This window comes from Rana temporaria, chromosome 10, assembly GCF_905171775.1.
Source record: "Rana temporaria chromosome 10, aRanTem1.1, whole genome shotgun sequence".
NCBI lineage: Eukaryota > Metazoa > Chordata > Amphibia > Anura > Ranidae > Rana > Rana temporaria.
Genome location: NC_053498.1, coordinates 25,667,222 through 25,923,068, shown reverse-complemented (window position 1 = coordinate 25,923,068; position 255,847 = coordinate 25,667,222). Strand labels below are relative to the sequence as shown.

Sequence of the window (255,847 nt, the reverse complement as noted above, 5' to 3'; positions counted from 1 at the left end):
CAAAACAAAAGTGTCCCGGGAGCAAAACAAAAGTGTCCGGGGAGCAAAACAAAAGTGTCCTGGGAGCAAAACAAAAGTGTCAAGGGAGCAAAACAAAAGTGTCCCGGGAGAAAAACAAAATTGTCCCGGGAGCAAATCAAAATTGTCCCGGGAGCAAAACAAAAGTGTCAAGGGAGCAAAACAGATGTGTCCTTGGAGCAAAACAAAAGTGTCCCGGGAGCAAAACAAAAGTGTCCTGGGAGCAAAACAAAAGTGTCCAGGGAGCAAAACAAAAGTGTCAAGGGAGCAAAACAAAAGTGTCCCGGGAGAAAAACAAAAGTGTCCCGGGAGCAAAACAAAAGTGTCCCGGGAGCAAATCAAAATTGCCCCGGGAGCAAAACAAAAGTGTCCCGGGAGCAAAACAGATGTGTCCTTGGAGCAAAACAAATGTGTCCCGGGAGCAAAACAAAAGTGTCCCGGGAGCAAAACAAAAGTGTCCTGGGAGCAAATCAAAATTGTCCAGGGAGCAAAACAAAAGTGTCCAGGGAGCAAATCAAAATTGTCCAGGGAGCAAATCAAAAGTGTCAAGGGAGCAAATCAAAAGTGTCCGGGGAGCAAAACAAAAGTGTCAAGGGAGCAAAACAAAAGTGTCAAGGGAGCAAAACAAAAGTGTCCGGGGAGCAAAACAAATGTGTCCTGGGAGCAAAACAAAAGTGTCCGGGGAGCAAAACAAAAGTGTCCTGGGAGCAAAACAAAAGTGTCCTGGGAGCAAATCAAAATTGTCCAGGGAGCAAAACAAAAGTGTCAAGGGAGCAAATCAAAAGTGTCCGGGGAGCAAAAGAAAAGTGTCCCGGGAGCAAAACAAAAGTGTCCCGGGAGCAAAACAAAAGTGTCCCGGGAGCAAAACAAAAGTGTCCCGGGAGCAAAACAAAAGTGTCCCGGGAGCAAAACAAAAGTGTCCCGGGAGCAAATCAAAAGTGTCCCGGGAGCAAAACAGATGTGTCCCTGGAGCAAAACAAATGTGTCCCAGGAGCAAAACAAAAGTGTCCCGGGAGCAAAACAAAAGTGTCCCGGGATCAAATCAAAAGTGTCCAGGGAGCAAAACAAAAGTGTCCCGGGAGCAAAACAAAAGTGTCAAGGGAGCAAAACAAAAGTGTCCCGGGAGCAAATCAAAATTGTCCCGGGAGCAAATCAAAATTGTCCCGGGAGCAAAACAAAAGTGTCCCGGGAGCAAAACAGATGTGTCCTTGGAGCAAAACAAAAGTGTCCCGGGAGCAAAACAAAAGTGTCCTGGGAGCAAAACAAAAGTGTCCAGGGAGCAAAACAAAAGTGTCAAGGGAGCAAAACAAAAGTGTCCCGGGAGCAAAACAAAAGTGTCCCGGGAGCAAAACAAAAGTGTCCCGGGAGCAAATCAAAATTGTCCCGGGAGCAAAACAAAAGTGTCCCGGGAGCAAAACAGATGTGTCCTTGGAGCAAAACAAATGTGTCCCGGGAGCAAAACAAAAGTGTCCCGGGAGCAAAACAAAAGTGTCCTGGGAGCAAATCAAAATTGTCCAGGGAGCAAAACAAAAGTGTCCAGGGAGCAAATCAAAATTGTCCAGGGAGCAAAACAAAAGTGTCAAGGGAGCAAATCAAAAGTGTCCGGGGAGCAAAACAAAAGTGTCAAGGGAGCAAAACAAAAGTGTCAAGGGAGCAAAACAAAAGTGTCCCGGGAGCAAAACAAAAGTGTCCAGGGAGCAAAACAAAAGTGTCCTGGGAGCAAATCAAAATTGTCCAGGGAGCAAAACAAAAGTGTCAAGGGAGCAAATCAAAAGTGTCCGGGGAGCAAAACAAATGTGTCCTGGGAGCAAAACAAAAGTGTCCGGGGAGCAAAACAAAAGTGTCCTGGGAGCAAAACAAAAGTGTCCTGGGAGCAAATCAAAATTGTCCAGGGAGCAAATCAAAATTGTCCGGGGAGCAAATCAAAATTGTCCGGGGAGCAAAACAAAAGTGTCAAGGGAGCAAATCAAAAGTGTCCAGGGAGCAAATCAAAATTGTCCAGGGAGCAAAACAAAAGTGTCAAGGGAGCAAATCAAAAGTGTCCGGGGAGCAAAACAAAAGTGTCAAGGGAGCAAAACAAAAGTGTCGAGGGAGCAAAACAAAAGTGTCGAGGGAGGAAAACAAAAGTGTCCCTGGAGCAAAACAAAAATGTCCAGGGAGCAAAACAAAAGTGTCCCGGGAGCAAAACAAAAGTGTCCAGGGAGCAAACCAAAAGTGTCCCGGGAGCAAAACAAAAATGTCCAGGGAGCAAAACAAATGTGTCCAGGGAGCAAAACAAAAGTGTCCAGGGAGCAAAACAAAAGTGTCCAGGGAGCAAAACAAAAGTGTCCGGGGAGCAAAACAAAAGTGTCCTGGGAGCAAAACAAAAGTGTCCTGGGAGCAAATCAAAATTGTCCAGGGAGCAAATCAAAATTGTCCGGGGAGCAAATCAAAATTGTCCGGGGAGCAAAACAAAAGTGTCAAGGGAGCAAATCAAAAGTGTCCAGGGAGCAAATCAAAATTGTCCAGGGAGCAAAACAAAAGTGTCAAGGGAGCAAATCAAAAGTGTCCGGGGAGCAAAACAAAAGTGTCAAGGGAGCAAAACAAAAGTGTCGAGGGAGCAAAACAAAAGTGTCGAGGGAGGAAAACAAAAGTGTCCCTGGAGCAAAACAAAAATGTCCAGGGAGCAAAACAAAAGTGTCCCGGGAGCAAAACAAAAGTGTCCAGGGAGCAAACCAAAAGTGTCCCGGGAGCAAAACAAAAATGTCCAGGGAGCAAAACAAATGTGTCCAGGGAGAAAAACAAAAGTGTCCAGGGAGCAAAACAAAAGTGTCCAGGGAGCAAAACAAAAGTGTCCAGGGAGCAAAACAAAAGTGTCCAGGGAGCAAAACAAAAGTGTCCAGGGAGCAAAACAAAAGTGTCAAGGGAGCAAATCAAAAGTGTCCGGGGAGCAAAACAAAAGTGTCAAAGGAGCAAAACAAAAATGTCAAGGGAGCAAAACAAAAGTGTCCCGGGAGCAAAACAAAAGTGTCCAGGGAGCAAAACAAAAGTGTCCCAGGAGCAAAACAAAAGTGTCCCTGGAGCAAAACAAAAATGTCCAGGGAGCAAAACAAATGTGTCCTGGGAGCAAAACAAAAGTGTCCCGGGATCAAAACAAAAGTGTCAAGGGATCAAATCAAAAGTGTCCAGGGAGCAAACAAAAGTGTCCCGGGAGCAAAACAAATGTGTCCCAGGAGCAAAACAAAAGTGTCCCGGGAGCAAATCAAATGTGTCCCGGGAGCAAAACAAATGTGTCCCGGGAGCAAAACAAATGTGTCCTGGGAGCAAAACAAAAGTGTCCTGGGAGCAAAACAAAATTGTCCGGGGAGCAAAACAAAAGTGTCCGGGGAGCAAAACAAAAGTGTCCGGGGAGCAAAACAAAAGTGTCCGGGGAGCAAAACAAATGTGTCCGGGGAGCAAAACAAAAGTGTCCGGGGAGCAAAACAAAAGTGTCCTGGGACCAAAACAAATGTGTCCTGGGAGCAAAACAAAAGTGTCCTGGGAGCAAAACAAATGTGTCCAGGGAGCAAAACAAAAGTGTCCAGGGAGCAAATCAAAATTGTCCAGGGAGCAAAACAAAAGTGTCAAGGGAGCAAATCAATAGTGTCCGGGGAGCAAAACAAAAGTGTCCTGGGAGCAAAACAAAAGTGTCAAGGGAGCAAAACAAAAGTGTCCCGGGAGCAAAACAAAAGTGTCCAGGGAGCAAAACAAAAGTGTCCAGGGAGCAAAACAAAAGTGTCAAGGGAGCAAAACAAAAGTGTCCCGGGAGCAAAACAAAAGTGTCCAGGGAGCAAAACAAAAGTGTCCTGGGAGCAAATCAAAATTGTCCAGGGAGCAAAACAAAAGTGTCAAGGGAGCAAATCAAAAGTGTCCGGGGAGCAAAACAAAAGTGTCAAGGGAGCAAAACAAAAGTGTCAAGGGAGCAAAACAAAAGTGTCCGGGGAGCAAAACAAATGGGTCCTGGGAGCAAAACAAAAGTGTCCGGGGAGCAAAACAAAAGTGTCCTGGGAGCAAAACAAAAGTGTCCTGGGAGCAAATCAAAATTGTCCAGGGAGCAAAACAAAAGTGTCAAGGGAGCAAAAGAAAAGTGTCCCGGGAGCAAAACAAAAGTGTCCCGGGAGCAAAACAAAAGTGTCCCGGGAGCAAAACAAAAGTGTCCCGGGAGCAAAACAAAAGTGTCCCGGGAGCAAAACAAAAGTGTCACGGGAGCAAAACAAAAGTGTCCCGGGAGCAAAACAAAAGTGTCCCGGGAGCAAATCAAAAGTGTCCCGGGAGCAAAACAGATGTGTCCCTGGAGCAAAACAAAAGTGTCCCGGGAGCAAAACAAAAGTGTCCCGGGAGCAAAACAAAAGTGTCAAGGGAGCAAAACAAAAGTGTCCCGGGAGCAAATCAAAATTGTCCCGGGAGCAAATCAAAATTGTCCCGGGAGCAAAACAAAAGTGTCCCGGGAGCAAAACAGATGTGTCCTTGGAGCAAAACAAAAGTGTCCCGGGAGCAAAACAAAAGTGTCCTGGGAGCAAAACAAAAGTGTCCAGGGAGCAAAACAAAAGTGTCAAGGGAGCAAAACAAAAGTGTCCCGGGAGCAAAACAAAAGTGTCCCGGGAGCAAAACAAAAGTGTCCCGGGAGCAAATCAAAATTGCCCCGGGAGCAAAACAAAAGTGTCCCGGGAGCAAAACAGATGTGTCCTTGGAGCAAAACAAATGTGTCCCGGGAGCAAAACAAAAGTGTCCCGGGAGCAAAACAAAAGTGTCCTGGGAGCAAATCAAAATTGTCCAGGGAGCAAAACAAAAGTGTCGAGGGAGCAAATCAAAATTGTCCAGGGAGCAAAACAAAAGTGTCCGGGGAGCAAATCAAAATTGTCCCGGGAGCAAATCAAAATTGTCCCGGGAGCAAAACAAAAGTGTCCCGGGATCAAAACAGATGTGTCCTTGGAGCAAAACAAAAGTGTCCCGGGAGCAAAACAAAAGTGTCCTGGGAGCAAAACAAAAGTGTCCAGGGAGCAAAACAAAAGTGTCAAGGGAGCAAAACAAAAGTGTCCCGGGAGCAAAACAAAAGTGTCCCGGGAGCAAAACAAAAGTGTCCCGGGAGCAAATCAAAATTGCCCCGGGAGCAAAACAAAAGTGTCCCGGGAGCAAAACAGATGTGTCCTTGGAGCAAAACAAATGTGTCCCGGGAGCAAAACAAAAGTGTCCTGGGAGCAAATCAAAATTGTCCAGGGAGCAAAACAAAAGTGTCCAGGGAGCAAATCAAAATTGTCCAGGGAGCAAAACAAAAGTGTCCGGGGAGCAAAACAAAAGTGTCAAGGGAGCAAAACAAAAGTGTCAAGGGAGCAAAACAAAAGTGTCCCGGGAGCAAAACAAAAGTGTCCAGGGAGCAAAACAAAAGTGTCCTGGGAGCAAAACAAAAGTGTCCTGGGAGCAAATCAAAATTGTCCAGGGAGCAAAACAAAAGTGTCAAAGGAGCAAATCAAAAGTGTCCGGGGAGCAAAACAAAAGTGTCCGGGGAGCAAAACAAAAGTGTCCTGGGAGCAAAACAAAAGTGTCCTGAGAGCAAATCAAAATTGTCCAGGGAGCAAATCAAAATTGTCCAGGGTGCAAATCAAAATTGTCCGGGGAGCAAAACAAAAGTGTCAAGGGAGCAAATCAAAATTGTCCAGGGAGCAAAACAAAAGTGTCAAGGGAGCAAATCAAAAGTGTCCGGGGAGCAAAACAAAATTGTCAAGGGAGCAAAACAAAAGTGTCAAGGGAGCAAAACAAAAGTGTCGAGGGAGGAAAACAAAAGTGTCCCGGGAGCAAATCAAAAGTGTCCAGGAAGCAAAACAAAAGTGTCGAGGGAGGAAAACAAAAGTGTTGAGGGAGGAAAACAAAAGTGTTGAGGGAGGAAAACAAAAGTGTCAAGGGAGCAAAACAAAAGTGTCCCTGGAGCAAAACAAAAATGTCCAGGGAGCAAAACAAAAGTGTCCCTGGAGCAAAACAAAAATGTCCAGGGAGCAAAACAAAAGTGTCCCTGGAGCAAAACAAAAATGTCCAGGGAGCAAAACAAAAGTGTCCCGGGAGCAAAACAAAAGTGTCCAGGGAGCAAACCAAAAGTGTCCCGGGAGCAAAACAAAAGTGTCCAGGGAGCAAAACAAAAGTGTCCTGGGAGCAAAACAAAAGTGTCCAGGGAGCAAACAAAAGTGTCCCGGGAGCAAAACAAATGTGTCCTGGGAGCAAAACAAAAGTGTCCTGGGAGCAAATCAAAATTGTCCAGGGAGCAAATCAAAATTGTCCAGGGAGCAAAACAAAAGTATCCGGGGAGCAAAACAAAAGTGTCCCGGGAGCAAAACAAAAGTGTCCAGGGAGCAAAACAAAAGTGTCCAGGGAGCAAACAAAAGTGTCCCGGGAGCAAAACAAATGTGTCCTGGGAGCAAAACAAAAGTGTCCTGGGAGCAAAACAAAAGTGTCCCGGGAGAAAATCAAATGTGTCCTGGGAGCAAAACAAATGTGTCCTGGGAGCAAAACAAATGTGTCCTGGGAGCAAAACAAAAGTGTCCTGGGAGCAAATCAAAATTGTCCAGGGAGCAAATCAAAATTGTCCAGGGAGCAAAACAAAAGTGTCCGGGGAGCAAAACAAAAGTGTCCGGGGAGCAAAACAAAAGTGTCAAGGGAGCAAAACAAAAGTGTCCGGGGAGCAAAACAAATGTGTCCTGGGAGCAAAACAAAAGTGTCCGGGGAGCAAAACAAATGTGTCCTGGGAGCAAAACAAAAGTGTCCTGGGAGCAAAACAAAAGTGTCCTGGGAGCAAATCAAAATTGTCCAGGGAGCAAAACAAAAGTGTCAAGGGAGCAAATCAAAAGTGTCCGGGGAGCAAAACAAAAGTGTCAAGGGAGCAAAAGAAAAGTGTCCCAGGAGCAAAACAAAAGTGTCTCGGGAGCAAAACAAAAGTGTCCAGGGAGCAAAACAAAAGTGTCCCTGGAGCAAAACAAAAGTGTCCCTGGAGCAAAACAAAAGTGTCCAGGGAGCAAAACAAAAGTGTCGAGGGAGCAAAACAAAAGTGTCGAGGGAGGAAAACAAAAGTGTCCCGGGAGCAAAACAAAAGTGTCCCGGGAGCAAATCAAAAGTGTCGAGGGAGCAAAACAAAAGTGTCCCTGGAGCAAAACAAAAATGTCCAGGGAGCAAAACAAAAGTGTCCCGGGAGCAAAACAAAAGTGTCCAGGGAGCAAAACAAAAGTGGCCCGGGAGCAAAACAAAAATGTCCAGGGAGCAAAACAAATGTGTCCTGGGAGCAAAACAAATGTGTCCAGGGAGCAAAACAAAAGTGTCCAGGGAGCAAATCAAAATTGTCCAGGGAGCAAAACAAAATTGTCAAGGGAGCAAATCAAAAGTGTCCGGGGAGCAAAACAAAAGTGTCAAGGGAGCAAAACAAAAGTGTCAAGGGAGCAAAACAAAAGTGTCCAGGGAGCAAAACAAAAGTGTCCTGGGAGCAAATCAAAATTGTCCAGTGAGCAAAACAAAAGTGTCAAGGGAACAAATCAAAAGTGTCCGGGGAGCAAAACAAAAGTGTCAAGGGAGCAAAACAAAAGTGTCAAGGGAGCAAAACAAAAGTGTCAAGGGAGCAAAACAAAAGTGTCCGGGGAGCAAAACAAATGTGTCCTGGGAGCAAAACAAAAGTGTCCGGGGAGCAAAACAAAAGTGTCCTGGGAGCAAAACAAAAGTATCCTGGGAGCAAATCAAAATTGTCCAGGGAGCAAAACAAAAGTGTCAAGGGAGCAAAACAAAAGTGTCCAGGGAGCAAAAGAAAAGTGTCCCAGGAGCAAAACAAAAGTGTCCCGGGAGCAAAACAAAAGTGTCCCGGGAGCAAAACAAAAGTGTCCCGGGAGCAAAACAAAAGTGTCCCGGGATCAAATCAAAAGTGTCCAGGGAGCAAAACAAAAGTGTCCCGGGAGCAAAACAAAAGTGTCCCGGGAGCAAAACAAAAGTGTCAAGGGAGCAAAACAAAAGTGTCCCGGGAGCAAATCAAAATTGTCCCGGGAGCAAAACAAAAGTGTCCCGGGAGCAAAACAGATGTGTCCTTGGAGCAAAACAAAGGTGTCCCGGGAGCAAAACAAAAGTGTCCTGGGAGCAAAACAAAAGTGTCCTGGGATCAAATCAAAAGTGTCCAGGGAGCAAAACAAAAGTGTCAAGGGAGCAAAACAAAAGTGTCCCGGGAGCAAAACAAAAGTGTCCCGGGAGCAAAACAAAAGTGTCCCGGGAGCAAATCAAAATTGCCCCGGGAGCAAAACAAAAGTGTCCCGGGAGCAAAACAGATGTGTCCTTGGAGCAAAACAAATGTGTCCCGGGAGCAAAACCAAAGTGTCCCGGGAGCAAAACAAAAGTGTCCCGGGAGCAAAACAAAAGTGTCCCGGGAGCAAAACAAAAGTGTCCTGGGAGCAAAACAAAAGTGTCCCGGGAGCAAAACAAAAGTGTCCCGGGAGCAAAACAAAAGTGTCCCGGGATCAAATCAAAAGTGTCCAGGGAGCAAAACAAAAGTGTCCCGGGAGCAAAACAAAAGTGTCCCGGGAGCAAAACAAAAGTGTCAAGGGAGCAAAACAAAAGTGTCCCGGGAGCAAATCAAAATTGTCCCGGGAGCAAAACAAAAGTGTCCCGGGATCAAATCAAAAGTGTCCAGGGAGCAAAACAAAAGTGTCAAGGGAGCAAAACAAAAGTGTCCCGGGAGCAAAACAAAAGTGTCCCGGGAGCAAAACAAAAGTGTCCCGGGAGCAAATCAAAATTGCCCCGGGAGCAAAACAAAAGTGTCCCGGGAGCAAAACAGATGTGTCCTTGGAGCAAAACAAATGTGTCCCGGGAGCAAAACAAAAGTGTCCCGGGAGCAAAACAAAAGTGTCCTGGGAGCAAATCAAAATTGTCCAGGGAGCAAAACAAAAGTGTCAAGGGAGCAAAACAAAAGTGTCCTGGGAGCAAAACAAAAGTGTCCTGGGAGCAAAACAAAAGTGTCCCGGGAGCAAAACAAAAGTGTCCTGGGAGCAAAACAAAAGTGTCCTGGGAGCAAAACAAAAGTGTCCCGGGAGCAAAACAAAAGTGTCCCGGGAGCAAAACAAATGTGTCCAGGGAGCAAAACAAAAGTGTCCAGGGAGCAAATCAAAATTGTCCAGGGAGCAAAACAAAAGTGTCAAGGGAGCAAATCAAAAGTGTCCGGGGAGCAAAACAAAAGTGTCCAGGGAGCAAAACAAAAGTGTCCCGGGAGCAAAACAAAAATGTCCAGGGAACAAAACAAATGTGTCCTGGGAGCAAAACAAAAGTGTCATGGGAGCAAATCAAAATTGTCCAGGGAGCAAAGCAAAAGTGTCAAGGGAGCAAAAGAAAAGTGTCCCAGGAGCAAAACAAAAGTGTCCCGGGAGCAAAACAAAAGTGTCCAGGGAGCAAAACAAAAGTGTCCCTGGAGCAAAACAAAAGTGTCCCTGGAGCAAAACAAAAGTGTCCCTGGAGCAAAACAAAAGTTTCCAGGGAGCAAAAGAAAAGTGTCGAGGGAGCAAAACAAAAGTGTCCCGGGAGCAAAACAAAAGTGTCCCGGGAACAAAACAAAAGTGTCGAGGGAGCAAAACAAAAGTGTTGAGGGAGGAAAACAAAAGTGTCCCGGGAGCAAAACAAAAGTGTCCCGGGAGCAAAACAAAAATGTCCAGGGAGCAAAACAAATGTGTCCTGGGAGCAAAACAATTGTGTCCAGGGAGCAAAACAAAAGTTTCCAGGGAGCAAAACAAAAGTGTCCAGGGAACAAATCAAAATTGTCCAGGGAGCAAAACAAAAGTGTCAAGGGAGCAAATCAAATGTGTCCGGGGAGCAAAACAAAAGTGTCAAGGGAGCAAAACAAAAATGTCCAGGGAGCAAAACAAAAGTGTCCCGGGAGCAAAACAAAAGTGTCCAGGGAGCAAAACAAAAGTGTCCCGGGAGCAAAACAAAAGTGTCCTGGGAGCAAAACAAAAGTGTCCCGGGAGCAAAACAAATGTGTCCTGGGAGCAAAACAAAAGTGTCCAGGGAGCAAAACAAAAGTGTCCCTGGAGCAAATCAAAAGTGTCCAGGGAGCAAAACAAAAGTGTCAAGGGAGCAAAACAAAAGTGTCAAGGGAGCAAAACAAAAGTGTCCCGGGAGCAAAACAAAAGTGTCAAGGGAGCAAAACAAAAGTGTCAAGGGAGCAAAACAAAAGTGTCCCGGGAGCAAAACAAAAGTGTCCAGGGAGCAAAACAAAAGTGTCAAGGGAGCAAAACAAAAGTGTCCCGGGAGCAAAACAAAAGTGTCCGGGGAGCAAAACAAAAGTGTCAAGGGAGCAAAACAAAAGTGTCAAGGGAGCAAAACAAAAGTGTCAAGGGAGCAAAACAAAAGTGTCCGGGGAGCAAAACAAGTGTGTCCTGGGAGCAAAACAAAAGTGTCCGGGGAGCAAAACAAAAGTGTCCTGGGAGCAAAACAAAAGTGTCCTGGGAGCAAATCAAAATTGTCCAGGGAGCAAAACAAAAGTGTCCCGGGAACAAAACAAAAGTGTCGAGGGAGCAAAACAAAAGTGTTGAGGGAGGAAAACAAAAGTGTCCCGGGAGCAAAACAAAAGTGTCCCGGGAGCAAAACAAAAATGTCCAGGGAGCAAAACAAATGTGTCCTGGGAGCAAAACAATTGTGTCCAGGGAGCAAAACAAAAGTTTCCAGGGAGCAAAACAAAAGTGTCCAGGGAACAAATCAAAATTGTCCAGGGAGCAAAACAAAAGTGTCAAGGGAGCAAATCAAATGTGTCCGGGGAGCAAAACAAAAGTGTCAAGGGAGCAAAACAAAAATGTCCAGGGAGCAAAACAAAAGTGTCCCGGGAGCAAAACAAAAGTGTCCAGGGAGCAAAACAAAAGTGTCCCGGGAGCAAAACAAAAGTGTCCTGGGAGCAAAACAAAAGTGTCCCGGGAGCAAATCAAATGTGTCCTGGGAGCAAAACAAAAGTGTCCAGGGAGCAAAACAAAAGTGTCCCTGGAGCAAATCAAAAGTGTCCAGGGAGCAAAACAAAAGTGTCAAGGGAGCAAAACAAAAGTGTCAAGGGAGCAAAACAAAAGTGTCCCGGGAGCAAAACAAAAGTGTCAAGGGAGCAAAACAAAAGTGTCAAGGGAGCAAAACAAAAGTGTCCCGGGAGCAAAACAAAAGTGTCCAGGGAGCAAAACAAAAGTGTCAAGGGAGCAAAACAAAAGTGTCCCGGGAGCAAAACAAAAGTGTCCGGGGAGCAAAACAAAAGTGTCAAGGGAGCAAAACAAAAGTGTCAAGGGAGCAAAACAAAAGTGTCAAGGGAGCAAAACAAAAGTGTCCGGGGAGCAAAACAAATGTGTCCTGGGAGCAAAACAAAAGTGTCCGGGGAGCAAAACAAAAGTGTCCTGGGAGCAAAACAAAAGTGTCCTGGGAGCAAATCAAAATTGTCCAGGGAGCAAAACAAAAGTGTCAAGGGAGCAAATCAAAAGTGTCCCGGGAGCAAAACAAAAGTGTCCCGGGAGCAAAACAAAAGTGTCATGGGAGCAAATCAAAATTGTCCAGGGAGCAAAACAAAAGTGTCAAGGGAGCAAATCAAAAGTGTCCGGGGAGCAAAACAAAAGTGTCAAGGGAGCAAAACAAAAGTGTCCCGGGAGCAAAACAAAAGTGTCCCGGGAGCAAAACAAAAGTGTCATGGGAGCAAATCAAAATTGTCCAGGGAGCAAAACAAAAGTGTCAAGGGAGCAAATCAAAAGTGTCCGGGGAGCAAAGCAAAAGTGTCAAGGGAGCAAAAGAAAAGTGTCCCAGGAGCAAAACAAAAGTGTCCCGGGAGCAAAACAGATGTGTCCTTGGAGCAAAACAAATGTGTCCCGGGAGCAAAACAAAAGTGTCCCGAGAGCAAAACAAAAGTGTCCTGGGAGCAAATCAAAATTGTCCAGGGAGCAAAACAAAAGTGTCAAGGGAGCAAAACAAAAGTGTCCTGGGAGCAAAACAAAAGTGTCCTGGGAGCAAAACAAAAGTGTCCCGGGAGCAAAACAAAAGTGTCCCGGGAGCAAAACAAATGTGTCCAGGGAGCAAAACAAAAGTGTCCAGGGAGCAAATCAAAATTGTCCAGGGAGCAAAACAAAAGTGTCAAGGGAGCAAATCAAAAGTGTCCGGGGAGCAAAACAAAAGTGTCCAGGGAGCAAAACAAAAGTGTCCCGGGAGCAAAACAAAAATGTCCAGGGAACAAAACAAATGTGTCCTGGGAGCAAAACAAAAGTGTCATGGGAGCAAATCAAAATTGTCCAGGGAGCAAAACAAAAGTGTCAAGGGAGCAAATCAAAAGTGTCCGGGGAGCAAAGCAAAAGTGTCAAGGGAGCAAAAGAAAAGTGTCCCAGGAGCAAAACAAAAGTGTCCCGGGAGCAAAACAAAAGTGTCCAGGGAGCAAAACAAAAGTGTCCCTGGAGCAAAACAAAAGTGTCCCTGGAGCAAAACAAAAGTGTCCCTGGAGCAAAACAAAAGTTTCCAGGGAGCAAAACAAAAGTGTCGAGGGAGCAAAACAAAAGTGTCGAGGGAGCAAAACAAAAGTGTCCCGGGAGCAAAACAAAAGTGTTGAGGGAACAAAACAAAAGTGTCGAGGGAGCAAAACAAAAGTGTTGAGGGAGGAAAACAAAAGTGTCCCGGGAGCAAAACAAAAGTGTCCCGGGAGCAAAACAAAAATGTCCAGGGAGCAAAACAAATGTGTCCTGGGAGCAAAACAATTGTGTCCAGGGAGCAAAACAAAAGTTTCCAGGGAGCAAAACAAAAGTGTCCAGGGAACAAATCAAAATTGTCCAGGGAGCAAAACAAAAGTGTCAAGGGAGCAAATCAAATGTGTCCGGGGAGCAAAACAAAAGTGTCAAGGGAGCAAAACAAAAATGTCCAGGGAGCAAAACAAAAGTGTCCCGGGAGCAAAACAAAAGTGTCCAGGGAGCAAAACAAAAGTGTCCCGGGAGCAAAACAAAAGTGTCCTGGGAGCAAAACAAAAGTGTCCCGGGAGCAAATCAAATGTGTCCTGGGAGCAAAACAAAAGTGTCCAGGGAGCAAAACAAAAGTGTCCCTGGAGCAAATCAAAAGTGTCCAGGGAGCAAAACAAAAGTGTCAAGGGAGCAAAACAAAAGTGTCAAGGGAGCAAAACAAAAGTGTCCCGGGAGCAAAACAAAAGTGTCCAGGGAGCAAAACAAAAGTGTCCCTGGAGCAAAACAAAAGTGTCCCTGGAGCAAAACAAAAGTGTCCCGGGAGCAAAACAAAAGTGTCCCGGGAGCAAAACAAAAGTGTCCCAGGAGCAAAACAAAAGTGTCCCAGGAGCAAAACAAAAGTGTCCCGGGAGCAAAACAAAAGTGTCCCGGGAGCAAAACAAAAGTGTCAAGGGAGTAAAACAAAAGTGTCAAGGGAGTAAAACAAAAGTGTTCAGGGAGCAAAACAAAAGTGTCCCGGGAGCAAAACAAAAGTGTCCTGGGAGCAAAACAAAAGTGTCAAGGGAGTAAAACAAAAGTGTTCAGGGAGCAAAACAAAAGTGTCCAGGGAGCAAAACAAAAGTGTCCTGGGAGCAAAACAAAAGTGTCCAGGGAGCAAACAAAAGTGTCCCGGGAGCAAAACAAATGTGTCCTGGGAGCAAAACAAAAGTGTCCTGGGAGCAAAACAAAAGTGTCCCGGGAGCAAATCAAATGTGTCCTGGGAGCAAAACAAATGTGTCCTGGGAGCAAAACAAATGTGTCCTGGGAGCAAAACAAAAGTGTCCTGGGAGCAAATCAAAATTGTCCAGGGAGCAAATCAAAATTGTCCAGGGAGCAAAACAAAAGTGTCCGGGGAGCAAAACAAAAGTGTCAAGGGAGCAAAACAAAAGTGTCCGGGGAGCAAAACAAATGTGTCCTGGGAGCAAAACAAAAGTGTCCGGGGAGCAAAACAAATGTGTCCTGGGAGCAAAACAAAAGTGTCCGGGGAGCAAAACAAATGTGTCCTGGGAGCAAAACAAAAGTGTCCTGGGAGCAAAACAAAAGTGTCCTGGGAGCAAATCAAAATTGTCCAGGGAGCAAAACAAAAGTGTCAAGGGAGCAAATCAAAAGTGTCCGGGGAGCAAAACAAAAGTGTCAAGGGAGCAAAAGAAAAGTGTCCCAGGAGCAAAACAAAAGTGTCTCGGGAGCAAAACAAAAGTGTCCAGGAGCAAAACAAAAGTGTCCCTGGAGCAAAACAAAAGTGTCGAGGGAGCAAAACAAAAGTGTCGAGGGAGCAAAACAAAAGTGTCGAGGGAGGAAAACAAAAGTGTCCCGGGAGCAAAACAAAAGTGTCCCAGGAGCAAATCAAAAGTGTCCAGGGAGCAAAACAAAAGTGTCGAGGGAGCAAAACAAAAGTGTTGAAGGAGGAAAACAAAAGTGTCCCGGGAGCAAAACAAAAGTGTCAAGGGAGCAAAACAAAAGTGTCCCTGGAGCAAAACAAAAATGTCCAGGGAGCAAAACAAAAGTGTCCCGGGAGCAAAACAAAAGTGTCCAGGGAGCAAAACAAAAGTGTCCCGGGAGCAAAACAAAAATGTCCAGGGAGGAAAACAAATGTGTCCTGGGAGCAAAACAAATGTGTCCAGGGAGCAAAACAAAAGTGTCCAGGGAGCAAATCAAAATTGTCCAGGGAGCAAAACAAAAGTGTCAAGGGAGCAAATCAAAAGTGTCCGGGGAGCAAAACAAAAGTGTCAAGGGAGCAAAACAAAAGTGTCAAGGGAGCAAAACAAAAATGTCCAGGGAGCAAAACAAAAGTGTCCCGGAAGCAAAACAAAAGTGTCCAGGGAGCAAAACAAAAAAGTCCCGGGAGCAAAACAAAAAAGTCCCGGGAGCAAAACAAAAATGTCCAGGGAGCAAAACAAATGTGTCCTGGGAGCAAAACAAATATGTCCAGGGAGCAAAACAAAAGTGTCCCGGGAGCAAAATAAAATTGTCCAGGGAGCAAAACAAAAGTGTCAAGGGATCAAATCAAAAGTGTCCAGGGAGCAAACAAAAGTGTCCCGGGAGCAAAACAAATGTGTCCTGGGAGCAAAACAAAAGTGTCCCGGGAGCAAATCAAATGTGTCCTGGGAGCAAAACAAATGTGTCCTGGGAGCAAAACAAATGTGTCCTGGGAGCAAAACAAAAGTGTCCTGGGAGCAAATCAAAATTGTCCAGGGAGCAAATCAAAATTGTCCAGGGAGCAAAACAAAAGTGTCCGGGGAGCAAAACAAAAGTGTCCCGGGAGCAAAACAAAAGTGTCCAGGGAGCAAAACAAAAGTGTCCTGGGAGCAAAACAAAAGTGTCCAGGGAGCAAACAAAAGTGTCCCGGGAGCAAAACAAATGTGTCCTGGGAGCAAAACAAAAGTGTCCTGGGAGCAAATCAAAATTGTCCAGGGAGCAAATCAAAATTGTCCAGGGAGCAAAACAAAAGTGTCCGGGGAGCAAAACAAGAGTGTCCCGGGAGCAAAACAAAAGTGTCCAGGGAGCAAACAAAAGTGTCCCGGGAGCAAAACAAATGTGTCCTGGGAGCAAAACAAAAGTGTCCTGGGAGCAAAACAAAAGTGTCCCGGGAGCAAATCAAATGTGTCCTGGGAGCAAAACAAATGTGTCCTGGGAGCAAAACAAATGTGTCCTGGGAGCAAAACAAAAGTGTCCTGGGAGCAAATCAAAATTGTCCAGGGAGCAAATCAAAATTGTCCAGGGAGCAAAACAAAAGTGTCCGGGGAGCAAAACAAAAGTGTCCGGGGAGCAAAACAAAAGTGTCCGGGGAGCAAAACAAAAGTGTCAAGGGAGCAAAACAAAAGTGTCCGGGGAGCAAAACAAATGTGTCCTGGGAGCAAAACAAAAGTGTCCGGGGAGCAAAACAAATGTGTCCTGGGAGCAAAACAAAAGTGTCCTGGGAGCAAAACAAAAGTGTCCTGGGAGCAAATCAAAATTGTCCAGGGAGCAAAACAAAAGTGTCAAGGGAGCAAATCAAAAGTGTCCGGGGAGCAAAACAAAAGTGTCAAGGGAGCAAAAGAAAAGTGTCCCAGGAGCAAAACAAAAGTGTCTCGGGAGCAAAACAAAAGTGTCCAGGGAGCAAAACAAAAGTGTCCCTGGAGCAAAACAAAAGTGTCCCTGGAGCAAAACAAAAGTGTCCAGGGAGCAAAACAAAAGTGTCGAGGGAGCAAAACAAAAGTGTCGAGGGAGGAAAACAAAAGTGTCCCGGGAGCAAAACAAAAGTGTCCCGGGAGCAAATCAAAAGTGTCGAGGGAGCAAAACAAAAGTGTCCCTGGAGCAAAACAAAAATGTTCAGGGAGCAAAACAAAAGTGTCCCGGGAGCAAAACAAAAGTGTCCAGGGAGCAAAACAAAAGTGTCCCGGGAGCAAAACAAAAATGTCCAGGGAGCAAAACAAATGTGTCCTGGGAGCAAAACAAATGTGTCCAGGGAGCAAAACAAAAGTGTCCAGGGAGCAAATCAAAATTGTCCAGGGAGCAAAACAAAATTGTCAAGGGAGCAAATCAAAAGTGTCCGGGGAGCAAAACAAAAGTGTCAAGGGAGCAAAACAAAAGTGTCAAGGGAGCAAAACAAAAGTGTCCAGGGAGCAAAACAAAAGTGTCCTGGGAGCAAATCAAAATTGTCCAGGGAGCAAAACAAAAGTGTCAAGGGAACAAATCAAAAGTGTCCGGGGAGCAAAACAAAAGTGTCAAGGGAGCAAAACAAAAGTGTCAAGGGAGCAAAACAAAAGTGTCAAGGGAGCAAAACAAAAGTGTCCGGGGAGCAAAACAAATGTGTCCTGGGAGCAAAACAAAAGTGTCCGGGGAGCAAAACAAAAGTGTCCTGGGAGCAAAACAAAAGTATCCTGGGAGCAAATCAAAATTGTCCAGGGAGCAAAACAAAAGTGTCAAGGGAGCAAATCAAAAGTGTCCGGGGAGCAAAAGAAAAGTGTCCCAGGAGCAAAACAAAAGTGTCCCGGGAGCAAAACAAAAGTGTCCCGGGAGCAAAACAAAAGTGTCCCGGGAGCAAAACAAAAGTGTCCCGGGAGCAAAACAAAAGTGTCCCGGGAGCAAAACAGATGTGTCCCTGGAGCAAAACAAATGTGTCCCAGGAGCAAAACAAAAGTGTCCCGGGAGCAAAACAAAAGTGTCCCGGGATCAAATCAAAAGTGTCCAGGGAGCAAAACAAAAGTGTCCCGGGAGCAAAACAAAAGTGTCCCGGGAGCAAAACAAAAGTGTCAAGGGAGCAAAACAAAAGTGTCCCGGGAGCAAATCAAAATTGTCCCGGGAGCAAAACAAAAGTGTCCCGGGAGCAAAACAGATGTGTCCTTGGAGCAAAACAAAGGTGTCCCGGGAGCAAAACAAAAGTGTCCTGGGAGCAAAACAAAAGTGTCCTGGGATCAAATCAAAAGTGTCCAGGGAGCAAAACAAAAGTGTCAAGGGAGCAAAACAAAAGTGTCCCGGGAGCAAAACAAAAGTGTCCCGGGAGCAAAACAAAAGTGTCCCGGGAGCAAATCAAAATTGCCCCGGGAGCAAAACAAAAGTGTCCCGGGAGCAAAACAGATGTGTCCTTGGAGCAAAACAAATGTGTCCCGGGAGCAAAACCAAAGTGTCCCGGGAGCAAAACAAAAGTGTCCCGGGAGCAAAACAAAAGTGTCCCGGGAGCAAAACAAAAGTGTCCTGGGAGCAAAACAGATGTGTCCTTGGAGCAAAACAAATGTGTCCAGGGAGCAAATCAAAAGTGTCCAGGGAGCAAAACAAAAGTGTCAAGGGAGAAAAACAAAAGTGTCCCGGGAGCAAAAGAAAAGTGTCCTGGGAGCAAATCAAAATTGTCCAGGGAGCAAAACAAAAGTGTCAAGGGAGCAAAACAAAAGTGTCCTGGGAGCAAAACACAAGTGTCCTGGGAGCAAAACAAAAGTGTCCCGGGAGCAAAACAAAAGTGTCCAGGGAGCAAAACAAAAGTGTTGAGGGAGGAAAACAAAAGTGTCCAGGGAGCAAAACAAAAGTGTCAATGGAGCAAAACAAAAGTGTCCAGGGAGCAAAACAAAAATGTCCAGGGAGCAAAACAAATGTGTCCTGGGAGCAAAACAAAAGTGTCATGGGAGCAAATCAAAAGTGTCCGGGGAGCAAAACAAAAGTGTCAATGGAGCAAAACAAAAGTGTCCAGGGAGCAAAACAAAAATGTCCAGGGAGCAAAACAAATGTGTCCTGGGAGCAAAACAAAAGTGTCATGGGAGCAAATCAAAATTGTCCAGGGAGCAAAACAAAAGTGTCAAGGGAGCAAATCAAAAGTGTCCGGGGAGCAAAACAAATGTGTCCTGGGAGCAAAACAAAAGTGTCCTGGGAGCAAAACAAAAGTGTCCGGGGAGCAAAACAAATGTGTCCTGGGAGCAAAACAAAAGTGTCCGGGGAGCAAAACAAAAGTGTCCTGGGAGGAAAACAAAAGTGTCCTGGGAGCAAATCAAAATTGTCCAGGGAGCAAATCAAAATTGTCCAGGGAGCAAAACAAAAGTGTCCGGGGAGCAAAACAAAAGTGTCCGGGGAGCAAAACAAAAGTGTCAAGGGAGCAAAACAAAAGTGTCCTGGGACCAAAACAAATGTGTCCTGGGAGCAAAACAAAAGTGTCCAGGGAGCAAATCAAAATTGTCCAGGGAGCAAAACAAAAGTGTCAAGGGAGCAAATCAAAAGTGTCCGGGGAGCAAAACAAAAGTGTCAAGGGAGCAAAACAAAAGTGTCCAGGGAGCAAAACAAAAGTGTCCTGGGAGCAAAACAAAAGTGTCCAGGGAGCAAATCAAAATTGTCCAGGGAGCAAAACAAAAGTGTCAAGGGAGCAAATCAAAAGTGTCCGGGGAGCAAAACAAAAGTGTCGAGGGAGGAAAACAAAAGTGTTGAGGGAGGAAAACAAAAGTGTCCCGGGAGCAAAACAAAAGTAACAAAAGTGTCCAGGGAGCAAAACAAAAGTGTCCCGGGAGCAAAACAAAAATGTCCAGGGAGCAAAACAAATGTGTCCTGGGAGCAAAACAAATGTGTCCAGGGAGCAAAACAAAAGTGTCCAGGGAGCAAAACAAAAGTGTCCAGTGAGCAAATCAAAATTGTCCAGGGAGCAAAACAAAAGTGTCAAGGGAGCAAATCAAAAGTGTCCGGGGAGCAAAACAAAAGTGTCAAGGGAGCAAAACAAAAGTGTCAAAGGAGAAAAACAAAAATGTCCAGGGAGCAAAACAAAAGTGTCCCGGGAGCAAAACAAAAGTGTCCAGGGAGCAAAACAAAAGTGTCCCTGGAGCAAAACAAAAGTGTCCCTGGAGCAAAACAAAAGTGTCCCTGGAGCAAAACAAAAATGTCCAGGGAGCAAAACAAATGTGTCCTGGGAGCAAAACAAATATGTCCAGGGAGCAAAACAAAAGTGTCCCGGGAGCAAAATAAAATTGTCCAGGGAGCAAAACAAAAGTGTCAAGGGATCAAATCAAAAGTGTCCAGGGAGCAAACAAAAGTGTCCCGGGAGCAAAACAAATGTGTCCTGGGAGCAAAACAAAAGTGTCCCGGGAGCAAATCAAATGTGTCCCGGGAGCAAAACAAATGTGTCCTGGGAGCAAAACAAATGTGTCCTGGGAGCAAAACAAAAGTGTCCTGGGAGCAAATCAAAATTGTCCAGGGAGCAAATCAAAATTGTCCAGGGAGCAAAACAAAAGTGTCCGGGGAGCAAAACAAAAGTGTCAAGGGAGCAAAACAAAAGTGTCCTGGGACCAAAACAAATGTGTCCTGGGAGCAAAACAAAAGTGTCCTGGGAGCAAAACAAATGTGTCCAGGGAGCAAAACAAAAGTGTCCAGGGAGCAAATCAAAATTGTCCAGGGAGCAAAACAAAAGTGTCAAGGGAGCAAATCAAAAGTGTCCGGGGAGCAAAACAAAAGTGTCAAGGGAGCAAAACAAAAGTGTCAAGGGAGCAAAACAAAAGTGTCAAGGGAGCAAAACAAAAGTGTCCCGGAAGCAAAACAAAAGTGTCCAGGGAGCAAAACAAAAGTGTCCTGGGAGCAAATCAAAATTGTCCAAGGAGCAAAACAAAAGTGTCAAGGGAGCAAATCAAAAGTGTCCGGGGAGCAAAACAAAAGTGTCCGGGGAGCAAAACAAATGTGTCCTGGGAGCAAAACAAAAGTGTCCGGGGAGCAAAACAAAAGTGTCCTGGGAGCAAAACAAAAGTGTCCTGGGAGCAAATCAAAATTGTCCAGGGAGCAAAACAAAAGTGTCCCGGGATCAAATCAAAAGTGTCCAGGGAGCAAAACAAAAGTGTCCCGGGAGCAAAACAAAAGTGTCCCGGGAGCAAAACAAAAGTGTCAAGGGAGCAAAACAAAAGTGTCCCGGGAGCAAATCAAAATTGTCCCGGGAGCAAAACAAAAGTGTCCCGGGAGCAAAACAGAAGTGTCCTGGGATCAAATCAAAAGTGTCCAGGGAGCAAAACAAAAGTGTCAAGGGAGCAAAACAAAAGTGTCCCGGGAGCAAAACAAAAGTGTCCCGGGAGCAAAACAAAAGTGTCCCGGGAGCAAATCAAAATTGCCCCGGGAGCAAAACAAAAGTGTCCCGGGAGCAAAACAGATGTGTCCTTGGAGCAAAACAAATGTGTCCCGGGAGCAAAACAAAAGTGTCCCGGGAGCAAAACAAAAGTGTCCCGGGAGCAAAACAAAAGTGTCCTGGGAGCAAATCAAAATTGTCCAGGGAGCAAAACAAAAGTGTCAAGGGAGCAAAACAAAAGTGTCCAGGGAGCAAAACAAAAGTGTTGAGGGAGGAAAACAAAAGTGTCCCGGGAGCAAAACAAAAGTGTCAATGGAGCAAAACAAAAGTGTCCAGGGAGCAAAACAAAAATGTCCAGGGAGCAAAACAAATGTGTCCTGGGAGCAAAACAAAAGTGTCATGGGAGCAAATCAAAATTGTCCAGGGAGCAAAACAAAAGTGTCAAGGGAGCAAATCAAAAATGTCCGGGGAGCAAAACAAATGTGTCCTGGGAGCAAAACAAAAGTGTCCTGGGAGCAAAACAAAAGTGTCCTGGGAGCAAATCAAAATTGTCCAGGGAGCAAAACAAAAGTGTCAAGGAAGCAAATCAAACGTGTCCGGGGAGCAAAACAAAAGTGTCCAGGGAGCAAAACAAAAGTGTCCCTGGAGCAAAACAAAAGTGTCCAGGGAGCAAAACAAGAGTGTTGAGGGAGGAAAACAAAAGTGTCCCGGGAGCAAAACAAAAGTGTCAATGGAGCAAAACAAAAGTGTCCAGGGAGCAAAACAAAAATGTCCAGGGAGCAAAACAAATGTGTCCTGGGAGCAAAACAAAAGTGTCATGGGAGCAAATCAAAATTGTCCAGGGAGCAAAACAAAAGTGTCAAGGGAGCAAATCAAAAGTGTCCGGGGAGCAAAACAAATGTGTCCTGGGAGCAAAACAAAAGTGTCCTGGGAGCAAAACAAAAGTGTCCGGGGAGCAAAACAAATGTGTCCTGGGAGCAAAACAAAAGTGTCCGGGGAGCAAAACAAAAGTGTCCTGGGAGCAAAACAAAAGTGTCCTGGGAGCAAATCAAAATTGTCCAGGGAGCAAATCAAAATTGTCCAGGGAGCAAAACAAAAGTGTCCGGGAAGCAAAACAAAAGTGTCCGGGGAGCAAAACAAAAGTGTCAAGGGAGCAAAACAAAAGTGTCCTGGGACCAAAACAAATGTGTCCTGGGAGCAAAACAAAAGTGTCCTGGGAGCAAAACAAATGTGTCCAGGGAGCAAAACAAAAGTGTCCAGGGAGCAAATCAAAATTGTCCAGGGAGCAAAACAAAAGTGTCAAGGGAGCAAATCAAAAGTTTCCCTGGGAGCAAAACAAAAGTGTCGAGGGAGGAAAACAAAAGTGTTGAGGGAGGAAAACAAAAGTGTCCCGGGAGCAAAACAAAAGTGTCAAGGGAGCAAAACAAAAGTGTCCCTGGAGCAAAACAAAAATGTCCAGGGAGCAAAACAAAAGTGTCCCGGGAGCAAAACAAAAGTGTCCAGTGAGCAAATCAAAATTGTCCAGGGAGCAAAACAAAAGTGTCAAGGGAGCAAATCAAAAGTGTCCGGGGAGCAAAACAAAAGTGTCAAGGGAGCAAAACAAAAGTGTCAAAGGAGCAAAACAAAAATGTCCAGGGAGCAAAACAAAAGTGTCCCGGGAGCAAAACAAAAGTGTCCAGGGAGCAAAACAAAAGTGTCCCTGGAGCAAAACAAAAGTGTCCCTGGAGCAAAACAAAAGTGTCCCTGGAGCAAAACAAAAATGTCCAGGGAGCAAAACAAATGTGTCCTGGGAGCAAAACAAATATGTCCAGGGAGCAAAACAAAAGTGTCCCGGGAGCAAAATAAAATTGTCCAGGGAGCAAAACAAAAGTGTCAAGGCATCAAATCAAAAGTGTCCAGGGAGCAAACAAAAGTGTCCCGGGAGCAAAACAAATGTGTCCTGGGAGCAAAACAAAAGTGTCCCGGGAGCAAATCCAATGTGTCCCGGGAGCAAAACAAATGTGTCCTGGGAGCAAAACAAATGTGTCCTGGGAGCAAAACAAAAGTGTCCTGGGAGCAAATCAAAATTGTCCAGGGAGCAAATCAAAATTGTCCAGGGAGCAAAACAAAAGTGTCCGGGGAGCAAAACAAAAGTGTCAAGGGAGCAAAACAAAAGTGTCCTGGGAGCAAAACAAATGTGTCCTGGGAGCAAAACAAAAGTGTCCTGGGAGCAAAACAAATGTGTCCAGGGAGCAAAACAAAAGTGTCCAGGGAGCAAATCAAAATTGTCCAGGGAGCAAAACAAAAGTGTCAAGGGAGCAAATCAAAAGTGTCCGGGGAGCAAAACAAAAGTGTCAAGGGAGCAAAACAAAAGTGTCAAGGGAGCAAAACAAAAGTGTCCCGGGAGCAAAACAAAAGTGTCCAGGGAGCAAAACAAAAGTGTCCTGGGAGCAAATCAAAATTGTCCAGGGAGCAAAACAAAAGTGTCAAGGGAGCAAATCAAAAGTGTCCGGGGAGCAAAACAAAAGTGTCCGGGGAGCAAAACAAATGTTTCCTGGGAGCAAAACAAAAGTGTCCGGGGAGCAAAACAAAAGTGTCCTGGGAGCAAAACAAAAGTGTCCTGGGAGCAAATCAAAATTGTCCAGGGAGCAAAACAAAAGTGTCCCGGGATCAAATCAAAAGTGTCCAGGGAGCAAAACAAAAGTGTCCCGGGAGCAAAACAAAAGTGTCAAGGGAGCAAAACAAAAGTGTCCCGGGAGCAAATCAAAATTGTCCCGGGAGCAAATCAAAATTGTCCCGGGAGCAAAACAAAAGTGTCCCGGGAGCAAAACAGATGTGTCCTTGGAGCAAAACAAATGTGTCCCGGGAGCAAAACAAAAGTGTCCTGGGAGCAAAACAAAAGTGTCCTGGGAGCAAAACAAAAGTGTCCTGGGATCAAATCAAAAGTGTCCAGGGAGCAAAACAAAAGTGTCAAGGGAGCAAAACAAAAGTGTCCCGGGAGCAAAACAAAAGTGTCCCGGGAGCAAAACAAAAGTGTCCCGGGAGCAAATCAAAATTGTCCCGGGAGCAAAACAAAAGTGTCCCGGGAGCAAAACAGATGTGTCCTTGGAGCAAAACAAAAGTGTCCTGGGAGCAAAACAAAAGTGTCCCGGGAGCAAATCAAAAGTGTCCAGTGAGCAAAACAAAAGTGTCAAGGGAGCAAAACAAAAGTGTCGAGGGAGGAAAACAAAAGTGTCCAGGGAGCTAAACAAAAGTGTCCAGGGAGCAAAACAAAAGTGTCCCGAGAGCAAAACAAAAGTGTCCAGGGAGCAAAACAAAAGTGTCCCGGGAGCAAAACAAAAGTGTCCCGGGAGCAAAACAAAACTGTCCTGGGAGCAAAACAAATGTGTCCTGGGAGCAAAACAAAAGTGTCCTGGGAGCAAAACAAAAGTGTCCCGGGAGCAAAACAAAAATGTCTAGGGAGCAAAACAAAAGTGTCCTGGGAGCAAAACAGATGTGTCCTGGGAGCAAAACAAATGTGTCCTGGGAGCAAAACAAAAGTGTCCTGGGAGCAAAACAAAAGTGTCCCGCGAGCAAAACAAAAATGTCCAGGGAGCAAAACAAAAGTGTCCTGGGAGCAAAACAGATGTGTCCTGGGAGCTGACACGTACCTTGGGAGTGAGCCTGACGTGCAGAGGGAGACCTCTCGTACCGTCCTGGTTCCGGGATCACTGGGGTTGAGACAGTGACCGTAGGAGCACAGTGGGGTATGAGTGCCTGCAGAGTCTCTGAGATTGGAGATGAAGTCTAATGAGAAGGGCTGAAGCGCTGTAGGTGCAGGTCAGCTGGATGCAAATCAGCGGATGCAGATCCGCGGATGCAGGTCACCGGATGCAGGTCAGCGGATGCAGGTCAGCGGATGCAGGTCAGCGGATGCCGATTAACTGGTTAGCAGGATGCTGGTCAGCGGGATGCAGGTCAGCGGATGCAGGTTAGCGGACGCAGGTCACCGGATGCAGTTGCGCCTGAGAGCAACATGCACATGCAGGTGCAGGCGACAGCAGGAGAGGAGTCAGACAGGCCAGGTCATACACGGAAGATCAGTACAGACAAAAGCAGCAGGCAAGGAATGGTCAGATTTCAGGCTGGATTCGGCAACAGAGGATCTTGCAGACAGGTAAACAGAGCAGGTCAGGACTGGAGATGGCAGCGGAGTCAGAAAGCCAGGTCAGAATGATGCAGGTTCAGGATCAGGTCTCTGGATAAGATGCAGATCAGACAGCAAGGACACAGTGCTGCTGAGGGGTTTAAATAAGGCAGCCTGTTGCCAATCATTGGAATCAGTCTGCACTGTTAACCCTTAGGTGGCAGATCCCTGACAGGAGCAAAACAAAAGTGTCCTGGGAGCAAAACAAAAGTGTCCTGGGAGCAAAATAAGAGTGTCCCGGGAGCAAAGCAAAAATGTCCAGGGAGCAAAAACAAAAGTGTCCCGGGAGCAAAACAAATGTGTCCTGGGAGCAAAACAAAAGTGTCCCGGGAGCAAAACAAATGTGTCCTGGGAGCAAAACAAAAGTGTCCCGGGAGCAAAACAAAAATGTCCCGGGAGCAAAACAAAAGTGTCCCGGGAGCAAAACAAAAGTGTCCTGGGAGCAAAACAAAAGTGTCAAGGGAGCAAAACAAAAGTGTCCCGGGAGCAAAACAAAAGTGTCCAGGGAGCAAAACAAAAGTGTCCAAATAGCAAAACAAAAGTGTCCAGGGAGCAAAACAAAAGTGTCCCTGGAGCAAAACAAAAGTGTCCAGGGAGCATAACAAAAGTGTCCCGGGAGCAAAACAAAAATGTCCAGGGAGCAAAACAAAAGTGTCCTGGGAGAAAAACAAATGTGTCCTGGGAGCAAAACAAATGTGTCCTGGGAGCAAAATAAAAGCGTCCCGGGAGCAAATCAAAATTGTCCAGGGAGCAAAACAAAAGTGTCAAGGGATCAAATCAAAAGTGTCCAGGGAGCAAAACAAAAGTGTCAAGGGAGCAAAACAAAAGTGTCCCAGGAGCAAAACAAAATTGTCCCGGGAGCAAAACAAAAGTGTCCCGGGAGCAAAACAAAAGTGTCCAGGGAGCAAAACAAAAGTGTCCAGGGAGCAAAACAAAAGTGTCCTGGGAGCAAAACAAAAGTGTCCAGGGAGCAAAACAAAAGTGTCCCGGGAGCAAAACAAGTGTGTCCTGGGAGCAAAACAAAAGTGTCCCGGGAGCAAATCAAAATTGTCCAGGGAGCAAAACAAAAGTGTCAAGGGAGCAAAACAAAAGTGTCCGGGGAGCAAAACAAAAGTGTCAAGGGAGCAAAACAAAAGTGTCCAAATAGCAAAACAAAAGTGTCCAAATAGCAAAACAAAAGTGTCCAGGGAGCAAAACAAAAGTGTCCCTGGAGAAAAACAAATGTGTCCTGGGAGCAAAACAAATGTGTCCTGGGAGCACAATAAAAATGTCCCGGGAGCAAATCAAAATTGTCCAGGGAGCATATCAGAAGTGTCCAGGGAGCAAAACAAAAGTGTCCCGGGAGCAAAACAAAAATGTCCAGGGAGCAAAACAAAAGTGTCCTGGGAGCAAAGCAAATGTGTCCTGGGAGCAAAACAAAAGTGTCCCGGGAGAAAAACAAAAATGTCCAGGGAGCAAAACAAAAGTGTCCTGGGAGCAAAACAAATGTGTCCTGGGAGCAAAACAAAAGTGTCCTGGGAGCAAAACAAAAGTGTCCCGGGAGCAAATCAAAATTGTCCAGGGAGCAAAACAAAAGTGTCAAGGGAGCAAATCAAAAGTGTCCGGGGAGCAAAACAAAAGTGTCAAGGGAGCAAAACAAAAGTGTCAAGGGAGCAAAACAAAAGTGTCCCGGGAGCAAAACAAAAGTGTCCCGGGAGCAAAACAAAAGTGTCCCGGGAGCAAAACAAAAGTGTCCCGGGAGCAAAACAAAAGTGTCCAAATAGCAAAACAAAAGTGTCCAGGGAGCAAAACAAAAGTGTCCCTGGAGCAAAACAAAAGTGTCCAGGGAGCAAAACAAAAGTGTCCCGGGAGCAAAACAAAAATGTCCAGGGAGCAAAACAAAAGTGTCCTGGGAGAAAAACAAATGTGTCCTGGGAGCAAAACAAATGTGTCCTGGGAGCAAAATAAAAGTGTCCCGGGAGCAAATCAAAATTGTCCAGGGAGCAAAACAAAAGTGTCAAGGGAGCAAAACAAAAGTGTCCGGGGAGCAAAACAAAAGTGTCAAGGGAGCAAAACAAAAGTGTCCAAATAGCAAAACAAAAGTGTCCAAATAGCAAAACAAAAGTGTCCAGGGAGCAAAACAAAAGTGTCCCTGGAGAAAAACAAATGTGTCCTGGGAGCAAAACAAATGTGTCCTGGGAGCACAATAAAAATGTCCCGGGAGCAAATCAAAATTGTCCAGGGAGCATATCAGAAGTGTCCAGGGAGCAAAACAAAAGTGTCCCGGGAGCAAAACAAAAATGTCCAGGGAGCAAAACAAAAGTGTCCTGGGAGCAAAACAAATGTGTCCTGGGAGCAAAACAAAAGTGTCCCGGGAGCAAAACAAAAATGTCCAGGGAGCAAAACAAAAGTGTCCTGGGAGCAAAACAAATGTGTCCTGGGCGTAAAACAAATGTGTTCTGGGAGCAAAACAAAAGTGTCCCGGGAGCAAATCAAAATTGTCCAGGGAGCAAAACAAAAGTGTCAAGGGAGCAAATCAAAAGTGTCCGGGGAGCAAAACAAAAGTGTCAAGGGAGCAAAACAAAAGTGTCAAGGGAGCAAAACAAAAGTGTCCCGGGAGCAAAACAAAAGTGTCCCGGGAGCAAAACAAAAGTGTCCCGGGAGCAAAACAAAAGTGTCCCGGGAGCAAAACAAAAGTGTCCAAATAGCAAAACAAAAGTGTCCAGGGAGCAAAACAAAAGTGTCCCTGGAGCAAAACAAAAGTGTCCAGGGAGCAAAACAAAAGTGTCCCGGGAGCAAAACAAAAATGTCCAGGGAGCAAAACAAAAGTGTCCTGGGAGAAAAACAAATGTGTCCTGGGAGCAAAACAAATGTGTCCTGGGAGCAAAATAAAAGTGTCCCGGGAGCAAATCAAAATTGTCCAGGGAGCAAAACAAAAGTGTCCCGGGAGCAAAACAAAAGTGTCCTGGGAGCAAAACAAATGTGTCCTGGGAGTAAAACAAAAGTGTCCTGGGAGCAAAACAAAAGTGTCCCGGGAGCAAAACAAAAATGTCCAGGGAGCAAAACAAAAGTGTCCTGGGAGCAAAACAGATGTGTCCTTGGAGCAAAACAAATGTGTCCTGGGAGCAAAACAAAAGTGTCCCGGGAGCAAAACAAAAATGTCCAGGGAGCAAAACAAAAGTGTCCTGGGAGCAAAACAGATGTGTCCTTGGAGCAAAACAAATGTGTCCTGGGAGCAAAACAAAAGTGTCCCGGGAGCAAATCAAAAGTGTCCAGGGAGCAAAACAAAAGTGTCAAGGGAGCAAAACAAAAGTGTCGAGGGAGGAAAACAAAAGTGTCCCGGGAGCAAAACAAAAGTGTCAAGGGAGCAAAACAAAAGTGTCCCGGGAGCAAAACAAAAATGTCCAGGGAGCAAAACAAAAGTGTCCTGGGAGCAAAACAAAAGTGTCCCGGGAGCAAATCAAAAGTGTCCAGGGAGCAAAACAAAAGTGTCAAGGGAGCAAAACAAAAGTGTTGAGGGAGGAAAACAAAAGTGTCCTGGGAGCAAAACAAATGTGTCCCGGGAGCAAACCAAAAGTGTCCCGGGAGCAAAACAAAAATGTCCAGGGAGCAAAACAAAAGCGTCCTGGGAACAAAACAAATGTGTCCTGGGAGCAAAACAAATGTGTCCTGGGAGCAAAACAAATGTGTCCTGGGAGCAAAACAATAGTGTCCTGGGAGCAAATCAAAATTGTCCAGGGAGCAAAACAAAAGTGTCCCGGGAGCAAATCAAAATTGTCCAGGGAGCAAAACAAAAGTGTCAAGGGAGCAAATCAAAAGTGTCCGGGGAGCAAAACAAAAGTGTCAAGGGAGCAAAACAAAAGTGTCAAGGGAGCAAAACAAAAGTGTTCGGGGAAGTGTCTAGACATGTCGGCACCGGCCTATAATTATCATGTCTAATCACTGCACATTCCTTAATTATCAGCATAACAAACAAACCACCTTCACACACTGAGTTCCCTAGGCAGACGTTTCGTCTCCGCATACAGCTTGACACATTTTCACACCTCTGAGCATCAATAGGCTGTAGACAGTGTTATCACACAATTAAAGGCCTTTCAAAAGCCGGCCTTATTTAACATATTAACAGTCTTCACAGAGAGATGAGTCACTATTGACTGGTTGGGGTCACAATTAACCAACATCTTGCAGTGTCTCAAAATCCTGCAATACGAACTATCAGTGATGTCCCATCTCATGTAATATATGAATTATGATTCACTTGCCACCCCATGCCCAAAGGGCACAGAGTGGACTCAGACCCAAGAGTTATCAGTGACGCTGACACAGGAGTATCCTCCATCCTCACAAAGTCTTTGGGTGCCACGGGTCATTCCGTTACAAATTGCCTCTAATGTATTCAGCATGAAGCCCCAGTCTACTCTGTCAAAAGCCTTTTCGGGCATCTATAGTAGTCCCGGGGCTCCACTTTTCCTGATTTCCTCTATAATCAGGAGGGATCTAATTCCATTATCTCTTCCTTCTCTCCCTGTAATAAAACCTACTTGGTCTATATGGACTACGTCTTTCATAATTTTTTCCAGTCTATTGGCGAGAATTTTAGAAAATATCTTTAGATCTGTGTTAAGAAGCAAAATTGGTCTGTAACTGGAGCATAGGGAGTTGTCTTTACCCTCTTTAGGAATTACAGTTATTAAAACTTCTAAGGCTTCTTTCGATATCTAATTTAGGGGTTAATATGTCAGACAGAGATCTGACCCTCCGGGTGTCAACTCTCCTCTCTCTTCCCCTGCACAGGTAGGCTGCATTGGGGACACAAATGCAAATGCACAAATCACATCTAAGGACTGGAAAGCTGCACTATTGTATAATTTTGTTTTGCTCTAAAGTTTGTCTCATTCAACCCATGGGCAGAACAAGAGAAAACACATTACCTCATCCATGCTTACAGCGTGGATGGAGGAACCCTTACTGCCGGCAACACTGGCCCTGCCAAACAGTAACTATATCTATTAGAATACAATCAGTGTTTGACTTTTGCTTAGCTAGATGGTGCTTGCAATGCCATCCACAGCTCAAATTTTTCTAATTGTCAATGGGGGTTTTTAAAGCTGACCATAGATGAATTCTTTTTATTTAACCAGTGGGTTGAACATAAAAAAAATGACCTGATTCCCTCATCCACACACTCAATGTAGATGGGGAAATCCCCTCCGCTGAGCTATTGTGTTCTGACAGCGAGGAGACTTCCATACTGATCAGTGTTGCCAACACTTCTGTACAACCATGTAGGCAGCTGCTAGTGATAGGGCAGCCTGGTTAGGGGTGAAAGCGCAAGTGGGTGAGTAATCATATGTGTTCATACTGCAGTCAAATTGTTATGTTTTTGTATGTATTTATGTTTAACACTTCTGCCTCTAGCGTGTCTCCAACACCATTTTGGAGGAGCCCGGTGTCCTGATAAGACACACGAGATCTCGTGAGATCTGGGCGGCTATTTTGGATGTGGTTTTCCATATATAGGAAAGCCCTGGCACGTGTGGGGAGTTCCTGGGTGTAAGCAGAGTGAGACAGAGACCCTGTGTGAGAGATAGTTCAGGGGTCCTACGGAGTCCTGTAACGTTAACCCTTTTCACCTGAAAGACGCTCAACTTCTACCGGACAATACGGTGTATCGCTGCCTGTGCGGGAATTGCGCAACAGTATCTGTACTGCATGTTTGTGTTTCAAGGCCTGAAGAGGAACTATCCACTGTACGATTGTATTGACTGTTACTACTACCGGCCACAGTAATAAACATGGTTTTGTTCAGAGAACTTTACGTGTGTCTCCCTCTGTAAATCGCCACACCTGGACCCCGCTTACAACCAGAATAGAATTCTGATAGACTTCTGTACAACCAGTCTGCCCATATATGGATCGAAATTTTGCCAGTCACTGCTCACGCAGCTGAAATTTGTTTCATGTAGCAGCCCTTAGTGTGGTCTTCAGATCAGAGATTTGATTGCTGCTGATGATTGGAGATATGAGTGCTGAGCCAGGAAGAAGACAGGAAGTCAGAACTTCTGCTTCACTCTCAGCATGCTAGCCATGTCCATTTAAGAGAACGTTATTTAAAATTCTCACGTCAAATTAATGACTTAAGGGTCAGCAAGCCCCAGTCAGGATGTACAACCTCTATGTGTAATAGACTCTAAATAGATTTTCTTAAGCATTAACCAGTTGCGGCCCGTCCATAGGGGGCACCCGGGCGCTGCCCCATCCCCAACCAACCCCCCCCCCCCCCCCAAGTCAGTAAAAAAAAATAGTTTTTTTAAACATGTCCCTTTAAAAAAAAATCGAAAAAGGGTCCCTATGTGCACTGTGTCCGAGCGGAGGGCGCCGGGCATAATGCAGTATGAGTAGCGCCACGTCTGTGCAATCACGAGATTGCAGACGTGGCGCTACATTGGCAGCAAAAAAATGTCTTTGTGGCTATGCCCATCGCGCCACAGCTTCCGGCGCGATGTACTTGGACTTGTGGCCGGGCGGGTGCACAGCACCCAGTATATTTCTGTGCCTGTGCCGACGTCAGGAAGTGACGTCGGCAGAGGGACGCACCTCCGAGAGCCAGGCATGACGGTTTTTAAAGCAAGCAGCCTTATACATGATTCCCCTCAGCAGCAGAGCAGTGTCCACAAACCCACCCTTAGGTCAGTGAAAGTAGCGGGCGGACAGAAAACCCCTCCCCCCTCGGTTCTTAACTTTTTTTTTCTTTTTAAAGGTTCAGTGAAAATAGCGGATGGTTCACCCCCCCCCCCCCCCCCCCTTAACTTTTTTTTTTAAATGTACAGATACAAACGGACCCATAATTACCCCCCCACCCCCCCCTCCCTACATATTAACAGCATATTTAGGGCTCTTTCACACGGAGCAGACCGTTTCTGGGTCCGCTCCGTGTGTCTCCGTCGGCTCGGCGGGGATCCCCGCTGAGCTGTCGGCGGATAGGGCGGTCCCAGCACACAGTGCAGGGACCGCCCTGTCTCAGCTCCGCTCTGCCCTATGGGGAACCGGATGCAGACGGACCGTCTGTCCGTCTGCATCAGTTCCGTTCCGCCAGATGGAAGAAAAATAGGGTTTTCTTCCGTCCGAAAACCGGATCCCGACGGACGCGGACGCTAGCGGATGCTGCATCCGCTAACAGACGCGATCCCATAGAGATGTATTACAAGTCCGTATGTTCGCAGTCTCTGGTAATTTCGTGCAGTATGTTCGCAGTCTCTGGTAATTTCGTGCAGTATGTTCGCAGTCTCAGGTAATTTTGTGCAGTATGTTCGCAGTCTCTGGTAATTTCGTGCAGTATGTTCGCAGTCTCTGGTAATTTCGTGCAGTATGTTCGCAGTCTCTGGTAATTTCGTGCAGTATGTTCGCAGTCTATGGTAATTTCGTGCAGTATGTCCGTAGTCTTTGGTAATCTCGTGCAGTCAGTATGTCTGCAGTCTTTGGTAATCTTGTGCAGTCAGTATGTCCACAGTCTCTGGTAATTTTGTGCAGTATGTTCGCAGTCTCTGGTAATTTCGTGCAATATGTTCACAGTCTCTGGTAATTTCGTGCAGTCACTAACAAAATTACTAACAGTGTAATTTTTTAATTTGTTTGCGCCGATCTGTAAGGCTGCGCTATATACCATGATTTCTGATGCTGGGGCTGTATACTCTGTCCTGTGATGCTGAGATGTATACTCCTGACACTATGAGTGGAAGCAAGTGGAATTTAGGGGATGGAGTGGGTGGATTTTATAAGAGGTGTGGCTTATGAGAAGTGGGAGGGACCAAATGTGGAGGGGCGGGGTCTTGCGCCCCCCCATCCTAAAACTTCACCTGCCACCACTGGCATTAACACACCCGGATAGTTTGATCACTATCGCATGCATACTTAAAAAAAAAAACATCAAAACCACTAGTTTTCCTCTTCAAACCTAAAAATAAAAAAAGGAACATACATATTCAAAAACCTATAATTTTTTGTATTTGCTGTGTGAATACAGTATATTATGTTTTTTGTGTCTTCCCAAATATATTACACTGAAAACCCAGTACAGTAATCACAAATGTTATTGGCCCAGATTCAGTAAGCAATTGCGCCTGCGTAACCATAGTTACACAGCGCAATTGCTGACTTGCGCCGGCGTAACGAGTTCTCCTGATTCAGAGAACTCGTTACGCCGACTGCAGCCCAAAATCTGCGTGGCATAAGGCTCTTATGCCACGCAGATTTTAGGCTGCATTCTTGCGTTGACCGCTAGGGGGCGCTCCCATTGTGGTCAGCGTATAGTATGCAAATTGCATACTTACACCGATTCACAATGTTGCGCGGGCCCTGCGTACGCAAGTTACGGAGTTTCCGTACGGCGTCTTTAGCGTAAGGCTGCCCCTTCTAAGCCAATGCTAAAGTATACCCTCCGTTCCCGCGTTGTGAAATTTGAATTTCACACCGTTTGCATAAGTGATACGTGAATGGCGCTGGACGCCATTCACGTTCACTTTGAAGCAAATGACGTCCTTGCGACGTCATTTGCCGCAATGCACGTCGGGAAAGTTTCCCGACGGCGCATGCGCTTTACGATCGGCGCGGGAACGCGCCTAATTTAAATGATTCCCGCCCCCGGCGGGATCATTTACATTGCGCGCGCTTACGCCGGGCAATTTTGCCGGCGCGCCCTCGCAATTTACGGAGCTACTGCTCCGTGAATCGAGGGCAGCGCAAAATATTTGCGGGGGCGCAGGGCTAAATCGTTGCCCTGCGCCTCCGCAAATAGAGCGCAGATCTCTTTGAATCCGGGCCATTGTATAGTATTAAAGAGTAAGTCCATGCAAAATGGAAAATTAACGTTACCACATGTTAAACATCTTTTTCACTTTTTTATAGGCAAGTGTAGTTTGTATTCTTCACTGCAGGTGGTGCGTGCTTGCAGCGGCAATGCAGATGGGAGAGGAAGTTGAGATTGGGATTCTCTATGATTTCCTTGGTCACCTGAGGCAGTGATTTGGTTGGATGCACATACCCCTGGTGACCACCTTGGCCAAGCATAATCTTATTTAAGGAAAATACAAACAATCAAAAAATTAGATGAAAAATACAGATTTTTATGCAATCGTACGGTAATCTGATTGTTGTACACAGCTTTTGAGAACCTATTATGACAGTTCACATTAAGACCCCTTACACACTGAAGTGTTTTACAGTGTTTTAGCGTTAAAAATAGCGCTATTAAAACGCTCATAAAACGCTCTCCATGCATCTCAATGGACCCTTTCACACTGAGTCCTGCAAGCAGCATCTTTAGAGCAGCTTTTGGGCACTGAAAAAAAAAACGCTCCAAAAACGCCCCTCTCCATTGAAATGAATTGAAAGCCTTACGGGGCGTGGCTTGGCGCGCGGAGTGGATGGCTGCAGAATAGAGGCGCTCCGGCATCCAGGGAGACTATAGCCCGATTACAACCTGACCTGCTGCTAAATATGTCCACCCTTGTAAATAAGGGACACCACAACCGCTCCCTGCTTTCGATGGGCACTCCAAAGAGCAAGCTATCCCCGGCTAACTTGATAAAATATTGTTACAGCGGAGGAAGCAAGAGCTCCAAGATGGCGCCGACAAGGAGCCCTGAGCGGGGAGACGACAGAGAGGACGATGAGATCTCTTTGCCAGCGTCAGAGGGATCATCGAGAGGTAATATACCTAATGATCACCCCCTGAATTACGCCATAATGACTGACATTGCAGCAGACATAAAGAACTCCTTTGCAGCCGCGATCACGTCTGAACTGTTGAGGCTCTCAGAACAGATGGCGGTGAATGACAGGTCAGGCAAACGGAGAGACAGGGCCCTAATCAGGCTGGATGATATAGCAACTGATCACTCCAACCATCTTATAAATATTAACAGACAATTAGAGGATTTGGACAATAGGGAGAGAATGAATAACATTAGGGTGAGAGGAGTCCCCGAATCCATTACCCCAGACCAGATTAAACCCTCCCTCACCTCCATCTTCAACGGTCTCATGGATAGGCCTGAAACCTCACCCATAGAGTTTGACAGAGCCCACAGAGCTCCCAGGCCGAAAGTGCCTGATGATAATCCCCCAAGAGACATAATCTGCTGCCTTCCAAATTACACCCTCAAGGAAGATATCCTGCTGAAGGCACGACAGAATGACCAAATCATCTTTAATGAGGCTGCAATCCAACTTTTCCAGGATTTATCTCCTATTACGTTGAAGAATAGGAGAGCCCTGCGTCCATTGCTAGATGTGCTCAGAGGGAAGGGGATCACTTATAGGTGGAAGTTTCCATTCGCTTTACAGGCAACACACAACGGCAGGCAATACATGCTCAAAACCCCGGATGATCTCCTAAAATTCTGTGAATGCCTGCAAATCGCCCCGGTGGAATTGCCTGAGTGGTATGCTGAATTCCGTCTGCCCCCAGAAATCAACAACCATCCACCTAAACAAGGCCCATCTCCCGCCAAGTCTCCCTACAGGCAGAGCAATCCCAGGAGGAATGCAGGCTGGAGCAATTACAACTCCCCAGCAGCTAAGAGTCCTAGGATGTGCGAGCAGAGTTAAAGGCTCACCGCTCCGGGTAACCTAGCTCATCTCTCTCTGTTAACCTAAGGAGACCCTCACTGCTGTGCACTGTTTTTGCTTTTCATTTTTGATCTGCGAATAACGTGCTGGAACTTTATTACATTCTCAGGTTGCAGTACATTCTTTCCCCACTGGATGGCAGCTGAATACTGCAGATATGGAGTTACTGCTTATTCTCAGCACTAGATTTTCATGCTACCCTTATTGAAACTATGGCAGGCCACTCACCTCTCCTGCTCTCATTCTTATTTTTCCTTATTCCTTTTTTTTTCTTTTATTACGCCGTTTGTTTTTCTGTTTTTAGACTGCCTCGAGTTTTTTCCTCCTAATATGATTCCAGCCAGCTGATTTCTCACGTTTCAAGAAGACCTCTGACTTTCATGGATAAGCATGGCTTCATACAGACCCCGGTGACGATTCTTCTCTGGTAGATCTCGGTACAGTAACCAATGACTACTTGTTATTTAGCCTCACAAATAGGCACTAATCCCTCAAAGGATCAGAGGGTTTAAACGTGGTAGCACACACTCACATGTTACTAATCTAACATATTTTTTTTTTTTTGATGATTTGAGTGTCTGCACACCCATGGGACACAGTAACTCTGCTTCACCAGATGACATCGGCTCGCTGATTTCCACCAGTAGGCTTGATAGTACATGCATTGTCATTTGATGTTTCCAGCTAGTCCTAGACCTGAATTGGAAACTGTTGAATGTTTCCCCGAGTCATCCTCGGGTAAAACAGTCAAAACTGCTTAACACCAGATTTATTTAAAGAAACAAAGATGCCCATGTGGGTTAAATACCTACATGTACTTACCCGCCCTCCCATGCCACATGCAGGAGGTCTCTCTTTGTTTGGTCTTCCTTAGGCCCCTGTTATATTGGTTTTAGTTGTTATATATGTTTTACAGAATGCAAATGCTATGTATAGTACTTACGTTACGGGTTGTAACACATGTATGCTTCTTACTCACTTGTCACAAAGGTCTCCCTGGACCCCACGTTTCTTGATCTATAAATTTATAGACTTTACTGAACTACACGTATCCACTCTGGCCCCTCCCATCTACCCCCAAGAGACGCTTTAGGTGTTTACTCTGTGACACCTCTTAACTCTGCGCTTCTACAAGCGACATCCAGAGTTTAGTCTCGCTCTCAGTGAGCTCCCCTTTTTACCTGTTTTTCCCTATAATCTACCCTCCTACATCCCTTCCCCACCCCCCACTCCCCCTTCTCCCATTCCGTACCTCCCACTATCCCTACAGATTCTACACTTCACTTGCTTCATCTCACACCATCAATATGTCATACTCCCACTTAGGCAAATCACCAACAGTCATCTCACATAATGTCAACGGCCTTAACATTCCCGAAAAACGAACTAAACTTTTGAGAGAACTGAGGAAGGTGAACCCTTCAGTAATCTTCCTGCAAGAAACACATTTTAAGGGCCAAAACATCCCTAAACTCACCGACAATCTTTTTACTAAGGCATATCATGCCACAAACCCCTTGGCAAAAACCAAAGGTGTTTCTATCCTTATGAACAAACACTCCCGATTTGAATTATCCGGCCAACTAATTGACCCAGAGGGTCCATACATCTTTCTCAAAGGCACCTGGGGGGGAACACCGGTCACACTAGCGAATGTATATTTCCCAAACTCTGCGCATATCACATTTTGTACCAAAATTGACTCAGAACTGAAATGGTTCCAGAGGGCTGTATCATCCTAGCGGGAGACTTCAACATCCCTCTCTCCCCTTCTCAAGACACTTCCAACGGTCACTCTCACGTCTCCTATAAGATCCTGAAACGAATTAAGAGCCTATTAAAATCACTTCTGCTGGTAGATGCATGGAGACTCCTACACCCCACAGATAAGGACTTCTTTTTTTTCTCCCCTCCCCATAAAAAGTACTCCAGATTGGACCTGATCTTTATCTCCCAAAGAAATCTAAACGCTTTATCAAAAGCAGAAATAGACATCATTGCACTTTCCAATCACGCCCCCGTAGCTGTGACTCTGTCCTTAGGACCCAAACAGAGATCCCCTTTCAATTGGAGCCTCAATGCATCCTTACTAACGGACCCAAATATACATGATAGCATCCGTGACTCCATTGAAACATACTTCATGTTGAATAAAGACTCAGATACAAACCCACTCAACAACTGGGAAGCACACAAGAAAGTAATTAGGGGTGAGCTAATAAAATGGGGTGCGAGAAATAAAAAGGAAAGGGTCGAGGAGATCTCCTCCCTGTCCGATACCATAGCCAAACTTGAGACATTACACAAAAAATCACTCTCCGACAGGGTAATGGACGATCTGATCCGACATAGGACATCTCTTAAACAACTGTTAACCTTCCAGACTAAAAAATCCCTATTCTTTAAGAGAAATATCTTCTATGAACGAGGAGACAAAGGTGGAAAACAACTTGCTAGGGCCCTGAAAGACGCCACTATAGCAAATCAATTTTTTTCAATACGTAACAGTTCAGACATCCTGGAACATTCCTCAGATAAAATAGCAGGAGTCTTCCATGATTTCTATACAGGTTTATACGACCTTCCACCACAACATAAACCCCATCACATACATTCCTCTAGAGAGGAATTGATCCTTAAATTCTTAACGGATAGTAAACTCCCGTCACTTCATGATAATGATGTCTCCACTCTGAATGAGCCCATTACTGCAACAGAACTCCAATCTGTAATCAAAGATCTAAAGTCGGGGAAGAGCCCAGGCCCAGGCGGGTACACGTCCCAATATTACAAGAGTTTCTCTCTCATCTTCACTGAACCGTTGCTTAAAGCTCTAAACCACCTAGCACAAAATGCACACAATTCCAGTTCCTTACTCTCTGCTCATATCGCCGTGGTCCCCAAACCAGACAAAGATCACACAGATTGCGCACATTTTAGGCCCATATCGCTCCTAAATTTGGACATAAAAATTCTAGCAAAAATCCTAGCCAACAGAATCAAACCCCTCCTATCAACAATTATTGGCCCTGAGCAGGTAGGCTTTATGCCAGGAAGGGAAGCTAGAGACAACATTACCAAATCATTAAACCTCATTCACCACGCAGGTTGCTCGAAAATCGAAGGCCTTCTCCTGTCCACAGATGCGGAGAAGGCCTTTGACAGAGTATCATGGGAGTACATGTTCGCAGTATGTTCCCATGTTGGACTGAAGGGAAATATACTAAATTGGATCAAAGTCCTCTACCAGAACCCGACCGCACAGGTTAAAGCTAACACTACCCTCTCTGAACCCATAAATATTCGAAATGGCACTCGCCAAGGATTCCCTCTGTCCCCCCTGCTTTTTATCATGTCGCTGGAGCCACTTATTAGGACCATAAACTTATCACCTGACATCAGAGGCTTCACGGTTAAAGACAGAGAATTTAAAATAGCTGCCTATGCCGATGACCTCCTATTTTTTGTCACCCAACCTCACATCTCTATGCCGAACCTAACTAAAGTATTTAAAACATTTGGCTTCATCTCAAACTTTAAAATTAATCCGACCAAATCTGAGGCACTCAACCTCACCCTCCCCCCCCCCCCCCCGATAAATATGACTCACTTAAAGGGGTGGTTCACCCTAAAAACTACTTTTTCTTATTACACTGGCCCCCCACATTACAATACGATTAAGGCTATTAGGTTTTTTTTGATGCTGTACATACCTTTGTACAGCATATTCACCCGTGGCTTCCGGGTTGCGAGTCCCGCAGGAGTGGGCGTTCCTAACATGTGTGTGATTGACATTTTGACCAAAAACGAGCTCCCCTCCGTCGCGTAAGCCGCGTCACGATTGGCGAAAGGAGCCGAACGGCGATGCGCATGCGCAGTATAGCGCCCACTCGCCGTTCGGCTCCTTTCGCCAACCGTGATGCGGCTTACGCGACGGGGGGAGCTCGTTTTTGGTCAAAACGTCAATCACAGACATGTTAGGAATGCCCACTCCCACGGGACTCTCAACCCGGAAGCCACGGGTGAATATGCTGTACAAAGGTATGTACAGCATCAAAAAAAACTAATAGCCTGAATCGTATTGTAATGTGGGGGGGCCAGTGTAGTAAGAAAAAGTAGTTTTTAGGGTGAACCACCCCTTTAAACAGAATTTCAAATTTAAATGGAAAAAAGAATCCCTTAAATATTTAGGGGTCAAACTCACACCTAATATAGACTCCCTGTACAGAACTAACTTTATGCCCCTGTTAAACTCAATCTCGGGAGACCTGAGGAGGTGGAACGCTAAACCGTTCTCCTGGTTCGGAAGGGCCGCCATATTAAAAATGGTAGTACTTCCGAGGCTGCTTTAATTCTTCAATGCTCTCCCAGTCCACATACCGAACTCCTTCTTCGCCAAACTTCAATCAGCTCAGAGAGGGTTTCTCTGGACAAATAAGAAATCTAGGATTTCAATGAAAATTCTTAAACTCCCTAAAAACAAAGGCGGTATCGGCCTGCCAGACTACAAAAAATACTATTTTGCCTCCCACATCACAAGGGTGATCGACTAGCACTGCCATTGCCTCAATAAGGATTGGGTCCATCTAGAATTGACCTATTCCTCTCAGTCCCTCCTTTACTACCCTTGGACCCTTCATTCTAAATCCTCAAAAAACTCCTCCAACCCTCTCATAGCTAACACACTCAAAGTCTGGCACAGGTTAGCTCAGCCTTATGGCCTGGCAACGATACCAGGCCCTTTGACACCGATTGAAGGAAACCCTGACTTCTTACCTGGAAAAAAACAAAAATCCCTTCCGAGCCCTAGCCCTTCCAAAAAAAATGTAGCCACCCACTGTATATCAGGTAACTCGGTTAAACCATTTGAAACCCTTAAAACTGAGTTTGGAGACTCCCCAAACCCCTGGTTCTACCTGCAACTCAGGAATTTCCTTGTAAATAGCAAACATAAATCATCATATTCCCAAAAGTTGTCACCCCTTGAAGACATTTGCCGTAGAAGGTCTCCGATACTAAAAACAACTTCCTTAACCTACACATGGCTGAACTCACACAACTCTAAAGAAGCTACCAAACATAAAGAGAAGTGGGAGAGAGATCTAGGTCAGCAGTTCACTGAACGCCAATGGGAAAGGGCATGCATATTCGCACACAAATGTTCGCTGAGCACCAAACACCAAGAAACTTCATATAAATTACTAGCACACCATTGAAAGCTAATAAATGGTCCCGACAATCTCTGACACCTGTTGGCGCTGCAAAGCAGAAGTAGGTACCTTCCTGCACATATGGTGGGAATGTCCCTCAATCCACAAATTTTGGAAGGAGATTTCCACTTGGATTAAACACATCACTGAAACTAAGATATGAATAAGCACTAAGTGTGAAACGCGTCGGCTGTTTTTGATTTCTGCTGTGTATTTGCGGTGTTTGCTTATGTTCCTTCAATAAAGACAACTCAAGAGTTCTTTGGTGTGCGGCCGTCCATCCGTCCTTTGCTACTTTCCATGAAACTAAGATAACTCTGAACGCAGCAGCTTGCTTGCTACACATCAACTCCTTTTCAATACAAAAATACAAAAAGTCTTTAACAAGACACTTGCTTACAGCAGCAAAATCATTGATTCCGCTGCATTGGAAAACGGATCTTACCCCAACTGTCAGAGATTGGCTGGAAAAGGTGCGTTACATTTACAAAATGGAAGAACTAATTGCTATGAAAAATGAATGTAGTACTAACTTCATTGAAAGCTGGCAGCCCTGGGTCTCTTTCACTTACTCAAAAGAATTTGAGTCACTTGCTGCTCACTAGATCACCCCACTTCTGACCTGTACTCCCAAACCTCATTTTTACACCCCCTGTGTCATCTGTACCTTAAATGTCTTCAATCTGCCCCGGAATTAATTGGTTGTTCCTCTTTTCTCCTTTTCTCCTTTTAACTTCTAGTGGCAAACTATATATGCCCGTCCCTCAATAAACAGTACCTTACCTCCCTTCCTATCCTTCCCTCTACCCTTCCTATCCTAGAATATCCCCCCTGCTCCCCTCCCCTATCTCTCCTCTACCACTCCTCCCCCCCAATTTCCCCCTTTTTAATTGTACTTTCTACTGTGATTTGATTAACTCACCTAAGATAAACTTCCTGTATATGATTCTTTCAAATGTAGACAAATACATGTTATATGCTTATAATTGTTACAAATTTTTATCTGTACAATTAATTTCTGCTTTAATAAACCTTGGATTGTGAAAATAAAAACGCCTTACCCTTTCATACTGAGGCACTGCAAAAACGCCCTAAAACGTTAGGGTCTTAGCGGTGCTTTACCAGCACATTGGCATTGCAGATGAGGCTTCGCTCGAATAACGCTTGAAAAACACTTAATAATCTGAGGGTACAAACGCAACATTGTTTCTTGTACAATACCAGATTGTATGATTTTTGTTTAATCAGTCGCTGCACTCCATCCAGGGGATTTTCTAGCGTCCTTGGACATCAAGGACGCATACTTGCATGTCCCCATATGCATCAGACATCAGAGATTTCTGCGTTTTGCAGTCGGGGACAATCACTACCAATTTGTGGCTCTCCCTTTTGGCCTGGAATCGGCACCAAGGGTTTTCACCAAGGTGCCCGCCCCGATTATGGCCTTGCTGAGACAGCGAGGTATCGCTATTGTGGACTACCTGGACGAGCTGCTTCAGACTCAGAATTAGAGGAGGATGTAGCGACTGTCAGTCAGACCCTTCAAGAATTTGGTTGGGTACTGAACCTCCAGAAGTCGGTGTTGGTGCCGACTCAGCGCCTGGAATACCTGGACTTGATCCTCGACTCTTCGGAGGCGAATGTTTTTCTCCCTTTAGAAAAATTGCAGGCTCTTCAGGTGGTGGAAAAGCTGTTGGCATCCTACAGGTGGTCGTCGCTGTGCTTTTGCATGCAAGTCCTGGGGCTCATGGTGACCTTTGAGGTGGTACCGTATGCTCAATTCCACACTCGAGTCTTGCAGAAGGAGATCCTGTCCAAGTGGGACAAGTCTCCGTTGTCCCTGGATTGTCAAATCCAGGTGAGCCAACTAGTCAGGACTTCCCTGGTCTGGTGGCTGACATCTCCGGTCCTTCAGTCCCGGAAAGTCATTCCTTCCCTTTCACTGGACGGTGATCACGACAGACGCCAGCCTGACCGGTTGGGGGGGAGTGTTTGGGGGGTCCAGTCGACACAAGGTCACTGGACACAGGAAAAATCCTGCCTGCCGATCAATGTACTTGAACTTTGGGTGATCAGGCAGGGCCTCTCCACATGGTCACAGAGGCTACAGGGGCGCCCAGTCAGGATCCAGTCGGACAACGCCACGGCGGTTGCGTATGTCAACCATCAAGGAGGAACAAGGAGCTCGGCTGCAGCATCGGAGGTTACTCACATCCAGCGGTGGTCAGAAACAAGCGTGCCAGCTCTATCGGCCGTATAGATTCCGGGCGTAGAAAACTGTCAGGCAGACTACCTAAGTAGCCAGATGCTGGACCAAGGAGAATGGTCGCTACAACCGGATGTGTTTCAACTCCTTTGCCTAAAATGGGGCACGCCAGACATGGATCTCCTGGCTTCTCGACTCAATCGGAAGGTATTGGGGTTTGTGGCCAGGTCAAAAGATCCCTGGGCGGACGCAACAGACGCGTTGGTGGCCCCGTGGGGACAGTTTAACTGATCTATGCTTATCCCCCACTGAAACTTCTTCCTCGTCTGCTCTGCAGAGTGGAGACCGAGGGGATTCCGATAATCCTAATTGCCCCAGATTGGCCTTGGCGTCCCTGGTACGTCAACCTGGTGCGCCTGGTGGCAGGTGCCCCTTGGCGACTGCCGATGCGGGAGGACATTCTGTCGTAAGGTCCCATACTTCATCTTGCTTTAGTCGCTGGCTTTAACGACATGGCTATTGAAAGCCAGGTACTAAGGGACTGAGGCCTGTCGGATTCAGTAATTCGCACTATGCTGAGGGCACGGAAGTCATCTTCTCAGCAGATCTACCTTTGCACATGGAAGGCCTACATCTCTATGTGTAAGGAGATTGAGTGGCATCCAAAGGTATGTTCGGTTTCCAGGATCCTGCTGTTTCTACAGCGTGGAGTGGATCAGAAACTTGCCTTAAGCACCATTAAGGGGCATATTTGAGCCTTGGCTGTTTTCTTTCAATGACCCCTGGCGGCTCATTCACTGGTGAGTATGTTTGTGCAAGGGGTCCGACATGTGGCCCCTCCGGTTCGACCACCACTACCTCTGTGGTATTTGAATCTGGTGCTCTCGATACTTCAGAAACCTCCCTTTTGAGAACATCAGAGAGATTCCTCTTTTGACACTCTCTCAGAAAGTTGCCTTTCTGGTGGCCATTACATCTGTCAGGAGGGTTTCTGAGTTGGCGGCCTTGTCTTGCAAGTCCCCCTACTTGATCCTCCATAAGGATAAAGCGGTGCTACACCCGCAGCCTTCGTTTCTTCCAAAGGTGGTTTCAGCTTTTCTCTTTTTTTTCATATCTTATATTTTTATTTTTATCAAAAAGAGAAACATACAAAACAAAGTAAACATTCCATAAAAATCAACGTTCAGGTATTACAGCTATACAGATATAACACACCCACTTACACTTCTAAACCTATTTTTTCCTATTCCATTGATCTAAACAGCATAATCGGATCGTTAATCTATACTTTCAATGTCCCTCTCTCCTTCTTTCTTAACCTAAAAACCTAAAACAAACCCCCCCCCCCCCAAAAAAAAAAAAACAAGACTACCATTATTTTCCCCTCGAGATGTAGGCCTTGCGATCTCTTATATAATCCCCTATACACTTATATAGATATCCATTTTCGGAAGAATTTACCTTTCTCCTCTCATCCCTCTTCCAACATTCTCTTCCCTTCCTCTGAGTTAATTAATATTTTCTATCCTGTCCATGTTTCATTATATTGTTTCCTCCTATCTTGGGCCGAAAGGACCAGATCCTCCATTGCCTCTATCTCCTGAGTCCTCTTAAGCCATCCTGCTATGGAGGGAGGTCTAGAGTCCCTCCATCTCAGGATGACTCCCACTTTTGCCGGGTTGATCAGATGGCACACCACTAGTTTCCTGTATTTCCGGACCGGAATCTGAGAGCAATGAAGCAGGAAAAAGGCGGTTCATCTGGTATCAGGTATTCTGTACATTTTTGTGATATTCTCCTCACTTCCTCCCAATAGTGTCTCATTTTTTCACAGGACCAAAATATGTGTAAGAGTGATCCCAACTCTCTCCCACACCTCCAACACCGATCCGAGTTTTCTTTTGCAAATTTATTAAGCCTTACTGGGGTATAATACCATTGTGTAAGAATTTTATAACTGGCTCCTTGAGTTTTGGTACAGATCGAGGAGTTGAATGTCAACAGGATAATCTGTTTACGTTGGATTAAAAGAAAAATTCCGCCCCAAGGCCTCTTCCCATTTGCTAATTCCTGACATCACATAATCTTCTGAGGGTGCATTCAACAGACCATACATATTGGATACCACTCGCGAGAGTGGTTCCTCCTCACTGCAGTATAGTTCAAACTTCGTCAAATGCTTTTAAAATTCCAGAGCCGGTCCCAGCGATCTCACAAAGTGACTTAGTTGGATTGCCTGCCAGAGTGCGAGCTCAAAAGCGCCACCTACCTTTGTCAGATCGCTTATCAGTTTTTCATTTGGATGAGGACATTGTACTTCCATCCTTGTGTCCTCAGCCGTCGCATGCCAAAGAGGTTGCGTTACATTCCTTAGACGTGGTACGTGCTCTGCGGGTGTATCTGTCTGCTCCGGCTCAGTTTCGGAGGTCAGATTTACTGTTTGTGTTGTGACTGGTCCAAAGAAAGGCCTGGCGGTCTCGTCGGCCACCATTTCTCGTGGCTCAGACAGATTGTGATTTAGGCTTATGCCCTAAAAGGGCGGGCCCCTCCCTTTCCTGTCACGGCGCATTCGACCAGGGTTATTGGTGCCTCCTGGGCTTTTCGACATCAATCGTCTGTCTCAAAGGTGTGTAAGTCGGCGACCTGGTCATCCGTTCACACCTTCACTAAACTTTACAAGGTTGACGTGCATGCATCTGTGGATGCTTGCTTTGGCCGCAAGATTTTGCAGGCGGCTGTTTAAAGTTGCAACTCCTCCGTTGAGAATCTTTGTTTGCTTGCTGTTCCCACCCCTCGTTTTTTAACACTGCTTGCGGACGTCCCACTTGTCAAGACTAAAGGAGCTGTGTCCGTCCATGGACGAAAGAGAAAACCGTAAAATCTTTTTCTCCGAAGTCCATGGACGGACACAGCACCCACCCCTCCTGTTTGAGTTTGTACTGCTTTTTGACGAACTGAGCTGCTGAGCGCAGGGTGAAGGGTTATGACCAGAGGGACCGCCCCCTGGGCAGGGCTGTTCAACTTTGGTATCATTACATGTTTTTGTATATCTAACATGTCTGTCTAGTCCTCTCCTAATAGACGGAACATAACCCACTTGTCAAGACTAAAGGAGCTGTGTCCGTCCATGGACTTTAAAGAAAGGGATTTTACGGTGAGTACAAAAATCCTATTTTTTGGTTTGGGAATCAGAACAGTTGGGGTTGATTTACTAAAACTGGAGAGTGCACAATTTGGTACAGCTCTATATAGAAACCAATCAGCTTGCAGTGTTTTTTTTGGTCAAAGTTTAACTGAATAAGCTGAAGTTAGAAGCTGATTGGCTACCATACACAGCAGTACCAGATTTTGCAGCCTCCAGTTTTAGTAAATCAACTGGTGGAGCTGGCAGTTCCCCTTTTCTCTACAGACTGGTTGCAACAACTGCAGACTATGAAGTATTACATGATTTCCTCTTATTGCATGATTCATATATTGCTCTGCCCAGTACAAAGACGATCACACAGACACAGAAGACCAAGACATACAATATACAACATACGTAATTGGAAATTTACAGATCCAGTAAACTCCAGGATTCCAAAAAAGAAATCCAGGAAGTCTGAGGAACCCGAGAACTATTCAGATCAAGAAGGTAAAGGAAAGGGAAAGTGTGTTATATGAAGACTTGTGGATGGGAGAAAATGATCTTCAAACAAAACCAGTTTGGCCCCTGGGCTGCTGTGTCAGGTAAGACTAGCAATGGACACTCACTGAGAATGGAAGGAGATGTGCTCATTCTTCATTGCATTGCTGCAGTGCTGGTACTGGCTATAATCAGGGCTTTTTTTCAGCAGAAACATGGGGGAATGCAGTTCTGGCACCTCCAGAACTGAATTGCAAGGGGTTCTGGGGTTTTCTGGAGGGTCTAATGATGATGGCTGCTGGGTAATCTATTGCTGCTGGAGAGAATCTATTTTTGTAGAGGAAGGGGGTCTATTGTTTCTGGGGAGGTCTTCTGTTGCTTGTAGGGGATCTATTGTTGCTGGAAGTGGGTCTTATGTTGTTGGGGGGCCAATTGTTACTGGGAGGGATCTTTGTTGCTGCCTGCTGGAGGGTCTATTGATGCTGGCTGCTGGGTAATCTATTGCTGCTGGAGAGGATCTATTTTTGCAGAGGAAGGGGGTCTATTGTTTCTGGGGAGGTCTTCTGTTGCTTGTAGGGGATCTATTGTTGCTGGAAGTGGGTCTTATGGTGCTGGGGGGCCAATTGTTGCTGGGAGGGGTCTTTGTTGCTGACTGCTGGAGGGTCTATTGATGCTGGCTGCTCGGGAATCTATTGTTGCTAAATTGGATCTATTTTTGCAGGGGGGGGGTATATTGTTGCTGGGAGGTCTATTTTTGCTGAGGTTGGTCTTATGTTACAAGGGGTCAATCATTGCTGGGAGGTATCTACTGTTAAGGGAGGCTGCTGAAGGGTTTATTGATGCTGGCTGTTGGGAACCCATTGTTCCTGGGGTGGATCTATTGTCACTGGGGTGTCTATTGTTGTTAGGTCTATTTTACTGCCTTTCTTGTTATCATTAACAAATTCCATACAAAACAGTTAGCACCACAAAATGATACTTGGTTCTGTATTCACTAAAATAGGTTGTACTGGGTGGTGGGTAATGGGTGGACCTAAGGGTTGGTTCTCAGAGGTGGGTAGAAAGCAGAGTCAAGGGGTGACTTGGAAGGGAGGAGTTCCTGCACCTATTCTTTGAGAAAAAAGCACTGGCTGTAAATGTCTTATTAACTTGCCTGGGATGTGTATCCAGCTCAGGATCTGCAACATCATATATTTCTCCATAGAAAAGAGAATAATTAGCACCAGAGGGGTAGCTTGAAACTTGTGGGCCCCAATGCAAAAGTTGACCTGGGGCCTCCCCACTACCAACCGCCTCTTTTACCACGCACCAAGATACTCCAAGTGGCTAAAGAGTTATTTCAGTTATCTTTATTCACATATTGAGAGGGTCATTCAAGAGATTATGGAGAAACTGTCCACATTTTGACATAATAAAAGAAGGTGTCCTGTACAGTGCAAACCAGATTTTTTTGGACTGGAGCTGTGTGCAGGCAGCCAATGTTATGCTTTGGAGATGCAGCAACTGTACAAACACAGTTGCAGGTACTAATTTGACAGGCGTGTACGTATAGGTGTACGGCCCCCGCATACAGTGTACATTCACTTACCCACCCATGTCACCTCTAGGACATGCGGTTGTGTTCATACAGCCACAGCATCCCCAAGGAGTAACCGGCGGCTCCAGCCACACAAACTGCTCACTCACACTATATGGGACACCGGATCTGTGTGAATGAGACCTTAATTTTTGTTATTATTTTTACATCTTTTTAAAATTATTTGTTGTAATTTCTTAGTTGTTTATGTAGCACTACCCCCATTGGAGCTGCTGGTTAGTTTAGGGTCTACACTCCGCCTATCAACCCCAAAATTTGTCTCGAACCCTCCCTTGGCACAACTGGGTAACACCAACAATTATGGAACCCACTGGATAGTTGGGGACCACAATGGTAACATATAATAATGCAATGCAGTTAATGGTGTTACCTTTCACTGGTCACCTGCTCAAGTGGTAAAAGATGGAACTCCACACAAGTTTATGCTTAACCAGATGGTGAGTGTTTACTTTATCAAAAGAAATTAGACAGGGTTAGACATCAACAGTTGACTTCCCGCAGGGCCCTGCTGGAGTCAATGATAAAGAGTTTGAGGTTAAATCAACCTATACAGCCAGCCCTGATCAAGAGCACAGCGGAGGGATTCCCCCAATGCAACGCTACTAGCAGTGGAGCACCTCTCCGCCAGGCCTCACTCAGCCCTGACAAACAGTAATACAGGGAAATTCAATGTACAGTGGGGATCGAAAGTTTGGGCACCCCAGGTAAAAATTTGTATTAATGTGCATAACGAAGCCAAGGAAAGATGGAAATTTTTTCAAAAGGCATCAAATTACAGATTAGACATTCTTATAATATGTAAAAAAGAGTTAGATTTTATTTCCATCATTTACACTTTCAAAATGACAGAAAACAAAAAAATGGTGTCTGCAAAAGTTTGGTTGGAGTTAATATCTTGTACTGCCCCCTTTGGCAAGTATCAGGGCTTGTAAACGCTTTTTGTAGCCAGCCAAGAGTCTTTTAATTCTTGTTTGAGGTATCTTTGCCCATTCTTCCTTACAAAGTCTTCCAGTTCTTTGAGACTTCTGGGCTGTCTGTCACGCACTGCTCTTTTAAGGTCTATCCATAGATTTTCAATTATGTTGAGGTCAGGAGATTGTGAAGGCCATGGCAAAACCTTCAGTTTCCACCTCTTGATGTAATCCCCTGTGGATTTTGAGGTGTGTTTAGGATCGCTATGCATTTGTAGAAGCCATCCTCTCTTTAACTTCAGCTTTTTCACAGATGGCATCAAGTTACCATCCAAAATTTGCTGAAATTTTATTGAATCCATTTTTCCTTCTACTCGTGAAATGTTCCCTGTGCCACTGGCTGCAATACAACCCCAAAGCATGATTGATCCACCCCCAAGCTTCACAGTTGGACAGAGGTTCTTTTCATTAAATTCTGTGCCCTTTCTTCTCCAAACATACCTTTGCTCATTCCGGCCAAAAAGATCTATTTTATCCTCATCGGTCCACAGAACTTGTTTCCAATATGTATCAGGCTTGTCTATATGTTCATTTGCAAAGTTCAAACACTGATTTTTGTGGTGAGGACGTAGAAGAAGAGGTTTTCTTCTGATGACTCTTCATGAAGACCATATTTGTACAAGTATCTCTTTATAGTGGAATAGTGTACCACAACTCCAGTGTCTGCCAGATCTTTCTGGAGGGATCGTGCAGTCAAATGTGGGTTTTGAATTGCTTTTCTCACAATCCTGCGAGCTGTTCTGTCTGATATTTTTCTTGGTCTTCCAGATCTTGCTTTAACTTCCACTGTTCCTGATGACTGCCATTTCTTAATTACATTCCGAACAGAGGATAATGATATCTGAAAACGCTTTGCTATCTTCTTATAGCCTTCTCCAGCTTTGTGAGGGTCAACTATTTTCAGTTTCAGTTTTCTAGACAACTGCTTAGAAGAACCCATGGTGCTGATTGTTGGGGCAAGGTCAGATGAGTCTGGGCATTTAAAACCTTTGAGATTGACATTACCTGGTCTTCCCAGACGATGATTGAGAACAATCCATGACACTGGCAGGTCTCAGCTTTGCAAAGGGGGCAGTGCATGCTATAAATTCTGCAGGGTGCCCAAACTTTTGCAGATGCCATTTTTTTGTTTTCTGTAATTTTGAAAGTGTAAATGATGGAAATAAAATCTAACTTTTTTTGACATATTATAAGAATGTCTAATCTGTAATTTTATGCCTTTTGGAGATTTTTCCATCTTTCCTTGGCTTCGTTATGCACATTAATACAAATTTTTACCTGGGGTGCCCAAACTTTCGATCCCCACTGTAAACCAACTAAACTGTACACATAAGTCTTTATACTCCTAGACTCCCCCTAGTGGGTAGTTCCTGGACACGTGTCCTACTTTAATAGCTCAGTTCGCAATTGTCCTCTCTCGTTAACTGGAGTTTTCTCTAGCCTTTCGTTGGTGCACATTAACAATTTGCAATCCAAAGGGAAAACAGTAAGAAACATCCAAGTCAAATGTAAAGTGTGCTGGCAGCGCAGGCACCAATTCAGTCAATGCACAGTCACTGCCGGATGCAAAGTATCCTGCACGTGGCGTGGGGCCTTCAAGTAACAATGGCTAGTCTACATGATCCACCCTTCCTGCAACACAGTCAGTATTGTTGGGCAGGTGCCAACCAGGCCTGGCCTCTCCGGAACACTCCATCAGTAGAATCCCGATCCTCGGCCTCTCCGCCACTGACAGTTCTCGGTCTTTACACGCCCGTCACTCGCTGTCGATCAAACAGGCAACCAGTTGCTCTTAGATGCAGCCCAGACTCTCTGTCAGAAATCCCCCACTCAAGATGGGCGATCCGCACAGGCGTGTGTAGGGCCAGGCTTCTCAGGCCTTGGCTTCCAGAGGCAGGCCTCAACATAGGCCTCCTACTTGCTTGGAGAGGCGGTCCAGAGAGAGCGAGCCAAAGACGTCCTCCTCCTTAAATTCCTTCCCCCAGCAGGCTGTGCGGGATGCAAAGCACTTTGGGATCACACAATTGCACTCTGGATATTGTAGTCTGTTCATTAACCAGGGCAATGGAGTCTCTATCTCCCTGCACTTCAATTCCCAACATTCATTGCTGCACCAGGGTAAAAACCAAACAGGAGGGGGCTATACAACATTTGGCCACCGGAGGGAGCCAAGTTCCTTTTTTATCTACCAACGGTAGTCTTTTAGCCATATCGAAAGTGGCACCTTGATACATTTACATGCTTTTTTTCACTATGCTTTTGGGAGGGGCTTTGGTGACATATCAGGGGCCTAAATAGACCCCTGAAGTCTCACTTTTGAGATGGAGAAATGGACTGAGGTAACACATTCCCCAGTTTCTTTTTCTGCAGCCTTAGCTGAACACAATGAATACACAGGCTTCCATTTCATTCACAAACTAAAGCATAATAAACTCAGTTTACTATGCTTCAGTTGACAATGTGCACAGTGAGTGATCAATCAGGAAATTACATATAACGTTTACCGACCCTTTCGCCCTGTCTTCCATCTGGAAACATCACCCTGTGTGTCTGCAGCAGCTGACGAGAGAGGAAAGGAGTGAAGCAGGCAGTGCTTTGGGGGGAGGATAATGCACAGGGAGAGTGATCAGTGCAGCTTGGGGCAATTAGAGGAACGATCCCCTGTATGGTTCTCTGTGCAGCAGCTAAAAGCAGTGGGAGGGAGAGGAGGAGAAACAGGAGATCGGATTCTATGATTGCAACCCCCCTCACAAAACCGAATGTGACAGGGAGGCCACACGGGCACCTGGAGCATGGGTGGGGTTGCTATTACGATCCCTGAAGCTCTGCCAGTGATTAGCACCTTTCTACATTGTTTTTTACAATGATCAAAAAGCCACTAATATCACTCTCTTGGAAATCATAGTTCGCTTGCATGAACTCTGCACATAGCGTGCACCACTGAACTCTGCACATAGCGTGCACCACTGAACTCTGCACATAGCGTGCACCCCTGAACTCTGCACATAGCGTGCACCACTGAACTCTGCACATAGCGTGCACCCCTGAACTCTGCACATAGCGTGCACCCCTGGACATGGAGTGCACCCCTGAACTCTGCACATTATACATAGCGTGCACCCCTGAACTCTACATCCTGTACATAGCGTGCACCCCTGAACTCTGCATCCTGTACATAGCGTGCACCCCTAAACTCTGCATCCTGTACATAGCGTGCACCCCTGAACTCTACATCCTGTACATAGCATGCACCCCTGAACTCTACATCCTGTACATAGCGTGCACCCCTGAACTCTGCATCCTGTACATAGCATGCACCCCTAAATTCTGCATCCTGTACATAGCGTGCACCCCTAAACTCTGCATCCTGTACCTAGAATGCACCCCTGAACTCTGCATTCTGTACATAGCGTGCAACCCTGAACTCTGCATCCTGTACATAGCGTGCACCCGTGAACTCTACATCATGTACATAGCGTGCACCTCTGAATTCTGCATCCTGTACATAGCGTGCACCCCTGAACTTTACATCTTGTACATAGGGTGCACCCCTCAACTCTGCACCCTGTACATAGCGTGCACCCCTGAACTCTGCACCCTGCACATAGTGTGCACCCCTGAACTCTGCACATAGTGTGCACCCCTGAACTCTGCACCCTGCACATAGTGTGCACCCCTGAACTCTGCACCCTGCACATAGTGTGCACCCCTGAACTCTGCACCCTGCACATAGTGTGCACCTCTGAACTCTGTACCCTGTACATAGCGTGCACCCCTGAACTTTGCACCCTGTACATAGTGTGCACCCCTGAACTTTGCACCCTGTACATAGTGTGCACCCCTGAACTCTGTATGTAGCGCAAACCCAGATACAAGCGGATACAAGCGGCCCTTTGAGGGCAACTATATTGCTGATGCGGCCCACGATGAAGTGGAGTTTGACACCCCTACCATAGAGGAACCATGTTTCGCCTGAATTCCTCTCCATCTGCAGAACAACTGTGGATAGCGCCATCTGAAGTGGAGAAGGTAGACTCCACCTGCCTACAAGTGGGCTTTCTGCAGGAACAGTGAGAGATTGAAGATGATTATTGTAGTGAGAGATTCTTTTTATTATTTTATTGGGCAGTTTATTTTTTTCATTAATTTTAAACACAGAAGTCTACTTTACATATGGGAAAATGAATATGTTATGCTATGAATAGAATGTTTGTGCAGGGTTACAGCTAACTGTGAAGTCTTGCTGGAATTCCCCTTTCACATCTAATACATTGTGAGCTTCCCAGTACAGAGGGAGTCACACCGACCAGAGGACACACAGAGGGGCCCGGAGATAAAGCATAAAGTATACGAAAAGTTTATTCTTTTATTTCTGTGTCTGAGTTTGTCATGTATTAGAAATGATCACCAAACAACAATTATTCGGCTCCTTTATTATTGTGTCAGGTAATATTTTCAAAAACTGTACTCAAGCAGGTGGCTTAGGCCCCGTACACACGGTCGAACATGTCCGCTGAAACCAGTTTCCGCGGACATGTCCGACCGTGTGTACGGCCTAGCGGACAGGTTTCCAGCGGACAAAAGTTTCTTAGCAAGCTAAGAAACTTGTCCGCTGGAAACATGTCCGTCGGACATGTCCGATGGTTAGTACACCTAATCGGACATGTCCGCTGGTTATGACGTGTAACCAGCGTCCCGAAATCCCGCGCATGCGTCGAATTGATTCGACGCATGCGTGGAAGCATTGCACCTCCGTGTTTGAGAACGTCGGTGTCTTCTACGTCACCGCGTTCTCTGTCCACGGGGATTTTGGTCTGATGGTGTGTACACACATCAGACCAAAAGCTCCCAGGAGACATGTCCGATGAAAACCGTTTTCATCGGACATGTCTCCTTGTGTGTACGGACAAATTACTGAAGTATTCGTTTGAAGTTATAACTTCCTACCAGTAATTTCACAGTAAATACCGTATTTATCGGCGTATACCGCGCACTTTTTTCCCCTTAAGATCAGGAAAAAATCGTGAGTGCGCCATATACGCTGATACCCCGCCGATCCCCGCTGTCTCCGACATTGTTTCCGACATCTCCGACATTGTCCGAGCCGAGTGTACTGCGCACTCGGCTAGGCTCGGCTCCGCCCGCAGACACGTGAGAGGAGCCGAGAGAAGCCGAGTGAAGCCGAGTGCGCAGGAAATCCGGCTCTGCACAGCGCGTTAAAATTCGAACACACGACGCTGCAACCCCTCGACGGACCCCGCCGCAGACGGACACCCACAAGGCTAGACGGACCCCGCACAAGGCCGCAGATGGATGCCGGACAAGGCCGCCGGGCAAGACAGCAGACGGACTATGCGAAAGGCTGGACGGACCCGCGCAAGGCCGCAGACAGATGCCGGACTAGGCCGCCGATGGACGCCGGGCAAGACATCCAAAATTTAATATTTTCCCTATACTTCCCTCCTCAGCTTGGGGTGCCCGCTATACGCCGGCCCGCGCGGATTCTCATTCTCCCTCTTAACTGTGTGAGAAAAACATGGCATTGTGGGTAAACCTTATACCCATAAACACATCCATTTTTTCCTTGGAGTTAAAGTGGTTGTAAAGGTTTATTTTTTATTTATTTTTTAACCACTTGCTTACTGGGCACATATACCCCCTTCCTGCTCAAGTGAACTGTCAGCTTTCAGCACTGTCACGCTTTGAATGACAATTGCGCGGTCGTACGACGTGGCTCCCAAACAAAATTTACGTCCTTTTTTTCCCCACATATAGAGCTTTCTTTTGGTGGTATTTGATCACCTCTGCGTTTTGTTTTTTGTTTTTTTGCGCTGTAAACAAAAATAGAGCAACAATATTGAAAAAAAAACAAACAATATTTTTTACTTTTTGCTATAATAAATATCCCCAAAAAAATATATATTTTTTTTCTCAGTTTAGGCCGCTACGTATTCTTCTACATATTTTTGGTATAAAAAATCGCAATAAGCGTATAGTGATTGGTTTTCGCAAACGTTATAGCGCCTACAAAATAGGGGATAGAATTTTTTTTATTATTTTTTTTTTTACTAGTAATGACGACGATCTGCGATTTTTGTCAGGACTGCGATATTACGGCGGACACATCGGACACTTTTGACACATTTTTGGGACCATTCACATTTATACAGCGAACAGTGCTATAAAACTGCACTGCTTACTGTATAAATGTGACTGGGAAAGGGGTTAACACTAGGGGGCGATCAAGGGGTTAAATATGTACCCTGCTAGGTGATTCTTACTGTGGGGGGAGGGGACTGGCTGGGGGAGGTGACCGATGGTTGTCCCTATGTACAAGAGACACAGCATTGGTCTCCTCTCCCTGACGGGATGTGGATCTCTGTGTTTAACTTTTACCCTTAAAAATCTCCATAGGCGATGTTTAAAAAATTCTACAGGTTGCATGTTTTGAGTTACAGAGGAATGTCCGACAACAAATGTGTTCCGTCGGATTATCCGATCATGTGTATACAAGTCCGTCGGACTAAAATCCAAAGTACAAACACGCATGCTCCGAGCCAATGCTAACCATCAGACAAAATTAGCAGAAGTTGCCCAAAGGGTGCCGCTAAAGAGCAGAAAAAACACATAGTTTTGTGAATGTTGGCTGAAAATGTTCTACCTTCTGTATGCACAAGTTCACGGACAACGCTCTTTGGGCAAAAAAACACATATTTGTCCGATGAAAGTCCGATCGTGTGTATGAGGCTTTACTGTGTTTTTCTGTCTCCTTATAACATCTGTGAGCTCCTAAACCTCTCCTTTTTCCCTTTCACTTCCGTTTTGTAAGAGCAATGCACATCAAAGTGCCCCCTTAAGCCTAGTACACATGGGCCGAATGTCGGGCAGCATCGGCCGGTTCAATAGAAACCAACCGACATTTAGCCTGTGTGTACGACAGCAAGTCCAACAGTCGAAGGGTCATGACCGAAAAAGGTCTGCCAACCAGCTCCAAATTAGTGCTCTCAACCAATGACTGAGAGCGCTGACCAGAGTGTCCTGGCGGAGGGGCCATCTCCCTGTTAGAACACAATAGCACAGCCGGGGAGATCGATGTACTGACATTGAATTGTTAGTACATCAGCTCCGACCTGAGCTGTCATCCCCGTTCATTCCACTGGGATAAAAATACATTATACCCACTGGAATACAACTACATTATACCCGCTGTTATACCCACTGGGATAAACCTACATTATACCCGCTGTTATACCCACTGGGATAAAACCACATTTTACCCACTGTTATAAAACTACATTATACCCACTGGGATAAAACTACATTATACCCACTGTTATACCCACTGGGATTAAACTACATTATACCCACTGTTATAAAGCTACATTATACCCACTGATATAAAGCTACATTATACCCACTGGGATTAAACTACATTATACCGACTGTTATACCCACTGGGATAAAACTATATTATACCCACTGTTATGCCCACTGGGATTAAACTACATTATACCCACTGTTATACTCACTGGGATTAAACTACATTATACCCACTGTTATGCCCACTGGGATTAAACTACATTATACCCACTGGGATTAAACTACATTATACCGATTGTTATACCCACTGAGATAAAACTACATTATACCCACCACTGTTATACCCAGGGGGGGGTGCTGCCGCTTGAAATTGAGAAGCGGGGTGGGCTGCCGCGAACTGAGAAGTGGGGGGAGGCCCTTTACAAAAAAAAGAAGAAATAAATAAAAATATATATAAAAAAAAGGGGGTAGCCATCTGGGCCCTTTAATAAAAAGAAAAAAAGAAATAAAAAATATATATAAAAAATATATATATATATATATATATATTTTTTTTTTTTAAAAGGGGGGTTGCCATCTGGGGCCCTGGGGACCTCTGGGCCCTTTAATAATAATAATATTAATTTATATATATATATATATAAAATAAAAGAAATAAAAAAAATATATAAAAAAAAGATATTTTTTTTATTAAAAAAAAAGGGGGATTGTCATCCGGGCCCCTGGGGACCTCTAAAAAAATAAAATAATAATTTGGCCCTTGAATAAAAAATAAAATAAAAAAAAATATATATATTTTTATAAAAAATAAATAAAAAAAAGGGGGGGTTGCCCCCGGGGACCTCCGGACCCCTAAAAAAAAAAAAAAAAAAGTTTTTTTTTTTTAAAGGGGGTTGCCATCCGGGCCCCTGGGGACCCGGATGGCACAGGTACAGGTGTACTGCCTGTACCCCCCTGATGGCGGCCCTGGTCACACTTAGTGTATGGGTCAATGGGCAGACGTTCTACATTAAAAAATGAAACCGTAGTGTGCATCATGTGTTTATCCAGAATTGTGTAGCTCTAATACATAGCTTGTGTATGTATCATTTTATTCTATTTAAAGTAATGTATAGAAGGGAGGGCCCGAAAGTGACTCAAGCCCAGGGCCCCCCACCACCCTAAATCCTGCCCTGCCGACTGTTATACCCACTGAGATTAAACTACATTATACCCACTGTTATACCCACTGGGATTAAACTACATTATACCCACTGTTATACTCACTGGGATTAAACTACATTATACCCACTGTTATTGTCATGTTACATGATATTATTTTTATTATGTACTGTCTCTTTAATCCCTATCTAGTTTGACTCTTGTGGCATTCCTTAGTTTGCATGCTGCTCAGTCTCCTCCCCCTCTTTTCTGTATCAGTCATTTCAATGCTGTACTTCATGTGACCTGTATGTTTCTTCTACCTGCATGTAAGAATCGTTCTTTTACCTGTTGTAACTTGCATTCTACGGATCATACGACGAATAAACATCGCCAGATCTTCTTTCATGTGAGTTGTGACTGAGTAAGCTATCTGGAAAGGTGATTTGGGATGGATAATCTCTTCAGGGCAATGAGCTCCATGTGCTACTGAAAAATACATTCATAGCCTTTGTAGCCGATTCAGAATAGTAAAAGAACGTATCCAGCAGCCTGCACAGAGATAACTGCGTCACAGGACAGATCATAGGGAAGTGTAACTGTGTGTATTGCATGAGAATTCTGCATACAACCCCAGCACAGCTTGTTACAGCTCCTCACAGTATACAGACACTCTTCACTGCTACAGCCAAGCCTGTGTACTGCAGGCCATCATGAGTGGAAAGGGCTCAGTGTGTGATGAAACACCACAGCATGCTTCACACAGAGAAAGCCAGGATGAGGACCCAGAGTCCACTGCATTGACCAAACGCTCTGTGAAACCCACTTGGAAGGTTAAAGAGAACTATGAATCCATGAGAACTGAACTAGCAACCAGTTTGAAGCAGATTTGGGATAAAATCCTCACCCACATTGATGTGATTTCATGTCCCAGCCATGAGGTACTGCAACTAGAGGGCGCCATAAAGCATCTCTCTGCCTCATACGAACTGTACCAGACTACAAGCAACAAATATAAAACTATTCTGCAAAGCATCAACACTGAGGAGTCCTTAGAGCAACTTAACAATGCCCAGCTTCTTAATGAGGAAAGAGAAAGCTTTATCCAGCGAACTAAAGCAAAGGCAGAAGCAAAATTAATGCTGCCACGGGACACTGTATCTCACAAATCTGTATCCACCAGACGTTCTAAAGGTTCCTCTAGATCCCGAAGTTCAAGGCACTCAACGCTTAGTGAACAGCTAATGAATGCCCGCGCCGAAGCAGAGGCTATCAAGGTACGGGCCGCATATGCAAAAAAGAGAGCAGAAATGGAAACCGAGGCAGCGCATCAAAAGGCAGTAATGGAAACCGAGGCAGCGCATCAAAAGGCAGTAATGGAAACCGAGGCAGCGCATCAAAAGGCAGTAATGGAAGCCGAGGCAGCGCATCAAAAGGCAGCAATAGAAGCTCAAACGGCACGTCAAAGGGCAGCAATTGAAGCTTTAAAGGAACAGAGCAACTACGAGGCAGCTGCAGCAAAACTAAAGGTTTTGGAACAAGCTATCGGTGCAGATGAAGATGCTAGCGAAAGGGTCAGCGTCAAGGCAGATGTAGAAGATCCTTTTGAACGCACTAAGAACTATGTTCTAAACCACAGCAGTGAACACTCAATTACCTCCACGTTTCACGGCAACGCAAGGACTTCACCACATCATCAGGTAAAAGCTGTTCCAGCCACTTCCTACATGCAAACCCACCCCAGTGCAGCTCCCGACTGTCATGCTGATCCCGCATATGTCACAAAACGGCACACTAATCCGCAAGCAAGCCGCCAGCCTCCTGCTAACAGTACTGTTCCAGACCTTCACCCAACAATTCAGCTGAATGCCCTTGCTGCACCATATCTTCCCACGTCTCTTTGCAACGATACCATAAACAATGCTATCCACAACAATCAACCAGCAACCTCCTATGTAAAGTCAGAGGCAACAGAGGTAGTAAAGTACTTACTTCGACATGAGCTCGCCAAGTCAGGCCTAGTAAACTTCGACGACCATCCTGAAAATTATAGAAGCTGGAAAGCCGCTTTCAAAACTACATTAGGCGGTATCGGTTTTACTGCCGATCGTGAGCTGGATCTGCTGATCGGGTTGCTTGGCCCACAGTCAACAGAACGTGTCAAGAGCCTCAGGTCAGTTTACATCGACAATCCAACTGCAGGTCTCACCGCAGCATGGGAGCGTCTAGAACAGACTTACGGTAGTCCTGAAGCCATAGAGAATGCATTGCTCAAACGATTGGAAAATTTCCCAAGGATATCTGGTAAGGACAATATAGAGTTCCAGAGACTCAGCGACCTTCTTCTCGAAGTCCAGCTTGCCAAAACTGACCCTAAGCTACCTGGCCTCAGTTACCTGGACACTGCTCGAGGAGTTAACCCTATCGTTTGCAAGCTTCCGCATGGCCTACAAGAAAAGTGGATCCAAGTTGGGTCATCATACAAACGGGAAAACAAGGTTTCCTTTCCCCCGTTCTCCTACTTCTGCAATTTCGTCAGGAACATTGCTGACACCAAGAACGATCCTAGTTTTGCATTCAGCGAGTTCAATACTCCCTCACCTAAAGGTGACAACCTACATACTAGCTACAGGAACCGCAGAGGTCCCGTGTCCGTTAGGAAGACAGACATTATTCCCACTCCCGCCCCAAACAAGAGTGGCAAGATCGAAAACCCAAACCGATTATGTCCCATCCACAAGAAGCCTCATCCCCTCAAAAAATGTATCGGTTTCAGAAAGAAGCCCCTACAAGAACGAAAGGAACTCCTAAAGACTTTTGGGGTATGTTATAGATGCTGTGCTTCCACCGATCACTTTGCCAAGGAATGTAAAACTCCTATCAAGTGCATAGAGTGCGGTTCCGAGGACCATGTGCAAGCACTCCATCCCCTTGAGTCCAATCCTTCACAACATGCAGACCTTCCTCCTGGGCAGAACCACAGCGGGAAGAGTACAGATCACGTACCTAATTCCACCATGGTATTTTCTTCGTGCACTGAAGTCTGTGGGGAAGACCACTGTGACAAATCTTGCGCTAAAATATGCCTAGTGAATATTCATCACAAGGATCAGCCAGAAAAGACTTTAAGGGTGTATGCTATCTTAGACGATCAAAGCAATCGATCGCTTGCACGATCCGAACTGTTCGATCTATTTTGCACAAAAGGAGAGGTTCACCCTTACACATTAGGCACTTGTAGTGGAACTACAGAGGTTTTTGGAAGAAGGGCTCATGGATTTATTGTGTCCTCCCTAGAAAACAACCTACAATTACCCTTACCTACACTTGTAGAGTGTAACCAGATACCAGCCAACAAAGAAGAAATACCTACACCAGAAGTTGCCTTCTACCACCCTCATCTAAGGTCAATAGCCAGTGAAATCCCACCACTTGACAAAGATGCTAAAATCCTTCTTCTGCTGGGAAGAGATATTCTAAGGATCCACAAGGTACACAGGCAGGTCAGCGGACCTCCAGAGGCCCCATTCGCCCAGTACCTGGACTTAGGCTGGGTCATCATAGGCAACGTCTGTATAGGCAAAATGAAAAAGCCTACTAACATTTCTTCATTCAAGACAAATGTATTGCCAAATGGTCGTAATACTCACTTTGAGCCATGCCCACATCACTACTGGGTAAAGGAGAAGGTAACTAGCTGCAAGTTGCAACATGGCAACACAAACCTTTCCCGCACCTACGATGACAGCTTTGGTTCTACAGTTTTCAACGTAAGCAGTGAAGACGACAAGTTGGTTCCTTCGGCAGAAGACAAAGAATTCCTTAAAGTAATGGACAATGAGTTCTTTCAGGAAGATTCCAATAGCTGGGTAGCACCCCTACCCTTTCGCCTCCCGAGAGAGAAGCTACCAAACAATCTACATCAAGCAGTCAAAAGATTCTCCTCCTTAAAGCGTACCTTAAGCAGGAAGCCAGAGATGGAAAGACATTTTGTGGACTTCATACAGAATATCTTTGACAGGGGTCATGCCGAACCCGCACCCCCATTGAAAGAAGGAGAAGAATGCTGGTACCTCCCTTCCTTCGGTGTGTATCACCCACGAAAGCCAGACCAAATCAGAGTTGTCTTTGACTCCAGTGCCCAACATGAAGGCTTCTCACTTAACGACATGCTCCTCACAGGGCCCAACTTGAACAACAACCTCATTGGAGTCCTAATTCGCTTTCGTCAAGAACCTGTAGCGGTGATGGCCGACATTCAACAAATGTTCCACTGCTTCATCGTCAAGGAAGATAACAGGAATTACCTCAGGTTTCTATGGCACAAGGACAACGACATCAACAAAGAGGTAATTGATTACCGAATGAGGGTACATGTCTTTGGGAACAGCCCTTCCCCAGCTGTAGCAATCTATGGACTAAAAAAGACAGCTCAGCTTGGAGAAGCTGAGTATGGATCCGATGCTCGTCAATTTGTTGAAAGGAACTTTTACGTAGATGACGGGCTCAAATCCTTTCCTACTGCTAAAGAAGCAATTAATCTTCTTACCAGAACAAAGGAGATGCTAGCTGTAGCAAACTTGAGACTTCACAAAATTATATCTAACAGCCAAGAGCTAATGAATGCATTTCACCCTGAGGACTATGCCGCCAGTGTGAAAGACCTTGACCTTGGGTCAGACACACCCCCTATGCAGAGAAGTCTAGGTCTGCTGTGGAACATCAAAGTAGACACATTCACCTTCCAGGTGTCAACCTGTGACAAACCCTTCACCAAGAGAGGAGTCTTGTCCGTAGTGAACAGCATCTACGACCCACTGGGATTTATAGCCCCAGTCACCATCCAAGGTAAGATGTTATTAAGACAGCTTACTACTGATAACCTAGATTGGGACACTCCGTTACCTATTGAGAAACAACAAAGATGGGAGAAATGGAGAGGTTCTCTGAAGACATTAGAACAGCTCCAAATTCCACGTTGCTATGCCCCAGTCTCCATCTCAGCCGCTGTCCAGAGGGAAATCCATATTTTCTCTGATGCATCAGTTGAAGCTATAGCTGCAGTGGCCTATTTGAAGACCTCAGGAGTTAATGGAGACATACACTGCAACTTTGTTCTAGGCAAGACAAAGCTAACACCAAAACCCGCACATACCATACCCAGACTTGAACTTTGTGCAGCTGTGCTAGCAGTGGAAATAGCTGAAGTCATAATGAGTGACTTAGGCAGGAGTACCGGCTATACCCGCTATGGCGGGGAGAATATCACTATCACTATTGACTGTGCTACTGTTGAAGTCCCACGATTACAAACGATAGACTGCAGGACTCAAGCCATCTGTTTTTTGGACGTCATGTTTCATTGTTCATTTACTGCATACCTTCTTGTGTTTGCGGGTATCTCGTATCTATGGTTTACACACCAGTTTTACCTTTAACGTTTCTTTCCCTACAGGTTCAAGTTGGACTTATCTTTATATATGTAATAGACTTTGAAATCTAAAGATTTCAGGCGGGGAGTGTCATGTTACATGATATTATTTTTATTATGTAATGTCTCTTTAATCCCTATCTAGTTTGACTCTTGTGGCATTCCTTAGTTTGCATGCTGCTCAGTCTCCTCCCCCTCTTTTCTGTATCAGTCATTTCAATGCTGTACTTCATGTGACCTGTATGTTTCTTCTACCTGCATGTAAGAATCGTTCTTTTACCTGTTGTAACTTGCATTCTACGGATCATACGACGAATAAACATCGCCAGATCTTCTTTCATGTGAGTTGTGACTGAGTAAGCTATCTGGAAAGGTGATTTGGGATGGATAATCTCTTCAGGGCAATGAGCTCCATGTGCTACTGAAAAATACATTCATAGCCTTTGTAGCCGATTCAGAATAGTTATACTCACTGGGATTAAACTACATTATACCCACTGTTATACCCATTGGGATTAAACTACATTATACCCACTGGGATTAAACTACATTATACCCACTGTTATACCCATTGGGATTAAACTACATTATACCCACTGGGATTAAACTACATTATACCCACTGTTATACCCACACGGATTAAACTACATTATACCCACTGTTATACCCATTGGGATTAAACTACATTATACCCACTGTTATACCCACTGGGATTAAACTACATTATACCGACTGTTATACCCACTGGGATTAAACTACATTATACCCACTGGGATAAAACTACATTATACCCGCTGTTATACCCGCTGGGATAAAAACTAATAGTGTGTACAAGGATTACATCATAGATTTTCACACCACAATTTCTGCATCGCAGATCCGTTTCTGCATGCGTGTTTTTGATGCATTCTGGTGCATTTTCCCCTCTTTTTTTCTTCATCTCAGTTGAAGACATGTGCGTTCCAGTGCCTTTTCCCCCATTCCAGATGAATTCCACACAGAGAAAATGCAACATGTTGTACTTTTACTGACTGCACTTGGCCGGATTCAGGTAGAATTGCCCATTATTTACGGAGGCGCAGGGCAACGTTTTTGCCCTGCGCCCCCGCAAATTTGCTCCGCTGCCCTTGATTCACGGAGCAGAAGCTCCGTGAATTGCGCGGGCGCGCCGGCAAAATGCCCGGCGCTAGAGCACGCAATTTAAATTATCCCGTAGGGGGCGGGAATCATTTAAATTAGGCGCATTCCTGCACCGATCGTAGCGCGCATTCTCCGTCGGGAAACTTTCCCGACGTGCATTGCGGCAAATGACGTCGCAAGGACGTAATTCGCTTCAAAGTGAACGTGAATGGCGTCCAGCGCCATTCACGATTCACTTACGCAAAGTACGTAAAATTCGAATTTCGCGACGCGGGAACGACGGGTATACGTAACATGCTAATAGCAGGGGCAGCCTTGCGCGAAAACCTCCGTACTTAAATTGCGTACGCAGGGCTCGCGCAACGTTGTGAATCGGTGTTAGTATGCAATTTGCATACTATACACTGAGCACAACGTGAACGCCACCTAGCGTCCACCGCAAGAATGCAGCCTAAGATATGCGGGCATAAGAGCCTTATGCCGCGCAGATCTTAGGCTGCAGTCGGCGTAACGAGGTTCCTGAATCAGGAGCACTCGTTAGGCCGGGGCAAGTAAGCAATTGCGCTGTGTAACCTATGGTTACACAGGCGCAATTGCTTCTTGAATCCGGCCCATTGATGTTAGCTAGGGCCATTAGATTCCATGTTTAACACTGCCCATGCATTTTTGATGCAGAATAAAAACGCACTGCACTGCATCTGGTGTGAACCAGCCCTTATCCCAGAAAATGGGTATTTTTATTTTTACAGATTTGCCTCCAATTGATTTCAGTAGGGTTCGGGTTATGCATCCAAAGTTGTTTGAACTTTTCTGAATTCCGCTCAAACTGAACCCAGGGCAGTGCAGCTCATTACTACTGTGCATCAGGATCTCTGTACAACCAGATCCTTTTCTTTTTAATTTTCACATGTTCACATTTTTATTTTTTAATGTGTTATAAATTACAGCTCAGTATTGGTTGACCAATCAGAACAGTACAGAAATATTTCTCTTTTTCCTATGTGAGCTGTAAATGGACTGGTTACACTATAATTTTATATTTCTTTATATTTGAGACATACAATCTCTGATCTTCTTATGTGTCACTTTCTCTTGCAGTTCTCCTCGGTGTGTTGGTGGATGTGTCCAGTGGAATGATGAGTGTTCAGCTGATCCCTCAGAATCCGGTCATCGGAGGATCTGTCACTCTGAGTGTTACTGGGATTACTGGGAAAATTGTGACTTTTATTTGGTATAAAGGACCGAGCTCAGGCAGAGATGATCAAATCCTTACATATAGCCCATTCCCTGGTGCAAATCCAACAATTCCTGGACGTCTGTTCCATAGTAGGATGACACCTTTCCCCAATGGATCTCTACAGATCTCCAACCTAAATAGAACTGATGAGGGAAATTACATAGTGAAGATGCAAGCGGATAATTATGGTGATACACATGTATACCTGAAAATCTATGGTGAGTAATGTATCTGAAAATTGTCAGACAGATTTACCTAAAATGTATTATTTATTTTTCACTGTATGTATATTAATGTAAAAGGAATACATGGTGGGGAACTAAAATGTAACTAAAGGGAAATATGTGTATAGAGTGGTGAGGGGGTTAGCACCTCTGTCAGGATTTCATTGCAGTCTGTGTCCCAGATACAGTTTGGTTAAACCTGCAGTTGTGTGTGGGGGGGGGGGGTAAAAACACATGGTTAAACCACCATTCTAGCACCCGCCCCCAACCACCCCCTCTTAAGTTGCAAAGGCCGCAGACAGGGGTGTTCACATGCTGCAATCATATTACTTTACTACAGGACTTTTTTTCATCAGGAACGCAGGTTCCAGCACATCAAGCACTGAATGTATGTAATGGCAAGGGGTGTGGGGTGTGCTGCAGGGTCTGTTGATGCTGGCTGCTGGGGGATCCATTGTCACTGGAGGGGATCTATTTTTGCTGAGGGTGTGTCTTATGTTGCTGGGAGGGATCTACTGTTAAGGGAGGGGGCTATTGTTGTTGGCTGCTGGAAGTAGGGTTGCCACCTTTTCTTTAAAGGGGTGTTCCAGACAATTTTTATGTTTATTAAAAGTCAGCAGCTACAAAAAGTGTAGCTGCTGGCTTTTAATAAACATACACTTACCTGCTCCAGCGTTCCAGCGACGCGCCGGCCGGGTCCCCGCTCCTCTCCCCCCCTCCCCGGCCGGCGTCTTCATTTTAACTGTGGGCACCCGGCCGTGACAGCTTTCGGCTTCATGGCCGGGCACCCACTGCGCATGCGTGAGCGACACTGCACATGCGCGCGCGGCGCGGCCCAGCCCTGCACCGTCTGATTGGACAGGAGATTGCCTAGGACCTGTGACGTGTCCTAGGCGATCGCCTACAGCAGCCCCTCCCTGTAGGCGATTAAGCTTAATCGCCTGACCGGAAGGAGGAAGTGGGACAGGAAGTCCCACTCCTCCTGAAGCCCCCACTCCCCCCCAAAACAAATTACATGCCAAATGTGGCATGTAAGGGGGTGAGGAGTGGGATAAGCGGAAGTTCCAATTTTGGGTGGAACTCCGCTTTAAGGCCCCATACACACGAGAGGATCCATCCGTTGGAATTGATCCGCGGACCGGCTCCAGCGGATAGATCCCCTGGTGTGTACAATCCAGCAGATCTGTTTCCGCTGATTTTTATCCCCTGGGATGGATTTCAAGCGGATAAAAATTTGAAGACATGCTTTAAAATCTATCCGCTTGAATCCATCCCAACGGATTGATCCGCTGGTCTGTACAGACTCACCGGATCAATCCGTCCGAAGGGATCCCCCGCATGCGTCGTAATGATTTGACGCATGTGTGGAATTCCTTATATGACAGCGTCGCGCACGTCGCCGCGTCATAATCGCGGTGACGGCGCGACACGTCATCGCGAGGGGATTTTGGCGCGGATTTCGATCCGATGGTGAGTACACTCCATCGGATCCAAATCCGTGGAAATCCTCGAGAGGATTTATCCGCGGAAACGGTCCGGTGGACCGTATCCGCAGATAAATCCTCTCGTGTGTACTAGGCCTTAGTCAAACCTGAACACTTCAGCATCACAGCAATTTTTTTTCATAGTATGCATAGATAAACTGTGCAATGTTATTAAATAACATTTCTAATCATATGACGTTAATCACAAGAGTCCCCCTTTACATCAGAGTCCACAGAGTTCCCCTTTTACATCTGAACTCGCAGAGTTCCCTTTCACTGTAAGGGGGGACTCTGCAGACTCTGATATAAGGTAGGACTCTGGGGACTCTAACATAAGGGATGCTCTGGTGTACAGAGAGGACTCTGATGTAAGGGGTAACACTGTGGCCTCTGCTGTAAAGGGGAGCTCTGATGTAATGAGTGCTCTGAGGACCCTGATTTACCTTAGTGTACGCACTTATGCCACATAAACACGATCGGAATTTCCGATAAAAAAAGTCTGATGGACTTTTTTTTATCGGAAATTCCGATCATGTGTGGGCCCCATCAGACTTTGTTCCCTCTGTGTTTAGAAATAGAACATGTTTTATTTTTTTCCGATGGAAAAAAAAAACTATAGGAAATTCTTATCATCTGTGTGCAACTCCAACAGTGAAAAAACACGCATGCTCAGAATCAAGTCAACGCATGCTCGGAAGCATTGAACTTCATTTCTCTCGGCACGTCATAGTGTTTTACGTCACCGCATTTTGGACAGTTGGAATTTGGTCTGACAGTGTGTATGCAAGACAGCTTGAATGGAATTCCCGTGTGTATGGGGCATTAGAGGCAGGAGAGAGAAGGGGGAGACTTAGTCCGGTCTGAATAATGTGTCCGGGTCTCAGAAAGTCTAAAACCCGGACGCATGTTTCCAAACTTGAACTGTCCGGGTGAATCCCGAACAGGTGGCAACCCTAGATGGAAGGTATATTGATGCTGTCTGTGGGGAGATCTGTTGTTGCTGCAGGGGGGTCTATGTTTTGTTGAGGAAGGTATTTTGTTGTATGTGGTCCATTGTTGCTGGATGGATCTATTGTTGATGTGGGGGGTCTATTGATTCTGGCTGCGGGGGATACATTTTTGCTGCTGGGGGTCTATTGTTGCTGGGAGGATCTATTGTGGCTGGGGGGGTCTAGTGTTGCTGGCTGCAGGAGATCTATTTTACTGCTGTTCTTGTTATCATAGTTCCATACAGATTACTTAGGGGCAGATTCACGTAGATGGGCGTATAATTGGGCGGGCGTAACGTATTTGATTTACGTTACGCCGCCGCAAGTTTTACACGCAAGTGCTTTATTCACAAAGCACTTGCCTGTAAAGTTGCGGCGGCGTAGCGTAAATCCCCCGGCGCAAGCCCGCCTAATTCAAATTAGGCAGGTAGGGGGCGTATAGCATTTAAATTAGGCGCGTTCCCACGCCGAACCTAATGCGTATGCGCCATCCCAGGGTGCATTGCTCCAAATGACGTCGCAAGGACGTCATTGGTTTCGACTGGCGTCCAGCCCTATTCACGGACGACTTACGCAAACAACGTGAATTTTCAAATTTCGATGCGGGAACGACGGCCATACTTAACATTGGCTGCGCCTCATAGACCCAGGGGCAACTTTATGCCGGGACAAGCCTAACGTAAACGTCGTAACTTCACTGCGTCGGCCGGGCGTACGTTCGGGAATTCGCGTATCTAGCTAATTTGCATACTCAATGGGGAAAATTACGGTGGCGACACCTAGCGGCAAAAAAAAAAATGCATTTAAGATCCGACGGCGTAAGAGCCTTACGCCTGTCAGATCTAATGCTTATCTATGCGTAACTGATTCTTAAAAATATTAGAAAAAACCTCAAGGAATAGAATTATATAGTCGCTTAGATACGACGGCCCAGATTAGGACTTAGGACGGCGTACATGGCGTTGCACCGTCGCAAGTCCTTTAAGAATCTGGGCCTTAGTACCCAAATGTTACATGCTTCTGTATTCTCTAAAAGGGGTGGTCCTGAAAGGTGGGTAGGTAATGGAACCAATGAATGGTGCTTAGAGGTTGATAGGGGAGGAGACAAGGGGTAACTTGGAAAGGGGGAGTTCCTGCACATATTCTCTGAGAATAAAAATCTACTTTACTGTGCATCCACTGCAAAAATGATCCTCCTGCTGCGTTATGCCCCATACAGACGATCGTTTTTTGTGATGAAAAAAAATGACGTTTTTGAAAACGTCATTTAAAATGATAGTGTGTGGGGAAAATGTCGTTTTATGTCTTCAGAAAAACGACCAAAAAAAAATTCGAACATGCTCGAATTTTTTGTGTCGTTTTTCAAAATGTCATTTTTTGTGTCAATGAAAATGATAGTGTGTGGGGAAAACGACGTTTTTAAACCCGCACATGCCCAGAAGCAAGTTTTGAGACGGGAGGTAAAACTACCATTCATAATGGAGTAAGCACATTCATCACGCTTTAACAGACAAAAAAGCACGAATCATCTTTTACTAACAAGTAACCAGCTAAAAGCAGCCTCAAGGCGAATAGAACTTCCCCTTTAGAGTGCCGTCACTTTGTTCATCATTTTTCAAAATGATGGTGTGTATGCTCCATCGTTTTTGAAAATGAAGTTTCAAAAATGTCGTTTTTTTTCATCACTTCAAACGTCATTTTTTTTTCATCACAAAAAACGACCGTCTGTATGGGGCATAAGGCTGGCAGTACCACTGCTGGATGCGACCCCGTCAAGTAGACAGCAATGCGCTTTAAACATGTGCAATGCGTGCGGTTGTGACACATTTGTGTGCCATTTACGTCGTCATGTGACTTCCTCATCATCTGAAAATCAAACTGAACACAAATTGTTCAGAGGTGCAGCAATTTAGGCTCAACTCTCCTGATCACCATGAAAAAAATGTTTTGTCTTTTAGATGAATTTTGTTTATGCCAGTGACACTTTATGCAACTTAAAGGGGTTGTAAAGGTACAATTTTTTTTCTCTAAATAGCTTCCTTTCCCTTAGTGCAGTCCTCCTTCACTTACCTCATCCTTCCATTTTGCTTTTAAATGTCCTTATTTCTTCTGAGGAGAAAGGGAGGGGGCGAGCACGACACTCGACACCAGGAAGAAAGCCTTGCATTACTGTGTGTAGTTACAGACAGAAGAACCGGAGTTACAAGGTAGGGAGGATTTTGAGGGGATTATAACTGTGCCAAGCAAATTACAAAGAGAAAACAGTGTAAAAGAAGACAATAGTTCATTAATTGCAATTAATCAGACAGAAACATGATAAAGAGTGTACATTAGAGGAAGATTATAACATATTTTTCCCCGACATGTTTCGCCAAGTCTTTGGCTTCTTCAGGGGAGTGTGAAAATGAAATGATACATTCTACAGAAAAAAACAAAAACAACAATGAACAAACATTTCATTAAAGAACAGCTGGAACTTAGAAAATGACCGAACCAAAACGGGATCCATAATGTCAAGACCCCAGGGAAGAGTGCAAAGAACCAACATACCCTCAGAGTACGGTCAAACCAATGAAAATGCCCTTGTGTGGCTGCAGGGGGCTAAACTCCCACATTTTGTTGTTCTGTTTTTATATTGATCTTATGTTGTTACATCTTTATTACTTTTCAGAACGGCTGGACATCTGATATGGGCCGATTTCATCTGGGTTCCCCTGTGTATGGATCTCAGTCAGTTGGGTGTTGTACATCTACCATGCCCCGGTTGCGCTGTCCTTGTTTGTTTTTGCCTTCTGGTTAATGCTAGGGCTCCGATCCCTGGCTGCATGGACACCCAAGGGCATTTTGTCTATGACAAACTGCCCGCTCTTGGTTCCGCCCCTTGCAGTTCAACTATCTCCCATTATGCCTCCCATATCTGCTGCTTTATCTGCAGATTTGCGTGTGTCCCAATCGGCCGCGTCATGCTCTTGATGATGCTTATACAGCTAGGCTGTATGGGACTTGTATGGAAACAAAATGCAAAATAATTCTCCTGATCCGCCGTCGTATCTGTGAGAGCCGACGGTCGGATCTGTGAGATCCCACGGTCGGAGCTATGCGACTGATTCATTAAAATCAGTTCCGCATAGATCTCCCTTAGATCCGACTGGTGTAAGTGACTTACACCAGTCGAATCTTCGACTGTAATCTCCCGCCGGCCGCTAGGTGTCGTCGCTTTTTTTTACACGTCGCATATGCAAATGAGGAGAACCGCCGATTCACGTCCGTACGCCTGCCCGTCGCTCTTTTTCAACGTTGTTTGCGTTTGGCTTTTTCCGGCGGATAGCTACCCCTGCTAATATGTAGGGGTAGCTAATGTTAAGTATGGCCGACGTTCCCGCGCCGAGTTTTAAATTTTTTACGTTGTTTGCGTAAGTACGTCGGGAATACGGATGGCCGTAAGTAACCTAGCCGCCGAAAACAATGACGTCCTAGCGACGTCATTAGGAGCATGCGCACTGGGCTTTTTCGCCATCGGCGCGGGAACGCGCCTGATTTAAATTGTACACTCCCCCTAGCCGCAGAATTTGCATTCCGCCGGGGGGAGTTAGGATCCGACGGTGCAATTTGCGAGGTAAGTGCTTTATGAATCATGCACTAGCCTCGCTAAATTGCACCGGCGGATCGTAAAACAGGTAGATCTGGCGGATCTAAAGATCCGCTGATCTACATGAATCTGGCCCACTGTCTATATAAAATAGGAGACAGTGCAAAATAAATGATCAAGTGATGGTGCTCCGATGATTCAATGCATGAAAAAACCAAAGTAAAAAGAAGCCGTCACCAACTGAAAGGAGGCTTACCGGAGAGATTGAACCCTAAGGAACATACGTTCGAGTGGGTCAATCTAGCATGATATAGACGTATGGATCGATCAACGCTGCAGCTCATACACGACCTCCAAATCTCCAAATGGTGTATCCAAAGGTGAATGGTTTGATGCGTATATTGAGGTGACCCAATGGTGGTCAAACGGCAAGGCCAAAAAAGGAATATCCGGAAGAGGAAAAAGAAAAAAAGCACATAGCGTAATACTGTATTACGAACTATATTTTAATGTAGGTTGGAACATTTACATTATATGGTGAAAAATCTGATCAGATAAAAAGTGGCAGCAGTGGGGTAACTGACGCGTTTTGCAGCCTTGTGCATCGTCTGCATGCTAGATTGACCCTCTCGAACGTATGTTCCTTAGGGTTCAATCTCTCCGGTAAGCCTCCTTTCAGTTGGTGACGGCTTCTTTTCACTTTGGTTTTTTCATGCATTGAATCATCGGAGCACCATCACTTGATCATTTATTTTGGACTGTCATCTATTTTATATAGACTGTGTTTGCACGTTTAATCAACACATGTATCCACAGATTCACAACGTATAATATATACTATTCATGTAGTATATTCAATTATTGTTTACATTCAGCGCTACATTTTTGTTTGTATGGGACTTGTAGGCTCATTCTGGGTATGCGCATGCGCGGTGGCCACTCTCTGTCCGCTGCCACTTGGTGACGTCAAATGCCGAGAGGCTGGGGGGCTATTTAAACAGGCTGAGCCGGCTTTACTTTGCCGGCTTGCCTTGGATGGGGCGCACACAAACGAATCCCTGCTTTTAGGTATTGTTTAAATCCCTTCTATATACATTTTTCCTTTCCTTGTCCTCATTGATAGTGTTGCTCACGAATATTCGCATTGCGAATATTCGACTCAAATATAGCATATTCGAGAAATCGCGCTATATTTCGAAATTCGCGGTGAATATTCGCAATTCCGAATATTCGATTTTTTACAATTTTTTTTTTAACCAGATCACATCCTAGATATCTCCATCGACGTCTAAAAGCATTGCTGGTATCATTAGAGACCCTGGGCCGAGTAGCTGAAGCGTTCATTGAATTTTCCAGAAAGATCGCAATGCGATTATTCGGCAAACGCAATATCGCGCGATTACTTTCCTCGCCCCGATCTTCCGCATCAGAGCGATTTTTACAGTTTCATTTGTAAAACAGATCACATCCTAGTGATCTCCATAGACGTCTGAAAGCATTGCTGGTATGATTAGAGCCATTGGGCCGAGTAGCTGAAGCGATCATTTTATATTGCCGAATATTCGCAATGCGAATATTCGGCAATAGGAATATTGCGCGATTATTTGCTCCGCCCTTTTGCATCAGAGCCAATCAGAGTTCTCCTTCCACACTCGTCACAGGTTAGCAACCAATAGGAACCTGCCTGCATGGACATTATATAAGCTCACTCCCAGCACCATTTCATTGCAGATTCAGAAGCTGGCTATAGAGTGTGGAGGCTGTTTCTGTGTTCCTGGTTTCCTGTGTCTTTGTTCTTGATTGATTTAGATCATCACCAGCATTGCTATTTAGTGATTCCAGTGGATCTTTTCCAGTATATCAACTGCTTTTTTCAAAGCAATAGACCCAAGAGCTTTTTTCAAAGCTACGTTTTGTGCTGTTTTGTGCTGTTTTTTTCATTTGTGTTACTGTTTGATCCTGCAATCCTCGCTGTTCAGTTATATTTGCAAGAGATTTCAGAACACATTTTGCTGAGCTTTATAAAAGAGCTTTTCTAAAAGCTAAGTTTTGTTCATCTTGTGTTACTGTTAGATCTTGCAGGTTCGCTGTTCAGTGATATTTGATAGGCATCTCAGTTCACATTTTGTTTAGTTTTCCCTAAAGAGCTTTTATAAAAGCTAAGTTTTGTGTTCAGTTTAGTTAAATTTTGTGTAGTAAGTGTACACACTGTTAGTGTACATTTATTTCATCTAGCTTAGCTTAGTGTGTGTTTAGTGTCTGTGTTTTGTGTTTAAAAAAAAAAAAAAAAAAAAAAAAGTTAGTGTTTGTTTAGTGCTTTTTTTTTTTTCTTTAATTTTGTAGTCCTTGTCTGGTGTACTACTTTTCTTATAGTTTAGTAGCTGTCTGTGTACGTCTTTGTCTGCGTGCCTGTCTTGTAAAAAATACACAAAAACACATTTTGTTCACATTTCCCCCCCCCAATAAAGTTTAACCCCCCCACACACATATCAGCAATTATGAGCGGCATCCGTGGCCGTGGCAGCAGGGGTAGGGGAGTTACTCCCAGTGCTGGATCGCTGCCAGCACGGGGTACCTCTCGTGCCCCTACTAGTGGTAGAGGATCGGGTGCAAGGGGAGTACGCCTGATCCGGGAGTTCTTCCCATCGGGCAGCCGCCCGATATTGCCATCTCAGGCTCAAGTAGTGGTGGACTACATGGGGCACAGCAGTGCCACTGAGTCGTCGGTCCCGACTCACAGTAGTACCACCATTACACCGGTGCCTGTACTACCCCCCCCCAGCCCCCAAGAGTCCAGCATCTTACTGTTCGACAGCGACAGTGATAGGGATCTCTTGGGGGAGGCCATGCATCAGGCAGACCTCCAGCTCTGTCCTGATGGTCAGGACCTTTTTGAAGGGATGGATGAGGAGGATGGGATACCTGCTGGCAGTATCCCAGAGACATCCCTTCAAACTGGTGCTGCTGTTTTGGTGCAGGAAACAGCAGCACCTAGTCAGACCCAGGCGTGGGTGAGGGGACAGCGGAGCCAGGCTAGAGGCTCCATGTCAGGTGGTTCCCTCAGACCAACACATTTCAGCCCTTGGTCTGACATCTCTGGGGGCGAAGAGGGTGACCCATCATGGTTGCCATCTGACGCGTCGGCTCACTACGTCAGTGACGACGGGGAAGGTAGGCACCCTGGTGAAACGGTGCGCCAGGTCACCACCAGGGAGACCATCGTCAGGGTCTCCACTGGTGATGGCAGCAGGAGGTGTCAGGAGGAGGAGCAGCAGCAGCAGCAGCAGCAGCAGCAGCAGCAGGCAGCTCCACCTGTGCGCACCGAGTCCCAGCAGGTGCAAGTAACCGTCACCCCATCTGACAGGAGGGCGGTGCTGAAGTCACCTGTCTGGAATTACTTTACCCTGGTGGCAGACAACCCTACCGTGGCCATCTGCCGGATTTGTAAAGTGAGGGTGAAGAGAGGGAAGTGTTTGGCTCGGGTGGGTACCACAGCCCTGAACCAGCACCTGAGGATAAACCACTGGGCGTTGTATGACGAGATGAAGCGTGGTGGTGGTAGCAGCGCCACCACCACAAGTGAGCAGGGTACAGCAGCCCCTGCCACATCTTCATCTCTTTCCAGCAGGTCATGCCCCCCCGCTCCCTCTAGTAGAGGTACTGGTACCGGCAGCCAGACCTCTACTTCCACAGCACCCTCCACGTCTGTGTCCCGCACTGCCGTCCGGCGCCAGGCGTCGATTTCAGACGCCTTTGACCGCACCACTCCCTTCCCCCCTGGAGACCGACGTGTGCGTTCCCTCAATGGGCTCCTGGCAAGGGTTATTGCCCAACATCTGCTGCCCTTCAACATAGTTGACAGCAACCCCTTCAGGCAGATGTTGGAGCAGGCCCAACCCCAATGGCGTGTCCCCAGCCGCCATTTCTTTGCCAGGACTGGTGTCCCTGCCCTACACCAGCACATTGTGCAGAATGTAACCCTGTCGCTGGATCACGCTGTCAGCGACAGGGTTCATCTGACAATGGATGGCTGGACCAGCAGGCATGGGCAGGGACGCTACATCAGCTTCACGGCCCATTGGGTTTCCCTCCGAGGCGTCGGTGAGGGATCGGCGGCAACCGATCTTGTGGTGCCGCCCCGGGGTGTCCAGGGGAGAACTGCTGGTCTCCCTCAAGCCACTGTCTCCGCAGCTGCTGAGCCTCCCAGCAAGCGCCCCCGTAGCTACTCAAGTGTGGGGCACGTGCGCTGTCAGGCCGTGCTCCAGCTTGTTAGTTTAGGGGACCGGAGACACACTGGAGAAGAAGTGCTGAAAGCACTTCAGGCTCAGGTCCAGAAGTGGCTGACACCCCGAAGGCTCCAGCCAGGTATGGTTGTCTGCGATAACGGCAGCAACCTACTCGCCGCCCTCCATGCTGGCAGTCTGACCCACGTGCCCTGTCTGGCACATGTCCTCAACCTGGTGGTGCAGAAGTTCCTGCGCACTTATCCAGGGTTGAGTGACATTGTGGCAAAGGCGCGTAGGATTGCCAGCCACTTCAGGCGCTCCCCAACCGCTACCGCGTCCCTGTCCAAATTGCAGCGGAAGTACAATCTGCCCCTTCACAGGCTGATTGTGGACAGTGTGACGCGGTGGAACTCCACCCTCCACATGCTGAAGAGGTTGTGGGAGCAGCAAAGGGCGGTGAGGGAGTACCTGATGGAACTAGGCACTGAGAGGGCTTCACCACAACTCCCTTTCATCGCCTGTGCGGAGTGGGGGCAGATAAACCAGGTCTGCCAAGTGTTGTCCTCCTTCGAGCAGGCGACCAAGATGGTCAGCAGTGAGCAAATTGGCCTCAATAGCGTGCTGCCAATACTGTTCATGCTGGAGAGGACACTAGATCGCCTGCTCGAGGCTGGGGAGAGTGCCTTGGTGGAGCAGGAGGAGTCAGCAATGCTCCACCGAGACCAGGGCCAGGACGAGGAGGAGGAGGAGGAGGATGATGATGAAGAGGAGGAGGAGGTGGTTGCTGGTGTCGTCCCGGAGTCAGGGCCTGGTCAGGAGGGAGAGCCGGTGTTGGGGGCACCGATAGTCCGGGGGTTGGGCATGTCTGAGTTTGACCAGCAGCGCCTCAGGGAAGAAGAGTCGCACCTCATTCACCTGGCCAGCATTGAGGAGTCACAGCGGGCTGTGCTCTTCCCCATGGCTGCCCACATGCTGAGATGCCTCAGGAGGGACCCCCGGGTTAAGACCATCAAGACGAGGGATGATTTCTGGATGGCCACCCTTTTGGATCCCAGGTGCAAGGGGAAACTGGAGCAGTTCATCCCAGCCAGCCGGAGGCAGCACCGGATGGAGGAACTGCAGGCAGCCATTGTCAGACGGTTGGAGCAGGCAACTCCCCGGCCTCCAGTTGTCCCCCCTCATCTCACCCAGCAGGTGGCTGCACCCAGCTGCAGCCGAGCAGGGGACCTAATGGAAGAGATGAGGATGTTCTTCCAAACCGAGCGACCCAGTACCACCACCAGCAGCAGCAGCAGCAGTCACCACCAGCGGCTGGCCCACATGGTGGCAGACTACATGGCGTCCGTCGGTGCTTCTGACAGTATGAGCACCGACGACCCCATGGAGTACTGGGTTGCCAGATTGGACACCTGCCGCGAGCTCGCTCAGTATGCGCTGGAGTTATTGTCTTGCCCCCCCTCCAGCGTACTATCTGAGCGGACATTCAGCGCGGCAGGTGGGGTGGTCACGGACAAGAGGACCCGTCTGTCCACAGACTCCGTGGACAGACTCACATTCATAAAGATGAATGAGTCCTGGATCGGCGGTGACTTTCTGGCACCCGTCGTCGGTTCAGGGCGCTGAAGGGTCCCTTGCCATGCATTCCCTGATGAAGCCCCGGACCTGATGTATTTACAGTGCTGAATATAACTATTTCAACATCAGAGAAAATCAATGTTAATATTTGGTACAGTAGGCTTTCTTTGCAATTACAGCGGTCAAACATTTCTTGTAGTTTTACACCAGCTTTGCACACACTGGAGGAGGGATTTTGGCCCACTCCTCCACACAGATCTTCTCTACATCAGTCATGTTTCTGGGCTATCGCTGAGAAACACGGAGTTTGAGCTCCCTCCAAAGATTCTCTATTGGGTTTAGGTCTGGAGACTGGCTAGGCCACGCCAGAACCTTGATATGCTCCTTACAGAGCCAATCCTTGGTTATCCTGGCTGTGTGCTTTGGGTCATTCTCATGTTGGAAGACCCAGCCTCGACCCATCTTCAAAGCTCTAACTCAGGGAAGGAGGTTGTTGCCCAAAATCTTGCAATACATGGCCCCGGTCATCCTCTCCTTAATACAGTGCAGTCACCCTGTCCCATGTGCAGAAAAACACCACCAAAGCATGATGCTACCACCCCCATGCTTCACATTAGGGATGGCGTTCTTGGCATGGTACTCATCATTATTCTTCCTCCGAACACGGTTAGTGAAATTATGATCAAAAAATTATATTATAGTCTCATCTGACCACATGATTTTCTCCCATGACTCCTTTGGATCAGTCAAGACAATTATGTCAGCAGTTATTTCACACCCTATATACTCTTATTAAGACTGCTGTACATCATGGCAACTCCTGCCCATGTGATATGACTCTGTATCAACTACTACTGTTAATACTACTACTGCTGCTTCTGCTGTTGCTGCTGCCGCCCAGTCAATACACCTATGTCAGCAGTTGTTTAACACTCTATATACTCTTATTCCTACTGCTGTTCATCATGGCACCTCCTGCCCATGTGATATGACTCTGTATCAACTACTACTGTTAATACTACTACTGCTGCTTCTGCTGCTGCTGCCGCCCAGTCAATACACCTATGTCAGCAGTTATTTCACACTCTATATACTCTTATTAAGACTGCTGTACATCATGGCAACTCCTGCCCATGTGATATGACTCTGTATCAACTACTACTGTTAATACTACTACTGCTGCTTCAGCTGCTGCTGCCGCCCAGTCAATACACCTATGTCAGCAGTTGTTTAACACTCTATATACTCTTATTCCTACTGCTGTTCATCATGGCACCTCCTGCCCATGTGATATGACTCTGTATCAACTACTACTGTTAATACTACTACTGCTGCTTCTGCTGCTGCTGCCGCCCAGTCAATACACCTATGTCAGCAGTTATTTCACACTCTATATACTCTTATTAAGACTGCTGTACATCATGGCAACTCCTGCCCATGTGATATGACTCTGTATCAACTACTACTGTTAATACTACTACTGCTGCTTCAGCTGCTGCTGCCGCCCAGTCAATACACCTATGTCAGCAGTTGTTTAACACTCTATATACTCTTATTCCTACTGCTGTTCATCATGGCACCTCCTGCCCATGTGATATGACTCTGTATCAACTACTACTGTTAATACTACTACTGCTGCTTCTGCTGCTGCTGCCGCCCAGTCAATACACCTATGTCAGCAGTTATTTCACACTCTATATACTCTTATTAAGACTGCTGTACATCATGGCAACTCCTGCCCATGTGATATGACTCTGTATCAACTACTACTGTTAATACTACTACTGCTGCTTCAGCTGCTGCTGCCGCCCAGTCAATACACCTATGTCAGCAGTTGTTTAACACTCTATATACTCTTATTCCTACTGCTGTTCATCATGGCACCTCCTGCCCATGTGATATGACTCTGTATCAACTACTACTGTTAATACTACTACTGCTGCTTCTGCTGCTGCTGCCGCCCAGTCAATACACCTATGTCAGCAGTTATTTCACACTCTATATACTCTTATTAAGACTGCTGTACATCATGGCAACTCCTGCCCATGTGATATGACTCTGTATCAACTACTACTGTTAATACTACTACTGCTGCTTCTGCTGCTGCTGCCGCCCAGTCAATACACCTATGTCAGCAGTTATTTCACACTCTATATACTCTTATTAAGACTGCTGTACATCATGGCAACTCCTGCCCATGTGATATGACTCTGTATCAACTACTACTGTTAATACTACTACTGCTGCTTCTGCTGTTGCTGCTGCCGCCCAGTCAATACACCTATGTCAGCAGTTGTTTCACACTCTATATACTCTTATTCCTACTGCTGTTCATCATGGCAACTCCTGCCCAAGTGATATGACTCTGTATCAACTACTACTGCTAATACTACTACTGCTGCTGCTGCTGCTGCTGCTGCTCAGTCAAGACAACTATGTCAAAAGTAATTTCCCACTCTATATACTCCTATTACCACTGCTGTTCATCATGGCACCTCCTGCCCAAGTGATATGACTCTGTATCTACTACTACTACTACTACTGCTGCTGCTGCTCAGTCAAGACACCTATGTAAAAAGTTAATTCCCACTCTATATATACTCCTATTACCACTGCTGTTCACTGATACCACTGATAGTTAATTTATCCCTTAACTACCCCCATTTGTGAGGGTCGGGGTTTTCCTTTAAAGTCCCATGCAAATCAATGGAAAATGTATGTTCCCACATAACTTCTGTACGCCTGGAGATATTTCAATAATACCCGCTATACATATTACTTATATGCCAAATAAAAATATATAACAGTTAAATTAACCCTTACCAACACCCTTATATAAAAGATGGGTATATTTATATTACTATGATTTTCCTCCCCAAAAGGTTAAGATAGGAAGACCGGGCAACGCCGGGTATTCAGCTAGTAATAGTATAAAATGTTTTCGGTTATTATTAAGCTAGATGTGTTGATGTTGATGTTGATGTTGATGTGTTAGATGTGAAGTTAGATGTGTTTAAAAAACTAACAATTTCAATAAGAAATGAAACCTTTGCAAAATATAACATTTTTTATTAAAAAAAAAAAAAAAAAAAATTAGGACATTAACTTCTGAAGCTCTGTCACCTCATCCATGTTTTTCGCCAGTTGTTGCACCAGTTGTTGATTTTGGCGCATCAAAAACAGTATCTGCTGCTCATTTGCCATTACTCTCTTCGTCAGGTTTTTCATGGCAGCTTGTTTCACCTCTAGCTTTTTTAGAACTGTTAGGATATAAGAAAAAAACATTTGGATTTCAAAGACCGTTACGAAAGATTATTTTCAGCCATAAAAATAATAAAGTCTGACTTAAGAGACTCTATGAAAGAGGATCTGGCAGAGGCAATTCTCTTCCTTAGAACTCTACATTGCATTTATTTGCATTTGCTAAGCCTAGAACTACATTTCAAGATTAATATAAACCATTTCTAGGTTTTTCATATTTTTTTTTTGGGTTCATTATAGATAAGCTTTGTTTTGGTTCTAAAACAGCCAAATAATGTGGTCTGTATTTTTGAACTGTTAAAGATCATGTTCCTGATGTTTAAGCCTGCTGCTACTATCCAGTCACTTGATTGTTTTCATTGTGTTTGTCTTTTGCTTAAACTGTGCAATACAGTAGACTGTTGGCTTCCCAGCCAGTAGTCCTGTGGTAGTTTGCGTTTCTTTCCCTCAAGGAATCTATAAAATACATTCGCATATTAATACAGAGGAGTCGGAGTCGGGGAGTCGGGGAGTCGGAGTCTGAAGTACATAAAACTGAGGAGTCGGAGTCGAAAAATTTATCTACCGACTCCACAGCCCTGCTTTAAATGCTGTCCATTTTTAGAGCTACATTTTATTGTTGAAATTTTATTAATATATGTGCACATATTTACCCTCCTGATTGACGGTATAATTAACCGTCTCATCCTGCTCCTCTTCCTCGTCACCCACTACTTCACCAGAAGTTTCGGGGGGGGGGTGCAGCTCCTCCTCTTGCTCCTCCACAGGAACTGGGGGTGGTGATGTGGATGGCCCTGGCTGCTCCTCCTCATCCCTCTCCTCCTCTTCCACATCCTCCTCCTGCTCCTCCTCTGCGGCCTGTCGCCTTGTGCGCTTGGGGCGCACAGTTGGTAGCGGAGCTCCTATAATAACACAATGTTCATATATTATAAAAATGTTTTCTAATGACGTATGCAAATTCTGTGTACTCTACTGTATTGTATATGAATACAAATTAATTTATATAGACAGTTAACCAATGGGACAATGTTATATTAAAGGGTCTTGTGGGCACTACAGGGGACTGAGCGTGAGCTGGGCTGCCACCATGGTAAAATGAGCTGTTTTTGTCTCCTTTGTTTTGTTCAGACGATCTCATGTTAAAAAAAAGTACTTGATGGAGTACACAGGATTACTATAACAACCCCACGCCTAACACAGGAATTTAGTGGGAATCTATATATATAAAACTCAACGTGTGTGTGCATGTATGTATGTATGTTCCACCATCACGTCCAAACGGCTAAAGATATTTACATGAAACTTGGCACACAGGTTACTTATATGTCAGCCACAAATATAGGATTGGTGGTTTAACCCATACCCACCCCCATTTGCCTTGGTCAGGGTTTTTCTTTAAAGTCCCATTCAACTCTATGGGAAATACATGTTATTTCATAACAGCTGTAGATATTTCGATAACACTTGGTTACATGTTATCTATACGTCCACTTAAAGTATAGGATCGTTAATTTATCCCTTAACTAACCCCATTGGTGAGGGTCGGGCTTTTTGTTTAAAGTCCCATGCAAAGCAATGGGAAAAGTATGTTCCCACATAACTTCTGTGTTCCTGTCTGCTGTCCCATGTTTTTTTCCAACAGTACTATGAATACCTTGGCTGGTGGTGATATATGTTACAACAACATGGCGTCTTGGTTAACAACATCTGACCTTACATTAATTACATATGACCTTACATAACTGTCCCCAAGGGACCCGGGCTGGCTCAACGCGATTGCCACTGCGCTGACAAGCCATTCACCTCTGCAGCTAGGGGTTCGGATCCCGCTCTCGGCTACATGTGAATTGAGTTTGGTGGTCTCAGCTCGGCCCCCGGTGGGTGTGCTATGCGAGGTAAGCCTGCGCTTAGTATGCCCACCTCCCTCCCACAAAAACCACCACACTTACACACGCACTCGCAATTGGGTTAACATGCACGCACTCTGACCATGCGGTCTCTAAAAAGAGAGGCGAAGGACTAACGGGGCTGGTTGAGCGGGCAAATCCTCTCACTCCCTTATAGGGAGTCCCTCTGCCCCGTGGGGCTTCGAAGCGGAGCAGGTAGGACGGTCTGTGTGGGAGGACCCCCTCACACCCGCCATTGCCACCCGGGGCATGGAGAAAGGTGGCAGATTACCTCTGGGGGAGGCCTGCCTACTCCCAACTCCTGCAGTCCGGCTCCTCTCTCGAGTACACGCACAAAATACACTTTAGGGAAAAAAAAACATAACTGTGACCAATAACTTACCAGGATGATATTTATTCCGGATACGCCTGACCCGGTTCATCTGGCGCCTCTTCAGGTCGGACCACTTTTTGAGGATCGCCATGCGAGTGTGTTCTTCGCCTAGTTCCTCAATCAGGGAGCTTATAACTCCCTGTTTTTCTTGCTGCCTCCGCAGCTCATCGTATCCTGTTTCCAGGAACTTCTGCAAGATGAAGAACAAAGTATATTGTAATACTTTTGTTGACAGCCTTATGGATATATGACATAAATGTATGCTATTCAACAATTGGAAGCATTCTCGCCTTATTAATCAATGACAGGGGTAACATGACAGATTTTATATACTGCCATTTCGGTCGCCACCTTTTTTACATAAATATAGCAGCCATTATCATTTGCATAATTATGAATATATACTAACTTTTAAACTAGACTAAAATGCAGTTGAAGATAATGAAATAACAGTGGTCAAAATACTTACACAAATCAGCAACTTTTCCTCAGATACAGTGAAATTACTTCCAACCATCTTGCTCTGCGATTGCGTTGCGATCATAAAGTTGGAAACTGGCAAGGGTCCAGGAAATGGTCGCGTGTTGTTCGCGTGTTGATTGCGCTGCTTGGACCGAGATGGGTCCATATGGCTTCGGCTGTATGGACCACAGTAACTCTTTTCCCTGTCAGGAGCCTAACGCCCCGGGGGGTCAGAGACGGGACCTTTTCGGAGGACCACTGACGTATGCAACCGTCGCAGTTTTTTGTGATGTCACTCTTTAGGTGTGTGCAAATTTTTCCTTGCACCGGGTGGAGTTTTTGGGTTGTGTTTTGCACGCCACAGGCTTTTCAACAGAAAATAACCAGCTGGAGGCAGAATGGTTGCAAAACACTACGGGTTTGTTACCTAACTCTGGGTTTCAAGACCAGTCCACCTCCAGCTGTTGCAAAACTACTACTCCCATCAGCCACGGTCTGTCAGTGCATGCTAAGAATTTTACTTTTGCTGCATCTAGGGTGCCACAGTTTAGAGACCCGTGCATAAAGGCCTGAAAAATGGGGGCCTGCAGAACTTACAATACTAGAAGTGCCAGCATTCCCAGGCATGCTGGAAGTTGTAGTTCTGCAACATCTAAAGGGCAATATGTATTCGAACGTCCTTGGGCCTTGAGGACACTGAAGTCAGGACGTTCGCATACGTCCTATGTCCAATAAAATGTTAAATTCATTATGCTAAATAACAAGGAAAAGTGCCTAAATACACATTTGCCAACCAGGGTGTCTGCAGCTGTCCAGGCATGCTGGGACTTGTAGTTTTGTAAAAGCAGGAGACACATTTTTGGTTAAATACTAATATCTGATCATATATACTAACTTTTAAACTAGACTTAAATGCAGTTGAAGATGATGAAATAACAGTGGTCAAAATACTTACACAAATCAGCAACTTTTCCTCAGACTTAGTGAAATTGCTTCCAACCATGTTGCTGTAATATTGCGCTGCGATCATAAGTTGGAAACTGGCAAGGCTCCAGGAAATGGTCGCGTGTTGTTCGCGCAATTGCGCATGCGCGATCGAAAAATCGCAATCGCAATATGTATTTTGGTTAAAATATCATACATATTCGATTTCAGAGTGCTGCTACAGCAGTTTTCGAAATATCTGCAATCAATTTCGCATTCGCATGTTGCGATATTTCGATAAAATATCAGGAATATTCTGAGCCAATCAGAGCGCTCCTCCAGCATATCTCGAAATTGCGCAATAAATATCGCATTCGCATGTTGCGATATTTCGATAAAATATCACGAATATTCTGAGCCAATCAGAGAACTCCTCAAGCATATCTCGAAATTCCGCAATAAATATCGCATTCGCATGTTGCGATATTTCGATAAAATATCACGAATATTCTGAGCCAATCAGAGCGCTCCTCCAGCATATCTCGAAATTCCGCAATAAATATCGCATTCGCATGTTGCGATATTTCGATAAAATATCACGAATATTCTGAGCCAATCAGAGCGCTCCTCCAGCATATCTCGAAATTCCGCAATAAATATCGCATTCGCATGTTGCGATATTTCGATAAAATATCACGAATATTCTAAGCCAATCAGAGCGCTCCTACCGCAGTTATTAAAAAAATCGCAATTATTTTCGCATTCGCAATAGCGAAAAATCGCAATCAATTAATTTCGATAAAATATCACGAATATTCGAATTTAGCGAATATATCTCGAATATTCGAATATATATTCGAGATATATCGCGAAATCGAATATGGCATATTCTGCTCAACACTACTCATTGATACCAATAGGCAGCAATCTCGCCTTACATTATTTTCTTTTCCAATATTATTTATTTCAGAGTGTCTCTCTTGCTGTCCCTCTGGACTTCAGACACACTTAATGCCACAGGGTGGACAATATTTTCTATCATTACCCTCAAGGCAATTGTTGTTCAGAGCTCTGTTGGTCCTGTATACGTTTGGTAAGTTTCTATGTTTCAATCTGGGCTTCTCCCCCCCCCCTTTTTTTTCTAATTATATTCACATTTTATTCTTAGACCCTCCAACTCTGCCATCTATCAACATCTTTAGTACTTTTGGCAGTCCAGTCTGCGCCCCATCGTTTTTTGAAACAAAACTTTCTCTCCATTAGGTAGGCATGGAGGCTGTGTTTAGCCCAACTGGTTAGGGATAATTATTGGCTATGATTATCTTTCATGGCAATTATTCACTACCTATCTCTTATATATTTGTTTTGCTTCCTAGTTTGGAGTTTAGCCCCCTGCAGCCACACTAGGGTTGTTGTCCCTGCATCGTCACCTGAGGGCATTTTCATTGGTTTGACCGTACTCTGAGGGTATGTTGGTTCTTTGCACTCTTCCCTGGGGTCTTGACATTATCCCGTTTTGGTTCGGTCATTTTCTAAATTTCAGCTGTTCTTTAATGAAATGTTTGTTTATTGTTGTTTTTGTTATTTCTGTAGACTGTATCATTTCATTTTCACACTCCCCTGAAGAAGCCAAAGACTTGGCGAAACATGTTGGGAAAAATATGTTATAATATTCCTCTAATGTACACTCTTTATCATGTTTCTGTCTGATTAATTGCAATTAATAAACTATTGTCTTCTTTCTCTCTTTTTTTTCTTTGTAATTTGCTTTGCACCGTTATAATCCCCTCAAAATCCCCCCTACCTTGTAACTACCGTATTGGGATGAGGTGCCGTATCCCATAGAGGACACACCAAACACTTCTACTATACAGAAGAACAGGAAGTGAGGATTTCTCAGAAGAAATAAGGACATTTAAAAGCAAAATCGAAAGATGAGGTAAGTGAAGGAGGACTGCACTAAGGTAAAGAAAGCTATTTAGGGAAAAAAATTGTACCTTTACAACCCCTTTAAAATCACAGAGGCAAATCCCTATAAAGCTGATGATCAATACCAATGTGGAAATCAGTAGAAAATGCTCTTATCCTTCCAGACATTCAACATTTTTGAAGAACAAACAGTTTTTTTATTTTTTTATTTTATTTCATTTTCAAAGGTTTAAAATACAAAACAGTGCCTATTGGGCATTCCGAGGCTCCAATATACTACATAGAATAAAAAAAACAGACTATATATCCTAAGTAACAATTGAATAATTTCCTTATTTACCTAGTCAACCAAAAAAAAAAAGGTTTTAAAGTTAGTTACTTGTGTTCTATTTAACGTAGAAATTCCGCGTTTGTGATCTGAGTGTCCATGCCTCTATAGGTTTGTATCGCTTGTGGTGATACACAGCAAAATCCAATTGGTCTTCCTTCTTTTTTCCCCCCTCCTCTACCGCCCTACACCCTCCTCCCACCCCAACCCCCCCCCCCCCCCCAAGAGGTATAGGGGAAAAAAAGGAAACCCCCCCCATTTCTATTGCCCCCCCCCCCTTTTCTCATTCTCCTCTGTCATATCACATCTACTAAAATGCCATACTTCCCAGAGCTGCTGTACCCAAACAGATCATGGTCAACCAGTACCTGATATTTTGTTAACAAAGTAAAGTTGGTCCATTGCAACCATGTTTTACCGAAGCGGGCTTCTTGCTTATTTAAAAATGCTGTAAGTTAATCCATTGTCATGATTTCATTTACCGCTCTATAGAAGGAGGGTTTGGAGATTTCCAATGTGTTGGCACACAAGCCCTAGCCGCATTCATTAGATGCCTCACCACTGATTGTTAATATTTACTTTTTGAGAGAGAACTAAGATATAGTAGACAGGCTGCTGGATTTAAGTCAAGTGTTAGGCCAGTAAGATCCTCAATTATAATACATATATTTTTCCAGTAGGTGGCGTATTTCATGGCATGTCCAGAATATATAAGAGGGAGGGGGGAGTAATACAACAAAAAGGTTTTGCAGTCAGTTTATTTCTACTTTAATGTGTAAATCCATTTACATTTAAATAAAGTGGAAAACGGTTAGAACCCCTGTCAGGTTTTATTTATATTTGGGGCTTCAGAGAAATTTACCCTCACTTCCTGTTTTTGGAAAAAATGCTGTACCAGACAGGAAGTGAGGGAAAATTTGAAACAGAGAAACTGTTGTGTTCAATTCAGGTAGTCCTTATTTTTAGCACTTTTATTGTCTGTCGCGATTGTTCTGTTGTGTTGCCCAATAGGCATATCATTTGTTATATATACATATTGTTTCTCAACCATTTCTATGTATGTTATGTTTAGTTTACATGCTGCCATCTAGTGACCTTTTGTGGTAATGCACAGTTCTGTATTTTCTTTTGTCTGATCCATTACACACTTCCTTTCTCTGTATGCTCCACCCTTCTTCCTGAGTTTGTATTTCCTGTCTAATGGAGAACAGCTTACAGGCCGCATGTAACAAGGGCACATGTATTCTGCATTGTAAACTACAGACAGTATCATCTTTTTACTGCACAATACTACAACCTGATCATCTGCTGTAACCTGTCATATGATGTATTCTGATGTTTGGATTAAAGCAACTTCTGTGAATAGAATTGGCATTGGTGAGTTCAAGCCATCTGATAAAGATTGTCCTCAGTGATTATATCTGCTTATACAGGCCAGGCATAGAGGTCTCACAAGGGATAAATCGCTTCACAACAATCGGAGTCAGAATATCTGTCAAATTCATAAAGAAATAAATTAGCCGATAAGGAAAGTGAAGACCTTTTCCTTGTCGGTGTTGGATGTGTAAATATTGTGTTGGACAAATTTCTGTCTGGGACAATTCTTTAATAAATTCATCTTACTGACATGTAAATGAATCTGTTGCAAGTTGGTCATTACCGTAAAGCAGATTTCTGCTAAATATCCATGACACTCCTTGTGAATTTCACAGATTATGTCTGTGGAATTAAAGGGGTGGAGCCAAGATCTCAAAGATAAACCTTCCCCTGAGGAGTTCCTAAGAGTTGTTAGAAGTCAGAGAGCTGAGCATCTTTTAGCCAAAACTGAATTTAAGAGAAATATAAAAATGGGAGTGGCGCCAGCTACAAATATAGACACTGTGAAACAACTAGTGCTGCTCCTAAAATTAGTGAATGCTAATAAACAAATATGAAACAATACAGGATTATGACATCAGCATATAACTTCCTACCAATGTCACAATTAATAGTCAGTCAGGAAGCAGTTTAAGTCTATATCAATATTCATACCTACTGGCATAAGACACCCTAACTCAAAGATCCACCGGGTCTGACCTTGTGAGACTAGTGTTTTGTCATGTCCCCCCCTCTCCAGTGGGGCAGGATCTTGTCTAGCCCATACAATTTAAGGACAGCTGGATTCTGTTGGTGATGGGTTCTAAAATGGTTCGAAACACTGTGTTCTAAAACCATATTTGATGTTTGTCATGTGGGGCCTAACTTTACGCCAGACGTACAACTTACGCGCACATCGCGTAGCCTGCGTCGGGCGCACGTACGTTCGTGAATCGCCGTATTTTCCTCATTTGCATATTTGAATGGCTGATCAATGGGAGCCCACTCTCTGTCAGCAAGTTGCCTTGGCGGGTTGAAGCCTGTTTTTAGGCGCATCTTAGTTTGTGGGTCCGGCGCACAGATACGACGGCGCACATTTGCACTTACGTCGGCGTATCTTGTTATACATCGGCGCAAGTTCTTTGTGAATCTGGGCCGTTATGTCTCCAAGAAGCATAACTAAAGGCAACATTTATTTTTAGTTTTGGATAGAGTGGTGAGGGATTAGAACACCTGTCAGGCTTTTCATGCTGTAGTGTACCCACTAGGGAGATTTACGCTCTCCCGTTTACCATTATCAACACGAGCGAATGAAAAACCCAAATTTAGGTTTGTCACCAGAACAATGATATAGAGAAAATCTTCTAAATATTTTAGTATCACTTAGTCAAAATTGTTGTTTCTCTTCAGCCCTTTTATTCTGACAATGGGAGCGCGCGGGGAACGCCCAAAGGGGCGGACGTCAATTGACGTCCAGTTGGATATTCAGATCCGCGCTGTAGCCGTCATTCGGCTATAGCGCGGGTCTCAAGAAGTTAATTATTTATTTATTTTATATTTTGTTTAAATAGTCTTAAAGGAGTTGTAAAGAAAACAAAAATGTCACCTTAATGCAATCTATGCATTAAGGTGAAAAAACATTGGAGGCTACCGCCCCCCCCCCCCAGCCACCGTTATACTTACCTGACCCCTTGAAAGTCCCGCGCGGTCCCGAGATCCTCTTCCTCGCTCAGCCTGGCCACTGATTGGCTAGAGCAGATAGATTGAGAGCAGCGCAGCCATTGGCTGGCGCTGCTGTCAATCACATCCAGTGACGCGGCGCACCGAGGGGTGGGGCCGAGTGATACAGTGAGCGGCTATGGCCGCTCGCTGTATCACGGGAGTGCGCCCGCAATTACTGACCACCATGCGAGCTCCCTCGCATGACTGTGGTGAGTAATTGCGGGGAGGACCAGAGACAGCCGCCGAGGGACCCCAGAAGACGTGGATCGGGGCCAAACTGCACAGTGGAGGTAATTATAACATGTTTGTTATTTTAAAGAATTTTTTTTTTCCTTTAGTAACCCTTTAACCTTGGTATACAGTGTATCTAAAGCCAAAGCTTTATATTTGTATTTTTGATAGAGTGGTAAAGCTTTTCAGCAATTGTTAGGGTTGTATTGTTGTCTGTGTCCCCCATTAGGGTGATTAGCTCCCCTCTATATTTCATCTGGTGACCGTTGTTACTGAAAGTAAAGATGGAGGGTGAAATCAAAAAATTGTGAGTTGCCAACATAACAGGAATATAAGGGAAATCTTGCAATGGTGACACCTTTTCTGGTGACCTCACTTTGGAGACATTCTCTCTCACTTCCTGTTGTTGCTATGATACAAAAGGTGAAAGGAAATCTCCCTAATTGGGAAATGTAAAAAAAAATATATGGTTTAACCACTTCCCGCCTGGCCCATAGCAAAATGATGGTTGGGCGGTGGTTCAGTTATCCTGACTGGACATCATATGACATCTTTCAGGACAACTGCCGGTGCGCGCCCATGGGGGCACGCAGCGCGGCGATTGGTGGTGCAGGGTGTCAGTCTGACACATCACTACACTGATCTCGGAAAAGAACTGACAAAGGCTCTTTACCACATGATCAGCCGTGTCCAATCAGTGCAATGTATCAGTGCCAGCCATCAGTGCCCATCCATGCCACCCATAAGTACCCATCAGTGCAGCCTTTCAGTGTCGCCTTTCAGTGCCCATCAGTGCCACCTATGAGTGCCCATCAGTTCCATCTATCAGTGCCACCCATCAGTGCTGCCTATTAATGCCCATCATCGGTGCCGCCTTATCAGTGCTCATCAGTGCAACTTATCGGGAGAAAAACGTACTTTTTTACAACATTTTACCAACAAATAAAAACAAATTAAAAAAAAATCGAACTTTTCGGTATTTTTTTATTTGTTTTACAAAAAATAAAAACTGCAGAGGTGATCAAATACCACCAAAAAAAAGCTCTATTTGTGCGAACAAAACGATAACAATTTTGTTTGGGTACAGTGTAGCATGACCGTGCAATTGTCATTTAAAAAGTGACAGCGATGAAAGCTGAAAACTGGCTTGGGCAGGAGTAAGTGTCTGGTATTGAAGTGGTTAAAAAATTTCCTACCCTACCCAAAAATGGAAAAAAATTGGAATTTAGTTATACTTAACCACTTAAGGACCGCCTCCTGCACATTTACGTCGGCAGAATGGCACGGCTGGGCACAAGCACGTACATGTACATCCTCTTTAAGTGCCCAGCCATGGGTCTCGGAAGCGCGCCCGCAGCGCGCTCCCGCGACCCGGTCTGATCCCCCTCATTAGCATATAAATCATGTACAGTATATGTGAAAAGATCTGTCCCAATAAACTATGTCCTTTAAAGCTGGAATTCCAAGCATAGCTCCCCCACCATACTTCTTGCCCCTCACCCCACCAACTAACTGTTAGGCCAATTAAAAAAGGCTAAGTCTACAGGCCCAACATATTGACCTGAATGACAGGACATGCCAGGTTCCGTTTCTAGTGTCTTCTTCGTTCGAAGAGAAGGGTCCTTCTTTAGGAATCCACATCACTGCTAGGGTGACAAAGACATTTCCTATTAACTGTCCAGCAGTGGAGCTTTTTGAAGACTGAAGACTGCTGATGAGATCAGGAAGGATGCAACCAGTCTACTGCAGCACTGGATCAATAGGTTGTTGTTCCCAGAAGCAGCACTGACAAGGGACAGGAAAACCTGCCTGGGTGATCAGGTGACAGAAAGGAAGGGTAGTAGGGTATATGGGCTTTAAGACACCTTACACCATGCCCACCAATCATGGCAACATAGCATCACACTTTATGTGAACCCATGGGCCCAGATTCAAGTAGAATTGCGCGATATTTGCGGGGGAGCAGGGCAACGATTTTGCTCTGCGCCCCCGCAAATATTTTGCGCTGCCCTCGATTCACGGAGCAGTAGCTCCATGAAATGCGAGGGCGCGCCGGCAAATTTGCCCGGCGTAAGCGCGCGCAAGTTAAATGATCCCGCCGGGGGCAGGAATCATTTAAATTAGCCGCGCTCCCGTGCCGAGCGTACAGCGCATGCTCCATCGGGAAACTTTCCCGACGTGCATTGCGGCAAATGACGTCGCAAGGACGTCATTTGCTTCTAAGTGAACGCAAATGGCGTCCAGCGCCATTCACGTTTCACTTACGCAAATGCCGTGAAATTCAAATTTCACGGCGCGGGAAGGCCGGCTATACTTTAGCATTGGCTGCCCCTACTATTAGAAGGGGCAGCCTTGCGCTAAAAGTAGCCGTACGGAAACTCCGTACCTGGCTTGCGCGGGGCCCGCGCAAGCTTGTGAATCAGTGGTAGTATGCAATTTGCATACTACACGCTGATACACAATGGGAGCGCCCCCTAGCGGCCCCCGCAAGAATGCAGCCTAAAATCTGGGAGGCATAAGAGCCTTATGCCGCGCAGATTTTAGCCTGCAGTCGGTGTAACGAGGTTCCTGAATCAGGTGCACTCGTTACACTGGAGCAAGTAAGCACTTGCGCTGCCTAACCTATGGTTGCGCGGGCGCAAGTGCTTCTTGAATCTGGGCCATGGTTTCTGTGAGCCACTAAGGCTGCATGGAAGTGTAATCCTTTGCCTGCTGCTGTGACTACTGCCCGGGAAGGAGCCCCCCATGCTCCAGACAATTATAGACAAGAACTAAAAGTCTATTTTAGCTCTCATCACACTTTATTTGGTACACTTTTTTTTAGCCCACAGTAAAATATTCTTGGTACTGAAGGGCCAAATGGTCATATTTTCCCCATAACCCAAAAGTTCACAATTCTCTATTAATTTCAATGTTCGATTTTTTTTTTTTATTGTTGTAAACAATATATGAAAGCTTTGAAGTTATGATGTTAGTCTCTATGGGAAGTCGCGTGGTTAAGATGGTATTGCTCTATTACAAAAAGTGTTGCTAAATATTGTATTACACCACCGAGATTTGCACAACATACTTTTTTCTAAATGTCACTGAAGTTTCATTTCACCTAAAACTGATTTGTTTTTAAAGAGTGTTTTTGAACTATTTTCTCACAATCTTCACATACACATTTTACAAAATTCTTTAGCTGAAAAACATAATCAAGACTATTCTTTTGTAAGGCCAAAGTTGGCAAACCACCACCATCTCTCCATTACTAAAATGTCAGCTCTGAGGCCCAGATTCTCAAAGGAGATACGACGGCGTATCTCCAGATACGCCGTCGTATCTCTGAGTCTGAGCCGTCGTATCTATGCGCCTGATTCTTAGAATCAGTTACGCATTGATTTGTATTAGATCCGACTGGCGTAAGTCTCTTACACCGTCGGATCTTAACTGCATATTTACGCTGGCCACTAGGGGCGTGTACGCTGATTTACACCTAGAAATATGTAAATCAGCTAGATACGCAAATTCACGAACGTACGCCCGGCCGACGCACTACAGATTTACATTAGGCTTTTCCCGGCGTAAAGTTCCCCCTGCTATATGAGGCGTAGATGCGGCGTAACAATGCATATGGACGTCGAATTTTGACGCAGGAACGACGTCCATACTTAACATTGTTACGCCGCATCTACGCATGCGCCGTTCGTTAAAAGCGTCATTTATGTGGGGTCACATAAAACTAACATAACACACGCCCACATCTACCACATTTGAATTAGGCGGGCTTACTCACTTGCCTGTAAAAGTTGCGGAGGCGTAACGTAAATAGGATACGTTACGCCCGCACAAAGATACGCCATTCTACGTGAATCCGGGCCTGAGCCTTTAACCTTTTGGTGAACAGAGGTCATTGATGCCTAAATGTTCAGTTATTCTTTATCAGCATCAGAATGTGTAAGCATGACAATAACTCTATAGCTCGTTCGTAATATCCCAAAAAGTCAGTCCCTTTACCACACAATTGTACTAGATTGGAGGACTATAAACAACAGAGTATCGCCCTTAAGAAAAAGTTTCTGGACAAGGGGTATCCTCCATATTTGATTGATGAATCCTTCTCTTTCTGTCTGACAGAAAATACATCTCTTTTAACAAAAAAGGCCCACGAACCAACAATAAGATTCAGGGCCGATCCTAGGGTCACAGACGCCTGGGTGCAGAAATATTTCTGGCCCCCCATCAGTTGCCCCCCATCAGAGCCCCCCACAGGAGGTGTCCCCCATCAGTGCCCACCCACAGCAGGTGTCCCCATCAGAGCCCCCCACATCAGGTGTCCCCAAAGATCAGTACTTGTCCAATAGATCCCTGTAGCTCAAGCGTGCTGGGAGCAGAAGCACATTACAGGAGGCGGGGCATACGTGGCATCTTTGGTCACTTGGAGGGTGGCACTCGGAGAGCATTTCTGGGAGTGCACGGGATGATTGGCAGCAGCTCCAACCAACCCAGAAGCCTCTCATCACACCGCCTTTGGGAGAAGAGTGGATACACGCAGAGGGGGCGGGGCAGACAGAAGACTGCTCCATGCACACCGGACAGAATTAATTAGTGGAGACTAGTCCCGGAACGTGTTTCGGGGACAGTGGGAAGTATGCGCTCTGCACCCTGCCTAGGATCGGCCCTGATAAGGTTTGTCACATAGTATTACACAGTACATTTTAAGATGGAAAATATAAAAAAAAAACATTGGTCCATTCTAACTCAGGATCCTCACCTGATATCATCTATTCCCTCGTTGCCTAATTTTGCCTATAGAAAGGCAGCTAGCATCAAGAGTAAAATTGTGCTAAGCAAAAACAAATCTCTGGCTAAATCCTTGATAATCAGATAGCTCACGCTTATCCCATTAGTGGGTAAGTTCAGTTGTAAAAAACCTCTGTGCCTTAACTGCTCACATGTCTCCCATGGCAAGAAGGCTTTTTCAGCTACACTAGTTGTAGGACTTTCACCACCAAATGATACATGTGTTATATTGCCTATCCTGCCCATGCGGTTTGCTTTATGTTGGACAAACCATTAGGACCTTGCGGGCCAGATTCGGAAAGCACAGACGGTTTGTTCAGGAAAGCAATCCCAAACACAGTGTCCCCCAACACTTTTCTGAACATCACCAAAAATCCATTACTGAACTTTGGATATGGGTCATTGAGTCCATACCTGAAAAATATTCACCAACCAAAAGCTTCTAAAGATTGTGTAAACATATAGGGGCAAACCTACAAAGATCTGCCCCGGCGCAGCATATCTGAGATACGCTACGCCGCCGTGTCACGGCGGAGTAGTCTATCTCTGGCGGCGTAACGATGCGTAATTCAAATCGGCGATTAGGGGGCGTGTTTCATTTAAATGAAGAGCGTCCCCGCGCCGAATGAACTGCACATGCGCCGTCCCTAAATTTTCCGCCGTGCATTGCGCTAAATGACGTCGCAAGGACGTCATTTTTTTTAACATAGACGTGAATTACGTCCATCCCGATCCACGGACGACTTACACAAAAAAAAAAAATTCTAAATAAACGCGGGAACGACGGCCATACTTAACATGGCAAGTCTAACTATACGCGACGAAATACCAGCTTTAACTATACGCCGGAAAAAGGCGACTAGGGACGACGTAAGAGAATGCGACGGCCGCTCGTACGTTCGTGGATCGTCAGAAATAGCTAATTTGCATACCCGACGCGGAAAACGACGTGAACGCCACCCAGCGGACGCCGAAGTATTGCATCTAAGATCCGAAGGCGTACGAAGCCGTACGCCTGTCGGATCTAACCCAGATGCCGTCGTATCTTGGTTTGAGGATTCAAACCAAAGATACGACGCGTGAAATTTGAAAGTACGCCGGCGTATCAGTAGATACGCCGGCGTACTTCCTTTGTGGATCTGCCCCGAAGACTTTTGTATTTACACCTTATACATTCCAAAAGGTTTAAATGAAGAGATCAAAGTACATACAGTCATATGAGTGATCCCCATGCTATATGTCATAATCTCAAATTTCTTCATGTTAACCCATTGTAATGGTACACTTACATTTTTTCAGGCACTTGGTGTCCCCACTTTTTTTATGTGATGACACTGCTTGCTCCTTGTAGGGTGGCAAGTAAACAGCCCTAAACAATAAAAATAGTTGCCATTGTATATGATAAGTTAGTTAAGATAATATGAAATTGGACTATGTAATGATTCAATTATCCATTAAAGCTCATATCTCCCTTGGAAGGGCCAACCTGACCTTATAATCTTTGTCCTCATTTTCTGCCTCTATATTCAACCATTCTTTCTTTTTCTATATATGATGGGGCCCCAATATCAACATCACAACGAGCCCCCCATTCTACTTTATATTATACCATTGGCATTTCTGATGTTTTTCCATGTTTTTTAATTATTTTCATTTTCTTGTAAATTTAATTTAGATTCATCTTTTGATAAGGTTAACTTTTTAACATAACATGTTCATATGTAAATATTGGATTATAGATTTATGATGCCATTAGCAATTGAGTGTTACTGCAACCAGGGCTGTTTGAAGGAATTTGGGGGCCCCAAGCAAAATGGACATGGAGGCGAAGACCAGTCCCTGCTAAATGCCACTGGGCGCCGGAGGAGGGGCGGGGCCCCAGAGAGTTGTGCAGCACTAAGCGCAGGCTTCGCTCCTGGCCTGTCTGATAGTGTGTGACATCACTGGTTACTAGACGCCAAGTGAGGCGGCCCTAGCAACCAGTCCAGGAAATGCAGTGGCTGCGCTGGCTGACAGGCTGTGTCCTCCATTGAAACTGTACAGGACCAGGGACAGACATAGGCACCCTAAGTGGCTGCACAGCGGCATGGTAACGGCCCGTCCTGCTGGGGCCCCATGCCAGCTTGCTTTGCCTGTCGTGTTCCAACGGGCCTGACTGCAACTATAGCCCATCAGCATAGACATGTTATAGTCTCTTTAATTCAGGCTTGTATTCCCTGCACTGTCATCTCTGCTCAGTTTCTGACCAGCCTGTATAAGACTGGCAGTTTCGGCAGCCAATCAGGTCCGAGAAAAAAGCTGAAGCTTTGAAACGCGTCACCTAGTGCGTTTCACACTGGTTACGATACCGTTAGGCTGAGTCCCTGCTATCTGACCAACATCAACTGTGAGAGTGGCAAACCCATTTTGGCTCATCCACAGTGATTCCATACACCATCCTAATACATAACTGTTGATCTCTTTATTGATGTGAGTAGCCATTTGGCTGTTTTAATAAACCCCCTTTTTGGACTTATACTGCTACACTTAAAGGGTCACTAAAGGAAAAAATTTTTTTAGCTGAAATGACTGTTTACAGGGCATAGAGACATAATAGTTAACTGATTTCTTTTAAAAATGATTAAAAATAGATAAAAAAAACAATCATATAATGTGCCTGCAGTGTAGTTTCGTTTTTGCTGTTGTTTGCTGGTTCTCTGATGTACAGAGAGCCACTAGAGGGCAGTCAGCCAATAGAGAGCAGTGATACTTTGTCTAAAACTCCTCAGCACCAATCCAGTTTCGTTTTACACACAGCTCCTTGATTAGTGACCACCGTGAGAAATCTCCCAGTACTGTGGTTATCAGGAAACAGGCAACCAGGAAGTGTCCAGAACAGAGAGGATTTACAGCAACATGAAAGCAAAAACGAACAATGAGCACATGAAACCAGGACTGCAGCAAGGTAAAGGAAGCTATTTAGCTAAAAAAAAAAATTCCTTTAGTGACCCTTTAAAGGGTCACTAAAGGAAAATTTATTTTTTGCTGAAATGACTGTTTATTGGGTATAGAGACATAAAAGTTAACTGATTCCTTTTAAAAATGATTAAAAATTGAATTTAATCTATCATATAATGTGCCTCTAGTTTCACTTTCGGTTTTAAAGGTACATACATGAAGTTCCGGGTGAGAGGTGAGTCGGGAAGACTCACAGAACTAAAACAAACAAATCCAGGGCAGTGTTTTGTTTTTAAAATGAATCTGATTGGTTCTGAGGAGTTTTAGACACACAGTAATGACAGCTTAGACCACTGTGAAAAGCTCCCAGTACTGTGGTTATAAGGAAACAGGCAACCAGGAAGTGTGGAGATCACAGCAGAATTACAGCAACTTCAAAGCAAAAACGAACAATAAGGACATGAAACCAGTACTGCAGTAAGGTAAAGGAAGCTATTTAGCTAAAAAAAAAAATCCTTTAGTGACCCTTTAAACTTAGTCTATCACACCTTGCGGATCTTTTGCTTTGTCTTCTAGAGAGTTGCTTCACTCTAAGGAAAGTTGCCACAAGTGTTGCTATATTATTCCATAGACTAAAAGATGGCCAAAATCTGACTTGTATTTTAGTGCAATAATCTGGGAAAATTAGTGAGCCAATCACACAAGTAGAGAATGAAATTTTTGAGATGTACCGTACACCAACAATGTATGGAATGCCTCCAGGTTGCCATATCGCATTAAATGTTGCAAAAAATTACAGTGCAGCAGATAAAAAAAGTCAGACTCCCTACCCAGCAACAAGCTTATGTAGTGAAGCTTCTACTCCCAGCTAAACTGCTGGCAACAGGACAGAGTGCAGCTGGCCTGTGCCTAGCACCTACAGTGCCTTCACAGCATCAGGGAGCTGGAGCGATTGGCCCCTCTCCCCAGCAGACCGAGCCCCGGGCTGATGTAGTGATGCTTCTACTCCCAGCGGAATCAGTGGCAACAGGAGGATGTAAAGGAAGATCTCTCCAAAAAGTGACCCCATCTTTGACAGACATTATCAGAACATGTTTATTTATTTATTTATTACTATTTATTTGGGAAGCGCGCATATACCACCGGTCGGTGGTGCCAAAGCGCTTTGTGACAAAATAGCCCGGATGTTCTGGCGAGGGGAGCATAAATAAAAGAGAAGGGAGAAAAAAAACAAGAAATCAGCGAAGAAAATTGGCCTAGGATTGAAATGCTTGGCAGAATAGCCAGGTCTTCAGCTTATTCCTGAACGCATATAGGCTTCGGGAGATGCGAATGTTAAGCGGGATTTGGTTCCAGAGAGTCGCCCCCGCGGAGCCAATCCGTTTTCCTCCTATAGAAATTAGCCTGTCAGTATTGCCAATGAGTAGAGCTTTGTCGGCTGAGTGAAGACAGCGTCTAGGTATATAGTGTGGAGTCAGATCTGATAGGAACTGTGGGCCCAGCTGGTGGTAGCCCCTGCTATGAATAAGCACTGAGATACAGTGCGAAACGCGTCAGATTTTTTGTTCTGTTTTTGGCCGTGGCATGTATTTTGTGATCCATTTTTAATAAAAGGAGAAATTTTTTGGAGTGCGGCTGTCCCAGCCCTTTCTTGTATTCAAACTTGCATCCTGATTGCATTGCCTGCACCCTAGGTTCGGACTATAGGAACCTGATTATCTGGTTCTCTTTGAGCGGTTACCCTTTTTCTATCTGGTGGTAGCCCCTGTAGATCAGACAGAGGATTTTAAAATCGGCCCGTTTTGTAACAGGGAGCACAGGGCTGATATGGTCTTGCTTTTGGAGATTGTAGATAAGCCTGGCTGCTTGATTCTGCACCAGCTGCAGTTTCTTAGACCATTTCATTGGAATGCCTAGTAGGACTCCATTTGAAAAGTCAAGGCGAGAAATAATAAGTGCCTGGACTAAGTCTTTCCTCTGGTCTTGGGTCAGGAGATGTTTTGCCTTGCGGATAAGTCGTAGAAAATGGGAGGCTCTCGAAACCGATTGTCTAACCTGGGGAATCTTACTTAGTTTTTCGTCCAGGATAATGTTTACCCATTGGAAGATTTTACTGCCATTCCTGTAACAGTGACAACAATTGTTTGCCTCTATCTAGACATCAGGACCAATGTCGAGGGGGAATTTCCCCAACAGGGACAACAATAAAAAACAGAGGAAGGAAAATCACCGCTCAAGGTGGGTCTGCTATAGGGTCATACACAGGTGTAGGATTCCAAGGGTGCTGGCAGTGCACTAGGCAAGCATGGGCGTAAAATGAAGGATGGATCAAGTCAGCTGAGGGGAGTGGCCAGTGATGGATGTGTCCTGCTGAAGCTCTGTCCTTCTCGGCTCTTAACGGCTCTCACAGACGCTCGAATGGCAGGGTAACTACAAAATAATATACACCATATCACTCCCTAGAGCCCAGGGATCAAAACAATATGGTTTTTGGAGTAACCCGTGGAAAAACCGCAGCTAAAACCCTCAAAGAAAAGCCACTCAAAGGGAATATGAAAATGGCACTGTCAAATTCTCCTCAGGCAGTCAAACCCTGCTCTGACAAGAAACAACAGCACTTATCACAGGATTCCTCTGATACTGATGATGAACACACTGCCATAAGCCAGTCAAAACAAACTGATACATTACAACCCAAAATATTGAAACAAATAGAGAAAATGTTTCAAAAAGCTTTGAAAGTGTCCTCTGAACAAATTACTGAGACTCTGACTAAAGAAATCAGAGACATAGGTCAGCGCACTTCTGACCTTGAATACAGGATGGATGATATTGAAACAAGCATAGCAACCCATGACAATGAATTTGAAATGCTAAAAGAAGAAAATGCAGCAATGCAAGCCCGTTTGGAGGATTTTGAGAACCAAGCTCGCCGCTCAAATCTTCGTATAAGAGGTATACCGGAGTCAATCATTGACCTCCAATCATCTATGACAGCCCACTTTCAAGAACTAACACCAGCAATTCCTATAGAAAGATTGGAAATGGATAGAATCCACAGAGCTTTAGGGCCACGCAAAGCTGATGGCCCCCCTCGTGATATAATTGCTAAGTTCCACTTTTTCCGCACCAAAGATCAAATTATGGCTGCAGCTAGACTGAAAGAATCTCTTACTTTCCAAGGACATACTTACCAAATGTTTGCTGATTTATCTCCCATAACAGTAGCTAAACGTCGTGAGATGAAACCTTTGCTCCTAAATCTCCAACTCCACCACATCCCATATCAATGGGGGTTTCCATTTTCAATTAGGTTCACTTATCAAGGAGCCAAATACTCCAGCAAAACCACTACAGAACTAAAGAACACGCTGCAAAAACTTCAGCTTTATAATAAGCCATCTGCAAATACGCGACGCCGTGCCCTTTCTGACTCTCCTCCACATTCATCAATCCCTGAACCTGATGGAAACAGACAGGCTACCCCAAAGAGAGGCCGTTTCAATCCTCCAGTTTCTGACCAGCAGGACACAATGGACTGACTTGACTGAGTAACTCTCTTTGTGTCTCCTCCAAACTCCATGGTTAATTTAGCCATGCCTTAATTCATTCACATTTTTCCTACCCATAAGAAGATAAGTATCAGTACACTTAAAATCATTCTGCCAAATCGCCTTGTTATACCCTCATAAGTCTCTCTTCATTGTAACATCCTGTCTCTCCCCCTTCTCCTATAACTACCTCTACCCCCTCCCCCACCCCCTTCCTTCCCCCTTTCCTTTCCTCCCCTTCATACACTATGCAGAGACAGAAGTTGTATCTCCAAGGCTTTGTGTATTTATACTAATATTCTTGTTATTAACCCTATTTCTTTCCTACAGAGTGAATACTTAATTATTTTCCACACTTACAGCAGCCCTGAGGTGTATCAATCCTATGATCATAATAGAATTGAAATATGCCATTTCTAGTTTTAAAATGTATAAGGTTAATCGTTTATCTTATGTTCTTAATTGTGGAATAACTAGTCACTAGTTAAATACATGTTTGTAGCTGGTTACCTTGCCAAGTTTGGTTGTCTTAGTTTAATATGTTTTTTTTTCCTTATTCTTGAATACATTTTAACCGTTGAGAAGCCGAGAAGAGGTCACTGCTCCTCTCATTTTTCTGTCCTAGGACTCTCCCTCACTGTAGTTACAGTGTAGGGGGCCTCCTCAGACAGACTTTGTGCCTCTGAGCTCCTGTCATTTTTGAGCTCAGAAAGCCTACTTTTTATTTCTTGCTATGGATTTCAACCATCTCAATCCAATTAGATTACTGTCTAGCATCTCCTTTTTTTTTCTTCTATCCTATTTTTCTTATTCTTTCTCCATTTTCCTCCCTTACTCCGGGTTTTGTCTAATACCACAATTTACATTTGATATGTACTGTTATATTTTTCTAAAAACTCATATATGGCTCCATTGAATGTACTTACCCTAAATACACAAGGTCTAAACATACCTCATAAACGTACTAAAGTTTTCAGGTCACTTTCAGCATCAAAAGCACACATAGTCTGCCTCCAGGAGACTCATTTCACTGAATCCTCCACCCCTAAATATTTTGGTGCAAGCTACCCCCAGGTTTATACAGCCTCAGCCAAGTCCAAACACAGAGGAGTGTTAATAGCATTTCACCGAACTACACCCTTTTCCCTAGAATCCGAAATCAAGGATCCAGAAGGTCGCTACCTCATACTTATAGGCAACCTATGCGATATCCCAATAACAGTAGTCTCATATTACGCACCCAACAAAAGACCAACATCATTTTTATCCCACCTTCTTCAAGTTATTGATACACATAAAGTAGGCACACTCCTGATTTGTGGAGATTCCAATCAAACAATTTATCCCTATTTAGATAAATCACCATTACCCCCTACATCTAATTCTCAATCTAGATCGTTTCAGAGACTCCTTCAACAACATTCATTAATAGATTCTTGGCGTGAAATTAACCCATCCAAACGTCAATACTCCTTCTATTCTCACCCTCACAAATCCTTTTCCCGTATTGATCACATTTTAATTTCTATTTGTATGTCCCCTGAATTGCTCACCTCATATATCAAACCCTATACATGGACCGATCATTGCGCTATAATTTCCACCTTTAACTCATTACTTCCAAAAGCACAAGACTCAACGTGGCAAATAAACAACTCTCTCTTATCACACCCTTCACTCTCTCAAGACCTAGAAAATGCCCTAAAAGAATACTTAAAAAATAATAAATCCTCAGATATATCCCCACTAACACTATGGGAAGCGCATAAGCCTGTCCTTAGAGGGTATTGCTTACGTCAAGCATCACATCAAAAGAAAGAAAAGAAAAAACTGCAACAAAAACTTGAAACTGAATTTAACAATTGTCATAATAAATTCCAATCTAGCCCTACACCGCAGAATAAAACACAACTCGAGAAAGCTAGCTTAAATCTAGACCTATTTTTATCCGAATCTGTAGATAAAACTCTTCGTAAATCCAAACAAAAATACTACTCCCAAGCCAATAAACCTGGCACTCTCCTTGCACGTGCACTTAAAAAACTAAACAACCCATCCAAACCAATCCGACTGAAAATCTCCCATGATAAATATACAAGTAATCCAGTCAAGATCCTTCATACCTTCCACAAACATCTCACCTCCTTGTATAAAAAAGAAGGCTCTTTCGACCAATCCTCAGCAGAAACTTTTTTTTCTCAAATAAAACTCCCTACTCTATCCCAAAGTCATTATGAAAGCCTTGAAAGCCCCATCACTCCCATTGAAATTGAACAAGCAATCAAATGCCTCAAACCTAATAAGCGTCCGGGACCAGATGGGTTTTCAGCCCTTTACTATAAAAAATTCTCACATATATTAACTCCCATGATGTTAGAAGCATTCAACTCCATCATTAATAACCAATCATTCAGATCTGAAACTCTAACAGCAATTATATCTATGATTCCTAAGCCACAATCTGATGACTCTTCCTGTGCTAATTTTAGACCTATATCGCTCTTAAATCTAGATATAAAATTATTAGCAAAAGTGATTGCAACCCGATTGAATAGCATAATAGGTACCTTAATAAGTAACGACCAGGTTGGTTTTATCCCAATGCGCCAAGCAACTGATAATGTTCGTAGGGCCTTGTTGCTGATCCAAGCAGCCAAAAAAAGAAGAATCCCTATGTGTCTACTGTCACTAGACATCAAAAAAGCCTTTGACACGGTAACGTGGCCCTACCTACATTTCACTTTACAAAGATGGGGCTTTGGCCCACATTTCCTTAGTTGGGTCACATCTTTATATAATAACCCAAAGGCATACATCAAGTATGCAGGGTATAAATCAGCTATGTTCAATATTAACAAAGGCACTCGCCAGGGGTGCCCCCTCTCCCCACTGTTATTTGCCTTACTCATCGAACCCCTAGCTCAAGCTATTCGAAAAAATCCATCAATTAAAGGTATAGAACTGTCTGGCCACCATCATAAACTCTGCTTATTTGCTGATGATATTTTAATTTTCATGTCCTCCCCCCATATTACAGCTCCCAACGTTATAAACAAACTTGACCATTTTGCCCATATATCTGGATTAAAAATAAACATGCAAAAATCTATAGCTTTAAACGTTTCTTTGCCCCCAGATATACTTCAACAAGCGAAGATATCCCTCCCTTTTACATGGTCCGCGACACATCTCTCATATCTAGGTATTGTACTTACCCCTGATCTAAAAGATATTTTCTCCGCCAACTACCCCCCACTGTTACGGAAAATTTCAAATTATTTAAAGCAATGGTCCACTCTCCCCTTATCTTGGTTAGGTAAAATAAATGTTATAAAAATGACTATATTACCCAAAATGTTATATCTCTTTAGAGTTTTACCCATTCCTATTCCAGCCTACTTCCTCAGAAACCTACAACGAAAAACACAATCATTTATATGGAGCACTTTAAAATCTCGAATCTCTCCACACACCCTATACCTCCCTAAACTTAAAGGAGGTTTAGGTTTCCCAAACTTTGCCACTTATTTTCATGCTGCGCAAATAGCAAACATTCCCAAATACCATGTAAGCCACGAAATTCCACTATGGGTAGTAATTGAAACCATTGATAGCGACCCAATCTCTATACCAAATCTCATATGGTCCACCTCCTCTAACCACAAAATAATCGACAATAAGATTACAAAACATACAATCACTATTTGGGAAAGATTTAAAATGACCCAGGGTTTACAATCCCCACATGTACCCCTCATATCTTTTATGAGAAACTCAAAGTTTTACCCAGCCCTCACATTTCCTAGAACCTTCACAAGATGGATTTCAGCGGGTCTAACACAATGTTGTGACTTTTTAAAACCTGCCTCATTTAAAACATTTCCAGAAATACGTGAAAGTCATAAACTTCCGGCATCAGAAATTTTTCGCTATTTACAAATTAAAAATTTCTTTGCACCATATTTACAAGGTATAAATAAATTGAGTGACATGACGCAGTTTGAACGAATATGTAAACGAGATCCTCATTCAAGAGGACTCATTTCAATACTATATAGCCAACTAAGTACTAAGCTTACCGCAAAATTACCTTCATATGCTGAAAAATGGATGAACGACCTTGGTTTCAATATAGATATATCTACCTGGAATAAAGTATGGTCAAATACTAAAACGTCCTCCCAAAATATACTTGCTATGGAAACAAATTATAAAGTTCTCATGTACTGGTATTTGGTTCCTGTTAGAATAGCAAAATTTGCTCCCCGTTATTCCCCGCTTTGTTTTCGCGGCTGTGGTGATCCGGGAACACATTTACATATTTTCTGGGAGTGCCCTGTTACAAAAAATTACTGGAAAGAAATATTCCTCATGATTTCAGCAGTTTTCAAGAAATCCATTACTCCTGATCCGACTACCGCACTCCTAAATTTAAAACCGGATTGTATTTCCTATGCTCAATTTAAACTGTTCCTACAAATCACCACAGCCGCAAAGCAAACCATCTCCAAAGCTTGGAAAACAGCTACGCTTCTAGTTTCTGAAACCAGAAATAGAGTACATCAAGCCATGCTCCACTCAAAATCAGAAGCCATAACCAATGATTCCATAGACATATATGAAACAATATGGAACCCATGGGTGACCTATACTATCTCATCTAACCCAGATGATTCTCTATTGAGACCTTGGTAGGATATTGTAAGCCAGTAACATTCTGGATACAGTCCCTCTATATTATTACTATCTCTATTATGTAACGATCCCGGAGCCTTTCCTCTATCCTGTACTGCCTTTCCTATCCTATTGTTTTCATCACTTTCCACTTTTTATACTCCACATTCTGTCCTTTCTTTCTTTTATCTCTCACTTCTTCAAATATATAGCTCAAGCTATCTCATTATATAAAATGGTAAATGTGAATATGTAAATACGATATCTAATTTTGCTCCTATTGTTTTAATACTTAACATGAATAAGATCCTTCTCCCCCCTATTTCGGCCAGTTTTTGAACCGATTCATTGCTAAAATTACAATTGCTCCATAGCTATAGTTCATATCATAATTATATCCGGTTCCATTTATATCACAATATTCTATAATATTTTATATGAGTTCAAATGCAATAGACTAACATGATTGGTTTGACTATAACCTGCTTTAATGATTCCTTAAATATTCCTCATAGGATCTACAAATATTTATTGGATTTGTCTATGTTTCAAATACTCTCTTATTACATGATACCATTTTTATTTTTCTGTAATATTTTATTGTCAATTGTATCTACTGTTTTCTCTATACTTTAAACCCAATAAACAATAAGCACTAAGTCAGTGCGAAACGTCGGTTATCCTCCTGTTTCTGTTGCTGTGATCTGGTATGTTTTGCTGTTCGTTTAAATAAAGACAACCTGTTTGGTTTGGAGTGCGGCCATCCATCCTTCATTTTACGCCAATAAAAAACAGAGGTTCTAACCATTGTGTATTCTATCCAAAAACAATAAAAAAAATGTATATTGTATCACTGACATACAAAATGTTTTCTTTTTTTCAGAATCGATAGACAACAATGATCAGCAAACAGGTTCAGTGAATGGAATAGGAATTGGAATTGCAGTTGTGTTACTGCTGGTTCTAGTCGCTGTGTTAGCTTACCTTTTTTCCAAACACAGACAACACAAAAAGTAAGTGTAGTACACCGGGTAAAGTTACAATGTAAGTAGATTACCCTACAACTTTCCAGTTCTGGCTAAATTAAAGCAGAGTTTCACCCAAAAGTTGAACTTCCACCAGTGGCGGCCCGTCCATAGGGACGCACGGGCGCCGCCCCCCCTCCCACAGTCACAAAAAAAAAACGAAAAAAAAAAAAACGGGCCATTTAAGAACTTTTATTCGGCTAAAATGTCATTTTGACATTTTAGCCGCAGTTCTGGCGGCCGTCTATAGAGGGCGCTGCAGCGCCACCCCCTCTCGCAAATAACACACATTTATGCACAAATGTATGTTATTGTTGGTTGCCAGCGCTGCCTGGTCTATTCAGATAACCGGATGCGGGACACCGGTTACACCGGTTACCCGAATAGCGGCAGCTGGTTGGCTGAGGGGAACTGCCTATCAAAGCCAGCGGCTCTGATAGGCTTTTCTCCTGCTCTCAGCTGTCTATACTCTGAGCACAGGCAATCTGCGCTCATTGTATAAGACAAACGTCCGTTTCAGCCAATCAGGTTCCCGGATTCTGGTTATCAGGAACCTGATTGGCTGAAGCTTCACCACAGCGGCAGAAGACATCGAGGGAGCACATGGAATCCTCAGGTAAGTGCTTTTTACAGGGAAAGGGGCACAGTGACATCATGGGGCACAGTGGTGACAAAGGGCACAGAGGTGACAATTGGCACAGTGGCATCATGGGGCACAGTGGTGACAAAGGGCACAGAGGTGACAATGGGCACAGTGGCATCATGGGGCACAGTGGTGACAATGGGCACAGTGGCATCATGGGGCACAGTGGTGACAATGGGCACAGTGGCATCATGGGGCACAGTGGTGACAATTAAAGGGCACAGTGGTGACAATTGGCACAGTGGCAACAGTTGAGGGGCACAGTGGCTGCGTTTGATGGCATGGCACAGTGGTGACAATTGATGGCACAGTGACTGCGTTTGATGGTATGGCACAGTGGTGACAATTGATGGCACAGTGGCTGCGTTTGATGGCATGGCACAGTGGTGACAATTGATGGCACAGTTGCTGTGTTGCATGGCACAGTGGTGACAATTGATGGCACAGTGGCTGCATTTGGTGGCATGGCACAGTGGCTGCGTTTGATGGCACAGTGGCTGCATGTGATGGGCACAGTGAGGCTGCAATTTTTTTTTTTTCGTTTGCGCCCCCCCAAAAATTTTGAGCACCAGCCGCCACTGACTTCCACTTATCTGATTCCTCCCCTCCCTCCGGTGCCAAATGCCAAAATTTGGCACTTTCTGGGGGGAAGAGGGTCGGCGGTGCCGACATAGCTGGACTCCTGGACAGGTAAGTGTCCTCATGTTAAAAGTCAGCAGCTACAGTATGTGTAGCTGCTGACTTTTAATTTTGAAAGGGACAGGCGGACCTCCGCTTTAAAGTCTTGGATGTGTACAGAGGAGTGCTTGGTACAAAAGTTAATTTCACTTAAAGGATTTTATGGTTAATCAAATACAGCCAATGTGTTTCGGAAGAAAAAGCCTCCCTGTCAGGGATCGGATGGGAGACTGAATTGATGAGGTCGGCCTCTCTTATATCTCCTGTCCTGGCTCCGCTGAAGGTGAAACAGAGGAAACCGAAGGACAGGAGGGACACGAGTGCCTGGAGCCGGGGGTCCCGGGAGAACAGCTTGGCGGGGTTCAACGGCCTGGAGTAGTCCGTGATGAGTTGCGCATGAACAGGTGAAAGCCAGGCAGGTAACCGAGGGTTAACAGTGACCAGGGGCATAGACAGGAGCAAGATCTCAGGGATAGCCAGGTTCGTCAGCAAGCGGGCAGTGAGGTACCGAATCGTAGACAGAGCCAGAGTCAGGAACGGAGCCGGGTCAGAATACTGGGAAAACATACAGGATCAAGCAGGATTACAGAAACAAGCTGAAGATCAGTCAGCAAGGGCACAAGAGCCCAGACACCCTTTAAATAGGCTGTCTGGCGCCAAACTGAATTAGGCTCGTACGTGTGCGCGCGTGCCCGTATCTGTGCGCATGCGTGCCCGCAATTGCGAGCTCTGGCGCGCATGCGCACATCTGTGAGCCATTCTATGGCAAAGACTATGCACTTGCGCACGTCTATGTGCAAAGTGTCTTACGGGAATTCCCTGACACTCCCCCTTTTTCAGTGCTTGAACGGGAGATGTTAATGGAATCACAACACAGTGTACTAAGTGACCTGCGTTAAGGCTTGATGAAGGTTAGCATCTCAGTTTAAAGAAAACGCACCTAATGCCGCGTACACACAATCGTTTTTCGGGTTGTAAAAAATGACGTTTTAAGGGTCTAGAAAAAACAATGTTTTTTTCAACACGATTATTAAAACGACCTTGCCTACACATGATCGTTAAAAAAAAAAAGGCTCTAGCAAAGCGCGGTGACGTACAACAGCACTATAAAGGGGAAGTTCCATTCGGATGGCGCCACCCTTGGGGCTGCTTTAGCTGATTTTGTGTTTGTAAAAAACGATTCACGCTTTTCAGTCTGTTACAGCGTGATGAATGTGCTTACTCCATTACGAACTCTAGTTTTACCAGAACGAGCGCTCCCGTCTCATAACTTGCTTCTGAGCATGCACGTTTTTTTAACATCGTTAAAGCCCACACACGACAATTTTTTACAACGTAGAAAAAGACAACGTTAAAAAGGACGTGAAAAATTAGAGCATGTTCTAAATTTTTAATGACCATTTTTTACATTGTGAAAAATGCTCTGGAGCCCACACACGATCGTTTTTAATGACATAAAAAAAAAAACTTCATTTTTTACAACCCGAAAAACGGTCGTGTGTACGCGGCATTATAGTTTATTCATCAGAGTCAATTTTTACTTCTATTGGTCCAGCACTACACACATCAGTTAAATTAGAGTGGAAATCAATAAGGAAGAATAGGGTCCTAGGGGCAGATCCACAAAGATCTGCCCCGGCGCATCGTATCTGAGATACGCTACGCCGCCGTACCTTACCTGGCTTTGGTTCGAATCCATAAAGATTTTGCGCCGTAAGTTACGGCGGCGTAGTGTATCTCAAGCGGCGTAATGGCGCGGAATTCAAGTTGGGCGGGTAGGGGGCGTGTCCGCGCCGAACGAACTGCGCATGTGCCGTCCCTAAATTTCCTGCCGTGCGTTGCGCGAAATGACGTCGCAAGGACGTCATTGGTTTTGACCTGGACGTAAATTACGTCCATCCCGATTCACGAATGACTTACGCAAAAAAAAAAAAAATGTAAAAATATACGCGGGAACGACGGCCAGACTTAACATTGAGTACGCCACGAAATAGCAGCTTTAACTATACGCCGAAAAAAGCCGACTAGAGACGACGTAAAGGAATGCGCCGGCTGCTCGTACGTTCGTGAATCGTCGGAAATAGCTAATTTGCATACTCGACGTGGAAAACGAAGGGAACGCCACCCAGCGGACGTCGAAGTATTGCATCTTAGATCCGAAGGCATACGAAGACGTACGCCTGTCGGATCTAACCCAGATGCCATCGTATCTTGTTTTGAGGATTCAAAACAACGATACGACGCGGGAAATTTGAAAGTACGCCGGCGTATCAGTAGATAAGTCGGCGTACTCTCTCTGTGGATCTGCCCCCTAGTGTCCTGGTGTCCACTGTCTGATAAATCTTACATTAAAGCCAAGTTTACAGGCATTCCCTTACCATTGTATTAATAATACACGTATACAATATGTGTTATATGCTAGTGAATAGTAATCCTATATATATATATATTTTTTTTTTTTTTTACTTATAATTTATCTGATCCTCTTCTGGGTGTGGGCATATGAAGTGTGTGTATGATGAGTGTGGGCATATGAAGTCCACTCGCACACACCTCCTGGATAACATATCGAGAGGTGCATGCTGGGTAACCAGCATGCACCTCTCGATGTCGCACATGTGCGATGCTCCAGCGGCCATTGCGCCAAATGTTTATCAGGTTGCCATAACAACTGGCGGCGACGGAGAAAGGTCCCGCCCCATTGTTATGGAAACCTAGATAGATCTGCCTTAAATCGCTTCATTTCATGTCGTGAAAAATCTTGATTTTTTGACATACTCCTGCCCACCGACTCCTGAGAAATGATAACTCACATTTCCCAAGAGCACAGGCGAGGGAGGGAGTGATGAGGAGCGCCACGGAGCCAGAGGTGGCAGATTAGGAGCCACCACCCAGCAACAGGGCACTTCAGGTGGAAAAAAAAATTCACTCCATATGTTTGTCATTATTGATCAAGGACTGGGAAAAAAAAAAAAAAAATTCAGGGTGGAACTCCACTTTAGGTAAATAATGTTATAAGTCTGTATTGTTTTGCTGAGAAGAAGCCAGGAAAGGTGAGCAAGGATTAGATGTAGGGTGTGTTGATATGCCTAATAATACTGTAGCACCCTCTAGTGTGCTACTAGTGTTAGTGCAGGCAAATTTAAGTTATGACTCATGATAAGTTTGTGAGTCTGAAATTAGGACAGGGTTACTGCAGGTCAGGTTGGATGACTCTACAGAAGCAGGTCTCTGGTACCTTCCCCTGGATCTAGTAGCTGGTAGAAACTTCTAGAAGTTAGTGGGCAGAGACCAGGAGGTTCTGATCTGCATACTTGAGGGAACTTGGCCAATCCCCAGGAAGAATGTCCTGGTAGGGTGACTAGGTCAGCCCTTAAATATAGTGGAGCCATGCCAGCAGGGGAGTCGGGTAGAAGATGGAGTGCTGAGGAGTCTGTCGGTAGCCTAAAAGGGGACCCCTGGGTCTGGAGGGGGAGGGGGGCTCTGCCTCTAGACTGGGCTTGGGAAGATCCTTCATCTTGGTTTGAGAAGGAATCTTACCTAATGAGCAGCAGGGAGCAAAGAGGAGTGAGTACATCAGCACACCCGGGGAATCACAAGGGGAAAGACTGCCACAAGTAACAAGCTTTCTGAAGGACAGTGCTGTGCTTAACCCTTTCTATTGCTTGTCCTGGGAGATTTTGGAGCAGCCAGGAGGGCTGGTAGACAAGCAGCCAGGAGGGCCGGTAGTTCCTGCAGGCAGTGGAGCTGGGAGAGAGGAAATACTCCTGTTTGCAGTATGTTACAGATTGTGCTATCTTTCTAAAAGAGGCTTAGAGCTCCTAGCCCTCAAGAGACTTTTTTCTGCTGATCCTCAAGGACCAGGAAGAACAGCCCAGGACCCTTATTTTGTACGTAGGAAAGGACGTTTTACATGTTTTATCATTTTAATCAAGTTGAGCATCTAATAACCCCTTTACCTCATCCAAGTTATTATCCCTTGCGTAAGGAGAAATCCGGGGGTTACCCAATGATGTGTAAAGTCTGTAAAGTATGGGGTAGATCCACAGAGAAAGTACGCCGGCGTATCTATTGATACGCCGGCGTAATTTCAAAATTCCCGCATTGTATCTTTGTTTTGAATCCTCAAAACAAGATACGACGGCATCTGGGTTAGATCCGACAGGCGTACGTCTTCGTACGCCTTCGGATCTTAGATGCAATTTCTCGGCGTCCGCTAGGTGGCGTTCCCGTCGTAATCCACGTTGAGTATGCAAATAAGCTATTTCCGACGATCCACGAACGTACGACCGGCCGTCGCATTTTTTTACGTTGTTTCCATTCAGCTTTTTCCGGCGTATAGTTAAAGCTGCTATCTGGTGGCGTACTCAATGTTAAGTATGGCCGTCGTTCCCGCGTATAATTTTTAAAATTTTACGTCGTTTGCGTAAGTCGTCCGTAAATGGGGCTGGATGCCATTTACGTACACGTCGAAAACAATGACGTCCTAGCGACGTCATTTGGAGCAATGCACCCTGGGAGTTTTGAAGGACGGGGCATGCGCAGTTCGTTCGGCGCGGGGACGCGCTTCATTTAAATGAAACACGCCCCCTACCCGCCGAATTCCGCGCCCTTACGCCGCAAGAGATACACTACGCCGCCGTAACTTACGCCGCAAATTCTTTCAGGATTCAAAGAAAAGAAAAGTAAGTTACAGCGGCGTAGCGTATCTCACATACGCTGCGCCCACGCAGATGTATGTGGATCTGCCCCATGTCTCTATATACTACAAATGTAATTTGCCATACTTGCAACTCACAACCGCTTTTCTTTTCAGGCAAACAGACGGCACAAACAATGGTGAGTTCCTACAGACCTAAAATAATGTCTGTGCTCTGACCAATCAGTATATATTGTATATATAAATGAATTATTGCTTGTTTATTTTACTATCTTTTTTTTTTTTTTACTATTTTTGTCACAATTTAAAATTGTTCTTTATAGAAGGATTTTATATTAAACCATGTACCGTATTTATCGGGCTATTGCGTGCTCCGGCGTATAGCGCGCACCCCTAATGTGGACCCGCAATTCCTGTAATAAAAATTTGTTTAGTACTTTACAGTTTTGGTGTCTTGCGTGGCGTCCATCGACGGCCTCCTCGGGTCCGGCATCCATCTGCGGCTTCGGTGGTGTCCTCCGGGCTTCTCCCGCGATGTCTCCCCGTCGAATTGCCGCTTCCCGCGCTCAGTTTGAATGCCTGCGCTGACATATACCGAGTGCAGTACACTCGTCTACATTCGGCCAGGCTCGGCTTCGCTCGTGCTCACGCTCTGTGACGTTTATGCGTGAGCGCGAGCGAAGCCGAGCCTGGCCGAATGTAGACGAGTGTACTGCACTCGGTATATGTCGGCGCAGGCATTCAAACTGAGCGCGGGAAGCGGGTATCGGCGTATATCACGCACCCACGATTTTCCCCTTATTTTAAGGGGAAAAAGTGTGCTGTATACGCCGATAAATACGGTATTTCATGATATTCAAATAATTTTGCATGTGTTTTATTGACAATATAATTTTATATATATTTTTTTTTATTCTAGTAGTAGTAGCATTATATCATTATTATTATTATTATTAATTCAATATTAAAGGGGTTGTAAAGGATTTTTTTTCCCCTAAATAGCTTCCTTTACCATAGTGCAGTCCTCCTTCACTTACCTCATCCTTCCATTTTGCATTTAAATGTTCTTATTTCTTCTGAGAAATCCTCACTTCCTGTTCTTCTGTCTGTAACTCCACACAGTAATGGGAGGCTTTCTCCCTGGTGTGGAGAAAGCCTCTTGAGAGGGGAGGGGGCGAGCAGGAGTGTCAGGACGCCCACTAACACACAGCTCTTTTTTCTATCTGCAAAGTACTCTCCTGCTCGCCCCCTCCCCCCTCAAGAGGCTTTCTCCACACCAGGGACTGATGTGGATGTACAATACATATGTAAAGCGCTGCGTAAATTGACAGCACTATAAAAGTACCTGTAATAAAATGAATTAAAATAAGTAATGAATTTGCTCCCAGCTACAGCTGATATTATTAGACCTCCTGCTCTTTTGGAAATTCATGGTCTGGTTGTTTTGTTACATTCCACAGCATCTTCTTCTCCAGAAGTCCCAGTTTATGAAAATGTAAATGCTCCTCAATCACGCATCTCTGGAACTGCCCTGTCAGGAACTCCGGTAATAACTCTGCACTTACTATTTATGTATTGGTTTATTAAAAATAATATACTCAAGATACATTTTAGATGAATGATTTAAGATTCTTACTTTATAGCTGGGACAAAACCGTCCTACACTCCAATTGAGTGTTTCTGTCAGTATACCACTTCCTCCAGTCTGCCATGAAATTTTCAAATTCAAATACCGTATTTTCCGGCGTATAAGACGACCTTTTGGGCTTAAAAACTTGCCTCATAACCCGGGGGTCGTCTTATACGCCAGTACCTGTCTCGGGGATCCATTATTCAAAAGCCCCGCCTCCTCCTTGTGGTGTTCCGTGATAGGCGGAACACTTGGTTTCCCAGCAGAGCCTCGGTTCGGTGTTCCACCTATCACGGATGTCTTCTCATCCTCGGCTTCGGACGAGAGGACCTCCGTGATAGGCGGAACACAGGCGCCTATCACGGAACAGCACGAGGAGGAGGCGCAGCTTTTGAATAATGGACGCCCGCAATAAGGTATGACACAGTGAGGCATGGGATGGCACAGTGAGGCATGGGATGGCACAGTGAGGCATGGGATGGCACAGTGAGGCATGGGATGGCACAGTGAGGCATGTTGATGGCACAGTGAGGCATGGGATGGCACAGTGAGGCATGTTGATGGCACAGTGAGGCATGTTGATGGCACAGTGAGGCATGTTAATGGCACAGTGAGGCATGTTGATGGCACAGTGAGGCATGTAATGGGCACAGTGAGGCATGTAATGGGCACAGTGAGGCTCTGGCTCACTGTTCTGGCTACCCCTCAGCTTCCAGGCAGACTAGTAGGAAGGGGGTCGTCGTATACGGCGAGTATATCCCAAAACCCAAATTTTAGCTGGAAAATTAGGGGGTCGTCTTATACGCCCAGTCGTCTTATACGCCGGCAAATACGGCAGTTTTCCAATTTCCAAAGATGATAAAATAGAATAGAAAATAAAGAAATAGAATAGAAAATAAATAATTCTGCATAAATACATTCTACAATCCTGTGCAATATTGCAATAAAAATGGACCCAAGAAGAGGAGGATCTGGGCTGCTCTGTGCAAAACCGCTCTCCATAGTGCAGGTAGGTATAGCATGTTTGTTATTTTTAAACAGAACAACAAGACTTTAGTATCACTTTAAAATAATAAAATAAAAAGTGTGCCTATTGTGCTTTCAGTGCAAACTCGTATTATAAATACCATATTTATCGGGGTATACCGCGCGCTGGCGTATAATGCGCACCCCAAGCTTAGCAAGGAAAAAAATAAAACTTACATTTTTGCCCTGCGTCCATCGGCGGCCTTGTCGGGCATCCGTCTGTGGCCTTGCGTGGGGTCCGTCCAGCCTTGTGGGTGTCCGTCTGCGGCTTCCTTGTGCGGGGTCCGTCTGCAGCTTTGGAGGTGTCCGTCTCCGGCCTCCATCCAGGTGTCCGTCTTCGTCCAGCGTGTCCGTCTGCGGCCTCCATCCAGGTCTCCGTCCAGCGTGTCCAGTGTTCGTTTTTGAATTTGGCGCCAGCCGAGAGGAGCCAGATTTCCTGTGTGTTCAGCTCCTCTCGCGTGGCTGCGGGCGGAGCCGAGCATGGCCGAGCCGAGTGCGCAGTACACTCGGCTCGGCTCTAGGCTGCGGCGGGCGGAGCCTAGCCGAGTGCACAGTACACTCGGCTTGGCTCTAGGAGAGACAGCCGTGATTGGCGTATATCGCGCACCCACGATTTTCCCCTGATTTTAAGGGGAAAAAAGTGTGCAGTATACGCCGATAAATACGGTAAGTACATATAAAGGAAATTTTTATCTCTAATAGTGATATATCTCTGCAAGTTTCTGGGTTTACACACCTGCTGCTGTGGTATTTATTTAAGAAGTCGTTTTTATTTTTTGTTATAGCGAATGTAAAAGGAGGAGGAGCTAGAACACAGAAAAGTGGGTGGAATCACCTACGACAGGAACAGAGTGAGGAATTATGGAAGGGTCATTGTGCTTTTGGTAGACTAACGCTTGAGGGGGGAAATTTAGTTTGTTAACCACTTAAGGACCGCCGCACGTCGATATACGTCGGCAGAATGGCACGGCTGGGCACAGGGACATATATATTCGTCCCCTTTAAGAGCCCAGACGTGGGTCGTGACCCGGTCCGAAGCTCCGTGACCACGCCCGTGGGACCCAAGGACCCGATCGCCGCGGGTGTCCCGCGATCGGGTTGCAGGAACTAAAGAACGGGGAGAGGTGAGTGTAAACAAACCTTCCCCGTTCTTCTCTGTGGCAATGTCAGTGATTGTCTGTTCCCTGATATAGGGAACGACGATCACTGACGTCACACGTCCAGCCCCGCCCCCTACAGTTAGAAACACACATGAGGTTACACTTAGCCCCTACAGCGCCCCCTAGTGGTTAACCCCTTCACTGCCAGTGTCATTTTCAAAGTAATCAGTGCATTTTTATAGCACTTTTCGCTGTGAAAATGACAATGGTCCCAAAAATGTGTCAAAAGTGTCTGATGTGTCCACCATAATGTGGCAGTCACGAAAAAAAAACGCTGATCGCCACCATTAGTAGTAAAAAAATATATTATTAATAAATATGCCATAAAACTATCCCCTATTTTGTAAACGCTATAAATTTTGCGCAAACCTACTGATAAACGCTTATTGCGATTTTTTTTAACAAAAATATGTAGAAGAAAACATATCGGCCTAAACTGAGAAAAAGAATGTTTGCATTTTTTTCAAAATTGTCACTCTATTTTTGTTTATAGCGCAAAAAATAAAAACCGCAGAGGTGTTCAAATACCACCAAAAGAAATCTCTATTTGTGGGAAAAAAGGACGCCAATTTTGTTTGGGAGCCACATCGCACGACCGCGCAATTGTCAGTTAAAGCGACGCAGTGCCGAATCGCAAAAAGGGGCAAGGTCCTTAACCTGCAAACATAATATTAAAATTAATCCTGTGAATTTTGACATTTGTTATTTGTTTTTCCAATGGATGCTTTATTTTAAATGCAGGTGCAAGCAACCAAAGAATCCCACTATGAGGTAAGTATTGTCACTAATATTGTTTTTTTATTGTTTCTGTATTTTAAATATAACTTTAAATCAGACATTTACACTGAAATGTGTTTGTGTGTATTATCTAGACGTGCGGTTCATTTCGTTCCGAATAAAATTTCAGAGGAATTTTCGTTATTCGGAAATTCGTATGTATCCGAATTTCCTAATTAGAATAGTACCAAATTTAAACGAATCCGAAATAACAAAATTCGAATTCGGACGATATTCGAATTCAAATTGTTTTCAAATACTTTTCGAATTCAAATACTTTTCGAATAGTTTTCAAATTCGAATAGAATAGAAAAAATATATCTATTATATTCCTTTATTTTCTGTTCTATTTTATTCTTTTTGGAAATTGGAAAACTATTCGAATTCAAAAACTATTTGAAATTGATTCTAAAAATTTTAGAATTGAAAACAAATAAACAAAACGAATCCCAAAAACAAATTAAACAAATTAAACTAATTTTACTAAACTACAGTGGAAGCGCACCTAAGTGTCTCAACTTCCCAACAGCTAGAACAAGTAGCCCCGGTGTTAGAAAGAGGTCCATACATCACCAGCTTCTCAGCCTTGTCAAGTAGAAATAAAGGAGCCATAGTATATCAAATGTAGCAGTACGTTACCCATCAGGAGGAGCACGGCGTCGGTTGCTGGACTCCCGGATTGACTGTTCCTCCTGATCCAGCCACTGTGCGGCCGCAGAATGTGAGGCCTTGTACTCACGGCAGGACATGTCCGATGAAAACGGTCTGCAGACCGTTTCCATCGGACATGTCTGGCCGGGGACTGCCCGGGGACTTCTGTTCGATGGCTATACACACCATCGAACAGAAGCCCGCGCGTAAACATTACGCGGGGCGTGTCCGCGGTGTCGCCGCGTCGATGACGCGGTGTCGCCGCGACAATGACGCGGCGACGTGGGCGGGCCGCCTTAAATATGCTTCCACGCATGCGTCGAAGTCATTCGACGCATGCGAGGGATGCGGGCGGCAGGACATGTACGGTAGGTCTGTACAGACGACCGTACATGTCCGGGCGGACAGGTTTCCAGCGGACTGTTTTAAAACAAGTCCGGGAAACAGTTGTCCGCTGGAAACCTGTCCGATCCGTCCCAAAATGGTCCGCTCGGGCCAACACACGGCCAAACATGTCTGCTGAAACTGGTCTGCGGACCAGTTTCAGCAGACATGTTTGGTCGTGAGTACGGGGCCTCAATCAAAAAAGTGTATTGAGCCCAGCGCTTCCACTCTGAGGCGGGATGGGAAGAACATGGCGTATTTCAGGTCCAGAGCCCTCAGACGACGTTTAACATCTAGGAATTTAGCACGTTGTTTCTGCAGCTCAGCAGAGAAATCGGGGAAAAAAGATATTTTGGTATTATCAACTTTCAAGGCCTCTGGCTTAATTCTGGCATTGTGTAGTATAGCGTCCCTGTCCTTATAATGAAGAAGCTTGAAGAGAAAGGGTCTTAGAGGAGCCCCCGGCAGGGGAGGCCTAGCAGGTACTCTGCGTGCCCTTTCCACAGAAAACATTGAAGTGAACACCTCTTTGCCAAATGCAGCCACCAGCCAATTTTCAATATATTTTGCAGGATTCTTCCCTTCCGCTCTCTCAGGCAGCCCAACCAGTCTGATGTTGTTCCTTCTCATTCTATTCTCCAATTCCTCTAAACGAGAGGAGTGCTGTGTGAGGAGATGGTTGTTGTACGTGAGATCCCTTTGCATGGGCGCCATGTCATCTTCAATAGAGCTCACTCTCCCTTCCACTGCAGAGGTTCTCTCTCTCAGTTTCTGGGCATCCTGTCTCATAAAGGAGATTTCTGCCTTAACCCCTTTAATGTCAGCAGTTAGGGCTGTTAGGGAAGCATTACACGTGGTTATGGTCGCAAAAATGTCTCTGAGCGAGGGTTCACCGTCAGTATTAGGGCTAGTGGAAGCATGAGGCCTAGCAGAGTTGCCTTCAGGAGTACTCACTGCGCTCCATGGGAATCCTGATCCGCCTGCATCCTCCAGGGGGACCGTGTCATCAGGATCAGACGTGCCACCGGGTGAGTCTCCAGGCACCCCAGACTAAGCAATGAGGTCCGGGGCCAGCGACATGGAGAACAATTTCTCCGCTCCCTCCCGGTGTCTCTCCTTAGCCGTGTGCTGGGCCAGGGCGCCATTTTGGGCCATGCTGTCTGCGGTCCGGGCCGCAGATTGCTTCTTTGCGGCGGACATCCACTGAGTACAGGGCCATGGGAGGTAGCGAGAGACTCAGGGGACCCTCCAGCAGTCAGCGGGCAGCAAGAGCGGGCAATCCGGGTAGTAATTCAGGATGAGTTAGAGGAGATTCGGAGTAGGAGAGAACTGAAGATGCGTCCGGCTACGCCCCCCCAAACCCTTTTTTGGACAATAACTTGCATATTAGCCTTTAAAATTCGCACTTTTGATTTCTCATGTTCGAGTCCCATAGACTTTAATGGGGTTCAAAAGTTTGCACCAACTCTCGGTCCGTTCGCATGTTCTGGATGCAAACTGAACCGGGGGATGTTCGGCTCATCCCTAGTGGCTGCGTTTGATGGGCACAGTGGCTGCAATCTATGTTTTTTTTTCAGTTAGTTTGCGCCCCCCCCCCCAAAAAAAATTCGAGCACCAGCCGCCACTGCTATTGGTACTTAGTTACATAGTTACATAGTAGGTGAAGTTGAAAAAAGACACAAGTCCAGGTCCAACCTATGTGTGTGATTATATGGGAGTATTACATTGTATATCCCTGTATGTTGTGGTCGTTCAGGTGCTTATCCAATCGTTTTTTGAAACTATCGATGCTCCCCGCTGAAACCACCACCTGTGGAAGGGAATTCCACATCCTTGCCGCTCTTGCAGTAAAAAACCCTCTACGTAGTTTAAGGTTAAACCTCTTTTCTTCTAATTCTAATGAGTGGCCACGTGTCTTATTAAACTCCCTTCCACAGAAAAGTTGTATCCCTATTGTGGGGTCACCAGTATGGTATTTGTGAATTGAAATCATATCCCCTCTCAAGCGTTTCTTCTCCAGAGAGAATAAGTTCAGTGCTCGCAACCTTTCTTCAGTTCCTTTATTAGCTTTGTTGCCCTTCTTTGTACTCGCTCCATTTCCAGTACATCCTTCCTGAGGACTGGTCCTCAGAACTGGATGGCATACTCCAGATGAGGCCGGACCAGAGTCTTGCAGAGTGGGAGAATGAGAGGATAAGATTCCTGACCTGCTCTCAAAGGGGGGGGGGGTCAGGGGGAGAGCAGGCAGCTGCGGAACATGTTACACCCAAAATATGGGTTCAGAAAAGTGAACTTATCCTTTGAACCCTCACTGCAGCTCTTAGGCCCTGTACACACGATCAGTCCATCCAGCCTGCTCTCAAGGGGGGGGTCAGGGGGAGAGCAGGCAGCTTACACACGACCAAGTTTCTCGGCAGAATTCAGCCAGAAACTCGGTCGGAGCTGAATTCTGCCGAGAAACCCGGCCGTGTGTACACTTTCGGCCGAGGAAGCCGATAAGGACCTCGGCGAGGAAATAGAGAACATGTTCTCTATTTCCTCGTTGTTCAATGGGAAATTTCGGCTCGCCGAGATCCTCGGCGGCTTCACAAGGAACTCGACGGGCAAAACGATGTGTTTTGCCCGTCGAGTTCCTCGGACGTGTGTACGGGGCCTTAGGCCCCGTACACACGATCAGTCCATCCTTCAGTCCGTTTTCATCGGTTTTGACCGACCGTGTGTATGCGGCCTTAGTATGTAAAAAAAAAAGTATGTTTATGACTGTATATGAAGCCTGACTATATTAGAGTAATAAATAATGATACTTCTGTTTGAGTTTTAATAGCCGCTGTCAAAAGAAAGACTACAATAATTTGCAATCCAAGTAAACTCATCAATTTTCTTTCTTTAAATAGCAATTAACTCATAAGGACAGAGCCATATACAGCACCCTTGCATCAAAGGCTGGGAAGCACTAATGGTAAGAACATATTTACTGAATATCCAAGTCTAACTCCAGGCATTTTTTTTTTTGTTCAGTCCCTGTGAAGTCCATATAAGAAATGGAGTCACAGATGGAAATAAATGCATGAAGGGGCGCAAACCAATCTCCACTCTACCAAAAAGAAAATGAGAGTTTTGTCTGGTTTTGGGCTTTACTCATGTGTCTAATGGTTGCATGACAATACCGATTGGTTCTTTTTCTCTATAAGAAAAAATTATTGTAGCGTGTCCTAGTTTTAAACAGCTGCACAATGACCTCACAGATCGGGAGAAAGGGTTTGAGCTGCCATTCCTTCCTTTAGAAAAGAACAATTGTTCATATCTGGCCTCCGTCCATGATCAGCCCCATCTTTGCCTACTCCTTCTTCCCCCTCTGGTCTATGCTCAGTTCTTTTTCTGCATCCTCTACCAGTGGACCATGATACGTTGTCAGTCTTCTCTCATCCAACCCCTTAGAAACTACTACCAGTGTTCTGTAATTAAGTGTTGTCACCCTGTCTTCTATACTCCCTTCCATTAACAGCTCACCATCTGCCTCATTTATATCCCCCTGGTTCACAACCACTTGCTGTTTTGCCTTCTTTACTCTTCTTTTACGTCCATGTTCAGCCTCTATTCTGTCTTCTGTTTTATCCCTCATGATTCACACTCTTCTTCTGCTCTGTCTGTCCATATTGCTTTACTCTGATCCATGGTCAACTAACATCCTGTTTCCCCCATGATAAATTTTGTGCTTAAAGTTGAACTTCACACTCCCAGATAGATGCCAGGGAGTAAATGCTAAATGAATCGTCTGCCCTTACTCAAGGTGGCCACTACCAGAAATGCTAGGGGGGGATTTTTTCAAAGTGTTTTTTTTTTTAAATAAAGCATGGAGACATGAAGGATTTGGGGGGGGGGTTTGCTTTTAACCTGGGATGTCAAACTCAATTTCATTGTGGGCCGCATTAGCATTATGGGCCGGTTGTATCTGTAAGATTAGTAGCTAGATTCAGGCACATTTGCTCAACTTTGCGGCGGCATAGCTTAAGGAATTTAAGCTACGCCACCGTAAGTTAGCGAGGCAAGTACATGATTCACAATGTACTTACCTGCTAAGTTACGGCGGCGTAGCCTAAATCGGCGGGCGTAAGGGCGCCTAATTCAAATGTGTTTGAGGGGGGGCGTGTTGTATGTTAATGGGGCTTGACCTTACGTTTTTTAATTTTTTTGCGAACTGCGCATGCGTCGGGTGCCTACATTTCCCAGTGTGCATTGCGGCTAAGTACGCCGCACGGGCCTATTGATTTTGACGTGGACGTAAACTACGTAAATTCCGATTCACGGACGACTTAAGCAAACGACGTAAAAATTTCGAATTTCGACGCGGGAACGGCGGCCATACTTAACATTACTATTCCAACTAGTGCCTAGCTCTAACTTTAGGCGGCCTATCTCTTACGTAAATGGCGTAAAAGTACTGCGTCGGCCGGGCGTACGTTCGTGAATCGGCGTATCTACTAATTTACATATTCTACGCCGACCGCAATGAAAGCGCCACCTAGCGGCCATCCGAAATATTGCAATCTAAGATAGGACGGCGCAAACCGTCGTATCTTAGATATGTTTAAGCGTATCTCTGTTTGAGCATACGCTTAAACATAAGTCGGCGTAGATTCTGAGTGAGGTCGGCTTATCTACTGATAAGCCGGCCTAACTCTTACTGAATCTACCTATATATGTCCAGCCCTCCCCTCTCCTTACTTTAAATGTCAAGAGCCACCCCACCATCAGAAATTGAGTCCCCCACTCTCCCTTAAATCACAGTGCACCCCCCTTTCCTTATGCTGCTGCTGGGAAGAAACTGTATGCATTGCTTAAAAGCAGAAAGTAAGGGTCTGAAGTAGGACCTGAAGAGGGCTGGAGCTCTCCTGCAGCTGCAGGAGAGGTACAAGTGCCACATGAAATGGCCTGGTGGGCCCGATTCGGCCCGCGGACCTTGTGTTTGACACCTGTGCTTTAAACGATCAAAATTAATCAAGTAACGTAGTAATGTATACAAGTGTGTTGCATTACCACCTTCATCCTAAATTAACGATTTCATGAGTAGGCACATGCTTGTACAGTATATACTATATATAGTGTGTTACAGTGGCGGCCCGTCCATAGGGGGCGCCCGGGCGCCGCCCCCCCTCCCCAGGCAGTAAAAAAAAAATATATAAAAACATTTTAAAATTTTTAAACATGTCCCTTATTGCACTGTGTATGGGCGCCGGGCACAGTGCGGTATTTTGTAGCGCTACGTCTGTGCAATCACAAGATTGCAGTAGCAGACGGCAGCTAAAATATGCCTTTGTGGCGCAAACCGACGCGCCACTGTTCCCGGCGCGATGGCTTGTATTATAGCCGGGCGGGTGCAGTGAGTGCACACAGTGTGATAGAACTATGTCACCGCCCAGTGGGCGGTGCTTTCTTTCACACAGTCAAAGGACAGTCGGGAAGTGACGTCACCTCAGTCAGATCTGCAGCTCAATACTGCTCTGCCTGAGAGGATCTGCTGCAAAGAGGTAGGTAGATATGATATGATATGATATTTCTTGGTAAAAAGCGGCCGTCCCCCCCCCCCCCTGGTTATTAGCTGAAATGTGTTTCCCACAGTTTATTAACATTTCTGTTAATAAAATAAGGTAGAAGGCGGATCATGTGCAGTGGAGTGTGGGGGTTGGTATGCGGGGTGGTGGAGGTACTGTGATCTGAGCAGAGCAGAGTGTGTGTTATCCTGTCAGTGTCATACAGCAGCACATTGTACTGTGATCTGTGATGATCGGACTGCAGGTGGAGGGACATCTGCTTCTGTGTCCCGGGAATCACCTCTGCCCTAAAATCAGAGATTCACCCGACAGTGTGCTGCTGTGTCAGAGAGACATGTGTCAGTCAGGAGAGGGGAGAGAAGGGGGGCCATGGGGGACTGATCTAATGCTTCTCTTATTCACTACTAAATCCCTGGTGAAGGACAGTGATACATCTCCCTCTCTCTCATCTATCTATCTATCTATCTATCTATCTATCTATCTATCTACATGTATGTCTCTCTAGTTTATCTATCTATCTATCTATCTATCTATCTATCTATCTATCTATCTATCTATCTATCTACATGTCTATCTATCTATCTACATGTCTGTCTATTTATATATCTACATGTCTATTTATCTTCATATCTTTCTACTCTTATTCATTACTAAATCCCTGGTGAAGGACAGTGATACATCTCCTTCTCTCTCATCTATCTATCTTTATCTATCTATCTATCTATCTATCTATCTATCTATCTATCTATCTATCTATCTATCTATCTATCTATCTGTCTATCTATCTGTCTATCTATCTATCTATCTATCTATCTATCTATCTATCTATCTATCTATCTATCTATCTATCTATCTATCTATCTATCTACATGTCTGTCTCTCTTTCTATCTATTTATCTACATGTCTGTCTCTCTATCTATCTATTTATCTACATGTCTATCTATCTATCTACATGTCTATCTATCTGCATTTCTGTCTATTTATATATCTACATGTCTATTGATCTTCATATCTTTCTACATGTCTGTTTATCTATCTATCTATCTATCTATCTATCTATCTACATGTCTATCTATCTGCATTTCTGTCTATTTATATATCTACATGTCTATTGATCTTCATATCTTTCTACGTGTCTGTTTATCTATCTATCTATCTATCTATCTATCTATCTATCTATCTATCTATCTATCTATCTATCTATCTATCTATCTATCTATCTGTCTATCTGTCTGTCTATCTATTTATCTACATGTCTGTCTCTCTATCTATCTATCTATTTATCTACATGTCTATCTATCTATCTATCTATCTACCTGTCTGTCTGTAGGCCCTATTGCGGGCGAGTGATTGGGGGGGGGGGTTGGTTGTGGTATTGTTTGCGCCCCCCCCAAAAAAATGGAGCACCAGCCGCCACTGGTGTGTGTGTGTGTGTGTGTTTTATATATTTAACTGTTTCTGTATTGCTATTTGTCTATAGGTTTTCCTTTTGGGATTTTTCTAAATGAAACAACTTGAAGATAAGATTCATCATATGTTACAGGATATATAAAACAGAATGCGTTCACCCAATATGATCACTCTACCCATATTCAACTACCAATACTTACCAGCTTTGAATAACCGGAAGTAAGATATAATAAATCAACTGAAACATAACAACCAAAGTGCACTGGATCATAATAACAATTATAGTGGTAATGCACCAACAAGTGGGACACTTACATCAAGCCCATCATGTATTCATATGGCTGTAATCAGATCACCAATGTTCAATTCATCCCAAATTCAGTTCTCTGGCCTACGGGAAGTAGGTGAAGTCAAAATACGGAACAATAAAAAAGGGATATCGAAGAAAGGCAATATCCAGGTGGAGTGACTTAAGTTTTATGTATTCCAGCTCATGGAGCCATATAATGGAAAATCCAGGTGTATTTCTCTGCCCAGAGCCACAGATGTTGTGTAGAGCCACTCACAGAAAGCAATGGCTGTATACGGGTATACAGCTGCACTTCATAAACATGCTCATGCATATGAATGTACACCACTGGACGCAAAAGTCAAACAAAACTATGCTTTGAGGTTCAGGGAGAGTGTATGTATGTATGTATGTATATATATATATATATATAAATAAATACATATACCGTATTTGCCGGTGTATAAGACGACCCCCTAATTTTCCAGGAAAAATGTTGGTTTTGGGATATACTCGCCATATAAGACTACCCCCTTCCTACTAGTCTTTTTGGAAGCTGAGGAGTAGCCAGAACCGCTGACAGAAATAGGCTTTTTTCAAATCTCACTGTGCCATTACATTACATTACAAATCTCACTGTGCCATCACTTGCCCCCACTGTGCCATCACTTGCCCCCACTGTGCCATCACTTGCCCCCACTGTGCCAACAGTGCCATCACTCACGTTTTGCTGATTTGACTTCCAGGCCGGTGACAGTCTCCGGTGACATGATTTGAAAGCCGCGCCTTCTCCTCAGACTGTCCTGTGATAGGCGGAACACAAATTTTCCCAGCAGCGCCTCTGTTCTGTGTTCCGCCTATCACGGACGTCCTCTCGTCCGAGGATGAGAAGACATCTGTGATAGGAGGAACACAGAACAGAGGCGCTGCTGGGAAGATTTGTGTTCCGCCTATCACAGGACACGCTGAGGAGAAGGAGCGTCTTTTAAATCATGGACGCTCGCAGCAGACGGAGACTGTCACCGGCATATAAGACGACCCCCGACTTTGGATGCATTTTTTTGCATCCAAAAAGTCGTCTTATACGCCGGAAAATATGGTACATACATTTCACACACTATATATATGGTGTGTGAAATCATTATCTATGCAAATGCTGCCAGTGCCGATCACCTTCTGGGGGGAAAAAATAAAAAGTCCAAAGACTTGGAGAGCTGCATTTGTCCCCTGACCCCCAAATGGCCCCTTGGGGTCAGGGGACCTGGGTAGATGCCCATTTTGATTATATTAAACCTGCTACTGTGTAGAGCAGTGTTAAAGGGTGGAGCTTTAGTATTACACTGAAGGCAAGGGTTAGTTAGCAGGGTCTGGTTTTAAGCAGTTCATTAAGGGGTAAATGTTGGGGTATAATGCTAGGCAAAACTGTTTGCTTTATATGTGTGCAAAAAAAGTTTTAAAGTGTATATAAAACTCTAACAATGAGTGTTTGTTTCTGTAATATAATTGCGAAGGAACAGAGCTCGGATCACAGAAGCACAGAGCGGCGCTATAGCGAAGGTATTTGGCACAATTATATTACACAAACACACACATTGTACATTATATACTACTGTTATAAAGGGGTTTATAGGATTTTACAAGCATTTTAATTCCGTTCACACTGGGGATTCCTGTCAGGCAAGGAAAGAGTGGGGGAGAGAAGACAGCACATTACATGGTAAGACCTACCCCAAAAATAAGCCCTACTGTGTCTTTTGTTGCCATAATTAATATAAGACCCGGGCTTATTTTTGGGGAAACACGGTATATGTGTGTGTATGTGTATATATATAAAATTATTATTTTTTTCATATGAAATTTATTGTAGAACTAATGGTTTACACTTGATACTCACCCTCCTCTGTGTATTCTCGTAATGGATAGGTTTTTCCAAACTTCCTTTGTCAAATATTTGTTGGATGTAATATATAATGTGATTGTCTTATTTATGGTCTTTTTTCTCATACAATATCATAGTACTTGACAAGATCTGAAGCCCTAACGAAGCGGGTCAGCCTGCGAAATGCGTTTGCTACAAAAAAAATGTATCTCAAGCCCAGGACAACTTCATCCTGGACAACTTATGTGATAACTTGTTTTTAAACAAACCTTTTTTAGATATTGTGTATCGCTTTAATTAAAGACATGTGAAATTGCTTTTAAAATAAGTGGTTAGTGTTTATTACACCCAAGGACGTAAATGTAAAATCCAAAACAGTGTTGTATTCCTATGTCTGTCCCTATAGGGATGGTTCCTCCTGAGGGTAAAAATTGGTTCACTCTATCCCCACATTTGATTTATTAACCGCTTCCTGACCGCCGCACGCATATATACGTCGACACAATGGCACTCCTGGGCAGAAGGACATATATATACGTCCCCTTTAAGGAAGCGCCATTGTGCGCCGCAAACTCCGTGAACCTGACCGCGGGTCCCGCGGACTCGATCGCCGCTGCCGAGCGATCGTCTCACGGAGAGATAGAGCAGGGAGATGCTAATGTAAACAAGCATCTCCCCGCTCTGCCTAGTGACAATGACCTCCGCTCTGTGTAATCGGAGCGGAGATCAGTGTCATGTCACACACAGCCCATCCCCCCTACAGTAAGAAGGGCACACTTAACCCCTACAGAGCCACCTAGTGGTTAACCCTTTCACTGCCAGTGTCATTTTCACAGTCATCAGTGCATTTTTATAACACTGATCGCTGTAAAAATGACAGTGGTTCAAAAAATGTGTCAAAAGTGTCTGATGTGTCTGCCATAATGTCGCAGTCGCAATAAAAATCGCTGAATGCCGCCATTACCAGTAAAAAAAAATATTAATAAAAATGCCATAAAACTATCCCCTATTTTATAGACGCTATAACATTTGCGCAAACCAATCGATAAACGCTTATTGCAATTTTTTTTACCAAAAATATGTAGAAGAATACGTATCGGCCTAAACTTTATATATTTTTAGGGGATATTTATTATAGCAAAAAGTTAAATATATTGCATTTTTTTCAAAATTGTCGCTCTATTTTTTGTTTATAGCGCAAAAAATAAAAACCGCAGAAGTGATCAAATACCACCAAAAGAAAGCTCTATTTGTGGTAAAAAAAAAAGGACGCAAATTTTGTTAGGGAGCCACGTCGCACGACCGCGCAATTGTCAGTTAAAGCCACACAGTGCCAAATCGCAAAAAGTGGCCGGTCATTTAGCAACAAAATGGTCCGGGGCTGAAGTGGTTAACATTGCTGACTGTCCCAGTACCACATCTATTATCTACTGTATAAATATACATAAGTTCTGAACCAGACAGTCAGACTTTAGGAGGTACGAGGCACTAAATGCGACAAATCTTAAAATCAGTTTTATAACAATGCATTTACAATAATTTGAAAGATAATACATTGCATGTTTTTCTTACACATGATATGTGATTCCAATAGTGTAGGAATTATTATATTAAAAATGGTGGATTATTATATGTGATTCCAAAAGTGTAGGAATTATTATATTAAAAATGGTGGATTATTATTTGAAGTTAGAAGCTGATTGGCTACTATGCACAGCTGCACCAGATTTTGCGCTTTCCAGTTTTAGTAAATTCACCCTATTGGGGGGGGGGGCAGTATCCGTTCCCCTTTTCTCTAGAAAGAAGACTGGTTGCAACAACTGCTGATTAGGAAGAAATACAGGATTTCCTCTTATTGCATGATTCATATATTGCTCTTCCCAGTACAAAGACGGTCACACAGACACAGAAGACCGAGACATCCAATAAACATAATTGGAAATTTACAGATTTAGTAATCCTAAAAAGGAATCCAGGAAGTCGGAGGAATCCGAGAATCATTCAGATCAAGACGGTGACAGGATCCGAGGGAAGGAAACGATTGTTATTTAAAGACTCATTTTGTGGACGGGAGAGAATGATCTTCAAACATCACCAGTTTGGCCCCTGGGCTGCTGTGTCAGGTAAGACTAGCAATGGATACTCACTGAGAATGGAAAGAGATGTTCTCATTCTTCATTGCATTGCTGCAGTGCTGGTACCGGCTGTAATTGTCCTATTAACTTGCCTGGGATATATGCTTAATGGACTAATAAATTGGACTTTTGGCAGTACAGGTAATTAAAGTAATGTAAAAAATGCATAAATAGAAACTTGTGTACATAATTTCATGAAACAGTATCAGCATATGGTATCAGTACATCTAACACAAAATGAGAGATAGATTTATACTTATACAGGTACATTCATGGCATAAAGGGAAGCACAGTGGTGTAGTGAGTAGCACTTTCGCCTAGCAGCAAAAGGGCCGCTGGTTCGAATCCCGACCACGACACCATCTGCCTGGAGTTTGCATGTTCTCCCTTTACATTCTGTAATCTGCGGCTGGGGAGGGATCGCCATCTTCTCACCCTGAGCCTCTGGAACTGCCACAGGGGTGGGGCAGAGGTCTTGAACCCTCTGTCCGGTGACCAGCACTTCAGCTGGGGAAGTTCCTTGTAACTCCAAAAATACTGCCCTTGGTGCTGGGCAGAGCACAGTGAAGTTTGGCCCTGACCCCAGCTCTTCTGCTGGAGGCTCATCAGGTTGTTCTTCCTCAGCAGAAAAATCTATTAAATCCCCTGTCTCTGCAACTGGTGTCTGGGGATAGAGGTTCACCATCTCCTGTCCATGAAACCCAGAATATGCTATAGGTACTGAGCAGAGGTTAGCAGAGCTCGGCCCTGCGGTCAGCACTTTAGATTTGGGAATGGCAATCTCCAGATTTTCCACTGCCGATTCATCCGCCAGGATTTCAGCGTTGTCAGCTGATATTTCCTCATAGTCTCAGGCAAAGGGATCTCCACCCTGCTGCTGAGCGAGTCTAGCAGCTGTTTGTAGGCGATTTCCAGCTCCCATTCCTGAACGGCCAGGAATTCCAAATCTTCCTGTACCCAGTGCACTTCTGAGACATTCAGTTTTCGCTCACTGTGCTCCATTATTTCCTCCAAACGCCACTCCCGATCGCTCCCAAAGTGGGGATCACTGGACATCCTCCAATACAACAATCCCAGGCCATCATAGCCAAAGCCTTCCGTGGGGCTGTCATCCGTTGACCACGGGCACTCTTGGACTACATACCACCGGAGGGCTCTGTAGCTCTCGTCCAACCGCATCTCTGCCCGGATCAGCCTGCTTAACTCTGCTGTCCACTCCTGCTTTGGTTGTGGACAGCACAACTTCATACTGTGACCAGTACCTTACATGGATGGAGGGGAGAGCTTTTCCCTGGTGTCGCTGCTCACGGGCTAGCGCTTCTTTCCAGAGTTTGCACCGGATCGAATCAGACCATCCAAGCAGGACCTCCTCTGATACTGGTCCTCTGCGCTGTATCTGCTTCTCTCGCAACCTCCTTCTGAATTCCTCTTCCATGGTTACTGGTATCTGTACCTCTCCTCTTCTTTCATTTGGTGCTGCTTCTTTAGGCGTTGTCAGCGAGTGCCGTATTTCTGCAACTCTCAGCTCATGTTGCCGCTCTCGTTCTCTCTGTTGCCGCTCTCGTTCTCTCTCCTCCTGCAGCTGGATGTCTCCAATAGTATTCTGTATGACGGTCTCTGATGGGTTAGTACCATATAATGCCAACCGTTGTCGAACTCATTGCTGAAACAAGTCTTCAACCGACCGGGGTCCTGCATCAACATCCCTCTGATCCATCTCGGGTAGCTCACTGATCAGGGTGGCCTTGTTCTTTGTTCTCAAGCAAGTCTTTTAGCATGGTTCTCCTGCAGGCTGCATAGCTGGTCATTCATGGTGGTGGTTTGGAGTTGTCCCAGTAACTGGAGAGCAAATCCCACCGCTGCCAACCAAAGTGACGAGATGCTCGCTCGCTTCCACTCTCCCGACACTCCTCTGCTACTATTGAGTCAGCTTGCAGATTGCAACGTCTGATGGTTCGGTCATCCAAGGCTCCGGGATCCGAACTACAGCTATGTGCCGTTCGGGATCCATTGGAACAAAACACCAGGCAGGCTGTATGTATGTTCAAACAGGACTCTCTTTAATGGCAGCATTCTGCTGGTTATATACAGTTTACAAGCTTATCATTAATCAAAGAACAATGAAATCTTCACCCCCTTTTCACACACTGGGGCTTCCATACAGATTTTAGGTAGACACTCTGGTGCCGACCCTGACAAGACACATTTCTTTAGATAATGACATCATTGAAGTTAATTACTAATTGTAACAGAATACGTTATCTAGACAGCTTGGCTCCGCATATAGAAGAGGTAATTACTACAGCGTTATATAAGGTACAACAAAGCAATCAGAATAATTAACATGAGCCAATTATCTAATCATTTAGCCTGACGAGGTGACTAGGCGTCTCGTCTGCAATTCCCCACTATACAATACACATACAATGAACTTCAATCACATTCTAAAAGACATTTACAGTAGTTGAGGTAATTATCTCCCAGAGACGTTCCGTCTCTGACAACAGCTATTCACCTGCAGAACACAATAAAAAGGTATTTCACAAGCCGGCTCCACTTAGCATTTCAATAGCCTGAGCTAAGCATTGAAGGGTCATTGTCCTATTGACCTAGTCAGGACAAAATAAACCACTTGTAATATGTCCAGTATCTCCTGCAATGAACTGTCAGTAATGTCCCATCTTCTGAAATACATGAATTAGGTTTTTAAGTAGAAACACTCCAGCACTCCAAGGTCCATGACAATTTCAATTTATAAATACTGTACTGGTGACCCCACAATAGGTATAAAACTTTTTCATGGAAGGGAGTCGAACAAGACACATGGCCACTCTTTAAAATTAGAAGAAAAGAGATTTAACTAAAACCATTAGATAAGCACCTTTACATCATAGATTTTCACACACAATTTCTACATTACAGATGCGTTTCTGTGTGAGTGTTTTTGATGCATTCTGGTGTTTTTTTTATGCATTTTTGATGCGTTTTTCCCTCTTTGTTTTCTTAATTTTAGTTGAGGAAATGTGCGTTCCAGTGCGTTTTTGATGCGCTTTCCCACGTTCCAGATAAATTCCTTACAGATGTAGCGGTACTCCCGCAGGAGCTGCTGATTAGTTTTGGGTCTACTCTCTGACCTATCAGCCCCTTTCAGTGGCTCGAACCCCCACTTGACACAACAGGCAAATGCAAATGTATTGTGAGTCCCACGTTTTGCTAGGACCACAATAACACATGTAAAATACACAATGACATGCAATAATGTTGTTACCTTCTTCTGCATGCAGTCCTCAGGAGCAAACACACCTCAAACAATCAATATAGTAAACCAAGGGTAACTTTACTTGGCAGGTAAAAAAAAAAAGATAAAAGAGCAAACAGCAGTTTACAAATATATACACATATATATATATATACTGTATATATATATATATATATATATATATAGCTGACTCTGCAAGGGCCCTTGCAAGAGTCAATAAGAGCAAAACTAAAGTGTTAATGTTATCAAATCTGCAAGTAGCTATAAGTAGTCTATGCCCGCGAGCTCCCCCTAGTGGGCAATTCCTTTAAGTACAGTTGCTGGTAATCTCAATTAGGCCTGGCCCAGATAACGTCAGATAGTTCCTCAGTGGTGAAGTCTATTGTAGATACGTTGGTGCACTTTAACTTATTTGTAATCCAAAGGGTTCTCTAATCAATGAAATAATGTAGAACAATAAAAAACAGTAACTTCAATTGTGCAAAGTATCTGTGCACTCCTTACTGGGAATATACTTCCAGCAGCAGTCACTTGATAATTAAATTAGGCTTGAGGCCTATACACACGTAAGGCCCCGTACACACGACCGAACATGTCCGCTGAAACTGGTCCGCGGACATGTCCGTCCGTGTGTACGGCCTAGCGGACAGGTTTCCTGGCCTAGCGGACAGGTTTCCAGCGGACAAAAGTTTCTTAGCATGCTTAGAAACTTGTTGTCATGAATATGCATCAAGCCTGTCTGCCTACCTGATCTCCATGTGTTCATTAGAGGCAGATCCTGCTCTGGTTCCCCTTTTTATCACTTCCTCTTCCTGTATGGCTCCACCCTAGTCCATCCCAGGAAGCCTATATTAACCGTTGCTCTACAGGTCTGCAGTGCTGTTCAACAGTGTTCCTATGCTTACTTCCTGTCTGCCTGTGCCCCTGACTATTTGCATGTTCCACGGTTATCCTTGTCTGCCTGTTGCCCTGACCTCGGCCTGTCCATCACCACTGTTTGTCCTGCTGGCTGCCTCCCCCTTCTCCCTGCGGAGTGTGACTTGAGGAATCCCGGGAACGCGACCTGGACCCAGTTGCGGCCAAGACCATCCCTACCACCAAGGGCTCTGGTGAATACAAAACTGGGTCTTAGACTCCGCGCCCTGGGTGACCTTAGGTTCACGCTTCGTCTCTGCTAGCAGCAGTCGGCCATAGGATTCACCACCCTGTGGTGCATCCCTGACCCCTACGGGGTGCACTTGTCATCTGGCTACGGGTGACCTGACAGTTTGAACAGCCATGAATCCGGCCGACATGCCGCTCCCCGCAGATGATCCATTACAGTGCATTGTTCGCAGACTCGAGACGCATGAAGCTAATCAGGATCAGGTGATGCGTTTCCTTCAGGATCTGGCTTCCCGCTTTGATCAGCTTCAGACCTCGCTGGGAACCCCGAATCCGCAACCCCAAGTACAACCAGCAGCTGCACCTGTTGCACCAGTCGCAGAGTCGCATTCACTGAAGTTATCACCTCCAATCCGTTTTTCTGGAGACTCCAAAGCCTGCAGGGGATTCCTTAGCCAATGCACTATTCATTTTGAGCTCCTGCCCCAGTACTTCTTGTCTGATCGGGCCAAGATAGCCTATATCATTTCTCTCCTCTCCGGGGAGGCCTTAGCCTGGGCTGCCCCTCTGTGGGAATTGAATGATCCAGTGGTTTCTAGCCTGCCTGTTTTCTTGAAACTTTTTCGGAATATCTTTGAAGAACCGGCTCGTGTCTCTTCAGCAGCCAGCGCCCTTTTACGTCTCCGCCAAGAATCCCGTTCAGTGGGACAATATTCTCTGCAGTTCCGTATCCACTCAGCTGAACTGAGCTGGAACAATGAGGCCTTAGTCGCAACCTTTTTGCATGGCCTATCTGATAGAGTGAAGGATGAACTAGCAGGAAGAACCATCCCCACTGATCTGGACGGAGTGATCTCCTTGTGTAATCAGATCGATATTCGCTTTCAGGAAAGGACCCTAGAAAAGCGACGCCAACATTCCTTGGCCCTTAGTCAGCCTGAGCTCCCCTCTCTTCGACCCGTGGAGCATCCCTTGCCAACTGAGGAACCCATGCAGCTGGGTCGGACCAGGCTATCCCCTGAGGAACGTGCCAGGCGCAGAACTCTAGGCCTGTGTCTATACTGTGGGGGCAAAAGTCATTTTCGTGACACTTGCCCTCTTCGCCCCGAGAAACGCTCGGGTTCAATACATCTGGAAGGTGGAGTATTGGATCCAGAAATATCTCCTTCACCTTCTCGTCTTTTTCTTCCTGTGTCCCTTCATTTTGGTGCTTCTTCTCATTCAGTCTCGGCATATCTGGATTCCGGAGCCGCTGGCAATTTCATAGACTGGGAAATCGCATCGTCCATGAGACTTACCCTTTTGCCCCTCACCACACCATTGGTGGTCTCGGCGATTGATGGCACTGTTCTCCCGGGGGGTCCTATTCGCTTCCAGACGGTCCCTGTTAAGATGTCAGTAGGCACACTTCACCAGGAGTGGATATCCTTCCTTGTTCTACCTAAGACCTCAGCTCCTATCGTTTTGGGTCTTCCTTGGTTAAGACTCCATTCTCCTCACATTGACTGGACTGCCGGACAGATCCTGGCTTGGGGTCCCTCCTGTTCCACGTCTTGCCTACCCAAGGTTGCCCCAAAAGAGAAACTTCCTGTTGCCACCATTCCAGAATCTTTTGCTCGTCCCACCACATGTAGTGATGTCCGGAATGTGTCCTGCAATAGTCAGGCTGATGCACTTTCTAGCCAATGTAGCACTCTGGATGAGGAGCCCGTCTGTGAACCTGAGCCGATCATTCACTCCAGTTTACCGTTGACTGTCCCTAAAACGCACAGCCAGGCTAACTTGTCTGCAAGTTCTGCAGTCACTACGCCTTGTGATGCGATTCGGGTAATCGCTACACCTGAATATGCTATTCAATCGGCCTCTGCATCAGCTATGCCAGGTCAGCCCATGCCCAGTGAGCCTCCTACCTTTTCTTGTTCAGGCCCTCCTGCAACCTGTCTAAGGGGCTCAATCCATCCTTTGGATAGATTGCCATCGTCGGCCAAATGGGGTTTTCTACCTTGTTTTCAGGGCTCTCTGCATTCTGCTGGTTTCCCTGCTATCCAGCTTGACTCCTGTGCCCTGTCACCTTCTAACCAACCTGACTTCAGGGTTCCTCTGACCTCTGCCCAGTCTGATGGTCCTGTGCTTAATCCCCAGTTCATCTTTAAGGGTCTGCTTGATCCTCCTCGGATTCCTGTTGACCCTCTCATGCCCTTACTTATTCCTAAAAGGCCTTTGGTCCTCAATAAATCCTCTCCTCCTGTCCCTACTTCGGTTCTGGTCAATGAGGATACTCAAGTTCTGGATTCTCGTCTCCGCAGAGGCGTTCTTCAGTACCTTGTGCTTTGGAGAGGATTTGGTCCTGAGGAGGCGTCTTGGATTTCTGCATCTGAGATCTTTGCGCCCCATTTGTCGAAGAGGTTTCTTCTGGGATTCCCCTTTAGCCCTGGCTCCAGGCTGGGGAGGGGGAGGGGCCTTAAGAGGGAGGGTACTGTCATGAATATGCATCAAGCCTGTCTGCCTACCTGATCTCCATGTGTTCATTAGAGGCAGATCCTGCTCTGGTTCCCCTTTTTATCACTTCCTCTTCCTGTATGGCTCCACCCTAGTCCATCCCAGGAAGCCTATATTAACCGTTGCTCTACAGGTCTGCAGTGCTGTTCAACAGTGTTCCTATGCTTACTTCCTGTCTGCCTGTGCCCCTGACTATTTGCATGTTCCACGGTTATCCTTGTCTGCCTGTTGCCCTGACCTCGGCCTGTCCATCACCACTGTTTGTCCTGCTGGCTGCCTCCCCCTTCTCCCTGCGGAGTGTGACTTGAGGAATCCCGGGAACGCGACCTGGACCCAGTTGCGGCCAAGACCATCCCTACCACCAAGGGCTCTGGTGAATACAAAACTGGGTCTTAGACTCCGCGCCCTGGGTGACCTTAGGTTCACGCTTCGTCTCTGCTAGCAGCAGTCGGCCATAGGATTCACCACCCTGTGGTGCATCCCTGACCCCTACGGGGTGCACTTGTCATCTGGCTACGGGTGACCTGACACTTGTCCGCTGGAAACCTGTCCGTCGGACATGTCCGATGGTTAGTACGACTCATCGGACATGTCCGCTGGTTATGACGTATAACCAGCGGCCCGAAATCCCGCGCATGAGTCGAATTGATTCGACGCATGCGTGGAAGCATTGAACTTTCGTGTTAGAGAACGTCGGTGTCTTCTACGTCACCGCGTTCTCTGTCCGCGGGGATTTTGGTCTGATGGTGTGTACACACATCAGACCAAAAGCTCCCAGCAGACATGTCCGATGAAAACGGTCCGCGGACCGTTTTCATCGGACATGTCTCCTTGTGTGTACAAGGCCTAATTGTATTGAACTGAACTAGTGCTGTGACACACTTATTGTTTCTCCCGGTATAATTTAACCTTTTAACCTTTTGCCTTTTAATCTCACAATATCAGTCCCCAAAGCAGTGTGGAACTTAGGCCTATTTGTAACTCAGTTCAGCTTAATGAAGTTTTCTCCGAGGAACTACAAGTTCCAACAACACTGTGGTAGTAAGTCTAAGTGTAAGAGTGTATCAAGCAACTGTGGGCGGCTGCCCTGCTCACCACACTGGACCTGGAAGAACTGGAAACCTCTGCTCCGGCTGTCCCTGGATCCTGCTTTCAGTCAACACAAGCACTGCTTAGCTTCACAGGATGGTTGGAACCTTTGGCTCTTTAATTAGGCAAATTAGGCGGTCGCCTGAGGCCTCACACTCACCGGGGCCTCGCGGCAGCCTAACTTACCCAATGCATTACCCCAGTTTTGAGGGACAGGTGACCTTAATGCCGCTGTGCTCAGGCAGTTTTAAGAGCCCTGACTCAGGAGCGGGGCCACCAGTGTCCCTAACAACCAGTGAATATTGATAACACCACCCCTTGTGACGTCAATGACCCAGCCCTCAGTCAATGTCGTCACAAGGGGGTGGGTTCACCAGGTGACATCACCGGGTGGCCCCCGCCCCTTAGTTATTAAAGAGCAGGATCTGGGGGCCACCTTGTTAAAGGGGGCTTTGAGATTCCGATAAACCCCCTGCCCGCAGACCCCCACAACCACTGGCCAGGGTTGTGGGGAACAAGCTCTTGTCCTTGAATATTTTTTTTCCTTCATGGGTGTGAGTGGGGCCCCATGTCAAGTTTTGCCTAAGGCTTCGCAAAGCCTAGAGCCACCTCTGCTAATGTGTTATAAATTACAGCTCAGTATTGGTTGACCAATCAGAACAGTACAGATATACAGGTATTTCTCTTTTTCCCATGTGAGCTGTGAATGGACTGGTTACACTATAATTTTATATTACTTTATATTTGAGACATACAATTGCTGATCTTCTTATCTGTCACTTTCTCTTGCAGTTCTCCTCGGTGTGTTGGTGGATGTGTCCGGTGGAATGATGAGTGTTCAGCTGATCCCTCAGAATCCGGTCACTGGGGGATCTGTCACTCTGAGTGCTACTGGGATTACTGGGAGAATTCAGACTTTTACTTGGTATAAAGGACCGAGCGTAGACAGAGAATATGAAATCCTTACATATACCCCTGGTGACAGGAACCCACTTATTCCTGGACCTCTTCATTGGAGTAGGGTGACAGCTTTCCCTAACGGATCTCTACAGATCTCCAACCTAGATAGAACTGACGAGGGAAATTACATAGTATTGATACAAACAGATACACAAAGCCTTCTAGTTCTATACTTGAAAATCTATGGTGAGTAACGCATCAGAAAATTGTCATACAGATTTACCCGAAATGTATTTGTTTATTTTTCACTGTATTTTTTGTAATGTAAAGGAATACATGGTGGGGAACTAAAGTTTAACTAAAGGGAAAAATGTAGATATGTAGAGTGGTGAGAGGGTTAGAGCCTCTGTCAGGATTTCATTGCAGTCTGTGTCCCCCATGCAGCTTGTTTAACCACTTCACGCAAATCAAATTACCCGTACGTCGGTACTTTTTCACTAATTATCGTTGTTATTGCAGCAGCTAGCTGCCATAGCTCCATTATTTTTGGGAACGGCAGGATAAAAGTGGTCTCTGCGGCGGATTCACCGTGAGATCCTTTTTATCGGTGACAGGAAAGGTGCCCACCTCCTCCCGCCGCGCTCCGGTCATCTCCGCCGATTAAACAAACACGTTTTGTCACCTGACTGCCTGGATGCCGAGTGAGGGGAAGATGGCCCCCGCTCGTCCATAGTGTTGGAAGGCGAAAGCAATGTCAAACGTCACTTCCGCCCAATGCTCTTAACCACTTTAGACCATTTTGTTGCTAAAGGACCTTGCCCCTTTTTGCGATTCGGCACTGCGTCGCTTTAACTGACAATTGCACGGTCGTGCGACGTGGCTCCCAAACAAAATTGACGTCCTTTTTTCCCTCAAATAGAGATTTCTTTTGGTGGTATTTGATCACCTCTGCGGTTTTAATTTTTTTGCGCTATAAACAAAAATAGAGCGACAATTTAAAAAAAAAAATCAATATGTTTTACATTTTGCTATAGTAAATATCCCCCAAAAATATATAAAAAAAAAATGTTTTCTCAGTTTAGGCCGATACGTACTCTTCTACATATTTTGGTAAAAAAAAGTTATAGCGTTTACAAAATAGGGGCGGCGATCAATGATTTTTTTTTCATGACTGCGACATTATGGCGGACACTTTTGACACAATTTTGGGACCATTGTCATTTTCTCAGCGAAAAGTGCTATAAAAATGCACTGATTACTGTGAAAATTACAATGACAGTGAAGGGGTTAACCACTAGGGGGCGCTAAAGGGGTTAAGTGTGTCCTATTGTGTGTTTCTTACTGTCGGGGAGCGTGGCTGGACGTGTGACGCCACTGATCGTCGTTCCCTATGACAGGGAACAGACGATCACTGACACTGCCACAGACAACGGTGAAGGTTTGTTTACACTCACCTCTCCCCGTTCTTCAGCTCCTGTGACCCGATTGCGGGACACCGGCGGCGATCGGGTACTGGGTTCTTAAAGTGGACGTACCTGTACGTCCATGTGCGCAGCCGTGCCATTCTGTCAACGTATATCGTCGTGCGGCGATCCTTAAGTGGTTAAAGGAGAATTAAAAAAAAAATTCAAATGACATTTACATTTAGTGTAAATATGAGATATGAGGTCTTTTTGACCTCAGATCTCATATTTAAGAGGTCCTGTCATGCTTTTTTTCTAATAAAGGGATGTTTACATGTTTTAAAGACAGTGTAAAAGTTAAAAGTAAAATAAGAAAAAATAAAATAAAAATAAAAGCGCCCTGTCCTGACGAGCTCGCGCACAGAAGCGAACGCATACGTGAGCAGCGCCCGCATATAAAAACAGTGATCAAACTACACATGTGAGATATCGCCGCGATCGTTGCCTGACATGAAGCCTGACATGTTGGGTATCGGTTTATTCGGGGTAACATTATCTTTCACAATATAAAACAAAATTGGGCTAACGTTACTTTATTCAAAAAAGTGTATTTTTTATAAAAGAAAGTGCACTTGTAAGCTCGCTGCACAAATAAGGTGTCACTGAAAGTATTGCAACGAGCACCATTTTATTCTCTAGGGTGCTAGAAAAAATATATAATATGTTTGTTTGTTTTTTGTAATTTTCTAGAAAAAAAAAACAAATTTTAACTTTTAAACAACAAGTGTCAAAAAGAGGCTTGGTTCTTAACCACTTGCCAACCGCCGCACGCAGATGTACGTCGACACAATGGCACGGGCAGGCATATGGGCATACCTGTAAAATCTGACTGTTAGTACACTCCATCAGACAATTGTTGTCCAACTTTTGGCCAACAAATGTTGGATGGCAGGCTAGTAAATTTTCAGCGGTCAATGGTCTGTTGTCATGATGTCATCTCTCTGCTTCCCGGATGCCTGCACAGTGAGGACAGAACTGTCCTGCAGGGATGCAGGGTGTCGGGCGGTGAGAGATGATGTCATCTCTCTGCTACCCCACCTGACGGCTCCCTGATTGACCAGCTGTCTACTCGCCCACGAGCCGCCCAGCCGCCCACTCTCATCCACGGAGCCGCCCACTCTCTCATCCACGGAGCCGCCTGCTCTCTCATCCACGGAGCCGCCTGCTATCTCATCCACGGAGCCGCCTGCTCTCTCATCCACGGAGCCACCCGCTCTCTCATCCACGGAGCCGCCTGCTCTCTCATCCACGGAGCCGCCTGCTCTCTCATCCACGGAGCCGCCCGCTCTCTCATCCATGGAGCCGCCTGCTCTCTCACCCACATTCTTGGGGGGGCAATTTGTCCGGCTCTGGGGCCCCCAGTCTGTGCCCTGTCATGCCCGCTCAGTAAGACGACCCTGGCTTTACCTGTCCCTTTTGCTTAAAAGGCATTTACTGTGACATCAATGGTTCCTAGGGCCGCGGCAGGAGCAAGCACCCACAGCTTCCTTAGGAACCAGTGACAGCGGGAAGCTGTCATATATAGAAGCGTTAGAAATACCACTTCTATATATTATTTCCAGCTCCCGCCGAACAAGGGGCAAAATGAGCCAAAGTTCAGGCATTCGTCCAAACACCCAAACAGCCAAAGTTCAGTCCGAATAGTTGACTTTTTCCCCCTCATACTGTATACAGTAATGACTGAATTTGGTGCATTATTTCTTACTTCTATTTCCTATTTACTGTATATTTTATCTTTTAGTTACTGTTAAAGCGGAAACTGAAATGGTGGAAGCTTTTGCAAATATGTATCAATCCATATTTTACACCTTGTTTGCATTTTATGTTGATACTGTAGATAGAAAGATAGAAGTACAGACAGACAGACAGACCGTTTTTTGGGTACACAATGATATATACAGGCAGGTATAGCATTTTGCTATTGTATTTGAAGAAAGTTAAAGGGACCTGTTTTATTTGTTTAAAATAACAAACATATCATACTTACCTCCACTGTGCAGCTGGTTTTGCACAGAGTGGCCCCGAACATCCTCTTCTGGGGTCCCTCGGCGGCTCTCGCGGCTCCTCCCCGCATTAGATAACCCCCTAGGAGAAGCTTTCTCCCGAGGAGGTTACCTTGCGGGTACGCCCCCGAGTCATACACTCGGTGTCCATAGACGCCGAGTGTATGACTCGGCCCCACCCCCCAGAATCCGTGTCATTGAATTTGATTGACAGCAGCGGCAGCCAATAGCTGCGCTGCTATCAATCTATCCAATCAACGGCATGACTCGTGGAGAAGAGGATGCCGGGGACGCGCTGAGCAGGTGAACTGGTTAAACAGGGGGTCTGGGGGGTCGGTGATTGCCAGGTGTTTTTTCACCTTAATGCAAAAGATGCATTAAGGTGAAAAAACGCAAAGGTTTACAACCCCTCTAAAGTGTCACTAAACCCACATGAGTAATATCTGTATATGCGGTAAAGCATGCTTGTTATATTCACTGTGGAACCTAAAGTGTTAATCCTCTTCATTGTGTAAAAAAGCTGTTTGATCCTGTCTTCTTTGTTTATCCCCTTCTTCCACTGTCCCCAATCGATCTGCTGATAGAACAGAGTCTTGGAGGCACTCTACACATGCTCAGTTTGCTGTGTATTGCCAGATAGTTTTTTTCTTGGGGGGGGGGTGCATGTGATCAACACAGGGACAATCAGCACTGTCCAGACGGAGGGTCAGGGGTCCTGCAGCCTCATAGGAAAGTCAGAGCAGAATGAAAACTCCTCCTACAAGCTTTAACCAGACACTGATAGAGATCACAATGGCTGCTATATACTGCTGATGAGAAACAGCATTTAGCATGTTATAGTTACTAAAATAATTGTATTTTAGTAAATATAAACTGCTAAATACCATTTATCCTCAACAGTGTAGCAGTCTTATGACATATGTATGTATGAACAGCGATTTGTCATTTCCCCATGTCAGTCCACCCCCCCTACAGTTAGAACACACCCAGGGAACATGATTAACCTCTTCCTCACCCCCTAGTGTTAACCCCTTCACTGCCAGTGACATTTTTATTGTAATCAATGCATTTTTATAACACTGATCGCTATATAAATGCCAATGGTCCCAAAAATGTGTCAAAAGTGTCCGAAGTGTCCATCATAATGTCGCAGTTCCGAAAAAAATCACTGATCGCTGCCATTACTAGTAAAAAAAAAATATTAATAAAAATGCCATAAAACTATCCCCTTTCTTGTAAACGCTATAACTTTTGCGCATACCAATCAATAAAAGCTTATTTAGATTTTTTTTTACGAAAAATATGTAGACGAATACGTATCGGCCTAAACTGAGGAAAAAAATAGTTTTCTTTTCGATATTTTTGGGGGATATTTATTATAGCAAAAAGTAAAAAATAAAAAATAAATTCAAAACTGTCGCTCTATTTTTGTTTATAGAGCAAAAACTAAAAACCGCAGAGGTGATCAAATACCACGAAAAGAAAGCTCTATTTGTGGGGAAAAAAGGACGACAATTGTGTTTGGGAGTCACGTCGCACGACCACGCAATTGTCAGTTAAAGCGACGCAGTGCCGAATCACAAAAAGTGGCCTGGTCTTTGACCAGCAATATGGTCCGGGGGTTAAGTGGTTAAAGTGGAGGTCCAGCCCCCAAAAAAATAAAAAACATAGCTAAAAATTCGCAAAAAAAATGTTTATAATTACCAGAAAAGTCTGTTACTAGGCAGATAATCATAATCTGCCTCTTCCTCTTCCGCGGTGAGGTTCTGTGTTCTCCTCCTCGCGAAGCCTCTTCTCGGACACTCTGGACGGTGTTCCCATTCACAAATAGCCGCGCGTCAACTTCCGGGATGTGAGGACGCTTCTCCTCAGAGCTCCGGCCGTGGAAATATCCTGAACTATCCTGACGGGTCCCAGACTTGAGCATTCTCTAACTAATTGAACGGGATTATAGAGGAAGGTGCCTGGAATCCGGAGATGGTGAAACACGGTCCCAGCATGGACCCCACTTCGACGGGGAAGCTCTCAAAGTTTTCCCACGAGGCATCCCAAAATGGCGCCCGCTCTGCTCACAGGGCCTCGTCCGCGCCCCGGGCTCGTGGAGGACCCGAGGACGATAACGAGTGGCCGAGTCTGCCCAATGCCCTAGCGTCTCCCCCGGCCTCTCCTCACCCGGACGGGGAGGAGGGCGGCTCACAGGACGGACAACCGACGCTGATGCAGATCATGGACACTATCAAAAGCTGCCATGCCGCTCTGTCATCGCAGGTGGACGCTATCAGGGTGGACTTTGCCATCCTGAAGGATGATGTACATAAGGTCAGGCAGCGGGTTACACAGGCTGAGCAGCGCATAGGATCGGCGGAAGATGTGCTTAACCCCCTCGTGGTGCAGGTGAGAGATATGGCGGCGGACCACAAGTCCCAGGAGGCCAAGCTGGGAGACATCGAAGATAGATTGAGAAGGAACAACCTTCGGTTCCTGGGCTTCCCGGAGGGATCTGAGGGGAAGACACCGGAGGAATTCCTGATATCCTGGCTCAAGAAGACCTTTGGAGAGGAAGATTTCTCCCACCTGTTTGCCATCGAGAGAGCACATAGAGTGCCCCTGAGAGCACCTCCACCAGGTAGATTTCCAAGGCCCATGCTGGCCCGATTCCTTTACTTCAGGGATAAGGAGACTATCCTGCGCAAAGCCCGCAATATGCCTGAGCTGATGTTTAATGGCAATCGCATCTCCATTTTTCCGGATTTCTCGGCGGCCACCCAAAAACAACGGGCAGCATTCCAAAGTGTCAAGCAACGCCTGAGAGAACGCAGCCTGCCATACAGTATGCTCTACCCTGCTAAACTGTGAGTGGTACACAAGGGGCAGACGCAATTCTTCATGTCCCCTAGGGAGGCGAACCGCTGGTTGGAATCGTTGGGACATGGATAAGGTAGATATGCACCCCCCTTGTTTTCTTGCCTAACTGTTGCCCTTGCTGGAGGTCCTGGGGGGGACCCCCCAGGTACTAATGACTGAGATATTTGGTGAGCGGCGCATCTGACATTGCCATTGCTGCCTTTCAATGACTGTCATTCCCTGGTTTGATGGATCCTCCATGATTTATGTACTGTTGGAAGACTCCTAGGAATTAAGTCTTGACCACGGCCCGGTCTGAGCTCTGCTTTAACTTACCTATTTGTCCCTATAAGTTCCTGACCGGCTGGTGCAGGAAGCTGACCCCCCTTTAGGGACAAACTTCTGTGAACTACTGTTTGGGGAAAAAGCCTGTGGGATGTTTAGGGCTGCAGGCAGGGTGGGGGGAGGGTGGTTGGGGATCCTCTGTTCTGGATCCGGGACAGTTCTGTTTTTTTTTCATTTTTTCATACGCTATTCTTGGGCCCTGTTTTTGGGTTATTTTGTTTCTTTTGTCTCCCCCATGCCTCCAATGTATGGGAGCCCTGGCTCCAACTGGATCGTAACTAGCCCACAATGTACTATAATGAATGCTTCTCCATACCTCGAATATATTTACTGTATTGATACACTGTACTTGATGATGATATTACAGAGTACTGCCTGGGTATATGTGGGGGAATGCCGTGGAGTGCTTCGCTCTGGGGCGGACTGCCCCAGGTCTCGATTTAAATATGACTGCCAAGATGCAGACTATTAACTTGCTGTCCTGGAACGTACGAGGACTTAACGCCAAAATTAAACGATCCCTCGTTTTTAAATATATCATGAGACATAAACCGCAGGTCATATTCCTTCAGGAATCACATCTAGTGGGCTCCAAGACACTAGCTCTGCATAGAGCTTTTATTAGTAAGGCATTCCACTCTACCTACTCCACCTGGGCCAGAGGAGTATCAGTCCTTATAGCTAAATCCCTCCTATGCACTACTAAGACAGTTAAAACGGACCCCTTTGGGCGATATGTGATCCTAGTACTGATAATTAATAACCAGCCGTATACCTTGGTGGCAGTATACATCCCACCCCCATTTACGGGGGGAGTCTGGGATGAGGTAATGAAGGAGGTTTTGCAGGTGGCGGAGGGTCCTATCATTTTAGCGGGGGACATGAACGCAGTTCTATCCCCTGACAAGGATAGGTTTGGGATGGCAGCGGTGAGGGGGACCCCTCTGGAGGCGTGTGTGGCACAATATGACCTAGAGGAGGCCTGGAGGTGGAAGCATCCGGATACCCGGGCCTACTCTTGCTTCTCCGCCACATTTAATACCCTATCAAGACTAGACATGTGTTTTGTGTCCAAGGGGCTTCTCCCACGAGTGGTGGATGTTCAGTATCTACCAAGGGCCGTTTCGGACCACTCCCCATTGATGGTCACTATAGACATGGAAAAACCCCGGGGGTATACAATGTGGAGGTTAAGCCCCCTGTGGCTTAAGGAGGAATATTTTGAGAGATCCACTGCCACGTCCATTAGAAATTTCTGGTTAGAGAATAGGGGGGAGGCCCCGGTAGGGGTCACTTGGGACGCATTTAAAGCCACACTCAGGGGAGTGATTAAGGGGGAGGTTAAACGGCTCCAATCTGACAGGGAGTGGAGGGTTAGAGAATCGGAGCAGATAGCTACGGAGGCTGAGGTGGCATATATCGATGACCCTACCCCTGACACGCATATGAAATGGAGAGAGAGTATACGTCAGCTGGATTTGGTGCTGGTGGAAAAGACACAAAAAAAATTGCTTTATCAAGCGCAGCGAATTTTTGAATTTGGAGATAAAAATAGCAGGTTGCTGGCCTATCTAGCACATTCACACCAGGCACCAACGTCTATCCCACGTATATACAATGCACGGATGCAGCTCTGTACCTCACAAGAGGATATTGCTAAGGCATTTATTGATTTCTATTCTAACCTATACACCTCGAGGGTAGACTATGATGGGGAAACGGTGCAGGCCTATTTAGCCCCGGTGCCCCTCCTGGAGCTCTCCGGAGAGGCGGCAGCAGAGCTTGACCTCCCCATTACTGTGGAGGAGGTGGTGTCAGCCATACATTCCCTGAACTCAAATAAGACCCCGGGAATGGATGGATTTCCGGCTGAATGGTACAGCACATATGCCGACAGCCTGGCACCCCAAATGCTCAGGATGTATATGGATGCCTATCAAGGGGGGGCGCTCCCTGAATCTCTGAGAGAGGCACTAATAGTGCTGATTCCCAAGCCGCACAAGGACCATGATCTCTGCGAATCCTATAGACCAATATCGCTCATTAACGTCGATGCAAAGATTCTTGCTAAATTATTGGCTAAACGCCTGAATCCGAAGATTGCGTCCATAATTCATCAGGACCAGACGGGTTTTATACCTGAGAGGTCGACAGCGATTAACCTGCGACGGCTTTTCACTATTTTGCAGTCTGGAGGACCCACGCCGGATACTAGAGTAGTGGTGTCCCTGGACACGCATAAAGCGTTTGATTCCATTGAATGGTCTTATCTCATAGCAGTCCTTGGGCGGTTGGGGTTCGGCCCCAGATTCACAAAATGGGTCCAAATATTGTATGCTGCCCCAAGGGCTAGGCTCAGGGTTAACAATGCCATCACGGATTCCTTTCCAATTGCTAGGGGCACGCGGCAGGGGTGCCCGTTGTCACCCCTGTTGTTTGCTCTGGCAATAGAGCCGCTGGCTGCACAGCTGAGGGAGGATGGGAATGTCAGGGGCTGTATGATCAATGGGTTGGAGGAAAAGACATCCCTCTACGCGGACGATATGCTTCTGTACCTGGCAGAGGCAGAGGGATCGCTGACCACCGCCCTGAGACTAATATCAGCCTTCGGAGACTTTTCAGGTTTTAGGGTGAACTGGACCAAATCTATTGTGTTTCCCTTTAGCTCTGATGGACTCCTGAGGTTGCCCCCGGATGTCCCACTCAAAGTGGTATCTAAGTTTCGTTATTTGGGAGTGGAAGTACAGCTGCCGATAGGGACCTATATGTGCAATAATCTGACCCCTATGAAGGCTCGCTTGAAGGAAAGTCTGAAAACATGGGCTAAACTACCATTGGGCCTCCTCGGGAAAATAAACATCTTCAAGATGATCTATTTGCCCAGGTTCCTTTACCTATTCTGGCATGCACCAATCTATATCCCAAAAAAGTGGTTCGTGGAAATCAATACGATGCTAACATCCTTTCTCTGGGGCCTTAAGCCCGCAAGGGTGTCCCTGGACACGCTCCACTTACCAATAAAGGAGGGGGGACTTGCCCTGCCGAATCTGCATTGTTACTACCTTGCAGCCCAGTTGACACACGTGCACTGGTGGGGGTTCCCGAACCTATGTATTGCATCAGTGGCCACTCAGGCGGCCTTGGTCCACTCATTTGAAGGCCTGATCAATGTACTATATAGAAATGGTCCATATCCGCTGGGAGGGGGGGAAATACTAAAAATGTCATATAAAATATTCCATATCTGCAATAAAAGGGTGGGGGGTTCTAGTCTTGAGGCCTCCCCCAATGCCCCTTTGTGGCACAATTCCCAACTAAGAGAGATAGTCAAGGTACCGGATGGGTCGTGCTGGGCGAAGTATGGAGTCAAGTATGCCCATCAGCTGTTCAGGGATGGGGTGTTCAGAAGTTTTGCAGATCTGAAAACTGAGTATGGGGTCCCTAACGCGTTCTTTTTTAGATACCTGCAGCTGCGACATGCTGTGACGGCTCAATACGGTGGGGGGGTGGTGGCGCTCTCCCCCTCCAAAATGGAAAAGGTGCTCACTGACGGGGACCACTCGCAACTGATCTCTAGGTACTATTTTGTGCTGCTGACGTCCTCCTCCCCTAGGATGGAGAGAGTTAGGGCGCAGTGGCAAGCAAACATACCATCCCTTACTGAGGAATCCTGGTCAGAGGCCCTTGAATCACTGGTGCCCTCGATGATCTCAGCTAGAGACAAGATAACGCAATTTAATTACTTGCACAGAGTATACTACACTCCCAAACGGTTACACAGTATGGGTAGAGGAGAATCATCTGAATGCCCCCGATGCCAGGCGGCGGAGGGTGACTTTTTCCATATGGTGTGGCAGTGCCCTCGAGTGGAGGGGTTCTGGAAAGAGATACTATCATTTCTGGAGGTTAACTTGGAGCTACCTAATATATACTCCCCGGCTAGGTGTCTGTTAGGGGACCTGGAGGAGGAGGAATTATCTGTATCAAAGAAAACGCTCTTGAAAATACTCTTTTGCTATGCTAAAAAGGCCCTGGCCCTTAACTGGCGAAAACCATCTCCCCCATCTCTGCAGGGCTGGGTGAAACTGGTGAATAATGCACTGCCAATGTATAAATTGACTTACGCAGCTCGGGGTTGCCCGAAAAAATTCGAGAAAGTATGGGCAGGATGGATTGAGAAGGTCTCGGGAGATATAGAGGTATAATGAAGATGCTGGGTGTGATGTAGGTAATATGGCTCAAGGTGGGAACCTACTGTTCTGACCGGGGCTGAATGGAAATGGGCAGAGTACTAGGAGGCATGGGGGAGAGACTCCCTTTGGGGGTTTTTCCTTTCCCTTCCCCTTTCTTTGTTTTTTTTTTTTTTTTTGTTGTTTTTGTTTTTTTTTCTTTTTGATTTTCTCTCCTTCTGTTAGGATGTTGAGGTTATGATATAAAAAAAAAAACGGAAAAAGAGCAAGATTGCTATGCTGGTCGGATTATATGTACGTGTTGTACTGTCATGACTTTGAACTTAAATGTAAGAAATGAAAAACTTTTTGACCCATGAGATGAGAAAATGTGTACTGTACTATGTTGCTTGTTATGCTTTAAACATGTACAATAAAATTTACACTTTAAAAAAACAAATAGCCGCGCGACTCGCACATGCACAGTAGGAAATGGGCAGTGAAGCCGTAAGGCTTCACTACCTGTTTCCCTTAGTGAGGATGGCGGTGTCGGGACAAGCCACGATCGACGGATCGGCCTCGGGCGGCCAACATTGCTGGCAACCTGGACAGGTAAGTGTGCTTATTAAAAGTCAACAGCTACAGTGTTTGTAACTGCTGACTTTTTTTTTTTTTTTTAAAGCCGGGCCTCCGCTTTAAGGCTCCATTCACACCTCCGCGACAAGATACGCCGCGTACGTGGCGTATTTTGCCGCGAGTGTGTAACTTTTTTTTTTTTTTACAAAGCCTTGCCATTGCTTTGTATGGCCGAACGCCAATGCCGCCTGAAAAAAAGGGTCCAGGACTTTTTTTCAGGCGGCAGGCGTACGGCGTCTATAAGATGTGAACCATCTCCATAGACAGCAATGGGAATTCTCCCCTCTAGCGGCACAAGCGTCCGGCGTCGGGCGTTTTGTCACCTAGATGTGAATGGGCTATAAGAGGGCAAATCCTTCCGGAGCTGAAGTGGTTAAGAATACTCTTTATGAAATTCTTCATTTTGTAGGATGACTAATATAACATTTGTTTAGTGAACTAACTGTTCCTATTTTCTTCCCTTTACAGACATGGTTCATACACCAAAAATCAAAGCTTCTACCTCATTTCCTAAGGAAAATGATGCCGTCACACTCACTTGTGAGTCCACGAATGCAGAGAAGATTGTATTATTATTTAGAAAAATAAGTATTGTGGAAGATGGGCTTTTAAGTGGTAATCTCTGTGGTTCAGATAAAACACATATATATATATATATTCATTATTAGAAAGATAAAAAAGTTTATTTATTAATACATATATTATTCATTAAACAGAGACTTAGGCCCAGATTCACGTAGAGCAGCGCAAATTAAGTTACTCCAAACGTATATCATTTAAGTTACGGCGCCTTAATTTTGTGTCGTAAGGGCCGTATCCACAGTGCATTTGCGCCCAAAATTGCGCAAGCGTAACTTAAATCCCGAGGCGTAAGGCAGGGTTATTGCAAGTGTGAAGGAAGTGGGCGTGCTCCATTGTAATGAGCCGTGACCCCATGCAAATGAAGGGCCGGCCGTACTGCGCATGTGCGCACGAATCTGCACCTCACTGGGCATGTGCAGAACTGGGCTCGGCACAATCAGTGAGATAGGTAAAAGGCCAAGCGTACTTAGTTTGAGAATCGCCCTGTGTATAAATAGCCCCAGACAAACACACTTCCCTTGCAAAAGTACATCCCTGTGTTCCCCTTCCTAGAGCAAGTTGCTTCTGCTCTGTCGTCTGTTGGTGTGTGTTGGTGAGTTTAGTGTTAGTTAAAAGATTTGGAGGAGTAGTAGAGTGTAGTAGTTGTGTTTTTTTTCTAAGTGTATTTTCTGTTTGTTTTTTCTGATTGTTTTTTTTCTGAGTGTATTTTCTGTTTGTTTTTTCTGATTGTTTTTGAATTTGTATTAGCTGTCTGCTTGTGTGGTTTGATTTTTGTGTGTGTTTGTTGTGTGAGTATTTGTGTTTGTTTGTTTGTTGTGTTTGTTTTTTGTTGGTGCTGAGTGTTGGGTGTTATGGCACCGAAGCGCAGGAAGCTTAATTTTTCCAACACAGAAAAGCAGATACTTGCTAGGGCCATCACCCGTTACGGGCCTTATTTGCATGGCCCTGAGAGCCGGAACACCACCCCGGCCAGGAGGAGGGAGATCATTAAAAAAATTACTGATCAGATCAATGCGGCGGGGGGGGGGGAGACGAGGACCCCCAATGGGATTCAAAAGAAGATCAACGATCTTAGGAGCCTGGTCCGGGACAAGATGGCCAAAATAAATGCCCATGCCACGGGCACTTGAGGAGGCCCACCCTGCCCCGTCAGGCTGACTGAGGAGGAATGGGCAGTGGCCCGGTGTTTCCATAGCCAGCAGGTGGTGGGCCTGCCTGGCTTTCAATCTGATTCTCCTTTGAGGACAGGTAATTTTTGGGTTTTTCTATCTGGTGATTAGCATGTGTGGGTGGGGGAAGGGAAGATGTGCCAAGTGTGTGGATCCTCCAACCTGTGATTGTTTTGTGTCCTCCACAGATGGCCAGGAGATTGCTGGGCCATCAGGCCAGGAGGTTGCTGGGCCATCAGGCCAGGCTGCTGCACCATCCCCAGGACAACAGGCTGCAGAAGAGCCCCAAGAATGGCCACACCTCCCCTCATGAGGAGGTTGAGGGGGAGGAGGATGAGGGGGGGAGGCTGAGGATGAAGATATGGACATTGTCAGGGAAGTCCTTTTGGCCTTGGATGTGTTTCCCCCTGAGGCTACCCCTGAGGCTGGCAGCAGTCAGGCCACCATCAGGGGTAGCTCCTCCCACTCCTCCCCCAACAGGCCTCCCCCACAAGGGTCTCTCTCTCCCCTCCTCCCAGGCCACAAGACTCAGCTGCAGGCAGGAGGGCTACCCAGAAGACACATCGAGTGACTGAAATTTTTGCCCATTCCTCCTTGCAAAACCGCTCAAGCTCAGTGAGGTTGGACGGAGAGGGTTTGTGAACAGCAGTTTTCAGTTCTTTCCACAGATTCTCGATTGGATTCAGGTCTGGACTTTGACTTGGCCATTCTAACACCTGTATATGTTTATTTGTGAACCATTCCATTGTAGATTTTGCTTTATGTTTTGGATCATTGTCTTGTTGGAAGACAAATCTCCGTCCCAGTCTCAGGTCTTTTGCAGACTCCATCAGGTTTTCTTCCAGAATGGTCCTGTATTTGGCTCCATCCATCTTCCCATCAATTGTAACCATCTTCCCTGTCCCTGCTGAAGAAAAGCAGGCCCAAACCATGATGCTGCCACCACCATGTTTGACAGTGGGGATGGTGTGTTCAGGGTGATGATCTGTGTCGCTTTTACACCAAACATAACATTTTGCATTGTTGCCAAAAAGTTTGATTTTGGTTTCATCTGACCAGAGCACCTTCTTCCACATGTTTGGTGTGTCTCCCAGGTGGCTTGTGGCAAACTTTAAACGACACTTTTTATGGATATCTTTAAGAAATTGCTTTCTTCTTGCCACTCTTCCATAAAGGCCAGATTTGTGCAGTATACGACTGATTGTTGTCCTATGAACAGAGTCTCCCACCTCAGCTGTAGATCTCTGCAGTTCATCCAGAGTGATCATGGGCCTCTTGGCTGCATCTCTGATCAGTCTTCTCCTTGTATGAGCTGAAAGTTTAGAGGGACGGTCAGGTCTTCGTAGATTTGCAGTGGTCTGATACTCATTCCATTTTAATATTAATATCATTATCCAAATCCGGCTTTAAACTTCTCCACAACAGTATCTCGGACCTGCCTGGTGTGTTCCTTGTTCTTCATGATGCTCTCTGCGCTTTAAACGGACCTCTGAGACTATCACAGTGCAGGTGCATTTATACGGAGACTTGATTACACACAGGTGGATTCTATTTATCATCATTAGTCATTTAGGTCAACATTGGATCATTCAGAGATCCTCACTGAACTTCTGGAGAGAGTTTGCTGCACTGAAAGTAAAGGGGCTGAATAATTTTGCACGCCCAATTTTTCAGTTTTTTATTTGTTAAAAAAGTTTGAAATATCCAATAAATTTCGTTCCACTTCATGATTGTGTCCCACTTGTTGATTCTTCAAAAAAAATTACAGTTTTATATTTTTATGTTTGAAGCCTGAAATGTGGCAAAAGGTCGCAAAGTTCAAGGGGGCCGAATACTTTCGCAAGGCACTATATATATATATATATATATATATATATATATATATATATATATATAGCATAAGACTATCTTTGTTGCAAATTTTTAGCAAAAGACTATATATAGCAAAAGACTATCTTTGTTGCAAATTTTTTTCATCACTTCTTGCCTGGCAAAACCATTGTCAGCCAGACAGGAAGTGAGGTTAGATTTCTCTAACAAATTCCTAATTTGCAGTTAAAACTTTAATGCCGCGTACACACGATTAAAAATTCCGACAACAAATGTTCGATGTGAGCTTTTGGTCGGAAATTTAGGCTCCATTGGACATTTGCTGTCAGAATTTTTGACCACAAAAATATGAGAGCTGGTTCTCAAATTTTCCAACAACAAAAGTTCTTTGTCTGTATGCAATTCCGACGCAAAAAAAAATACTATGTACGCTCAGAATCAATTTGACGAATGCTCGGAATCATTCAACTTCATTTTTCTCGGCTCGTTGTAGTGTTGTACGTCACTGCGTTCTTGACGGTCGGAATTTCCGACATTTGTGTGACCGTGTGTATGCAACACAAGTTTGAGCCAACATTCCGTCGGAAAAAAATCCACGGTTTTGTTGTCGAAATTTCCGATCGTGTGTATGCGGCATAAGACTAACAATTAGGCAAAGTGGAATATTTAGCACACAGGGTAAGATACCCATTTCATTTAAATGTTCGTCTTTCCTGTTTATCCCACAGCTCCAATAGTGTGTAAGACTACGTGTCCCTCTGGCAATGAACTTAATGGTGGGAAAATTGCTGTAATTGTTATTGGAACAGTTATTGGGATATTCATCCTTGAAGTCATTGTGTACTTTGTTTTAAAGAAAAAGAAAGGTATGTAATTCACATGTATTATAGTATTCTTGATTCTATGTTAGCTAAAAGCTCATCATAGTGTGTCAGTCAACTTCATGGGGCAGATCGACGTAGAATTGCATGGGCGCAGCGTATGGGAGATACGCTACGCCGCTGTAACTTACTTTTTGATGCTTTGAATCCAGAAAGAATGTATCTTGTAGTGTATCTCTTGCGGCGTAACAGCGCCTAATTCAAATCGGCGAGTAGGGGGGCGTGTTTCATTTAAATGAAGCGCGTCCCCGCACCAAACGAACTGCGCATGTGCCGTCCCTAAATTTCCCGCCGTGTATTGCGCTAAATGACGTTGCAAGGACGTCATTGATTTTGACCTGGACGTAAATTACGTCTATCCCGATTCACGATCGACTTACGCAAAAAAAAAAAAAATGCAAATTATACGCGGGAACGACGGCCATACTTAACATTGAGTACGCCACGAAATAGCAGCTTTAACTATACGCCAAAAAAAAGCCGACTAGAGACGACGTAAAGGAATGCGCCGGCCGCGTGTACGTTCGTGGATCGTCGGAAATAGCTAATTTGCATACTTGACGCGGAAAACGAAGGGAACGCCACCCAGCGGACGCCAAAGAATTGCATCTTAGATCCGAAGGCGTACGAAGCGGTACGCCGGTCGGATTTACCCCAGATGCCGTCGTATCTTGTTTTGAGGATTCAAAACAAAGATACGACGTGGGAAATTTGAAAGTACGCCGGCGTATCAGTAGATACGCCGGCGTACTCTCTCTGTGGATCTGCCCCCATATCTCTAGTCAGGTCACCAATGCCTATGGCAAAGGACCTTAAAAGTTGGCAATATACCTGTAGAGTTTTGCTTGAAAAAATATTGTTACTTTGATATTCTAATAGTTGATAATGTCAAATTAACAATCAAAGTGACAAGAAATTTTGAAGAAGCAGGATGGTAAATTTTTCCCAAACAATAAACTTCTAACAACAGTACATGTGATTTTTTCATTCAAGAAAGTCAGTTAAATTCCAAAATTGATGTTGAACGCAAACTCAATTTTGAAGTACTTTTTAATGACTACTCTCTGATGGCATTATAAAAAAGTACTGAGGAGATTTTTCATGGAAAGTCAAGCAGGGTATGGCCAGCTTAAAGTGATACTAAAGTCTTTTTATTTTTTTTAAAATAACAAACAAGGTATACTTACCTGCTCTGTTTACCATAGGTTGGACTTGATGGACGTGTCTTTTTTCAACCTCACCTACTATGTAACTATGTGTAATGGATTGGCATAGAGCAGCCTAGATCCTCCTCTTCTCTGGTGTCTCTTCGGCTCTCCTGGCCCCTCCGTCCTGTCGAGTGCCCCCCACAGAAAGCAGCTTGCTATGGGGGCACCTGAGCCGAGCCGCAACTCCCTGTGTCCATTCGGACACGGAGCTGCGGTTTGGCCCCGCCCCCTCTCTCTCCTTATTGAATGAATGAATGAATGAAAAACTTATAAAGCGCGGCGCATGCAAACTTAATCGCTTCTGGGCGCTAGTTGTTCGTGTCTCATGACATCAAAAGAGCAGAGTTTTGATCCGTCTTCTGAAAGTCAGATGGTTTTCCTCCAACCGAATGCTGGTTGGTAAAGCGTTCCATAGTCTAGGACCCTGAAAAGCAAACCTTCTTTCTCCTTTGGACTTGTATTTGGTTTTTGGTACCCTGACCAGATTTTGGTCGGTGGATCGCAGAACGCGATTCGAATTGTGAGGTTCTATCTTGTCGCAAAGATATTGCGGAGCCTTCCCATGGATGCACTTATGTGTCAGGCAGAGTGCTTTAAATGCAATTCTGTCTTTTACTGGCAGCCAGTGAAGGGTTCTCAACGAAGGTGAGATTGATTCCAATTTTTTTTTCCCAGTCACCAGTCTGGCTAACTGGCTAACTGACTTGATTGACAGAAGTGGGAGCCAATGGCCAGCGAATCAGAAGGGAGAGTCCAAGACGGCCGAGGCAGTCGTATAATATCGCTGGAGAGAGATGGGATCAGGTAAGTATGAGGGGGGCTGCTGCACACAGAAAGTTTTTTATCTTATTGCATTACGTGTATTAGGATAAAAAAAAACTTCTGCCTTTAGACGCACTTTAAAGCGGTTATAAACCCCAAAATTAAAAAAAAATATATATATAAACCTGCAAAAGAAAGGCATAATGAGCTAATATGACTAGCATACTAGCTCATTATGCATTACTTACCTTAGATCAAAGCCCCCAAAGCAGTACTCGTTTCCCCCTCCGGCCGCAGACATTTCTTTCGGAAGCTTACTTCCGGGGTATCGCTGCACCGACGCTGTGATTGGCCGGAGCGGCGACGACGTCACTCCGCGCATGCGCGTGGGAGCCGTCAAAGCCGCCATTCTCCATTGAGAAAACTGGCATTTTCAGTGCGCCTGACCCGTTGTCTACGGCGTGCATGCTCCGTAGACAGCGATGCATTCTTTTTGGCAAATATCTCCTAAACCATGTAGGTTTAGGAGATATTGCAAACACCTACAGGTAAGCCTTAAACTAGGCTTACCTGTAGGTGAAAGTTGCAATGGAGGGTTTACTTCCATTTTAAACTTTGCAACCATGGATCTTTGGTCCCAAGTGTCAGGTTTTCCGTTATCCTGATACAAAGCACGAGCTTCCAGTAGAAATTACTAATTAATAATACTATTCCAAATGTTTTCATTGTTCTATATTTTTTATTGATGTAAAAATAAAGAAAAAGACAGAGGCCCCTTGGTAAAAAAAACATTATCATTATCAGGTGACTTTGGATAATGTAATTATAGTAATATATACCGTATTTATCGGCGTATACTGCGCACTTTTTTCCCCTTAAAATAAGGGGAAAATCGTGGGTGCGCGATATACGCCGATACTTGCTTCCCACGCTCAGTTTGAATGCCTGCGCCGACATATACCGAATGCAGTACACTCGGCTACTTTCGGCCAGGCTTGGCTTCACTCGTGCTCACACATAAACGTCACAGAGCGTGAGCACGAGCGAAGCCGAGCCTGGCCGAATGTAGCCGAGTGTACTGCACTCGGTATATGTCGGCGCAGGCATTCAAACTGAGCGCAGGAAGCGGCAATTCGACGGGGAGACAGCGCGGGAGAAGCTGGGAGGACACCACCGAAGCCGCAGACGGACGCTGGACCCGATGAGGCCGCCGATGGACACCGCGCAGGACACCAAAACTGTAAGTAATAAAAAACATTTTTACATACATACGCCGGAGCACGCAATACCCCAATAAATACGGTAATATGTCAAAAAAGTTAGAATACAGGTCCCCCAACCATATTAAGGAAAGAGAAGCAATAACTCCCAGTAGGGACAGTAGATATGCTAAGGACATCGAGTAAGAGACAGGTGTTGCTGCTCTATTCCAAATATTTCAATAGATTTATTTTCTCATAGTTATCCTTATTACAGAACCTCATAAATGTGCAGGTTGTGATACATACCGTAAAATTACGTTTTTTAATGGTCTAGAAAAAACAACTTTTTTTTCAACCCGTTCATTAAAACGGCCTTGCCTACACACGATCGTGGAAAAAAATGCTCTAGCAAAGCTCGGTGACGTACAACACGTACGACGGCACTATAAAGGGGAAGTTCCATGCGGATGGCGCCACCCTTTGGGCTGCTTTTAGCTGATTTTGTGTTTGTAAAAGACGATTCGCGCTTTTCTGTCTGTTACAGTGTGATGAATGTGCTTACTCCATTATGAACGCTAGTTTTACCAGAACGAGTGCTCCCATCTCATAACTTGCTTCTGAGCATGCGTGTTTTTTTCACGTCGTTAAAGCCCACACACGATCATTTTTTACGACGTAAAAAACGACAATGTGAAAAACGACGAAAAAAATTAGAGCATGTTCGAAATTTTTAATGGACATTTTTTAGATCGTGAAAATGCTCTGGAGCCCACACACGATCGTTTTTAATGACATTAAAAAAAAAAAAAACATAATTTTTTACAACCCGAAAAACGGTCGTGTGTACGCGGCATTCGAATTACCTGGAAGTATTTTTTCCATTTTATATTATTGCATTTTTTTTTATCTTTTACATTATTTATAGTGTATTTTCCATACAGGTAAACCAAGTGGTTCAGTATATGAGAATGAAAATGTTTCTCAACAACACAACAATGAAATGGCTTTCCCAAGATCTGGGGTAATATATTCCTTCTTCTTGATATATATTTAACATTTTATCAAATTAAGTTCAAATTAAGTTCTAGTAAACAAAGTATAGAAGATTCTTACATAAAATTTAATTTAGGATATAGCCATTACAAAAGGTTCATCATGTTGCTTTTTATTAGACATGTGCGTTTCGTTACGAATTCGAATTCGGAAACATTTTTCATTATTCGGAAATTCGGATGCATCCGAATTTCCGAATTACAAAATTAACGAATTTAAACAAATTCGAAAAACGCGAACGAAATTAGAATTCTAAACAAATTCGAATCGAATTCGAAAACAAATTCTATTCGAATCGAATTCAAAAACAATTTGAATCGAAAACAAATTCGAATGAAAATTGAAAGCAAATTTGAATCAAAATCTAAAGTATATAAATCGATTTCTAAAAAAGAATACAATAAAATAGAATATAAAATAATAAAACAATAGAATGAAAATCAAAGAATAGTAAAGAACAGAATAGAATTTAATAGAATTAATCAAATACAATAATACAAATACAAATGCATACAATCAAATTCGGTTGAAATAATTTCCAATCCGGTGGAAATAATTTAAAAAACGGTTGAAATAATTTCAAATCCGGTTGAAATAATTTCAAATTCGGTTGAAATAATTTCAAATTCGGTTGAAATAATTTCAAATTCGGTTAAAATAATTTCCAATCCGGTTGAAATAATTTTCAAATCCGGTTGAAATAATTTTCAAATCCGGTTGAAATAATTACCAATCCGGTTGAAATATCATCGAATTTGGTTGAAATGAGTGAGGGAGTGAGTGAGTAACTTGTGTAGCGCAGCAAATGCGAACTTAATCGCCTCAAGGCGCTTGGCATCCAGAGTTGTACAGGTCTTTCAGAAGAGGTGGGTCTTTAGCTTTTTCCTGAATGCCCGATGGTTTTCTTCCAAGCGGATGGTCGTGGGTAGAGCATTCCAGAGCCGTGGTCCTTGGACGGAGAATCTTCGTTCTCCAAATATTAACAATAGCGGATGAAATATTATTGAATTCTGTTGAAATATTTTCAAATCCGATCAAAATATGATCGAATTCGAATCCGGTAGAAATATTATCGAATCCGGTAGAAATGTTTTCGAATTCGACCAGGTTTTTCTAATTCGGTCGAAAACGATCGAATTCGACCGGGTTTTTTCGAATTTGGTCGAAAACGATCTAATTCGGCCAGGTTTTTCTAATTCGGTCGAAAACGATCGAATTTGACCAGGTTTTTTTGAATTTGGGCGAAAACGATCAAATTCCGAAAACGAATTTAACAAATTTAACGAATCTAACTTAACAAAATTAATTAAATAATGAATTAAAACGAAACAAAACAAAACGAATTGTTTCCTTTTGCACATGTCTACTTTTTATTATTATCTTTTATTTAATTGAAAAATATACTCCTTGTAGAATTGATTTGATCGAACATATTGCCAAGCTGCTATGCCAACTGTTCTTTTTTTTTTTTCATTACCTTTAGTTTGAGATAGAGCAAGAAAAGGTTAGGACCTTTTTAGTTTCTTTTTACCGATATCCAGGTTTAGAGGCGGCTCTAGGCTTTGTGAGGCCTTAGGCAAAACTTAGAAATGAGGCCCCACTCATGCCCATAATGTAAAAAATAACTCAAGCAAGAAAAATGGCTGCAGAAAATACATGGCTCTGGCACACAGGTGATCGGCACCAATTCCATGGCATCCTCCTCACCCATCAGACATATTCAGCCAATGAAAGAGGGGGAGGTGAGAAAGAGAGAGGGGTAATAGAGAGATATGATGGCGCTGACATTAGTATTGATCACAGGCAAATTAGGCGGCTGCAAGGCCCCTGTGAGTGCGAGGCCTTAGGCGACTGCCTAATTTGCCTAATTAGAGAGCGGCCTCTGTCCAGGTTCTGTAACAATCCGGCTTCCCAGCGGTAAAAAGTCCCCTGGGAATCCAGGGGGGAAAACTGAGAACATGCTCGGTAACTTTCCCCGTGTAGACGTTTTCCCGTTGGTGAGAGCTTTGCCCAAGAATCCCGGCCATGTGTATGTTCCACCGCAGTGTTTTCCATAGGGAAACTGCCGGGAAAAAGACCGCCGGGAATCGGGAATTTCCGTTGGGAAAACTGGTCGTGTGTACGAGGCTTTAGAGGAATTTCCCATCACTTTTTGCCACAGGGACAACATTTTTATCAGACAGGGGTGAGGGGAAAAAAATCTTCAACAGCACACAGGCGCTGCAGAATTTGCACTTACATGTTATCCTTAGCCCCCTGCAAACTTCCACAATTATCTGTTGATCCTGCCAGTAAAGTTACCTAATGCAGCTTCTTGTAATGGTGTGGCAACAATGCTGCACTGCTCCTAAATATGCTTGTACAAAAGCTGGATAAAAAGTTGCAGGGGGTGTGGTTATCAGAATTGTTATTGCTGATTCACAAGCCTATAGATAATAATTGAGCACCTGACCACACCTAGTGCAGCCCACTGCTTTCTGGATTGACAGCACTTCCTCTGTTACTGAAACCCTCCCATTGTGAGCTGCAGTGACTGGGATGTGGCGTGTGTGAGACACATATGAAGATGGTTTTGGCTCAGTCAGGGACGGTAAATACATTTTTTTTTATTACTTTTTGAGGCTTGTGCATCACACGATGACTTGTTTTTAGGATTTGTAGAGACTGTTATACAGGAGACTTTACTTTCAGCTCCCCCTGCTGAGCCTAAGAGATGGTCTGTAATATTTGGGTGCAATGTATTGTAGAGAACTCAGGGCCAGATTCACAAATGAGATATGACGGCGTTTCTCCTGATACGCCGTCGTATCTCTGTTTCTATCTATGCGACTGATTCATAGAATCAGTTACGCATAGATATCCATAAGATCCGACAGGTGTAATTGTTTTACACTGTCGGATCTTAGGATGCAATACCGCGGCCGCCGCTGGGGGGAGTTTGCGTCGTAAACCAGCGTCGGGTATGCAAATTAGGAGTTACGGCGGATCCACAACGGTTTTTCGCATTCGCTACGTCGCCGCTAGTCTAGTTTCCCGTCGCAAAGTTAGTCGTTTTTTTCGGTGCCCTAACTTTAGTCAGCAAGTGTATTGCTGTCTAAAGTATGGCCGTCTTTCCCGCGTCGAAATTCAAAATTTAACGTCGTTTGCATAAGCCGTCCGGGAATACGGAAGTACGCTACGCGCGTCGCCGTTCAAGAAAATGACGTCACGGCGCGCAAAGCACGGCGGGAGTTAAGAAACGGAGCATGCGCAGTAGGGCGGGAGCGCGCTTAATTTAAATGGAACGCGCCCATTTGAATTGGCCCGCCTTGCGCCGGAGGCCGCCGGCGTAGTTTTCATCGCAAGTGCTTGGTGAATCAGGCACTTGCGATGAAAAATTGCGGTGGTGTAACGTATCTAGGATACGTTACGCCGCCGCGATTCTACGTGAATCTGGCCCTCAGATTATGATAAACAGTGATTTATTTTTATTTATTTTTTAGCTCAGGGAAAAAGAGGAGCAAAGGTACACAAATAGTTTTTCTTTGAATAGGATAACAATAAAAAAAAATGTATTGTATCATAGTGAATAGTGAAATGTCCCCTTTTTTGGTCATTAGATGGAACATGCACCCAATATGGTGCAAAAGAGACAATGTCCATTAACATGAGGTTTGTGTTTGAAGAAAGTCGATTTTCTAGGCCCCTTCATGAGCCCAGGTTCACATTGGGTACGATTTGGTACGATTTGAGATGCGATTTCACATGTGAAATCGCATCTCAAATCGGCGGCATTTGCCGGCAATTGTCGGCAATGGCACCGTCCTAATCGGTGCGACGCCGCACGATTTAAAAAAGTAGTTCCTGTACTACTTTTTGCGATTTCGGGCCGCGATTTACATTGAACCCTGCACAGATGTCTCTTAAATCGCGGCCGAAATCGCGGCAAAACCGCAGCCGCGAAATCGCGGTAAAAATCACGATTTTACCGCGATTTTGAATTCGCAGCAGTGTGAACCTAGCCTGAACCACATTATTATTTTAGCACCAACAATTTATGCATTGTACATTCACATCAGTCCCTGCATTCATGGAGCCTATAATCTAAGATCCCTCTCACATACTAAGGCCAATTATCCTACCAACAGGACTTTGGAGTGCGGAAGGAAACCCATGCAAAAGTTATGTAGATGGTGTCCTAGTTAGGATTCAAACCAAGGACCTCAGTATTGCAAATCAGTGGTGCTAACCACAAAGCCACTGTGCTGCTTGCATGCCCAGTCTGAAATCACCATAGCATGCTTGCTATAGGAATACCAGTCCCGTCCGCCTAGATTGATATCCCTGAGAAAATATTCTATCAGCAGATTACGCTAAAATAGAGGTCTGATCTCCATCTCACTGGATTAGTTTACTGATCTCTTATGATAACTAAGATTTTATAATGTAATATATGCATTTTCTTTCATGTATAGGTGCATCCAACACAAGATTCTACCTATGCGGTAAATATAAATATGTATTCTGATTATAAATATAAATGCTGGGTATAAGCACTATAATAGTTTTGTGGCTGCTATCACTAGTGATGGGTGAATCAGCCTGGGTTCGTTCACCAAAGGTTCAGCAAATTGTGTTCATAAGTCAGTGAACCGGAATTTAGAGGTGAATCCCATGAGAAGGAGGGATCCTTGTAGTTCTATTCTGACCATTTGTAGGGCAATAGGCAAACTACTGTAAAAAAAAAATAAATAAATGTGAGAAGCCGAGGACTGCTAGAGATAAAATGTGAGAAGCCGAGGACTGCTATAGAGAACATATATCAATACAAATAAATAGATACAATTGAATATGTTTAACCACTTAAGCCCCGGACCAAAATGCTGCCTAAAGACCCAAGGGGTTTTTACAGTTCGGGACTGCGTCGCTTTAACAGACAATTGCGCGGTCGAGCGACGTGGCTCCCAAACAAAATTGGCGTCTTTTTTTCCCCACAAATAGAGCTTTCTTTTGGTGGTATTTGATCACCTCTGCGGTTTTTATTTTTTGCGCTATAAACAAAAATAGAGCGACAATTTTGAAAAAAATGCTATATTTTTTACTTTTTTCTATAATAAATATCCCCCAAAAACATATATAACATTTTTTTTTCCTCAGTTTAGGCCGATACGTATTCTTCTACATATTTTTGGTAAAAAAAATCGCAATAATCGTTTATCGGTTGGTTTGCGCAAAATTTATAGTGTTTACAAAATAGGGGATAGTTTTTTTGCATTTTATTTATTTATTTATTTTTTTTACTACTAATGGCGGCGATCAGCGTTTTTTTTCGTGACTGCGACATTATGGCGGACACTTCGGACAATTTTGACACATTTTTGGGACCATTGTCATTTTCACAGCAAAAAATGCATTTAAATTGCATTCTTTATTGTGAAAATGACAGTTTGCAGTTTGGGAGTTAACCACAGGGGGCGCTGTAGGAGTTAGGGTTTACTTTGTGTGTGTTTACAACTGTAGGGGGGTGTGGCTGTAGGAATGACGTCATCGATCGTGTCTTCCCTATAAAGGGAATGACGCGATCGATGCGCCGACACAGTGAAGCACGGGGAAGCCGTGTTTACACACGGCTCTCCCCGTTCTTCAGCTCCGGGGAGCGATCGCGACGGAGCGGCTATAAAAGAATAGCCGCGCCGTCGTCCCGGATCGCGACTGAAGCCACGGGGACCGCCGCATGTACGGGGGGGGTCCCGATCGGACCCCCGACCCACGTCAAGCAGGGCACGTATATATACGTACATGTGCCTGCCTGTGCCATTCTGCTGACGTATATGTACATGAGGCGGTCCTTAAGTGGTTAATATGTAATGATAGAGCAGCCCCAAACATCCTGTTCTGGGGTCCTCGACTGGCGCCATAGGCTCCTCCTCTTCTGTGTGCCACCCATCAGTGCCCATCAAGACCGCCTATCCGTCCCGCCTATCAGTGCTCACCTGTGCCGCTTATCAGTGCCACCTATCAGTGCCCATAAGTGTAGCATATTAGTGCCGCCTCATCAGCGCACATCAGTGAAGGAGAAAAATTTGTAAAAAAAAAATCTAAAAAATTTATGGTCTTTTTAAAATAAATAAAAAAACAGCAGTGATTAAATACCATCAAAAGAAAGCTCTATTTGTGTGAAGAAAATTATAAAAAAAATATTCGGGTAAAGTGTAGCATGACCGCGCAATTGTCATTCAACATGTGACAGTGCTGAAAGCTAAAAAATGGCCTGGGCAGGAAGGGGGTGAAAGTCACCTGTGCATATTTTGTTTATTTTTTTTTAGCAACAGAATAGTCATATTGAAAGTTGGGGATCTATGTAGTCCTATTCCTGTAATTATATCCCAAGACAAGCTAACTTTTTTTTCTACATACAGCAATTATCACATAAGAACAGATCCATATACAGCACCATAGAACCTGCTACTGGAATATAGGTAAGGTAACAAACAACACATGTACAGTATGTATATATTTTAATCTGTCAAATTATTGCATGTCAACCAACCCAAATCGCAATAAGCGTTTATTGATCGGTTTGCGCAAAAGTTATAGCGTCTACAAAATAGGGGATAGTTTTATGGCATTTTTATTAATATTTTTTTTTTCACTAGTAATAGCGGCGATCAGCGATTTTTATCATGACTGCGACATAACGGCGGACACATTGGACACTTTTGATACATTTTTGGGACCATTGTCATTTTTAGAGCCACTAATGCTATAAAAATGCACTGATTACTGTGAAAATGACACTGGCAGCGAAGGGGTCAACCACGAGGTGGCGCTGTAGGGGCTAAGTGTGCCCTAGTGAGTGATTCTTACTGTAGGGGGGATGGGCTACATGTGACAAGACAGTGATCACCGCTTCCGATTACAGTAAGCGTTGATCACTGTCATTGTCACTAGGCAGAGCGGGGAGATGCTTGTTTACATCAGCATCTCCCCGTTCTTCCTTACCGTGAGACGATCGCGGGTATCCCTGCGGTGATCGAGTCTGCGGGACCCCCAGCTCCTTTCTCTATCTGCAAAGTAGAAAGTGTCCTGACACTCCTGCTCGCCCTCTCCCCCCTCAAGAGGCTTTCTCCACACCAGGGAGAAAGCCTCGCATTACTGTGTGTAGTTACAGACAGAAGAACAGGAAGTGAGGATTTCTCAGAAGAAATAACGACATTTAAAAGCAAAATAGAAGGATGAGGTAAGTGAAGGAGGACTGCACTAAGGTAAAGGAAGCTATTTAGGGGGGGGAAATGTACCTTTACAACTCCTTTAATGCATAGAATGACAAATAAAACATTGAGGCCCGGATTCAGATAGAATTGTCTATCTATCGGCGGGCGTAGCGTATCGCAGATACGGTACGCCGCCGTAACTTAGGGCGCAAGTTCCGTATGCAGAAAGAACTTGCGCCCTTATTTACGGCGGCGTAATGTATGTGTGTCGGCGTGAGCCCGCCTAATTTAAATGAGGATGATGTGGGCAAGTTTTATTCAAATTCACTGTGACCCCACGTATTTGACGTATTATGAAAAAATCCCAGTGCGCATGCTCGAAATTACGCCGCAAGTCGTCATTGCTTTAGACGTGAACGTAACTTACGTACAGCCCTATTGGCGAACGACTTACGCAAACAACGTAAAATTTTTAAAACTCAGCTGAAAAAAGCCTAAGGTAAACGACGTAAAAAAATGCGCCGGCCGGACGTACGTTTCTGAATCGGCGTATCTACCTAATTAGCATATTCATCGCATAACTATACGGAAGCGCCACCTAGCGGGCAGCGTAAATATGCAGCCTAATATACGACGGTGTAAGACACTTACTCCGGTCGGATCTTAGGGGAATCTATGCGTAACTGATTCTCTGAATCAGGCGCATAGATACGACCACGCACACTCAGAGATACGACGGCGTATCCGGAGATACGCCGTCGTATCTCCTTTCTGAATCTGGCCCTGAGTCTTTACAACCACTTTAAAAGGCCAAGAGAAGAGCGCTCTGCAAAGAATGCATTTAATACCAACCAGTCCCGCTTCTTGTGTTTCTGAACCCTGCTACTTTGAAAGGAATAAACTTGCTGTAACATCTTCTGTATTCTACACTTGCCGAATATCCAGTATTCCCCTCTGTTGTCTTTGGTTCCTTCCGCTAAACCCCAGACACCAGTGATGTAGGAACCACAGAGTGTAGAGGGTGAGCATGCATTTCTGTAGGTTGGGTGGGTGGGACATGAAAGGGTAATTGCTAGCTTTGCATTGGGCTCTTTTTAAAATTAGCAACAGAGTTGCTTCAAATTCAAGGTAAAGTTTGAGTTCTAATTTAGGATAGCTTTTTAAATATTCAAAGCCACATCTCAACACAATGAGGAAAAAGAAAAATTGTATGCGTAAAGTGTTAATATACTGAAGCATTAAAGTAAGATTCAATTGGAGTAGTGCGGATAGAAATAAGCATTACAGTAACATGGGGGTGTGTGATTTCTTACAGTATAGTGGTATAGCGGTATTAAACCGAAAAACTAAAATGTATTTGCATGTGGTGCATTTGTCTTCTTTTTTGGTCTTGTTTCCTCTTATTTTCACCTGGTAATTATTATTATTTGTCTTTAGATTTCCCTCCAGCATTTTACTGATGTAACTTAACTGGAGGTAATGTAAGATCTGCCGTATATGTATCCTCATCCATCATAAGAGAGGACAGCGTGTCTATCATGGATCTCTCCAGTCCTCAGACTTTCCTCGGCCTGCAATATCTCTGACCAAACCTTCCACACACTATTCATTGCCCTCTAATGTAACCACCCAAGTGCTGATACTGTATGGGGGGTCAATAAACGATGCAGAAAGCCCCCTACTCTGATTAAAATTATTGTTGGTATAAGTTGAAAATGTCAGAGAACAATAAAGCCCTGTACACACCATAGGTTAACCAGAGGACAACGGTCACACCTACACACCATAAGTTAAATAACCGATCTTGTCAGAACGCGGTGGCGTAAAAAAGACATGAAAAAAAATCACAAATCTAAGAGCTTCCGCTGGACAAGGATAATTTAATACTGTATAATATAACACAGGCTACTCACTTTTAGCCAAAAAACATCAGGCATTGAAATATAACCAGGGCATCGAATCACACCCCGCCCCGCCCCGCTGAGGAATTTGTAACAACGCAACGCGTCCGGGGATAGGAGTCTGAAACTCTGTCGCTCGCTGCCGTTTGAAGAGCCTAACAATCCGATCGTGTGATCGTGTGATTCGATGCCCTGGTTATATTTCAATGCCTGATGTTTTTGGCTAAATGCGAGTAGCCTGTGTTATTTTATACAGTATTAAATTATCCTTGTCCAGCGGAAGCTCTTAGATTTGTGATTTCTTTTTTCATGTCCGGATCCATGTGTATGGCTGACATATAAGAAATTGAATTACCATCTTGCTCCTTGGCCTGCTTTGTTGACATACCTGCTTTTCTGACCATCTGGTAACACAGTGGTCTATTGCTGAGGTGAGAGTACCCATCTTTCACTGGTGGAGGGATCACTTATAAGTTTTGGTGTGCTCAATCTCACTTAGTCAAGAATCCTAGGAAGTGCCTGATTGGATTTCCAATCTCTTTGGACTTTATTGATTTTCACTGTTTTTCACTTATTAATTAATTTTGGTTTTGCGCTGTACTGTTTTCTCTTATACTGTACTATTTTTGGATTTTGTGAATGTCCTTTGGTGTTCAGCTAGCATACCGGTGAATTTAAACTAAATGGTTTTTCACATTTATTTAACACATTTATTATTAATTTAATAATATTTTACACTATTTATGGTCTTTTATTTTTGTGCTGATTGCACCCCCGTTTTTCCAAATTTAACATAGCGCCTGGTCATCAGGAGCAGGACGCTACAGTTATGTTCTTGGGGGCTAAGAATATGCATGCATCATACATACTAAGGGGAGTATAGCTGGGGAGATCCATAGTGGAGAAGGATCTGGGGGTTTTGGTAGATCATAAGCTCAATAATAACATGCAATGCCAAGCTGCAGTTTCCAAAACGAGCAAAGTCCTTTCTTGTATTAGGAGAAGTATGGACTCCAGAGTGAGAGATATCATTTTGCCCCTGTACAAATCATTAGTAAGACCTTATCTGGAATATGTAGTTCAGTTTTAGGCACCAGTTTTAGGCACCAGTTTTAAAAATGGATATCGGGGAACTGGAAAAAGTGCAGAGAAGGACAACCAAACTGATAAGAGGCATGGAGGAGCTCAGCTATGAGGAAAGATTAGAGGAACTGAATTTATTATCTCTTGAGAAGGCGAGATTAAGGGGGGATATGATCAACATGTACAAATATATAAGGGGTCCATATAGTGGACTTGGTGTTGAATTATTCAATTTACGGTCATCACAAAGGACAATGGGACACTCTTTGGCCCAGATTCAAGAAGCACTTGCGCGGGAGCAAGTGTGATTTGCGCCGCGCAAGTACTGATTTGCTCCCAGGCAAATTTGCGGCTGATTCTGTAAACCAGCTAAGCCTGAAATTCTGCCTTTTTCCCGCGCACGCAGACTCGCTGCTCCGGCGCAATTATTGCGCAATTTTGCGCGGGGTGTAACTTGCGCATTCATGTTATTCCCTCAGTGAATATGCAAATTAGGTACTGCCGATGATTCAGAAACATGCGCGTGTGATGCGCATCTTGCGCTGGAAGCGCGCAAGCTTTTTTCCCCGCGCAAACTTGCTCCTTCTAAAAGCAGGGGCAAGTTAGCAAAAGATGGCCACATGTCAGCTGCAGGAGCGCGCAACTTCAGCAGCACCTAGACAGACGAGCTGAACAAGCAGAGCAGCCACATTTTCGGGACCTCACATCTGTGCACCAACATGCCAGGGGCAGCTATGGTTCTTGATATTCTATTGACTGAGCCGACTCGTAGGAGGGCACGGGAGAGGATTTACAGAGGGCGCTACAACCTTTTTGATATGAGTGATAATGAGGTGTATCGCATGTTTCGCTTCAGCCCTGAAGTCATCCTTGAGTTGGTAACAATCCTGCAGGATGACATCAGCAGCCCGACCCATCGGGGACAGGCAGTGCAGCCACTGGTGAAGGTAGTGGCAACCCTTCATTTTTTGGCAAGTGGCTCATTTCAGCGCACAGGTGGAATGGTGGCGGGGATGTCCCAATCCAGCATGAGCAGGTGTGTGCACCAAGTGATCCCTGCAATACTCAGACGCATGGGCACACAATTTATCAAACCAACCACGGCTGACCTGCGGCAGAAGGCAATCAGTGATTTTTATGAAATAGCCAGATTCCCACGCACTGTGGGTGCAATAGATTGTACCCATGTGGCACTACGCCCACCCCGGCACCTTGAGCATATCTACTGCAACAGGAAGCATTGGCATTCGATAAATGTGCAGGTGATTGTGCATGCACATGGCCTCATATGGCATGTCCGTGCCAAACACCCTGGGTCAAGCCATGACAGTTTTATTTACCGACACAGCCCCATCCCAACCGAGTTTGACCAGAACATGTATGGAGACAGCTGGCTGATTGGTGAGTGACATGGGTGTCAGGTATGACTGCCCCCCCCATGATGCATACATCACAAGGGGCACATGCACGACTAACATCCTCCTGTCTTTTCCCTTCCAGGTGACGCAGCATATGCCCTGGGACCTCACATGATGACCCCATTTCGTAACCCTCAAACACCAGGAGAGGAAAGATTTAACGAAGCCCATGCACGTACCCGTGCGGTGGTGGAGCGCACATTTGGCATCCTTAAATCTCGATTCAGATGTCTGGATAAATCAGGGGGGACCCTGTTGTATTCACCCAACTTTGTGTGCCAAATCATCGGGGCATGTTGTATTCTCCACAATTTTGCTGAGAGAAGGGGCATGCACATTGAGCTACGCAATGACCTTACCCCCGAACCACGCAACCCCCCCCCCAATAAACACTACCGGATCTTCTGAGGGAAGAGCAATCCGGAATGGTCTTGTGGAACGTCTCTTTGCACATTAAACACACCCTGATCTTGTCACAAGTATAATGCATGTATGCACACCACTGTGGTCCCTAGCACACACACGACACATGCACCCCAAATTGGATTAGACCCAACAATACCCCATGGTATTAGGGAGCAGCAACGCCGCATCAAGGCTCCAATTATGTTGCTGTCCATTCATACACCTTTCACATGGCAGAGGGTGACACCCCTTTTCCAGCAGGAGTGCCACCCCGCCCCCATTCACACACCAGTCACACTGTAGTATACACTCCTCACCGTGTGTAGGGACTACAAATAAATCTAAAAGCTCATATTCTGAGCATATATAATAAAAAAAAAGCTCATATTCTGAGCATATAATAATTGTTCAAATTAGATTAATTTATTTTTTCTTCTTTGGGCCAAGGGTGCCCCGGCTCTGGCTCCTCAATCTCCGTGATGCGGAGGAGGCATGGGGTGGGGATGGAGGGGGGGAGGAGCATCAACCCCTACTTCCAGACTCCTCGCAGGTGGTGGCTGCATGCCCTCCATGGCGTTGGCCAGGCGGGCGAGGATGGTGTTGGTCTGGGCCAACATCCGCATTTGGCGGGTGGTGGTGTTCCGCTGATGACGGCGGGTAACTCTCCCCTCCTCCTGCACTGCAGCGGTGTTGGCCTGCACAGCAGCGGTGTTGGCCTCCACCGCAGCTGCCATCCTGCTGACCTCAGCGGTTATTAAAGCGGGGGCGTTCTGCTGAGCCACCAAGCACGTGACTATGGCCTTGGAGTTGCCACTTATTTCATCCAGGCTCTGTGAGACATGTTTGTCCCGGTCTGCATGCAGGGTGAGGGCATGCTGCACAGAGGTGGAGGTGGATGCCATGCTGTCCGCCAGACGTCTTACATCTCCCACCATGGCCCCTATATGGCGGCTCTGCAGGGCCTGCTCCTCCAGCAGACCGTGACGGAGGCTGGAGGGTATATGCCTGGTTTTGGACAGAGCCTTCCTGGGAGGAGAGGCTCGGGCACGGACAGAGGGAGAAGGGGAGGGGTCCACAATGGAGGGGCTTGCCCTGGAGGGGGATGACGTGCTGGCCGGGGGGGTGGTGGGTTGATCAGGGATGGTGGTATCCTCCTGGAGGGAGCCAGAGTCCTCCTGGATGAGGAAAAAGGAATCCTCCTCCAAAACCACTTCCTCAACCATACTTGTCCTCGGTAGGATCTCCTCCTGTACAAGCATTGCCATAATGTCCATGGGGCCTGACTGGACCCCTGGCTCAGGTATGGATGGCGTGGGTCGCCCCGCAGCCGAAGACGGCCCAGCTTCATCATCCTCATCACCACCTGTGGATGACACCAAAACGAAAAATTTTGCTGGTGCAACACACTGCTCACATGTTCACTTCTACCCCCTCCCATGATGCACAGCAGATATGAAACAAAAATAATAGTTCCATCTTCACTTCTACCCACAAATATGTTCACTTCTACCCCCTCCCATGATGCACAGCAGATATGAAACAAAAATAATAGTTCCATCTTCACTTCTACCCACAAATATGTTCACTTCTACCCCCTCCCATGATGCACAGCAGATATGAAACAAAAATAATAGTTCCATCTTCACTTCTACCCACATATATGTTCACTTCTACCCCCTCCCATGATGCACAGCAGATATGAAACAAAAATAATAGTTCCATCTTCACTTCTACCCACAAATATGTTCACTTCTACCCCCTCCCATGATGCACAGCAGATATGAAACAAAAATAACTTACCAGTCCCCAAGTTCCCAACAGTGGAGTCGTACCCTGCAAGTCCCTCCACCTGCTCCTGCACTAGAGTTTGGGCAATAAGCTCCTCCTCCTGATTTAGTCGGATCATACATCGTGGTCCACCTCCCGTGCCACCGGTATGTTGGCGGATAAGAGCCAGTTTCTCCCGGACCCTGCGCCTCATATCATTTAGTTTTTTCTGGATGTCATCCCAGGAACGCTCTTGATTACCCAGGGCATTGATGTCCAGGGTTATGGCTTCATAGATAGCCCTCCTTTGGGCAACGGTGGTGTTTGGCCGCTGGGCACCATATAGGAGTTCTTTATGTTGCTGGAGTGCAGCAATTAGTATGTCCATCTCCGCAGCCACGAAGTTGGCCTTTCTTTTTTTAGTTCCTTTGGGAGGTGCCATCTCTTCAAAATGGGCTGAATTTCCTTGCTCAGGGGGGGTTGGAAAAAGCAGGATGAAATTCAGCAAAGAACCTGCGCAAGTCTGCTCCTATTTATTTGCTCAGTACAAGCAGCTGAGCAGGATTTGCCCCGAAAGTATGCTAGGCGCAGTTTGACGCATGCGCAGACGGAAGCGCCATAACTGCGCATGCGCGCGCCCGGCGCAAACCTCTGCTGAGCCGAAAAATGCTCATTTACATAGGGGCACACCCACTTTCACTTGCGCGCCCTTGCGCCCTCAGCTTTGCCTTAAACAGGAGCAAATTAAATGAACAAACGATTCCTGAATCAGGTGGCAATTTGGCTAAATTGCCCCAGCGCAGAGAAATTCAGCTGAGCAGCTCATGTGTAAGTAATGGGCAAATCTACCTGAATCTGGGCCAATATGTCTAGAGGAAAAGACATTCACCTCCAAATATGGAAAGGTTTCTTCACAGTAAGAGCTGTGAAAATGTGAAATAGACTCCCAGCAGAGGTAAAGTTGATCTGGGGAATATCCAATTGCCTCTCGGGGGATCAGGAAGGATATTTTTCCACTGCTGTATCAAATTGGATCTTGCTCTGCTGGGGTTTTTCGCTTTCCTCTGGATCAACTGTGGGTATAGAATTGGGTATATGGGATTGTATGATACTATTATTATTATTGTTTATGGTTGAACTGGATGAACTTGTGTCTTTTTTCAACCTGACTAACTATGTAATAATTACATTTTTTCTCCAACATTTTGGATAAAGTAGATAAGGTTAAATCATGGATGTTTTTGGTACCTGTTCCTTGTGTCATGTTGTGGGTGCAGTTAAGCCATTGTTATTTTATTACTGACTGTATATAAGAAGCCATTAAAGAGCTATCCGTTTGGAACCAGAGAACAGAGCTGTGTCTCGTTTTTCTGGGGGAAATCCAATGGGTCCTGTCTGCTAGATTGTGGAGTGTCGATAAGATGTCGTGGGTTGGTGGAATGGAATATCGTAATGGCGTTAACCCCTGACCGTTACAGTATCCATGTCCAGATTCTGTACTTCCTGTCCCGGAAAACACTTGGCGCATTGAAATGAGCTATACAACCTGTATGCCCTCTGTAGAGTGCATTTCCTACATATCTATATATAGATATGTATCTTTGGAGACTCTACTGGAGCTAGTTAATACCCCTTTTACCCCAAGCAGTTTAGAATTAGTACATCTTTTTAAGAAGCAACTTACGTGAGGCAAACTGTGGGGCAGTTATAGAAAGATACATCCACAGTGTTACTTATAATGTAGAAACATTTTTGTATAGTTCACATGTGTCAAACACAAAGCCTGTGAGCCGAATTCGGCCTGTCAGGCCTTGTCATGTGGTCCTCACATCCAGTTTTGCAGCCATTTAACCACCTCCAGCTCTCACCCTCCACTCCCCATCCCTGCTGTCACTTGTAAATACAGAAACCATCAGTGTTTACAAGGGGCATCTTTGCTCTCACTGGCTCCTTGATGGGGCACGGCAGGGACAGATCTCTAGAATATGAGAGAGAGAACAAACTCCACACAAGGCGAGGAGACAAGGCACCCCTAAACCCTGCACTCTGTACACAGAGCACCCTTGAATGTTACACTCTGCGCATTGCACACCCCTAAACTCTGCACTCCCCTAAACTCTGCACTCCCCTAAACTTTGTACATAGCATGTGATGGAAGTACTAAAATGAATATTTTGTGTTATGATTACTTTCCTCCTGAGCTACTCAAATGTTACATATGTATGTGTGAAAATATACCACAGTGCTGTTACTTTCCTTAAGAGACATTATAGGGTTAAAGAAACCTTCAGGAAGTAATAAAGTGAAGATAGCTGGCCTCTTCTACTGCACTCCTAAACTCCCTCCTTCCGGCCCATCCCATCGACTGAAGAATGTTGCCCCTGTGAAATTGAATGGGGATGACACAAAGACATTTGTGCTAATTAGAGACTTTTGAAACGTGTGCAGTATGCCAAGAACAGACGTCACAGGGGCGTGTAATAAGGGACTGAACTATATGAACTGAACCAATCAGTATGTCATTTTGTTGATAAAAAGACCAATAAAATCCAGCCCCTTTCTCACTGCTGAACGTTGGGAAAAGGTGAAGAATGTAGACTGTTTATCTCTCTGGTCTGCGTGTTTCACTACTATGATTTGGGTCAACGGCAGAATGGGTTAAGCCCTGAGGTTATGTCAGGGGTCTCAATCCTTATCAAGCACACCCCTATAATATGTACTGTGTACATAGCACATCCCAAAACGCTGCACATAACACACCCCTAAACTCTGTACATAGCACACCCTTAAACTCTGTACTGGGGACATAGCACATCCCAAAACTTTGCACGTAACACAATTCTAAACGCTGCACTCTGTACATAGCACACCCCTAAACTCTGTACTGTGTACATAGCACATCCTAAAACTCTGCACGTAACACACCTCTGAACTCTGCACTCTGTAGGCAACGCACTCCTGAACTCTGCACTCTATGTAGCGTAGTTCTGAACTCTGCACTCTGTACATAATGCATTCGTGAACCATGCACTTTGTACGTAGAGCACCCCAGATACAACTAGCCCATTGAGGGCAACCATACTGCTGATGGGGCTTATAATGAAATTGAGTTTGATACCCCTGGTATAGTTCATGGTTTGTTCTTGCCTTTTAAATTCTCTGTCCAGGGTTTTTGTCTTGGTTAGCGGTTAGGTAGGAGATGAGTGTTCTATATGTAAGCTTTTATTGTGAAAAAAACATTGATAAATAATTATTAAACATTGAATCAAAAAAAGAAGAAGAATTAATACATCAATGGCATCAGATTGGTTTAGTTACAGTATGTATATTTAACTACGAGTTATCTTTTGTATAAAGTCCAACTTGCTAATCAACCCTGTCCCAGACACTTTCTCTTGGAGGTTCCGGACTGTGATCGGAAGGCCTTTTGTGGGTGAGCCCTCATTTTTCTATGAATGTAACTGGCATAGAAGTTCCATTCACAGCTGCAGTGGAACCATCCATGCATCCATAACCTGTCTCAACTTCTTCCACAGAAGCTCTGGGTTTCCGCTGTGGAAAAATAATCGTAGCATAGCGTTCATCTTCCTCATCAGCCGGAGCCCGGTCTTCTGGCATCCCCTCTGGCTTGTATCCCTCCTTTAAAAAAAACACAGGTCATGTATAGAGAAGTTTCCACATTTCTATATTAATGTAAATAAAATTCAGGATCCTTTCTCCATAAGGGCACATTTTCTATGAATGGCATTTTCCTTTACGTAAATGTTGCTAAAAAAAAAAAATTATAGTCCAATGAAAGAAATAGATATTCAGCTAGAAAGAAATTGTAGTTACAAGTGCCATTTTCATAATCTTGTCAATACTTTCCATTTGCAACAATGAGCCAGATTCTTAGAGGAGATACGACGGCGTATCTCCAGATACGCCGTCGTATCTCTGCGTCCGGCTGGTCGTATCTATGCGCCTGATTCTTAGAATCAGTTACGCATAGATATCTATTAGATCCGACAGGCGTAAGTCTCTTACGCCATCGGATCGTAACTGCATTTTTACGCTGATCGCTAGGGGCGTGTATGCTGATTTACGCGTCAAAATATGTAAATCAGCAGGATACGCGAATTCACGAATGTACGCCCGACCGATGCAGTACAGTTACGCTGTTTACGTTAGGCTTTTCCCGGCGTATAGTTACCCCTGCTATATGGTGGCGTAAGTGCGGCGTACCAATGTTAAGTATGGCCGTCGTTCCAGCGTCGAAATTTGAAAAAGCTACGTTGTTTGCGTAAGTCGTCCGTGAATGGGGCTGGACGTCATTTACGTTCACGTTGAAACCAATGACGTCCTTGCGGCGTACTTTGGAGCAATGCACACTGGGAAATTCCACGGACGGCAAATGCGCCGTTCGGGAAAAACATTAATCACGTCGGGTCAAGCCTGTTTTACATAACACACGTCCACCTCTTCACAATTTTAAGTAGGCAGGCTTACGCCGGCCTATTTACGCTACGCCGCCGCAACTTTTTTTTGAGAATACGGCACTTGCCTGTAAAAGTTGCGGAGGTGTAACGTAAATAGGATACGTTACGCCTGCACAAAGTTACGCGATTCTACGTGAATCTAGCCCAATGTGTGTCTTAACATGACTGGGAAATCCAATGGGCACCAGAGTGTGACCACACTGTCCAGAGCATCCCTTATGCCACGTACACACGATCGGTTCATCCGATTGAAAACGGGCCGATGGATTTTTTCATCAGATATCCGATGAAGCTGACTTTCATCAGTCTTGCCTACACACCATCAGTTAAAAATCCGATCGTGTCCAACGCGGTGACGTAAAACACAACGACGTGCAGAGAAAAATTAAGTTCAATGCTTCCGAGCATGCGTCGACTTGATTCTGAGTATGCGTGGATTTTTGACCGATGGATTTCCCCACAGACGAACGTTTTTTTCTATCGGTTTTATAACCATCAGAAATTTTTAAAACAGATTCTATTTTTTTTCACCGATGGGCAAAGAAACGATGGGGCCCACACATGATCGGTTCGTCCGATGAAAACGGTCCATCAGACCGTTTTCATTAGACGAACCGATCGTGTGTACAGGGCATTAATCTAACGAAAATGTAAGACAGGGCGAAAAGGACAGTATTGAACATCCCTATTGGGCAGTGATGTCACATTGGGGACATCGTACCTTTGAAGTACTAAAATAAATAAATAAATGGAAATTTAACGCATCAGTGGCTAGCATTGCCTACACATTTTTTTGTAAAATAAATATTTGGCAGATCCCTAAGGAAGATATTTTTTTACATTCACTTACGTTGAAGAAGACCGTTGTGTTACGGTAGATTTCTTTGCATTCCGTCTTTTTTTCAGCTATTTGCTTCAATTTCCTCCTGAACAAAAAACAACCCAAACAGATTAATGCTGGATGAAGGATCTGGCTCTTTCCTACATATTAAAATATAAACATGTATTGCGTAATTTTTTGCTTCTCATTTCCTCATTAAGAAGTTTGCCTTCCTTTATTTCTGAAGATCTGCAAACAAAGACTAATGCCGCGTACACACGATCGGTCAAACCGATGAGAACGGTCTGATGGACCATTTTCATCGGACCAAAACGATCGTGTGTAGGCCCCATCGGTTATTTATCCATAGGTTAAAAAAAACAGGGCCGATCCTAGGCAGGGTCCACAGGGTGCACTACAACCAGGCGCCTGCAGAGGTGGGGGCGCTGAACATCTAACCGACTCTCTAACAGAAGCCCTCTCTGTGTCCATCACAGAGGCCCCCCTCCAGGTCCCAATAAAGTACTCTGCTTCTCTTCCTGTATTTTGTTTATTGTTAAGAGATCAGGTAAGGATCCCAGGTTAATGAAGAAGGGGAGCATCTCTGTGGTTGAGTCATTACCATAGAAGCATTTGTAAAGGGGAGGAGTTAGTAAAATGACGACGCCCGTGTAGGGGCGCCAGAAATATTTCTGCACCCAGGCGCCTGTGACCCTAGGATCAGCCCTGAAAAAAAAAGCAATCTTGTTTTAAATTTAACCTATGGATACCTAACCGATAGAAAAAAAACGATCGTTTGTAGGCACGTCCGTCGGTTAAAAATCCATGCATGCTCAGAATCAAGTCGACGCATGCTTGGAAGCATTGAACTTTTTTTCAGCACGTCGTTGTGTTTTACGTCACCGCGTTCTGACACGATCGGTTTTTTAACCAATGGTGTGTAGGCACGACTGACCATCAGTCAGCTTCATCGGTTAACCATCAGACCGTTTTCATCGGATGGACCGATCGTGTGTACAGGGCATAAAAGGCACACTAGGGCTGGAAAAACTATATGGCCACTCATTAATATTAGATCTTCTGACGACTGAAAAGAGTTCGATTTTTGTTTAAAATTAATTATATAATTTATAGCAAATATGTAGTACTATCCCTGTAGTAGCTGCAAGTGACAGGGTTCCCCACTGCTGCACAATCAGGCACCTAGAATCTTCAGCTTGCGTTCAGAAAACTTTCCTTGAACTTTGTTTTATTGAGGGGATAATAACTTGGATTAGGATAGGAATTATGGGATGCCCAAACTTGACAGTAACAAAACCAGGGACAACTTCCTCCCTATATACAGCTTTACTTGATTTACTCCCTTTAGAAACTAACAGCCTCTGTGGGATTAGCAACAGCCCCTTGCAGGCTAGAAACTCTCAGTCCCTTAGAAAAGTAGCACATGTGTTGTGAACTGCATCCTGGAGTACCTTTAACTCCCTGTAGACACCGGTTCCAGGTCTACTTGTGCAATAAATGCTAGCCCACCTGGCTGCCTCTTCACCAGCCCACCTGGCTGCTTCATCACCAGTCTACCCGACTGACTCACTAGAGATCTCCCAAGATAAGGTTTAATGAAAACTTAAGCCCAATGCTGTCTTCAAGAGAGACCTGCTACATGTGGTAGCCTCTCCCCTTGTCAGTCCCTGGAGGGCTGATCCTAGGCAGGTGTGTGGGGTGCAGTGCACCCAGGCGCCACAAAGGTGGGGGCACTGAAGCATCGGAGTGCTCCCCTCCCTCCTCCTCCTCTCCTTGTCCGTGTCTAGAGGCAGCTCTCTCCGCCGGTCACCCCTGCTGCCACTGTGTTTCCTGCTCAAGCCCATCCCCCCTCCTGTCAGAGGAGGAGAGCGAAGCAGTGGCTGTCTCTGTGTGGAGAGAGACCAACCGTGCAGTGACGTCGCTGGGGGGTGGTCCGTGCCTAACGTGTTCTCTTTGTCCATGTTAGGGGAGCATTTCTGTGTTTGAGTCGTTGCCAAAGAAACATTTGTAAAGGGGAGCAGTTGGTAAGATGACCACGCCCATGTGGGGGCGCCAGAAATATTTCTGCACCCAGGCATCTGTGACCCTAGGATCGGCCCTGAGTCCCTGCACCGTGCTGTACTCACAGCAACACAATATTTTCTTATTTATTCACTTTGGTTTTGTGCACCTCACGTGTCTGCAGCTTATCTTTAGTATTTTATATGGTTTTAGTAATAGCGCTGTAGTACCTTTTTACATATCCGTGCTGTACTCACACTGTCCTCATTGTTCCCGCTGCCTCGCAGGAAAGCCTCTTTCCAACTTTTCCTGTGGTAGGATCCTTCCAGCCAGGCCTCCTTTGCCCTGCCCCGAGGCAGAGCACCCACCCCTCCACCTAGACTAAGGTGTTTGTCTCAAGGGCCACCGACAGTCTCCCTGCATCTCCATCTTCCACCCGACTTCACACCCTGCTGATGTGACTCATTCAATACTTAAGGGCTGGCTTGGTCCCATGCCAGGTCCACTGCCCGGGGATTGGCCAGAGTTCCCCTAAGTATGCATAACAGTCCTTCTGGCCTCTGCCCACTAACCTCTAGAAGTCTCTCCAAACTTCTAGACCCGGGGGAGGCACCAGAGACCTGCCTGCATAAATCATCCAGTTCTGAACTTTAATAATCCTGACCTAATTACAGACTCACAGGATTAATCATGAGTCAGGATAAAGTTTGCCTACTCTCACATTAGTAGCACACACTAGAGGGTGCTACATATGTTTCTTATCCACTGGTGCTCTTGCTTTCTGTTTTTGTTCATATACAGTACATAGTAGATGACATTCAACTGGACTTGTTCTGTAATATTGGAGACATTTTATAGCATACCAAGCCACTTCTTTACTTCTAGCAAAAGGAAGATACCCCAGCATTTAGATTCACACCTTGAGACACCTTAATCCAATCATCATGGAATGTAAAGATGTTTTTTGTCCAAGAACAGAATGCAAAAGTTGTAGAACCATCTTGTTCTAGTTACACAATCACATTGTTGTTGAGAGGAAGCCTGCATAAGTGTTAGTACTTTGATGTAAATGGCTAAAGAAAAAATGGAACAACCATTCTTGGACAGGACATACATACCTTATATATATTTATGTGGTTATACAAATGAGAGCTTGATTTTCCCTTGTTTTATTCTATATATTTTTATTCATTTTGTAACATTAAATAAATCTACTTATTTTTGTAAAACAATAAAGGCCCGGATTCACATACATCGGCGCATATTTATGCCGCGGTAGCGTATCTCATATACGCTACGCCGACGTAGCGCAGAGAGGCAAGCACTGGATTCACAAAGCCAGTGCTGCCAAAGCTGCACTGGGTTTCTTAGGCGTAAGTCGTCGTAAGTGGAAGTGGGCTTGAGCCATGCAAATGAGGCGTGACCCCATGCAAATGATGGGCTGAGTCTCAGCCAGATACGAATAACGAACGACGCATGCGCCGTCCCAAGGACGAATCCCAGTGCGCATGCTCAGAATCACGTCGGAACGAATGCCTAAGATACGACGGATAACTGCCTACGGCGTGAACGTAACCTACACCCAGCCATATTCACGTACAACGTAAACGACGTAAAATACGACAGCTTGAGTTCCCTTGTCCATACCTTTGCATGGGTTGCGCCTCATATATGGGGAATAACTTTACGCCGGACGTACGACTTACGCAAACCGCGTATATTATGCGCCGGGCGCAAGTACGTTCATGAATAGACATATCTCCCTCATTTCCATATTTGAACAGGAAATCAATGGGAGCGCCAGATGCGTCCAGCGTAAATATGCGCCCACGATACGCCAGCGTAGGCAAGTTACGTCGGTCGGATGAAGCCTATTTTTAGGCGTATCTCAGTTTGTGGGCACGGCTCATAGATACGACGGCGCATATTTACACTTACGCGGCGTATCTTGAGATAAGTCGGCGTAAGTGCTTTGTGAATCCGGGCCATAGTGTTCCTTTCTGGTACCGGTAAAGGCCGCTCAAATGTCTAAAAACGATTTTCTAACAATTTTTATTGGATGTGGTACCCCCTTATCTATCTTTCTTTAACCACTAAGCTACTTTCCGCCGTCAAATGACGGCGGGACGATAAGCCTCTCATTCTGGGAGGACGTCATATGACGTCCTAGCCTTCCCAAGCCACTGGGTGGCGCACGCTCCCGCCGCATCACTGGGAACCCGATGCGCGTGCCCGACGGCCGCAATGTCCGCCGGGCACTGTGGACTGTGGATCTCTGTGTGTAAACACAGAGATCCATGTCCTGTTAGGGAGAGGAGACCGATGGTGTGTCCCTTGTACATAGGGACACCGATCGGTCACCTCCCCCAGTCAGTCCCCTCCCCCTACAGCTAGAATCACTCCCAGGGTACTCATATAACCCCTTGATGGCCCCCTAGTGTTAACCCCTTCCCTACCAGTCACATTTACACAGTAATCAGTGCATATTTATAGCACTATTCGCTGTATTAATGTGAATGGTCCCAAAATAGTGTCAAAAGTGTCTGATGTGTCCTCCAAAATATCGTAGTCACAATAAAAATCACTGATCGCCGCGATTACTAGTAAAAAAAAAATGCTATAAATCTATCCCCTATTTTGTAGCAGTTATAACTTTTGCGCAAACCAATCAATAAACGCTTATTGTGATTTTTTTGTTACCAAAAATATGTGGAAGAATACGTATCGGCCAAAACGGAGGAAAAAATTTGTTTTTGATATATTTTTGGGGGATATTTATTATAGCAAAAAGTAAAAAATATTTTTTTTTTTCAAAATTGACGCTATTCTTGTGTTTATAGCGCAAAAAATAAAAACCGCAGAGGTGATCAAATACCACCAAAAGAAAGCTCTAATTGTGGGGAAAAAATGATTAACATTTCATTTAAATACAGTGTTGCATGACCGCGCAATTGTCATTCAAAGTGTAACAGCGCTGAAAGCTGAAAAATGGCTTGGGCAGGAAGGGGATGAAAGTACCCAGTATTGAGGTGGTTAAACATACAATTACTACATATAAGAATGGCCACAACCAGCATTGTTACTTTATCTCCCTGACAACCTAAACTGAAAAACGACATTATTTAAAGTGGATGTAATCCCTGTCACAATGTAGAGTATAAGATTTCCTATCATCTGTGCCCAGTCTTGCCACAAACAGTTAATCCAGCTCTGAGCAATCCTCTTTTCTTTTTTCAGTGAGATAAACAGACAAACAGGAGAAAACTTTTGTCCGTTCTTTCCCCTTGCTGTGAATGACAGGTTATTTACACATCTCATGCACTAGCTTGAGACAGGCATTATTTTTTAATTCCCACCCCCACTCCTTTTCTGAAGTCATGTGGTTACTTTTCTGGCTTTTGACTGGATGTTAGTGATCATAGCAGAATTTAGTGTAAGTAATACACAGGAGAAAATGCATGTCGACAAGGGGAGTGTAGAGGTGGGCGGGGAGTCTACTGACATCATGACTCCACCCGCCGAGCTCCAAACAACAGACCCACCCACAGAATCTGCAGTTTTTCAGTTCTTATAACAGACAGAGGGGAGACATTTGTCAGGTAAAGATACATGCAGGAGGCATCTATATCCTTATAGATCAGCACTATGGCAGGAGTTTAGAAAGGATGAGAGTGGCTTTACATCCACTTTAAGGGCTGAACTGCTGCATGTTATTGGTGACAAGAACCATACACTTGTTCCAGAAAATGTCATGTGAAAAAAGAAAATATTTTATACTTACTTCCTGTAGTAATGTATTAAAAAAAGGCCTATTACCGACAGCACAGCGATAAATAGTATAGCAAACACTACAGCAAGTATAATGATGGTGTAAGAGCTGCGGAGAGTTCCTCCTGCAGAAGATAAAAAACATCAATCAATACATAAATACATCAATCATTCAATACATCAAGATAAACCACTTTTCATATGTCATTAAAAAAATGCTGGCACTGGCACTAGGCGTCCAATACTGAGACCGCTACACGAAGAAGGTCGTTGGATACTACACTGCAAACCTCTATAGAAATAATAATATTGTGCGCTTTTCCAACCAATGTGTATCAAGATAATAAAGAATCCCCTATAGTCATAAATAGGGATAAGCTTCGAGTTCGAGTTGAACCCATGTTCGACTCGAACATCGGCTATTGGGCCGTTTGCCGAATTTCGAACATTATGGGCCGTTCGCGCCAAATTTGAGTGGTGCGTCACGGCCCATAATTCACTGCGGCATCGCAGTGCATTGCTGGCTGATGATTGGCCAAGCAAGCACTATGACCCACATGCTTTGGCCAATCACATCGTGGAAAAAACGGAGAGCCATAATTGGCCAAAGCCAGGGTGGCTTTGGCCAATTATGTCTCAGGGGATTTAGTTCACGCACCACACTATATAAGGCCGTCTGCTCGGCGGCCTTGTGTAGTGTGTTGCGGCGGTGGTTAAAGACAGACAGAGAGAGAGAGACAGTGTCATTTAATCTGAGTTATGCCGCGTACACACGATAATTTTTCAGGTTCTGAAAAACAAAAACAAAATTTGAACATGCTGCATTTTTTAACGTCGTTTTAAACAATGTTGTTTTTCGGGTTGTAAAAAATGATCGTGTGTGGGCTAAAACGATGAAAAACACCCGCGCATGCTCAGAAGCAAGTTATGAGACGGGAGCGCTCGTTCTGGTAAAACTACCGTTCATAATGGAGTAAGCACATTCATCACGCTGTAACAGACAAAAAAGCGCAAATCGTCTTTTACTAACACGGAATCAGCTAAAGCAGCCCAAAGGCGAATGGAACTTCCCCTTTAAAGTGCCGTCGTACGCGTTGTACGTCACCGCGCTTTGCTAGAGCATTTTTTTAAAACGATGGTGTGTAGGCAACATCGTTTTAATGATGAAGTTGGGAAAACATTGTTTTTTAGACATGCTGAAAAATGATCGTGTGTACGCGGCATTAGATAGAGCAGGCAGGCGAGTCAGTTAGCTTCAGTTACAGTGTGTAGAGGATATATATGCATCCCAGCTGTTGTATATATATTAATACACTGTATTCAGTTTAGCTAGATCCGTTCCTGTAGTCTCTTCATAATATACTGACAGGCAGGCAGGTGATTGTGCTAGCTGCAGTATTTTCACTTAGTGTACCGTGTCCTTTGCACAGTGTGCACCTAAAGCTACCTGAATACAATCGCTGGTGTTCTCATACAAATACAGGCAGGGAGCTGCAGTATTTTGATTTAGTGTCCATTGCGCAGGACCAGACATTACATTAAATCCACAAGCAGTTTTAAATGATTTTTTTTCCTATAGAAATGTCATTTTGTGCAGGGACAGTTCTAAACACGGGAAACACGTGCCACTTCACAGGCATACTATAAACACCCCCCAGGTATGATATTTAAAGGAATATTTCACTTTTTTTCCCACTTTAAGCACCATTAAAAACACTGCTCCCAAAAAAACGGAAGTTTTTTACAACTTTTTTTTTGCATTGATACATGTCCCCTGGGGCAGGACCTGGGTCCCCAGACCCTTTTTAGCACAATAACTTGCATATTAGCCTTTAAAATTAGCACTTTTAATTTTGAACGTTCGAATCCCATAGACTTTAATCTGGTTCTAAAGTTTGCGCGAACTATCGGTCTGTTCGCAGGTTCTGGGGGTGTTCGGCTCATCCCTAGTCACTAAATCAGGCATACATAAAAAATTTAAAAAGGGCAGAAAAATGTCCACAAAGTGAATATTTCCTATAAAGTGCAATAACCAAATGCATATATGACTTAAAAAGAAATAACATATGCAAACAAAAATTACTTAATTAATATGTTACCATATACACTATATTACCAAAAGTATTGGGACGCCTGTCTCTACACGCACATGAACATTAATGGTTTCCCAGTCTTAGTCCGTAGGGTTCAATATTGAGATGACCCACCCTTTGCAGCTAGAACAGCTTCAACTCTTCTGGGAAGGCTGTCCACAAGGTTTAGGAGTGTGTCATGGGGAATGTTTGACCATTCTTCCAGAAGTGCATTTGTGAGGTCAGGCACTGATGTTGGATGAGAAGGCCAGGCTCGCAGTCTTTGCTCTAATTCATGCCAAAGGTGTTCTATCGGGTTGAGGTCAGGACTCTGTGCAGGCCAGTTCCTCCACCCCAAACTCGCTCATTCATGTCTTTTATGGACCTTGCTTTGTGCACTGGTCTGAATCATTTACTTACTGTATATACTGTATAACAGTGGCGGCCGCTCATGCAGGGTGCACGGGCGCCACCCCCCTAATCCATGCGCCTGGCCCCTAATCTACATGCAGGGCACCGGACTCATGATTCCAATGGAGTTTTTTTTTTTAAGCACATGACTAGAGACGGAGGCTCTAATTGGCTTCAAAGGGTGGGCTTGGGGCGCAGAGCACTGCACTCTGAGCCCACCCAGTTAAGTGACATTAGCGAATGAATGATCGCTAATATCTTCCTGTTTTTCCTCCTGGCCAATCCCGGCCAATTAGTGGGTCCTGAGACCCAATTGACCAGAAGTCCTAGCCCCCATTGGCCCGGGTGGAGACCACAGAGAGACGTGAGGATGAAGGTACGTGCAGGGCTGGCGGGCAACGGATGAGCAAGCGAAGTGACAATCGTTGGGGAGTCGGTAGTAGCGATCAAGCGAGCGACAATGGGGGGCTGTGATTTTGGTAGTGGTCGGATGGCTGCCTGGGGGGGGGGGGAAGAAATTTGAGCACCAGCAGCCACTGATATATATATTAAATATCTGGGTTTGACTTTTTTAAATCATTTATTTATAAATGTCATAAACAGACAGGAATGTGGGCAAGGCAATACAACAGTCCAGACATTGGACAAATGCAAGTATATTACCGTATACATCCAGTGATAGAATAAACCATTATAGAAGTTGGTATTCCATTACAGAATTACAGAGCATTAGAGTAAACAGAGTCATGCTAGCCAGCCCTACTTCCTGTTTGAACCATTTTTATAACATACACAGGAAGGGAAACTCATGGCTTTCCCCAAACAGGGGCTATTGTAGGAGGAAACAAAAGGGGAAAAAAAAAGGGGGGACAGAAATGGTGTACCATATGCATGTGTAGATGTGAAGAGCATCCAGTGGAACCACTTTCGTCTAAATTAAGTAAGGGTGTAGATAGGTTTTACATGGAATGAGTTTAGTCTATTCTAGATGTAGCGCCCCCTTACTTTCAGTAAATGCGCTACGCTAAAGTTAGTTGGAGAATGAGAGAGATAATTTGCTCTCGTTCTGAATTATGTCAAATTTGGCTGTCGCCAAATCTGGATTATTCTGTGTGCTAGACTGTGCTCCAGGGATGAGACACCATCCCTAGGCGGCAGGTGGCGCCAGAGAGGTCCAGGCGGAGCCGCTTTTCCCTAGCAGCCAATTGGAGGAGTTTTCCCTCACGGGGCATTCTGGGGAGGAGTATTTCTGTGGCGGAAGCCATTGTTCTTGGTTCTTTGCGGGTTCCTGGTTCCAGGTGCGGCACCCACCTTTAGGGTGTGCGCACATCGCGGGCCCACCACTATGGCCTACCTGGCCTGGGGTCGCGCGCAACGCGGAGTTCCTGACTCTGGGCCCTCATGGCCTGGAGCAACTGATGCCAACAGGGGCCCCAGTGACTTACTGGGTCTCCAACTCTACTGAAGAGATCCCAAGCTGCGTGCTGTGCGGTGGGGAGTCGGCTCAAGGAGAATCCAGAGGCAGGTTGTCTGGGAAGCTTGAACGAACCATCGGAGATCTGGGTGACCTGAAGACTGACAGATAACCTTTGTACTGTCAGTCGGTGACCCCAAGCACAATTTACTGGGAGGATAAGCTCAACTATTCAGCTCATCCAAATTCTAGGCCTGTGGCAAAGGCTCCATCCGAGCCAGGCCTGTGGCAGAGGCCTGTTCCTCCCAGAAACCTTAAAGTGACACTTTGGCTGCCAGGCTCGTGGAAGGAGTCTGTCCGGGGGCACTTCACCCACTCTGGCTAGAGTGGTGACGAACTGTACCTACTACTACTGAGAGCAGGATTGCTTGTCTCTTATGCAAGCCTGATACTGCAAGGTTCTCTTACTTCATCAACCTTTTCTGTCCCATCTTATGTTGATGTTGGTCGTGTTGGGCCGAGACAATAAAGCATTCAGAAAATCTTATCTGCTGATTGGACATTCGTTTAATGCTCTACTCACTACAATCACCCTAGACAACGATTGAAGGTAACTTAATACGACGATCCCAAAACAACCAGCGGCTCCTGAGGGGGTAGCGCTACATTTGATTGGTACTCACCTCTCCGCTGGCTTCTGGGCCTTCAGGGAGTTCAGTCGGAGATCTGGTAACGTCACAGACACCGGCAGGGCTTGCCGTGTCCATCTGAAGGGCTCCTTTGCTGTGCCTTCATATCGGCATGCCGGCGGGACCTTACTATCTGCCACACGCAAGGGCTGTTACACTTACCTCTATCTACACTTCCCTTCACGGGACTTCTACATGCCGACGGACCGATGTTAACCTCTCCTCATCTGGATTCAGCAGTGGTATCGTTGTACACATTTTTATACCAGTATCATACTTAGCTACATTTTATGACTGCTTTTGCTACCGTTTGGTATTACTTGCACCATTTTTACAGTTTATGTAACTACATCGATTTCATCTCCAGTGCAATATTTATTTGGTTACCTACTTGAAGACTATGAAAGTTTTAATGTTTTTCCCATCGAGCGCTGCCTTTGTGTGTTTTTTGTATCCTGCTATCCATTTTTCCAGTGGTTGGTAGCTGCACTGGGAATCAGCCTGCAAGGAGATCAGCTAAAAGTAGTTGGATCTGTATGTGCTTTATAATTAATCGAAATTAGTCGATTAATCGATTGAAAAAAAAAAGATTAATCGAACACAAAAATTAGTCAGTAACAGCCCTAATTATAACCAATAACAGTACTTACAATATTCTTAAAATATCATATATCCATAAATTAGTTCAGTCATCACAGCTCGAACTCTCTGAGGGGGGCACAGACAGCAATAATAACTGACAGATATTCTAATCTCTCTACACTTTATCCATAGGCGTGCGCACAGGGTGTGCCAGGTGTGCCCAAGCACTCCCTAATCACCCCATGCACATTAGTAATATCTCTCTGTGCAGCAACAGGAACATGGGAAAGATAAAGTTTTGCCTTTAGTTGTACTTTAGATCAAAACATACAATTACATTATATTTCTTTCTGTTATAAGCAATACTTACTGCCATTTACCAGTTTTATGACCAGTTCTCCTTGCTGATTGGAACTACTGCACTGTATACTCGGCATATACCCCTGGGTTACATTTATCTCCAGTGTACTTATACTTAATGGACCATATAGGTCAGTGGTAATTTGAAGGTCAATTTTATTATAGGAAGAGGGATAGGATTCTTCATTCACTTTCCACTGTGTAATTGCTTCTGGAAACGCCATAATTATACATTGACACTTCATTTTACTTGACTGCTCCAGGCAGCAGGAGGGCGCACAAGACATTTCTCTGGGTTTATCTGAAAAACAAAATATGTAGAAGAGTCTAAATCAGACAGACATTACCTTTATTGGTCAGAAAAAAACTCTTCTGTGATGCTGGATTAAGTTTCATTTAGCTACTGCAGCCTTGCTTCATAGTTAACCTCAGCCAAACCAGCGCCCTTTGTCCAATAAGAACTAGAACTGGCATTTTTCACTGTGAGGGTCACACAGGGCCGGTATCCTGTTCGAGACATGCCCCATGTCGAAAAATGCCAATCCGGAACTGCGTATGCGCACAACGGAGCCTCAGTACAGCCGAGTTGATGATCAGCTGTCTTGCGTGGCCGAGGCACGTTCATGTAGGAGAGGGGCGGATATTTACATGAAGGGGGCGGATATTTACATGATGGGTAGTGCTGGGGGCGGAATTTTTATTGATGGCCAAACAAATCTGCTAAAGAAATCGTTATCCAATATAGAAAACGCCGGCCTTCAATTCAATAAACGCGCCCTGCAAGCGTTTGAAATGAATATTAGATAAAGATTTATTTTGCTGATATCGATAACAATTGGCTATCGATAACAATTCCGCCCCCCCAGCACTGCCCATCATTGAAAAATCCGACCCCTTCAAGTAAATATCCGCCCCTCACCTACATGAACGTGCCTCGGCCATGAGAGACATCTGCTGATCCTCAACTCAGGTGTTTTGCCGCTCCGTGCGGCGCATGCGCAGTTTCACCCGGGCACTATTCGAAAGCCGGGCACTTCTCGACAGAACAATGGATCTAGGGGGGGTGTGCCCCCTCCAGATTTGTCCTCACCCGAACCGATTCTTCAATCAGCGTTGGGTGCAGGCGCCGGGATATCAAGTAAGGGAAACAGCCGGTTGCCTACTGCACATGCACGAGTTGTGCTGCGTCTTGTGAATGGGCATGTAGTCTTCTGGGACATGTGATGTGTCCCAAAAGACTACGGGGGAGGGAGGGGAGGCCGCAGCGATCTGAGATGAAAGTGGGAGAAGGTACCTGTCAAACCCAGATACCTGCTCCCCCCCCCCCCAAAAAAAAATGCCAAATGTGGCAGCGGTGCAAACAAGTGGAACTTAACTTTTTGGGTGACGCTCTGCTTTAACCACTTACCCCCCGGACCATATTGCTGCCCAAAGACCAGAGTACTTTTTGCGATTCGGGACTGCGTCGCTTTAACAGACAATTGCGCGGTCGTGCGACGTGGCTCCCAAACAAAATTGGCGTCCTTTTTTTCCCACAAATAGAGCTTTCTTTTGGTGGTATTTGATCACCTCTGCGTTTTTTATTTTTTGCGCTATAAACAAAAATAGAACGACAATTTTGAAAAAAATGAATATTTTTTACTTTTTGCTGTAATAAATATCCCCCAAAAATATATAAAAAAAACATTTTTTTTCCTCAGTTTAGGCCGATACGTATTCTTCTACATATTTTTCGTAAAAAAAAATCGCAATAAGCGTTTATTGATTGGTTTGCGCAAAAGTTATAGCGTTTACAAAATAGGGGGTATTTTTATGGCATTTTTATTAATATTTTGTTTTACTAGTAATGGCGGCGATCAGCGATTTTTTTTCGGTATTGCGACATTATGGCGGACACTTCGGACATTTTTGACACATTTTTGGGACCATTGGCATTTTTATAGCGATCAGTGCTATAAAAATGCATTGGATTACTATAAAAATGCCACTGGCAGTGAAGGGGTTAACACTAGGGGGCGGGGAAGGGGTTAAGTATGCCTGGGTGTGTTCTTACTGTGGGGGGGGGGTGGCCTCACTAGGGGAAACACTGATCCTCGGTTCATACATTGTATGAACCGAAGATCAGCATTTCCCCTGCTGACAGGAACGAGAGCTGTGTGTTTACACACACAGCTCCCGTTCCCCGCTCTGTACCGAGCGATCGCGTGTGCCCAGCGGCGATCGCGCCCACGGGCACACGCACGGGAGTCGGGGGCGAGCGGGGGGCGCGCGCGCGCCCCTAGTGGCGGCTAAGAGAGAGGACGTCATATTACGTGCTCTCGCCTAGGAGAGCCACCTTGTGGACGTTTTTCGGCGGTGCGCGGTCGGCAAGTGGTTAACTTGCAGTAGAATTTTACATGAAAACCTCAAATAACAGCTTTGCCTGTCCTGTATTCGATCCTCTTACCTTCGTTAAAATTAAACACTGGCCTTTCCTTCAGTCCTGCACGGTTGTACCGCCTCCTCTCCTGGACTGAAATTGCTTACTCTAATGCCCCGTACACACGACCGGATTTCCCGTCGGAAAAAAAGTTTGATGGTTTTTCCAACGGAATTCCGCTCAAGCTTGTCTTGCATACACACGGTCACGCTCTGAACTTTCGAGCGTTAAGAACGTGGTGACATACAACATACAACGTCGAATTGTTTCCGAGCATGCAAGTTTTTTTTTTCCCGTTGGTATTTCATACTGACGAACGTTTTTTCTGCTAGGAATTTTTTTTCCGTCTGGAAAATAGAGAACCTGCTCTCTATCTTTTCCCGGAAGTTTTTCCGTTGGAAAAAAAAAGCTCTCATCTGACTTTTTCCAACGGGAAAACCGATCGTGTGTACAGGGCATGATTTTACTGCACACTGTGAGCTTCTAATAATGTGCATTCAAAGCTGCAGCAAGTCAGAGCCAAATAAAGAAAAAAAATAAAGAAATATATCTCATAATTTGTAGACGCTATAACTGTTGCACAAACCAATCAATAAATGCTTATTGGGAGTTTTTTTACCAAAAATATATAGCAGAATACATATTGACCTAAATTGATGAAGAAATTTGATATGGCATGAAAAAAAAAATTACATTTTCAGCATGTCCAAAAAACGAAGTTTTTCCAACTTCACCATTAAAAACGATGTTGCCCACACACCATCGTTTTTGAAAAATGATGAACAAAGCGCTGTGACGTACAACACGTACGACGGCACTATAAAGGGGAAGTTCTATTCGCCTTTGGCCTGCTTTTAGCTGATTCCGTGTTAGTAAAAGGCGATTCACGCTTTTTTGTCTGTTACAGCGTGATGAATGTGCTTACTCCATTCTGAATGGTAGTTTTACCTGAACGAGCGCTCCCGTCTCATAACTCGCTTCTGGGCATGCGCGGGTTTAAAACGTCGTTTTAGCCCACACACGATAATTTTTTACAACCCGAAAAACGACATTTTAAAAAAACGACATTAAAAAATGCAGCATGTTTTTCAGAAGCCGAAAAACTATGTAAAGCCCACACACGATCATTTTAAATTACGTTTTTAAAAATGGCATTTTTTTTCATGCCGAAAAACGACCGTGTGTACGCGGCATAAGAGTCCTTAGAGGTGTTCAGGAGATTACTATTTTGTACCTTATGGAGTGGGTCACAAAAAAGGGCCATGACACAATAAAATAAATTTGTTCATTCTTACACACTTCCACGCAATTTTTTTTTTTTGCCATGTTATGGTGAACATTGCAGTTACATGACAAAAAAAAACAGTGTTATCTCGAACAGTGGTTCTCAACCTCAGTCCTCAGGTACCCCCAACGAGCCATGTTTTGGGAACTTCCCTTAGATAAAATAGCTCTTATCAATACCATGTCATTGATATTGATTTAAAGCAGCCGTGCAAAGTAAAGGAAAATCTGAAAACATGACCCGTTGGGAGTACTTGAAGAGGAGGTTCAGAACCACTGATCTAGAAGATGCCCACAATTCCCAAACTAACATCCTCCTATATTGCCGGTAGGGACTTATTCATATATTTAAAATGTATGCGTATTTTAATAAAATGTGTAAGGGGAACCTCTGCCATGTCTCTGCTTGGGACCCCCTCTCTACTAGTCCTGGTGGCCATTGTCTCAGGTGCAGAAATGGGAAGATGGGAAATCCAACATATTGAAGTTGGCATAGGATTGGTCAGTGGTGTATTTAGGTTTTGTGCTGCCCAGGCCTAACTAAACTTGTACACCCCCTAATTTAAATATGATCCACCCCTTCCTGTTAAGGTCACACCCCTTCCTGTTTAAGACCTGCCCATAGTTCTGAGGGCCTGGGGGGGGGGGTTCCCTTAATCTGAAGAGATTTCCTCTCACTTACCGTTTGGCTATGGGGCAGGAAATAAGGAGAAATAAACGGATGGCAAAAAAAAATTGCAGACGCAGACAGCAAAGAAGAAAAAAGGAAGGGGTCCCTAATCATCCCCTATGCCATCCAAAATGAAGTATTTTGGCTTTCATACACTTTATGAAAGGCCTGAGGGCTACTTACAATGCACAATGATGTCTATGGTTCTGTTCCTAATCCAGTGGTTATTCTGGGCTGAGCATTGGTATCTTCCAGCATCATTTGATGTAATGTTCCTCAGTTCATAGGGTAGTGACTCTCCATTCAGTGGTCCAAAGCGCAGTGAGTCTTTATCATGCCATGAAATGTTGGCCTGAGGATTGCTGTCCACAATGCATTCAATGACTAAGGAGTCTCCTTCCAGCACAGTGATATGTGTGTCCTCAGTGGTGGTATTACCTGATAGAAAAGCATATTGAAAATACCCAGAAGACAAATGGAAATTGATTCTACCAATCTATAAACCTATTAAACCATACAGGGAACACTGAAGTTTTCAAAAGTCAGGATATGCAATGGATGTATATAGATCAGGGGTGTCCAAACTTTCTAAGCAAATGGCCAGTTTTCTATCCTTCAGACCTTAGAAGGGCCAGATTGTGGCCAGCGGGAGTACAAAATGCCTCAGAATTGCTGGTCAGAAGGGATAAAGAAAATGAAAAATGCTTTTGGAGGTATTGGTATGCAGTAGGAGGTATTGGTATTAGTGGGAAGATTAATCTCCATTGTTGGTGTCAGTTGGATGAATAGTGCCCCATTGTTGGTCTCAGTGGGTTAATAGTGCCCCTTTCATTGGTGTCAGTGGGATAAATAGTGCCTCAACATTGGTGTCAGTGGAAGGAATGGTGTCCCATCTATGGTGTCAGTGGAAGGAATAGTGCCGGATAAAGGCAAGCCAAAGGACACATCTGGCCCGCGGGCCGCAGTTTGGAGACCACTGATCTAAATGATGTTTGTGTATTGATTTCTGATGCTTCAATAAATCCTTTGGTAACATAAAAGGCTTTGTGGTCTTGATTTATTAAATGTTCCAGATTTGCTGGGATCATGTTTTCATCTATGAGTCATCTATTGTACATTTCTATCCTGATAACTCTATGTCCTGGGTTGTGTTCTGAGATCACAGCATCACCCTTATTTGAGTTATTGAGCATGTACAGGAACACAAAAAAAGGGTAAAAGGTGCCCCTGATGATGTCATTACGACGAAACGATCGTCGGGCAGACACACTCGCATTGCGCATGCGCTAACGGCCTTAGGCGGTATGATATTCATACGGAGCTTTTTATCCTTGCAAGGACTTTTGTATCACTCTCTATAAATGAGAGTATTTTAAGCTGTTTCATTTTTATATTTTTTAAATAAACCCTCTCGTTTTTTACGCCTACACTATGGGATTGTCCCTTTCTTTTTCCCCACATGGTGTTTGATAAACACACGCTCACATACATCTATGCAAGTTCCATTTGGAAGCAGTGGTTAACCCTATGAGGAGCTGTGGATTCTACCATCTAATCTGTGGAGAGATCCGGATTCGTTCCTGACACCCCAAAGGATCAGAATTTCCTGCTATGCCTGTTTAGACTCTTCCTGAAAGGCATTAGTCACAGGCTTTCTGGTAAGCCTTTATTTCTACTGGTGTTGGGCAACTGATGTCTGAAATCTCCCTCCTTTCTCACCTGTGGATCTCCTAATTGGACATTCATTGTTTGCATCTTTTCATCACCTGCATTGGAAGAGGCTAATAACTCCCAGCTTTTTTCTGTGAACTTCCAGCTTTTTTCTGTGGACTCTTTTTGTTTTGCACCTCATATGCTGAATTGGTCACTTTATTTTACACTGTTTATTCATCTGTTGATATTTATAAGTAATTTATGCTCAGTGCCATAATGATTGGCACAGTGTTATAACAACCTATGCATTTATAGCTTTTGTGTATTCACATATTGAATTAAGTTTTAAAAGATTGTTACCACTTATAGATTAACATTGTTTACACCTGTTGCTTTAGATACTTATGTGGTATATGCTGTCCAGCGCTACACTGTTTTTGCACAAAAAAAGGGTATTAGCTGAAGGGATCACGACCGCAAGTGGCCCAGATAATAAGGGCCCAGAGAGTGGGTGTGATGAAAGCTGAACAGCCTGAAAAGTGGGCATTGTTGGCTGGTGCAGATGATGCAAAGAATAATCAGACATATATGGATGGCTGTAGTTTACTTGGATTCATTTGTATTGAAGAGACATACAGCAGAGAGCATGGTGCTCATGTTAGCACACGAGATATAGAAGAACAACAACCATAGATAACAGGAAAAATGCAGTAACAGATAGTTAACACAAAGAACATTATGATAGAGTATCTGTGTATAGTGACATCTAGTGGTCATACTCCAAATACACAGGGAAATAAACCAAGCAATGTATAACATAGCATGAAACAATGTTCAGTCTCCAACACCCCTTCTCATTGTGAAGTGCTTAATTAGACAAACCGATTCTTCTTGTTAGATCCATATGTCTCTTTGCAGGCAAAGGCTTAGTAAGGATGTCTGCTAACATTTCCTCAGTGGGACAGTATTGTAGATCCATCTGTCCTTGCTCTTGTAAGTCTCTTAAGAAGTGATATCTCACGTCTATGTGTTTGGTTCTCGGGTTTATCCGCTCTGTCTGTGCGAGTGCTATACATCCTTGATTGTCCTCATAGATTGGCGTGGACTCTTTCTGGTTCTGATCTAGATCTTCCAGCAATTGTCTCAACCAGATTACCTCTTGCCCTGCTTGTGATGCGGCCACGTATTCTGCTTCGGTGGAGGACAGTGTCACTGTGGACTGTTTTCTGGTGGTCCAGCTGATCAGGCCGTCTTTAAATAGAAACAGGTGTCCACTGGTGGATTTCCGATCACTGGGGTCACCTGCCCAGTCTGCATCCACATATCCAGTCAGACCACTCTTCCCTGTTGATGAAAATTTCAGTTTAAAGTCTATTGTTCCCTTCAAATAGCGTATGATCCTTTTTGCTGCGTTCCAGTCCATCTGGGTTGGCTGGGATACTTTTCTGCATAAGAATCCCACTGCTGTAGCTATGTCAGGCCTTGCCACTGTAGCAATGTATAGTAACTTCCCCATTGCCCTTCTGAATTGTGAGTCATTTTGCAAGGGGTTAATTGAGTTGTTTAATTCTTTAAGATAATTTGTCTCCATAGGCGAGTTGACTGGTTTGGCATCATTGAGCCCAAAAGTTTCAATTACTTCCTGTATTTTGTGACTCTGGTTAATAAGAAAACTACCATCTTCTTCTCTTTCTATCTGCATGCCTAGGAAGTGTTTGACATCACCTAGATCTTTTGTTTCAAAGTCCATGTTTAAGACCTCCAGCAGTCTGGAACAATCCCCTTCTTGCTCATAACATACTAACAGATCATCTACATAAATGAGTACAAAGATCCACCTACCATTTAGTTTCTTGGTGTATAGGCAGGGATCGGCCTTGCTCCTCTGAAAGGATTCTCTCAAAAGCGCCTCATTAATCTTCATGTTCCATGCTCTGGCTGCTTGCTTGAGCCCGTAGATCCCCTTCTTAAGTTTACACACCTGTTCTGGCTTTTGTGGGTCTACAAAGCCCTCTGGTTGCTCCATGTAGATGTCTTCTGTTAAGTCACTGTGTAGGAAAGCGGTTTTTACATCAAAGTGCTTTACTAGCATTTGTTTTGTAGTTGCAACTGTGAGTAGAGCTCTGATTGTGGTATGAATGAATGAATGAATGAAAAACTTATATAGCGCGGCACATGCAAACTGAATCGCCTCTGGGTATGTTTGACGACTGGGGCAAATGTCTCATCGTAGTCTTCTACATATTTTTGGGAGTATCCTTTGGCTACGAGTCTCGCTTTATATCTCTCAACTGTGCCATCAGTGTTGTACTTGACCTTGAAAGTCCATTTACACCCAATTGCCCTCTTTTTGGCCGGCAGTTGCGTTAGTACCCAAGCCTGCGTGTCCTGTAGTGAGATGATTTCTTCCTCAACTGCCTTTATCCATCTCTTGGCTTCCCTCTCTGGGAGTTGTGTTATGTCTTTCCAACAAGTGGGTTCTCTTACGCAGGATGTTTCTACTTTGTACGAGAGTCTGTTGGGGGGTTTACCTCTGTTTTCCCTCATTGAGCGTCTTGGTTCAGCGTCATTAGCTGGTTCAGTTTGTTCCAGTCTTTTCTGTGACACAGTATCACTTTCGGGGGTTCGTTCCATAGGAAAGAAAACCTGCTCAGCGTTATTTGGTTCTTCTGCTCTTGGCATGGCTGGCTCCGTTACTTCATTTCTCGGGTCCTCGATAAATGTTACGCTGCTGCTGATTGTCACTTTATCGATCTTCGGGTCTATGATTCTGTATCCTTCGGCATAACCAACAAAGACACCTTCAATTGCTCGATTCTGGAGCTTGCTGCGCTTTTCTCCCGGAATGTAAGCAAAAGCTTTGCTTCCAAATACCTTGAGGTGTCCTATGCTTGGTTTTCGACTGTGCCATAGCTCGTATGGAGTTTTGGTTGTTGCCTTGGAGTGTAATCTGTTTTGTAAGTAGGTGGCCGTTTGTGCTGCTTCTCCCCAATATTTTTCAGGGAGTCCAGAATCAGTCAACATGCATCTGATCATTTCAGTCAGGGATCTGCTTTTCCTCTCTGCTACCCCGTTCTGCTCTGAAGTATATGGGACAGTCTTTTGATGTTCTATTCCTAGTTCCCTGAGTGTATTCTCAACTTGAAACCCGGTGTACTCCCCACCATTATCACTTCTGAGTACTAATGGTTTTCTGTGAAATTTATTGCTTACTTTACCTGTTGCTTTAGATACTTATGTGGTATATGCTGTCCAGCGCTACACTGTTTTTGCACAAAAAAAGGGTATTAGCTGAAGGGATCACGACCGCAAGTGGCCCAGATAATAAGGGCCCAGAGAGTGGGTGTGATGAAAGCTGAACAGCCTGAAAAGTGGGCATTGTTGGCTGGTGCAGATGATGCAAAGAATAATCAGACATATATGGATGGCTGTAGTTTACTTGGATTAATTTGTATTGAAGAGACATACAGCAGAGAGCATGGTGCTCATGTTAGCTCACGAGATATAGAAGAACAACAACCATAGATAACAGGAAAAATGCAGTAACAGATAGTTAACACAAAGAACATTATGATAGAGTATCTGTGTATAGTGACATCTAGTGGTCATACTCCAAATACACAGGGAAATAAACCAAGCAATGTATAACATAGCATGAAACAATGTTCAGTCTCCAACAGGCATGACCTGGGCAAGACTGTTAGGAAGGTGGGGGTTTCAAGTGTGGACCATGAGTGAAGGGAAACAAGGCATTCCCCTATGATACCTAGTCACACTGTCACTGATGACTGTTCCCCCGTGATCGGGAACGGTCATCAGTGACATGTCACGTGTAGCCATGCCCCCTAACAGTAAGATTCACTCCCTAGGGAACACTTAACCCCTGCAGCGCCACCCAGTGGTTAACCCCTTCACTGCCAATGTAATTTTTACAGTAATCAGTGCATTTTTATAGCACTGATCGCTGTAAAAATGACAATGGTGTCAAAAGTGTCCGCCATAATGTCGCAGTCATGATAGAAAATCGCTGATCCTAGCTATAACTAGTAAAAAAAATATATATATATTAATAACAATGCCATAAAACAGTCCCCTATTTTGTAGAAGCTATAACTTTTGCGCAAACCAATCAATAAACGCTTATTGCAATTTTTTTTTTCAAGAACTGGAATGAAGATGTTAGCAAGTATGACATACAATATTTCCTGAACTACATTTAAAAATGTACTGTTTGATTTTTCTGGTGCTGCCTGGGGAGTGCTGTTGAATCAATGTTCATACGAATAGGCTTGTATGTTATGAATGAATTTGGCAGCGCAAATTATTTCTTCAAAGCTCTGGAGGAATGGAAAAAGCTAAAATACCTTTGATGGTGATGTTAATATAAGGAGGATCTGTAAGAAACAAAAACATATGAGAAAGAGAATTGCTGTAAAATGCTAAGCAGCTCTTTTATTTGATATTGTTATGCACACTAAGGAGCTGGGGAACATACAGGTTTTTACAGCAGTGGCTTTAACACAAAGCAACAGAAAGCAATGAATTTTGCACATATAAAACAAATAAATTCAGGAGTATTATGAGATCCTATTCACCAGGAGTGAGAAGCCAGATTTCTGCAACTACAATGTGAGTTAAAAACACTTAACCCACAATTGCCAGCAGAAGAGGGAATCCAGAAGAGACACTAAACACTAATCAGGATAAATGCATTCGGGGTCACCTGAAGAGAATAAGGGCCAGTGGTGAAGTGAGGGGATTTTGCCCTTCTCAAGAAGGTTTCCATTCCCATACAAGTCTATGCAAACCCCTCTTAAGGGTCCTTTCACACGGAGCGGACCGTTTCTGTGTCCGCTCCGTGTGTCTGCCAAAGCTCAGCGGGGATCATCCGTCATCCCCGCTGAGCTGTCGGCGGATAGGGCGGTCCCCGCACACAGTGCAGAGACCGCCCTGTCTCTGCTCCGCTCTCCCCTATGGGGGATCGGATGCAGACGGACCGTCTGTCCGTCTGCATCTGATCAGTTCCGCCGGACGGAAGAAAAATAGGGTTTCTTCCGTTCGCAAAAGCGGATCCCGACAGACGCGGATGGTCGTGGACGTTAGCGGATGCTCCATCCGCTAACGGACGCGTTCCCATAGGGATTCATTACAAGTCCGTAAACGACTTGTAATGAACGGACGAACGGTCCGCTAGTGTGAAAGGACCCTAAAGCGGGTCAAGTGCAGATCATCAGGAGATCAACGACAGGTTAAATTAACCTGTCAATGAGTTCTGAATGATCTCAAGCATCTCAAACTGATGCAAAGGACACTAGACCAAAGCCCAACAACAGATCCTAAGACTGATTGGGGTGAGTGAAAGTCAACTTGCTTGAGTTCTGTACCTTGGTCCAACCAAGAGACTACACCAGTGTCTCTCAACCTTTTTTTAGTTGCCTCCCCCTTTCAAATTCTACATAATCCAAAGGCACCCATTTCAAAAATGAATTAACCACTTCCTGACCGCCGCACGACTGTTTATGTCAACAACATGGCACGGGCAGGCAGATTGGCGTACAGGTACGTCCCTTTAACTCTGCCGCCCAGTGGGCGCGCACGCCGCGTGCGTCGCGGGTGCGGCCGCGGGTCCCGGGAAGCAGCATCCACAAACTAGGATGACCACGTGTCCCAGATTGCCCACAGTCCCGCATTTTGCAGGTCTGTCCCGGGCACCTTCATTCCAGGACAATACAGTGTCAGTGAGTGACAAACTGACACAGCCCCCCCCCCAGGCCAATCTGATGCCCCCAAAAAATGCCGCCACATCACCACTTTACTCACTGACAGTACTTGTCCTGGCCGGGAATGCCTGGTGGAGCACAATCCCTGCCCCCTGCTTGTGATTGGAAACATCATAAATCCCGCCTCTTGTGTCCAATCACTGTGCTGTGATTCGTTACAGCACAAGTTGATTTTTGGGAAGGGAGGGTGTCCCTGAATGGTAGTTTGGAAATGTGGTCACCCTACCACAAACCCAATATGTTAGGTGATTTATTCTTCCAAAGCAAATACACCTTTGCACACTAGTACTGATTAGTATTCCAGCGTTTCTCAGCTAACGGGACCCCAGTGCTAATAGGGAGGGGCAAATAAGGATGTTGTGCAGAAGTCCTCCTTATCTACTGATGACATCACCGGTTATTAGGACGCTGGGCCACTTAAAGTCAAGGGTTGTAATACTGCACAATAAAAACCTGTGGCCTTTTGTAACAGAAGGGCAAGCTTGATCTTACATCCTGCTATGCTTCTCAGACAGGAAGTGAAAGGAAATCTCTCCAAAGGGACACAGACAGCAAAGAAGAAAAAAAGGAAAGTGTTCTCATCATCCCCTATGCTATCCAAAAAGGAAAATTTGGCTTTCATACACTTTCATATCATACACTTTATTAAAGGCCTGAGGGCTACTTACAATGCACAATGATGTCTATGGTTCTGTTCCTGATCCAGTGGTCATTCTGGGCTGAGCATTGGTATCTTCCAGCATCATTTGATGTAATGTTCCTCAGTTCATAGGTTAGTAACTCTCTATTCAGTGGTCCACAGAGAAGTGAGTCTTTATCATGCCATGAAATGTTGGCATGAGGGTTGCTGTCCACAATGCATTCGATAACTAAGGAGTCTCCTTCCAGTACAGTGATATGTGTGTCCTCAGTGGTATTACCTGATGGAATAGCATATTGAAAAACACTCTCAGAAGACACACGGAACAACTATTAAATCACACAGGGAACACTGCAGTTTTCAAAAGTCAGGATATACAATGGATGTATCTATGAAATAGTATTTTTAAAGTGGTTGTAAACCCTTTACAACCACTTTAACCTACAGGCTTACCTGTAGGTGCTTGAAATATCTCCCAGACCTGCACAGTCTGTCTCACCGCCACTCGCTGCTCAAGCTTGGAACACCACTTCCTGGATCAGCTTTGCACGTCACATGTCATACATTAGCTCAGATAGTTGCCGTACAGCCATGCCCCGACATGTTTCATCACATCGACTTAATCATGGGAAAGTCGATGTGACGAAACATGTCGGGCGTGGCTGTACGGCATCTATCTGAGCTAACGTATGACGTGTGACGTGCAAAGCTGATCCAGAAAGTGGCGTTCCAAGCTTGAGCAGCGAGTGACCGTGAGACTCTATTCGCATACCTCGGGTCCGCCGGGGCCGCACAATTGTCAGTTAAAGCGACGCAGTGCAGAATCACAAAAAGGGTCCAGGTCCTTTCCCTGCATAATGGTCCGGGTCTTAAGTGGATACACTATCTACTTTATAGAGTTAAAAATACTATTTCACATATTCTTTTCTAAAAGTGTAATACATAATGGATGTATCTAGATTATGTTTGTGCATCGATTTCTGATGTTTCAAGACTTTCTTTTGGTAACATAAAGGGCTCAGTGGTCTTGAATTAAGAAATGTTCCAGATTTTCTGGGAGGGTTGCATCTATGGGTCATCTACTGGATATTTCTGCCCTCTGTCCTGTTAACTCTATGTAAAAAGAAAATATGGACAGCCGCACTCCAAAAAACCTTGATGGTTGTCTTTATTTGAAAAAGGAAAAATGCACTACAAGTCACAGCACACTACACGGGAGTAAAATAACTGACGCGTTTCGCACTATAAATTAGTGCTTAATCATGCTATGATTAAGCACTAATTTATAGTGCGAAACGCGTCAGTGGTGTTTTACTCCCGTGTAGTGTGCTGTGACTTGTAGTGCATTTTTCCTTTTTTAAATAAAGACAACCATCAAGGTTTTTTGGAGTGCGGCTGTCCATATTTTCTTTTTCCATTTGTTGCCTTGTGCATTGCCAGCACCCTCGATCTCCTGAGACCATACTGATCATCCTTACACAATCCACCTGGAGCGGTAACTTTCTTTCTTTGATAACTCTATGTCCTGGGTTGTGTCCTGAGATCACAGCATCACTCTTATTTGAGTTATTGACAGAGCTTTTTTTCTCAGAAAATAGGTGCAGGAACTCAACCACGACCCGTTCAGATTTCACAAACAGTAGAAGGGTCTTAAAGGGGCATTAAATACCAGAATTGCATTACATACAGAGTGCAGAGTTCAGGGGGTTACAAAGCTGTCACTTGTAAACACAGAAACCAGACTTCTGTGTTTACAAGTGATTGTGGTGAGCGGGCACCAAAGGGTCTGAGCCAAAGGTGGTGGAACTGAGTTCCCCCAAGTTCCCCCTGAAAAAAAGCCCTGGTTATTGAGCATGCACAGGAACACGAAAAGAGGGTATTAGCTGAAGGGATCACGACCGCAAGTGGCCCAGATAATAAGGGCTGAGAGAGTGGGTGTGATGAAGGCTGAACTGCCTGGAGAGTGGGCATGACCTGGGCAAGACTGTTAGGAAGGTGGGGGTTTCAAGTGTGGGCTATGGGTGAGGGGGACAGTGTCTCGAGAACTGGAATGAAGATGTTGGTAAGTATGACATGCAATATTTCCTGAACTACATTCAAAATTGTCTGTTTGTTTTTTTCTGGTGCTTCATGGGGAATACTGTTGAAATAATGTTTATAAGAATAGGATTGTATGTTATGAATGAGTTTGGCAGTTCAAATTATTTCTTAAATGTTTTGAGAAATGGAAAAAGCTAAAATACCTTTGATGGCGATATTAATATAAGGAGGATCTGTAAGAAACAAAAACAAGCATATGAGAAAGAGAATGGCTGTAAAATGCTAAGAAGTTATTTTATTCAATATTGTTATGCACACTAAGGAACTGAGAGACGGACAGGTTTTATTGCGGTGGCTAGAACAAAAAGAAACAGAAAACACAGAATTTTGCACAAATACATTTTATTTCAGGAGTATTATGAGATCCTAATTACCAGATTTCTGCAACTACAACGTTATTTGAAAGGACCTTAAATCCCAAATGACAGCAGAAGAGAGACTAAATTTACACTCAGGTTAAAACCCATGATTGGTGACACAGTAGCCACTCGAAAGAGCTAGGTTACGTACATGACATATACGTCTAGACCTCAGATGGCCTTTCTACTATGACCCTCAGCTATAGCTGCACGATTAATCAAGATAAAATCGCAATCTCGATTCTACCCCCCCCCCCCCCTGCAATCTCCAGGCAGGATGACCCGCGATTTTCTTATCTCACCCCCGGTTCCACGTAACCAGCATGGAACGTAAATGCCGCCGATATCGGAAACCAACGTCAGCAGCCTGCTGGATGCCTGGGCGTGGGCTTCTCTCTCACAGTTCTGTACAACTGTAGTGTGTATTCATGCGCCACCCAGTGGTTGCTGGGCGGTACTGCTTCTGATGTATAAATCTTTCTCGCAGTTCTGTACAACTGTAGTGTGTATCAATGCGCCACCCAGTGGTTGCCAGCGTTACTGCTTCTGATGTATAAAAAACAGACCAGTGCTATGTCTATAATGTTAAAGTGGAGGTTCACCCGGAAAGTGAATTTTTAACCTTAGATTGATGCTAATTTTGTCAAGGGGAATCGGGTAGTTTTTTTAAAATCTAAGCAGTACTTACCGTTTTAGAGAGCGATCTTCTCCGCCGCTTCCGGGTATGGGCTGCGGGACTGGGCGTTCCTATTTGATTGACAGTCTTCCGACAGGCTTCCGACGGTCGCATACATCGCGTCACGATTTTTCTAAAGTAGCCGAACGTCGGTGCGCAGGCGCCGTATAGAGCCGCACCAACGTTCGGCTTCTTTCGGCTACTCGTGACGCAATGTATGCGACCGTCGGAAGCCTGTCGGAAGGCTGTCAATCAAATAGGAACGACCAGTCCCGAAGACCATACCCGGAAGCGGCGGAGAAGATCGCTCTCTAAAACGGTAAGTACTGCTTAGATTTTAAAAAAACTACCCGATTCCCCTTGACAAAATGAGCATTAATCTAAGGTTAAAAAAAAAAATTCGGGTGAACTCCCGCTTTAAAGACCATATAACTCCTATGAAAAAAGCAAACCAAAGATTCTGCTTTCTTCATAGGAGTTATATGGTCTTTAACATTATAGACATATCACTGGTCTTTTTTTTATACATTCATATTTTTAGATATATCACAGGTTAATTGATTTATTTGGGGGGGGTTTCTGGCATTCAGTTTTTGAGAATCAGGAGAGAATCGTGATCTTTAGTCTAAGCAAAAGAATCGTGATTCTCATTTTGCCCAGAATCATGCAGCTCTACCCTCAGCTATGAATCCCCTATATAGATCTTTAGAATACCGTGTTCAGTTCTGGAGACCTCACTTACACAAAGATATTGATAAGATAGAACAAGTCCAGAGCCAGGTAACAAAAATGGTGAAAGGTCTGGAGGATAAAACATATCAAGAGAGACTTCAGGAACTTAATATGTACAGTCTGGAGGAAAGAAGGGGATTGGGAGACATGATTGAAACCTTTAAATGCATCAAGTGGGTGAATAATATTTTGGAGGGCAGTTGTTTCAATATGAAACCAAAATCCAGAACACGGGACATGACCTCAAACAGGAGGAAAGTTCAAAACTAATTCTATAAAGTATTACTTTACTGAAAGGCCCCATACACACGATAGAATCCATCCGCTAGTTACGAGGGGGGCGTGGCCGGACGCTGATGGCAATGGATGCTCTCTGAGGGAGCTCCGTCCTAGCTGAACTGAATCCGAAGCCATCCGGTACCGAGGATCGGGAATTTAAACTTCTAACCCTTCCATCCTGACTCGGGGAATCTCCCTGCACAGCCCCATACCATTATTGTGCCTTTTGATGGTCTGCCGGCGGTGTAAATCAGTCCATGACAGAGTTCAATTGCAGACGTCCCGCCGCCATCTTGGGGCCTATGAAGCCTTGATCACAGCCGTGCTCAAGTGAGGTAAAAACGGCAGAAAAAGACACAATCATAGTGTCATCCTCCTCATATGTGTAGCGATCTACGTGGTGGCCCAGAGACATAAGCCTGAGCGGCGATTTGAAGCGGTTATTAGGTCCGGGAGCAGATCTTTAACCTGGAGACCTGCCGCCATTTTGGGGCCCAGTAAACATTATACCCCTCGATCTAAAGTACTGTGACAGCGGGCTAAACGAACACAGCTTCCGATCGTTATGTGGATTGAAAGCTAAAACTGTGACAGTGATCCTTACACCCTGTGGGGTGTCAAATTATCACCTCAGAACTGGATGAAATACCTTGGAAAGATTTTATAACTAAACTGCAGAGGTGACACCACCATCTTGTAGACTGTAAGTATATTACCACAGAATTCATAAGCAATTCAACTGCGGAGGTGACACCGCCATCTTGTGGCCTGCAAGTTTATTAACACAGACTTGATATATATTTAAACTGCGGAGGCAACGCCGCCATCTTGTGGCCTACAAGTATATTACCACAGATTTCAAAAAAAAAAAAAGTGTAACTGCTTTTCTGAGGCGAAAACTGCTGAAATTAAACACTTTTCTCTTATAATCCACCTCAGTGACTAAAACTCAGTGTGTGGTGACTTGTGACCATTATCCTGCAAAACTATTGCGAGGATCTGATAGAGTGTAGATGGATTTTATCCCCAGTTCACCGTAACATCTTGCAACCTAAATAATCCATTATATCACACTATTTGGAATTTTTATTATATTTATTCCTTCTCTACACTGAGGTAATTTTTTGTACACTGGATACCTGACTGCAATAATAGACTAATCACAGTAGTCAGAGATTGGTTACCAACTCGATACGGTCCCCAGGGCCTGTGTTATACAATATCGGATTATCCTATGATTATTCCTGCAATGGAAACTTACTGAGGGGTTCCTACTCACCGTCCGATGTTAGTCGAAGATAGCTGCAGACCTATCCACTAATATGACACCTGCATGATACGTAATTTGAGACATTTTTATGATGCTGATCTTTTCACAATACTTACTGTAAAGGCTCAAATCTGGACCTGGTCAGTTCACATAAGCAATACCCACTGTAAGATAGTGGTTATAAGACTGTTATGCCTATAGGAGCTGATATAGGAGTGAACTGTTGATTTTACGATATAGAACAACTCTACCCCTGCTGATAAGAATTCACTATAACACTTATTTTATATGAAGGGGAAACAGGGCAAAAAAAATAAGAACTCAATTATCAAGGAGAGTCTTTTTGATATGGACACCCCTCCTCATACAAGTCCTCAGGTACCTGTGGTGGATCCTAAGTTTACTGAACATTTCTCGTCTCATGTGACACCCTCCTCATCACCTCCTACCTTAAGTTCTACTACATCTTCAGCTTTATTTTCATCTGTAGTAAGGGAGGGTATAACACCTATAATGGCTGATCATGGGATTCCTATGGTTTCTCCATCACATGACCCTATACAAGTGACTACTAACGTTGAAACTGCTCCAGAAGTTTCTTTCAATGTTGCTGATCTCTATACCAGGATCTCTGAAATGCTGTAAAGGGGTTTAGCTCACACGGCTGAGAAAATTACTAAAGATATTAGGGCAGACTTCCAATGTCTTGGCAACAGGATAGACTCAGTTGAGCATAAATTGGACACTAACGTCTCTAAAACTGAACAACATGATGATCATATCCATTTCCTACAAGAACAACTGGAGGCTGCTCAAACTAAGATTGACGATTTGGAAAACAGGTCAAGAAGAGAAAACTTCAGGGTTAGGGGTCTTCCTGAGTCCATTATGGACGTTCATTCAGCAATACGAGACATTATGAGAATCCTCCTTCCATCTGCACCTGATATAAAATTGGAAATTGATAGGGCTCATAGATCATTAGGTCCAATGAGAAGAGATGGTTTGCCCAGAGATGTGGTGGTCAAGCCTCATTATTTCTCCACCAAAGAAGACATTATGAAACGGTCCAGACAACAGGAGAATCTTCAATACCAAGGTACTAATATACAAATATTTTCTGACATTTCACCATATACCATTCAGAAAAGAAGAGCAATGAAACCGTTATTGTCTGCCCTCATCAACAAAAACATCAAGTATAAATGGGCTTTCCCCTTCGCCTTAAAATTCAATTATAATGGTAGAAACCATATAATACATAATTTCCAAGAAGGTGAACGACTTCTGTATGATCTGAAAATTATATCTCTTGATCCTGTCATGGACACTAATCCGCCTCAACTTCCATCTGCCAAGAGGAACACACCTACTAGTCCGACTCAAAATCCTTGGAACAAGGTCAAGTACAGGAAAATTGGAGGGGACCAAGCACCCTGATATTGAATAGACTTATCCAGGACGTATCTCTTAATCTTTAATTCAGATGAATTTTTATCCCGGATGCTTTTTAAAAACAAAGAAGATTCCGGGTTTACATGTCTAGTTTAATGCCGTTTTTCTTTAGATTATTCTCCTACTGTTTTTGGGCCATCCTATGATTCACTTGCCTTTTATCTTAAACTTGTTTTAAGGTGTAATGTTTAATCTGTCGGCAACTGACGACGGTGAGGTATTGAACCTCAACTTACCTCTTGTGTCGACACTTTGTCGACCCAATGGGTAAGAATATAGTCCTTTTCTGGGACTATACAAAAATTTCTTGTTTGAATGAGGGAAGGAGAATCATTCTCTTCCCCCATTCTGGGTCACGAATTGACCTTGCACGATCTAATAGTTTATTGTGCCATATGTTTTTTTATTTTTCTCTTTTTATCTCTCCTTTTCACTTCTTTTTCTTTCTTCTTCATACTCTCTTCGTTTCTTCAGCCTGCCTGCCATTGTTTGTATTTGCGAGACTATTGATGATATCTGTACGGTCCCGCATGTTCATAGATGTAGAAAAGACTTATGGCTGGATCGAATGATGTATCTAAACCCCTTAGTGTTGTTACTCACAACACTCAGGGGTTGAATTCTCCTGTTAAGAGGCGCAAAGCCTTTCAAGTATACAAGTCTCTCCGTGTGGATGTGGTTTTCCTTCAAGAAACCCACTTTCCTAAACGATACAACCCTTCCTTTATGCATGCCCACTTTCCATTGTTTTACCTAGCTAAAGCAGAAAACAAAACTAAGGGTGTGGCCATTTTGTTTTCTAGGTATTGTAATTTTAACCTGACTAAAGAATTTGGAGATCCGGAAGGTAGGTTTCTATTGTTACAAGGTACCCTTGATGGCAGACTATACACATTTATCTCTTATTATGCTCCTAACAGAGGTCAGAAAAAGTTTTTCTCACAGATGCTTGATACCCTCCGACCATTCATGGAGGGGATCATTCTTATGGGTGGAGACTCTAACCTAGCTTTCGACACGGGATTGGATAAGTCCAAACCTTCTGTCAAGGGAATCGTCAGACCGACTAAACTTAGTCTACAAGTAGCACGCATTCTACATCAGTCTAGATTAACTGACATCTGGAGGGAGATGAACCCCAAAATTAAGGACTATACTCACTATTCTAACCCTCACCACTCTTATTCGCGTATAGATCATATATTAATCTCTAACCATCACGTCCCAGCTGCCATTAAGTCTCATATAGTTGATGTTTCTTGGTCAGATCACTCGATGGTTCTATTGTCACTGAGGAGAGAGGACACTTCTCCTAAAGTGTCTCATTGGACACTAAATAAGTCTATTTTGAAGGACCCTGTCCTAATGAAGGAAATTGAGCGATCTCTTCTAGAATACTTTAAGCATAATGATACAGAAGATGTGTCCCCTGAAACTCTGTGGGCTGCCCACAAGGCTTCTATCAGAGGCAAAATTATACAAGTGGCCGCTGGCCTCAAGAAACAAAGAAACATAGACATAAGGAAGCTGGAAAACAACTATATAGAGCTACGTAAAAAACATAAATCTGATCCTCTTAACTTTCCTACTCAGGCACTTGATGCAGCTAGATCTGCCCTAAACTTGGTACTTACCACCAAAGCTGGGGAAGATATGAAATGGACTGGAGCTAATTTCTATAAATTTAAAGATAAAATAGGCCCGATGCTAGCTCATAAACTCTCACCCAGATTTCAATCACGGTCTCTCCCTAAAATAAGGATGACTGATGGTTCTCTTACCCTGAATCCTAGGAAGATAATGGAGGCCTTTCATGATTTTTTTTCTAAGCTTTATACATCCACTGATGATTCTTCTTCAGAGGGAATGGATGATTTTCTAGACAATTTGAATCTACCTCAATTGACTGAAGTTCATAGAGAAATGATGGAGTCTCCCATATCAGCTGAAGAAGTATTGTTAGTAATTAAAAACCTAAAATTAGATAAAGCCCCGGGCCCTGATGGGTTTTCAAGTGCTTATTATAAAACATATTCGAGCATTTTAACACCCTACATGGTTAAATTCTTCAACCACATGACCGGTGGAGTTCCCATAGACAGGCAACTTAATTTAGCTTATATTTCGGTTATCCCAAAGCCAGAAAAAGACCATAGCCTGGTGGAAAACTATAGACCTATATCCCTCATTAACAACGATCTTAAGATACTCACTAAGGTAATGGCCAATAGAATGTCCTCTTTCATTGGCCAGTATGTTAGTAAAGATCAAGTAGGCTTCATCGCTGGAAGGCAAGGTCCTGATCAGGTTAGGAGGGCTGTGGATCTGATCTCCATTTTGAACTCGGGTTGGACTGGTGATACTAATCAAAGGGGAATGCTTCTTTCTATTGATCTACAGAAAGCATTTGACTCAGTATCATGGCCATTCATGTTAGAAGTGATGAAACGTTGGGGGTTTGGCACGAAATTTCTTGGAATCTTATCTGCACTTTACTCTCATCCTAAAGCTAATATACGCTTTCAGGGTATCTTTTCGGAACCTATTGAGATTCATAGGGGTACTAGGCAGGGTTGTCCTCTGTCTCCCCTGGTGTTTGCAATAGTTATGGAATCCTTGGCTATAGCTATTCGTGAGAACACAAACATCAGAGGAGTTAGATGTGCCAAAACGGAACATAAATGTGCCTTGTTTGCAGATGACCTTTTACTGTTTTTGACCGCTCCAGATACATCCCTACCGGAATTATATTCTCTTTTAGACAAATTTTCTATAGTTTCAGGTCTAACTGTGAATATGGCCAAGTCTAGGGCCCTCAATGTTTCTCTCTCTGAATCCACGGTTTCTCTACTAAAGGAAAATTATGGATTCAAATGGGACACCTCTTATATCAAATACCTAGGTATCTATTTGACTCCCAACATCCAAAACTTGTATTTGGCCAATTATCCACCTATGTATAGAAAACTTGAGAAAGATTTGAGAGATTGGGGGACTCAGAATATAGGTTGGATTGGTAGAATTAACTCGGTTAAGATGACTCTTCTCCCTAGGCTTTTGTATCTTTTTAGATCATTACCCATACCGATAATTAAAAGTCATCTAAAATCCTTTCAAGGAAAGATTACCAAGTTTATTTGGAACAATAAGGGTCCACGCCTTCCATCTCGCACTCTCTATAACTTGCCTGAACAGGGGGGTCTGGGGGTACCCAACTTATTATGGTACTATCAATCAGCAAGATTGGCACAGTTATCGGAAACTTTTCTTAAACATGAACGCCCTGACTGGTTAGATATAGAAGAGCAGGCGACCCCGAATCTAACGATAGAGGAGTTAATGTGGAGTCCTACCAAGAATAGGCCTTCTATTTTATCTCCGACTCTTTCTCAAACCTTTGTTTTATGGGATTCACTTAAAAACAATCCCTCTCTAATTTCTAAAGGCAGACCTTTATCGAGTATTTTTCTAGACCCACTCTTTGTTTCTAAAATTGAAGTAGATTCGTTCAAATGGTGGCATGACAAAGGGTTGTATCGTATAGGCCGTTTTTTTTCGCGCTCGGGTCCACTTCCTAAACAACACTTCATTGACAAGCTAGGTCTTCCTGTCTCAGAAAAATTAAGATTTTCTCAACTACATGACTATGCACAAAGCCTATGGGATAGTGGCTCGATCTCTGGACTATTGACACCTTATGAAAGTAATTGTGATCAGGGTTTGATCAGGAAGGGGAATATTTCAATCATATATCAATCGCTTGCTAATAATTGCACCAAATTACCTCATATGCTGTCCTGGGAAAGGGAACTTAATAACAACTGGGATTTATCTGACTGGTGCAGTAATTATACTAGATCCATTAAAGGATTTGTGAATATATCCCTTGTAGAGGCTAATGTAAAAATTTATACTAGGTGGTATTTAGTTCCCGTTAAACTGGCTTCCATGTATCCGTCAATTTCGCCCCTTTGCTTCAGAGGTTGTCAGGGATTGGGGTCTATGGTACATATATGGTGGGAATGTCCCAAAATACGTGGATACTGGAATAAGGTGTTCAACATAATAAGACGTGTCACAGGCTGTAATTTGCATCAATCCCCCACTATCGCTTTACTTAACGGGATGTTACCCCAAACCTCCAAGGTTACTAGAAAACTCATCCTATACATTCTGACAGGTGCCAGGATCACAATTGCAGCTGCGTGGAAATAATCTACTGTCTCCATCCGGTATATGAAACAAAAGGTTACATGGATTATGGAACAAGAAAAGAGGGTCTGTTCCATGTTGGATATGCCTACTCTTTTCCATGAAATATGGGAACCGTGGATGAAATTTATGGGAATATCTTTTATCCCATAAAGGCTGTGGTGATATTTATATCCTTAGGACGATGTTGTTCATTGACAGGCAGGCTGCCATCTCTTTTTCCTTTTACTTTCCCCTGATCTTTTCTTTTTTTTTGTTTTTCTTCTTTCTTTTCTTCTCTTTTTTTCTCTTCTTTTCATTGATTGTTATTTGATTTGATAATTTTTTTTTTTTTTTACACGAGGATAACATCTTTGTTATTTCTCATTCTCAGAGTGTTATGTTTAGAAAAAAAAAAAAAAGATATATATAAACATTTGTATTAGCCTATGTTTGGGTTATCAAAAGATTCCACCAAATTTTTGGGGATGTTAGGTATGTTAAGGGTTTTGAAAATATATATTTACAGTGACTGGGTGGTATTGGTGATAATTATTGGAGGGAGGGAAGGGGGATTTAAAGGTTTGCTTAACCTCTTGGACACAGACTGTTCCCAGTGGGGGTGTCAGAGAAGTCTTTGTTATACAGAAATCCTGTCCTTTATTAGTTCCATGAAATTAGACCCAGTACACACATGGGGTTTTTTATTGTGTGACAACAATAAGCCTAAGGAATTATATAGTATATAGAAATATCCTTTTATTTATTTAATTATAAATTATTGGTTATACCTAGCTTTTCTTTTTAACTATTACAATCTGTTATACTCTCACCGTATGGTGATAGCATATGATATGGCTGTATATGATAGTCAGTTTCTATGACAAGACCATCTTCTATGTAAAGCAATGCATTGGATTTATTATTTACTGTGTATTACTGAAATGTATACTGCTGTTTTAGTACAAATGTATGTACTTTTATTGAAAATAAACATAAATTTGAATGAAAAAAAAAAAAGAATCCATCCGCTGAAAAATCCCAGCAAATGGGTTTCAGCGGATAGATCCTATGGTGTGTACACTCCAGCGGATCTGTTTCCGCGGATATTTATCCCCTGAGATGGATTTCCAGCAGATAAATATTTGCTGACATGCTAAACAAATCTATCCGCTGGAATCCATCCCAACGGATGGATCCGCTGGTCTGTATAGACTCACCGGATCCATCCGTCCGAAGGGATCCCCCGCATGCGTCGTAATGATTCGACGCATGCGTGGAATTCCTTATATGACAGCGTTGCGCACGTCGCCGCGTCATAATCGCGGCGACGGCGCAACACGTCATCGCCAGAGGATTTCAGCGCGGATTTCAATGCGATGGTGAGTACACTCCATCGCATGAAAATCCGCACAAATCCTCGAGAGGATTTATCCGCGGAAACGGTCCGCTGGACCGTATTCGCGGATAAATCCTCTCGTGTGTATGGGGCCAAAGGGTAGTTGATGCTTTAAAAAATGGAAGGTTGGGACTTTAAATGAGATGCGATTAGCATAATGCGATTAAATATACATATGGAAAATACAAAAATTCTTACCTTACATACAGTTAGACAGATTAATTTGGTTTTGTGCTTCTTTGGTTTGGTATTTTTGAGCCTGGCTATTATGGTAAGAATTTTTGTATTTTCCATATGTATATTTAATCGCATTATGCTAATCGCATCTCATTTAAAGTCCCAACCTTCCATTTTTTAAACCCTTTTAGGGATGGAGGCCTGTGGTGGTGCAAACCACATGCCTCATATAAAGTCCCAACCCCACTTTTTTCTATAACAGGGTAGTTGATGCTTGGAATAAACTTCCAGGAGAGGTAGTGAGACACTCAAAAGTAAATGGCTTCAAACACGCTTGGGACAAACATAGATCTATACATGACAAAAACGGAACCAAAAAAACCGGACAGACTCCATGGACTACTCAGTCTTTTTTCTGCTGTCACTTTTCTATGTTTCTATGAAAGTTATCCCCAGATATAGTAAGTAAAGCTAGATTGGTGGATAAACATAACTCTTAAATCAATAAAATGTACGTTTAATCTTTGCCTTCATACTAATTATTGGATGAAAAGAGGTCCTGGACTGCCGCACTCCTTAAAACGATATCTTTATTCAGCAAGTGAAATCCAAAAAACAAAAAACAACCAACAATGTTGCAGTCAAAAAGAAGTGAACAAAAGGAAAAGGATGGCTGACATGTTTCACATCATGTGATGCTTACTCGTAGCTAGTGAACAATGACAAAAACTTTGTTTAAAAGAAGGAGGGAGAAAGGTGAATGGGGCGTTCCACCAATTAGCCCACAGGTGATCGTTAGTCAATAGAACACTTTGATGAACCCTGATGTGTCACACATGGGATACTATCATATATGAGCTGGATAAAAAATCAAAAAGAAGAAACCTCTCATACTAATGATGAGAGAGAGTGAAAAAAAAAACAAACGAGAAGAAATCCCATGTGTGAAACAAATATGTATCATAACCGATATAGTGAAAAAAGAGTTATATTAGTGTACTGTGATATAAAGTGTTGTGCGATAAATATATATGGCTTAAAAAGTTGATACAATAAGCTCATATCGTGATCTAAATGATTTTTGATAAATAATATCAATTGATAAATAATATGAAGTGTAGAGCTCATTAAAACTGCAACTTTTTATATATATATGTAAAACACAAAAAATATAAAAATATGGTATTTTATTAAAATAGTATATATATGATTATGGTTATAATACTATACGCTATACCATGTGTCTCTGGTTTAGATGTCATTTTAAGGCATCTACAAAAACATTTTTATTTTCTTCTATATATGCTCCAAGAGGCATTTAGAAATATTTTAAACGTACCAGAGATAACATTGTGGTATGCGTCAAGGGCAGAACTCTTCTAGGACCCCACTGTCTTCTATCTACTATTTTCTATTTAGATTAAATAATGCAAATAGCACAGAATCATGTGCAAGGAAATAAAAATAGATAGAAGAAAAAAGGTCTGCTTCGGCATGCACCGTGTTTCAAAAGAGTATAGATGGTGCCAATGTAATATAAATAGGGGGGGTTTTTCCGCTACTAAGGTCATACCTCCAATCTATAATAAAGACTATGGGCCAGATTCACAAAAGAGATACGACGGCGTATCTCCTGATACGCCGTCGTATCTCTGTGATCCGCCCGTCGTAACTATGCGGCTGATTCATAGAATCAGGTTACGCATAGATAGCCCTATGATCCGACAGGTGCAATTTACTTACACCGTCGGATCTTAGGATGCAATTCTAGGACGGCCGCTAGGTGGCGATTCCATTGCGGTCGGCGTAGAATATGCAAATGACTAGTTACGGCGATTCACGAACGTACGCTTTACCCGTCGCTCTAAATTTACGTTGTTTCCGTCGAGATACTCCGCGTAAAACTAAGGCTGCCCTCTAGGTGGCCTAGCCAATGTTAAGTATGGCCGTCGTTCCAGCGTCGAAATTTTAAAATTCACGTCGTTTGCGTAAGTCGTCGGTGAATGGCGCTGGACGCCATTTACGTTAACGTCGAAACCAATGACGTCCTTGCGACGTCATTTAGCGCAATGCACGTCGGGTAATTTGACGGACGGAGCATGCGCAGTACGTTCGGCGCGGGAACGCGCCTAATTTAAGTGGTGCCCGCTTGTAAATATACAAGTTTAGCTGAAACAATTGTGTATATTTTCTATATTTTTTTTAGTCTATAAGAAAAGAAAATTTAATTGCATTAAATAATAATAAAAAAAAATAATAATGAAAAAAATAACAACACACTGCCACTGCCCCCCCCCCCCCTTAAAAAATAAAGCATTGTAAAAAATAATTGTTAAAAAAAAAAAAAAAATACTACTGTCACATGAGATTTAATAAAAGTATCGGTAATCGATATTGACGAGTACTTTAAAAAAGTATCTGTACTTGTACTCGGTCTTAAAAAAGTGGTATCGGGACAACCCTAATTCAAACAGCTGTTCTCCATGGAAGGTTCCCCTTCAACTCTTATTCCATAGACATCTGTAAGCTTTTGGATTCTCTGTCATTTTTCATTCTGGTGATAAAGACAAGTTGGACAAATAGAGAGGGTGAAGCTCTTACAAGGGTTCTAACCGTTCCCCAGTCTAGCCAGAATAGGGTTGTCCAGATACCGATACCAGTATCGGTATCGGGACCGATACCGAGTATTTGCGCTAGTACTCGTACTCGCGCAAATACTCCCGATACCAAAATAGAATACTTTTTTTTTTTTTTTTTGTGACATCAAACACAAATTGGATGGCACCATTGGATGGCACTGATAGGTGGCACTGGCATTGATTGAATGGCACTCATAAATGGATGGCACTGATAGGTGGCACTGGCATTGATTGGGTGGCACTGATGAGATGCACTAATAAGCTGCCTCCCTGCACTGATGCACTAATGGGCACTGATCTGCACTGATAGGTGGCACTGGCTAGATGCACTTTTGGGCACTGGCACCGATGAGCTGCACTGACAGTGATCACTCATTCAATGATATGTAGTTTTCCAGTACCGTATGCTAAAAAACAGCCCCACACCATGATGTACCAGTTCTTCATAATTCTAAAGAAAATATCTTTGGTCTGTATTGTGGTTTGAAAACGGTCATTAAAAAAAAGTATCGGTATTCGGTATCGGCGACTACTTGAAAAAAAGTATCGGTACTTGTACTCGGTCCTAAAAAAGTGGTATCGGGACAACCCTAAGCCAGAATAAAAAAAATAAAAAGATGGATAGGGATACAGTTGTAAAAAAACATAATTTAAAGATGCTTGTCTAAGAACTGCGATATTTTTTAGTAAATAAATCCATACAACAGACAATGGATTTTTTTTCACCAGAAAACAATCTCCAACAGGCAGCCATACAACCTAGGGCTGTCAAATGCATTGCAAAGGAATGCTCAGAACATTTGCTGTCTGCATTGCCCTCTCTTTGAGTAGTATAGATGAAAAAACGCAGATGGACTACAACCATGGACAGGTGAGGTTTAGAGATTTGGAACGCAACAGTGGCGGCCCGCCCATAGGGGGCGCCCGGGCGCCGCCCCCCCTCCTGTAGGCAAAAAATTATATATATATATATATATATATATATATATATATATATATATATATATATATTTTGGCCCCTTTAAGAAAGAAACTTAAAAAAAAAAAAAATTCTTTAATGGGTTGGGATTGAGCGCCGGCCACCATTTCCCTATGAAGCGCCGCGTCACTACAATCTAGACATGGCGCTTCATTTGCGGGCTTTTAGCTTGAATATGGGCGCATTGAAAAGCGCTGATATGCTTCCCGTGCCTCTCTATGAGCGCCGGGAGCATTACTACTGTGACTTCCGGCTATTCGTCTTACAGACGAAAATCGTAAATGACGTCACGCGGCACTTTCTCTGAAGTTCACACTGCCCGAGCGGAGTGAAGCTGGCGCTGCTAAGGTAAGCCAGCCAAGCCACACTCAGTTCAAAATGGATTTGATTTATCGCCCCATTAGGTCATCAGCGGACAGCGGTGCACTGCCTGATCCCCACCCATCCACCTTGGAGCCTGTTATTGTATTTAGACTGCTGGGACTTGTAGTTCTCCATCATCTCCTGGGGCTCAGGTGCATGCAATCCACCCTCTATGGGACTACAAGTCCCAGCAGTGAGAAAAACTGAACAAATATGGTGGATTGCATGCACCTGAGCCCCAGGAGATGATGGAGAACTACAAGTCCCAGCAGGTTATAATATAAATCTCAGAGGTGGATGGATGTCTGGACAGTGACAATTGATGGGCACAGTGGTGACATTTGATGGGCACAGTGGTGACAATTGGTGGCACAGTGGTGACAATTGATGGCACAGAGGTAACAATTGATGGCATGGCACAGTGGTGACAATTGATGGCAAAGTGGTGACAATTGATGGCATGGCAAAGTGGTGACAATTGATGGCATGGCAAAGTGGTGACAAATGATGGCATAGTGGCTGTGTTTGATGGCATGGCACAGTGGTTGCGTTTTGATGGCACAGTGGTTGCGTTTTGATGGCACAGTGGTTGCGTTTTGATGGCACAGTGGCTGCGTTTGATGGCACAGTGGTGATAATTGATAGGCGAGTGAGGCTGCAATTGTTTTTTTTTTTTTTTTTCGTTTGCGCCCCCCCCAAAAAATTTGAGCACCAACTGCCACTGGAACGCAAGCAACACAAAACAAAGAATGTCAGCCTAGCATGCCTCTTAGGGCTAGGGCATGATCTTCCCACTAATGCTCACACAAAAAAAAAATTGACTAAGGGCATTATACTTATGCCAAACAAATCATCTTAATCACTGGGAAGGGACTTCACCGGAGTGGAAAACGTTATACCAGCCCCATACCAGCTTAGCTACACTACTAGGGGATCCCCAAAAAGTTTCAGCAAGATCTGGGGTCTCTGGACTCACTCCCCTCTTATGACCTAACCCCAGGGTCGTTCCCAGTACATTACAATTCCCAATACTCTTCCTCAATACTCTTTTATAAAGTATAAATGTATTTTGTATGTACTGTCACCATTGTAAATGTTTTATTTACCACAGACACATATGTAAGGAAATAAAACTGTGTTGATTCATTTATGTTGGCAGTCTACACTTTCCCCTTACCTTCGGCAACTTCAAACCCTTTGAAATTACTTTCCAGCTGGAGGGATTGTGGCCATGTGGGTTCTATTAGTCATTGATTGCCCCAATGTTCTAGATCTAGACCAATGTTTTTACCTTTTAAATCTTCTATCACTGACTAGGCTCAACCTCCAACTCCTGAGTTTCCTCTTTTTGGAATTGGCCTAGATAAGTGGCCCCATCAGATCAGTTTTTTCACGGCACATGTTTTAATTGCAGCTAGACATGCATTGGCAAGAGCCTGGAAACAAAACCAGGCTCCATCACTTCTCTTATAGAACTCCTAAATGCTCACACCTCTTTTGAGAAAATGGTTTCTCTATTACAAGGGAAAGCCTCTCTATTTCAAAAGAATTGGGCATTCTGGCTTAAGGACAAGAGAAGCACTGACGTTTTGGTTTTGTCTATTTTTCAAATATAGTCTATATCAGGGGTCTCCAAACTGCGGCCCGAGGGTCAGATGTGGCCCTTTGCTTGCTTCTATACGGCCCTTGGAGTGCTATTGCTTCCACCGATATGAGGCACTATTCCTCACACTGACACCAACAATGGGGCACTCTTTCTTCCACTGATACTAATGATGGGATACTATTCCTCCTAATAGGGGCACCACTCCGCCTATTGACCACCAATCCTGAGGCCATGTTTAATGTCACTAATGCCAACATTTTCTGCCCCTGCTGGCCACAAACCGGCCCTCCTAAAGTCTGAAAGACAATAAACTGGCCCTTTGCTTGAAAAGTTTGGAGACCCCTGGTCTATATACTATATATGTCAATACTGTTAACATTATAGTGCATTTTAGTGCACAAATTTAGTTTCCAAATGTGTTTGAAGCACAGATCCCAAAAACTTGTATGCATGGGCCCAAATTCGACCATCAAGATAAATGCATTGAGGGTTATCTGAAGAGAATAAGGGCCAGTGGTGAGGGGCTTTTGTCCTTCTGAAGAAGGTTGCATTCCCATACAAGTCTATGCAACCCCCTCTTAAAGCGGGTCAAGTGCAGATCATCAGGAGATCAACGACAGGTAAAATGAACCTGTCAATGAGTTCTGAATGATCTCAAGCATCTCAAACTGACGCAAAGGACACTAGACCAGGGGCCAGATGTGGCCCTTTTCTAGCCTTTATGCGGCCCTTGGGGCACTATTCCTCCAACTGATATGAGGCACTATTCCTTCCACTGACACCAACAAGGGGGCACAATTTCTTCTACTGATATCAATGATGGGATACTATTCCTCCTACTGATAGGGGCCATACTCCTCCTCCTACTGACCACCAACCCTGAGGCCATATTTATTGTCACTGGTCACAATCTGGCCCTCCTAAAGTCTGAAGGACAATAAACTGGCCCTTTGTTTGAAAAGTTTGGAGACCCCTGCACTAGACCAAAGCCCAACAACAGATCTCAAGACTGATTGGGGTGAGCAAAAGTATATTTGATTGAGTTCTGCACCTTGGTCCAACCAAGGGACTACATCAGTGTTTCTCAACCTTTTTTCAGTTGCAGCACCCTTTAAAAATCTAAATAAAAAAAAACTGAATTAATAGTTTTACACATTGCAGCAGCATTCACACACATAGGGTGCCCAATATTAGAAGTGATTTATTCTTCCAAAGCAAATACGTCTTTGCACACTAGTACTGATTCTCCTAACAGAGAGTGGCAAATCGGGATGTTGTGCAGAAGTCCTCCTTATCTACTGATGACATCACCGGTTATTAGGATGCTGGGCCACTTCAAGTCCAGGGTTGTAATACTGCACAATAAAAACCTGTGGCCTTTTGTAACAAAAGCACAAGCTTGATCTTACATCCTGTTATGCCTCTCAGACAGGAAGTGAAAGGAAATCTCCCCAAAGGGACACAGACAGCAAAGAAGAAAAAAAGGAAAGGGTTCTCATCATCCCCTATGCTAACCGAAAAGGAACATTTGGCTATCATACACTTTCATATCATACACTTTATTAAAGGCCTGAGGGCTACTTACAATGCACAATGATGTCTATGGTTCTGTTCCTGATCCAGTGGTTATTCTGGGCTGAGCATTGGTATCTTCCAGCATCATTTGATGTAATGTTCCTCAGTTCATAGGTTAGTAACTCTCTATTCAGTGGTCCGCGGAGCAGTGAGTCTTTATCATGCCATGAAATGTTGGCTTGAGGATTGCTGTCCACAATGCATTCAATGACTAAGGAGTCTCCTTCCAGCACAGTGATATGTGTGTCCTCAGTGTTGGTATTACCTGATGGAATAGCATATTGAAAAACACTCTCAGAAGACACACGGAAATGGATTCTATGAGTCTATACAACTATTAAACCATACAGGGAACACTGCAGTTTTCAAGAGTCAGGATATGCAACAGATGTATCTAGATGATGTTTGTGCATCGATTTCTGATGTTTCAAGACTTCCTTTGGTAACATAAAGGGCTCGGTTGTCTTGAATTATGAAATGTTTCAGATTTGCTGGGAGGGTTGCATCTATGGGTCATCTATTGGACATTTATATCCTCTGTCCTGATAACTCTATGTCCTGGGTTGTGTCCTGAGATCACAGCATCACCCTTATTTGAGTTATTGAGCATGCACAGGAACACGAAAAAAGGGTATTAGCTGAAGGGATCACGACTGCAAGTGGCCCAGATAATAAGGGCTGAGAGAGTGGGTGTGATGAAGGCTGGACTAGAGTTGCCAACTCATCCCTTTAAAACAGAACACATAAGAATTACACAGGTTCTGAGGCTAATTTAATGCAAACAAGGCACCAAGTGAGTTTAATTACCTCCTTAATCAGCCACAGAACCTGTGTAATTAATATGTGTTCTGTTTTAAAGGGATGAGTTGGCAACCCTAGGCTGGACAGTCTGGAGAGTGGGCATGACTGTTAGAAAGGTGGGGGTTTCAAGTAGGGTTGTCCCGATACCGATACTACTAGTATCGGTATCGGGACCGATACCAAGCATTTCCCCGAGTACTTGTACTCGGGGAAAATGCTCCGATACTTTACCGATACCCTACTCTCCCTCCATGCTCCTGTGTCCCCCCTCCGTGCCACTGCCATTCTGCTCTCCCCCTCTGTGCCGCTGCCGTCGTCTGTTTTCCTTCTCCGTGCCGCTGCCATCCTCTGTTCTCCCCCTCCGTGCCGCTGCCGTCATCTCTGCTCTCCCCCTCCGTGCCGCTGCTTCCCCCCTCCGTGATCTGTGTCCCCCCTCTGTGCCGCTGCTTCCCCTCTCCGTGATCTGTGTCCCCCCTCCGTCCCGCTGCTTCCCCCCTCCGTGATCTGTGTCCCCCCTCCGTCCCGCTGCTTCCCCCTCCGTGATCTGTGTCCCCCCTCCGTGTCGCTGTTTCCCCCCTCCGTGATCTGTGTCCCCCCTCCGTGCCGCTGCTTCCCCCCTCCGTGATCTGTGTCCCCCCCTCCGTGTCGCTGCTTCCCCCCTCCGTGATATGTGTCCCCCCTCCGTGTCCTCCTCCGCCACCTCTGTCAGGATAGAGAGTGGCGGTAGGAGCCGCTAAACCCGGCTCCTACCTTTTCCAAATGAACAGAGTCAGTGATCATTCATATGACTGAGCATTGTAACCTGTGTTTACGATGCTTCAGTTTATGAATGGATGGCCTCTGTCTCCTGTCCATTCATTTCCAGTGCAGCTGAGAAAGGGACTGGGGAATCTGTGTCCTTAGTCCCTTTCGCTGTCTCAAAGGTGAGATATCAGGGGTCTGTTATGACCCCTGATATCTCACCAAAGCCCCCGAACAGGGCTAAGTAAAAAAAATGGCAATAAATAATAAAATAATTAATTGTAAAAAAAAATACATATTAAAATAAAAAACACACTGACACATCCATCTCCCCCCCCAAGAAAGCATTGTAAACAAAAAAACAACAACAAAATTGTGAAATATTTAAATTGTAAAATAAAGAAAAATACTGACACATGACATAAAAAAAAAGTATCGGTAATCGGTATCGGCGAGTACTTGAAAAAAAGTATCAGTACTTGTACTCGGTCTTAAAAAAGTGGTATCGGGACAACCCTAGTTTCAAGTGTGGGCTATGGGCGAAGGGGACAGTGTCTCATAAACTGGAATGAAGATGTAGGTAAGTATGACATAAAATATTTCCTGAACTACATCCAAAATTTACAGTTTTTTTCTGGTGCTGCCTGGGGAATGCAGTTGAAATAATGTTTATAAGAATAGGATTGTATGTTATGAATGAGTTTTGCAGCTCAAATGATTTCTTCAATGTTTTGAGGAATGAAAAAAGCTGAAATACCTTTTATGGTGATATTAATATAAGGAGGATCTGTAAGAAACAAAAACAAACATTGATGAGAGAAAATGGCTGTAAAAAGCTCTTTTATTCGATATTGTTTTCTTGTTTTTTTTAGAACCTCCATAACAATATTCGATATTGTTATGCACACTAATGCCTCGTACACACGACTAATGCCTCGTACACACGACTAATGCCTCGTACACACGACTAATGCCTCGTACACACGACTAATGCCTCGTACACACGACTAATGCCTCGTACACACGACTAATGCCTCGTACACACGACTAATGCCTCGTACACACGACCGGTTTTCCCGACGGGAAAACTGCCATGTTTGCTTTTTTGTTCGGGAAAACCGGCAGTGTGTATGCTCCATAGCAAAAAACTGGCCGCAAAAAAATTAGAACAGCTCTCTTTTTTCCCTTTGTGATTCCCGGTGGTCTTTTCCCGTCGCAAAAACCGCTCGTGTGTACGAGGCATTAGGAACTGAGAGACAGACAGGTTTTATTGCAGTGGCTAGTAGTGTTGCTCACGAATATTCGCATTGCGAATATTCGACTCGAATATAGCATATTCGAGAAATCGCGCTATATTTCGAAATTCGCGGTGAATATTCGCAATTCCGAATATTCGATTTTTTACAATTTTTTTTTTGAATCAGATCACATCCTAGATATCTCCATCGACGTCTAAAAGCATTGCTGGTATCATTAGAGACCCTGGGCCGAGTAGCTGAAGCGTTCATTGAATTTTCCAGAAAGATCGCAATGCGATTATTCGGCAAACGCAATATCGCGCGATTATTTTCCTCGCCCCGATCTTCCGCATCAGAGCGATTTTTACAGTTTCATTTTTAAAACAGATCACATCCTAGTGATCTCCATAGACGTCTGAAAGCATTGCTGGTATGATTAGAGCCATTGGGCCGAGTAGCTGAAGCGATCATTTTATATTGCCGAATAATCGCAATGCGAATATTCGGCAATAGGAATATTGCGCGATTATTTGCTCCGCCCTTTTGCATCAGAGCCAATCAGAGTTCTCCTTCCACACTCGTCACAGGTTAGCAACCAATAGGAACCTGCCTGCATGGACATTATATAAGCTCACTCCCAGCACCATTTCATTGCAGATTCAGAAGCTTGCTATAGAGTGTGGAGGCTGTTTCTGTGTTCCTGGTTTCCTGGTTTCCTGTGTCTTTGTTCTTGATTGATTTAGATCATCACCAGCATTGCTATTTAGTGATTCCAGTGGATCTTTTCCAGTATATCAACTGCTTTTTTCAAAGCAATAGACCCAAGAGCTTTTTTCAAAGCTACGTTTTGTGCTGTTTTGTGCTGTTTTTTTCATTTGTGTTACTGTTTGATCCTGCAATCCTCCCTGTTCAGTTATATTTGCAAGAGATTTCAGAACACATATTGATCTGAGCTTTATAAAAGAGCTTTTCTAAAAGCTAAGTTTTGTTCATCTTGTGTTACTGTCAGATCTTGCAGGTTCACTGTTCAGTGATATTTGATAGGCATCTCAGTTCAAATTTTGTTTAGTTTTCCCTAAAGAGCTTTTATAAAAGCTAAGTTTTGTGTTCAGTTTAGTTAAATTTTGTGTAGTAAGTGTACACACTGTTAGTGTACATTTATTTCATCTAGCTTAGCTTAGTGTGTGTTTAGTGTCTGTGTTTTGTGTTTAAAAAAAAAAAAAAAAAAAAAAGTTAGTGTTTGTTTAGTGCTTTTTTTTTTTTTCTTTAATTTTGTAGTCCTTGTCTGGTGTACTACTTTTCTTATAGTTTAGTAGCTGTCTGTGTACGTCTTTGTCTGCGTGCCTGTCTTGTAAAAAAAACACAAAAACACATTTTGTTCACATTTTCCCCCCCAATAAAGTTTAACCCCCCCACACACATATCAGCAATTATGAGCGGCATCCGTGGCCGTGGCAGTAGGGGTAGGGGAGTTACTCCCAGTGCTGGATCGCTGCCAGCACGGGGTACCTCTCGTGCCCCTACTAGTGGTAGAGGATCGGGTGCAAGGGGAGTACGCCTGATCCGGGAGTTCTTCCCATCGGGCAGCCGCCCGATATTGCCATCTCAGGCTCAAGTAGTGGTGGACTACATGGGGCACAGCAGTGCCACTGAGTCGTCGGTCCCGACTCACAGTAGTACCACCATTACACCGTTGCCTGTACTACCCCCCCCCAGCCCCCAAGAGTCCAGCATCTTACTGTTCGACAGCGACAGTGATAGGGATCTCTTGGGGGAGGCCATGCATCAGGCAGACCTCCAGCTCTGTCCTGATGGTCAGGACCTTTTTGAAGGGATGGATGAGGAGGATGGGATACCTGCTGGCAGTATCCCAGAGACATCCCTTCAAACTGGTGCTGCTGTTTTGGTGCAGGAAACAGCAGCACCTAGTCAGACCCAGGCGTGGGTGAGGGGACAGCGGAGCCAGGCTAGAGGCTCCATGTCACGTGGTTCCCTCAGACCAACACATCTCAGCCCTTGGTCTGACATCTCTGGGGGCGAAGAGGGTGACCCATCATGGTTGCCATCTGACGCGTCGGCTCACTACGTCAGTGACGACGGGGAAGGTAGGCACCCTGGTGAAACGGTGCGCCAGGTCACCACCAGGGAGACCATCGTCAGGGTCTCCACTGGTGATGGCAGCAGGAGGTGTCAGGAGGAGGAGCAGCAGCAGCAGCAGCAGCAGCAGGCAGCTCCACCTGTGCGCACCGAATCCCAGCAGGTGCAAGTAAGCGTCACCCCATCTGACAGGAGGGCGGTGCTGAAGTCACCTGTCTGGAATTTCTTTACCCTGGTGGCAGACAACCCTACCGTGGCCATCTGCCGGATTTGTAAAGTGAGGGTGAAGAGAGGGAAGTGTTTGGCTCGGGTGGGTACCACAGCCCTGAACCAGCACCTCAGGATAAACCACTGGGCGTTGTATGAGGAGATGAAGCGTGGTGGTGGTAGCAGCGCCACCACCACAAGTGAGCAGGGTACAGCAGCCCCTGCCACATCTTCATCTGTTTCCAGCAGGTCATGCCCCCCCGCTCCCTCTAGTAGAGGTACTGGTACCGGCAGCCAGACCTCTACTTCCACAGCACCCTCCACGTCTGTGTCCCGCACTGCCGTCCGGCGCCAGGCGTCGATTTCAGACGCCTTTGACCGCACCACTCCCTTCCCCCCTGGAGACCGACGTGTGCGTTCCCTCAATGGGCTCCTGGCAAGGGTTATTGCCCAACATCTGCTGCCCTTCAACATAGTTGACAGCAACCCCTTCAGGCAGATGTTGGAGCAGGCCCAACCCCAATGGCGTGTCCCCAGCCGCCATTTCTTTGCCAGGACTGGTGTCCCTGCCCTACACCAGCACATTGTTCAGAATGTAACCCTGTCGCTGGATCACGCTGTCAGCGACAGGGTTCATCTGACAATGGATGGCTGGACCAGCAGGCATGGGCAGGGACGCTACATCAGCTTCACGGCCCATTGGGTTTCCCTCCGAGGCGTCGGTGAGGGATCGTCGGCAACCGATCTTGTGGTGCCGCCCCGGGGTGTCCAGGGGAGAACTGCTGGTCTCCCTCAAGCCACTGTCTCCGCAGCTGCTGAGCCTCCCAGCAAGCGCCCCCGTAGCTACTCAAGTGTGGGGCACGTGCGCTGTCAGGCCGTGCTCCAGCTTGTTAGTTTAGGGGACCGGAGACACACTGCAGAAGAAGTGCTGAAAGCACTTCAAGCTCAGGTCCAGAAGTGGCTGACACCCCGAAGGCTCCAGCCAGGTATGGTTGTCTGCGATAACGGCAGCAACCTACTCGCCGCCCTCCATGCTGGCAGTCTGACGCACGTGCCCTGTCTGGCACATGTCCTCAACCTGGTGGTGCAGAAGTTCCTGCGCACTTATCCAGGGTTGAGTGACATTGTGGCAAAGGCGCGTAGGATTGCCAGCCACTTCAGGCGCTCCCCAACCGCTACCGCGTCCCTGTCCAAATTGCAGCGGAAGTACAATCTGCCCCTTCACAGGCTGATTGTGGACAGTGTGACGCGGTGGAACTCCACCCTCCACATGCTGAAGAGGTTGTGGGAGCAGCAAAGGGCGGTGAGGGAGTACCTGATGGAACTAGGCACTCAGAGGGCTTCACCACAACTCCCTTTCATCGCCTGTGCGCAGTGGGGGCAGATAAACCAGGTCTGCCAAGTGTTGTCCTCCTTCGAGCAGGCGACCAAGATGGTCAGCAGTGAGCAAATTGGCCTCAATAGCGTGCTGCCAATACTGTTCATGCTGGAGAGGACACTAGATCGCCTGCTCGAGGCTGGGGAGAGTGCCTTGGTGGAGCAGGAGGAGTCAGCAATGCTCCACCGAGACCAGGGCCAGGACCAGGAGGAGGAGGAGGAGGAGGAGGAGGATGATGATGAAGAGGAGGAGGAGGTGGTTGCTGGTGTCGTCCCGGAGTCAGGGCCTGGTCAGGAGGGAGAGCCGGTGTTGGGGGCACCGATAGTCCGGGGGTTGGGCATGTCTGAGTTTGACCAGCAGCGCCTCAGGGAAGAAGAGTCGCACCTCATTAACCTGGCCAGCATTGAGGAGTCACAGCGGGCTGTGCTCTTCCCCATGGCTGCCCACATGCTCAGATGCCTCAGGAGGGACCCCCGGGTTAAGACCATCAAGACGAGGGATGATTTCTGGATGGCCACCCTTTTGGATCCCAGGTGCAAGGGGAAACTGGAGCAGTTCATCCCAGCCAGCCGGAGGCAGCACCGGATGGAGGAACTGCAGGCAGCCATTGTCAGACGGTTGGAGCAGGCAACTCCCCGGCCTCCAGTTGTCCCCCCTCATCTCACCCAGCAGGTGGCTGCACCCAGCTGCAGCCGAGCAGGGGACCTAATGGAAGAGATGAGGATGTTCTTCCAAACCGAGCGACCCAGTACCACCACCAGCAGCAGCAGCAGCAGTCACCACCAGCGGCTGGCCCACATGGTGGCAGACTACATGGCGTCCGTCGGTGCTTCTGACAGTATGAGCACCGACGACCCCATGGAGTACTGGGTTGCCAGATTGGACACCTGCCGCGAGCTCGCTCAGTATGCGCTGGAGTTATTGTCTTGCCCCCCCTCCAGCGTACTATCTGAGCGGACATTCAGCGCGGCAGGTGGGGTGGTCACGGACAAGAGGACCCGTCTGTCCACAGAGTCCGTGGACAGACTCACATTCATAAAGATGAATGAGTCCTGGATCGGCGGTGACTTTCTGGCACCCGTCGTCGGTTCAGGGCGCTGAAGGGTCCCTTGCCATGCATTCCCTGATGAAGCCCCGGACCTGATGTATTTACAGTGCTGAATATAACTATTTCAACATCAGAGAAAATCAATGTTAATATTTGGTACAGTAGGCTTTCTTTGCAATTACAGCGGTCAAAAATTTCTTGTAGTTTTACACCAGCTTTGCACACACTGGAGGAGGGATTTTGGCCCACTCCTCCACACAGATCTTCTCTACATCAGTCATGTTTCTGGGCTATCGCTGAGAAACACGGAGTTTGAGCTCCCTCCAAAGATTCTCTATTGGGTTTAGGTCTGGAGACTGGCTAGGCCACGCCAGAACCTTGATATGCTCCTTACAGAGCCAATCCTTGGTTATCCTGGCTGTGTGCTTTGGGTCATTCTCATGTTGGAAGACCCAGCCTCGACCCATCTTCAAAGCTCTAACTCAGGGAAGGAGGTTGTTGCCCAAAATCTTGCAATACATGGCCCCGGTCATCCTCTCCTTAATACAGTGCAGTCACCCTGTCCCATGTGCAGAAAAACACCACCAAAGCATGATGCTACCACCCCCATGCTTCACATTAGGGATGGCGTTCTTGGCATGGTACTCATCATTATTCTTCCTCCGAACACGGTTAGTGAAATTATGATCAAAAAATTATATTATAGTCTCATCTGACCACATGATTTTCTCCCATGACTCCTTTGGATCAGTCAAGACAATTATGTCAGCAGTTATTTCACACCCTATATACTCTTATTAAGACTGCTGTACATCATGGCAACTCCTGCCCATGTGATATGACTCTGTATCAACTACTACTGTTAATACTACTACTGCTGCTTCTGCTGCTGCTGCTGCCCAGTCAAGACACCTATGTCAGCAGTTATTTGACACTCTATATACTCCTATTCCTACTGCTGTTCATCATGGCACCTCCTGCCCATGTGATATGACTCTGTATCAACTACTACTGTTAATACTACTGCTTCTGCTGCTGCTGCTGCCCAGTCAAGACACCTATGTCAGCAGTTATTTGACACTCTATATACTCCTATTCCTACTGCTGTTCATGATGGCACCTCCTGCCCATGTGATATGACTCTGTATCAACTACTACTGTTAATACTACTGCTGCTTCTGCTGCTGCTGCCCAGTCAATACACCTATGTCAGCAGTTATTTGACACTCTATATACTCCTATTCCTACTGCTGTTCATGATGGCACCTCCTGCCCATGTGATATGACTCTGTATCAACTACTACTGTTAATACTACTGCTGCTTCTGCTGCTGCTGCCCAGTCAAGACACCTATGTCAGCAGTTATTTGACACTCTATATACTCCTATTCCTACTGCTGTTCATGATGGCACCTCCTGCCCATGTGATATGACTCTGTATCAACTACTACTGTTAATACTACTGCTGCTGCTTCTGCTGCTGCTGCTGCCCAGTCAAGACACCTATGTCAGCAGTTATTTGACACTCTATATACTCCTATTCCTACTGCTGTTCATGATGGCACCTCCTGCCCATGTGATATGACTCTGTATCAACTACTACTGTTAATACTACTGCTGCTTCTGCTGCTGCTGCCCAGTCAAGACACCTATGTCAGCAGTTATTTGACACTCTATATACTCCTATTCCTACTGCTGTTCATGATGGCACCTCCTGCCCATGTGATATGACTCTGTATCAACTACTACTGTTAATACTACTGCTGCTGCTTCTGCTGCTGCTGCTGCCCAGTCAAGACACCTATGTCAGCAGTTATTTGACACTCTATATACTCCTATTCCTACTGCTGTTCATGATGGCACCTCCTGCCCATGTGATATGACTCTGTATCAACTACTACTGTTAATACTACTGCTGCTTCTGCTGCTGCTGCCCAGTCAAGACACCTATGTCAGCAGTTATTTGACACTCTATATACTCCTATTCCTACTGCTGTTCATCATGGCACCTCCTGCCCATGTGATATGACTCTGTATCAACTACTACTGTTAATACTACTGCTGCTGCTTCTGCTGCTGCTGCTGCCCAGTCAAGACACCTATGTCAGCAGTTATTTGACACTCTATATACTCCTATTCCTACTGCTGTTCATGATGGCACCTCCTGCCCATGTGATATGACTCTGTATCAACTACTACTGTTAATACTACTGCTGCTTCTGCTGCTGCTGCCCAGTCAAGACACCTATGTCAGCAGTTATTTGACACTCTATATACTCCTATTCCTACTGCTGTTCATGATGGCACCTCCTGCCCATGTGATATGTCTCTGTATCAACTACTACTGTTAATACTACTGCTGCTTCTGCTGCTGCTGCCCAGTCAAGACACCTATGTCAGCAGTTATTTGACACTCTATATACTCCTATTCCTACTGCTGTTCATGATGGCACCTCCTGCCCATGTGATATGACTCTGTATCAACTACTACTGTTAATACTACTGCTGCTGCTTCTGCTGCTGCTGCTGCCCAGTCAAGACACCTATGTCAGCAGTTATTTGACACTCTATATACTCCTATTCCTACTGCTGTTCATGATGGCACCTCCTGCCCATGTGATATGACTCTGTATCAACTACTACTGTTAATACTACTGCTGCTTCTGCTGCTGCTGCCCAGTCAAGACACCTATGTCAGCAGTTATTTGACACTCTATATACTCCTATTCCTACTGCTGTTCATGATGGCACCTCCTGCCCATGTGATATGACTCTGTATCAACTACTACTGTTAATACTACTGCTGCTGCTTCTGCTGCTGCTGCTGCCCAGTCAAGACACCTATGTCAGCAGTTATTTGACACTATATACTCCTATTCCTACTGCTGTTCATGATGGCACCTCCTGCCCATGTGATATGACTCTGTATCAACTACTACTGTTAATACTACTGCTGCTTCTGCTGCTGCTGCCCAGTCAAGACACCTATGTCAGCAGTTATTTGACACTCTATATACTCCTATTCCTACTGCTGTTCATGATGGCACCTCCTGCCCATGTGATATGACTCTGTATCAACTACTACTGTTAATACTACTACTGCTGCTTCTGCTGCCCAGTCAAGACACCTATGTCAGCAGTTATTTCACACCCTATATACTCTTATTAAGACTGCTGTTCATCATGGCACCTCTTGCCCGAGTGATTTGACACTGTATTGTCAATGTCTACTACTACTATTACAGCTCAGTCAAGACACCTGTGTCCCAATTTTTTGGTACACTATTGACTACTATGACCACTACTGATGCTGTAAAGTATTCCCCAAGTGTTTTTATGCTATGTATTACTATTACCACTACTGCTTGTAAATCATGCCTGTGTGATACTTAGTGGGAATGCTTTAATAAGCATTCCTAGTATGGATACCCGTAAATGTATTAATCTTAATTAGTGTGAATGCTTTAATAAACATTTCCAGTATTGATATCCGTAAATTTAGTAATCTTATTATTCCTTAAGTTTTTTGGTTCTGCGTAACTTCGGCATACTTTCAACTATTGAGACCATTCAACTGTAAAAATGTTCGTCTCGTTCAGCTAATGATGGGACTTCTTCAAGTTTTTTTCTACTTTTTACACTTTTATAAATTTTAAGCTTTTAGACCCTTTTATTAAACATTGAAGTCAATGAGAACATCCTTTTCCCCTTTGAATTCACATGCCATGCCAAAAGTTTCAGCTACTTCATACTTTCACTTACAGACACTGAAAAAACTTTAAAGCGGTCACAAAATATTTAGCTATCCGGCTATGACTTTTCAAATCGTTATCGTTTACAATTTTTTGGTGAAAACGCAATTTACGTTTTGCGAATTTTTCACAAAAATGCAATAGGTTATAATGTAATCCTATGGAGGGGATTTAGAGTCTGTCAGGTGACCTTAACATTGGAGATCTTTGTAATTAAAAATATCTTTACAAAAAGGGGAAACAAATTGGTCTCACGCCCACAAGATCTACTTTTCATACACAATTTTTAGATCAAAACGTAGCTATGCTTGTCTGGTTTATGGCAATGTGACCAATTCTGCGATACGTATTTTAGTTTTAATTATTGGAGCAACAGCCAGAAATTATGTCTCATAGACTCTCATGTGAAATTATCTAAAAAATGTTGCTGCAGAACTCACAAAGACGCTCTTTTCTAAATCGCAGAAATGGCCACATTTTTAAGTTTATCTACATAAATTTCATATCGATGCGTTTACAAGGGCCGTGTATTTCAAACGGTGTAGTCGTTGTATCAATTGCATGTACGTTTGAGGATTTATTAAGCTTTGTTTGGAGGCTTAAATCATGTATTAGATCTGTGAATTAAAAGCGTTTGTAATGTTATTTCTTTCCATAAATAACTTTCCTGACCTCAGTGCAATATTCCTCCTCACTGACCTGGGGGGGAGGGGAAACCTATTGAGGGGGGAGGGGCGACCAGGAAGTCAGCATACTCTATACTTTGCAGATAGAGAAAGAAGCTGTGTGTCCTAAAGATAGTGTAGTGGTTATGGTGAATGTCTTTGGCAAGGGGCTCACCAATTAAGCATTCCCACTCGCATTTTCCTCAGGAAATGCATTGTCTAGTTATATTATATTTTAATACTCCTGCTGCTGCCTCCATGCTGAGTAAAGCTTCATGACCTTTCTGGCACAGCGGATCCACCAACAGCCTCCGCTACAAGCTACCAGACCGGACTACCAGACCGGATCTAAACAGCAAGTGTAACTATAACAATGAACCTTATGTTAAACCCTGTTTTGCGGCATTTATACTGCAACCATTGGGCTGACTGCAAGAGCTCATCTGCATTCTCTCTCTTTCTTGCTCTCCCTCTCTCTCTCTTTGTATATATATATATATATATTGTTGCTTTTGTTATGTTCATTTTTCAACAGTTTATTTTGTGTTCGTCGTGTCTGTGTCGTGTGCTTTAGTTTGTCCTAGGTTAATGTTAAATAAAATAATAGTATAAAATGTTTTTGCTTATTATGAAGTTAAATGTGTTGATGTTGATTTGTTTGATGTGAAGTTAGATGTGTTGAAAAACCTACAACTCTATCTCAAAAAGAAATGAAACATTTCCAAAAAATAAGTTTTTTAATACAAAAATAAATTTAAATATAGCTCTCAATCCGTTTTTGAATGCGGTGCATTTCCGCAATCTGACCCGATAGCTGCTGCTCTAGCAGAGCATTTTGTTGGTTGAGGTAGCTCATCTTACGCTGGTTCTGAAGGATCTTCTGGTGCGTCTTTTCAATGAGTATATTTTGCCTCTTCAGATCTCTTGATGCTTTTAGGATATAATAAAAAAACATTTGGATTTCAAATAACGTTACCAAATAAATAAATATTTTTTTTTGCTTATTAATCAATCATTATCATGTGTATACACTTGTTATGTGTCTAACACATCCCGGGAGTGCAGAATTATTAGGCAAATGAGTATTTGGACCACATCATCCTCTTTATGCATGTTGTCTTACTCCAAGCTGTATAGGCTCGAAAGCCTACTACAGATTAGGCATATTAGGTAATGTACATCTCTGTAATGAGAAGGTGTGTGGTCTAATGACATCAACACTCTATATCAGGTGTGCATAATTATTAGTCAATTTCCTTTTCTTTGGCAAAATTGACCAAAAGAAGGATTTGACAGACTCTGAAAAGTCCAAAATAGAGAGATATCTAGCAGAGGGATGCAGCACTCTTAAAGTTGCAAAGCTTCTGAAGCGTGATCATCAAACAAAAGAAGCGTGTGGAAAAACAAAGGTGCAAAATAACTGCCCATGAACTGAGAAAAGTTAAGCGTGCAGCTGCCAAGATGCCACTTGCCACAAGATTGGCCATATTTCAGAGCTGCAACATCACTGGGGTGCCCAAAAGCACAAGGTGTGCAATACCCAGAGACATGGCCAAGGTAAGAAAGGCTGAAAGACGATGACCACTGAACAAGACACACAAGCTGCAACGTCAAGACTGTGCCAATAAATATCTCAAGAAAGATTTTTCTAAGGTTTTATGGACTGCTGAAATGAGAGTGAGTCTTGATGGGCCAGATGGAAGAGCCCGTGGCTGGATTGGTAAAGGGCAGGGAGCTCCAGTCCGACTCAGACGCCAGCAAGGTGGTGGTGGAGTACTGGTTTGGGCTGGTATCATCAAAGATGAGCTTGTGGGGCCTTTTCGGATTGAGGATGGAGTCAAGCTCAACTCCCAGTCCTACTGCCAGATTATGGAAGAGACCTTCTTCAAGCAGTGGTACAGGAAAAAGTCACCATCCTTCAAGAAAAACATGATTTTCATGCAGGACAATGCTCCATCACACGTGTCAAAGTACTCCACAGCGTGGCTGGCAAGAAAGGGTATTAAATAAAAAAAAGTAATGACATGGCCTCCTTGTTCACCTGATCTGAACCCCATTGAGAACCTGTGGTCCATCATCAAATGTGGGATTTACAAGGAGGGAAAACAGTACACCTCTCTGAACAGTGTCTGGCAGGCTGTTGTTGCTGCTGCACGCAATGTTGATGGTGAACAGATCAAAACACTGACAGAATCCATGGATGTCAGGCTTTTGAGTGTCCTTGCAAAGAAAGGTGGCTATATTGGTCACTGATTTGTTTTTGTTTTGTTTTTAAATGTCAGAAATGTGTATTTGTGAATGTTGAGATGTTATATTGGTTTCACTGTTAAAAATAAATCATTGAAATGGCTATCTATTTATTTTTTGGTTAAGTTGCCTAATAATTCTGCACAGTAATAGTAGTCACCTGCACACACAGATATCCCCCGAAAATAACTAACACTAAAAACAAACTAAAAACTACTTCCAAAAAAATTCAGCTTTGATATTAATGAGTTTTTGGGGTTCATTGAGAACATGGTTGTTGTTCAATAATAAAATGAATCCTCAAAAAATACAACTTGCCTAATAATTATGCACTACCTGTATACTTCTAGCATCAATACCATATTATGGTTATACAATCTGACAGGTGCGCTTTATATGTTGTCCATTTTTATATCTACATTTTGTTGTTGAAATGTTATTAATCATTGTGCACATATTTACCTTCCTGAATGAGGCTCACAGGACCGCTCTCTTCCTCCTGCTCTTCTGCTTGAGAAGTTGGGGTGGTGGGGGGGGGAAGCTCCTCAGCTTGCTCCTCAACAGGAGCTGGGGTTGGGGAGTGGGAGGGCCCTGGCTGCTCCTCCTCATCCATGTCCTCCTCTGCCGCATCCTCCTCTGCCGCATCCTCCTCCTCCTCCTCATCGGCCTGGCGCCTTCTGCGCTTGGCGCGGACAACTGGCATTGGAGCTCCTATAATAACACAATGTTCATATATTATAAAAATGTTTTCTAATGACGTATGCAAATTCTGAGTACTGTGCTGTATTGTATATGAATACAAATTGATTTATATAGACAGTTAACCAATGGGACAATGTTATATTAAAGGGTCTTGTGGGCACTACAGGGGACTGAGCGTGAGCTGGGATGCAACCATGTTAAAATGAGCTGTTTTTGTCTCCTTTGTTTTGTTCAGACCATCTCATGTTAAAAAAAGGGCCTGATGGAGCACACGGGATTACTATAACAACCCCACTCCTAACACAGGAATTTAGTGGTAATCTATATATATAAAACTCAACGTGTGTGTGTGCATAAATGTATGTATGTATGTATGTATGTATGTATGTTCCAGCATCACGTACAAACGGCTAAAGATATTTATATGAAACTTGGCACACAGGTTACTTATATGTCAGCCACAAACATAGGATAGGTGGTTTAAACCTTACCCACCCCCACTTGCCATGGTCGGGGTTTTTCTTTAAAGTCCCATGCAAAGCAATGGGAAAATTATGTTCCCACATAACTTCTGTGTTCCTGTCTGCTGCCCCATGTCTTTTTTCAACAGTACTATGAATACCTTGGCCGGTGGTGATATATGTTAGCACAACATGGCATCTTGGTTAACAACATCTGACCTTACATGAATTACATATGACCTTACATAACTGTCACCAAAGGAGCTGCGGTGGCTCCACGCGATTGCCACTGCACTGACAACTGATTCACCTCTGCAGCTAGGGGTTCGGATCCCGCTCTCGGCTACCTGTGAATTGAGTTTGGTGGTCTCAGCCCCGCCACTGGTGGGTGTGCTATGCGAGGTTGGGTTGGGAGGACCCCCTCACACCCGCCATTGCCAACCGGGGCATGGAGAAAGGTGGCAGATTGCCTCTGGGGGAGGCCTCCCAACTCCTGCAGGCCGGCTCCTCTCTCTTTCGAGTTCACGCACAAAATACACTTTTTTAAAAAAAAACATAACTGTCAACAATAACTTACCTGGATGATATTTAGCCCGAAGACGTCTGACATTACCCATTTGGCGCCTCTTGAGGTCAGACCACTTCTTAACAATGGCCTTGTGGTCATGTTGGCCGCCAAAGTCAGCGATTAGGGCGCTGACCACAGCCCTTTTCTGTGGCTGCCGCCGCAGGTCATCATATCCTGTTTCCAGGAACTTCTGCAAGATGAAGAACAAAGTATATTGTAATACTTCTGTTGACAGCCTTATGGATATATGACGTAAATGTATGCTATTCAACAATTGGAAGCATTCTCGCCTTATTAATCAATGACAGGGGTAACATGAAAGATTTTATATCCTGCCATTTCGGTCGCCACCTTTTTTGCATAAATATAGCAGCCATTATCATTTGCATAATTATGAATATATTATTAACAACACAGGATACACGTATAGGGGAGATATGCGTTGCTAACTCTTTTCCCTGTCAGGAGCCTAACGCCCCGGGGGGTCAGAGACGGGACCTTTTTCGGAGGACCACTGACGTATGTACCAGTCGCAGTTTTTTGTGATGTCACTCTTTAGGTGTGTGCACATTTTTCACTGCATCCGGGTGGAGTTTTTGGGTTGTGTTTTGCACGCCACAGGCTTTTCAACAGGAAAAAAACAGCTGGAGGCAGAATGGTTGCAAAACACTACGTGTTTGTTACTTAACTCTGGGTTTCAAGACCAGTCCACCTCCAGCTGTTGCAAAACTACTACTCCCATCAGCCACGGTCTGTCAGTGCATGCTAAGAATTTTACTTTTGCTGCATTTAGGGTGCCACAGTTTAGAGACCCGTGCATAAAGGCCTGAAAAATGGGGGCCTGCAGAACTTACAATACTAGAAGTGCCAGCATTCCCAGGCATGCTGGAAGTTGTAGTTCTGCAACATCTAAAGGGCAATATGTATTCGAACGTCCTTGGGCCTTGAGGACACTGAAGTCAGGACGTTCGCATACGTCCTATGTCCAAAAAAATTTTAAATTCATTATGCTAAATAACAAGGAAAAGTGCCAATATACACATTTGCCAACCAGGGTGTCTGCAGCTGTCCAGGCATGCTGGGACTTGTAGTTTTGTAAAAGCAGGAGACACATTTTTTGTGAAATACTAATATATGATCATATATACTAACTTTTAAACTAGACTTAAATGCTGGGCTGGGCTGGGACTTGTAGTTTTGTAAAAGCAGGAGACACATTTTTGGTTAAATACTAATATCTGATCATATATACTAACTTTTAAACTAGACTTAAATGCAGTTGAAGATGATGAAATAACAGTGGTCAAAATACTTACACAAATCAGCAACTTTTCCTCAGACTTAGTGAAATTGCTTCCAACCATGTTGCTGTGTGATTGCGCTGCGATCATAAGTTGGAAACTGGCAAGGCTCCAGGAAATGGTCGCGTGTTGTTCGCGTGTTGATTGCGCTGCTTGGACCGAGATGGGTCCATATGGCTTCGGCTGTATGGACCACAGTAACTCTTTTCCCTGTCAGGAGCCTAGGAGCCTAACGCCCCGGGGGGTCAGAGACGGGACCTTTTCGGAGGACCACTGACGTATGCAACCGTCGCAGTTTTTTGTGATGTCACTCTTTAGGTGTGTGCAAATTTTTCCTTGCACCGGGTGGAGTTTTTGGGTTGTGTTTTGCACGCCACAGGCTTTTCAACAGAAAATAACCAGCTGGAGGCAGAATGGTTGCAAAACACTACGGGTTTGTTACCTAACTCTGGGTTTCAAGACCAGTCCACCTCCAGCTGTTGCAAAACTACTACTCCCATCAGCCACGGTCTTTCAGTGCATGCTAAGAATTTTACTTTTGCTGCATCTAGGGTGCCACAGTTTAGAGACCCGTGCATAAAGGCCTGAAAAATGTGGGCCTGCAGAACTTACAATACTAGAAGTGCCAGCATTCCCAGGCATGCTGGAAGTTGTAGTTCTGCAACATCTAAAGGGCAATATGTATTCGAACGTCCTTGGGCCTTGAGGACACACAAGTCAGGACGTTCGCATACGTCCTATGTCCAAAAAAATTTTAAATTCATTATGCTAAATAACAAGGAAAAGTGCCTAAATACACATTTGCCAACCAGGGTGTCTGCAGCTGTCCAGGCATGCTGGGACTTGTAGTTTTGTAAAAGCAGGAGACACATTTTTGGTTAAATACTAATATCTGATCATATATACTAACTTTTAAACTAGACTTAAATGCAGTTGAAGATGATGAAATAACAGTGGTCAAAATACTTACACAAATCAGCAACTTTTCCTCAGACTTTGAGAAATTGCTTCCCACCATGTTGCTGTAATATTGGGAAACTGGCAAGGCTCCAGGAAATGGTCGCGTGTTGTTCGCGCAATTGCGCATGCGCGATCGAAAAATCGCAATCGCAATATGTATTTTGGTTAAAATATCATACATATTCGATTTCAGAGTGCTGCTACAGCAGTTTTCGAAATATCTGCAATAAATTTCGCATTCGCATGTTGCGATATTTCGATAAAATATCAGGAATATTCTGAGCCAATCAGAGCGCTCCTCCAGCATATCTCGAAATTGCGCAATAAATATCGCATTCGCATGTTGCGATATTTCGATAAAATATCACGAATATTCTGAGCCAATCAGAGCGCTCCTCCAGCATATCTCGAAATTGCGCAATAAATATCGCATTCGCATGTTGCGATATTTCGATAAAATATCACGAATATTCTGAGCCAATCAGAGCGCTCCTCCAGCATATCTCGAAATTGCGCAATAAATATCGCATTCGCATGTTGCGATATTTCGATAAAATATCACGAATATTCTAAGCCAATCAGAGCGCTCCTACCGCAGTTATTAAAAAATCGCAATTATTTTCGCATTCGCAATAGCGAAAAATCGCATTCAATTAATTTCGATAAAATATCACGAATATTCGAATTTAGCGAATATATCTCGAATATTCGAATATATATTCGAGATATATCGCGAAATCGAATATGGCATATTCTGCTCAACACTAGTGGCTAGAAGACAAAGAAACAGAAAGCACTGAATTTTGCACAAAAAATAAATAAAAAAATGAAATTCAGGAGTATTATGAGATCCTATTTACCAGGAGTGAGAAGCCAGATTTCTGCAATTACAATGTCAGTTGAAAACACTTATAGGTAGACTCACAGAGCTTGCCGCAACTTTTCGGCGGCGTAGCTTAGCGTGTTTTGGCTACGCCGCCGTAAGTTAGCGAGGCAAGTACTTGAGTACTTGCCTGCTAAGTTACGGCGGCTTAGCCTAAAGCGGGCGGGCGTAAGGGCACCTAATTCAAATTTCTCTAAAGGGGCGTGTTTTATGTTAATGGGGCTTGACCTGACGTTTTTGACGTTTTTTCTTAACTGCGCATGCGCCGGGCGCCTACATTTCCCAGTGTGCATTGCGGCTAAGTACGCCGCACGGGCCTATTGATTTCGACATGGACGTAAACTACGTAAATCCCTATTCACGGACGACTTATGCAAACTACGTAAAAATTTCGAATTTCGACGCGGGAACGGCGGCCATACTTTAACATTGGCAACGCCACCTAGGGCCCAGCTTTAACTTTAGGCGGCCTATCTCTTACGTAAACGGCGTAAATGTACTGCGGCGGCCGGGCGCACGTTCGTGAATCGGCGTATCTACTAATTTACATATTCTACGCCGACCGCAATGGAAGCGCCACCTAGCGGCCAGCCTCAATATTGCAACCTAAGATAGGACGGCGCAAGCCGTCGTATCTTAGATATGTATAAGCGTATCTCTGTTTGAGCATACACTTAAACATAGGTCGGCGCAGATTCTGAGTTAGGTCGGCGTATCTACTGGCCTAACTCTCTCTGAATCTACCTATTAACCCCCAGTTGCCAGCAGAAGAGGGAAGCCAGGAGAAGAGACACTAAACTTACACTCAGGTTAAAGCCCTGTACCTACTAATGCCTATTAGCAGAGACAGAGAAACTGCTGATTGGTGACCCAATAGCCACTTAAAGTTGTTGTATACCCAAATGTAACACTTTTACCTACAGGTAAGCCTATAATAAGGTTTATCTGTAGGTAAAATTAATATCTCCTAAACCTGTACGGTTTAGGAGATATTCCCTATGCATGCAGCCGCTGACATCAGCAGGGCATGCGCTCTGAATGCCCCAGCTTAAAGTGGTTGTAAAAGTTTGTTTTTTATTTTCTAAATAGGTTCCTTTAACCCCTTCCCGACCTCCTCATGTACATTTACGTCGGCAGAATGGCACGGACAGGCACATGTACGTACCTGTACGTCCTCTGCTAGACGTGGGTGGGGGGTCCGATCGGGACCCCCCCCACGTACATGCGGAGGTCGGGTCCGCTCGGGGAGCGATCCGGGACGACGGCGCGGCTATTTGTTTATAGCCGCTCCGTCGCAATCGCTCCCCGGAGCTGAAGAACGGGGAGAGCCGTGTGTAAACACGGCTTCCCCGTGCTTCACTGTGTCGGCGCATCGATCGCGTCATTCCCTTTATAGGGAAGACACGATCGATGACGTCATTCCTACAGCCACACCCCCCTACACTAGTAAACACACACAAAGTAAACCCTAACTCCTACAGCGCCCCCTGTGGTTAACTCCCAAACTGCAACTGTCATTTTCACAATAAACAATGCAATTTAAATGCATTTTTTGCTGTGAAAATTACAATTGTCCCAAAAATGTGTCAAAATTGTCCGAAGTGTCCGCCATAATGTCGCAGTCACGAAAAAAATCGCTGATCGCCGCCATTAGTAGTAAAAAAAATAAAAAAAATGCAAAAAAACTATCCCCTATTTTGTAAACGCTATAAATTTTGCGCAAACCAACCGATAAACGATTATTGCGATTTTTTTTACCAAAAATAGGTAGAAGAATACGTATCGGCCTAAACTGAGGAAAAAAATTTTTTTATATATGTTTTTGGGGGATATTTATTATAGCAAAAAGTAAAAAATATTGCATTTTTTTCAAAATTGTCGCTCTATTTTTGTTTATAGCGCAAAAAATAAAAACCGCAGAGGTGATCAAATACCACCAAAAGAAAGCTCTATTTGTGGGGAAAAAAGGACGCCAATTTTGTTTGGGAGCCACGTCTCACGACCGCGCAATTGTCTGTTAAAGCGACGCAGTCCCGAACTGTAAAAACCCCTTGGGTCTTTAGGCAGCAATATGGTCCGGGGCTTAAGTGGTTAAGCCAGTGCATTGTTGGTTCACTTACCTTTTCCTTCCATTTCCCTTCTAAATGTTTTTTTCTTTGTTTTCTTTGTCTGAATTTCTCACTTCCTGTTCCTCCTCAGTAAGCTGTTCAGTAAGCTGTTCTGACTGACTTTCCACTGCTCGGATGATGGTGGAAAGCTTACTGAGGAGAAACAGGAAGTGAGAAATTTAAACAAAGAAAAAAACATTTAGAAGGGAAATCGAAGGAAAAGGTAAGTGAACCAACAATGCACTAGCTTAAAGGAACCAATTTAGAAAATAAAAGACGAACCTTTACAACCCCTTTAAGGTCCGGCAGTCATAATGTCACAATGTAGAGTAAAAGATTTCCTATCATCTGTGCCCAGTCTTGCCACACAGAGTTAATCCAGCTCTGAGCAATCCTCTTGTTCAGTGAAATAAAACGGACTTACAGAGAAAAACCTTGGTCCGTTCCGCCCCCTTGCTGTGAGTGACATTATTTTTTAATTCCCACCCCCACTCCTTTTTCTGAAGTCATGTGGTTACTTTTCTGGATTTTGACTAGATGTTAGTGATCATAGCAGAATTCAGTGTAAGAAATACATAAGAAAAAAATGCATGTTGACAAGGGGAGTGTAGAGGAGGGCGGGGAGTCTACTGACATCACAACTCCACCCACCGAGCTTTGGGCCCCACAACAATGACAGAGCCCAGGGCAGCTTCCCCTTTTGCCCTGCCTTAAAGACAGCCCTGGAAAGCTTGATCCACCTGCCAGCTTGTTTACAATTTATTTGGGGAAATGTTGAGGCATTTCTCAAAGGCGCCCCTGAAGAACCGAAAAGGCACCCAAATTTAAAAAGCTGGGCTACACCATTGATCTATGCATTGGTAAAAAGAAGTTGGGCTTACATTCAACATTTAAAGAGATTTGCTGACTCGTTGTGGCATTGCTTCTTTGGAAGGTTACAGTGCAGCTCAGCGACGAATTGTGATCCACCCTGGATGGAATAAATGTGATATTGGAGTAGTACGTTTTGTTCCCATCTAGATAGTCCATCCGATAGGTGATATTCTTCCCCTGTACTCCACTCCATGTGATTAGAGGAGCAGAACCATTGCATCTTCCAGGGCTTGTGCAGGTCAGGGTCACCTCCTCACCAGCCATCAAGGTCTTCTCCTGGGAGATCTCAGGCTTATCTGTAAGCTCTGCTGGGAGATTTGGAGGGTAGAAAAAAAAGATGACGTTCTCAAAATACTTTAGAAGCTTAAGGTTCTTATTATCTTAATTCTTTAAATATTTCAAGATCTAAGCTCTGCATTTGGTTTTATAATAATGAGCCGAACATTAGAGCAGCCCTCAAAAATTCCACTAGCCTGCTCGCATTTTGCGAGTGGAATTTAGCGGAGAGCGAGTGAGGAGCAGGGGCAGACCAGGCTGACAGTTTCCTGGCTGATCGCTGTAGTGATATAAATGTATAGTGTAGTCCGGTTAGATAATTGATATTTAGGTATTAGTATGATGACTATAAGTTATGTCCCGCAGCAATACCCCAGGCTCTCCAGAGAGTGCATTTATTTGATTTCCAATACAGAACAAAGTCCAAATTCCACAGATGATACAAATCCAACAGAGTAATTCAAAGTCTCATCTTTTCCTATACCTGTGCCATCAGGGCCGTTTGAAGGAATTTGGGGGCCCCAAGCAAAATGGGGGCCCCCAAGCACCTCCCCCCCGCGCACTCAAAGCCTACGCTTCGCTAATTTTTTACACCCATGTTCTTACTCCTCCCCCCTCCCTAGTCCCTATGTTTTTCTATTCTCACCTCCCCTTCTTCCCTGTTGGCAGCTGCTGTAGCGTGGCCGAGCTTCTCTTCCTCCTGTCAGTCCGGTGTTCTATCATTATGGGTCCCCTATCAGATAGTGCCCGGGCCGGGATGGGTACCGCGCGGTACAGGAGATTCAGTTTCCTGTGTTCCCGGCCGGACTGAAAGGAAGTGAGCACTCAGTATGCACTTCCTGTCAGACCGGCCGGGAAACAGGAAACTGAATCTCCTGTACCACGCGCGGTACCTGGCCGGACTGACAGGACTCCAGAAGGAAGGGGAGCTCGGCCACGCTACAGCCTGGGAAGGGGAAGTCGGAGGCCCCAGGCCAGCTCAGGGGCCCCAAGAAATTGTTTGTTTTGCCTGTCCTGTAGCGACGGACCTGTGTGCCATATTCATAAAGAGAATATACTCAGTGACAAGACTGACTGAATGCCAGCTTGAATGTCTCAAATACTGGTCTCCCACTGGAGGGAGGGGTTCTTCCAGGTCAACCAAATGTTTCCCTGAATGAATACCCCCTCAAGTCTAATTACCATCAATAAATACTTCCTAGGTAGTCTTGCATAAGATTAACACATCAAAGGGTCTTCAGCTGTCCCTTTGATATGTTAGAATTCAGCTGGCTTGGACAGTTCAACTGAATTCCTGGTCAATATGGTAATGCGATACAATATATTGTGCCATACATACCTACACATATATATTAATATTACAACAATCGCTTCTGGCAGAAGTGATGTGGCCATCAGAGCGGCCTGGAGGGGGAGGGCTTCCTGCCCCCCCAAACCACTCTGATGTCCTGTAAAAAAAGCCTGCACAGCTTCTGGCAGAAGCAATCAGCCAGGAAACTGTCAGAAGGATTGCGCATTCGGAGGGCACAGAGCGGAGATCTCCCGCTGAGACGCGGCTTGTATTTGAATAGCCAGCCGATGTCAAACAAAGTCCTGCCTCCGAACCGGCATTGGGCCAGTATGCTGTCTATTATATTCCAGAAGGCGGGACTTTATTTGACAGTGCGGCTATTCATATACAAACCGCGTCTCAGCGGGAGATTGCTGACCCGATCCTCGCGATTCCTCTCTGGTGCATTGCTGGGCACGGATGACTGATAAGGCTGCACTTATGAACAATGATGAGGCTGCACTTATGGGCAATGAGAGACTGCATGATAGGCTGCACTGATGGGCAATGATACGCTGCACTGGTGGGCAATGATATGCTGCACTGATGGGCACGGATACGCTACACTGATGGGCATGGATACGCTGCACTAATGGGCACAGAAACCCTGCACTGATGGGCATGGATACCTTGCATTGATGGGCACCGATATGCTGCACTGATGGGGCTGCACTCATAAGGCTGCACTGATGGGCATTGATGAGGCTGCACTGATGGGCACTGGTGGGCTGCAATGATGGGTACTGATATGCTTTTGTTAATATTGTTGAAGTTGTTGTTAATATTTCTTTTTGGAACTTAATTCTGCATAGAACATTTAACAGTGTAATTTCATGAGATAATTTACGAGGGCATGTTTAGGGACAGATTTAGGGATGGGGCAGGGTAGAGGTTGGGTGGGGCAACTGGTGGCGGGTAACTCTTAGGCCCCATACACACGACCAAACATGTATGCTGAAACTGGTCCGCGGACCAGTTTCAGCAGACATGTTCGGTCATGTGTAGGCGCGAGCGGGCCGAATTCCAGCAAACATTTGCCCGCCGGGCCTTTTCCCAGCGGGCAAATATTCCTGGACTTGTTTTAAAACCGTCCGCTGGAATCCTGCCCGCTCGGACATGTATGGTCGTCTGTACAGACCTACCGTACATGTCCGAGCGCCCGCCATCCCTCGCATGCGTCGAATGACTTTGACGCATGCGTGGAAGCATTTAAAAGGCAGGCCCGCCCACGTCGCAGCGTCATCGCCGCGTCATCATCGCAGCGACGGCGCGGACACGCCCCGCGTATTGTTTACGCGCGGACTTCTGTACGATGGTTAGTACAGCCATCGTACAGAAGTCCCCGGGCAGACATGTACGGTGAAAACGGTCCGACGGACCGGTTTCATCGTGCATGTTTGCCCGTGTGTACCCGGCCTTAAAGGAAAACATTTTTTGGGCTAAAATTAATGTCTGCAAGGATAAGACAGAATAGTGTAATGATTCTGTTAAAAAACAAGTAAATACCTATTAAATTCCTTCATCTATATCACCTCAGGTGTTCTAGTTTCTGTTCTCTCATTCACTTCCTGGTTTGCTTTGCTCGCTCATGTAAGAACTACATTTCCCAGTATGCATTGCGGCACGCCCAGTAATTCACACCTCCTTGAAGTCTCTAACACGTAGAGAGCGTCCTGCCACACAGACGTAGTTCCCAGGAGGGGGTGAGCACGTTACTGACCACCGCAGTAAAGCCTCCCGTCACGGTGGTCAGTAAAATCAGACAAGCAGGAAGTGAACAGAACAGAGAAGAAATAGAGCAACTTCTGAGCAAAAACTAACAATGAGGAAGTGAAAAGAGGAATGTCTGCAGGTAAAGGATGCTTATTATGAAAAACAGGTTGTTCCCTTTACAACCCCTTTAAGGCCTGGCTAGTGGCTTGAGCCCTGATTAGAGTGTATATAAACCATAAATCCCTCTGTCCCTCTTTCTTCCTTGGTTGTCCCTCTTTGTAACCTGATGTGTGGACCACACAAAGATACATCAGCACACACTTTGCCCAAACGATGGCCTAGAATCAGAGGCCCAGATTCTCAAAAGAGATACGATGGCGCATCTCCAGATACGCCGTTGTATCTCTGCCTAGCGCCGTCGTATCTATGCGACTGATTCTTACAATCAGTTACGCATAGATATTCATTAGATCCGACAGGCGTAAGTCTCTTACGCCGTCGGATCTTAAATGCAATTTTTTTTTTTGCCCGCTAGGTGGCACTTCCGTTGATTTTCCCGTTGAGTATGCAAATTAGCTAGATACGCGAATTCACGAACGTACGCGCGGCCGACGCAGTAAAGTTACGACGTTTACGTTAGGCTTTTCCCGGCGTAAAGTTGCCCCTGGATCTATGAGGCGCAGCCAATGTTAAGTATGGCCGTCGTTCCCGCGTCGAAAATTTATAAATTAACGTCGTTTGCGTAAGTCGACCAATGACGTCCTTGCGACGTCATTTAGAGCAATGCACGCTGGGATTTTTTAGGGATGGCGCATGCGCAGTTCGTTCGGTGCGGGGACGCGCTTCATTTAAATGATACACGCCCCCTACCCGCCGAATTTAAATTCCGCCAGGTGATTTACGTTACGCCGCCGCAACTTTACACGCAAGTGCTTTGTGAATAAAGCACTTGCCCGAAAAACTTGCGGCGGCGTAACGTAAATCAGATACGTTACGCCCGCCCAAATTTACGCCCATCTAAGAGAATCTGGGCCAGAACTTTCCTTTCGGATAAATTATAGAATATAATTGTCCCAACTCTGTGCCAATCATTGTTCACAGTTCCCGAGAATCCAAACCACAATGAACCATTATCCTTTTGTTCCTCCATTTCTTGCTCATAAAATAATTTAGTTATTTAGTAACATATTATCACTTCCACAAAATGAATTTTATTATTAGAAACAAATAACTGCATAGCAACAAACATTCAAAGCGCTGATTAGTCTCAAACAGAACAATGTTGCTTTCTGTCGATCTGTTCCTTTTTTTTTTCATTCTCAGTTAGACCGCGTACACACGGTCGGTCAAAACCGATGAAAACGGACTGAAGGACCTTTTCATCGGTCCAAACCGATCGTGTGTGGGCCCCATCGGTCAGTTAACCTTTGGTCAAAAAATTTAGAACTTGCTTTAAAATTGAACCGATAGACGCCTAACCGATAGGTCAAAACCGATCGTTAGTACGCACAACCATCGGTTAAAAATCCACGCATGCTCAGAATCAAGTCGACGAATGCTTGGAAGCATTGAACTTCGTTTTTTTCAGCACGTCGTTGTGTTTTACGTCACCGCGTTCTGACACGATCGGTTTTTAACCAATGGTGTGTAGGCGCGACAGACCATCAGTCAGCTTCATCGGTTAACCTAAGACAACGGTCCTTCAGACCGTTCTCATCGGATGGACTGATCGTGTGTACGCGGCCTCAGTCTTCTTCTCTTAATAATGTTCCCCAGTCACCTTCATAAAACTTCTATTATTAAAGCCTTTAACCACTTGCCAACTGTGCACTTTTACCCCCTTCCTGCCCAGGCCAATTTTCAGCTTTCAGCGCTGTCGCACTTTGAATGACAATTGCGCGGTCATGCAACACTGTACCCATATGATTTTTTTTTCTTTTTCACACACATAGAGCTTTCTTTTGGTCATATTTTATCACCACTGGGTTTCGTTTTTTTCTTTTCTAAATAAATAAACCAAGACCGGAAAAAAAAAAACGTTTTCATAGTTTGTTATAAAATTGTGTAAACAGGTAAATTTTTCTCCTTTACTAATGGGCATTGATAGGCTGCACTGATGGTCACTTATGAGGCATTGATGGGCACTGATAGGCGGAAATTATGGACACTGATAGATGGCACTGATGGACACTGATAGGTGGCACTGATTGGAAGCACTGGCGGGCACTGGTGGGACTGCACTGATAATGAGGACACTGATTATCAGTGTACATGTCCCTTTTACACAAGAAGGTTATCGGCTCTCCTCACCTCAGGCTGTCAGCATGAAGAAAGCAGTAGGAACAAAGATTGTTTCTGGACAGCCACACTCTGAAAAAATTGCAGCCTTTATTAAAAGAAGGACAGCACTACAAATCACAGCTACATAAAATAAAACCCGACTGCTGACGCGTTTCGCACTGAAACTAGTGCTTAGTCATAGCTATGTGCCAGTAGGGATGATTGGGGGGTATTTGTGCTATGAGGGGGGCTTGGAGTGTGGGGGAGAATGTGCACTTGTGGGGGGGATTTGAGGCGTAGAGAATTTGTGCTAAGAGTGTTTTTTTTCGGGGGGGCTCGGGGGATTTGGGGAGAGAGAGGATTTGAGCTGGGAGGGGGGTGGGGCAAAGACTTGTGCTGGGAGGGGTATTTTAGCACGGGGGGGCAGATTTGTCCAGCGAGGGGGGGGAAATTTATGCTTGGGGGATAAGCATGCAGATTAGTGCTCAGTTTTGTTTGGGGGGGATTTTTGCCAACATATATTGCCCATAGATATTGAGGGGGGGGGGCACAGTTTGGCATGCTCGCCCTGGGCTCTAGTTGGCCTTGCCCCGACACTGTAACAGCCGTTAAAAGGATCCATGAATGCACGACCCTCTTCCAAGAGTGACGATTGTACCCACCTTTTGGACCCCTCTCCGCCATTCATGGAAGATTTACTATAGCTTTCAGGGCAATCTTTTCATGGAGGAGGGGCAGATGAATGACAGGTCCTCTTTCTAACCCCATCTTCTGCACTACTGTGTGTCATCACTTTCCTTCCTGGAAGATTTTTTTTAGGGAATGTAGAGCAGGCAAAATCTTACGGAAAGAAACTCCAGTCCATTGAGCATCTTCTCAAGTTTTCGAGTGCTCTGCTCCAGAATCCCTCTGGCAAAGGGCACCTCGGTGGAAGATGGCGGTGAGTATACAAGTTGTAAAAGGAAGTCAGGTAAATCTGTGGGTGTTGTCACAGACGGGAGATACATTTCTGCCTTGTTCGGACAATACACCAATTGTTATTAGGCGTCGGCTGCAGAAGTAGCCAGAAAAGGTTTAAGGGTGTTGGAAAACTTCAGCTGTTCAGAATGAGGCAATTAAGGCCTCTATAAGTAATCCAGAGGATTACCACTGATTTGCTGCATCCTGAGGCTTTGTGAGTAAGGAGAGCAGTAGCTGAAAGTCTTCTGAGGAGGTGAGGAGAGGATTGATTTTTCTGTGTGACAAAAATTAAAAAGAGACTATTGTTTTTCTGCTGTACGATCAGCAGTGTCTACCCATCAGTAGGCTGTGCCAGACTCCCTAGATAGCTTCCTGTGTGGTGAAGGTAGACGCCCCAAGTGGCCAGTGTTTATTTTATGTTTGATTTTGTTTATGCTGTTTGGATGCTTGCACTTGTTTCCAGCAAGATGGAAGAATAAACCAAAATCTTTGTTTTCAACCGTCCTCGACTGCCTGTCTGTATAAATTCAGTGTGTAGTGAACCTATCCAAGGGGTCACACACCCCGCTACCGAGCTAACCCCTTACAAAGTATATACCTAACTTCCACTCTTGGTACAAGTACCTTATGCATCAACTATCCTTACTTTGCTGCCACACCATTCATTTCATTGCCATCTTGGTTGTGATGTTGGCAGCCCCAGTAGACTCAGGCCGCGTACACATGGTCGGTCCATCCGATGAGAACGGTCCGAAGGACCGTTATTATCGGTTAACCGATGAAGCAGACTGATGGCCTGATGTGCCTACACACCATCAGTTCACAAACCGATCGAGTCCAACGCGGTGACGTAAAACACAACGGCGTGCAGAGAAAAATTAAGTTCAATGCTTCCAAGCTCGGCGGGACGGGTCTCGTTTTTTGGCTCCTAACTTTTTTAACTGGCTCCTAGATTCCAGGCAAATTTGTCAAACCCTGCAATATACCATCTGTTTGATTTGACACCAATTGAATCGATTGTTTAGCTTGGTCATCATAGTTTTGGTAGATCTCCAATGAGATTGTACAGAGCATGTACAATCAGACTGTATAGTGTATGACCAGATTTAGACAGAATGGGCCGGATTCAGCTAGAATTGCGCATTATTTACGGAGGCGCAGGGCAACGTTTTTGCCCTGCGCCCCCGCAAATTTGCTCCGCTGCCCTTGATTCACGGAGCAGAAGCTCCGTAAATTGCGCGGGCGCACCGGCAAAATGCCCGGCGCAAGCGCGCGCAATTTAAATGATCCCATAGGGGGCGGGAATCATTTAAATTAGGCACGTTCCCGCGCCGATCGTAGAGCGCATGCTCCGTCGGGAAACTTTCCTGACGTGCATTGCGGCAAATGATGTCGCAAGGACGTAATTTGCTTCAAAGTGAACGTGAATGGCGTCCAGCGCCATTCACGAATCACTTACGCAAAGTACGTAAAATTCAAATTTCGCGACGCAGGAACGACAGGTATACGTAACATTGGCTGCCCCTGCTAATAGCAGGGGCATCCTTACGTAAAAACCGCTGTACGGAAACGACGTAAATTGCGTACGCAGGGCTCGCGCAACGTTGTGAATCGGCGTTAGTATGCAATTTGCATACTACACGCTGAGCACAACGGGAACGCCACCTAGCGGCCATCGCAAGAATGCAGCCTAAGATATGCGGGCATAAGAGCCTTATGCCGCGCAGATCTTAGGCTGCAGTCGGCGTAACGAGGTTCCTGAATCAGGAGCATTCGTTACGCCGGCGCAAGTAAGCAATTGAGCTGTGTAACCTATGGTTACACAGGCGCAATTGCTTCTTGAATCCACCCCATTGAAAGTAAAACCAGTGGTTAAAAAATGGTGGCACTCACCTGTCACAATCACTTTAGGTTTGATCCTACAATAGCTAAAGTTGTTACTATATGTAAGTCTAAACAGATAAAAACTGGCATCGGAGGGCACAGCATCATTAATGGACAGAGAACAGTCTCCCTTCCACGCTTCTCCAGTTAGGAAGAATCGTCCTTCTGTACTGTCAGATACACGTCCTTGATTAGTAGCCACGGGTGGCTTTCTTATTTGTGTCCGGTTGAACCACGATCCCTTGGTATTCTCGTCCAGCTTCTTATCCTCGGGCACAGTGAAACGGCACGGGATATGCACACACAGTCCCCTTTGCACCGTCACACGTTTTGGGGCTTCTATTAAGTATCCCGGGTTCTGCGAACACGACTTTGTGTCTGCAAAGAAAAATGAAGCTAGATGAATAAACCGTGATGGAGCATGTGTCTACCGGGGAAATTTTGAAAAAAAATAACTTTATCCACTTGCCTACCGGGCACTTTCACCCCCTTCCTGCCCGGGCCAATTTTCAGCTTTCAGCACTCTCAAATTTTTTAATGAAAAATGCGAGTCATGCAACACTGTACCCATATAGCATTTTCATATTTTTTTTTAAATAAATCAAGATTTCCTTTTGTGGTATTTTTTTTGTGTAATCAGTATTTATTAAAGGAATAAGTAGAAGAAAAAAGACATATAAAACATAGGACAGACATGTCCAACAGGGCATAATATGCTGAGCTTGTGGCCTCGCAGGCAGGGGCGGACTGACAACTCATGGGGCCCACGGGCAATAGAAGATTTTGGGGCCCCCGGGCTTACAGATGGCCACCACGCCAGGAGGCAGTGCATAGGCAGGGCAGCTAAAATCTCAGTATTTTCACATCAAAAGCATGTCGGTTTCGGACATATCAGGGACAGATGTAAAAAAACACACAGAATTTTACATACTGTCCCTGGTTTTATTGAGCCTGGCAACCCTGATGGGGCCCCCTAGTGGCATGGGGCCCTCGGTCAGTGCCCGAGAGCCTCAATGGTCAGTCCGCCCCTGCTCGCAGGGCCGCCCGGCAGCCAAAAATAAATGATAAACCGATCGCATTGTATAGGCATAGAGAAACAATAATAAGTGTAATTAGTAGTGCAATTACATTCTCATGGGTCCCCGCAACGGCCAACATCCAAACGAACACCAGCAGCCATGGCGACCCACGGGGCAACGGGGCATACAGGAGGGCAATAAGGATAAGTTTCAACAGAATGGAGCAATAAAGGGGGAGAAAAACTAGGGTAGCCGCCAAACTACCTAAGCCTGGGTATGAACCAGGCAGGTGCTCGTATGAGTGCCATGATAAAGGGGAAAAACAAGGGGGGTAAAAGAACCCCAAGGACCCAGGTCCGGATCCATAGCCCACGGCCGGGGAGGAGGGGGGGCACCAAGGCCTCCAACTAACCACCCACCCTTTGGTGGTATTTAATCACCAATGGGCATTTTTTTTTTTGATTAACAAGTGAAAAAAGGTGGCACTGATGGACATTGGTGAGGCTGCACTGATGGGCACTGATGAGTACTGATAGGCTGCACTGATGGACATTGATGAGGCTGTACTGATGGACTTTGACGAGGCTGCACTGATGGGCACTGATAGGCAGCACCGGTGGGCACTAATGAGGAGGCATTGATAAGGCTGCACTGATATGCAGCACTGATGAGGCGGCATTGATGAGGCTGCACGTATGCAGTACTAATGGGTGTCACCGATGGACACTGATATGTGGCACTGATGGGCGACAATGATATGCAGCATATGTAAATGGGGGGAACCAATGCGCAAACCAACCTAACCAGGGCACTGAGAACTAAACTAATTATTTAAAACAAATATATATACTAAGCAGCAGCCACAACTAATTAGTGCTCACACACCGATACAAGTTAAAAATAGGGGGGTGTATTAGCGCTTGCTGATAATAAAATAAATAAAATAAACGTGATAACAATTCCTGTGAGTCATAAAATTGTGTTCCACGCCAAATGATCACCGCCCAACATCAACTGAATGATGTGGAAGGTGACAAGAGTGATAATATATACAGAATAGCAAAGATAATAAAGGAAACCATCCAGAGCCCAGTGCTGGCGCACTAACTAAAATAATATATAACGTGATTGAGACAATAGATTAATATAATGTTGATATAATATTCAGTGAAAACATCAATCCACTATCATATAAAAAGATAGTGATGACTGTGTGCGCATCTAAAAATTAACTCCGTACAAACAATGGGGCAGATCCACAGAGCGAGTACGCCGGCGTATCTACTGATACGCCAGCGTACTTTCAAATTACCCACGTTGTATCTTTAGTTTGAATCCTCAAACCAAGATAACTTTGAATTTGCCGCTGTGCGGGCACGCGCACGCCCCTGTTGCGTGCTCCGTGACTGTGCCCGCGGGACCCACAGACTCGATGTCTGCCGGTGTCCTGCGATTGGGGCACGGAGAGAGGCAGGACAGGGGGATACCTTTGTAAACAAGGCATTGTTCTGACTTGTGACAGGACACTGATCTACTGCTCCCTATTGTCGTGTCACAGGTAGCCCAGCCCCCACACAGTTAGAATCACTCCCTAAGACACACTTAACCCCTTCCTCACCCCCTAGTAGTTAACCCCTTCCCTGCCAGTGCCATTTACACGGTAATCAGTGCATTTTCCCAAAATAGCGTCAAAAGTGTCCGATGTGTCCACCATAATGTCACAGCCACGATAAAAATCGCAGATCACTGCCATTACTAGTGACAAAATATATATATATATATATATTAATAAAAATACCATAAATCTATCCCCTATTTTGTAGACACTATAGCCTAGATTCACAGAGAGCAAGGCGCACATTACGCCGCCGTAGAGCAAACACCGTACGCCACGCCAACATATCGTGGAGAGGCAAGCATTGCATTCAGCAAGCCAGTGCTCCCAACGCTGCGCCAGAGTGGCGTAGGTTTCGAAGGCGCACGCCGGCGTAGGTGGAAGTGGGCGTGACCCCATGCAAATGAGGCGTGACCCCATGCAAATGATGGGCCGAGCGCCAGACAGGTACGTATCACGAACTGCGCATGCGCCGTGACGTGGGCGCATACACAGCACCCCCCTGCGCCTGCTCACAACCACGTCGGCACAACCGCCTAAGCTACGTCGGATCACCACGCACGCCGTGAACAAAACGTACGCCCAGCCAGACACACGTCCAACGCACAATACGCCGGCTTGTGTTCCCTGGTGCAGACCTGTGCATGTCTTTTCCCGGGTTGCACCTCATTTATGGGGAATAACTTTACGTCGGACGTGCAACTTACGTGCATCTCGCGTACCATGCGCCGGGCACACGCACGTTCGTGAATCGGCGTATTTCCCTCATTTGCATGCTTGAATGGCTAATAAATGGGAGCGGCACCATGCTCCCAGCCCATATGTTTCCCCAACCTACGCCGGTGTATTCAAGCTACGTCGGCGGGGTGTAGCCTGTTTTTAGGCGCATATTAGTTTGTGGGTCTGGCGCACACATACGCCGGCGTACATTTGCACTTACGTCGGCGTAATGTGTTATACATCGGCGTAAGTGCTTTGTGAATCTGGGCCTATAACTTTTGCGCAAACCAATCAATATACACTTATTGCGATTTTTTTTTTTACCAAAAATATGTAGAATACGTATCTTTTTTTATATATTTTTTGGGGGATATTTATTATAGCAAAAAGTAAAAAATATTGCTTTTTTTTCAAATTGGCGCTCTTTTTTTGTTTATAGCGCAACAAAATTAAAACCGCAGAGGTGATCAAATACCACCAAAAGAAAGCTCTATTTGTGGGAAAAAAAGGACATCAATTTTGTTTGGGCGTCACGTCGCATGACCGCGCAATTGTCAGTTAAAACGATGCAGTGCCAAATCGCAAAAAATGGCCCGGTCATTGGGCAGCCAAATCCTCCGGGGCTGAAGTGGTTAAAGTGCTTCTAGAAGCGCACTTCAAGTCACTCAGGTGTTAACTGAGCCTAAAGCGCGTATGGAAGGTCACCTGACTTTTTATTCTGCAGTCCCATCTATCCTAAGGCCAACGCCCTCCGTGATTTGTTACACTTTCCATGCCTATGTTATAGCTGAACCACCACTTCAAGTCCTGAGACTAAACATGTCAACTGCCATTTTTTCCTT

At 44.7% G+C, this 255,847-nt stretch overlaps 2 protein-coding genes across 2 annotated transcripts; both read left to right on the top strand.

The window, feature by feature from the left end:
* The first annotated feature begins 46,174 nt into the window (after window positions 1-46,174).
* On the top strand, window positions 46,175-125,476 carry LOC120916464 (carcinoembryonic antigen-related cell adhesion molecule 1-like). The gene is made up of 8 exons (XM_040327441.1): window positions 46,175-46,393; window positions 64,987-65,343; window positions 106,536-106,665; window positions 112,815-112,837; window positions 114,119-114,204; window positions 117,216-117,245; window positions 121,181-121,245; window positions 125,320-125,476. Exons 1-7 carry the CDS (start codon window positions 46,324-46,326, stop codon window positions 121,241-121,243), a joined length of 759 nt encoding a protein of 252 aa, XP_040183375.1. The 5' UTR covers window positions 46,175-46,323; the 3' UTR covers window positions 121,244-121,245; window positions 125,320-125,476.
* Window positions 125,477-129,234: 3,758 nt separating this feature from the next.
* Window positions 129,235-167,424, top strand: LOC120916463 (carcinoembryonic antigen-related cell adhesion molecule 16-like). The gene is made up of 8 exons (XM_040327440.1): window positions 129,235-129,540; window positions 138,296-138,649; window positions 150,332-150,403; window positions 154,173-154,310; window positions 158,439-158,518; window positions 163,005-163,034; window positions 164,949-165,008; window positions 167,181-167,424. Exons 1-7 carry the CDS (start codon window positions 129,495-129,497, stop codon window positions 165,006-165,008), a joined length of 780 nt encoding a protein of 259 aa, XP_040183374.1. The 5' UTR covers window positions 129,235-129,494; the 3' UTR covers window positions 167,181-167,424.
* The last annotated feature ends 88,423 nt before the right edge of the window (window positions 167,425-255,847 follow it).

Coding starts and splice junctions, on each gene's coding strand:
- LOC120916463 (XM_040327440.1), top strand. CDS start 129,495: ATGATCTTCAAACATCACCAGTTTGGCCCCTGGGCTGCTGTGTCAG. Junction 129,541..138,295: donor CCCCTGGGCTGCTGTGTCAG/GTAAGACTAGCA, acceptor TTTCTCTTGCAG/TTCTCCTCGGTGTGTTGGTG. Junction 154,311..158,438: donor TGTTTTAAAGAAAAAGAAAG/GTATGTAATTCA, acceptor TTTTCCATACAG/GTAAACCAAGTGGTTCAGTA.
- LOC120916464 (XM_040327441.1), top strand. CDS start 46,324: ATGAAGACTTGTGGATGGGAGAAAATGATCTTCAAACAAAACCAGTTT. Junction 106,666..112,814: donor AAACACAGACAACACAAAAA/GTAAGTGTAGTA, acceptor TTTTCTTTTCAG/GCAAACAGACGGCACAAACA. Junction 114,205..117,215: donor CTGCCCTGTCAGGAACTCCG/GTAATAACTCTG, acceptor TTTTAAATGCAG/GTGCAAGCAACCAAAGAATC.